This window comes from Raphanus sativus, chromosome 6 (genome assembly GCF_000801105.2).
Source record: "Raphanus sativus cultivar WK10039 chromosome 6, ASM80110v3, whole genome shotgun sequence".
In the NCBI taxonomy this organism is placed as follows: Eukaryota; Viridiplantae; Streptophyta; class Magnoliopsida; order Brassicales; family Brassicaceae; genus Raphanus; species Raphanus sativus.
Window position 1 is genome coordinate 47,674,712 of NC_079516.1, and position 213,953 is coordinate 47,888,664.

General features: G+C 35.1%; 40 protein-coding genes, 2 non-coding genes and 2 pseudogenes across 56 annotated transcripts; 26 read left to right on the forward strand and 18 right to left on the reverse strand.

Moving 5' to 3' along the window:
• The first annotated feature begins 283 nt into the window (after positions 1–283).
• LOC108806548 (probable beta-1,3-galactosyltransferase 3) lies at positions 284–3,372 on the forward strand. 2 transcript variants are annotated; one of them, XM_018578692.2, is made up of 11 exons: positions 284–678; positions 908–1,004; positions 1,102–1,166; positions 1,262–1,476; positions 1,555–1,618; positions 1,740–1,812; positions 1,910–2,030; positions 2,145–2,232; positions 2,324–2,449; positions 2,546–2,655; positions 2,852–3,372. In XM_018578692.2, the coding sequence occupies exons 1-11, from the start codon at positions 566–568 to the stop codon at positions 2,998–3,000; spliced, it is 1,221 nt and encodes a 406-aa protein (XP_018434194.1). In that variant the 5' UTR covers positions 284–565; the 3' UTR covers positions 3,001–3,372. The 2 variants fall into 2 exon arrangements, with proteins under 2 accessions (XP_018434194.1, XP_018434193.1); XM_018578691.2 differs by having other exon boundaries at positions 285–678; positions 1,093–1,166.
• Positions 3,373–5,258: 1,886 nt separating this feature from the next.
• On the forward strand, positions 5,259–8,100 carry LOC108807314 (ent-kaurenoic acid oxidase 2). 2 transcript variants are annotated; one of them, XM_018579583.2, is made up of 9 exons: positions 5,259–5,276; positions 5,819–6,128; positions 6,201–6,678; positions 6,761–7,024; positions 7,109–7,195; positions 7,273–7,351; positions 7,428–7,534; positions 7,636–7,757; positions 7,860–8,100. In XM_018579583.2, the coding sequence occupies exons 2-9, from the start codon at positions 5,893–5,895 to the stop codon at positions 7,954–7,956; spliced, it is 1,470 nt and encodes a 489-aa protein (XP_018435085.1). In that variant the 5' UTR covers positions 5,259–5,276; positions 5,819–5,892; the 3' UTR covers positions 7,957–8,100. The 2 variants fall into 2 exon arrangements, with proteins under 2 accessions (XP_018435085.1, XP_056845530.1); XM_056989550.1 differs by lacking the exon at positions 5,259–5,276 and having other exon boundaries at positions 5,809–6,128.
• A 925-nt stretch (positions 8,101–9,025) lies between these two features.
• On the forward strand, positions 9,026–10,510 carry LOC108809172 (F-box protein DOR). Its single transcript, XM_018581305.2, has one exon. It carries the CDS (start codon positions 9,070–9,072, stop codon positions 9,754–9,756), a length of 687 nt encoding a protein of 228 aa, XP_018436807.1. The 5' UTR covers positions 9,026–9,069; the 3' UTR covers positions 9,757–10,510.
• Positions 10,511–11,765: 1,255 nt separating this feature from the next.
• On the reverse strand, positions 11,766–14,220 carry LOC108810397 (transcription factor MYB101). Its single transcript, XM_018582509.2, has 3 exons — positions 13,620–14,220; positions 12,484–13,345; positions 11,766–12,232 (listed from the first exon to the last, which is right to left on the reverse strand). The coding sequence occupies exons 1-3, from the start codon at positions 13,917–13,919 to the stop codon at positions 11,946–11,948; spliced, it is 1,449 nt and encodes a 482-aa protein (XP_018438011.1). The 5' UTR covers positions 13,920–14,220; the 3' UTR covers positions 11,766–11,945.
• A 3,563-nt stretch (positions 14,221–17,783) lies between these two features.
• On the reverse strand, positions 17,784–19,365 carry LOC108813736 (membrane metalloprotease ARASP, chloroplastic). Its single transcript, XM_018586378.2, has one exon. It carries the CDS (start codon positions 19,242–19,244, stop codon positions 17,892–17,894), a length of 1,353 nt encoding a protein of 450 aa, XP_018441880.1. The 5' UTR covers positions 19,245–19,365; the 3' UTR covers positions 17,784–17,891.
• Positions 19,366–21,320: 1,955 nt separating this feature from the next.
• LOC108807089 (mitogen-activated protein kinase kinase kinase 17) lies at positions 21,321–22,710 on the reverse strand. The gene has a single exon (XM_018579335.2). The coding sequence runs from the start codon at positions 22,577–22,579 to the stop codon at positions 21,488–21,490; it is 1,092 nt and encodes a 363-aa protein (XP_018434837.2). The 5' UTR covers positions 22,580–22,710; the 3' UTR covers positions 21,321–21,487.
• A 5,744-nt stretch (positions 22,711–28,454) lies between these two features.
• On the reverse strand, positions 28,455–34,146 carry LOC108811286 (uncharacterized). Its single transcript, XM_056989882.1, is given in 7 exon segments — positions 28,455–28,906; positions 28,995–29,133; positions 29,135–29,166; positions 29,238–29,367; positions 29,447–29,589; positions 30,446–30,469; positions 33,958–34,146. Coding segments are annotated over 7 exon segments (846 nt in total). The 5' UTR covers positions 34,129–34,146; the 3' UTR covers positions 28,455–28,699.
• LOC130497039 (spermidine synthase 1-like) lies at positions 32,349–33,951 on the reverse strand (annotated as a pseudogene).
• Positions 34,147–35,442: 1,296 nt separating the features above from the next.
• On the forward strand, positions 35,443–39,700 carry LOC108808715 (uncharacterized). The gene is made up of 9 exons (XM_056987419.1): positions 35,443–35,652; positions 38,000–38,071; positions 38,182–38,274; positions 38,379–38,421; positions 38,781–38,890; positions 38,990–39,085; positions 39,163–39,359; positions 39,437–39,506; positions 39,605–39,700. Exons 1-9 carry the CDS (start codon positions 35,461–35,463, stop codon positions 39,698–39,700), a joined length of 969 nt encoding a protein of 322 aa, XP_056843399.1. The 5' UTR covers positions 35,443–35,460.
• A 2,409-nt stretch (positions 39,701–42,109) lies between these two features.
• Positions 42,110–43,514, forward strand: LOC108812841 (uncharacterized). The gene is made up of 3 exons (XM_018585215.2): positions 42,110–42,437; positions 42,878–42,901; positions 43,005–43,514. Exons 1-3 carry the CDS (start codon positions 42,257–42,259, stop codon positions 43,349–43,351), a joined length of 552 nt encoding a protein of 183 aa, XP_018440717.2. The 5' UTR covers positions 42,110–42,256; the 3' UTR covers positions 43,352–43,514.
• LOC108812840 (condensin complex subunit 2) lies at positions 43,487–47,252 on the reverse strand. Its single transcript, XM_018585214.2, has 13 exons — positions 46,848–47,252; positions 46,593–46,697; positions 46,394–46,511; positions 46,086–46,150; positions 45,950–46,010; positions 45,672–45,872; positions 45,294–45,589; positions 45,063–45,207; positions 44,712–44,968; positions 44,589–44,619; positions 44,236–44,384; positions 44,023–44,133; positions 43,487–43,819 (listed from the first exon to the last, which is right to left on the reverse strand). Exons 1-13 carry the CDS (start codon positions 47,118–47,120, stop codon positions 43,613–43,615), a joined length of 2,019 nt encoding a protein of 672 aa, XP_018440716.2. The 5' UTR covers positions 47,121–47,252; the 3' UTR covers positions 43,487–43,612.
• Positions 47,253–47,682: 430 nt separating this feature from the next.
• LOC108806608 (uncharacterized) lies at positions 47,683–49,585 on the reverse strand. Its single transcript, XM_018578764.2, has 6 exons — positions 49,354–49,585; positions 48,951–49,120; positions 48,545–48,687; positions 48,369–48,443; positions 48,179–48,253; positions 47,683–48,086 (listed from the first exon to the last, which is right to left on the reverse strand). The coding sequence occupies exons 1-6, from the start codon at positions 49,503–49,505 to the stop codon at positions 47,868–47,870; spliced, it is 834 nt and encodes a 277-aa protein (XP_018434266.1). The 5' UTR covers positions 49,506–49,585; the 3' UTR covers positions 47,683–47,867.
• Positions 49,586–54,066: 4,481 nt separating this feature from the next.
• On the forward strand, positions 54,067–54,873 carry LOC108808717 (uncharacterized). Its single transcript, XM_018580826.2, has one exon. The coding sequence runs from the start codon at positions 54,067–54,069 to the stop codon at positions 54,871–54,873; it is 807 nt and encodes a 268-aa protein (XP_018436328.2).
• Positions 54,874–56,051: 1,178 nt separating this feature from the next.
• Positions 56,052–57,956, forward strand: LOC108809854 (putative vesicle-associated membrane protein 726). The gene is made up of 5 exons (XM_018581988.2): positions 56,052–56,443; positions 56,917–57,058; positions 57,160–57,280; positions 57,367–57,429; positions 57,517–57,956. The coding sequence occupies exons 1-5, from the start codon at positions 56,254–56,256 to the stop codon at positions 57,661–57,663; spliced, it is 663 nt and encodes a 220-aa protein (XP_018437490.2). The 5' UTR covers positions 56,052–56,253; the 3' UTR covers positions 57,664–57,956.
• A 683-nt stretch (positions 57,957–58,639) lies between these two features.
• LOC108813140 (transcriptional corepressor LEUNIG_HOMOLOG) lies at positions 58,640–63,130 on the forward strand. 2 transcript variants are annotated; one of them, XM_018585603.2, is made up of 18 exons: positions 58,640–58,748; positions 58,924–59,105; positions 59,208–59,305; positions 59,390–59,499; positions 59,582–59,856; positions 59,954–60,032; positions 60,121–60,232; positions 60,376–60,425; positions 60,508–60,792; positions 60,893–60,970; positions 61,047–61,274; positions 61,357–61,507; positions 61,579–61,688; positions 61,775–61,924; positions 62,001–62,156; positions 62,247–62,363; positions 62,485–62,682; positions 62,784–63,130. In XM_018585603.2, the coding sequence occupies exons 2-18, from the start codon at positions 59,074–59,076 to the stop codon at positions 62,925–62,927; spliced, it is 2,373 nt and encodes a 790-aa protein (XP_018441105.2). In that variant the 5' UTR covers positions 58,640–58,748; positions 58,924–59,073; the 3' UTR covers positions 62,928–63,130. The 2 variants fall into 2 exon arrangements, with proteins under 2 accessions (XP_018441105.2, XP_018441106.2); XM_018585604.2 differs by having other exon boundaries at positions 61,363–61,507.
• Positions 63,131–65,907: 2,777 nt separating this feature from the next.
• On the forward strand, positions 65,908–67,964 carry LOC108809372 (cyclin-dependent kinase inhibitor 4). Of its 2 annotated transcripts, none has more exons than XM_018581517.2 (3): positions 65,908–66,416; positions 67,180–67,389; positions 67,488–67,964. In XM_018581517.2, the coding sequence occupies exons 1-3, from the start codon at positions 65,983–65,985 to the stop codon at positions 67,555–67,557; spliced, it is 714 nt and encodes a 237-aa protein (XP_018437019.1). In that variant the 5' UTR covers positions 65,908–65,982; the 3' UTR covers positions 67,558–67,964. The 2 variants fall into 2 exon arrangements, with proteins under 2 accessions (XP_018437019.1, XP_018437018.1); XM_018581516.2 differs by having other exon boundaries at positions 65,909–66,416; positions 67,171–67,389.
• Positions 67,965–68,527: 563 nt separating this feature from the next.
• On the reverse strand, positions 68,528–70,050 carry LOC108809858 (cytochrome b5). The gene is made up of 3 exons (XM_018581994.2): positions 69,892–70,050; positions 69,302–69,368; positions 68,528–69,180 (listed from the first exon to the last, which is right to left on the reverse strand). Exons 1-3 carry the CDS (start codon positions 69,976–69,978, stop codon positions 68,930–68,932), a joined length of 405 nt encoding a protein of 134 aa, XP_018437496.1. The 5' UTR covers positions 69,979–70,050; the 3' UTR covers positions 68,528–68,929.
• A 1,385-nt stretch (positions 70,051–71,435) lies between these two features.
• On the forward strand, positions 71,436–81,870 carry LOC108812058 (26S proteasome non-ATPase regulatory subunit 1 homolog A). Of its 2 annotated transcripts, XM_018584203.2 has the most exons (14): positions 71,466–71,812; positions 76,751–76,925; positions 77,428–77,497; positions 77,586–77,691; positions 77,947–78,055; positions 78,132–78,300; positions 78,580–79,049; positions 79,160–79,295; positions 79,404–79,652; positions 79,745–79,965; positions 80,059–80,317; positions 80,418–80,650; positions 80,742–81,264; positions 81,347–81,870. In XM_018584203.2, exons 1-14 carry the CDS (start codon positions 71,524–71,526, stop codon positions 81,680–81,682), a joined length of 3,345 nt encoding a protein of 1,114 aa, XP_018439705.1. In that variant the 5' UTR covers positions 71,466–71,523; the 3' UTR covers positions 81,683–81,870. The 2 variants fall into 2 exon arrangements, with proteins under 2 accessions (XP_018439706.1, XP_018439705.1); XM_018584204.2 differs by lacking the exons at positions 76,751–76,925; positions 77,428–77,497; positions 77,586–77,691; ... (8 more) ...; positions 80,742–81,264; positions 81,347–81,870 and adding an exon at positions 74,363–74,959 and having other exon boundaries at positions 71,436–74,263.
• Positions 81,871–82,805: 935 nt separating this feature from the next.
• Positions 82,806–84,329, forward strand: LOC108812059 (probable xyloglucan galactosyltransferase GT12). The gene has a single exon (XM_018584206.1). It carries the CDS (start codon positions 82,806–82,808, stop codon positions 84,327–84,329), a length of 1,524 nt encoding a protein of 507 aa, XP_018439708.1.
• Positions 84,330–85,065: 736 nt separating this feature from the next.
• On the forward strand, positions 85,066–86,020 carry LOC108810551 (small ubiquitin-related modifier 5). Its single transcript, XM_018582656.2, has 3 exons — positions 85,066–85,278; positions 85,541–85,690; positions 85,781–86,020. Exons 1-3 carry the CDS (start codon positions 85,189–85,191, stop codon positions 85,835–85,837), a joined length of 297 nt encoding a protein of 98 aa, XP_018438158.2. The 5' UTR covers positions 85,066–85,188; the 3' UTR covers positions 85,838–86,020.
• Positions 86,021–86,079: 59 nt separating this feature from the next.
• TRNAG-GCC (transfer RNA glycine (anticodon GCC)) lies at positions 86,080–86,150 on the reverse strand. The gene has a single exon. It is a non-coding gene; the product is annotated as a tRNA-Gly (tRNA).
• Positions 86,151–86,629: 479 nt separating this feature from the next.
• On the forward strand, positions 86,630–87,716 carry LOC108810416 (small ubiquitin-related modifier 5). The gene is made up of 3 exons (XM_018582530.2): positions 86,630–86,900; positions 87,185–87,334; positions 87,432–87,716. The coding sequence occupies exons 1-3, from the start codon at positions 86,799–86,801 to the stop codon at positions 87,486–87,488; spliced, it is 309 nt and encodes a 102-aa protein (XP_018438032.2). The 5' UTR covers positions 86,630–86,798; the 3' UTR covers positions 87,489–87,716.
• Positions 87,717–94,733: 7,017 nt separating this feature from the next.
• LOC108810417 (small ubiquitin-related modifier 5-like) lies at positions 94,734–96,245 on the forward strand. Of its 2 annotated transcripts, none has more exons than XM_056987552.1 (3): positions 94,734–95,417; positions 95,733–95,882; positions 95,968–96,245. In XM_056987552.1, the coding sequence occupies exons 1-3, from the start codon at positions 95,316–95,318 to the stop codon at positions 96,016–96,018; spliced, it is 303 nt and encodes a 100-aa protein (XP_056843532.1). In that variant the 5' UTR covers positions 94,734–95,315; the 3' UTR covers positions 96,019–96,245. The 2 variants fall into 2 exon arrangements, with proteins under 2 accessions (XP_056843532.1, XP_018438033.1); XM_018582531.2 differs by having other exon boundaries at positions 94,750–95,417; positions 95,990–96,245.
• A 5,623-nt stretch (positions 96,246–101,868) lies between these two features.
• On the forward strand, positions 101,869–105,590 carry LOC108808718 (ubiquitin carboxyl-terminal hydrolase 2). Of its 2 annotated transcripts, XM_018580827.2 has the most exons (3): positions 101,869–102,030; positions 102,411–105,084; positions 105,176–105,590. In XM_018580827.2, exons 2-3 carry the CDS (start codon positions 102,413–102,415, stop codon positions 105,393–105,395), a joined length of 2,892 nt encoding a protein of 963 aa, XP_018436329.2. In that variant the 5' UTR covers positions 101,869–102,030; positions 102,411–102,412; the 3' UTR covers positions 105,396–105,590. The 2 variants fall into 2 exon arrangements, with proteins under 2 accessions (XP_018436329.2, XP_056844625.1); XM_056988645.1 differs by lacking the exon at positions 101,869–102,030 and having other exon boundaries at positions 102,054–105,084.
• Positions 105,591–107,017: 1,427 nt separating this feature from the next.
• On the reverse strand, positions 107,018–108,934 carry LOC108811670 (uncharacterized). 2 transcript variants are annotated; one of them, XM_018583759.2, is made up of 7 exons: positions 108,432–108,934; positions 108,142–108,200; positions 108,007–108,040; positions 107,845–107,925; positions 107,638–107,751; positions 107,457–107,536; positions 107,018–107,353 (listed from the first exon to the last, which is right to left on the reverse strand). In XM_018583759.2, the coding sequence occupies exons 1-7, from the start codon at positions 108,879–108,881 to the stop codon at positions 107,272–107,274; spliced, it is 900 nt and encodes a 299-aa protein (XP_018439261.2). In that variant the 5' UTR covers positions 108,882–108,934; the 3' UTR covers positions 107,018–107,271. The 2 variants fall into 2 exon arrangements, with proteins under 2 accessions (XP_018439261.2, XP_018439260.2); XM_018583758.2 differs by having other exon boundaries at positions 108,007–108,046; positions 108,432–108,931.
• A 483-nt stretch (positions 108,935–109,417) lies between these two features.
• LOC108811671 (uncharacterized) lies at positions 109,418–110,525 on the forward strand. The gene is made up of 4 exons (XM_018583760.2): positions 109,418–109,667; positions 109,740–109,792; positions 109,986–110,157; positions 110,239–110,525. Exons 2-4 carry the CDS (start codon positions 109,764–109,766, stop codon positions 110,356–110,358), a joined length of 321 nt encoding a protein of 106 aa, XP_018439262.1. The 5' UTR covers positions 109,418–109,667; positions 109,740–109,763; the 3' UTR covers positions 110,359–110,525.
• Positions 110,526–111,568: 1,043 nt separating this feature from the next.
• LOC108811668 (beta-glucosidase 33) lies at positions 111,569–115,376 on the forward strand. The gene is made up of 13 exons (XM_018583755.2): positions 111,569–112,005; positions 112,114–112,183; positions 112,479–112,537; positions 112,698–112,773; positions 112,896–112,973; positions 113,068–113,155; positions 113,256–113,511; positions 113,599–113,720; positions 113,869–114,086; positions 114,197–114,225; positions 114,426–114,528; positions 114,660–114,768; positions 114,894–115,376. Exons 1-13 carry the CDS (start codon positions 111,619–111,621, stop codon positions 115,183–115,185), a joined length of 1,887 nt encoding a protein of 628 aa, XP_018439257.1. The 5' UTR covers positions 111,569–111,618; the 3' UTR covers positions 115,186–115,376.
• Positions 115,377–115,479: 103 nt separating this feature from the next.
• Positions 115,480–119,418, forward strand: LOC108811667 (centromere/kinetochore protein zw10 homolog). Its single transcript, XM_018583754.2, has 13 exons — positions 115,480–116,063; positions 116,405–116,542; positions 116,640–116,813; positions 116,910–117,071; positions 117,159–117,539; positions 117,624–117,716; positions 117,824–117,919; positions 118,006–118,134; positions 118,219–118,296; positions 118,372–118,530; positions 118,616–118,745; positions 118,844–118,926; positions 119,009–119,418. The coding sequence occupies exons 1-13, from the start codon at positions 115,500–115,502 to the stop codon at positions 119,087–119,089; spliced, it is 2,268 nt and encodes a 755-aa protein (XP_018439256.2). The 5' UTR covers positions 115,480–115,499; the 3' UTR covers positions 119,090–119,418.
• Positions 119,419–119,554: 136 nt separating this feature from the next.
• LOC108811669 (protein disulfide-isomerase 2-3) lies at positions 119,555–122,409 on the reverse strand. The gene is made up of 9 exons (XM_018583757.2): positions 122,206–122,409; positions 121,892–122,050; positions 121,673–121,786; positions 120,979–121,145; positions 120,772–120,871; positions 120,490–120,666; positions 120,253–120,398; positions 119,990–120,136; positions 119,555–119,892 (listed from the first exon to the last, which is right to left on the reverse strand). The coding sequence occupies exons 1-9, from the start codon at positions 122,335–122,337 to the stop codon at positions 119,712–119,714; spliced, it is 1,323 nt and encodes a 440-aa protein (XP_018439259.1). The 5' UTR covers positions 122,338–122,409; the 3' UTR covers positions 119,555–119,711.
• Positions 122,410–124,643: 2,234 nt separating this feature from the next.
• On the reverse strand, positions 124,644–127,533 carry LOC108805794 (zinc finger CCCH domain-containing protein 26). Its single transcript, XM_018577737.2, has 7 exons — positions 127,010–127,533; positions 126,511–126,650; positions 126,360–126,416; positions 126,048–126,164; positions 125,652–125,972; positions 125,286–125,519; positions 124,644–125,213 (listed from the first exon to the last, which is right to left on the reverse strand). The coding sequence occupies exons 1-7, from the start codon at positions 127,071–127,073 to the stop codon at positions 124,806–124,808; spliced, it is 1,341 nt and encodes a 446-aa protein (XP_018433239.1). The 5' UTR covers positions 127,074–127,533; the 3' UTR covers positions 124,644–124,805.
• Positions 127,534–134,636: 7,103 nt separating this feature from the next.
• LOC108807424 (protein YELLOW LEAF 1, choloroplastic) lies at positions 134,637–135,896 on the reverse strand. The gene is made up of 4 exons (XM_018579713.2): positions 135,737–135,896; positions 135,491–135,633; positions 135,293–135,374; positions 134,637–135,016 (listed from the first exon to the last, which is right to left on the reverse strand). The coding sequence occupies exons 1-4, from the start codon at positions 135,789–135,791 to the stop codon at positions 134,823–134,825; spliced, it is 474 nt and encodes a 157-aa protein (XP_018435215.1). The 5' UTR covers positions 135,792–135,896; the 3' UTR covers positions 134,637–134,822.
• Positions 135,897–136,135: 239 nt separating this feature from the next.
• LOC108813721 (E3 ubiquitin-protein ligase COP1) lies at positions 136,136–139,957 on the forward strand. 2 transcript variants are annotated; one of them, XM_018586353.2, is made up of 13 exons: positions 136,136–136,525; positions 136,805–136,882; positions 136,987–137,142; positions 137,259–137,609; positions 137,731–137,891; positions 137,984–138,049; positions 138,167–138,245; positions 138,416–138,571; positions 138,687–138,785; positions 138,867–138,971; positions 139,099–139,278; positions 139,354–139,464; positions 139,556–139,957. In XM_018586353.2, the coding sequence occupies exons 1-13, from the start codon at positions 136,208–136,210 to the stop codon at positions 139,724–139,726; spliced, it is 2,031 nt and encodes a 676-aa protein (XP_018441855.1). In that variant the 5' UTR covers positions 136,136–136,207; the 3' UTR covers positions 139,727–139,957. The 2 variants fall into 2 exon arrangements, with proteins under 2 accessions (XP_018441855.1, XP_018441856.1); XM_018586354.2 differs by having other exon boundaries at positions 136,384–136,525; positions 136,983–137,142.
• A 28,111-nt stretch (positions 139,958–168,068) lies between these two features.
• Positions 168,069–171,477, forward strand: LOC108807005 (tyrosine-protein phosphatase DSP2). 2 transcript variants are annotated; one of them, XM_018579233.2, is made up of 6 exons: positions 168,069–168,597; positions 168,697–168,790; positions 168,961–169,056; positions 170,675–170,732; positions 170,835–170,878; positions 170,965–171,477. In XM_018579233.2, the coding sequence occupies exons 1-6, from the start codon at positions 168,305–168,307 to the stop codon at positions 171,148–171,150; spliced, it is 771 nt and encodes a 256-aa protein (XP_018434735.2). In that variant the 5' UTR covers positions 168,069–168,304; the 3' UTR covers positions 171,151–171,477. The 2 variants fall into 2 exon arrangements, with proteins under 2 accessions (XP_018434735.2, XP_018434736.1); XM_018579234.2 differs by lacking the exon at positions 168,961–169,056.
• A 382-nt stretch (positions 171,478–171,859) lies between these two features.
• On the reverse strand, positions 171,860–175,578 carry LOC108813494 (uncharacterized). Of its 4 annotated transcripts, XM_018586064.2 has the most exons (10): positions 175,461–175,578; positions 175,131–175,249; positions 174,497–174,635; positions 174,136–174,414; positions 173,910–174,057; positions 172,898–173,827; positions 172,582–172,820; positions 172,416–172,489; positions 172,232–172,334; positions 171,860–172,130 (listed from the first exon to the last, which is right to left on the reverse strand). In XM_018586064.2, exons 2-10 carry the CDS (start codon positions 175,184–175,186, stop codon positions 172,095–172,097), a joined length of 2,004 nt encoding a protein of 667 aa, XP_018441566.2. In that variant the 5' UTR covers positions 175,187–175,249; positions 175,461–175,578; the 3' UTR covers positions 171,860–172,094. The 4 variants fall into 4 exon arrangements, with proteins under 4 accessions (XP_018441566.2, XP_056845552.1, XP_056845551.1 ...); XM_056989572.1 differs by lacking the exon at positions 174,497–174,635; XM_056989571.1 differs by having other exon boundaries at positions 175,131–175,578.
• A 1,881-nt stretch (positions 175,579–177,459) lies between these two features.
• On the reverse strand, positions 177,460–177,532 carry TRNAF-GAA (transfer RNA phenylalanine (anticodon GAA)). Its single transcript has one exon. It is a non-coding gene; the product is annotated as a tRNA-Phe (tRNA).
• An 80-nt stretch (positions 177,533–177,612) lies between these two features.
• On the forward strand, positions 177,613–178,917 carry LOC108810700 (uncharacterized). 2 transcript variants are annotated; one of them, XM_018582793.2, is made up of 5 exons: positions 177,613–177,688; positions 177,891–178,020; positions 178,209–178,279; positions 178,371–178,457; positions 178,530–178,917. In XM_018582793.2, the coding sequence occupies exons 2-5, from the start codon at positions 177,915–177,917 to the stop codon at positions 178,809–178,811; spliced, it is 546 nt and encodes a 181-aa protein (XP_018438295.1). In that variant the 5' UTR covers positions 177,613–177,688; positions 177,891–177,914; the 3' UTR covers positions 178,812–178,917. The 2 variants fall into 2 exon arrangements, with proteins under 2 accessions (XP_018438295.1, XP_056843478.1); XM_056987498.1 differs by lacking the exon at positions 177,613–177,688 and adding an exon at positions 177,711–177,729.
• Positions 178,804–181,001, reverse strand: LOC108835280 (AUGMIN subunit 2). Its single transcript, XM_018608554.2, has 6 exons — positions 180,815–181,001; positions 180,409–180,534; positions 180,127–180,231; positions 179,855–179,923; positions 179,601–179,714; positions 178,804–179,310 (listed from the first exon to the last, which is right to left on the reverse strand). Exons 1-6 carry the CDS (start codon positions 180,935–180,937, stop codon positions 179,095–179,097), a joined length of 753 nt encoding a protein of 250 aa, XP_018464056.2. The 5' UTR covers positions 180,938–181,001; the 3' UTR covers positions 178,804–179,094.
• Positions 181,002–192,307: 11,306 nt separating this feature from the next.
• Positions 192,308–196,073, forward strand: LOC108849691 (endoglucanase 11). The gene is made up of 4 exons (XM_018623280.2): positions 192,308–192,701; positions 193,076–193,489; positions 193,602–193,856; positions 195,341–196,073. Exons 1-4 carry the CDS (start codon positions 192,462–192,464, stop codon positions 196,007–196,009), a joined length of 1,578 nt encoding a protein of 525 aa, XP_018478782.1. The 5' UTR covers positions 192,308–192,461; the 3' UTR covers positions 196,010–196,073.
• Positions 196,074–196,576: 503 nt separating this feature from the next.
• On the forward strand, positions 196,577–199,219 carry LOC108812945 (uncharacterized). Its single transcript, XM_018585351.2, has 7 exons — positions 196,577–197,107; positions 197,208–197,262; positions 197,357–197,623; positions 197,702–197,971; positions 198,140–198,381; positions 198,463–198,523; positions 198,761–199,219. The coding sequence occupies exons 1-7, from the start codon at positions 196,644–196,646 to the stop codon at positions 199,076–199,078; spliced, it is 1,677 nt and encodes a 558-aa protein (XP_018440853.2). The 5' UTR covers positions 196,577–196,643; the 3' UTR covers positions 199,079–199,219.
• Positions 199,148–203,312, reverse strand: LOC108849741 (receptor like protein 23-like; annotated as a pseudogene).
• Positions 199,692–200,709, forward strand: LOC108808719 (uncharacterized). Its single transcript, XM_056987420.1, has 2 exons — positions 199,692–200,192; positions 200,392–200,709. The coding sequence occupies exons 1-2, from the start codon at positions 199,692–199,694 to the stop codon at positions 200,707–200,709; spliced, it is 819 nt and encodes a 272-aa protein (XP_056843400.1).
• Positions 203,313–204,730: 1,418 nt separating the features above from the next.
• Positions 204,731–206,868, forward strand: LOC108812946 (uncharacterized). The gene is made up of 6 exons (XM_056989066.1): positions 204,731–205,368; positions 205,553–205,589; positions 205,702–205,779; positions 205,946–206,157; positions 206,234–206,393; positions 206,491–206,868. The coding sequence occupies exons 1-6, from the start codon at positions 204,896–204,898 to the stop codon at positions 206,818–206,820; spliced, it is 1,290 nt and encodes a 429-aa protein (XP_056845046.1). The 5' UTR covers positions 204,731–204,895; the 3' UTR covers positions 206,821–206,868.
• Positions 206,869–206,946: 78 nt separating this feature from the next.
• LOC108812948 (ATP synthase subunit gamma, mitochondrial) lies at positions 206,947–209,163 on the reverse strand. The gene is made up of 7 exons (XM_056989067.1): positions 208,971–209,163; positions 208,573–208,616; positions 208,319–208,471; positions 208,073–208,186; positions 207,862–207,989; positions 207,631–207,753; positions 206,947–207,522 (listed from the first exon to the last, which is right to left on the reverse strand). Exons 1-7 carry the CDS (start codon positions 209,069–209,071, stop codon positions 207,205–207,207), a joined length of 981 nt encoding a protein of 326 aa, XP_056845047.1. The 5' UTR covers positions 209,072–209,163; the 3' UTR covers positions 206,947–207,204.
• Positions 209,164–209,878: 715 nt separating this feature from the next.
• Positions 209,879–212,417, forward strand: LOC108847555 (receptor like protein 26-like). Its single transcript, XM_018620821.2, has one exon. The coding sequence runs from the start codon at positions 209,945–209,947 to the stop codon at positions 212,345–212,347; it is 2,403 nt and encodes an 800-aa protein (XP_018476323.2). The 5' UTR covers positions 209,879–209,944; the 3' UTR covers positions 212,348–212,417.
• Positions 212,418–213,953: the final 1,536 nt, after the last annotated feature.

Sequence of the window (213,953 nt, forward strand, 5' to 3'; positions counted from 1 at the left end):
TTAAAGTCTTTTAGTAAACTACTACTATAAATTTCTCACCAGAAAACACACTATTAATTTGTAATTTTGCAAATAAAAAGCACTCTGAATTTAATAAATCCCCTATATATATTCTTCAAAGCAATTAAAAGAGCAATTCATTTACTGGGAGATAAATAAATGAAACTAGCCTAAATGAAACGGTATCTGATAGGGACAGTCCAGTAAATTCACGGAAACTATCAGCCGTGAATTAGTTATAAGTAAACCGGATGGTTAAGAAGTCGTCTTCTTGTTTCTTTCTCCATCCTTCTCTTCAACGTCCCCTTCTCTTCCACTTCACGTCCCTGCAAATTTAAAGAGCCACCGAGAGAAAGAGAGAGAGAAAGAAGAGAACCAAAATCTCCTTAACACCATCTCTTTTGGAGAAAAATTACAGAGTACAGATTCTGAAATCTCAGATTCTTGTTTCTGAAGCTCTGAAAGATTTGAGCTGCTCCTTTGTGTGTGTGTAGCTGGTTTAGGAGTTTTATTAATCTTATGGAATAGATACTGTGAACCTCTGGTCTTGTTGAAGGAAAAAACAATGTCTCCAAAGATCAAAGGAGAGAATCTTTACTCTAGAAGCTTCGTATCAAGAAGATGGACGTTTCTACTCTGTTTTGCGAGTTTCTGCTTCGGTATTTTCTTCACCGATAGGTATTTTTATTACTTTTAAAATTTTTGAATATTCAAGTTTTTTTTTAATCTTTATTATACTCTGTTTCTCATAGTTTCAAATCAATCAATGAGTTCTAGTGTATTTCTTGATCACACTTTACGTTAGTTTATTGATAAGTAAATGGAAAAGATTCAAATTATGATCTCTAGCATGATGATGGTTTCACACCTATGGAGTTGATTTCGAATCTTTTTATTGTTGTTGTAGGATGTGGAATATTCCGGAGTCTAACGACATGGCTCGACCATCCGTGACAGAAGCTGAAAGGTTGAAGCTTATCTCCGAAGGCTGTGGTCCTAAAACCGTAAGTGTCATCATGTCATGTGATCCTTTTGGTTCGGTTTGTAACAAGACTTCTTTAAATTGATCTGATTGGTTTTAATTCTTTTTAGCTTTACCAGAAAGAAGTGAAACGCGATCCCCAGGCTTTGTTTGGACAAGTCTCCAAGACTCACAACGCTATACAGTAAGATTTAAAAAAAAAACTTTAGTAAATTATAAAATATCTTCTAACACTACTCTCCTTGTTTTAAAACCGTTTCTTCTTTTGTTTCGTTACAGGACATTAGATAAGACCATTTCAAGCTTAGAGATGGAGCTAGCCGCAGCAAGATCAGCTCAGGAGTCTCTAACGAACGGTGCTCCTGTATCGAATGATGTGGAGAATAAGCAATTGGTGGTGAAGAAAAGAAGATATTTGATGGTTGTAGGGATTAATACTGCTTTTAGTAGCCGAAAGAGAAGAGATTCTATTCGAACTACTTGGATGCCTCAAGGTTCCAAACACCACTCACTTTCTAGCTTCCCTTTTATCTTCAAACCAATACATTCCTTGATGGTTGCTTTGCTTGTAGGTGAAAAAAGAAAGAAGTTGGAAGAAGAAAAGGGCATCATTATCCGGTTTGTGATTGGTCATAGGTAAGAGTGTAAACACCTGTTAGTATAATGTTAGATAACAGAATCAATCACTATGTTCCTACTTAGTTTCTGAGATGAATCTCCTTATATCTGATGTTTTGTTTTGTCATTGGTTCTTTAGTGCCACAGCTGGGGGGATTCTAGACCGATCCATTGAAGCAGAGGACAAGAAGCATGGAGACTTCATGAGATTGGTATTTTATTTTTTTCTTTTCTTTTCTCCCTTGAGTTTTGATTTCAAAAGCTGTTAGTATGAGTTTTCTTATCTTCATTTGTGATGCTTTTTAACAGGACCATGTTGAAGGATACCTCGAGTTATCAGGCAAAACAAAAACATATTTCTCTACAGCTGTCTCAATGTGGGATGCAGATTTCTATGTCAAAGTAGATGATGACGTTCATGTAAATATCGGTAAGCTCTACAATATTCTAACAGAAAAAATGTATAGAAATTTCAGTTATAACATTCTCCCCCCATTTTAGTAAAGTTGAATTGTTTTTTTTTTTTTGTTGAAAATTTAAACAGCAACTCTTGGGGAAACTCTTGTTAGACACAGGAAAAAACGTAGAGTCTATATAGGCTGCATGAAGTCTGGTCCAGTCCTATCTCAAAAGTAAGTATCCAACTTCTCTCAGCTTCCCTTCTTCTTGAATCAGTTTCTTTATTTTGGTTTAACTGACCTTTGTTTTGTTTTTGTGGAGCAGAGGAGTTAGATACCACGAGCCTGAGTATTGGAAGTTCGGTGAGAACGGGAACAAATACTTCCGTCACGCTACTGGGCAGCTTTATGCTATTTCAAGAGACTTGGCTTCTTATATTTCCATTAATCAGTAAGACTTGAACTTCTTCTTTGTATGTTTTTGTATACATTACATATACGTTATTCTCCATTCTAATTACTTGGTGTTAATATAATGCTTCTTCAGGCACGTTCTCCACAAATACGCAAATGAGGATGTTACATTGGGTGCTTGGTTTATCGGTCTCGATGTCACCCATATTGATGACAGAAGGCTATGTTGCGGCACTCCTCCTGGTACTTTCTCCGTTTCTACATTCATTTCATTAGCTAAAAAGCTAGGTTTGTTAGTACTATGCACCTAACTAGAATGTTTCATTTCGAAGTAAATGCTAAAAGGGGAAACAAAAGACTCTATCAAAAAATCTGTAGTGACGCGAAAACCTTTACCTCATTGAACATATGAATCTGATTCTTGAGAGGGAATTTTCAGATTGTGAATGGAAGGCACAAGCAGGGAACATATGTGTAGCTTCATTTGACTGGACGTGTAGCGGTATCTGCAGATCCGCTGATCGCATAAAGGAGGTTCACAGGCGATGTGGCGAACCCGAAAACGCTATATGGAAAGCTACATTTTGAGGCCTTTCCTACCAACATATAAAGAAATGGTCTAAGCAGAAAACAATTCATCTTCTGCAATATTCTTTTGAGGAACCAAGAGATATCTACTCTTGTAATAATTGTATCATAGTTACTTACATAAGAGAGGACTATAGAGAGAGAGAGATAAGTATAGGAACCTCTTGAAAGTTTAGCGTTTTGCGATAAGAGTTTCTCATAGAGTAGAAGAAAACCTGTCGCAGTCACAGCCGCAACAGCTATAGCAAACGCACTTATTTCTTTCTGTCTTTTTTTTTGCTTGTTTATTATTGTTTGGGAGTGAAGTAGCTTTGTGGGGTTTAGTACATTTTACAAACTATTATTATTGATTTAACTTAAGGAGTTTCGATTTTGAAAGCCTTCTACTTCAGACTTTATTTTCAAGAATCAAATGCTTTATATCTCTGTTAAAAAGAAATAAATTTGAAGCTGTTTTATCCAATATGTGCCACAGAGTCTCTGGTTACATATTTGTTCTGCTTCGAAGCTAAACAAAAGAGTTAAAACAAGAAAATAAAAGTAACGCTTGAAAACAAAACTGAGCCAACAAGAAATAAAGTTGTTTCCGTCTTTTAATGATTCATTCACGAGATATTCATAGGAGTTAGGCCCTGTTTGTTTCTCCATTTAGATGAATCCATTTAGATGATCCATTTGTGTGCTTTATCTAAATGATCCATTCAAATTTTTGGTCATGTTTGTTTCTCCATTTGGATGAGTCATATGAATGAATCATTTGAATGTATTTTATGTTTGTTTTCCATTTAGATGAATCATTCATATAAGTTTAATAACCAAATTACATATATACCCTTGTTTTGGTTTAATCATATATTTGATATCAATTGATATCAATTTTAACTACACAAAATTTTATTATTCATTATAAAATATATTTACACTAAAATTATTTTAAAATTAACATTTTGACATTTATAAATTTTTATTTCATAAAATATACTTAAATTTTGCGGAAAACCGCGTTTTGCGGTTTTTGAGGGAAACCGCGTTTTGGGGTTTTGGCGGGAAACCGCTGTTTCGCGGTTTTTGCGGGAAACCGCATTTTGCGGTTTTTGCGGGAAACCGCATTTTGCGGTTTTTGCGGGAAACCGCATTTTGCGGTTTTGGCAGGAAAACGCGTTTTTGCGGTTTTTACGAAAAATCACGGGTTTGCGGTTTTGGCGGGAAACTGCATTTTTGTGGTTTTGGCAGAAAAACACGTTTTTGCGGTTTTGGCGGAAAAACGCGTTTTTGCGGTTTTGGCGGAAAAACGCGTTTTTGCGGTTTTGGCGGAAAAACGCGTTTTTTGCGGTTTTGGCGGGAAACCGCGTTTTTGCGGTTTTGACGGGAAATCGTGTTTTTGCGGTTTTGGCGGGAAACCGCGTTTTTGCGGTTTTGGCGGAAAACCGTGTTTTTGCGGTTTTGGCGGGAAACCGTGTTTTTGCGGTTTTGGCGGAAAACCATATTTTTGGTTTTTGCGGAAAACACATTTTTGTGGTTTTGGCAGGAAAACGCGTTTTGGCGGGAAAACACATTTTTGCAATTTTGGCGGAAAAATACGTTTTTGGTTTTGGTGAGAAAACATATTTTTGCGGTTTTGTCGAGAAAATACGTTTTGGTGGAAAACACACATTTTGTGGTTTTGACGAGAAAATGCATTTTTTGGGTTTTGGCGGAAAAAATTATTCGTAGTTTTGGTGAGAAAATACGTCTTGTGATTTTGTCATTTTTCGTGAGTGATAAAACAATATTAGGTTAAATTTTAATTTTATAAATTATATAAGGGGTATAATAGACATTATACTATTTTGAATGGACCATCTCCATTCAAATGGTCCAATTTGGATCATTTGAATGAACCATCTTCATTCTAAAAATTAAGCCTAGATTTTTAAAACTCATTTAAATGAACCATTCAAATGACTTGTACTTTTATTGTCTAAACGAACAAAACTCTCATCTCCATCCAAATGACTCATTCAGATGGAGAAACGAACAGGCCCTTAATGTGTCTTTGTTCCATTTTTTGGATTCTTCTGTTAGATTATTTTCTTTTGATGTATTGTGTTGGGAATGTGTGGGCTCTTTGTTTTCTTCACCGCCATTTACGGGCCCTTTATATTCTTTGAACATTTTTACTTTATAGTCTCTCTTCTTCACCATAATCACCTTTCCTCCTCCACTAGTGTTACATGCAAAGTTTTTGGTTTGCGTTTGAATTCCGTCTGTATCTGTGAATTACTTTGATTTGCGAGGTTTGTTATTCAAATTTGAAGAAGTTTTTTATGTGATTGTCGTGATCAAGAATATGTATAACAACTAGTATATTTTTGGTAAATTAATTTGCTTTCCGCAAAAATAATAGGCTCAGAGAAGGCTTATATAGATAGAGCTAAAGTGGGAAATGGAAGTATGGTCAATTTGCACTATACATGTGAACCGCAACAAAACAAAGTAGATAGAAACAAGCGGTCGAGTTTTTTTTTTTTTTTTTGGTCAATAGATAGAAACAAGCGGTCGAGTAGATAGAAACAAGCGGTCGAGTTTCTTTAGTCTTTTTAAGTCTAGATAAGTATCATTCCCTTGATAAACTCAACAACACTGTTCCTAGTTGATGTCTTTGTCTCAACAACACTGTTCCATTGATGTCTTTTGTTGTCCGTTTACTCTCTTTGTAAGACAGAGAGAGTAGTCTTTTTCTAGAGAAAATATCTATATCTTACTACGAGGTAAACTTTATTTAGTATCTCTTCTTACTCTGTCCATGTGTTTATATATATATATATCTATCTTTCAGGGTTGTAATGATATAACATCCAGAGGATACAATACAAGAGGCTAAGGTGACAAAAGAGTGAATCTTGGTAAGCTATGACGGTAACGGTTTGGATCGTGATGTGGTTCCCTTTGGTAGTACTGGGATTGTTTGTTCTAAAATGGGTGTTGAAGAGAGTGAATGTTTGGATTTATGAGTCCAAACTTGGGGAGAAAAGACACTATCTACCGCCAGGAGATTTGGGATGGCCTTTCATAGGCAACATGTTGCCCTTTCTTAGAGCTTTCAAAACATCTGATCCTGATTCCTTCATCCGAACCTACATCACAAGGTATATACCTCTTTCTCCCTACTCCCTTTTGGTTAGATTGACAACTAAGACAACATGTTCTCTGTTTCCTAGGTATGGGGGTAACGGTGTTTATAAAGTACACATGTTTGGGAACCCAAGTGTAATAGTAACAACACCAGAGACTTGCCGGAAAGTTCTAACAGATGATGACTGCTTCCAGCCAGGCTGGCCAAAATCCACCATGGAACTCATTGGTAAGAAGTCATTTATCGGCATCTCCTACGAAGAACACAAGCGGCTCAGGCGTCTGACCGCTGCTCCTGTCAATGGACATGAAGCGCTCTCTGTCTACATAAAGTACATTGAAGAAACTGTTGTCGCTGCTCTAGAGAACTGGTCCAAGATGGGAGAAATCGAGTTCTTGACTCATGTGCGTAAGCTTACGTTCAGGATCATCATGTACATATTTATGAGCACAGAGAGTGAGCATGTCATGGATGCACTGGAAAGGGAGTACACAAACCTTAACTATGGAGTTAGAGCAATGGCTATTAATATTCCTGGCTTTGCTTATCATAAAGCACTCAAGGTAAAAAAACTAAGTTCACTTTGATTACTGATCTTGTTGCAATAGTTCCTAGGGATTTTTAAGGGTTTTTGAATTTATACAGGCGAGGAAAAAACTTGTAGCTGCCTTTCAGTCCTCAGTGACTAATAGAAGAAACCAAAGGAAGGAGAATGTATCGTCCAATAAGAAAGACATGTTGGATAATCTAATAGATGCTAAAGATGAAAACGGAAGAACTCTAGAGGATGAGGAGATTATAGACGTTTTGTTGATGTATCTTAATGCGGGTCATGAATCCTCTGGACACACCATTATGTGGGCTACCATTTTCTTGCAGGAACACCCTGAGATTCTACAAAAGGCAAAGGTTAAAAAATGAGAAGATATGTTTTTTTTATATACTTCTTTTCCATTTCAGTTTAAAAATCTTTGGGTTTGTGATATTCCACAGGAAGAACAAGAGAGGATTGTTAAAAAGAGAGCACCGGGACAGAGTTTGACTCTTAAAGAGACACGTGAAATGGAGTATCTTTCTCAGGTGTCTCATTGCAACAATAGTTTTTTTTGGCTTTTATGATTTGTCTTGCTGAATAGAAAAGAGTTTTTTATTACCAGGTTATTGATGAGACACTTCGAGTAATAACATTCTCTCTTACTGCCTTCCGGGAAGCAAAGAGTGATGTCCAAATGAATGGTCAGTCTAGACTCATCACCAACATGGAACACCTTTTTTGTATATTCATTTATCATGTTTTTTTTTTTGTGTTTAGGCTATATCATACCAAAAGGCTGGAAGGTTCTGACATGGTTCAGGGATGTTCACCTGGATCCTGAGATCTACCCTGATCCAAAGAAATTTGATCCTTCAAGATGGGAGGTATGTATAGCTAGCTAACAGAGTTGTTGTGTTTTGAACAATTAAAAAACTCCCAATATATGTCGAAAGAAACTGAAACATGGTCTGGTTCATTTGTACAGGGATACATACCAAAAGCAGGCACATTCCTTCCTTTTGGTTTAGGAAGCCATCTTTGTCCAGGAAACGATCTTGCCAAGCTCGAGATTTCCATCTTTCTTCATCATTTCCTCCTCAAATACCGGTAGCTCTCACTCTGCATATAGCTTAGCTTTCTAGTTCTACAACTCTTTATATGGATGCATAGTCATAATGTTTTGTTTTCCAAATGGTGAAAAAACTGTAGGGTGGAGAGGAGCAATCCTGGTTGTCAGGTGATGTTTTTGCCTCACACAAGACCCAAGGATAATTGCTTGGCAAGAATCACCAAAACGGCGCCGTAAAACCATCTTCAAACTAGTAGGTTCCTTACCAAATGTATAAGCTTCTTCTCATGTTCATGGTCTCCTCTCTCTCTCAAACTCAATCCAAACCGGCTTTGTTTGAATTCGGTTTACTAAAAATATATGTATCAAATTGTTTTTTTTTTTTTTGGATTTCCAGTCATCAGTATATATATATATATATCTCTTTCAATATCCCTTGAGCAAGATCTTCTCATACCTTGGCAGAAAATTGATATGTGAATAACAAATGCTTGCTTATGTATATCTCCATTGTGGTATAAACATAAGATCAATGATGTATTCAAATTCATACTCCTTTTATGAAGTGGTTTAACATAAGATCATGATGTACAATAAATGGTCTACGTAAGAATGAACCGAACCCCTCTATTCGATACAATAAGATCAAGTTCTATTCGATAGGGAGGTTATTCCAGGAACCAGCTCTTCTCGAGCTGGTCTATACGTATGTGGCTTCGGTTCGGATATCCGGTTTGGTTACAAACGTCAAGCCTAATCTAGTATCATATGCAGAAAAATGCATTTGGGTTGTTGTGTCATAACCAGAGCTTATTATCACCACCATTTACTCAGAAATAAAGAGGCCATGAAAGCAAAAAGTTCATGACAATAATATATCCATTCAGGACATAACACTCAGGATAAGACTGGTGGAATGATGCTGAGGTACTCAAGGTCGTGTTGGCTTAATGAAATACACGATGGTTGTAAGTAACATTTGTGACTGAAGAGATACATGCCCTTATTCCAGATATTAGCCTATAGGCCCTATACCAAATCTTTACATGAAATCCATCATATACTTTCTAAGAATTACACATACTCCAGATATTTCCAAAGGCAAACTAAAAAAAAAAAACACACACTCAAATTCTGAAGTAAAAAACGCTGCACCGTTTTTGTAATGTACAAACGACACGCGAACTGATATCATCATGTGTGTCGTTTCAATCAAAACGAAAACGGCACGAAGTGTACCTTTCATATTTTTTACAGTTAATCATACGATTGAAGAGAAGCAAGTGTCTCTCTGTCTCTCTCTCTCTCTCTCTCTCTCTCTCTCTCTCTCTCTCTCTCTCTCTCTCCACCATGAATTTACGGCGGCACAAGGTCTCGGAGTCTACTCCAACCACCCGTCGCCGTCGAAGCAGCTCGCTACTTACTTCCGACGAATTACTACTGAACATCCCAATCGATCTCGTCATCGAGATATTCTCGAGGCTGCCACTGAAGTCCATCGCGAGATGCCGCTGCGTATCGAACCGGTGGGCCTCCGTACTCCGCCGTCCCGATTTCACGGAGCTCTTCTTCGCCAAATCTCTTACTCGCCCTAAGCTATTGTTCGCCTGCCGTAAACAGGATAAGAAGGAGGTGGTCTTCTTCTCCACACCTCAGCCTCAAAATCTGGGTGAGGATGCGTCTCTCCTTCTAGCCTCCTCCAATGATGATCATGTGAGTTTCTCCTTTGAGAGCGTCGGTGATATATGTATCTCTGTCAATGGATATTTCTGTATAAGCGATGAGGGAATGAAAAGCAGCAGTGAGGTTGTGTTGGTGATATGTAACCCTAGCACAGGACAATCTTTTACTTTACCCAAACTGGAGACAAGGAAGGGGGCTGAAATGAGAAGGTTTTTGGGGTATGATCCAGTCGAGAAACAATACAAGCTGTTGTCAGTGACCATACTAGATGATGATAACAGTGTTGTGGACCATCAGGTTCTAACGCTAGGGACTGGGAACATGACGTGGAGATTGGTTGAATGTGACTTGTAAATGCATCGATGGTGTTCTTTATTACTTTGCTAGGGCTTCCAGTGTTGAGGATACGATAGTTTGTTTCGATGTCAGATCCGAGAAGTTCAGCTTTGTTAAACATGTGGGAAGAGGAATGCTTTCTGAGACTCTGATAAACTTCCAAGGTAAGTTGGCTTCAGTAAGGTCTTCGTGGCCCTTTGTCGTTAGTGGAAGAAGTATAAGTTTTGAGATGTGGATTCTAGAAGACCCTGAGAAACATGAATGGTCCAAACATGTTTTCAATATACCTCCTATGTGCGAGGACGCAGCTCCGAGGGAGATTTTGTACTTTGTTGGAGTGACTGATACAAATGAATTTGTATTTAAACCGTTCTCTTCTTCTGAACCTTTCTATGTTCACTGCTACAATTTTGTCAAGGATGCTATAACAAGAGTTGAGATCCAAGGAATGGGAGCGTTTGAGGAGACTTCTGGAGTTTGCATATTTCTGAACCATGTTGAAAACGTGAAGCTTATGTAACTGTTTTAGGACTTTGTAGTGGATGCTGGCTCTTAAGTTCTTGTGTTGTGTATCATGTGGTCTTTGATTAGAGCCATTATCTTTCCACTGCTTATGTGTTTTTGTTATAAGGTTTTTAGTTCTCGGAATGAATATTCTCAGATGTCTACTATGGTTTTCATCTTATCTTAGATGCAATGGTATTATTCGACTGATGCATGTGACTGACCTTGTGTATATTTTCTAAATATAACTAACTCTGTTCTGATGCGATTTAAGATCGAAGAGAACAAACCAAATCAAAACACAGTTAACAACCCAGAGCCAAATGTAAACCTATCAATCTTTTGTATAAGAAGTAATGTGTTGGAGAGGTGGTGGAGCTTTTAGTTGGTTATGTTAAATGTCGTCTTCATTCTCAATGTGTTGAGGTTACTTTGGGGTTGCATAAATGAACCGAACCCCTCTACTCCCTTTATTCTGCCAGCTTTGTCTTCAGAGGAAGGTCATATTTCCTGCTGCCTTAGTTTCTAGGTGTTCTGCAGCTCCTAGCTCTTGTTTAAGTCTATGTGCATGTATCTCTCTGTTTATCATGAAGTCTTCGAGGGTAAAAAAGTCTTTTAAAAAATCGGTCAAGACCAGCTATGTCAGAACAAGACCAGAGCAGAATCTAGAATCAGTAGTTTGCATATTAATACTATTCTTGGAAATAGTGCATTTTAGTTGTTAAAAGACTATTTTGAAGTGTAACTAAATTTTGTCATGATACTATCTGACTCACTACCATATGACATGTCATTTTATAGAAGTGTAACTAAATTTTGAGAAAAGGCTATATCTCCAGAAAAAGAACTATAATCTGAGGATAATGTTTTATTTTCTATTTTTTATGGTCATTTGAAGTTGACATATAAAAGAAATAACGAGACTTCGTACCTAAGAACTGTTGTGTGATCATGTCAGAACTCAGGTAAGTAGTACTTGCACATTATTATCTATCTTTATTTTTATTTTTTCTTTCTTGGGTTGCCGAATCTAAGGAGGTTATTTATTGGAAGAGTGTGGAATAATTCGCAAATGACATAAGCAAATGGCAGTGTATGCAACTAGCGAAGTCTTCTCGCTACCAAGTACACTACTCATGTCTGATGTCTCAATTTAATGATTTATACGTAATAGCTCTTCCTAATAGCTTTCTGCCGAAATCAATAAATTTAGTTGTCGATTAATTTAACAATAATAATCTAAAGCATGCTTGAGTAATAGAATAGAAGTTTGCTATAAAAAAAAATCTAAAGCATAATAGTGGATTGCAAAAAATTTGATTATAGATTTAAAAATCAAGTTTTTTAGAAATTAAAACGTACAAACATAATAATTAATAAGTTTTTGGGTTTTGTATTCAGAAGACCGACTTTTGTATTCAAAACGCTGACATAATTTACAGTATATAAAGATATGGACTAATTCACTAATGTTAATTGATTGTGAAATGGTAAACTTTATTTTTTTCAAAAGCTCGAACTCATTTCTAAAAACTCTTTCTTTTAAATCTTTCTTCTTCTTTTTTTTTAACATAAAATCGAGAGAAAATCTGAAACTGAATAACTTCAAAATATTGTACACAAACAGAAACAAATCTCACAATTAGTTTTTTCCCTTTTTCAGAATACCAAATAAATGATTTTGTTCATGAGGAGACTCCAAATTAAAAGATTCTAGGCATGATGTCCCAGTTGCATGAACCCAAGGAGGCCATATGATCTACAGTACTGGGCGAAGGCTGCGCCTTGTGTGGTTCCACCTTGTTGTTATCATGATGGTTTCCGTGCGGTGGGACTTCCGTTTGGATATCTTTCGTCCCGTACCAATCATCAGGCAATGGTGTGGTCGAAGGGAAGTTGTTGAGAAGGCTCGTCAATATGTCGTCATCATCATCCACTATTTCCTTCTCCATCGTTGGCTCATTGTATCTCTTGTAATCAGGGTATGTTTCTGTTCATTTAACATTAAACATTAGTAAATTAGATGAAAAATTCAATTACAAAAAAAAACAGTACATGTCTACGATTTATCCAACATTCAAGATCCATATTTGCTTCTGTTTAACTTTGGTTACTGTTTTGTTAAACCAAACAAATCCAAACTGATATCCTGACTAAGCATATCTACTAGGCTCATGTGCAGTACGAATTAATGGGTATGCCAAAAATGTACAAGTAAAAATGGTTTAAATTAGTTCTTACCGAATGATGATAGATGAGAAGGATTATGGTTTATCAACCGATTCTCCCAATCCATTTTCACTCTCTTGTCTTGATCCTCACCAAGACCACCCGAAGAAACTGTAGAGTCATTGAAGTTTCCACGTCGAGACAAGGCTTGAGACTCCTCCAAGACAGCGTCAAGCAATCCACTGTTACCCGCAGGTGGATCAAGATGGACACCATCGTCAAGTAAAGTATTCGAAGTGAACCAATGGGTCGGTGTTTTGGATGAAGGCAGCTCTAAGAGGGTATTGTCTAGTCCAAAAGGGAAACAACTCGGTTTCGTCTCATGATCTCCCATAAGCAATGAACTATAACTCATAGCATCAGTGTCTTTCCTATTAGTATTGTTTGTGTCCGAATTCTCAGACGGTAGCTCGAGAACTTGGTTTGGGTTGCAAAACTCATTGGACGAAGAGGATGAGTATTTTATAAACTGGTTGTTGTTGTCATTCTCAAGGCTATGGTTATTCTCAAGGCTATTGCTGTAATAAGAGAACATTGGAAAATTCATGGGAGATTCGGGGATCTGGTTTAGGCCAGGATTAGAAGAGATTAAGGGGTCTACGCACAGTCTTTTTGAAGGTTGAGAAGACGAAGAAGAGAAAGAGGACGAGGATGATGGAGTATTAGAAGAATTAGTGTATTGTAACATGTTTTGGTGATTACCATGGTCTTGGTTTTGGAATTGAAAGGAATTAAACTCAAACTGATCATCATCATCGTTACCAACCCCTTGATGCTGAGTCTCTTGAGGGTATAGAGGCAAACCATCTCGTTGTCTTCTCTTCATCCTTGTGTTCCAATAGTTTTTGATCTCGTTGTCTGTTCGTCCAGGCAACTACAACACGGAGAGGGAAAAAAAATATTTTGTTATTAATTAAGGATCACACAAAAACAATAGAGATGCAAGAAAAATCATGCAAAAAGAAAGAGAGATTCAAAACACATTGAAACATGCAAATTATGTGTTTAGCTAGAAAAAAAAAATTGCATATAAAATTTAAAGCTCTTTAAAATTATAGAATTCAAGAAACAAATAATTAGATTTAAAAAAAAAAAAGCTTTGATCTCTTAAAAAGAAAAAAAACAAGATTTTATAAGAAAAAAATAACCTGAGAAGCCATGCGAGCCCATTTGTTTCCCAACCTAGCATGAAGCTCGATGATCATCTTCTCTTCCTCAGGACTAAAAGATCCTTTCTTCAGATTTGGTCGGAGATGGTTCGCCCACCGTAGACGGCAGCTTTTCCCACACCGGAACAAGCCTGAGTTCTTCTGCACGGCGTTCCAGTTACCTTCCCCATGTTTCCTCACGTACTCCGTCAAGATCGCATCCTCCGTCGCTGTCCATGGTCCTTTCTTCATCCCTCTCACCTTCGCCTCCGTCACCCTCGTCTCTCCACCACCGTCCATTTCTTATGGAAGACGGCGACCCTCCGATCAAAGAGGATACAGAGGAGGTTTTTTCTCTCTGTGACTTGATATATACGATGTTTGTGTGTGTGTATATATTTGTATATATAAGTATTTCTCTGTGTGTTATGAATCTAGATATATAGAGAAAGGAAGAAAGGGTGAACTTTCATTTTGAGAATGTTTTGTGTATATTTGGAGCTGATATAAATTTGTATTAATTATTATTACGTAATAATGTGTTGTTATTACGTGCTTTATTTAAACATTAATGCCTTCTTTTGTCTCCTTCTATCATCTCTTTGGTCTTTCAATAGAGAAAAGACAGAGGATTCAAGAAATTACAGAAGGAGTTGAGAGAAAGATAGGATAAGTACTCCCTGTCTTTGACCAATTGGAGATAAAACAAAAATAAGATATTGTGATGTGGTAATGATGAGAAGTTCTTTTTAAGAAAAAAAATCTATATCACCTCTTATCAGTGTCTCAATCTTAAATGTTTATAAGTCGCTCTCTATAAACAATGAATGTTAAAATTATCCATATTAGTTAGTCAAAGCCATTTATTAAATGTGAAGAGAGAATCTAAAGGAAAATGACTTGTTACAAATTACACCATTAATAAACTTTTATGAAACATAGACAAACACTCGAATTAAGTAATGACCATGGTAGAAGCACTAATTAAAATGATAAATATGTGCCCAATATGTAATATGATTATTTTTTTTTTTTAAAGGAGAGGAGTGAGCTTCTTTCACGGCCGCGCATTGCATGCCTTATGGAATGGGGACGTTCTCTTCAAAGACCCGATTTTCTCTTAGTTTACTTCTTCTCTTGCTCCTTTTCTTTTTTCCCCACGCATTTTCTGTCTTTTTCTCGTTTTCTAAATGTCCAAAACAAATAATGATTTCTTACTATAGTTTCTTTAGGATAGAGGGAAATAAAGATAATTCAAAGGTTATTTAATATTTATGCGATATTTCATGCAAAATTACGCTGGCATGATCAAATTTCATATTTTTATCATAGCAATATGAGTCTTATAAGCAAAAAATTCTTCTTACAGCAAAATTGCCCCCAGGTGTCAAATTGTGTTAGAACACTCCTCTTTCAAGATTCCCAACTTTTCATTAAAGCTCTATTAAGAGGTAATGATGATATGTTCAACATATATGTTTAAAGCAATTAATAGCCCTTAACAAAAAAGAAAGAAAAAGGTAATAAAATAATTTAATTAAATTTTCGGTTTATTTTTGTCGTATATAAATAATTCACGAGTTACACGACTTCTTTTTGTGTTTTTCTTTAAATAAATGTAGTCAACATTGATTTCTTTTGTTTTGAATTTTGAACTAATTTTAATATTACTCTTTTTAGCTATAAATATACCTACCTATTTTACGTTATTGACACGTGTTTCTTTATATTATTTTTGAAAAATATAGAATCAATTAGCATTGAACACATTTATCTAGTTATGTTTATAAATATTTAAGTAAGAAAAGTTTCTGGTTAAAGTATATAAGGTTATTGTTATACAATTTAGTTCGATAATATGTATACATATTAATTGGTATCACGTATTTAGTTTTTATTAAGATAAAAATTAGGTAGCAGTAAACACATTTAGCTAATTTATTTATAAATTATTTAAATTTTAAAAAGTGAAGCTGGTAAACATATATATATATAATTTTAGTGATATACATCTTTGTTGAGAATATATATATATATAATATATATATATATATATATGGATTACTCGTATATTGTTATTTAAAAAGAAATATAAAAATAATTAGTATTAAACACACTTAACTAATTTTGTACAAGTAATTTAAATTTAAACATTTGAACTGGTGAATGCAATATATGTAATTTAGCCTTATACACATTTAACTAAATATATATATAATATATATGCATATTTTTAGGCTTATATGTATATTGTTATTATTTTTTAAAACTTAATATTTATAGGATTTAAGCACATAACTAATTTAAATTTTAAGAAACTGAACTGATAAACATGTATATAAAATTTTAGCATTTTACATTTTATCTGAAAATACATACATATTCAAGGATTACATGTGTCTCTTTTTTTCAAAATATAAAACAATTAAGCTTTAAACACACTTAACTAATTCTATTTTAAAAAAAAAATAATCTTAATAAACTGCAGATGGTAAAACTAGTTTTAGTGTTATATATTTCGACTAAAAATATAAATACATATTTGGTATCAAAAACAAAGGGAGACTGATGTATAATCTTGTTAAGCAAACAAAACAGATTTGGTATGCATGTAATGATCTTGATTAACCAGGATTGTTACCAGGCCCGTCCTTTTATTAAGGCAAATGAAGCATTAGTTTCAGGCCACATATTATAAAAATAAAATTTAGACCACAATTTTCAAAGTTGTTACTAGCTTAGATAGTTAAGCATGAAAATTTAACGTCTCTATCTAGGATTCAACTTGTCTTCTTCGAATATTTTAAATAATTTCATAGGTAACTTTAAATAAGTACCGCATTATAAGGTCACATTTTTTATTAGGCTTTAAGCCACTTAAAATTTTGGGACGGCACTGATCGTTACATGCATAACCCTGTTGAACAAACAAAACAGACTTGGTATGCATGATAGTCGCATGTTTCTCTCCTTGAAAATCTGGTGCAGTACTTAGATCTGCTGACCCACCATCTATGGGGGATGCAACAAGCCCAATAGCTTCAGCAGCCTTGCGTTCAGAATCATTCCTAAGTAAACCCATTACTATTAACAGCAGCAGGAAAAGAAGTCCTGGTGGACAACAACCTACGAAAACATGCAACAAAGCCAATGACAGTTGCTGCTGCTTTCGGTGAAGGAGCTGATAAAGGAGGGGCGTCAAAAGGGAGATTCGGAGTTGATGGGAGCATTGTATTTGTAACCAATGCCATCAAAGTCACCTCATTAACCATATTGGCCGGCACACCTGTATATGTGATACAAGCATTGAACTCCTACTACAAGAAAACATAATAATTTCTAGCGAAATTTACGACGGAACAAATAGCGTAAGGAGTGAATAACTCGTTTAAGAACAATTGGACTCATTCAAATTCGTAAAAAAATAAGGCTTACCTTGAAGTTCTTCCCATGCGCATAAAAAAAGGTGTATGTATTCACACGTTCATTTGACCATATTATTATATTATCCAAATAGATTACGTAGAGAAATACAAAACACATCCAAACCCAAAATATTATTACTGAATCTGAACAGATAATCCGAAAAATACAAAACTAATAATTAATATAAATATTTGAAACATATATAATATTTCAAAAACTCAATTCAATGGTTATTCTGATATGATATATTAAATAAATATTAAAATTTTAAAAATACCTTAAGTATTCAATTACTTATAAATAATCTGCTTACTGAAATAACAAAACTACTCTTTCTACTAAGTTAATACATATTATTTACAAACATTGTTTATATTTTGGTATTTAATTCTTGATTTAATATTTAATTGTTATTTTATTAATTCGATGTGTGTTAGCTTAATTTTTATTCAATTTCTTTTTATATATTTTGTTTTAAAATTTTACTTTTTATTTTAAATTTATTTAAACCTGGAAAATATCTGAACCGAATAGTTATAATCTAAATCCGAATGATACACGGTTATTTTATGAATTTTATAATACAATACAAATTTGAATGGAAACCAAAATAACATTACCCAAATTCGACATTTAATAATAAAATATTAGAATGAGATCCCGAAAACAAGCCCATCCAAACCAATGGCAACCTTATGTTGAGAGAGGCATCGCCATCTACGCAGTTAAAGAGTCATGAGTTCAAGACCGACCTTTCGTTATTCACCGAATCACACAAATCAATTTCCATATTCAGTATCACATTACTCGAAAACACTTTTTCTTTTGGGCAAAAGAGATGTAAAACTACAACATTTCTTGAATGAAATCAAGGCTAAGTGTGTCCTTGACAATGAGAAACAATCCAAGGAATATCACAAGCATGATCCCTGAAGACATGATCCCTTGTTCCACCTCCACAGGAAGCTTCCTCCCTCCTCTAACCGCTTCCAACAGTATCAACGCCAACGTTCCACCGTCGAGCGCAGGCAACGGCAAGAGATTGATCACCGCCAGGTTGATATTCAGCAACGCTGCGAACTGGTAAAGCCCGTCGGCGTTCGACCTCGCCACTTCCGCTCCCACTGCGATGATCGCCACGGGACCAGCTACTTTACTCGCCGTCTGAGAGAAGTTGAAGAACGTCTGCTTCAGACCGTCCACTACATTAGAAGACAGCCCCATAAACTCCTTCCCAACGAACCTAAACGTTTCACCAACGTTCCTCGGTCTCACCTTGGTGATTCTAACGTTGGGAGACAACTGAACACCGATCTTCCCCGTCCCATCAAAGTTCTTATCCGGTCTAACCCGAACAACCAAATCTCGATTCCCTCTCGCGATCCTAAACAACACATCACTCTCGGGGCTTCTTTTAACAATATCAACAACCTTAGAGACAGCGTCAGGTCCAGTTTTAGAGAGCTCAGCCCCATCCACAGAGAGTATCACATCGCCAGAGAGCAACCCATCACGAGAAGCAGCGGAAAAGGTCTTAACTTCGGGGACGAGAACACCAGGGAACGCTTCTTGAACAGGCAAACCAACAGACAAGACTTGCACAAAGATTATAACGTAAGCGAAAACCACATTAGCTATGATTCCAGCGGAAACTACAATCGATCTATCTAAAACCGGTCTGTTCTTGAGCAAGTTCTTATCGTCGGTTGCGATCTCGCTGTCGGGATCGTTGTCGGGGAAACCAACGAAACCACCGAGAGGGAACGCCCTGAGGGAATACTCGACGTTCTTGAAATCGAACTTGGCGAGGATCGGACCGAACCCGATGGCGAACTTGCTGACGTGGATCCCTTGGAGAGTGGCCGCGAGGAAGTGGCCGGACTCGTGGACGACGATGATGGCGGTGAGGACGGCTGTGGCTTCTAGGACGGATTCGAAGCTTCCCAGGTCGATCCCGCCGGGGAGAGCTCTTGGTGTGAGACCGAGCCGTTCTTCTTGTCCATGTGGGAAGAAGCGGTTGTGTCGGAAGGATGATGGTCTGTTTCTGAGGGTTTGGGTCGGGAAAGGGGAGAGGTTGGGGGAAAGGTGGGATTTTGAGAGGTGGGTTTTGGATCGGGGAGGGAGGTGGTTGAGAGTGGAGAGGAAGTGAGGGTTGTTATTACGGTGAGAGATTGGGGGAGACGAGATGTTTAATAGCATGGTGGTGGTGGTTTCGTGAGAAGTGGAGATTTGTGGTGTAGTACGGTGAAGTATGTTGTATGATTGGAGCCATCGTGTAAGATAATGAGTAAAACAGAGAGTCGTGGTTTCGCTTTTCTGTGGATGTCGTTCGTTTCTACACTAACACCAAATCTCTGTCTCACCTGTTTTTTTTTCTTTTTTTTTTTTTTGAAATGATTGTATAATGGGCCTTGTTACAAACGCAAAATCTAGCATGATTATCCTCTTGAATAATAGAACTTGTATTGTTGGGCTTTACGGGCCCTGACGTATTTGGAGATATATGATTAGGAAACTCGATTTTTATGTTGCATTTTTGGATGAACTTATGAAATTTACAAACTTCTTAAGTTTTAAAAAAGAAAACTGAAAATTATTTTCAATAAATTAGGTGTTAAATATGATATGCAGGCTTCAAAAATACTTAATAGGGAATTTTTTTTTTCAAATATGCTTATCTCTAAAAGTTAAAGGTCAAGCTATATTTTCATTAGAGACAAAGCTATATTTTAATTAGAGACAAAGTCTCACAAAAGTTAAAATGATTTTAGAGTAGTATCTGAATGATATGAGCCAATTCATATGGAAATAAAGTTTGATTCATGCTGTTTAATCCGATCTATGACCAATATGACCCAGAATTAGCTAGTTTCTAAATGTTAGATATGCTGAGATAATATTACATGGTGCGGTTACACAGCATGAAAATCTCCATAGCATCAACTGCGGGAAGTGGCATAAGCAAGATTGAGAGAGGAATGAGAGAGGAAACAAGGTTTTTACTAATCTGATTTTCAGTTTATTTTCAATCATTGTTATTTAATTTCATTCTAATTCCTAAAGACAACTGCTGCTATGTATTGAACTGTTGGCGAAATTATTTCATCAAACAAATAACACAGCCAAGTATGATAACGTACATATAAACATAAAATAAATTTTAATTTTGTTTATAACTTTACTCGTATATGTAAAATTATAACAACTAAATTTTTGGTCATTCTTCCAAACAATCAAGTTTAATTTGATTCAACCGAAGTAAGACATTGATAAAACAAAAAGCTTTACACATTTGACACTCTGTGTTCTAGTCAAGAACCTACAGAAAGAGGTCTTTTAATAAATATCGGAATCCTCAAAATATAAAACTACAAGATCAATTCAGCAACAAATAAATTAATCCATATAGATGAGTTATATATATTTACACTCATTTGCGAAAAAATAAGTTAATACCAGGACATATTAGCTAGCCGAATCATTTAGAAAAAGGAACGCTCCCCACCGTCTTCGAAGTTAAGCATTCGTGTGGGAAGTGCCCATACTATTTATGGGTATGACTTTATGTAAAAAGAGTCCAAACCATAAAACAAAAGATTCGTTATTCACCTTCTAAGATAAAAAGCTACCTCTTCAAACATGAACTTACCTTGCAAGCAAAGTATTCTTATCTTCATCTATTATTTCTCATTACTTAACCTTATCTTCACCAAGATTGTTGTTGTAATAATGTTTCAAATGATCAGAAGATTCTTGAATGAAACTTAATACAAGTTTACATAGCTTACAACAATTATTTGAAAGTGTGTACTGTGTTTGGAAACTTTCTTCTTTCCTTCACTTCTTACTTTTCTCCATTAATATTAAATAGTTAAAATTCCGATCCACACATTGTTTTCTAACACTGACATCATATCATATAAGCCATAAACTCATTAATGTGTTATATAAGTTATTGATGGTACCGCTTTTATGCAGACCATTTGCACCGCACCACAGTTAACAGTAACAAAAAAATTTATATATACAAAATATATGTTTGTGTTACTATTAAAACCGCTGCAATTATTCTGTGCGTTACCATAAGAAGACATTTGAGGCATTGGTAAAAGTTTAAAATTAAAGTATATTATCACGACTAAAACTGAGTAGTCAAATAGAAACAGTCATAAAACGTGAGATAACAAGATTTTACTGTAACAATAGTTCAACATTTTCTCCAATGCAGGCCAACAAACCTTGAAACTCTGTAGGAATCAACATTTTTTTGCAAAATTAGATGAATTGGATTTGGCTTCTAAAAAATTGTGATTTCAATTATATACAATGTGATCAATTCAAGATTCGAAGACTAACAAGCTGCTACATTGATCTAAATTGGAGATCTTCACTAATATCAACCCCCTAAACTTTCTACAGTTCACACAAATGACGACCCCAAATCAATTTACAATCCCCCCCAGTAAATATTCCTCATGTGACCCACCAATCATTGTTCCTTCACAACTCACCCTCACCGTGATCCAGCCCCCACCTTCCATATCCAATCTGGACCCATCCAACCCACCAACACATCTCAACCGTCCGATTCTCTCCGAATGACAAGCCCACAAGTTTAAACGGTCAAGATATCTCGTATCCTCCTGTAATTCCTCTGTTTCTCCTTCTTCTTCTGCTTCTTCCTCCACTGATCTCCAGAACGTTTGATCTGTCACACTTGTCGGTGAGCACGAAACCAAACCGGAAACCGGTTCAGCCTTCGGTTTAGTTATCAAAAACGGATGGTTTAGGAGTTGCGTCGCCGTCCATCTCTCTTTCGGTTCTCTCTTCAAACACTTCTCCAAGAAGTCCTTCGCTTCCTCCGTGAGCAACTCCGGAAGCTCCGGAGCCTCACCCGAATACCCGACCCGATAAAGAACCGAAACCGGACTCCCCTCCGTCCACGGCGGAGACCCAGTGGCCATCTCAATCACCGTACATCCAACCGCCCATATATCACTCTCCCTCCCCTGTCTCTCCCCACGCGCCACCTCCGGAGCCATAAACGCCGGCGTTCCCACCACCGCCCCCGACTCAACCTCCACCCGTTTCGAACACCCGAAATCAACAAGCTTGGCCTCGCCCTTCTCCCCGACGACCACGTTGCTCCCCTTAACATCGCAATGCGCGACTCCCCGCGAGTGAACATACTCAAGCCCTCGCAGCATCTCCCGCGTGTACTTCGCGATCGCAGCTTCCTCGAGCCTTCCTCCGTTTTTCGCCGCCGCGTCGGCCAGCGTACCGTACGGCGCGCGCTCCATCAGAAGGTTGTACGTGACGACGCCGTTTGGCTCTCTCCTGGTTTCTGATCCTCTGTATCCGATCACGTAGGGAGAGCTCAACGACGAGAGGATCTTGGCTTCTCTTTGCAAGAACTCTGACCGGTGAAGCTCGGAGGATTTGACGGCGAGGATTTCGTTTGAGTCGCGACGTGTTGCGGCGTAGACGGTGGCTGTTGAGCCACGGCCTAGGATTCTTCCTCTAGTCCATTCCATTTGGACAAGACTAGAGAAGTTATTTTTTTTTTTTTAAGTTTGTATGTGTTTTGTATCGTTTTGCTTTTTTACACTCTGATGCTATTCAACACAAGGCTTTATATATAATGGGAGGGATTAGACGATAGTGTATACTTTTGGTAACATCGAGTTTATCTACCAACGTTTATTATTATGAATATAATAACGTAAATATGTTCTTGTGTGTACACGTGAATTTCTTTTTAAAGTTGATAACCAAATGGAAACCTGTTTTGATTTGATTTGATTTGGTTATTTTTTTATTTTTTAAAGTAACCAACAAAAAAAAAAAATGTGAAGTTTCAAGAGCACCAAAAGAAGAGAGGTTTTGAGAAACGTGAGTAAAATATCAATTGGCATGTGACGTGGCAGTGGAACGTATCTAACGCAAAGTTCGTTGGGTATGGTGACGTGGTATTTTTTAGATTTCAGTCTCTAGAAACTATGACGTGTCAGACTCTGTGTGGGTTATAGAAGCTTTTAGTTTCTGCTCCGACCGTAGTTCCGTATCTCTCTCGAGCTACGTGTCCGCAATGTTTAGAAGCTACGTGGTGTTTACAATTGGCCGAACGTTTATTTGTTCTCTCTTTCGTTATTTGCGTAAAGAAAGAATAAGTATTATTTTGAATCTTTGATATGTGGTTTCTTATGAGTTTGGTATGAGAAGAAAAACTAGTGGAGAAGAGAAGTTAGGCATTTTGGTAGATTTTGATCGATCATCTGCACACTTGGAACTTTGTCGTTACACTTCGTGATCGATCGTCTACATATTTTTCAGCATATATTATAAATTTCCTTAAATTTTTTTTGTTATATTATTGTAGAAATCACTGCCTGTTTTAATCTGTTTTCTATTAATTTATGCATCTGTATCTAGGTCTATTATCTTGTTTTCATATTTGATTCTCCTTGCTGATTTTTTGTATACGCCAGAATATAAAACAAGATCTCAATGTGTTAATTGTTAACTATGTCTTCACACCTACAAACAGATGCAACCCACATTATCATTTCAGGCTCTGTCCTTACGGAAATTATTTTCTTGCTAGTTGTGTAATTTAAAATTTGTTTTCCTAAACAAAATCACTGCAAAGATTTGGGATATCATTTTTTCCACCGGAGACCAAGACTAATGTTAAACTATATATATGTTTTCTTTCTTTTAGTCAACTTTTTATTTATATATAATAGCCGTTCGTTTAAAAAAAATATTCTGACAACTGACAAGAATACATATAACAATTAAACAGATGAAGAAGCTTCCTTAATAAATCGTTTTCCCCTTCGAAAGAAAATAAACGACAGTGAGCGGTGGGTTTAACTACCATTATCGGTTGAGGTTTAAGAAATAAATAATCAATTTTAATTATGATTAGGTCTGTTTTATGGTTCTAACTTACATTCAAATTAATGTCAAGTTCACATATAGAACCACGACTAATTAGGCTAATGATGATTTTTCTTTACTTTACCTTTCTTTCGTTATTTCTGCTCCAAAATAGCTATTTCATTATCAGTTTACGAATAATATTTTGCTTTTATTTTTACTTTTATAACTGTAGTGACTTAATTTAAATTTTAATATGTAATATCATACAATTTCTATCTGAAATTTGGAATGTCAAAATGGTGCAAAACACTAGAGCGGGTTGGGTGGTATTAAAAACTTCACAGTATATACTCGAATTGATATCTCTACTGGTAAAGTTTTTTGCTCTAAAAGTAGAAGTGTCTAGTTCGAATCTCAGTAATTGCAAGAAAAAAAAGATTTAGCAACCGATTTTATCTCTGGAATTTTTGTATAAAAAAATACTTCATCTTATAAGAAGTTAGTTTTACGCCAAATAGTGTGCAAAACACTTATAAGAGCATCTCCAAAAAGACACTCTATTTTAGAATTTGCAAAACTCTAAATTTGAAGTTTTTAGGTGTTTTTCTCCAAAAGAAAAACTTCAAAATTCTTTGTATTTTGCACTATGATCCCTACATTTATTATAATTAATATAAATCCATAAAGTTTTTAAAAATCTTGTACATATATAAAATTTAAAAATATTAAATTAATATTAATTAATAAAATATTACATTAAATATATAAAATTATAAATATAAATACATGGTTAAATATTAAAATACAAGAAAAATACCATATTATTTCATAAAATTATTTCCGTAATGTTCTATCTTCGTCTACACAAAAATATTTTGGTAGTATTCTCCAAAAATCAAAACTTCAAATTTAACTTCATAAGTATTTATATTTTATAATAAAGTCCTTATATTTATCATACTTTATTTAAATTCATACAGCTTTAAAAATAAATATCACTTATATAAAAATACTATAGAAATATTAATTCATAAAATGTTACACTATATAAAATTTTACATAGAATACACAATTAAATATCAAATTACAAGTAAAATATCACATTATCCTAAAAACTATTTTCTGTAATATTTTTATATATGATTAATAAGTGCATTTGTTAAGTTTTTTTGTAATATTGTTGTTTTGTAAATCTAGTTTTAAAAGTTATAAGTCTTTATTTTAAAGTTTATATTTAATTCTATGTGTGAAATTTAAATTGTAAAGGAAAATTTGAAATATTTATGAGTTATAAATTTTTTAAGGATTAAAAAGTTTTAATTGACAAAATATTTAAGAATCATAAATATAATATTTAATTGTAATGACTAAAATGCAAATAAAAATATGAAACTTCAAATTTGAGCAAAAACTTTAAATTTGAAGTTTTGAGTAGTGACACTCTATATTTGAAGTTTCATTACCAAAAACTTTAAATTTGAAATTTTGAAGTTTTTTTTAGAGCAAAAAACTTCATGTTTGAAGTTATAGAGTGTCTTTTGGAGATACTCTAAATAAAAGGTATAGAACAGAAAAACTGATACATTATCCCTATGCCACAATCTGAAATATAAATTGTCCGCTTGGTATATGTCAAAACTTTCTACTGAAAAAATAAACGTCATTGTGTAAAATTACATATATTTCGGCGAAAATGTAGTCTACTCCTTAACTGCTTAACATGACTCATCGCACTTATATATTTATTTTCCGAATAATAAGTATAATTGTTTGGTAAGTTTTTCCAGTATGTTCGTAGAATATATAGACAAAATCCATATAAATACGGAAATGTGTAAAACTACGGCGTGTATGTAACACATAGCATGAAAACAAGGAGGAATGTGGAAGGACAAGAACGCCTACTTCAAGCAACAACCTACTCGATGTTAATAGTATCTCACTAGAAAACTAATACCAAAAAGATGGAAAGGAACAAAAGAAAAAACTAAAAAGTTATTATAGAAAATAAAAGGAAGCACTTATATGCCTACAATATCTGGTGGTTTAACACCAATAACCATACGTCCAGACTATAAGATTTTGATTTTTCAAAGTTAAACAAGTTTTTTATTTATGCAATTATAAACATGCGATATAAATGATTAAAATATATTTAGTATTTGATTAGTTCTGTAATCTGTTGGTATAATTCATCAAGCAAGATATTTTTTAAAAATTTGTCATAGCCACAAAAAAAAATATTAACAAACTAAAGACAAATCTATAATGCGTGAGAAACGCAAAATAGACCTCTTTCGTTGCTTCAAAATATAAACTCTAGATATCAAGAGTAAGACATAAGGAACTAATATTCCCTTCTCTCTTTTCTAGAAAAAAAAACAGACAAATATGTTTGCTTTTTGGATTAGAAAATTGGGATTGTGAATCAGTTTCATATGGTCCATATATTTCAATGTATTTCAATCTGGTAAGCTTTTATGTTCAAAAGTAATATTTGATTAACTGCAAACAATTTGCTTACATTACACACTAGTCATCGACGGTACTCAAAACCCGTGAGAATACTTTTTATTCAGAAAGCCTTTTAGTTTATTTATTTATCCGCAGAATAAGACATCCAGCCAATGAAAAGACAAAACAATCATCTCCAATGATTAGAAAAATCAATATTAACACAATATGGTACTCTCTTGGTGTCAGTGTAGATATCGTTTTGATTTTCTTGACATAGATTAATCAACAAAGTAAAATAAAATATAATGTCCCTACAAAAAAAAAAACAATTCTTGAAGTTCTTGTTTTTAGTAGAAGTAACATGAATATTACTACTAGGAAACTTTATCAGGAGAAGCATCCAATGCACGCTACCTTTTCTAATAGGTTTGATGGTCGTGGACTTCTATGGCGATTAACCTTGTTTTCCTTGTTTCGCGAATTTGACAGGGGAAATTTCTACATTTTTAACAGGTTTGGTTTTTAGTTTTTAACCCTTTTATAATGATCTCTTCATGAACTTTGTTTTAGCTGTGTTTATAACAACAAAATGGTAGATACTTTGAATATTTTTATAAGAAAAGCTAAAATATAAGAAAATATATATGAACAATCAAATCCATATATAAATAAGTTTACTCATAAGTAATAATCTCATGAATAATTTATCATGTACATGAGTGAAACATTAGACTTAGGTTAAAAGTTAGGTTTTAAAGCATTTGGTGAGTTTATTTAAGTGGATATCTTAACATTAAGATATTAACATTTTACCCAAAAAAACATTTTAGAATAATTTAATTTATAAAAATTTAAAAATGAAAATATCAATAAGAAGAGAACAAGTGGTTTGAGAGTCTTTTAACTTTTTTGAGTTTTTTAAATAAGGTTTTTGCAAAAAATCAATTTTTTATTCTTTTCTCATATTTTTTATTATCATTTTTTGAAAGATTTTTTTTTCTGGAAAATTACCAATGCCGATACCATAGAAACTTTCCTTTTTACAAGGGTGAGTACGGCTCTCCATAGTTGTAATCTGTGCTTGATCGATGAATCTATTAGTCAAATTTTCAGCATATATTCTCTCTCTTTTTTGCCATTGTGTATGTTTTCTTCACTGGCCTTTTTGGTGGCTCTCTTGCTGTTGACCGTAGATTGCGTGGGTTCCTTTAGTCATGCACGTTTTATGGGTTTCTACTAAAAATACTAGTTTTGCTTATCACGATTTTGTCGGTTGCTTTGACATTAAATGTACCATTCGTCGGCATGTAATACAAAAGAAAAGATATTTGTGCAGACGGTCATGACGTATTCTTATACGGTGAGAAAATGTGAACAAAGCTTGGGAGTGTATACCGCTTAAAGTCGTTATCCGACACGACACTACACTTCAGTAAGAAAATCAGAACAAGATCAAAGTCGTTATCATGGAAACTTTCCATGGTTATACTCTAAAGTTTCTCTATAATTTTAGTTTATTTTATGCTTTTTTGAATGGTAGAATTTCAGAACTGCAAAATGGAACTGATAAATAATTGCAAAATTTCGTAAAGAAAATAAATTCTCCAAAATAACAAAAATATTTATCATAATTTGATTAAAGGTTGGATACAGTTGATCTCGTTTGATTGAAGCAGCATGTGGTGTTTAGGCATGTTGACAGTGCTGCATCTTGCATAGATGTTTCTCTTAACAATAGCATATCTCTCCTCAACTAATATCATAAGGCGTGTCCATCCTCTATTCATATATTTAAACTCTTATTTCACATTCGCCGACAAAAGCAATTCACAAATCCATGCTGAAACACGTGCAAATTTAATTTATAAATTCTTCAGTGTATATTCAAATATATTCCGTACAATTTTTAATTGTATTTATAATTAAACATCAAATAAAGAAAGGAATGCAATCTGTTATCCTATCATTTTCGCATTCCCTGTTAATATCATAAGAGTAGTACAAATTGTCCTATAAGTAAATGGCATATTCCCTTGATCAAATTAAGATTCATAATTGAGTAACATATAAACAAGTAACAGACTTTATAGTAAATAAGCTTAATTTCACGTACACATCGATTTCAGTTCGAGTTTATGAAAGAAGCTTCCAACTTATTACATATACACACAAACCCCACAAGCAAGCAAACAAACAAACCACATTACATGATTCAGATGAAAGTCCTAAGAGCAATGTCCTTATTCAAGACTACATTGATCATCACACAATGTTTCCTGACTTGCATGAACACTATCTGAGAAAGGAAAGCTTCAAACCAAGTAACGTTTCATCCAAGAGTTGAAACGAGACCAAGCAAGCTCCACCGCAGCTTCGTCATCATCAGAATCTCCCAAACTCTTCCTTCTGCTCACTCCTTCCGGGCTCCTGTTCAAGAACGCGTGCCCGTTCCCCGAGTAAATGTGAACCTCGTGTGCTACTCCCGATGCTTTCAGCTTCTCTTCGAGATTCTTCGCTGCCTGCAAAAGGTTGTAAAAATCATTACATTCAATTCATGATGGGACCTCATGTATTCTTTTTGAGATGTGATGTAATGGTTATATATACCGTGACATCAGAGAAACCAACAATATGGTCAAGCTCTCCAAAATGGGCCTGAACAGGAGCCTTGGCATGTGCTGGATCCGCAAGCTCAGAGGAAGGAGTTCCATAGAATCCAACAACAGCATCAACCTCTGGAATCAAGTGCACCTCCCATACACATTCCAGTCACACCAACCTATCACCACATTTTAGAATTTTTATAATCCTTTGATATAATTTATGAATACTAAAGTAAACTTGCGGCACCTTTTTGGATCCATTAGATTTAAGCCAGTTAACAGAAGCGCTGATATCTTTGACGGCACCTGGCCAGTCAAGGCCATCCATTAAATGCTTTGCCTCTGCCGCATCAAGACCAACCTTTCCTCGATACAAGCTACACCGCGAAAAAAACGTTGTGAGCATATACTCAAATGGGCCATACTTTTGAAAAGCCATTGCAAAGAGACACTCACTCAGGTATAAGGGCTTTGAAACCAGGGTCAAGCTGTGAGATTTTAATAGCGTGGTTCTTTATCTCAACTTCAATACCCCACCATTCTTGAATCACAACAATCCCGGGCGCATCATCTTTACCAACCACATACGCATCGAACGTCTAAACCAATATATCACACAAAGAAAGAGATGAACGTTGTATAAGTTTCGTTGAGGAAAGAACACTACAAAAAAGGTTAGTTTACATCATTTATTCTTTTATATTATATTTGTATTAGTTGTAAATGATGTAAAATATTTTTGTATCATTGAAATAATGATTGAAAGTAAAATGATGATGCAAATAATTGATATCACTTTTATTAATAATTGCTGTAATAATATTGAACATTTGCATTAATTAAATAAGTGATGTCAAAACTTTGAATTATGACTTTTTATGTTCATAAGAAACACAAACACAACACCCAGAGCCGTGCTTTAGGTATATAAAAAGAGGCAATTACCCTAGGCCCTTTCTAAAATTGTTAAATTTAGGGCCCCTCATTTTCTTATTGTTTACTTTAATTAGTTAAATTAGTTATATTACTTAGTTTATTAGTTAAATAAATTACATTTAATTTTATAATTTAGTTAAATTTTATATGACATAGTAGTTTGTAAAAAAAAGTCTTTAAGACAATCTATTTATTTTTTTGTCTTATTTATTATAAACTCATTTATATACTAAGTTTATGTATTTACATTTTTGTTATCTTTTTCATATATGTTTTATAAAATATATTTACAACTAATTTTGTCTATTTATATTTGTGAATTAGCGATATAAATTTGGAAACAGATACATAGTTTTATTTGTCATGTTTGTAGATAAATATAAATAATAATAGTTACTATTTTATATTTATCTTATTTTATTTTTAGTATATATTTATTTTTTATAATGATAAATTATATATTTTATTTTATAAATAAAAAATTTAAATTTTAAGCCTAGATAAAACTATATTATTTGCCTCAAGCCTCCAAACTCCTTCGTACTGCCCTGACAACACCACATAAGGAGCAAATTAGGTGAGGAACTCATGCAGAGACAGGGAAAGAGAAGCTTAGAGCATCATTAACCATAGCACCCCTAATGGGGTGCTTAATCATTTTTTTAACAATAAATGTGTGTTAAGCAATTTGCTTAAGCAACACCTAATTAATAACCTCCAATGCAAGTATCTTATTTATGAGTTCTTAAAAAAAAAATTAAACATTGATTTATTTAAGATAAAATTTATTTATTTATTATATAAAACATATTAAAAGATAACATTTAAAACATAGATTTAAATAAAAACATAAAAACAAACATTAATAAATAAACGAGAATAATTTGAAATCTTGTCCCGAGATCAGTTGTTGTCTCCATCATGTCCAAATCTACGCCATATATTTTCTACCAAATCAGCTTTCAGTTGTTGATGCATTTGTCCATCACGAATTGTAGTTTCCATACGCATCATATCAGTGATCCTTGAAGGGGTATCTGTAGAAAACGTGAGATCGATATCTGAACTTCCAGTGTCTTCTCCTTGTTGGAACCCTGAAACATCATAATGAGTGTATACATCTTGTTCGTCTACTACTATCATATTATCCCGTTCATTTTCTACTATCATATTATGGAGTATGATACATGCTCTCATAATCTTTCCAACTTTGACTTTATCCCAAAAAAGTGCTGGATTTTTAACAATAGCAAAGCGAGCTTGCAAGACTCCAAAAGCACGCTCGACATCTTTTCGGACAGCTTCTTGACGTTTAGCAAATAAAACTGCTTGCGGACTTTGTGGTAGTGGAATAGATTGGATAAAAGTTGCCCATTTCGGATAAATACCATCGGTGAGATAATAAGCCAAATGATACTCTCTTCCATTGACGGAGTAAGTGACTTGCGGAGCTTGACCGTTAATTATGTCATCAAAAACAGGTGAACGATCAAGAACATTTATATCATTTAAGGTACCTGGAGGCCCAAAAAATGCATGCCATATCCAGAGATCATATGAAGCAACCGCCTCTAAAACGATAGTTGGTTTACTCGAACCTCGAGAATATTGCCCTTTCCAAGTGGTGGGACAATTCTTCCACTTCCAATGCATACAGTCGATGCTTCCTATCATCCCGGGAAATCCACGTATCTCTCCAATATAAAGTAGACGTTGAAGATCAGCCGGTGTTGGTCTTCTTAAGTACTCATCGCCGAACAATTGAATTATTCCTTCCACAAAATTCTCCAAACATGACCGACTTGTAGTTTCAGCGAGCCGAAGGTATTCGTCGACCGTATCAGCCGCACTACCATATGCCAATAAACGAATGGCTGCTGTACACTTTTGGAGTGTTGAGAGACCAGACCTTCCGAGACCATCTATCTTTTGACGAAAGAAGTCAACTTCGTTGGCAAGTCGATTCACAATGTGCGTGAATAATGGCATGTTCATTCTAAAACGTCGTCGGAACTGATTATCAGAATACGTTGGAGTTTCACTGAAATAATCATTCCATAAACGTACATTTCCTTCCTCCCGATTTCTTTCGATATAAGCTCGTTTTTTCCTTTTCTTCTTTCGTTCTTCTTGATCAGCACGGATGGTTAAATTCTCAAGGACTCGATCAAAGGCTTGATCAAATTTTTGATCAAACTTTTCATCAAATGCATCATCTAAAGTGTTTTGAGATGAAGAAGCCATATATATGGTGATTAAAGAGAGAAGACGAGTTATGAGTAAATGAGATTAAAAAGAAAACTTGAGATTAAATGAGTAAAGAACAAAGGTTGGTGTTTTGAGATAAGAGATGAGACGAGAGAATATGTTGGTTTGAGATTAAATGAGAAGCACGATGTATTTATAAAGAGAGAAGCATATAAGAGAGAATGAAACAAGTACATATCTGTGACACAAGCAAACAAGATTCATACAAGAGTCATAATACATGTCTGTGACACAAACAAACAAGAACATTGACAGAAGCATAAGCACTCTACAATCCGTGATACAAGCAAACAAGATAAAAGGAAACAAGTACAATCCGTGATAGAAACTAACAAAACACAACAGAAAATGGATGCTCCAACACCACACGCATGCTCCAACACCACACGTATGCTCCATTCTATTAATAAACCTTTCACAACCATAATCAAACATAAAGCAAGTCATTTATTATCCACAATTCAATTCTCTTCAACACATTAAAGAGACAATCAATTCTACTTATAACACGGGTTCAATTCATTTTCAAAAACAAAGCAACTCATTAAACTACCTAACTCAACCACGCGCAATCTTTTTATCAATTCAACATCACTTCTATTAGTTACAAACATCAATGCCAACTAACAAAAGTATTAACTAGTATTGCTCTAGTAAATGCTAGTATTAACATCAATGCCAACTAACTAAAGTATTAACATCACTTCTATTAGTTACAAACATCAATGAAGACATTTACCTATATTGCTCTAGTAAATGCCATCCAGTAAATGTCATCCTCTCCTTTCACGATCCTTCCTCAGCGTCCTTGATCCATGGAACTCAACAGACAAATACACAGGAAAAAAAAAAGAGTAATAGATCAAGGAATCAATTGAGACGAGAAGCTAATCTATCTATTCAACTCAGACAAGAACAACAATCAATTCATTTGAGACCACACAAGAGACAGAGACATTGACAAATTGAAACCTTCATATCTATTGATCCATAAATGGTAAGAACGTGTGACAGTGTACCTTTTTGGGTTAGGGATAGAGCACAAAGGAAGATGAGTGATCATCTCCTGATAATCACACTCGTCTCTCTCCGTGAGTTGGATGAATGGACGAAGATGAGTGATCATCTTCTTGAAACAAAACCTTCTCAACCTTCAAAGCGTTTGCCTCTCCTGCAATCATCAGATATAAAAAAAAAATCTCAGCTTTTAATCAAAAAAGAATCTCTTTTTTTAAAGATCAAACAAGGAGAGGAGGAATGGACCTGGCCACAATGGGACTCATCTCAGAGAACCATCCGGGAATCACAGAGGAGAAACAAGCAAGCTCCTTTGTCTGATCTCCGTTCTCTGTCTCCATGGAAGCGGCGGCGGCGTTATCGTCCTCTTCTCTCGGGCACTTCAGATCGGTGGTGGAGGCTTCTTTGGCATCCATGGCTGCTGCTGCTGCTCTGCTCGGCGAAGAAGAGGAGGAGAGATGAGAGAGAGGGGTTAGGGTTTTTGTAGGGGAGTTGTTTTGATGCGTAGTGAAGTGGAGAGGTTGAGAGAAACACAGAATCGTTGAGGGAGAGAAAGAAAGAACCGGAGATGTCGAGGAAGAGAAAGAGACAAAGCTTTGCATTATTTGACACGTGTCCACGAAGCAACGCGTTTTGGTGCGCTTAATTAAGCAGCGTGGCTTAGCTTATGGCATTATTTTCTTTTTTTTTTAAATCACAAAATCATTAAGCGTCTCCCTAAGCTACCGCGTTAATCATGCTCTTACAGTGTCATCTCTCTGGATTTGTATTTTCTTGAAAGCGGAACCGGCCATTGATCGGACTGATAAGCGAGAAAACGCAGGAACCGAGGATCTAGAGAGCGCAGAAGAAGACTTGCCGAGTGAAGAAGATAAGAATATGGAAGATGAAAATGATGACACGAGTGCTCCTATCATTTGTCAAATAAAACTACTTTTGTTTTGCTACGAAACGATGTTTTCATAGTCACCCCAAAAAAGGACTGAAACGCCACCGTAACAATTTCCATGAATATGGGCCTAAGGTGATTTTACAAATATGAGCACCGTAACACGAGTGCTCCTATCCATCAAGAAGTTCTTTTTCTTGGGTCAAATCCATCAAGAAATTATTTTCTTGGTTCCATCCTTAGCAACGCTTTGTGAATTGGATTTCTCAACTTTGTGAATGTGACTTGGACTACCGACATTTTCAAAGGAACACTATTTTCTCCTCTATAATTTATTATATTTTATAGTAATTCTATAATAGAGAAATTAATATAATATATAATATTTTATATAAAATGAAAGATGAAAACTAGAAATTTAAGTTAAGCCATAAAATTAAAAATAAAACTAATAATAGAAAAATTAATAATATCCAAAATTTAGTTACTTTTATTCTTAAAGGTTAAAATAAAATTTGTTGTTTTTTAATTTTAGAAATTTTTAAGTTTTATTTGAAAACTATTATTAAATGAGTATATTTTGGTTTTTAAAATGAGCACAATTTTGAAAGTAAGTATATTAAAATGAGAAAATTAATTATTTTGAGTATTAAACTGGGTAGCAAAAAATTTTGAGTATTAAAAGCATAACAAAATTCAGTTAGAACATTTTAATGGAATTTTCCCAAATTAAGTATTTTCCTGGTCAGAATGCATATTAAAGTTTAGTCATAAAAAAGAAAGCAAAAAGTAATTTATATCCAACCAAAAAAGTAATTGATATATTTCCAATTTTTTCCATGTAATAACTTTCTTTGGATGTATTATTATTATTTACCTTTTGCATTTATTATTTAGTTACACATTTTATGATTTAACGACAAAAGTTTAGTGAAGGGTGTGCTTGTCAATTACTCCCTCTGTTTTTTAAAGATGTATGTTTTAGGAATTTTTTTTGTTTTAAAAAGATGTATTTTTCATATTTTCAATGTAATTTTTGTCAACTAATTATGAATAATTGTGAATCTCAAAAACATTAATTGTATTTCTTGAAATTTTATTGGTTTCGAAATATAGGAAATATAAAATAACAAAAAACTATACACTAATAAGTAAATTTTAATATGTTTTATTAAAAAGTGTGAAAATCTCAAAACATGTATTATTTAAAAACAGAGGGAGTATAATTTTGAAACCATGCTTACCGCTTAGTCTCTATATAAATTCTTACACTCATCAACTACAACAATATTCAGACCTGAATTAAAACATAAAAAAGTCGGCCAGAGAGAACATTCTTTCGGCCAATCACTGTCGAAAAATGGCAAATCTACCAGATTCTCTGTATGAGGATTACAGTAGACACAAGTTGACTTGGCCCTCCGGTTCTGCCTTTGCTCCAACCACCACTATCGTACCTTTACCGGACATGGGCACAATTATCCAGTGGATCAATGATCTTCACAATGAGATTCCATTTATCTCTGATTTCGCGCTCCAAAACCTCGTCTCTGTAAGTGCAAAAAAAAAGAAAAAAAACTCTTCCACCTCTTACTCTCTACTTTGTTTAGATGATTTTAGTTTATAATTGTGTATATATGCAGAGTCGTGCCTAATATGTTTCAAAAAAGGCATTTGTCATAGGGCCCTAAAAATATATAAGTTTTTAGGGCCCCATAAATCACCAAAACATAGTACATAATATAGTTTTAGAGTTAAAAGTCTTCCAACTTCCAATGATGTTGAACAAGTTCGAATCTCTTATGTGTTCTTTTGTAAATTTGTTGAACAAAAACTTATATAGAAAACGAAATGTTTCGGTAAGTAAATGTGGTGTTGTTTCCTGTATCGTTTTTGTTTATTGGAACTATCAATCTTTTTATTATCTATTGGTATTTTTTTCTCTTTTGTTAGTTTTTGAACATGTTTGACTGTTTATTAATGTTTTGTATGATTATAAACTATATTAACAATATTATGTGTTTTATTGATCTACACTAAAAAGGACCCAATTTTAGACTCTGCCTTAGGTTTCTACATGCCTTCGCACGGCACTGTATATATGTTTGTTCTCTATCTAATTACGTTGGTTGAGCATGCTTCCTGTTTTTTTTTTTGATGGACTGATTAGTGTTCAGCAAAGGACTCTTTTCTGATTGCGGAAGATCTTGAGATTTCCTTTGTTTCTTGCTGCATAGATTAACCATTTTATCCCAACGTTATCCTTTTTCCTTTGTGATCCCATAAGAAAATGATTGAAACTTTGTTACCAATGCAGTTTCAAAATCTTACTTTCACCTCAACATGTGACGTTTTTTGTAGTAATCTTGGTTGCTTGACATGTAAGGAACATTGAGTTGTCAAACTCCATTTTGTTCGGCATTTTCTGCAGGTTTACAACTTTAAGATATAATTGTGAAATGTCACAAACGTATATATTATTAGGTGATGAATATTGATAATGTTTTGGAATATTAAACGCTTAGAGCATTAAAAAATGTTATCACTCAGATTCTACAAGTAAAAAAATTAAAGCATATTTGAATTTTATCAAGCATAGTTTAGAGCATCCATAATAGTAAAATAAACAGAAACCCAAATGAGTTTCTCAAAGAAAAAAAATAGTATTTTAATATAGTTTAATTTTACAGATTTTCGTCAAAAAAATAAAATAAACAGATTATTTTTATTTTTAAAATAAATTAATATAAATGTATAATGTGGCTTATGAGTTTCAAATAATTTTTTTGTAGAGTTATCAAAAAGAAATTCTCATTTCCAGTCTCCTTCTTTCCTACTTTTACATTTCTTTTTATTATTTGAAGATTGAATTTTTTTATGAGAAACCTCTATTGTGAGTGTTTTTAGGTTGTTACTGAAAGTCTCTTTTAGAATAATTTGTGTAGAATAAATACAAATATTGGTTTTACCAATTTATGGTAGCGACCCAATTAAAATGGAAATAGTTGATTTGGTGTAGAGTAAATGTTTTTGTCTTTTAAAGGTTTTAGAGTAAAGTTTATATGTGTTAAAAAATAATAATCTGATCCTCTGAAATATCTGAATCCGGATCCGGATAGTAAATTTTTCAATCCATCAAAACCAAATTCGAATTCAAATATCTTGAATTCCAGGTCTCGATATTCAGATCTTTTTTTTATATATTAAAATTTTAGTTTTATTAATAACTATATTTGATATATTAATAGTTATACATAAAATTAGTTTTATAATATTTTATTTTATTTTAAAATATTATATACATGTATAATTATAAATATTGTATATATATATATATATAATTTACGCATTTTTTAGAATTTTAGCATTTTTAAAAATATTTATTATTATTTTAATTTCTTTACGAATTATAGATCTAGATATATGCGATTAGTACAATATCTAGACGGATATTCGAAAACCACGAAAATAGATCTATATATTAAATTTACGGATCCAACGGTTCCAAATCCAGATATTCCAAATATCTTGGATATTAGTATCCGTCACAACCCTACACTTTCCAATAGAATAAACTGAAATGCACTTTTTTCTTTTATTGATCATTTCACCCACTTTGCCATTTTTAGTACTTGTAATTACTATATTTCTATCAATCACACCTTTAATATTTTAATACCAATTATATTTCTCAAATAAGAAAAAAAGAGAGGATACATGTTAAAAATATTGACACGTACTTAGAAAATTTCATCTGATACTTGCCATTATATCAATGATTTATTCGTTTTTATATTTAAATTTTAATTATACTATCATAAAATGTAGTATAAACAAAATATGGTGTACCAATAAAGATGCTCATATACTACCACTGTCTCTTTTTTCACCCGTTGCAGCATAGGAATACTTATGAGATCTTGCCGCTGCTGTTATGGAAATCTCCTTGTACAGTGACCACGATGTTGCAGGTTCAGTACCAAGTACTTTGGTTTTGTAGTTGACTAATACCGATATGTTTGCAGATCTTACTTAAGTAATCTTTGTGATACTCACTTTGAGTTTGATTCAATCTCTGTAGGAGATCGTGAAAATCTACCCACACATCTTAACTCCAGTACACTCTCAGGACGGGAAGCCACCTCGAGCTTACAACATTCTGCTTTTGTTCCAGGTTTTGTTTGGCTCACACTTTTCTTCTTTCTTCATTTAAGAACCACATCTTTGATAACAGCTTATAATTGGCTCTATAATATTATCATTTTTTGCCTATTGTAGTGCATAGCTCATTACCCGGAGACAAGAGGCTACTTTCTTAAGGGTTTGTCTTTCTCCTATTACATACCATTTTCTCTTTGCGTTTGCTACGAGTGTAACTGTTAATTAGTAAAAGAAATAGATAGGATAAAATGAATAATTTTTAATGGAATTTAATGGAATAAAATTAATATTTCACTTATAAAATATTTTTTATAATGTTTTGTTTCTAATTTGGAATGATGTGAAATGCTATGAAACTTTTTCAATTTTTATATTAACTAGCAAACATTATAAAAATGTAAAGGGATCAAGCATTCATAAAAATTGTATACCATCAAAAGTGCAGTCCAGTTGTACCTTACATCATCTTATATCATGTTAAATCGTATCTGAAATTCCATATTATGTTGGTTGTTGTAGCTGAGATGCCACACTATTTATTTCCTTTGATGGACATTGATCTCGCTGATAAGCCTCTCGAATGCCTAAGGCTTGGTGCATTGGGTGTCCTTGCTCATATGTTGAAGGCGGTACCAAACACATTCTATAGCATATCCTCTCTTCCTCTTTCAAAACATGTCACAAAAAAAAAATCTTAAATTACTTTGAACATCTCACGTCTCTTACAGCCTATAGACGTAGCTGCTGTTCGTTTCCTTATGGACAACGGTGCTTTACGTCATTGCACCAAAGCTATCGAGATTGGCTCTACAGAGTCAAAGACAGTAAGTTTACGTTATACTGATTCTTAAACTATAGATAAAAGAAGAAAGAAAGCGTTTCGAACTAATACTTCTTTCAGGTTTCTGTGTTCATATTGAACAAGATTCTTTCAACTGATGAAGGGCTTCAGTACTGCTGCGTCTTGGCTGATCGTTTTTTCCTCATAGATGGTCTCTTAAAAAAGCTGCTTGTGTATCTTTCTTCCATGACCAATCCTTCTCCCAGCTTGTTCAATCTTATTGCTGGTTGCTACGCCAAGCTCTCCCGGAACTCCAGGTTTTGTGCCTACACCTTCTGATCATTTCAAGTTCTTATGATCAAGCAAACGACTTCGTTTTTCTCGTATGCATCAGGGCTCGTGAAGGACTATGGCGTTTCCCTCCTGTCATGCTTCTCAATGGGACCTTCGCCAGTGTACTTGCTGTATGATTGAAACTCTTTGTTGAGCTCTGTATGGCTTTGGTTAATGCAGTAATAGTCAAGATTCAGTGTTTTTGTGTGTGTGTTTTTTTTTTACGCAGGAGGACCCAGACGCTGTTAACTACCGTAAGCAGCTAATTCGGAACATGCAAAGCAAAGCTATGAAGAGCAGAAAACACAGTTTTACTACAGCGTGACGCTAAGTAATAACTAAGAAACAATTATGTTGTTGTTCTGATTTAATCTGTTCTTCAGTTTTTTTTTCCGGCTTTGTTTACCTCTATTTTGGGATACATTTGAACCCTTTTTCTATCTACCTTATATTTTAAGGATTTGCTTAATTTGCAACTTATACTTTGCTCATATGATGATTATTATAATCACTATATTTACCTTCAGGAACAAAATAGGAATAGGTTGTTTAGTTACAAAGGCACAAAGCTTCATGTTCTCTTTAGTATTTTTGTTACCTTTTTGAGGAAGGGGAATAAGCATTTGTGGTGTTAAGTTCTTCATAGTTGGTTCAGCCACACTAGGAATCATAGGAAAGAGAACTGAACGTAAGAGACCATGGAAATCAATGGTCCCGGACACATTTGTCCACCTCTTGGCAGAGAGTCTACACATGGAACTAGCAAAGGTTCTAAAAGTATCTCTAACTTCAATTTTGTTATCCATTTTAAAATAAAGTTTAGAATAAATATGTTTTTAGTGGTCCTTTATTTCTCACATTATATATAATAGAATAAGATATATATTTATTATTTTCGTTTTATTTTTCACTCTAAAATAATATATCATTATAATAATTTGATTCTATTATAAAGTTATTTTATTTTAAATAAAATAAATAAAAATGAACCATTACGATGATCTAATAAAATCACTCAACCTATCAAGCTAGGCTTTCATAGGCCATGTTCCTCAGTCTTTGCCCAGCCTTACTTCTCTTGAGTCACTAGATATATCAAAAAACCAACAGAGAGTTTGGATTGGATTTGGCCAATTCAAATGTGAAATACAGCAAGAGACACAAATTGATTTCTTAAGATTCCTTCTAATTGATTTATTTATTTACTCATTTTTTTATTAAAAATGACAAAACACAGGTGAAAACTATAATCTAAGCTCTGTTATCCGATTTGAGATCTACTTCGGTTCACTAAGAAAATAGATATCCATGATATCCTGATCTGGATTTTGATGTAAAATTTTAGGTCTGATATTGAATTCATTATATTTTAAAAATATATAAATTAAATTTTAAATATACAGGTCAATTCTCTTAAATCAGTGTTATTAAATCTGGACCGAACCGGCGGTCGGACCAGGTTCAACCATGAACCGGACACAAATGCGGGTTGGGTTAATGCCAGAACCCAACTATAATTGAACCGGTTAAAAATCCCTATCAAACCGTTAAAAACCCGTGAACCGGCGATCCAACGAACCGGCTAAACCTTGGTTCTTGTACTAAACCAAAAATTTATTAATAAAACAATTAAAATTTCCTTTTTAAAATAAAAATAGGATTCAGATTAATAAGGTGAAGCCATCTCATATTTTTCTCTTGAGTCTTTGACATTTATGCAAGACTGCAACTCACAAGGTATCTACTTCTCAAGGTATTGTTTTTGTTTCGAAGATTTTAAGAATTGAAAACTTAGATTTGAAGAATTCAATCATGGTATAATTTTTAATTTTATTTGTTAGTATAAATTTTTAACTAATGTGTCTATAATTTTTGTAAAGGTGATGAAAGATTTGGAGTGACAAAGACCCGGAGAATAAAATTTAAATATGTTTTTTCTATTGATTTGAGATTTGGACTATTACATCGTTCTATTGCTTTTATTACATTTTTAGTTTGTTACTTTTTAAAAATTTCTAAACATTATGGTTATTGAAATATTTTATTTGATATGATCTTTATCTTTGTAAAAATATACATATTCAAAATATCATTAAATTTAGTTTAGTCTAATCAAACCCGGATCGAACCGGATCGAACCTTGTCGAACCACATTGACCCATGATCCAAAAAAAATCCGGTTTGCTTGTCGGTCCGGTTTTAACAACACTGTCTTAAATAGATTATTTTTATGTTTTTATCATAAAAATAGCACACAAGAAAAAACTTATCAAAATGTTTTATTTAAAATGGACAAAAGACCTATATACCCTAAATATATAAATATAAATAAATAAATAAAAATTATTTAGAAAATAAAATAAGAAAATAAATTTTTATAGTTTCGATATATGTTTTCAAATTCGATTTTTATTAAAAAAAACTGATTTTCTTTTTCAATTTTTTTTTCGAAACTTTTTTTTGAAACTATTTTTTTAAAAAAATATATTTTTAAACTTTTAGTATTTATTTTCAATTTTATACAATTTTAAATTCTAAACTCAAAACTCTACTCTTTAATTCTAAATTCTAAAGTCTGGATTAGTTAACTTAATTGGTGTAAATGTAAATTTACCTCATGAAACATTTTGGTTATTTTGATCTTTGGAGTTACACTTGTGACAAAAATATTTAGGGCTAGTATATCCTACGCAATTTCTTAAATATATATGTATAATATATTATATAAAAACACGTTAATGCATTTCACCGGTAAATAAACACCACCGACAGAACCCGAGTGGGCGATATAGACAATCAGAGTCTCCAATCCAGTTCTGTCTCCACTGAAAGAGCTGAATCCATCTCGAAACACAAAATCTTTTCGCAAGATCTACCCGGTATGGCGAAGCACACGGCGGCTTTGAAAGTTGGACTGACTTTGCTTGCTCTGAGCATGATCGGTTACATACTCGGCCCGCCTCTCTACTGGCACCTCACCGAGGCACTTGTCGCTTCCGCCTCTTCTTGCTCCCCTTGCGTCTGCGACTGCTCCTCCGTGCCTCTTCTCACCATCCCCAAAGGTGTTATATAAAACACACACACTCTCAAGTCTCGTTTTTTTTAATTGGATCTTGCTAGATCGGCTGTAAAGTTTACTCATTTATGGCTTTTAGCTACCAGATCTCATGCTTCAGCTTGATTAGGGATATGGAGATATACTACAATGATTTATTATGTAGATCTACAAGTATTGTGTGTATCTTGAGATTTTTGCTAAGTGTTGTTTCTCAGATTATCTGTTTTGATGAAGTAAAGAATTATCAGTTTAGGATCTCTAAGGCTACTATAGTTTGGATCATTAGGATCTGAAAGTTGGAAGGTTATTGTTCTTCTTTAAACAAACTAATTCACCTAGTTTGAGTCTTTGAGAATTGACTTGTGTTTTTACCGTGTCTACCTTCCATTGAATGGTACATAACTAACATTTAATCATTTTTTACCTTTTTATTTGTTTCTGCAGGACTCAGCAATGGATCTTTTGGAGGTGAGTCTCTTATGTGCTCATCATCAGCATTAGATTCCATATAATTGTCTATGTTTGTAGTTAAATGATCCGGTTATGAATATCGTTGGCCTTTGACGTGCAGATTGTGCAAAGCATGACTCAGAGGTGAACGAAGACACAGAGAAGAACTACGCTGAGCTATTAACAGAGGAACTGAAGCAACGCGAAGCAGCATCCATGGAGAAACACAAACGAGTAGACACAGGTCTGTTAGAGGCCAAGAAGATCACATCCTCTTTCCAGAAGGAGGCGGATAAGTGCAACTCCGGTATGGAGACTTGTGAAGAAGCAAGAGAGAAGTCGGAGAAGGCACTTGTGGAGCAGAAGAAGCTGACTTCTATTTGGGAACTCAGAGCTCGTCAAAAAGGGTGGAAAGAAGGAGCCACCAAGTCATCTGTTAAATCCAAAAGCAGTGTCCAGGCTTCTTAGAGGCACACTCTTTAAGTTGTTTTTATATTACACGAAAGAATGTATTTTATGGATTTTGATTTATAATATTGTCTTGTAGTTTTCTGATGGAACAGATATTGAATGAAACAGTGTACCAAAACAACAATGTATTAATGGATTTTGAACAAATTTTTATTACAAATCAAGTCAGTACATTGTACCACAAACATAAAACTTAGTAGGCCTAGCGGCATAAAACAGTTGGCTTCTCTTCTTCTTTGGTCTCGCTTCACTTTTCTTTCATGCAAGGTTTATTGTTAGATCCCCCAAGTCTTGAGAGCCAACGAGGCTGAGATTGTGCTCGTTCGCCAAGTGCAGCAAGCAGATGAAACATAGATGTGGTGAGATGTCTTGGGTTGTCCCAGCCGCTTTGCAATCATCTGGAAAGCTTGCCAATAGCTCTTTGAAAGATCTACTTTCAGGTGCTTCTTGTTGGTGTTCGTCGTCCTGCATTAGGACAAAAAAGACAATGAAGAAAAAGTTATACCCAAGCTTGTTGAATCAGTTAGGGCATGAAACTATAAGAAAAAAGAGTATAACATGGCTGGTGTGAACTACAAATGTGTTTCACAGAGGTCATCAGAGAGCTAAGCAGAGTAATTTCAGGATAATATAAACAGAAAGCAGGAACTCTGTTTATTTTAGTTAACCTGAATTGGTGGTTGAGGAGATTCCTGAAGACACTCCCATAGAGTTTCCTTCAGCACTTGCACATCAACTTGTTTTGAAGCTTTATCATATTGGACCTCAATTTTGTTGACCTAAAGAAGGAATTGTGCAGGACAATTACGACAATGTTTCATTGCTAACCATAGTGATCTATATATGTAACGCATTAACCATAAGCAGATCGATACTCGTACCTGGCGTGGCTGAGAGATTAGTGAATTTGTTGTATCCTCTGCATCACTTTGATCATTTCCATTATCAAACGGACCATCATCATAGACATTGTCATTTCCCCAAGATTCACCATGTTCATAATCATCATCATACTGCTGCCTTGTTTCACCTGGAATATGCACATAACAAAACAATTGGAACCTAGATTTCTTCTCAAAATCTCAAAAAAAAAAAAAAATAGCTGATAATTATTGAAACAATTTCTTTGTAAAGGCAGTTTTATATCGGTAAAGACATCAAAGACGCTGGTATGTGCCTCATAAACCGCTAAGGAGACCACCAGTGATGTTTATATAAAAGACTGGAAGTTTACCTGAGCATTTTCTTCTTCTCCTCCCGATGCACTGTTACCGTTCAGAATAACATTAGTCGATATGACACAAGAGATAAACAAAACGAGAGAACAGTGATTGGGACAGTGTTTAGCAAGCCATACCATCACATTCGGTAGTAGAAATAGCTTCACTAGATTCTCAGGTTGATAATGGCAATCCTCTGGAAGCTTTGTTTGACAAGGAACTCTACTTGCTGGGAGAAGTAAAGACTTTGGGTTTTTCGGAGGGGCAAATATATCAGGAATTTCTTCCTCCAAAGCTTTTGTAAAATCTAGCTCAGGCTCCGCTTGCTTCTTTTTCCTGGTTTTCTTCGCTGGTGGAGAAGATCCATTTTCGGAAGTAGGGGGAACATCTGGACCTGTTTAAGTGTCCAGAGAATGTAAACCCTCAGAGAAACTATATATCCAAGAGGACTTATCGTATAGCTGAAAACTGGAGATATAAGCGCGTACCTTTTGTTTTCTTATACTTCCAGTGATCAGGACCTGCCCAAGAATTTTGTTTAGATGTAATTCCCAATGACAAGAAGAGATAGTCGTCAACATTCTCAAATCTTTCATCTGAATCGAGGTCTTGCAGTGAGGCTGGTTCAACTTCCTGCAATGTGAAAACGTTAGCATCAGTTTTTTGCGTTACCAAAGGCAAAGAAAACGAGTGAATATAAGAAGAGTCATGGTAGGAACCTCGGGAAAATTTGAGTATGCTGGTTCAGCATCATTGAGGCCAAAGTTTTCCTCAGCAGCACCAGACTGACCCTCGTAATTAAAAGAATCTCCAAAGTTATCGTATCCATCATCATCATCGGCATAGCTAGCTTCATTACCATGTGATATATCAAATGACTCGGTGGTCTTCTGACCACAAGAAAACGTATCAGATGGTCTTTGATTTTCTTCATCAAATTGATTGATTATATCCCGAAGAGATGGAACAATCTCATCCTTTTGCCGCATGTTAAGCACCATTTTCTCCACACATTCTACAAATTTAACCACGACATTAGAGAAAGGTTAGTGCAACAAAACATGTACAGCGAGGCATATCAGCCAACAAAGCCAGACCTTTAGCAAAGGATAGATCAATTGTTTCTGATTTGTCATGCTGATTTGCAGAAGAAACAAGCTTTCCAGGGATTTCTTGTGAATCAAATAGAACTTGACACCCTCCATAAACTCCTAAATTGTTTAGCAGGAGACCCTTTGCGCCACCTTCATCAAACTGTGCCGAAGTCTGATGATAAAGGGGATCCACAGCGAATGCCACTGAAAGACATACAAAACGTTATCAGACGGAACTTACTCTTCATGGAGGACAAAGGGAGGTAAGTTCACTAAATTACCGTCGAACTTCTTCACGTTAAGAGCATCAAAGGATGGTTCCAGTGTTGATAAAGGCGAGAGCTGCAGGTATGATGAACTCATCAGTAAGTAGTATCATCTACCGTATCGAATACTAAGATATCTGTATGAACTAACCTTTTTCTCTGCCTGTTTCTTTTGGTTAGTTGCAGTTACTACAGAACCAGCAGCATCTTCGTTGTCTAGATGAAGAAATGTCAGAAAAAAAAAACATTAAGACTAAAAGTTTACTTGCAGTAAGTACCTTCTTTAGAAACTAGAGCTAAAGAAAATCGGAAAGTAATGCATTTTGCATAGCCAATAGTCTTAGTTCTTCAAAAACCCCTTTTGATAATCTATCTTCACTTGTTCAGTGATTTTCAAATTCTCATATTAGGAGTGAAACAATAAAGAAACATATTGAGTAAGCTATGGAAGGAACTAACCAAGGGTGTCATCTTGGCCAGCTCGAGTAATTCCACCCAAGACCTTGTATGCCTCTGAATGAACCGAGTCAACCCTCATTGAGTAAATCTTAACTCCAGCTTCAAGAGTGCAGCTTGCCTGCCATGCAAATACACATTCTTAAAAAAAATTGTTTTGTTTTTTTTTTGAAAATGGAACTCCTAAAGCCGAAAGCTTTACCTTTTGAAAATTAGTTTCAGCATTATTCTCATCTTCTTCAACTTTAATAATCTCACAAAGATGGTCGATCAAATTCAACTCCCACGTATTCTTCTGATTGATTTTCTGTTTTAACACACAAAAAGAAAAAACCACATAACATAATGAGAATCAATCCTCCACCAACAGAGACTATACAGACAGAACGACTACTTAGCATATGACCCAAAAGAGACCAAATTCGAAGAGAAGAAACCTTTAGCCTCGGGTACTTACGTTCTCACTGGCTAATTTGATACAGTTCTGAAACAATTCGAGAATCTGCTGTTTGTCAAAGCACGGATCTGATTCCTTCTCAAGCTGAGGCCCACGACCGAAAACGATAGATCTGCGACGGCTAGCGGCGACTCTAGCAGCGCGAGCTTGTTCACGTTCAAGCCTGTCGTTGTTGGATCCCAAGAAGAAGGGACTTGTGGGAGCCTGGATCCGAGTCGTCGCCGTCGTCGAAGTTGGCCTTTGCTTAGGGTTTGGAGTGAAGGTTTCCTCCATGGCTGAAGTTCCCGGTAAATAGAAATGAAAAAGTTCTTCACCGGGCAAGAGATCTCACGACGAAAAATCTCCGTTGGGTTTGCGCGGAGCTATGTGTGTGTCTTCAAAGTGATTTGGGGGATTAGGGATTGTGATTTTCCCTCCGCTTTGGCGTTTTGAATTCCAGTGAATGTGTAATATTACATTATTACCCCCGTCATATATCGCTGTCTTTTATCTTCTTACGTCATCAGGAGCCGAAATATCGTCACCAACAAATTTCAAATTTACTCAAGCTCCGGTTTTTTTTTACTGATTGATTCGGTTTAAGTGTATGGTTATGAGTTAACCGATATCTATACTATTAAAGTAAAATACCTACTAGAATTTTGCCCTATCTTTTCAAGTTATTTACCAAAGAATGCCATTTCCTTTTTTTAAAACAATTTATCTATTAAATTGCTTCTAATGCAAAAAACAAAAGGAAATTCATAACACAGAACTTGGTTCGGTTTTCTATGACTGATTGGGTTTGGTTAAAACGTGATTATGAGTTAGCCGACATCTATTAAAATACTTCCAATGCTGAAACAAATGACGATTTATAACAGAGAACTTCAACATACTCCCAAGATAGTTAATACATCTGCTGAAATCAGCTTCAAAGATCCATGTCATAACATATATTAGTACACTCTCTTGGGATAAACAGTGATAAAGAGTACTGTGTTCAAACGGTTTTGATTCTAGCATATCCTAGTTTCACTTTCACATGTAACCTCCAGAAGGTGGTGGTGGAGGTGGGGGATAGGCCCCACTACCATTAGTCATCATCGGGGGTGGTGGTGGTGGCAGTGAACCAGATGGAGGAGGTGGTGGCGGTTGAGCTTGTGGCGGTGGAGGTGGTGGAGGCAGAAGGCCATTTGATTCAAGAGTGGACTGAGGCTTGAATGGTTCTGGTTTGTTCGGCTTGAAATACACCTGCAACTGTTTATCACAAGTTGTTGTTGTCATTACTTTCGATTTAATCAAAACAAAAAACAAGCTACGTGGGGCTATTGTGATCAGAAGGCACTTACAGTAAACATCTTTGAGTCTGGATCCCAGTGAGAGAAAAACTTTGGAGTTGACTTGTCTATCTCTGTGCTTGGAACCTGAATTCAATCCAAGACATTACAAATCGATATATCAGTGATCATAATGAATGTAAATCCATCATCAAGCAATTTGAGGATTCCAGAATGAAACAAATAAAGAAAACAAGCATACCTTGAAGGCTATGGTTTCATATGGTTCAGCTGCAAACAGAAGGTACTGATATTTCTTGTCGTAAGGTTGAACTTTCTGCACACATAACAAAAAAAAAAGGAAGAGAATCATTAACCAGAATGAGAATGCTTGTGAAGGTCTTATGAGAAACATAACAAAGTACTTGTAGCACCTACCTGCTCGAATGAAGACATGACACGATGTTTAGGCTTTATGTTGTCCTCTATTTCAGGATACTCAATCTGGAACAGAAGAGATCTTTGCTTCAGCTCAGGGTCGTACTGCTTTGTAACGCGGTAACCTGGTCTACCGATTTTAACTGCAAGAACATACACAAGAATTAATCAACCAGACCTTTTAAAAGCGAAAATTAACTAAAACCTATGTACCAAGTAACTGTAACGATATCAAAGATAAACACTCTTGCAAATTATATAAGCCCTAATAAGATAAATATAACTTGTAAAACCTATGTACCCAGTAACAGTAACTATAGAGCAGAGATAGACACTCCTGCGAGTACATAATCCCCAATAAGATAACATCTAGACAATGACATCCCGAAGAGAAACAGCTTGTTACCTGTTCTGCGAACAGAGACAGTGCGCTTGTGAGGCTGTGGCTGAGTAGGAGCTTCTGATGCCTCACGAGCAGCTCTCTTAGCCAAGTTGGTCTGATGCCTCTTACCTTGGGTATGCGCCAAGTAGTTTCCTTCGTTGTTGTGCAGCGTTAGACACAGTTTGCACTCATAGCTTCACATCATCAAAAACACACACACCAAAAAACAATGTTAAATCCCTAAATTCACAGAAATAAATTTTAAAATAAAAAACCCTAATTGGAGATTTTTTCAGGCTATGCATACACCAAATAGGAACATGAATCTCGATGAACTGCATGAGTAAAAAAAATAGCACCAATCATCCTCCCAGCAACAGTAGATTCTGTTTATTAGAGTCTATTATATAGAAAACACACTACATACCTTCCGAGATGATTTCGCATGAAATAGGGATCTTTGGCAATGTCTATGGTTTCGAGAGCGAGACGACGGAGACGCTCACGGCGATCTATGGCCTCGTTCTGGCTCGAGGCGGCGCCTCCGCCTCCTGGCTTCGATCCCCATTCTCTGTCCATAGCTTACTGATCAATCCTCTCTATCGCTCGCTCTTCGATTTGAGCCCTCAAGAAGAATACTCTGAAAATTTGGGATGGGTCGAGATTTGGTTGACGGCTAGGCGGTTTATCAGGGCCTCGACTGTGGGTTGGGTTTCCGACCGGTTTAAGGCCTTTATATGTCGGCCCGCAACTGTAATTAAGATAAAACTGAGAATATATTTATGTTCTTGACTTCTTATTTCTTGAATAAAATCCGTTGTAGAAATCTATTAAGAACAAATAATAATTAGTAGATGAAAAATATTTTTTTAGAAATTCTCCATTTCAGGATTTTTTAAGGAGTATCTATTGATAAAAAAACGTCAATCTCATTTGAAAAACTCCAAAAATTGTTTAGTTAAAATTTAAAACAATATATTTTAAGAAAACTTGTTTAAAGTTTCTAGTGATGAGTATGCTCTTGGAGAATTCCCAGTGGAGAGCTCTTAGACTATAATATCTCAAAAAAACTAAGATAGAACAAGTAGTAAGTATTCAAATGTTGAGATATTCATCTAATAGAATTTCAAAGTATCTCATTTGAATACTTTTCAATAGGCATCTCAACATTTAAAATACTCCATTCATTTATTTTATCTTAAATTTTATAAAAAGCTATAAGTTGATCTTACATTCATTAAAAACAATATAAATATATATATATATGAGGGTCCAATTTCCAAATTTATTATTAGTATTAAAATTAGTACAGATTTGCCATAGCTTCTTTCAGTCTCAGTTTCTCAATTCTAGATTTAGTTGATCAGTTCTTTCAATTGGGTGATGGTCAGTTTATTTAGAGTTGCCACCACAATGCGGTTTGTCCATATAAACTAGTCTCTAGGTATTTACTTGGGCCAGCTATATATGGTTTGTGGCTCTATTTGATCCCGTCTAATCATGTAGGGTAGCAGTATAATGAGTTTTATCCTGCTTCCACTCCGCACAGAAAAATAAAGCAAAACGTTTGTCTCTCATCTCTCTTTCTACTCATACCCTCTTGCTCTTTGTGTTGTATTTTGGTCAAACTTCATGTCGCATTATTAGCTTTAGTTTCACTTATATTTGGGGGTTCGAAACCTAATTAGTGAACTGGTGAATACTGCACTAACTTTTTGAAGATTTATGTTTAAAAACTTTTGTAAATGACAAGATTTTATGAAGTGGACCATCCATGTTCGCACATGAATATATAATGCAACAAAATACAACACCATATGCAAGTTTGTGCATCAATTAAACTCTCATAGTCGTTGCAACCATCATTCTTCAAAAAGTTTTTTTTCTCTTTCATTTCCTCATAAGAAGCAGAAGATATATACTAAACCAAATAAAAAATGATTAAACTCTTACGTATTTGCATCTTTGTTCTTCTCTTCGCTCTCGTTTCTGTTTTCTTTAAAGCCCCCAGAATTCATGCCGCTGGACGAAGCTTTTCCTCCGGACCCTCAAAAAGAGAGGTAGGGTTCTTCAGCTCTTGTGCCACAAATGTAATCGGTTCCGGAGAATTCAAGCCGGAGAAGAGGAAGATTCCTACGGGATCAAACCCTTTGCATAACAAGCGATGAAAAGGGTTTACTGCTCCCTCTCCATTTTTAAACTGGAGATATATGCCATATATTTATATATATACTTAGACTATGTAAATATACTCCCATATTACATGGTCTATGAGTTTTGAAATATATATCTAAGTTTGGGGTATGCATATTTGATATTTCAGATCGATTGGAAGTGATCATATGATGTTTTATGTATGTAGATATACCTATAGTTTGTATGCTAGCAAAAAAGATGATTCCATATATGGTAAATAACATAATAAGCTGTTTTGTTTAATCTCGTACCATACTATCATTAACCGATATATTAAATATCTTAGTAAAAATAAAAACAGATATATTAAATATCAAGTGCATGTGTTCAAAAAAAAAAAATTAATATCAAGTGCAGCAATCTATATTATGTTTTGCAATATGATTTTTCTTTCCTTATTTTTTTGTCGGCGGGAGTATATTTTACGGTTTAAGGACTATTAAAAATTTAAAACTCATTTTGAAAATACACAAACTTCGATGGATGTAAAAGGCCTGATAGACTCGTACCTGTATCCAGAGGCAATGTCCTAGCAAGTTAGAAATTAATCTCTTCTATGCGGTCACACGTCCGTACGTAACAATAAAATTTCAAATAGTTAGCCGGTCATTAGTATATAGACATATAAAGGGTGGGCAAAACCAAAATGTATTATATGATATTGGTGCTTAATTATTATTGAAGCAAAAGAAGAAGAAAAAGATAGTCGTCATTTGTTGGTTGATGTTGAAAATAATTATGGTTTAATGATTCGTTTTGTGGACCTGTGGTTGATGCAGAAAATGATTACATAAGATTTACCACCTCAAATTAAGTTGCAGGAACTCGAGAGTTGTCGAAGATAACTGACCATATATTTGTAGCTAATTAGCTTGTGTTTTTAACTTTTAAGTTATAACCTAGAGATACGTTTTCCTAAGATAGAATGAAGAAATATGAGTATATATGACTAAAAATTTATTTTTAGTGTTTTGCGCATGCGCATTTGCTTATATGGTGCAATAAGAAAAAAATCAACTTTAATCAACGAAATTATTATGCAGTTGAAAATGGAAAAAGGGTATAGTTGTTTTCTTGATACCAATTGTAGCACAAGACATTCTAATCCCAAAAAGGGTAACTTGATGTACGAATATTACAAAAAGAGTATATTGTAATGTTACTTTCATATAAGTGATGACACTTCAAAGATCAATCATGTCTGAAAGAGGTGTTGCTATAAGAAAAACATTAAACTGATCAATTTTTTTCTCAAAAAAATATATTTAAATTGATAAAATTTAACGTAATATCAAAAATAGAAAACATCATAAGATTTAAATGTTCAGAAATATGCAGAAATTTTACAAAACAATATAATTTCTTTTTTGAAATTTTAATGATTTGTGTTTGTGGTTTGATAGTGAAAAATAATTCTATAAGTTTGAATACTCACTTGCTGAAATTCGAGCTTAATTTGTCTCTAAAAACTTTGATTGGTTCGGATCAAAATGTGAATTTTTAAACTTTTATTGAAAATTTATTTAGCCTGTTTGTTCAACTTTAATGTGATTAGTGTTATATTACTAGAATTTCTCTGTTCAGAGAACAAAGCCTTTGGTGTTAATGTGAAGATGATATCGAAGGAGTTTCTAGAGCCCTGTGACCAAATTTAAGGACTGAGATGTTGATCTTGTGATTATATATATGCATGAAGAACTTAGAGAAGGCAGACATTTTATGAAGCTTTTGAAGATAGATATGATGAAAGCTGAAAACTGAAGGCTCAAAAGCTAGTGAACATGAGGGTATCCCTCTTAAGAACAATAATCACAACTCGTAATCGAGGCCAGCTCCAAATTTTCAGGCCTTTAGACGTCTCTTATCCACTGGAACTTTGTCTTCCGTATATGTGGAAGTTCTTCCAAAGATGGCCTGCGCATTGGGTTGAAGCTTACGTGGAGAAGCTCGCTGATGAAGCCAGGGGAAACACGGGGGTGTTGCTTCGCAGACATTGCTTCGCAGACATTGCTCTTTGAAACAGCCATGACGCAATGTGAGACGTTACAGGGCAAAACTGATAAAACAAAAAATAACATCTGGGTACTTACCGCGAACGGTATTGTTTCAAGGCCTATAGTGTATGATTGATTCGAATGTAGAGTTTTGAGTTTAGAGCCCCCATGAAAGCTTGCACTTGTATTTGTGTTGTTGTAGCGTTATGGATTCGAATGTAGAGTTTTGAGTTTAGAGCCCCCATAAAAAAAATACACAAAACAATTTGTCTTTCTTCAGAAATTTGTGTAACGCTTACATAAGTGAACAGAGCATAAATCTTTGAGATAGGGATGAAGAAATCAAAAGGAAACTCAAAGTGGGTCTTTTTTTTGAAGAGAATGTTGCATCTTTATTTGAACTAAACAACTTTTGAAAAACAGAGCAGCTGCTTCAGAGCATTTTAGAGAGAGTGCGAGAGTTGAAGAATCATAAGGAAACTCATGACCATGAAGACATTGAATGATTTTACCTGTATTAATATAACTTTTATATAAGTAACAAAAAGTATTTTGAAATTATTTTTAGTCATAGTAACCTTAACAAACACACAAACAAAAAGAGAATAATCTTATGAATTGATGTGGGGTTTAATTAGCTTCTAACAGCAATGTGTATGGTTCAAATTTGATTTAGAAGATTTAGACGAAATTACCCTTGCGGTGAAGAAAAAAGAAACTGAGAGAAGTTGCTTGTATCCTAAGCTACTAAATTTCCTTTTCTTAGTTACCGTGTACAGAAGCCACTCGCTAGATATATATCAACTCTCTCTCATCTACTCTCTTTCCTTATTACGATCTTACAAATCACACTCAAAGCCCTAAGCTCTTCTCGTTACCTGAAACATCTTTTCCTTAATTCGATCACACGAATCATCTAAAACTCAACGACAACAACGCAAGAAAGAAAGATGATTGCGCAGGAGATCTCTGATGACTTAAAAGCTTTGTTTTCCGCAGCCATCGAAGCCACTTACCTTACACGAAACATAGACGGCATCGAACGATGTGTTGATGTTCTGATTAGGTTGAAGTCCGCGTGTCTCTCCGTCAGCGATATTCAACGATTTTCAGAGTCGATATTTTGGTTGGAGACTCTGAGAACTCATAAAAGCCCTAAGGTCCGTGAAGTGTCTCAGTCCTTGTTCGATTCATGGTTGGCCACTCTCTACGGACAAGGAAGAAGAGACCAATCTTTCACTCCCAAGAAGAAGAAGACAGAGACGCTGCTTGCAAAAACCGAACGGGATATCAAAGGCAAAGATGGTAATGATAAGGTTACAACCAAAACCTTGCTTCCTCCTCCGAAGAGGGTTGCTGCTTGCCAAAACCCTAAAACAGAGGAGATGGTGGAGTTGTTCGAAGCAGCAAAGAAAGCGGCTGACTTGGCCAACGCTAAGGGTATTCTCTCTGGCAAAACAGACGCGTCTCGCTCCGTTGAAGCTATCTCGTTGCTCATGAAGATGAACGTCACTCCAAAACCCAACGAGCCAAGGAGGATGATGGAGAGGCTTCAGGGACTTACAAAGCACAAGGACCGTACGATTTGCAATGCTGCAACCGCCCTTCTCCAGCTTTGGAGGCAGAGGATCATAGAAGATGAAACTAAAGCTGCGTCTACAATCGATATGATTCTTTGCAAACCTCGTGGAGCTCATCAGATACGCGGTCATGGCTTCACAAGAGAACCTACAAAGACGAGGAAACTAGTGATGTGATGAAGATAGTGGGTTGAACAAAAGAATGTCTCTGGTAGATTCGACAGGTCATGAATCAGTGTATCAAGAAGAGTAGAGTGTGAGGAATAGATGGAATATCCGTTTGTAAAAGTTTACGAGAAAAGTTTATATGTAAGAATTTGCTTTGATTGTCAGTAAATAAGATCTCACAGTTTATGTTGTTTCTTATCATCTTATGATTCCAAGGTTACATGAGTACATTGTTTGATATGGAAGTAACTAATTTAGTTATTCAGCTCACACGGTTTATGTTTTTGAGTAATCTTGACACATAATCAAAGGTCAAAGTACCAAAAAAATAATCAGAAACAAATCAACTTTAATGAGGGTTTGATACCTGTTCTGACCATAGTTCTTGATGAATAACTCAGGATTGTACAAAGCAACAACATGTTATATATATAGCTAATCCAAACAAAAGTCCAGACTTCAATATATCTTCTTCTGGCTCTTATTGTTGGTGGTGTGATTGTATTGAAGCAAAACTTTCTTCAAGAGGAAAACCACATAACCGTGGAATCTGAACACAGTAAGCGTTTTTGTTTCTTTACAGACAAGAGATCGATCCTCAAAAGAGGGTTAATGACTGTGTTCATTTGTTGCCATGTATATTCGTAATGGAAAATTTTAGTCACTTTTTAAAAGTTTTACTTGCATTAATATATTTTCTTAAAGCAAATATGTAATAGATTAACATGTAAGAAATGCAACATTGATTGATGATCCAATAAACGTTTAATATTCAGATGTGAATCTGAATGTCTTTGAATTAGTTGTTGCTTCTTTTCTTGCCCTGTATCTCGAATAAGCTAGCATTCATAGTTCTTACTCTAAGAAGTCTAAATGAACGAATAAATGTCTTAATTCATACTTCTTCGATCCGTTTCGAATATGTTCATCAATCTGTGTCGTAGTCTACTCTAACCAAAAAAAAAAAGAATAGCAAATTCGTTTAAAAACATATAATATAATCATACATTTGAATCAAACTACAATTTACACATTTTTTCCAAGTCCATTGAATCTTAACTAAATTATATAATTAAATGATGCAATTAATACGTAACGTATCCGTATAAAAAGGGATAAATCCTTTCCGTGTGCCTCACGCGAGTGTTTTCAGTTTGGTGTTGTTTTGTTTTGTTTTGTCTGTTGGAAAAAAAGTTTCAAAGGATCGCAGCGTCGTCCCCATCTCTCTCTCTCCCTTTCATTTTCCCCTTCTGTTTCGGATCTTTCTTACTTTCGTACACACCAAGGAAACAAACAAAAATAGAAACTCTTCTTCTCTTTCACCTAATTCAACATTCTGATCTCTGGTGCGTTAGGGTTTGTTTCTTTCTCTCTTCTTCGGGACAAAAAATGGGACAACAGAATCTGATCTACAGCTTCGTAGCTCGCGGCACGGTGATTCTGGTCGAGTATACTGAGTTTAAAGGGAACTTCACTTCGGTCGCTGCACAGTGCCTCCAGAAGCTTCCTTCTTCCAACAACAAGTTTACCTACAATTGCGACGGGCACACCTTCAATTACCTCGTCGAAAATGGCTTCAGTGAGTCCCTCTCTTCTCCTGATCCGACCACAACTTTGGTAGACATAGATGCATCTTTGTGTTCGTATTGCAATCCTTTACAATGCCATCTATTTGGTCATTTTTCTATTGGTAATTTGGTACATTGACACTGGTGTTTTTATATTTATATCATTCTTTATGCTTCTGTGAATGTCCTTTGTGCGTTTGGACCATGCTTAGTTTTCTTGCAAATGAATTGTCTGAAATTAGTTTTTTTCTGGATCTCTGTTTTTCTATGGTTGAGCTTTTATGTATGGCTTGCTTTTGAGAAGACCTTGTTGTATGGTTCATGTTTGATGATATTAAGAGTCGCGTAGGTATTGGAGAATCAAGTTGGTTGATTGGTTACTTGTGATCATTAAAGAAGCTCAACTGCATGCGGTTATGTACTTAGCTCTTGCTCTTCCTACTGTATATGAAGTAGTTTTTTTTTTTGTCATGTTGTTGTATAGCGTATTGTGTTGTTGCTGTTGAATCTGCTGGGAGGCAGATTACAATGGCTTTCCTGGAGCGTGTCAAAGAAGATTTCAACAAGAGATATGGTGGCGGAAAAGCTACCACTGCTAAGCCCAACAGCTTGAACAAAGAGTTTGGGTACTTTAGCTCTATCGCTATTATCAGAAACAAAAAAAGCAAAGTCCTCTTCTAGTAGTCTCTGTTGATATGATTGGTAACTTGTTTGGTTTGTACCGTAGGTCTAAACTGAAGGGGCACATGCAGTACTGTGTGGATCATCCTGAGGAGATTAACAAACTTTCCAAGGTTAAGGCTCAAGTGACTGAGGTGAAAGGAGTTATGATGGAGAACATTGAGAAGGTCAGATTCGTATAACAATATCAATCTCACAATCCTGTTTCATTACACGAAACTATCTAAGCTTTATGCAATTCATTTATTTGCAGGTCCTTGACCGTGGTGAGAAAATTGAGCTTCTAGTGGACAAAACTGAGAACCTTCGTTCACAGGTTAGTACTTAATTACATATAAGGATAAGCATAAAAAGGCATTCTAGTTGTGACGCTCTAATATTTTCCAATATGTATATCTTACAGGCACAAGACTTCAGAACGCAAGGAACAAAAATAAGAAGAAAGATGTGGTGGGAGAACATGAAGATTAAGCTCATAGTCCTTGGTATCATCATTGCCTTGATTCTCGTCATTATTCTCTCGGTTTGTCATGGGTTCAAGTGTACCTAAAACTTGAAACAAGAAGAAGATTTACGTTGAGAGATGATTATCAGCACCATATTGTTTTACTAAGCTCATAGAAACTCCTGCCGGTGTTCTTTTTCTTTCTATTTTCGCTGTTTCTCTTTATATATAGGGGAAAGGAATGTGATGACTGATTACTGAGAAATTATCCTTTAGGGTATGAATGTCTGGAAATAGTGTAAACTGTTGGGGTTTGCTTATTTATAGATTAGATCATTGTGTGGTCACCGTGATGACATGTTTTTTTTTTTTGTAATCTAAAAGTTTAATGTTGGATTTTCTGATGTTTCCTTCATTTTCCTAATCTTTTTCATTCGGTAGAAAAAAACATTCGGTATCTGTGTGTTTATAGTTATTATGGTGATGGTCCTTGCTTCAGCCATATTCCTTATCATTAGGAAAATAACGTAGATGCACATGAATATGTCCCCCCTTCTCCCATCCCATAATTTTTTTTTTTTTTTTTTTACGGCAAACGGCTATAATTACCAGTAAGAAATTCCATATATATATATACCACATTTCCATTCACCGTGAGTAATGATGCTTTCCAATTCGAAAAAAGTAATTTGCTGGCAAGCTTCCAGTAAAACTATTGTCAAATATCTCAAATATCCGCAGCTCAGGAAAACCAAGACGACCTTGATGAGGAGGAGGAGATATAGGTCCATAGAACTTGTTTGAATGAAAGATAAGGACTTCCAAGTTTGGTAAAGCCTTGAAGCCAGAAAAAAAACGTGTCTTTGATCCTGTTGCTGTCAACGCTTAGAAACACTAGAGATGAGCAATTTGCAATCCAACGTCAAGTGCCCGAAGCGTCGCACCAGCATTGAACACGTTAGGAATAAACCCATTCATAAGGGAAGCCGATAACAGACCCAAACAAGACCCATTAAGGAGCTTATAACTCTAAACATTAAGGCCCACTAAAAAACTTTATAACGAATCCTAAGCTTACCCAAAAGCATCATTAAAAACCAAACCTTTGAATGATCTCTGTCTGAATCAGTTTGCACAAAAAAAAAAAAAAAGTTGTCTAGCTGAATCTTGATCTCCAAAAGAATTCCCTGGTATCTCTCCAACCCTAGATTCTTTTTTCTCAATTGAATTGTGATCCTTCACTTATTATCAATTCGATTACTTCTATATATGAACTCCACGAATCGCTCAACACGTGTTCGCTTATAAGTTACAAGTAAAGTAACTTTCTCTGATTTTCATACTGATCTTCTCTGTTATGCGCAGAAAGCAATGCTTTGATCTCTAAAGATACTGTCTCCGAAGTTCGAATTAGGGTTCTGATCTACTCAGAAACGCTTCTGATTTGCTGGGACTTGCTCAAGTTAGTTTCTTTATCATCAAAACAGTCGAAAGTCTTGATCTTGGGCTGAAGCTATGGCACAGAGTAATTGGGAAGCTGATAAGATGTAAGTGGATTGGTTTAGCTAAAAAGTTTGTAACTTTATCGATTCCAAGACTTTTTATTTTTGTTCACTTTCCTTTTTTGTGTGTTTGTTGGGTGTGTGTAGGCTTGACGTTTACATATATGATTATTTGGTGAAGAAGAAACTTCATAACACTGCCAAGTCTTTTATGACTGAAGGCAAAGTCTCTCCTGATCCTGTTGGTATGTATATCTATCTGCTTGTTTGGTGGCTTTATTCTGAAGTTTGGAATCTTTTTTTTTAATTGTGTTGTGTGAATGATGTAGCAATTGATGCTCCTGGAGGGTTTCTTTTTGAGTGGTGGTCTGTGTTCTGGGACATCTTCATTGCAAGGACGAACGAGAAACACTCTGAGGCTGCTGCAGCTTATATCGAGGTAGGCTTATCGTACCCTCTGGAGATCTAATCTCTTTTACTTTTTCTCAGTTTGGTAACTGACTAGGGGCGTTGATGTTTAGGCACAGCAAGGTAAAGCAAGGGAGCAACAACTTCAAGTGCAGCAAATTCAGATGATGCGCCAAGCTCAAATGCAGCGTAGGGATCCTTCCCTTGGGGGTCCAATGACTGCTATTGGTTCTGAAGGGATGATTGGGCAGTCAAATGCAAGTGCTATGGCTGCAAAAATGTACGAGGAACGTATGAAGCAACCAAATCAAATGAACACCGAGACATCCCAACCCCATATGGATGCAGCAAGGATGGCCCTTCTCAAATCAGGAGCAAACCACCATGGGTAAAAATTGTCTCAGCTTCATTTTCTTGCAGGCATATGTATTGCCCTCACACCGTTTTGAAACCTTTCTCGTCCTTTCTTTTCTATCTTAAAACAGTCAGATGGTTCAAGGGAATCATCAAGGAGGTGTTTCCGCTGCACTGCAGCAAATTCAGTCACGAAATCAGCAGACTCCTGTAATTAATGACTCTTCAAATCTCCTTACAGAAAAAGTATCCAATCAAATAGTTTTGGTGTGTATCTTAGTCCTCTTGAAACGTGCAGGAAATCAAAACTGAAGTTAATCTCGGTGCATCTCCGAGACAACTGCCAGTGGATCCTTCTACAGTTTATGGCCAAGGAATCCTGCAATCAAAGCCTGGGATGGGGAATGCAGGTAAATACATCAAATGAAATTTTTGTCTGCAAATGTATATGGTGAATTACACAGGGTGATAGATAATAGCCTCAAGAGCAATCTTTGTTTACTAATTTTAGATAAAGTCTTATGGTATTGTGTTTTTTTTTCCTCTTGTGAAGGATTAAACCCTGGAGTAGGTGTTCTTCCTTTAAAAGGATGGCCATTAACTGTAAGTCTCTGGGATTCTTTTTGTAGGATTTATCTGTTAAGCCCAGTTTATTCATCAGGTTTCTTAATAAATGTTACAACAGGGCATCGATACAATCCGGCCAGGTTTAGGCCCTCAGGTTCAGAAAGCCTTCCTTCAAAACCAAGGCCAATTTCAGCTCTCGCCGCAGCAGCAGCAGCAGCAGCAGCAACAACAGATCTTGGCTCAGGTTCAAGGTCAAGGAAATATGACTAATTCATCCATGTATGGCGGCGACATGGACCCTCGAAGATTTACGAGTTTATCTAGAAACCTGAGCTCGAAAGATGGCCAACAGAATGCAAATGATGGATCTATAGGTTCCCCTATGCAGTCCAGTTCGTCAAAAGTAAGATTTCTTTTCTCAAAACAGTAAAAATAAATGCATATTCCTAATTGAATGCTGCAGTGTCATCTATTGAATGCTGAATTATATCATCTTCTGTTAGCATATCAACATGCCGCCAGTACAGCAATCTTCTTCTCAGCAACAAGATCCTTTACAACTATCACAGCAATCACAGCAGGTATTTTATGTTTATTAGTATATTCTTCAGTTTGTGAGATGATTGAGCCACAGCTTCCTCTTCGTGTGTTTGATAGAACAACCGCAAAAGAAAGGGACCTTCCTCTTCTGGTCCTGCTAACAGCACAGGGACAGGAAACACGGTGGGGCCATCCAACTCACAGCCGTCGACTCCGTCAACGCATACCCCGATCGACGGAGCTGGTATAACTGGCAACATGCAGCACATGAACAACATGCCAAAAGGGTCAATGATGTACGGTTCCGATGGAATAGCTGGTCTTGCATCATCAGCAAACCAACTGGTATGTTTCTTAATTTCCTCAGAAAGAATGATAACAACCACAGCCGTTTGTTATTCATCTTTCTGATGGTAAGAATTAATAGCTGCAGGATGACATGGAACCTTTTGGAGACGTGGGAGCCTTAGAAGATAACGTAGAATCGTTTTTGTCTCAAGATGATGGAGATGGAGGAAGCTTGTTTAACACCACCACCCTAAAGCGGAACCCTTCTGAGCATGCCGAACCCTCAAAGGGTATTTTATTTCAGCCCCCTCTGAATAAACATGAAGATATATAATAAGTATTTTTTCTTTTTTTCTTTCAGGTTTTAGTTTCAGTGAGGTTAGTTCTATAAGAAGGAGTTCCAATAAGGTCATCTGCTGCAATTTCTCGTCTGATGGGAAACTGTTGGCTAGCGCTGGACATGATAAGAAGGTGCAACATGTTACAGTTTACTTATATAACTTGTATTTGTTTAAAACCAGATAATGTGGATGCAAAATTTCTTTTATTGTCAGTAGCTTTATATTTGGAACATGGAAACACTAATAACTGAGAGCGCTCCTGAAGAACATGGCCACATCATCACAGATGTTCGCTTCAGACCTAATTCAACTCAACTCGCTACGTCGTCCTTCGACAAAACTATCAAAATCTGGGATGCGTCTGAGGTATAGTAAAGTAAATCATCTCTGTTTAGCTGCAGCCATTTTCTCTTGTGACTAACTAAATACCAAATTTCTGCAGCCTGGTTACTTTGTGAGAACGATTACTGGTCATACCGCACCTGTAATGTCCCTTGATTTTCACCCTAACAAAACAGACCTTTTCTGCTCTTGTGATGGCAACAACGAGATTCGCTTCTGGAGCATCAAATCTGCTAATTGCCTTCGTGTTATAAAGGCAAGCTTCCTGAACTTTCGTATGGCTTCTTCTCTCCGAGTTTGAAACTCTTATTTTCTAATCTTATGAGTTTTTTTTTTCCATGGACAGGGTGCTAGCACGCAGGTTCGGTTCCAGCCAAGATTTGGACAAATGCTTGCTGCTGCTTCGGAAAGCACTGTGTCAATTTATGATTATGATAATGACAGACGCGTCCACTTGTTTAAGGTATGTAACCCCGAAGATAATATATATTTTACATACTAGTTCATCCACATAAGACGTTAATCCCCATCTATGCAGGACTGTGCGTATGTCTCATGGCTTGGTTTGTTTTTTGATCTGTCAGGGACATTCCTCAGATGTGAATTCTGTTTGTTGGAACCCAAACGGAGAGTTGATAGCTTCTGTTAGCGAAGACTCTGTTAAACTATGGTCTCTGAGCTCAGGAGATTGCATCCAGGAGCTCAGCTCTAGTGGGAACAAGTTCCACTCTTGTGTTTTTCACCCTACCTATCCCAATCTCTTGGTCATTGGTGGCTACCAGGTATGTATGATCTTTGGATAGTTTTTTGTATAATCTTATATCAGGCTCTACTGTTGATTCTAAATGATTTAAACTTGTGTGGGTAAACGAATGTGTTGCAGTCGCTGGAGCTGTGGAACACAAAAGAGAACAAATGTATGACGATACCGGCTCACGAGTGTGTCATCTCTGCATTAGCTCAGTCACCTATGACAGGAATGATGGCTTCTGCAAGTCATGACAAATCCGTAAAGATTTGGAAGTAGAAAAATATTTGTGTTCTTCAAAAAGGCAAAAAAAAAAAAAGAACAAGAGCTCAAGACAGGGACTATTTTCGATTATACGTATTTTGTTTAATGTTTTTACGTGCAATAAGTTGTTTAATGGGTTTGTTTGCGTCCAAAAGAAAAGGCAATGGACTTGTGACGTAACTCCAATCTTTGTTTTATGTGATTTGTGATTTTTCTTATTCTTCTTGTGTGGTCTCTAGTGTTTAAGTGAGACAGAGATATTTGCCAGTTCTCCAGACCGACCAATATGGTAACAAGACTACAATAACACTTGATTAGTGGGTTTGCTATGATCTATACAAAAAAAATCTTAACATACACATTGTAAACTACATCAACTCACACCAAGGATATGATAGAACTAAGACTGAATGTATTCACAGTTTTACAACCTTAAAGTGTCCTTTACAAGGTGAGCCTTCCTCTTCGCCTAGGACTCCTTCCAATTCCACTTGAAAGTGTCTTTTTACAAGGCTTTTAATTTTTCTTTAAATATTGTGTGTACGTTTTCTTACAATCCATTTGTTATGGATTGGTATTTGATACCTAAAATTAAATGCGGGCGACTATATCCACTAAGCCATTAAATATCCAATAAGTCTTTTTCTTGACATCATATCCAATCTCTATAATATTATTTGAGAATTCAGTTTCATATGTGTCGCGCTTACATTGATTCTCACAGTGGTTGATTACACGAATACCCTTAATGAATTAATTTTAGTTATACATAATTATATTTACTAAAAAATTGTTTAGTTTCCTTTTTGTTAATAAAGCTTTAGTTATCTTTATTTGTTATAGTTTATTTATTTCATAAACCCATATATAATAAAAAGGAAATATCTATAAAATATATAGATTTTGTATATACAAAAAACGGATTTATTTTTTCTTACTTTATATTTTCCCTAAAAACACAAATAAAAAGTGAATATTGAATAATTTTCAAAATATATAGGTTTATATATATAATTTACAAAAGAAAATAGTTAAGATAAATTTTAAGAAAACATATTTTATAATAATTATATTTTTGATTAAATGATTTAAAGAAAATTAATTTCAAACAACATAAAGTGATCATTTAATATCATTAAGAAAAATTATAAATTAAAATTAAAATTTTACCTAATTTTCATTGATAAAATTATAAAATGTATTCACAATTCTAAAGAAGTGATGATTTACCAATTATTAGGATTTAGTTGTTTTTAAATATTCAGATATGTACATGAATTCTAAAATATTATAAATTATGTTCATGAATGCAACTACAGTGTGTTTCTATCTTTTTAAAAATAAACTTACCAAATTTTATAATATTTATAAATATATTTCGAAATATAAAAGGATGAACTGAACTAAGTTAAGCTAAAAATAGTAATCCAATTTTAATCTTATTAAAGTAAAAAAATAGTTGTTCAATTTGAAATAATAGATGGGAAAACATACCTAACAATAAACACTTGGACTGTCTAAAATATTATGTTTGAAATAAGATACCTAATTAAGATGAAAACATACATATAAATACAACCTTTTTGAATTTCTGGATGTAACTATCTTATGAATTCGAAATTAATCAATGAAGTTTTGAAATATTTCTGAATTGGTTTACTTATTCAATTATCAATCTCCTAGCACATTAATTTATTTTATATAATTTTATCCAAAATAACATATATTACATTTTTAAAATATTAGAAGTATTTATTAATGCAATTCCAGCTTTATATTTCTTTTTCTCAGAAAACATATATAAAATTATAAAAACTTGGATAAATATATTTACAAATCTAATAAAATGAACCAAACTAAATGAAATTAAAATAACAATTTAATTTTAAACTAATGAAAATTGTTGTTTATTTTGAAACCAAATATGGAGCTCAACAATACCATACATGAATTGATCCAAATTACTGTATATGGAATCACATATCTAATTAAGATGAAAACATAATGATACTTAATATTATTTTCATGATATAAATTAAGATAACTTAAAAGTTATGAACAAATGTATAGATATTTATATTCATATAATGATACTTAATACAATTCCTTTTTTTCATCATATATATAAGTTATAAAATTACTTGAAAGTTATAAAAACATATGTAAATGTTTAACAATTATTATGTTTTGACTATTTTATAAGTATTTGTTCCCGTGCATGAGCACGGGAGAATCACCTAGTTAGTTTATATTTAAGAAAGAAAAAAAACAAAAAGAAATATGTCAAATGTGAAACATAAAAAGTACTGCTAGATATATATTTTATTTCGGAATTATTAATTTGTAAGATCATAAACATAAACATATTTTTGGCGCTTTAGATAGTCGGGTAAACTTTTGTGGGAACATTAACTTGATATATGTTAGGTTCCTCGATCAATAATAATACTGTCCATCTAATACTGATAAAAATATATGGCGTTCATTTAAGTTAAAATATCTAATCTTATGTGTCAATAGAATTATCCGACGTCGTCGTTATTTATTTGTCTGAAGGATCCTTACATTAACTTATGTTTGTGAAATTCTAGAATGAATTCAGGATGCAATATTCTTATCTAATGTTTACAAAAAAATATATTCTTATCTAACGTTGGACATGTATTTGAAGCGAACATCTACTACATTTTAGCGAAATGTAACCAAATTTTCGATACCACAAAAAGCGTTTATGCGTCATCATTTCTGTTTATAAGTATCGAAATTATTATAAGTTTTCGATATAATTTTTTTTTAAAAAGAAGTTAGCAAAGTACAGTGTACATTACCCGCAGTAGTAAAGAAGCAGTCTACCTGAAGAAAATAAAATAACTAGAACTTTATAAAAATAAAATAAAAGGAGGACAACAAAAAAAAAAGAGAGAGAAAGAGACAGAAAGTGGACCCCACAGAGAGTGGAACAGAGCATCATCTTTTAACCCTAAACTCCGATCCAATTTTTTCTCACCGAACCTTTTCTTTTGCTTCTCTTCTCTTCTCTCTCTGTTCTTATTTCGTTCGCGTCGGAAAAATGGGGAAATACATGAGGAAGAGCAAACTCGATAGAGAAGCTATATCTTTGATGGATGTTTCTCCTTCTTCTTCTTCTTCTTCTCCTCTCGGTGTTCTCACTCGAGCTAAGTCCTTGGCTCTCCTTCAAAAACAGCTACCGACTTCTCCTTCTCCTAATCCTCCGTCGAAGCAGAAGCAGAAGACGACTGATTGTGGTGGCTCGTATCTTCAGCTCCGTAGTCGTCGGCTGCCGAAGAAACCTCCAATTGTCGTGATCAAACGGAGAAAACAGCAGCGGAGGAAAGAGTCACGTGGCGGCGGCGGACGGAACCCTAACCCTAGGTCGGAATTGGTTTCTGAGAGTGATGCGTGTGGGAAAGACAAGGTAGTAGTAAACGATGAAACCGTTAACAAGGGTTCAACTTCATTTGAGGAGTTTCAGGACAGTGAAAGGTAATCATTTTTGTTTTGTTTTGTTTTTTGTTCAAAGATGCATACTTTCAGCTTTTTTGTAGACTACACAACTTAATTAAACTTGTGGATTTGATTTAGAGTATGGCTCTGTGGGATTTGAATCTGTTTGATTTTGGATTATTCTGACGGTAATTTGAAATCATTTTTTATGTGGTGAAATAATAAAAAAAAATAAAAATAACTGTCCAAAATTTCATTTTTTTGTTTGTTTGTTTTCTGAGCCTTTCAAAATATGACCATGTGTATGAATATGATGATGCCATCTTTTCTTTTTATCTGACAGATCAGATATTTAATCAAATGTGTTTCTTTTCTTCATAAATTTTGTCTTTTTTTTTATCTTTTTGCTTCTCTTCTTCAATTACTTATGCGACTTAGAATGTGACAATTATTTTTTTGTCTTTTATCTGCTTTGATGTAGAGAATGATGTCCTTGTGTCTAAGATGTCTCCATATATCTTTTGACTGTTTAATCCTTGTGTTGTGATCATCGTTGTTAACTGTTGGTTTTAGACTTTTAGTTGGTAGTTTCTCTCCCTATTTGGTGGTTTTTTGGATGTTAAGATTAATCTGAAGTCGAGATCTTGTTGAACATGTTTGGATCAACTTTAGCTTTTACTATAGGTACTGCTTGCTCTTACTGCTACTTAAGGAAACGTAGTTAAGTGCTTTTAAATTTTCGAGAGGATTCTTTGAAATGAAAATAGAAGTAACATCTTTTACTTACTCTCAGCTTAAACAGGAGCACAAGAGAATCCACACCATGCACTTTGAATAGAGAGGCCGAGATCAACACAAGCCTGGGATCATCCACAAAGCTTAACAATGGTATTAGTGACAACAGCGACCAAAGAGAAGAGAACTTGTCGGGCAGTCACCGTCCAACTACACCTGATATGGACAGGTTTTTCTCGGGTGCTGAAGAGGAACAACAAAGGCAGTTCATTGAAAAGTATTAAGTTTCCCGTTTGATATGTTCTGTTCTGCAGTTAACTAAATCCTTTTGTTTTTTTTTGTATCCTTAACGGTTCCGTCAACTTTTGTTTTCAGGTACAACTTTGACCCTGTCAACGAACAACCACTCCCAGGAAGGTTTGAATGGGAGAAGATAGATAATTGATAGAAGGGATTAATAGTTAATACTTGATACATAGTTTAGTTACATTTTCATGCTAATCATCAGTTTGATCTTTATATCCATCATCCGTTTCTTAACCTTTTCCAACATGTAAAGAAGTTAGGATAAAACGAAAAAGTCCATGTAGCGTTTTTAAATTGGTGTCTGTAACATAAGTGGGTGTAAAGGGGTTTGTGTAACACATAACTGATACCAGCCCCTTTTAAGACTAAACAGATCACCTTAGTAGTAGTAGCGTTTAGGGGGTTAAAGTTATGTCGGCTAATGGGTAGTGTGAGTCTTGCATTCTCTTGTAACTCTGTCATGTAATGTAACCTTTTTTAAATCTATCCTTTTTGTGTGTAAACATAACATGTACTCATCTCAATAAAGATTTACCCTTTCTTCTTGTCTTACTTCATCATCATTATGGTCCATGTGTTGGCTCTTCAGACATGTAACAGCACAATGACAGGTAAGTAACATACACATATAGATTATTATACGTATACGCAAATTTTATACTGATAATAGAGAGACAGAAGCTGTTTGTTATCGATATGGTTTCTCATGATGGTCTTTTGTTTTTGACTCTGTCTCTCACTAAAATCAAAAAGTGTTAGAAAGATTCTCTTTTATCTATCTTTCTATCACTCTTCTTTGTGTTGATTGTACTTTCCACTTAGTGATTTGTGCCCACTATTTTTGTCTTAATATACAAAACTTGTGCCCACTAGCACATCATCAGCATCACTGTGATCATCTTTTGATCCATCACTGATGCTTCCTCGCGTCTTTGCTTTACACAAAATTCTTTTTTTTTGTGATTGTATTGATTTGAGTCTCGACACGAACGTCCTTGAAACAGTTGCCAAACCTGCACAGAATCCTGGACAAGTGTGCTTTAAATGTGATGTGTTGCTCTATGAGTTAACTAAGTATCGAACTTTGTGTCTGTGTGTTGTGACTTGCGGCCAAAGCGGAGGAGAAGTACAAAAGAAGGACCGACAGGGGGGAAGAAGTTTTGGATTCTTTTGTTTGTTGGATATGGTTTTAAGTGAGCCCCAAGTCACTACCTGCCACACACTCTATTAAAGTAACTGCCACAAAGCTCCATAACTGCAAATCTGCAATCAATTAAAACGTCTCTTTCTTGCAAAGTTTGATCGAAGTATTAAGAAGTGTCGTTTGAGTTCTTAGTAAGATCTTGATCTTGTTTAGAGATATTCATGTTTTAGTTTCTCCGCTTTAAAGATTCATATCTTTCGACATTGCAAGATAAGAAGAAAGTGTTATGATTTGACCCAATGCTGAATCACACCTTCGAACAAATAGCTCAATGTCATAACTTTGGTTTCACAACCTGAAAAAAAGACTAGCCTGATTTTGTGTAAATACGAATCCCAACTGCTAAACCGAGAATGGCAAGGGGTACGAGGAACTGGAGGATCTTGATAATGAACTCAGAGGTCTTGTCTTGATTGTATTGAGGCTGTTTAGGAGGAGTGTATTTGGTTTTCTTTGGGATTGTTGTTGGATCAATCTCTCCTACGTGGTACTGTTCCATCATCTCTCTCGCGCTCTCGCTGTGACCCACGTCCTCAAAATCATCCGTTGCATCCTTACCTTTTAAAGTCGAAGAATGACAAAGATCATCATCATGCTATTATGTATCTATCAAAACTGAGTGAATGTGAGGTTCAAGCATAATAGCTGGGAGCATGGAGATAGTTGTGTTTATACAGACCTGTTGAAGACAAAAGAACTTCATCCCCACCAGGATGGTCTTCAAGGAACTTGGTCACATCATACACCTGCGTTTTTTTTTTTTTTGCAAACGTTTGAATTAATGATATGAGAAAATGAAGTGAATCCAACTGAAACCCAGTCAGCAAATTTCTGAACTTTGAAGATTAGTTATTAAATAAAAATTTTAAAAAGACAAGAGAACACCCACATCACCATCACTATGATTCCAGTGCAAGAAGCAATGGAGCCACATAGAGGAAATTCATTAAGTTATTGCTTCTTTTTTGAGTAACACAAGATCAATGGATCTAAGCTAAGAAGATCTACTTGTACATTTCTCTATCTCTAGTTAACTAAGAACTGAATCCTTAACATATGTGCAATGATTACAACTATTTCCACTATACCCATCTAAAGATTTGATCCAATCAAGAAAAAAAACATCATTCAGACTTAGAAAGTCTCACACTTTATAAGCTTAATCACATGCAAACACCAAGACAGCCAGACAAAAAGGGTGACTCAACTCAAGCATGAGATCCCTAGTTTCAGAACTGAGAATAAGAGAGAGAGAAAGAAGAAAGAAACATTTCCACTGATGACGATCCAGCAGTCACGAGCATGATTGTGCTCTGAGACTTCTGAAAGAGTAAAGATCTTTGCTTCGTCCCCCATTGTCTTTTGCTTTCCTATTCCCACCAAAAACCTGACTCTGAGATTTAAAGGTGAAAACTTTATAACTGAGTGAGAGTTGTTGAGATAGAACTAGTTTAAGAAATCTTGTTTGATTTTGTTCGGTTCGGTTCGTTTTATTCATTAGGGGAATCGGTTTGTCAGTGTGTGTAAGTGTGAACCGGTCTAGTTAAATTGGATTGTGAATTTTGTTCTCAGTTATATTACTACAACGTAAGTAAGTACGTAACTAATTCCTACTCTGCTGTTTTGTTGACATTTTGGTACTCATTTGACTGATTTTTGGATAAATGTCGGATTCTAGGAAAAAGTCCACTCAAGGCCACAAAATAAGACCAGTACTCAAGCTCACTAGAAAAGTTAAAAGACGCCGATGTGACGAGTTCGAGCTCGTAGGAAGGAGTGCTGACCGGTCAAAAAGGTACAAGATGATGATACAGTGTTTGCATTAAATCCATAGGGATAAGGCAAACCGAACCCTCATCACAGCCAATACTCCCTCTTCCCTTTATGATTTTAAGAGGTGTTTAAAGTTTTTGCACGAGAATTAAAAGTTATAATTTTTTATAAAATTAAATGATATTAAATAAAACTAATTTAACTAATTAAAAAATATATAATATTTTGTATTTGGTCAAAAAATTTAAATGATATTAAATTTTGTTTAAAATTGTGAAAATATCACTTATTTTAAAACAAAATTAAAATCCTTAAACACCAATTAAACCGATAGTATATAATAACAACTTCAATATCATTTATAGGGGTATTCTAATATCATTCTGATAAGTACCTAATATATGATCTCATAAAAGACGACGAAATATACGTTTAATATGTCAAAGGCCATCGTTTTCTTTGCTTTGGGCAATAAGTGTGTGTGTTAAATTTGGCTTGAATATGATGGTACTTAAATCTTATAAGACTAATTGGCCAGTTGAAATATCAAAATAAATGCTTTCAACATCATATAACGTGGAAAAAAAATTTTGTTCATGCATTCTAGTCCCTCTGTTTCATAATAAGTGTCATTCTGATTTCATTTTCTTGTTACACAAAGAGTGTCATTTTACCATTCCAATGTAAATTATACTAACTTTCAGCTGAAAATTAATTGCAAACTGCATTGATTTTATAAATAATTTTATTTATCTAAAATACTATTGATCAAAGAGATATAATTAATTACAACTTACATATATTTTCAACAACTTTCTTAATTCGTTTGAAAAATGTCACAACGACACTTTTCAAGAAACGGAGGGAGTATATATCCCTTTGCCGGGAAGGTAAATGCATCTCAGAGAAAACATCTTCTTGTAGGGCACATAACGACTAAACCACTTGACAATATTTGCTGTGTATGATTAAATTAACGTGGAAAAGATGTTCCGATCAACATAATATAATAAAAATGTGGGTACCTGCTGCTTGTGGAATTATTATACTAGTTTTATATTTAGAAACACCTCTTTCGGAGAACGAGAAGGCAACACTTTTTTTTTATCTTTTGAAGGTTGTATAATCATGAAGCTGTTTCTTTTACTTGCGTTCAACATTCTTATCTTATTCCGAATTTTGGATGCGAGGTTTTCTCATCATGAAGCGTCTAAGGTTGATGGTAACGCTGACAGAAAAGCTTTACTAGTGTTCAAGTCTCAAGTTTCCGCGAACAACAGACTAGCCTTGGTCTCGTGGAACGACTCTACTCCGTTGTGCCAATGGAAAGGTGTTACATGTGGCCGCAAACACAAAAGAGTTACAGGTTTAGACCTGGGAGGGTTACAACTTGGTGGGATCATCTCGCCTGCTATCGGTAATCTTTCTTTCCTCAGATCTCTTAATCTTGAAGAGAACTCTTTTGGTGGTACCATCCCAAAGGAGGTGGGGAAGTTGTCTAGGCTTCAACAGTTGAATATGAGCTATAATAATCTCAAAGGAGTGATTCCAACAAGCCTGTCTAACTGCTCTAGGTTGGTGACACTTGTTTTAACATCAAACAATCTCGTAAGCGGTTTACCTTCAGAGCTAGGATCGTTGTCTAGCCTTGAAAGTTTGCTTCTTAGTATAAACAATCTTTCAGGGAGGTTTCCAACATCTCTAGGAAACCTAACATCACTCGAAGAAGTTTCCATTGCGTATAATAATATGGAGGGAGAGGTTCCAAAAACAATAGGTAGATTGACCCAGTTGATATATCTCCAAATTTCAATGAATAATCTCTCAGGTGATTTCCCGCCAGCAATTTACAACTTATCCTCACTTAGGTATTTATTCATCGGTGCAAATAATTTCTCGGGTAGTTTAAGGTCTGATTTTGGATATAAGCTTGCAACACTTATAGAGTTAAAAATGGGGATGAACTATTTCTCAGGCGATCTTCCGAAAACAATATCCAATATCTCGACCCTTAAAGAGCTAGAGGTTTCACAAAACCATTTCACAGGAAGTATCCCAGTTGGTTTCGGAACGTTACAAAATATTCAGTATTTGGGGCTTCACGGAAACTCTTTTGGTGGAAACAGCCTAGGGGGAGATCTTGAGTTTCTCAAGTCTTTGGTCAACTGCACTAAGCTTCAAATGTTGGATGTTGGTGATAATAGACTTGGAGGGGAGTTGCCAATCCATGTAGCTAATCTTTCTAAAGATATAACAAAAATATACATGGGAGGTAACCTCATATCTGGAAGCATTCCTCATGAGATTGGGAATCTCATAAACCTGCAAGCATTTTCCATGGAGAGTAATCTGTTGACACAAGGAATACCCGCATCTCTTGGGAAGATTTCAGGATTGGTTTTGTTGGCACTGAACTCAAATAGAATGTCAGGAGAGATACCTAGTGATCTCGGGAACATCACCGGGTTAGAGAGACTCCATTTATTCCAAAATAATTTCCAAGGAAGCATTCCTCCTAGTCTTGGAAACTGTCGTTTCCTGTTATACCTTTGGATTGGATATAACAGGTTAAACGGGACTATACCTCGAGAGATCATGCAGCTGGAGTCTCTGGTTCAGCTGTTTGTGAATAGAAACATGCTGACCGGTCCTTTTCCTAAAGACGTTGGAAGATTAAAAAAGGTTAGTCAGCTATCTGTTGCAGACAATAGATTGTCTGGAAACATTCCAGAGACGATAGGAGAATGTCTCTACATGGAAAACCTTTACCTTGGAGGAAATGCATTTGATGGAGCTATTCCAGATATCAGAAACTTGAGAGGACTTACACTCTTTAACTTATCAAACAACAGTTTTTCAGGCAACATACCTGAATATCTTGCCAACTTTTCCTCCTTGGAGGTTTTAGATCTCTCTGGTAACAACTTTCAGGGAGCGGTTCCAACAAAAGGAGTGTTTAAGCATCCTGAGAAGTTTTCAGTATCTGGTAATAGAGATCTTTGTGGAGGAATCCCTGAACTCAAGTTAAAGCCATGCCCTCAAAACATACTAGTATCAAGGACGAGAAGACATTCATCAAACAAGAAGAAGAAAATTTTCATCGGTGTTGGCGTTGGTGTTGGTGTAGCAGCTTCTCTTCTCTTGTTGGCTCTGAGTTTGTTTATGAAAAGGAAGAAGAAAAGCACCAACCACTTGATGTCGTCGTCGTCGAATCCTCCATTAATAGACTCTTTCTACGAAAGGGTAAGCTACGAGGAGCTTCGAGCTGCGACGAATGAGTTCTCCTCCAGCAATTTGATCGGTTCAGGAAACTTTGGCTCTGTTTTCAGAGGCTTGCTTGGTCCGGAGGAGGAGTCCAAAGCCGTTGCGGTTAAAGTTCTAAATCTTCAAACGCGGGGCGCGGCCAAGAGCTTTACGTCGGAGTGTGAAGCCTTGAAAGGTATAAGGCATCGAAACCTTGTGAAACTTGTGACTTCTTGCTCAAGCATTGATTTCAAAGGAAATGAATTCAAAGCTCTAGTGTACGAGTTTATGCCCAACGGAAACCTAGACACGTGGCTGCACCACCACCACCACCACCAAGTGGAAGTCGAAGAAGACTCTTTTAATAATCATTCAATTTCAAGACCATTGAAGCTGTCTGAACGACTTAACATAGCCGTAGACGTGGCTTCTGTTGTGGATTATATCCATTCCCATTGTTATGACCCAGTAGCTCATTGTGATCTAAAGCCAAGTAATGTTCTCCTCGACAATGATCTAACCGCCCATGTAAGTGACTTTGGTCTTGCTCGAATCATTGACCAAGAGTCCTTCATCAACCAAGTTAGCTCCACTGTTAGAGGAACCATCGGTTATGCAGCACCAGGTAAAAATTATTTATTTATTTTTGTAAGTAAAAAGTATTTATGAATATTAAATCATGTAATTTTCTTTAACCGTAACATTTCTTTTCATAATTGTGAAGAATATGGAATGGGAGGCAAGCCATCGAGGGAAGGGGATTTGTACAGCTTTGGGGTTCTTTTGCTGGAGATGTTCACTAGAAAGCGTCCAACGGATGAACTTTTTGTGGAAGGTTTTACTCTCCGTAGCTATACCGAGTCCGCATTGGCCGCAGAACATGTCCTTGAGATAGCTGACGTATCGATTCTCAGCGGTGTAACTCATAACAAGAACATGAGTACTATTGCTGAGTGTTTGAAGATGGTTTTCAATGTGGGAATAAGGTGTTGTGAACAGTCTCCCACAGATCGGATGACAATGGCTCAAGCTTTACCTGAATTAGTCTCACTCCGAAAGAGGTTCTTGAGGACAATGTAGACGCTCCATGTGGTGATCTCTTCCAAACTTTGCACACGGACACAAAGCACGTTTCCTTAGAGTCATATATAAAATAAGATTACAGTGCACGAATCTATTGTGGAAATTTTAGTAGTTGATGTGTGTGTACTGCTTTGTAATTTGAATTTAAATTTTGTGAGTGGCTATAAAATGATCTTGTTAAAAAAAATACTGATCTTGCAAGAGTGATATTGGTAAGTTTGTAAGAAATCGATCGAACTCTTGCTTGTCAATTGATCATTTTTTTTGTCAATTTATCAAATTTTGTCATTCACTAACTCTTGTTTGCATAACAATGATCAAATTATTTTTTCTTTCTATCCTCGCTACGAAAATGTGTATTGATTATTTACATAATCGTATTTATATAAATAAACATTTGAATAAATAACAAAAGTATAAATTTTTTTTTTGTTTGAAAAAACTTTATGAAATTCAAAAAATTGATTTTTTCAAATGTCTTTTATATCAACTTTTTGAAATTTTATTTTGAAATCTGAACATTACTTTTTAAAATACTTTTAAAATTATTATTTTAAATTTCAAATATTAATTATATCTGTATTTTTGGTTTTAGCTTTAAATTTTACTGTTGTAGGTAGGGCTGGTCAAATAAACCGAACCCGAAAATCCGAACCGAATCCGATCCGGTAAAAATGAATCCGAACAAATCCGAACCCGGCATAAATACCGAATGGATCTTGTTTTTTGGTATTTCGGGTTATGAGTGTTATCCGAACCGAACCCGAATTTAAATGGATATTCGATAGAACCCGAAACATTCAAAACCCTTGAAAGATCTTATACCAAACATGATCTCGATTCCTATCATGTATTCAAAATACATTAAAATACATTGAACATCTAAAATACTTATCAATTATATAAAGGTTGATGGTTCTATTACATGAAGTTGATGGTTAAAGGTGGCTGTTGAATTTTGAAATATTTGGATTTAGAATTTGTTTTCATTAGACAATGTTTCTCATTTCATGAGGTCGTGGTTTTCGTTTTATGATTTCATTTATTTGGTTTTCTTTTTATCAATAAACATGTTTCCTTTTCGTTTGATTTTGAATGATCATGATTGATGTTCATTTCTTATTTTTAAATCGATTCTACTTATGTTTTGATTAAAAAAATGTACAAATTAAGTATTTGAAACAAAAAAAAAACAAATTTTACTTATGTATTTTGGTTACAAAGTAGGTACAAATCAGATATTTTTAAACCGAAGAACCGATTGGGACCCGGATCCGAAAATACATTGGGTTATACCGGTTCTTTGAAAATTTACTAACCCCGACCCGAACCCGATAGAAACCAAACCGGTCCCGAACCGAACTTTCAAATAATCTGAATGGGGCTGGTTTTTATAAACTCGAAAAACCGAAACCCGATTGGATAAAACCGAAACCCGATTGGGACCCCAAATGCCATGCCTAGTTGTAGGTTTATTTCAAAGTTTTAATAGCGCCATACCTAAAACCATAAAAATTTGATTTCTTAAATCAATATGTTTCGTTTTAAATAAAATTTGATTGTTTTGATTTTATTACTCTAAAAAAAACTATGGTTGTGTCTCCAAATTTAGTTGTGTTCTCTTATGAACTCAGTTCTAATTTATAACTTATAAGAATCTAAAAATATTTAAATAACTATTATATCTAAAATATTTTTAAATATTTGTAATAAAATAATTATATTATCCGGTTCAATTTAGATGAATACAATTAGTTATACGATGAACACATTTAAAATATATAACAATAGTCACAAAAAAACAAATATCAAGCTCTAATTGTTATCACTCGAGTCCTCTAATATCTAAAACTTAAATTTAGTTAAATGGACATTTAACTAATTTAATCTATTAAAATTATTATTAAAAACAAAATGGAAAAGGCTATATGATAATTTTTTGCTCCCTACCGCCGTCTATTACATAACATCTACTTCTTCATAAGTTGCGTGTTCGTCATCTGATTTGATTTCTGGTAGGGTTTCTCAGTTTCCATTAGTGTTCGTTCTTCTACATCAATGGCCGCCGCTATGGTTAGCTCAGCGGGAGGGTTACTGGCAATGCTCAACGAGCCTCAGCCTACCCTGAAGCATCACGCGCTCTCGCACCTCAACAACTTGGTTGATCGATTCTGGCCAGAGATCTCCACTAGTGTTCCAATCATGTAACTTTTCTTAATTTCGAGAATTAGTTTTTTTTTTTGTTTCCCACTTGATCTGCCTTTTGCTTTCTGGAAAATTCGAGTGAAGATTGTGGGGGGGGGGGGGTTTGATTAGTTGAGCTCTCCTTGTACTTAGGTCTTCCTCTATTTGGGTAAAAATCCAAACTTTGTGGCGATGTAGGTTCAATGGTTAGGATCGAAAGTGTGTTTCTTTGATATGACTATAGCTTTACCAAGTTTATGTATGTAGTGATATTTTGTAGATAATGAACAGTTGTTTTTGTGTAGTTGAGTTTGAACTTCTTCGTGGACATGATACTGTGCCAATCTAATGTAGAGACTTTGGATCCTTTCTCTTCATTATTCATAGTGGTATGAGATCAAGTTGTAGAGGCTGTGCTAGCTAGCACATGGATTGTGTTTTGGTGAAACTATTTAGTTGTTAGTATCTCTAAAGTGGTTTTTTGCACTTCTTGACTCAGTTGCGGTTTCTGTTTGCTTGCAGAGAGAGTTTGTATGAAGATGAAGAATTCGATTTGCACCAAAGACAGCTTGCTGCTCTGCTTGTCTCCAAGGTACGATCTAGCGTTTGCTAAACTTAAATTGGTGTATTGTTACAAATTGTTACACTTTACGGGTTATGATGATGAAATCTTATCTCAGGTTTTCTATTACTTGGGCGAGCTTAATGATTCGTTGTCCTATGCCCTTGGAGCCGGTGCCTTATTTGATGTTTCAGAGGATACGGATTATGTTCATACGCTTCTAGGTGAGTATTAAGAAGCTTATTTTCTGTATTTATTCTTCTTTTTTTTTTCTGTTTTGACAGTAGACCCTAGCTAAGGTACTGTTGATAGCAATTTTTATCTAAGAACATATTAACTTGAAGAGTTGCAATAGATCTTATATCTATAAAACAGACATGGGGCTTCCACATCCAGCTCTAGTCTAATAATAAGAGAGAATAAGATGATCGAGAATTGGAATAGTGTTTTCTCATCTAATGTTACTGTTATGTTTTCAGCCAAAGCAATAGATGAGTATGCCATTCTGAGATCGAAGGCAGTTGAGTCAAGCGAGATGGTCGACATTGATCCCAGGCTGGAGGCCATTGTTGAAAGAATGCTTGGAAAGTACGTGTGGCTGCAGATTTTAATGATATAATCATTTTAGTGGCTCAATTGTTCTTACGTGGTTTTCCCTGTGCAGATGCATCACTGATGGGAAGTATCAGCAGGCTATGGGAATTGCGTTAGAATGCCGGAGATTGGATAAGTTGGAGGAAGCTATCACAAAGAGCGATAATGTCGAGGGGACTTTAACGTATTGCATCAATGTTTCTCATTCTTTCGTTAACCGCAGAGAGTATAGACATGAGGTAAGGCTAATGGTCTCAGACCTTGATTGAATAAAATTAGATGTTCTGATGATATTGATTGAGTAGAAAATAGTATGGTTTTACATCATCTGGTACTCCTGCATCTTCCTAGTACCTTGTATGGTAATCTCATGTATGCTAGCATTCTCTGTCTCTGAGCTGTAACTGAAAATAGTATTCCAGTTTCTGTGATACCTGTTTAAGATGCGTCAATGCTTGGATTGAAAAATTCATATTCTACATTTGTAAAGGTCATTTCATTCTTTTCTGTTCTTTCAGGTGCTTAGTTTACTTGTTGAAGTCTACCAGAAGCTACCCTCTCCTGATTATTTGAGCATTTGTCAATGCCTCATGTTCTTGGATGAACCGCAAGGTGTTGCAACCATATTGGAGAAGCTTCTTCGCTCGGACAGCAAGGATGATGCTTTATTAGCATTGCAAATTGCATTTGATCTTGTAGAGAACGAGCACCAGGCCTTTCTCTTGAGTGTTAGGGATCGCCTCCCTGCCCCCAAAACACGCCCTGTAGAAGCAGCTCAGCCCGTTGAAACCACTGCAACTACAAATGAGAACCCCTCGGGAGATGTTCAGATGGCGGATGTAACTCCAGTTACTCCAGCTCAGACAATAGTGCACGAGACGGATCCAGTTGACGCCACATATGCCGAGAGGCTAACCAAGATTAAGGGAATTTTATCTGGGGAGACATCTATTCAGTTGACACTTCAGTTTCTTTACAGCCACAACAAGTAAGTTTCTGTTGAAGTTTTGATATCCTGAAAGGAGATACTTTTTAATTCTAAAATCAATTATTCCAGGAAGTAATCATATCCTTCATTGTAATATTTGTCTTCTATAGATCGGACCTGTTGATACTAAAGACAATCAAACAGTCTGTCGAGATGCGGAACAGTGTTTGCCACAGTGCTACAATATACGCTAATGCGATCATGCATGCTGGAACTACAGTGGACACTTTTCTTAGAGAGAATTTGGTAAGCTTCTACTTCCACTGTACTATTTCCTTATGCTTGAGCCGTGAGCTTAACTGTGTGGCTTAGTGTTCTTAACTCTTTTCGTATGTTGTTTTTTTGAATTGACAGGATTGGCTAAGCAGGGCCACCAATTGGGCTAAGTTTAGTGCTACGGCGGGACTAGGTGTTATTCACAGAGGTCACCTGCAACAGGGCAGGTCATTGATGGCTCCATACTTGCCGCAGGGAGGAGCAGGTGGTGGCGGGAGTCCGTATTCCGAAGGAGGTGCCTTGTATGCTCTCGGCCTCATTCATGCTAACCATGGAGAGGGCATAAAACAGTTTCTACGTGATAGCTTACGCAGTACCAATGTTGAGGTGATTGGCTAAATCTTGATATATAGTCTCTCTCAATTCCTTGTAAGCCTCTTCGTTCAGAGATAATATGTATTGTGAAAATGTGGATGCAGGTCATTCAACATGGAGCTTGCTTAGGTCTTGGTTTGTCAGCTCTTGGAACAGCAGATGAGGAGATATATGATGATGTCAAAAGCGTGCTTTACACTGACAGTGCTGTTGCTGGTGAAGCTGCTGGAATCAGCATGGGTTTGTTGTTGGTTGGAACCGCCACTGAAAAGGCAAGTGAGATGCTCGCTTATGCTCATGAGACACAGCATGAGAAGATAATTAGGTAATGCAGCGGATATATATATTTTTGGTGATAATAGTCCATGGTATTTTGATTTAGACATTTCATTGATCAGCATCTGGTATGTTTTTTTAGGGGATTGGCTCTTGGCATAGCTCTTACAGTATACGGCAGAGAAGAAGGAGCTGATACCTTGATTGAGCAGATGACTAGAGACCAGGATCCTATCATCCGTTATGGTGGCATGTACGCACTGGGATTGGCTTACTGTGGGACAGCAAACAATAAGGCCATTCGCCAATTGCTACACTTTGCTGTATCTGATGTCAGTGATGATGTTAGACGGACTGCTGTTCTAGCACTTGGATTTGTCTTGTACTCTGATCCTGAGCAGGTCAGTTTCAAAATGCTCCCTTATGACCACTAACTTGCCTTCTGTGTTTGCTTATACTCACTAATTGATTCCGTTGCTTTTTTTCTTTCTTTCTATGTAGACTCCTCGTATTGTATCGTTACTTTCTGAGTCGTACAACCCACATGTTCGCTATGGAGCGGCTCTTGCAGTGGGTATTTCATGCGCAGGCGCTGGCCTCAGCGAAGCGATATCCTTGTTGGAGCCACTTACTTCGGATGTGGTTGACTTTGTTCGTCAAGGTGCTTTGATAGCAATGGCCATGGTGATGGTCCAAGTTAGTGAAGCAAGCGATTCTCGTGTTGGAGCATTTAGGTTAGTACATATCTAATATCCTCTTCAGCATTTGGGAGGTGGAACATATTTTGGTATAGACTGATATTTTATATATATATGTTATATGTAGGCGACAACTTGAGAAGATCATACTCGACAAGCACGAAGATACAATGAGCAAGATGGGAGCGATTCTTGCCTCTGGTATCCTCGATGCCGGTGGTAGGAACGTAACAATAAGATTGCTCTCTAAGACCAAACATGACAAAGTCACTGCTGTTATTGGCCTCGCTGTCTTCAGCCAGTTTTGGTATTGGTACCCTCTCATCTATTTCATTAGCTTGGCTTTCTCACCGACCGCCTTCATCGGTTTGAACTACGACCTTAAGGTCCCAAAGTTTGAGTTCATGTCACACGCTAAACCGTCTTTGTTTGAGTACCCTAAACCCACCACGGTTGCGACGTCCAATACCGCTGCCAAACTCCCAACCGCTGTTCTCTCGACCTCGGTTAAAGCCAAAGCCAGGGCTAAGAAAGAAGCAGAGCAGAAAGCTAATGCTGAGAAAGCAGCATCCGGTGCCGAGAAGTCTGTTGGTGAAAGTGGTTCTGGAAAAGAAAGAGAATCAGCTGACATGGAAGGAGACTCTATGCAGGTATGTTATGTCCTTCTACTGTAAATACCAATGAGCTTCTTTGATTAATCGCCTCATTAGTCTTGTCTCCATGAACTATCAGGTAGATAGCACAGCAACGGTTGAGAAGAAAGCTGTAGAGCCAGAGGCAGCGTTTGAGATTCTAGTAAACCCGGCTCGAGTTGTACCAGCTCAAGAGAAGTACATTAAGTTACTTGAAGACAGCAGATACGTGCCGGTGAAGCTAGCTCCATCGGGTTTTGTTCTTCTCAAGGACTTGCGTGAACACGAGCCAGAGGTTCTCTCTCTGACCGACGCACCAACTTCAACAGCTTCTCCTGCAACTGGTGCAGCGGCGGCCACACAAGGAACAACAGCCTCGGCTATGGCTGTAGATGACGAGCCACAACCTCCACAAGCCTTTGAATACGCTTCATGATTTTAGTTCGTTTCTTAATTAGTTGGTTCCTTTTGAAAGACAAGCAGAGAAACAATGATGTCTGAACTTTTGATACTCTGCTTCCTCTCATCTGAAACTGAATTCATGTTCAGCTAAGATCTTGTGTAAGTTCTCTTTTATTTGTTATTTATTTAAATTTATGAAATCACTGCCATCATGTTTTCGTATGGCTCAATTGTAAGTGACCATCATGATGGTTGGTTTTGTTCTGTCGTTAGGATATGATTTTGAACAATAGCTTAACGTTTCTTATGTCTGTTATTTTCTTGGCTGTGGTCGTTGTTGGCCAGTAAACGGTTCGGTTTAAAGGAAGAAAGAATATTCGCCAAAAAATGCAGCTTAAGCAAATTGTGACAGAAAATTCACAAAGATAGAAGAAATTTTTTTTTGACGTATTTTGGATTTTTTCTTAATGTTTCTTAATTTTTGACAAAAAGATACTAGCTGCTTTTATTCTTAATGATTTAACGTCTTTTGCTACTAGCATTCATATTTTATAGTATAAAATCTTCGAAGAAACGAATTTTCTCACAATCAATATGATAGAAATAAATCGCTCACCATGCATACTTTATATAATGTAATGTCTTCCTACTAATGTAAAATCTTCCTTCAAAAAGCCAAAGGATTTACTTCTTTTTGTATTATTAAAATAACACAATAAATTAATAGTTCATGAGACATGTTTTGGAAGATTACAATAAATTCAATTAAAATCCAGGATTTGAAATTGAACAGCCGATTACTAATAAGTACTCTCAGTGTATCAATTAAATGACAATATTATTATTATTCAATATAATTATTCATTTTCTTGTATTTTTTCAATTATTTTTTTTGTCTTAAAAGAAACGTTGAAATTCTTTTTTGACAAATGCAAATCATTTGGGCGAGATGCATTTCTTAAAAAGGAGAGATGTATGTGAATAGAATCCACTGAATTCAATTAATTGTAAATGGTAAAAAATCCTCTATTTTATAATATGGAAATGTAACTAAGACCATTAAAACAAAGAGTGTTAAATTTCTGATATCAAACACCCTTTCAGCTTTTATTTCATAAAACAATACCAACTTTTTGCACACGAGTAAAAGAAAATAGATGAAGAAACCTGTTCCAAGGCTTAGGTTTATCATCTCAGTTATTTTTGTGTTATGTCTGTTCGTTGTGTTTCAAATCCATAAATCAGATTTGTTCGGGAAAACTCTCCAAACCCCTTACCAAGTAAACAACATATTCATATCCATCGCTTCTTCTTCTTCTTCACACCGTCAAAACTTCCTCACCAAATATTCGAACGAGAGTGATGGAAATAGAGCGAAACATCCTGACGCAGTAGAAACAGATACTTGTGCTGGAAGGTACATATATATGCACGATCTTCCAAGCTTATTCAACGACGATATCATCAAAAACTGTCGAACACTAATCAAATGGTTCAATATCTGTCCCTTCATAGTCAATTCCGGTCTCGGTCCCCAGGTTTTAGAGTACGCTAACAAGACACCTCAAGTCTTAACCACCAAAACCGGTTCTTGGTACTCAACAAACCAGTTCTTGCTATCGGTTATCTTCCGAGAGAGGATGAAACATTACGAGTGTTTGACCAACGATTCATCTCAAGCCTCAGCGATCTACATCCCATACTTCGCGGGGCTCGACGTGGGCCGCCACCTCTGGGGATACAACACAATGGTTAGAGATGCACTGGGGACAAAGCTGGCTCGGTGGCTTAGAGAGAGACCCGAGTGGAGGAAAATGCACGGTCGAGACCATTTCTTCGTAGCCGGACGGATCGGTTGGGACTTCAGGAGATGTTCTGATGAAGCTTCAGATTGGGGAAGCAACCTGATGTGCTTGCCTGAATTTTCCAACACTACGATGCTATCTATCGAAACCACGGCTTGGACCAACGAGTTTGCGCTTCCTTATCCGACTTACTTCCATCCAAAGAGCTTAACCGAGGTTCGGATATGGCAAAGGAAAGTGAAGAGTGTGGAGAGGACACACTTGTTTTGTTTCGTTGGAGCACCAAGGCCGAAGCTAGATGGATCCATCAGGGGAGAGATCATAAAGCAGTGCCTTGCGTCACACGGTACATGCAAGTTTCTTAACTGTAATGAACCGGGTAAGGATTGTGATAATCCGGTTAAGATCATGGATGCGTTTGAACGTTCGGTTTTCTGTTTACAACCTCCTGGAGATTCATATACTCGAAGATCGATTTTTGATTCGATTTTGGCCGGTTGTATACCGGTTTTCTTCCATCCCGGTTCGGGTTATAAGCAGTATAGGTGGTATTTTCCAAAGGATTATACCAAGTATTCGGTTTACATACCGGAGAATGGAATGAAAAATGGAACGGTTAGTTTGAGGAATTTGTTGGGTAGGATTGATATTGATAAGGAGAGTGTTTTGAGGATGAGAAACGAGGTTGTGAAGATTATACCGAAGATAATATACACTAAACCGGGATTGGTTGGATCAGAGAAGATTGAAGATGCGTTTGACATTGCAGTTGATAGGGTTATTGAGAGGGTAACAATGGTTAAGAGGATGATGGAAGAAGGAAAAGATATTCGGAGTGAGTATTCACAAATAAGGGATTTGAGAAAACTTGAGTGAAAATCACTTTGTTATTTTTCTGTTTATTTTTTTTTATTTTTACAAGAAAATTTGGTGAAAAAATCATATGCTAACAATCAGATTGTTTATAGCATGTTGAAAATGCATGAATAATTGCACTCCCTACACACCAAATCTTACATATTTGCACTCCATACACTAAATCCCCACAATTTTCTTCCCCCATCACTACCATTCTCCCCCCCCCTCCACCCCCTCTATGGTATACATATTTGCACTCCATACACTAAATCCCCACAATTTTCTTCCCCCATCACTACCATTCTCCCCCCCCTCCACCCCCCTCTATGGTATCTGCATTGTTTTAGGGTATTCAGCCAATTAACTCAAAATGCATCATGTCTTTACCAAGACATTAGTCCCCATTAGTCAGTGGTATAATTTTTTTTTAAAGAACACTTTCATATTTAATACATAGAATACATTGTGTATTGTAGCCATACTTTTTATATGGTTAGTTTGTCAATTAATAATTTTTGATTGTTTACATGTGTCAATTTCCCGATTTTTTATTGTATCATCTGAAATTAAAATATGTTTGAATTTGCAAGGCAATAACCATTTTCTTCTAGGTCGTACAAGTTTCAACGTTTTGTTGAGATATGTCATCCATGATGTGATGATTCAAAGGCAACAAAAACAAGAGGCCAAGGGTAAAAGTGGAAAGTAAAAATTAGACCAATAGCAGTCTTTAGCGATGACTGTTCAAACTCTTCAATTTTCAGCAATTTCTTACCTTTCTCTCTCTCTCTCTTTCAATTTTAGGAGTTGCAAAAGTCTTTGACCTTTCGTCTACCTTTTTCTTTTTTTGTTGTTTTACTTTGCGTTTGTCTGAAGAATGGTGAGTTCCACAACTACGATTTCTGCTGAGGGCTCTCCATCTCCTTCACCCCAAAGGAAGATTATGCTTAAGGTCAAGACCCAACAGGTATAATCTCTTCTCTCTGCATCTTCAAGCTTTTTTCATGGCTGCTCTAATAATACAGTGTTTTTCCTTTATATTTCCAGAAATAGTATTTTTCACTTAATCCTCTACTTCAAGTTTTTCTTTCTTCATTTCTCCACTTTTTTTTTTCTTTTTATCCATCGATCTGTCCAAATTTCCTTGGACAGAAAAATATCTCATCTTTTCTTTTATTCTATGCATTTTTTTAATTGACATGTACATTTTTTCTTATATATTAACACAGGATGGAGGAGAGGATGTATACAAGATTGGTTATGGTGCAAATTTGAAGAAACTAATGGATGCTTACTGCACCAAGAGAAACTTAGAGAAAACCACTGTGAGATTCATCTTTCGCTATAAAGAACTCAAACCGCGTCAGACTCCTGCTCAGGTTTCTTTTTCTTTTTTTAACCTTCTAATTTTTTAACTTTTTGCTAAGTACTACTGTTAATTAGTATTTTGCCGATTTTTTTCACCACAGTTGACGATGAAAGATGGCGACATCATTGATATTGTAACCGATCAAGGCGGTGGCTAATCTCGCCGGAATCTCGTCATATGGAAGTAATTTTTTTAGGCGTTTATAAAAAGGAATACTTTTAACTATTTAGATCTTCATTACCAAACTCTTGAGTTTCTTCTGGTTTGTAGTTTTTTGTTGTTACATCTTAAAGTTTGAACGTTGTTGACCATTTGATTTAAGGAGATTAGTTAATGTTTCTCTCGGTAATTGTTGTTTGATTAGCTTGAAATTTGAGAACCGTAAAAAGCAAAATTAAATGCACCAGCCGGGAATCGAACCCGGGTCTGTACCGTGGCAGGGTACTATTCTACCACTAGACCACTGGTGCTTCTTGTTATAGCTTTATCTGATTTTATCATGACTCATCTTCCTGAAAATCGAATTAAGAAAAACTATACTTCAGGCAACATCCACCATGCTTCAACTCACATGTCTTAAAGTTAAACCAAACACATTGCATCATATCTATGCACACTGCAGAGACATGTCTTAATGAGCAATGCCTGAGTCTACATGAGAGACTTATCCGCACAGAATCATTGTTGTTTGGAGATTTTGGTCATCATGAACAGTTTTGAGTCATATGCTCTCTAACCATCATGATCTTGTGGTTTCTGTAGGAATGCAATTTGTTATAAGACAAAATGAATAATTTGAATTTGTAAGTTAATAAACACTTTCGTTTGAGTCCTACAAGTTTCAACGTTTCGTTGGGATGTGTCATGCCGTGATGTGATGATTCAAAGACAACAAAACAAAAACCAAGGGTAATAAAATGAAATAAGACCAATAACAGTCTTTGACAAAGGATTGTCCAATAATGTTCAAAGCTCATTAACTTTTTCTTCTGTTCCCCCTACCAACCACATACTCTTCTAAAAGAGCTTCTGAAAGTAGTAGATCTGCATTAACTTGCAAAAGTCTTCGATTTTTGTCTACTTCTCTTTTCAAGTTATACTTTGGGTTTGTGGGAACAATGGTGAGTTCGTCAACCACGATCTATGTTTCTTGTGCCTCGAAGAAGTCTCGAGCTCCTACACCTCAGAAGAAGATTACTGTCAAGGTCAAGACCCAACAGGTCTCCTTCTCTCCTCTCTCTCTGCATCTTCAAGCTTTTTCTTTGCTGGTCTGATAATTTTTTTTTTTTGACAAAAGGTCTGATAATATATTTTTTTTTGTTCTTTATTTCCATAGATACTCTTTTGTACTCCTTATCGTCAAGTTATATAATATTTATATATTTTTATCATCTTTGCTTCTCCTATGCACATTTTTTTTTGAAGATTAAGAAAGGGTTACAACATTGTTTATAAATCTTAATATATTAAAAAGAAAATGGAAATGTACATTTTACCGTAACAGGGTGGAGAAGAGGATGTTTACAAGATTGGTTATGGTACACATATGAGTAGACTAATGAAAGCTTACTGCAACAATAGGAACTTAGAGGAAGGCACTGTCAGATTCATCTTCGGCAAGAAACAGCTCAAACCACGAAGCACTCCTGCTCAGGTTTTTGTGTTCTTTTTTTTTACCTCACTCAGTTTCCAATTTTTTTACTTACCTATTTAATTACTGTTATTAAATATTTCCCGATTTTTTCACACAGTTGAAGATGGAAGAAGGCGACGTCATTGATATTGTCACCGATATGGGCGGTGCTTAATCTCGCCGGAATTTCTTCATCATTTCCCGATTTGCTCGCAGAACAAGGACGTGATTTTTAGCCCTTTTTTAAAGAAAAGAAGAAGACGTTTTTTTAACTAATTAGATGTTTCTAAGACAGTTTGAGTTTCCGGTTTGTAGTGTGTTGTTGTTGTTGCATCTTAAAAATTTGAACTATCTTGATGGGCCAAGTTCGCGTACTTAAGAAACTTCATCAGTTCTTGTTCCAGTTTCCGGTTAGATTGATAAACTAGGACAAAAAGCTGTTAACTTTTGCTCCAATATCAAGATCGTGTCTGAAAGAGTCATCCCTTATATTTTTAAACAACATCTTTTTTTGCGTTTACAAACTTGTCTGAAACTATACTTCAGGTATCATCCACCATGCTTCAACTCACAGGTCTTTAGCCAAACACATTGTATTGATAACGATGCGTAGAGCAGTAGTGTTTATCAGCAATATTTTTCTTACATCGACCATAATTTTTTTTTTTAAATTGAAATTTTATAACATCAACCCGAGAACGGGAATAACAGTTTTGATTACAAGACCAGCTCGAACAAAACTACACAAACCCGAAATCACCTATCTAGTCGAGAACCGAAGCACAGGTAACAATATGTTGATAGAAAGCTGAGCCGGTGACCTCGGAACAGTAGAGCATTGGAACCACGAGCTTATAACACACCGGGAAGCAAGTCTGACTATACCTCACCGGTGACCAAGGATCCTGAAGACGGAAGAGAGGAACGATTGGAAGAGAGTATCCGACAATGCCTCGGAGAAGCCATAGACGACTTAAATTAGGGGAAGAAGTGCGCCTCCGGCGTCAGCACGGGCGCACGACCGATCACCGGAGCTTGACAGTAGATCTGAGCAGATGCGAGAAAGAGATAAAGTTAGTAGATTTGATCATTCATAAATTTTTATATTAATTATTTTAAATAAAAAACAATAATATAAAATATAACTTTTATTTAAAACTACAGTACATCAATTATTTAAAATAAGATACTGCCACAAAATAGTTACTGTATTGAAGACTAAATTTATCATATTTAAATATTATAAAATGAACTTATGTTCAATTAAAATTTCTAATACCTAAAAGTAAATCTATTGTGAAATGATTTTCTTCATTTTTAAATAAAAAATGCATAAAATATAAATTTAAAATAATAATTTGTATCGAATAATAATTTACCTCTATTTTTATTTTCGTCAAATAATAATTTGATTTCTTATTTTTCTTGCGGGTCAAATAATAATCTAACACATTTTTGTTTTGCTAAAATACACAGCGAGATGAATAACTCAAATCTTTTTTCTTCTTATCGCTCTTGTTTTCTTTCCTCTGTTTGTATTGACGTCTCAAACGAAGATCAATGGAATCACATCAAAGATGTTAAATGATAATTTGATTCCTAATTTGTTTTGTGAGTCAAATAATAATCTATCTTATCTTTGTTTTGGTCAAATAACAACATGCATTCCTTTTATTTTATGGATCAAGAATTTGTTTATCAAATTTCAGAAAGATATAATCTGCATGACATCTCTAAAGCCACTATAAGAGCTTTCAAAGTCTTTTCATTTTCTTCTACCATTGTTGAATTGATCACAAAAAAATACACAGAAATAATAATAGCTAAATACACAGCCAAATGAATAACTCAATCTTCTTTCTTCTCATCTCTCTTATTCTCTTCCCTCTTCACATGTTTGCATTGAAGCCTCTCGAAGATCAAAAGACTCCTATCGAAAATGTTCAAGACCCCTACATCGTAAGTATTGGTGAATTTGCGGTCTCAGAGTATGCCATACCGAACAAACTTAGCTTGAAGTTTGTAGCGGTTGTTAGGGGGGACATTACAACAATCTACAATTTGAAATATTACAAACTTGTAGTGATGGCTAATGATGGCGGAAACAGCGCGAGCAAAAATTATGAAACAGTTGTAGTGGAGCATTTAACAGTATTGCAGCTTATGTACTTCAAGCCATTATTTTAAAGAAGCGCTTGCTATGATTGATTTTACATGTAACTGGTTCTTTTTTATGTAGCAACTGAAGTTAAAACAAATAAAGAAAATGCAAAAAAATTTAAAATATATTTTCTGCAACTTGTAATTTTTGAATTCTGGTTTTCAGATTGTATATTTGGCCAATAATCTTGAACAAAGTTTCAATATTCGTTAGTTTTCCGAATAGATACTCTGCTATAGATTAGAGTTTTATGGGTCTCAAATCTCTGGAGAGATCTATGACTAAATATATATTACAAATTTTATACAAATTTTGAATATTTCCAAAATTTTCATCCTTTTCAATCTTCCTAATTCTACTTAAACTTTACTTTCCTTTTTTCTTTAACTCATCAATCTTCTATGGAAAAAAGTTTCCTAGCTACACGAAGTTTACACTAATATGGTGGAAACCATCCGATATATTAAAATGTGTCAATAACTACACGAAGTTTATGTTAATATATGCCACATGTATGAAATTTATGTTAATATGGTGCCAACATCATTGTCGGGTTTATTTGATTTAAATTTAAGTTAATAGGATCAATCTGTAATTTATCAAACTTAATAAATTTAATGATTTTTTTCAAAAAATGATTTATTAAGATTAATAAACCTAATTGATTTTATTAATGAACTTAATAAACTTAATAATTTATTGAATTTAATAAATTAATTAAAATTAAGAATTTACTAATTTTATAAATTTAATAAATTTTTTAAACTTATTAAACTTATTACACTTATTAAACTTAAAATTAATAAAACCAATAAATTTATATATTTTAATAAGTTATTAAGTTTATTAAGTTAAGTTTTAGAATTTTATTAAGTTCAATAAATCATCAAGTTTATTATGTTTCTAAATTTATTAATTTTAATAAGTTTATGAAGTTTAATTAATTTATTATGTTTAATAAATTATTAAGTTTATTATTTTTATTAAGTTTAATAAATTTATTGAGTTTAATAAATTTATTAAGTTTAATAAGTTTAATAATTTTATTAATTTTAATAAATAATTAAGTTTATTAAGATTATTAATTTATTAAGTTTTATAAATTATTAATTTTATTAATTTTATTTAATTTAATAAATTATTAATTTTATTAATTTATTTAAGTTTAATAAATTTATTAATATGTTTATAAGTTTAATAATTTTAATAATTAAATTAATATATTTAATTTTCATAAACTATAAAGTTTATTAATTTTATTAATTGGTGTAATAAGTTTAATAATTTTAGTAAGATTTATAAATTTATTAAATTTGTTAAGTTTAGTAAATTATTAATTTTAATTAATTTATTAAATTTAATAAATCATTAAGTTTAGGAATTCATTAAGTTTATTAAGTTCATTAATAAAATCAATTAGGTTTATTAATCTTAATAAATCATTTTTTGAAAAAATCATTAAATTTATTAAGTTTGATAAATTACAGATTAACCCTATTAACTTAAATTTAAATCAATTAAACCCGATTGTGATGTTGGCACCATATTAACATAAACTTCGTACATGTGGCATGTATTAACATAAATTTTGTGTAGTTATTGACACATTCTAATACATCGGATGGTTTCCACCATATTAGTGTAAACGTCGTGTAGCTAGGAAACTTTTTCCATCTCTTATTGTCTATTTGACTCGCTTCCACTCCCTTACTATTTTTTGTAACGCTAATTTGTTATGACATTGCAGCCATGAGAAGAATTACAAAGATAATTCGACAATCGATAATACTATCTACCTTATGAGATCTACACCTAACAGATGTCTTATGAAAATCTATTCATGACCAGATTTATTTGCACTACGTTAAAGATTTCTTGTATGTCTTTCTTCCGTAGTCTGCATTAATAAATCGCTCTTTCCAAAATTTGAAATCTCAATTTTCTGAAATCTACAAAAAATTACATAGTTTAGAATTCAAACCCCAGACCTGGGTATAGTTTGTAGAGGTCTTTAAACCTTAACCCCAAACCAGACATGGATCATGATTATAAATACTGTGTTTTTTTGCTAAATAATTATAAAATTACATTCGTCGGACTCTCTTTCCCCAACCAAAACAACTTTTCTTACATACACCCTTTTGTGCTCTCCTATACAAAACCCTAAGATAAGGTTTGATCACAATCTTTGGACATCATCTTCACATGAAACATTCTCCTAGAATCTCTTGGTTGTTTATCTAAGCCATTATGGTCTTGTTGTGTGTGCGAATATGTCTTTTATCCATCAATCTGTCCAAATTTCCTTGGACAGAAATATATCTCATCTTTTCTTTTATTCTATGCATTTTTTTAATTGAGATGTACATTTTTTTATATTAACATAGGATGGATGAGAGGATGTATACAAGATTGGTTATGGTGCACATCTGAAGAAACTAATGGATGCTTACTGCACCAAGAGAAACTTAGACAGAACCACTGTGAGATTCATCTTTCGCTATAAAGAGCTCAAACCGTGTCAGATTCTTGCTCAGGTTTCTTTTTTTGTTTACCTTCTAACTTTTTTTTTTTTGAACTTTTTACTAAGGTCATGATTATGGGGGTCTCTTATGTGGGTTTTTAGGTGTAATTGCGATTAAAAATAAAAGGAAAAAATGATTTACCTCGAGCGACGTCTCTTGATTAAGCACCACAAGAGACGGTTTTTTCTTGACACGCATCACCCTGATGGAGGAAAGGGAGGAGAAACGAGGGGAGAAGCAAATCGGCGATGGCTCATGGCTCTTCTTCTTCTATGAAACAGAAACATCTACGTCCTTCTCCTTTGCTTCTTCAATTCTCTTCCTCTTCTAGTTTAATCAAAAACTTTTTTTTGTTCATGGTTTCCTCCATCGCAGGTACTAGGCTGACAATCAATCCGCGGTTGGTTCTGTGATTATTCATATGGAAATTTTTATTCTTGTTTCGTTTGATTGCTTTATGGTTCATGTAGTTGATTGTGATTGTTTTATTTTTTTTTTCTTTTCTGGAATTATTGTAAAGGTTTAAGCTTTGAGCTTGTTGATATATGGTGTTTTTTATATATGTTTTCATTTGTTTCAAGTCACTAATTCGTGTCAGTCTAGTCCTTTTTGACCTTTTACAGGTCTGGAGTTAGTAGAAGAGAGAAGAGAAGGTGTCTGATGAAAAGATGTCCTTTTGGAGCAATCCTGCGGAGAACACTCAAGTAGAAAAGTCCCGAGACTGTTCTCTCTCAAGCGGAACAAGCAGACGGAGTGATCCGGAGATTGTTCCCGACGAATATGGAAACTCTTTATTTCGGGAATTAAAGCCCTGTTGCCCTAATATCTTTTCTTCTGATTGGCGCCTCCATATAAAACGCCATCTATCTTTTTACTATTTTCTTACGCTAGTTTTTACAAGAGAACACTGTGATTTGCGATCTGCAACTTGTAAGGGAGAAGAATTCATCCTCTCATAGAGAAGATCATCTGAACCCTATTGTTTTCTACTCTATTCTTATGCAATTTTATTCAGGATTTATGTCTTTGATTCCTTGCATCGTGATCGAGTAGTAGCCTTGCTCGCCTAGGGTTTTTAGGGTGTTGAGATATGAGCTAAACATAGATAAGCGATCCATAACTGTTCTTCATTCATACTGTTCTTACTGCTTTCATTAACCTGATCACTTGATGTTCGATCACTAGTTCATCGCCTAGTTAACCGCTTAGGAGATAACTTGACATGTATTGAATGAGCTTAGTATCCCTAATCAGCGAAAGTAGATATTAGGGTGGTAAGTGAACTGATCGGACCTGTTCTCTAAAGCTTGCAATTGATCCTCATCCAACGACAGTTAGGTGGTGAGATCGATCTGCAAAGCGATCACTGCCACGACAGTGGAGTGTTCCAGCTGAGTGATCCGAGTTCTAGAAAGCACTTCATCGCACTTGAATAATTGTTTGGCTCCAATTCAACACCCAATGAAATACCTTAGGCTACCTCTTGTTTAATTGAATCAATCTCGTGTTAATTTGCTTGTTAACTATCGTCTCTTTCAACCAAATTATTATCTTCTTCTTAGCTTGATTTCGGAACTCATAGAACTAGAGTGTAGACTGGTCCTCTGGATTTGAATCTCAAGTACTACAATTGCAACTGTTAACTTGGCAGTAGCAAGGATTTATTTTTAGGGATTTATTTTTAGTGTATCACTTGTGTTTATTGTAAAGATTCTGTCTTTGATCATGTTTTGTCGCCACAAGCAACATATGTTGTCTGAAGTAACGCGAGTACAATCTCCAAAGTACGTTTCCTTTCACTCAATCTCTTTAACAACAAGTACAGATACGCATGTGTATACATACGTTCTCAACCTTTTTCTTTCAATTTGCAGTGGAGAAAGAAATACAGGACAAGAAAATCAAGAAGCTTCAGGCGAATAAGAACAAGATGAAAGTAAGCTGATAATCAATGGGATGGAGTCTTGGAGAGATGTAGAATTAGAAAGTTGGTCGCTTTGTGATTGAACACTTAGCTTACTGATTGTGCGAGTCCTTCTCACCAAACAAAACAACCAAATACATTTAGATCAAAAACAATTTCATCTTCTCACCAAACAAAAAGGTATCAAAAACATTTTGATCAAGAGCCTTGCAATGGAGCAATTAAATGTTGGGGTTTCTTAGTTTTGTCTCTTAAGTCACTTTTCTACTTAAAAACATTAAAAAATAATAAGAACCCCTAATATGGGTTTTTGCAATAATCATGCTCTAGGTATTACTGTTAATTAATATTTTGCCGACTTTTTTCACCACAGTTGACGATGGAAGATGGCGACATCATTGATATTGTCACCGATCAAGGAGGTGGCTAATCTCGCCAGAATCTATTCATATGGAAATAAAAAGGAAAAATTTAACTATTTAGATCATTATCAAACTCTTGAGTTTTTTATGGTTTGTAGTTTTTGTTGTTCGTCTTTAACAGTTTGAACGTTGTTGACCAATTGATTTTAGTTCGAGGAGATTACTTGATGTTTTCTAAACCAGATAAATAATTGGAAGAGAGTTATTCTTATCGTCTTCCTTTCTAGTAGTGATAAATAGCAAAAATAAAACCGGGTCTGTACCGTGGCAAGGTACTATTCTACCACTAGACCACTGGTGCTTGTTGAGATAATCTTATCTGCTTTTTAAAAGAGCCAGTTTCCTAAAATGGACTTAAGAAGAACTATACTTCAGGCATCAATCACATCCACCATGCTTCAACACATGTCTTAAAGTTAAGCCAAACACCTTGTATCAATATTTATGCAGAGACCTGTCTTTATGAGCAATGCGTATTACTTCAGGACAATGCCTAAGTCAACATGAGAGACTAATCCGCACAGAATCATTGTTGGTTAGAGATTTGGGCATTATCATGAACAGTTTTGAGTCATATGCTCTCTAACCATCATGATCCTTGTGGTTTCTGTAAGAATGCAATTTGTTATAAGACAAAATGAATAATTTGAATTTGTAAGTAAATAAACATTTTATTCTGAGACCTACAAGTTTCAAAGTTTTGTTGGGATGTGTCATGCGTGATGTGATGATTCAATGACAACAAAACGAAACAAAAAAACAAGGGAAAAAATGAAATTAGACCAATAGTAGTCTCTGACAGAGGATTGTCCAATAATGTTCAAAGGTCATTAACTTTCTTCTGTTCCCCCTACCAACTAGATACTCTTTTAAAAGAGCTTCTGAAAGTAGTAGATCTGCATTAACTTGCAAAAGTTTTCGCTTTTTGTCTACTTTTCTTTTTAAGTTTTACTTTGTGTTTGTCTGAACAATGGTGAGTTCGTCAACCACGATCTCTGTTTCTTGTGCCCCAAAGAAGTCTCGATCACGTACACCTCAGAAGAAGATTACTGTCAAGGTCAAGACCCAACAGGTCTCCTTCTCTCCTCTCTCTGCATTTTTCAAGCTTTTTCATTGCTGGTCTGATAATATATTGTTTTTGTTCTTTATATTTCCATAGATAGCCTTTTGCATTACTCCTTTTCGTCAAGTTCTTGCCTTTCACCCTTTCATTTTTTCACTAACTGTACCAATTTTTTTTCTTGGGTCCATCTTGAAAAATTTCCATAGACAGCAAAAAAAATTCTCATCTTTGCTTTTTCTTCTATACAATTTTTTTTTTGCTTTGAAGATTAAGAAAGGGTTACAACTTAAAAAGAAAATGGAAATGTACATTTTATCTCAACAGGGTGGAGAAGAGGATGTTTACAAGATTGGTTATGGTACACATATGAGTAGACTAATGGAAGCTTACTGCAACAATAGGAACTTAGAGGAAGGCACTGTCAGATTCATCTTCGGCAAGAAACAGCTCAAACCACGAAGCACTCCTGCTCAGGTTCTTCCTTTTTTTTTTTTCTTTTTTTACCTCACTCTGTTCCCATCTTTTTACTTACCTATTTAATTACACTCTTGTTTAACAGTTTCCCGAACTTTTTCTCACAGTTGAGGATGGAAGAAGGCGACGTCATTGATATTGTCACCGATCAAGACGGTGCTTAATCTCGCCAGAATTTCTCCATCATTTTCTCGCAGAACAAGAGAGTGTTTTTAGGCTTTTCTTTAAGAAAAGAAGAAGACGTTTTTGAACTATGTTTCTAAGACACTTTGAGTTCCGGTTTGTAGTTTGTTGTTGTTGCATCTTAAAAGTTCGAAACATCTTGATGGGCCAAGTTCACGATCTACTTAAGAAACTTCATCAGTTCTTGTTCCAGTCTCCGGTTAGATTGATAAACTAGGACAAAAAGGCGGTTAACTTTTCCTCCAATATATACGTGTCTGAAATAATCATTTTATATTTTTAAACAACATCTTTTTGCATTTACAAACTTGTCTGAAAGATTCATTCCTCATGGAAATGGGCTCAAGAAGAACTATACTTCATGCCAACCTCCACCATGCTTCAACTCACAGGTGTTTAGCCAAACGCATTGTATTGATACTGATGCGTAGAGCAGTGTTTATCAGCAATAAGCATAGAGTATTACTTCCAGTGGCTGACCAAAAAACTTTCTTTCTACATGGATCATAACTTTTTATATTAATTATTTTAAATAAAAAGATAATTATTTAAAAATAACTTTGATTTAAAATACAGTAAATCAATCATTTAAAATAAGATACTGCCACAAAATATTTACTATATTAAAGACTATAAAATTTATCATATTTAAATTTTATAAAACAAACTTAGGTTCACTTTGATGGGATTACAATATTTCTGCTTACAAAAAATCTTCTCATCTCTGTCGATTCTCTCTTCACGTGTTTGCATTTGACGCCTCTCGAAGATCAATGTAATCTCATCAAAGATGTTAAATGATAATTCGATTCCTAATTTGTCTTGACTGTCAAATAATAATCTATCTTGTTTTTGTTATGGTCAAACAACAACTTGCATTCCTTTTATTTTGTGTATCAAATAATAATTTGTCTAGCAAATATCAGAAATCAATAATGTGCTTGACATCTCTTAAGCCATTATAAGAGAGCCCTCAAAGTCCTTTTATATTTTCTTCTACAATAGTTTGAGTTGATACGAAAATACACAGAAATAATAACAGTAAAATACACAGCTAAAATGAATAACTCAATCTTCTTTCTTCTCATCTCTCTTGTTCTCTTTCCTTTTCACGTGTTTGCATTGAGGCCTCTCGAAGATATATGGATTCCCATCAAAGATGTCAAAGACCCCACATCGTAAAGATTGGTGAATTTGCGGTCTCAGAACATGCCAGACTAAACGAGAATAGATTGAAGTTTGTAAAGGTTGTTAGCGGTGATATTCAAATAATCTCCAATTTGAAATATTACAAACTTGTAGTGATGGCTAATGATGGTGGAAACAGCGCGAGCAAAAACTACCAAACAATCGTATGGGAGCTAAAATCAATATCGGAGCTCATGGACTTCGAGCCACTATCTTAATTAAAGAATCACTTGCTATGATGATTTCACATGTAACTGATCTTTTTAATGTAGAACAAACTAAATAAAGAAGATGCAATAAATTTTAATATATTTTTGCAAATATTAATTTTTGAATTCTGGTTTTCAGATTGTATATTTGGCCACTAATCTTGAACACAATTTTAGTATCCGTTAATTATTCCGAAAATATAATCTGCTATATAGATTATGGATTTAAGGGTCACAAATCTCTGGAGAGATATAGACTAAATAAATATTCCAAATTTTAGACAAATCCCCTTACTATTATTTGAGGAGACCACTAATTAAATTAACCTTTTGCTCATGTGTTTATTACATGTGTGCCATTTCCTATGTGGCATCTCCACATTTCACCTCACACCAATTTTTCAAAAGCCCATCCTTGTCTAGAATATTTACCTCTCATGCCATTGTAATGGACATATGTTATAATCAAAAGGGAATAAATGTTATTAATACCCAATGCTTTGCGTGATGTGCTATACGTGATGTGCATATAGTTAATGTCCAATGCTTTACGTTCATGCTAAACCATAAACTACCTCTTATATGCCTCTTTTATATTTTATGTTTACAAAATATGTTTATAAAATAGAGTTATATTGCTCGCAGGAAATGACACTTTTATATGCCTGTTTTATAGTTTATGTTTATACAGACAATAACATTATGTATACTTCTTTTATATTTTAGTGATGTATTCTTTCTCAACTGAAGTTATAATGCTGATACTAACATAAAATATATTTTTTTTTCACCGTAGAATATATATATATATATATATATATATATATTATAATATATATATATATATATTTTTTTTTTTTGTTCCAAGAACATATATATTTATATATATATTGTTAATATAATGCTCATACTTATAATAGTTGTATGTCATATTTTCATACACATCCATCGTTTCGTGAAAACATATATTTTGAAGAATTGTTTTTATATTTTATGTGTATCGTAATTTTTATGCTTTTGTATTTTTATAATACAATGAATGCATAATTTAAAACGATTTAATGATACAATAAATGTCATTATTGAATATGAAATCTCGCAAATCATGAATATAAAATCTCCCAATTTCGTATGCCAGTCAAGGAATAATTATGATTGATTTATGATTCAGTCCCTAATCAGATCGTACATTATTATTTGCATTAATTTCTTGAATTTCCTGAATATGAAATCTCGCAAAACATGATTGATTTAGGATTCAGTCCCTAATCAGATCGCACTCTTTTCGTATTAACTCAATCACCACGTAATTGAGGCTTAATTGATATGATTAGCGATATTTCTTTTAATGTTTCATATTTGTGGCATAGTCTTAGTTTTGATGTTACCATAATTATAAAAAATCTTTGTCACATTTGTTATAAAAGGAAAGCCAGGTGAGTAAATGGATGTCTTTTGTTTTGTTATAAAAACTCTTTGTCACATTTCGTTGATACCCAACACAAATGGCTGTCTTTTGTTTTGTGCCTTTCAAAAATATCCTCGATGGATCGTGTAATCCTCATATTCTGATTGGTAATTCAATTTTTTTTTTCTGTTCATGAAGTATCAAATATTGTTTAACTAGCAGCGTATTGTTATATAGTTGTTTTACTAATCCATTTTGGTTATCATAGATGTCACCGGACATGTTCTGCAAGTGGATCGCATTCAGATGTTTTCAGTTAATGGAAAGAGATCCCGAAGATTTCATTGCTGATACGTGATGCAGAGTAAGTTCCGTTTAAAAATCATATTCAAATTTTTGTCACATAGTTGATATCCCTTATATATTAAAATAGAAGCACTTTTAGAGACTAACCTTATATTCATGTGTTATTAACAAGAATGACATTTCCTATGTGGCAACACCATATTACTTCTCAACCTCTTTGTGTAAAAATCCTCTTCTTACTAGACTTATTACATTTTTTGCCATTGTGAGATAATAGTAGCTTAACATAATGTTTTAGTCATATTAATTGATATTAATTGGTTATGTGCATTGATATGGACGATAATATCAAATCCGATAGGGTTTTTATAATGTTATACGAAATTAATATGATAGTATATGATATCTATAGTCACAATTGATAGAGTTTTGACTATATATATGATTCATATTTTTATAATATTATATTTCTTTATGACTCTAAATTATAAATGATATTTTTAGGGACTGAAAAATATAAATGATTCATAATTTTGTTTTTCTATAAAACTTTAGTGCATGACATTTATTTTGATGAATATTTTTTGTATTTTATGGAATACATGACATTTATTTTTAGATAGACAATATAAATTGTTTTATATTATAATATCAAAATGTCGTATATAAAAATTTATGAGCAATCTTGAAAATTATAAAATACATTCAAAAAGGAATTCCATATTAAATTTATTGAAATCCCTAAATTTTTGCAAAAATACTTTTTAATTACAAAATTATCATAAATGATGACATATATATTGAAAATGGAAATTTATATAATTCTTTCCGATTAAATTTAAGGCAAATATCAATGTTTAATGTGGACTTCCTTAATTTATGCCATATGCATATAATACTTTCTATAATTATCTGAAAATCTCTGATTATAATCATATACGAAATTAATAGGATAGTCTAATATATATAGTCACAACTGATAGAGTTTTGACTATATATACAATTCATATTATTATAATATTTAACTTCTTTACGATTAATAAATGATACATGACATTTTTTAAGAGATTAGAAAATATACAAGAATCATAATTATGTTCTTCTATAAATATTTAGTACATGACATTTATTTTGAATAATATTTTTAGTTTATGAGATACATGATATTTATTTTGGATTGGACAATACAAACTGATTTATATTGTAAAATCAAAGTCGTATATAAAACATTATGAGCTTACATTCAAAAAGGAATTACATATTAATTTTTTTGCATTCCCTTAAATTTTGCAATAATACTGTTCATTACAAAATTATCATAAATGGTGATAGACATTTCATTTGGAAATTTATATAATTATTTTCGACTAAATTTAAAGAACAAACCATTTTTAATGTGTTATTCCTTAATTTTCGCCATATGTTTATAATACTTTCTATTATTATCTTGAAATCTAAAATTATAATCCTAAACGAAATTAATAGGATAATCTTATATATTAGTCACAAATGATAGAGTTTTGACTATGTATATACATTCATATTTTTATAATATTTAATATCTTTATGCTTCATACCATTCTTTAGGGATTGGAAACTATGATTATAAACTTTGGTATGTGACTTTTATTTTTATTAATATTTTTTGTATTTTATGGGATACATGACATTTATTTTGAGATAATATAAACTGTTTTATATTGTAAAATCAAAATGTTGTATATAAAAATTTTATGAGCAATCTTGAAATATTATAAAATACATTTTAAAAAGGAATTTCCTATTAAATTTCTTCCAATCTCTTAATTTTGTGCAATAAATTGTTTTACGAAATTATCATAAATGGTGACATACATTAAATTTGGAAATTCATATAATTATTTCCGATTAAATTTAAGAAAAACATCAATTTTAATTTGGACTTCCTTAATTTTTGCCCTATACATGTAATACTTTATATAATTATCTAGAAATCGACGAACAATCGACGAACAATTAGGGATTTACAACATTACTTTATGGTAATATCTAAATATATCAGGTGATAAGAAAAGAGATCGAATCCAACATCCGAACCGTAGCCCATGATCTCATGTCCCATCAATATTTTTTTAGTAAAAACACTCTTTATAAATAAAAAATAAATCAAAAGAAACTCATATGTATTTAAGTCATAATGGATATTAAGGTTCGATAAAGGGTCTTTTTACAGTTTTGAGTCCTAATAAATCCACTAAATTTACTTCAATTTATTTATATTCTTTTTACAACTTTTATGTACTTCAAAATCAGTATGATTTTAATAAAATATAACGATTTAACTTCGATAATAAAACAATTACATTTGTCAACCATAATAAAATTATCATTATCCGGATACTTCAATAATTTTTTTTGTTAATTGAAAAATTCAATAAACCTCTAATCCCAAGTTGGTTTTCCTTACATTAATCTGTATGACAACACTACTTATCCTAATTATACCAAATATAATATGTCATTTTTATGTTTTCAATATCTATAATTAAAATTTATAATTTTTTTTCCGTTCGCCCCGCACAGGGTGCGGATGATCGCCTAGTTTGAATATTATTTCCCGAAATATTACGATTTCATCGTTTCTAATCTTCCTAGTTCTACTAAAACTTTACTTTCCTTTTTATATAACTCAAAATATTTATATTTTATGTGCATCGTCTCCCTTTGTCTGTTTGACTCGCTTCCTCTCCCTCTCTCTTTGTCCTAGGCAGGTCACTGATTATAAATACTTTCGTCGAACTCTCTTTCCCCAAAAAAAAAAACGAAGTTCTTACGAATACCCTTTTGTCTTCTCCTTTACAAAACCCTAGATAAGGTTAGATCACAATCTTCCGACATCTTTTCGTCTTCACATGAAAAAACATTCTCTTAGAACCTCTTGATTACTTATGTCAAAAAGCATATCTGTTTTCTCTTTGGTTGTTATTAAGCCATTAGGGTCTTGTTTTTGATTATTTATCAAGGAACTTAACTCTCAAACTCAGTTGTCTTAGACCTCTGGAAGATTTTGACTCTATAAAGTTTGGATCTTTTTTTTTTGGTAAAAAAGTTTGGATCTTTTGTAAGGTATAGTATTTAAAGTTTTGATCTTTACTACTTATTTTTATAAAGGGCATTCCTTTGGTGAGTGGATGATGATTTATGCTGTGGTGATAGTTCTCTGTTTGTATTATCTGCTAAGCTGTATTTGTTTAGGAATGGGGAAGCAGTTAAAGAAAGGTCGAGCTCCTCCAGGTGGGAAGAAGGTAACTAAGCAAAGCGCGGAGACAGCTGAGGATGTGACAGTGATGGAACAAAGATCATGTGTCCACTTTGATACATGTGTTGATTTGGATAAGCTGTTGAAAAAGATGAAAGCTTGTAAAGAAATCAAGTGTGGAGAATGCAAGAAAGGAGTGCACATGAAGAGAAGAAGTGAAGAAGTGGGGGAAGTCAGTAGGTTTTCTTTTGCTGCCGCTAAGAAAGCTACTTGGCTTTGCTTGGAATGTGGCCGTTATCTCTGCGGAGGTGTTAGTTTGCCCACTGAACCTCAGAGTCATGTCATGCGCCACATCAAGATGACGTGTCACCGTCTTGTGATTCAGTGTGAAAACACTCTGTTGAGATGGTGTTTCGCGTGCCAGTCACTACTCCCTTTTGAGAAAGAAGAGAATGGTGTGAAGGTAGATTTGTTGCTGGAAGCTGTGAGACTGATTAAAGAACGTTCCTCAAACACTTGCTCTGGTGAAACCGAGGCTGGAGATTCATGTTCATCAAGTAGTATCTCTGGTGAGATCAAAGGTTTAGAAGCAAGAGGTGGTTATGGCGTAAGAGGTTTAGTGAACCTTGGGAACACATGTTTCTTTAACTCTGTGTTGCAGAACCTTCTTTCTTTGGATCGGTTACGTGACGGCTTGTTGAGAGAGGAGGACCAGTGTTGTGACGGGCCTTTAGTTTCCTCCCTGAAGAAGCTGTTCACTGAAGCAACATCAGAAGCAGGCTTGTTCAATAGTGTGATAAACCCAGTAGGCTTTTTTGGTTCTCTCTGTTCTAAGGCTCCCCAGTTTAGGGGATATCGGCAGCAAGACAGTCACGAGCTGCTTAGGTGTCTGTTGGATGGTTTGAGCATCGAAGAATCAAGCCTGAGAAAGAAACTCGATGTTTGTTGTGATAGCGAGAAACCTACTCTCATAGATTCTGTATTCGGAGGTGAAGTTTCAAGCACCGTATCTTGTTCGGAATGTGGACACTCCTCAAAAGTGTATGAACCCTTTTTGGACCTCTCTTTGCCTCTTCCCTCCAAGAAACCACCTCCGAGAAAGCAACAAACCATCTCCCAGGAAGAGAGAAGTAAACTTCCAACACCAACTAAGGTCCTTGAGAATGTGACAGACTGCAAAGACTCAACAGAACCTGTATCAACTGTTGCCCTAATAGACAATAAGCAGGTCCCTGAAATTTTTGTAACACAAAGTGATTTGGAAGAAGTTGATAGCTTTTGGTTGGAATCTTTTGGAATAGAAATCTCTCACAACAATGAGACCGATCTGGTTTCTCAAGGTGATGCTAGTGATACTGCCCCACTAACACAGTCTGTAGGTAGCACAGAAAGGATGATGCATGATAATGCAAAACCGGATAAAGAGGATGCACAAGCTATGCAGTGTAGCAAAGACACAGCTTCAAGTGGTATATCAGCAGATATTAGTGAGACTCGAGTATGCGCTGATGAAGAGGTTCCTTTGCTGGTTGCAGATTCTCAAGTTCTGAATATGCCTTATAAAGATGATAAAACAGCTGCAGAAGACAAGGGTGAGGCTTCCTCGTCATATGTGAAAGGCCACCATGAAAAAACCGTAGATTATGTTGACTTTAGCTGGTTTTTTGAAGAGCCAGACGTCTCCTGTGATGATGACAAAACAGTTAGGGAATGTGAGGATGAAGTTTCCTCTTCACTCATGAGCAGCCACCATGGACAAACGATTGACAATGTTGACCTTAACGAGCCTGACATCTCCTGTAATGCTAAAACAGTTAGGGAACGTGAGGATGAAGTTACCTCGTCACTTTTGAGCAGCCACCATGGACAAACCGTTGATTATGTTGACCTTAACGAACCTGACGTCTCCTGTAATGCTAAAACAGTTAGGGAACGTGAGGGTGAAGTTACCTCGTCACTCGTGAGCAGCCACCATGGACAAAAGATAGAGAATGTTGACCTTAACAAACCTGACGTTTCCTGTAATGATAAAACAGTTAAGGAACGTGAGGGTGGAGCTTCCTCTTCATTTGTGAGCGGCCACCATGAACAAAAGATACAGAATGCTGACTATCACTGGTTTTTTGACGAGCCTCTGATATCTAAAGGACCAGTTTTTGGACCACCAACTAAAGCTGAAGTTTCTGAAGCCGGTTTTTGGACCACCAACTCTGATGCTGAAGCTGTTCTTGATGATTCGGATTCACCAGTATCTGTAGACACCTGTTTGGATCTGTTCACCAAGCCTGAGATTTTGTCAGAAGACAATGCTTGGCACTGTGAGAACTGTTCGAGAAACCTAAAACTCCAACGGTTGAGAGAAAAGAGAGAAAGATTTGGCTATGGATGGGTGTATGATAATGGTTTTGATGAGTGTGGAGATAATCTATTCAACCAATCCTTTATAGATTTCAGTAACTGGGATACCATGTGGGATGATAAGTCAGAGGAAGTGATTGTAAGAAGCGCTGCAACTAAAAGAGTACTTGTAAACAAGGCACCACCTGTCTTGACCATTCATCTCAAAAGGTTTAGCCAAGACGCCCAAGGCAGGCTAAGCAAGTTACGTGGCCATGTTGCTTTCAATGAGTATATCGATCTTGGCCTATATATGGATATGGACTACTCTAGGTAAATGCATGCATGCCCACATATCTTTCTTCTCTAGGGACTTCAATAAGAAAGCAGTCACTTCCTCCTAATTTTCTCTTCTCATTTGTAGGTTGACCGAAGAAGACCAGCCGGTTTACATGCTGTCCGGGTTAGTGGAGCATTCAGGGACAATGAGGAGAGGTCACTATGTTGCTTACATTAGAGGAGACGATAAGGAGAGGAGAGACTCATCCGTATGGTATCGTGCAAGCGACTCTTTTGTAAGAGAGGTTTCTTTTGAAGAAGTTCTTAGTTGTGAGGCGTATATCTTATTCTACCAACGTATCTGAGAACTCAGCAGCAGCAGGCCAAGTATCTTTTGATGTTCTTCGTTCACAGTTTGTGCTGGTGAATAGAAGAAGAAATAGAACAGAGATTATCAGTTTTTGTTTCTATTTTCTTGAACCTATCACTGAGATTCTTTTAATATGTAATTGAGTTATTAACTTAAACTATAAACTTGGCCTTGATTATAGACTTCGTTATTTTATGGGTATATATCGCATCTGGTGTATATTGGTACACCAGAAACATATTGATTTGGTCCATCGAACTAGTCTCAGCAGGTTACTTGAACGCCAAGCTATAGTGATTAAGAGAGAAGACTTGCTATACTGCACAGGTTGTTGTATAAAACCGGGCCACATTGGTCTAACGTGTAGTTGAAGACTATGTTTGATCTCTCACAGGCATCAACCTAATTCAGGTTAAAATGAAATTGGTAATAAACGAATAGGCTTGACATCAAAAGACTGAATGGTCCATCCAAAACCGCGAAATAATGTTTTTCCGTCCAAACTCTGAAATCGTGTTGTCCTTCCAAAACTATCCGCAACAAAAACTTTGGCAGTCTCTCTTTCCTTGTACAATCACGATCAATTGACATGTATTGAATAAAATGATATTTGGAAAAAGAAAAACAGTAGACTACATCTCTCCCCACCGAAACAAGGTTAGTTATTAATTAAAGAAAATTGCCTCAACTTGGAAGTTGATTCCAGTGGAACGGCCGACTTATGCTTGCGCGTCAAGCGTTTGGTTCTCTAATGCAGCACAAAAGGTTTGCGTTTATCAGCTGGCTTGCAGTTCTTAATAAACTTTCAACAATGGACCGGGTTGTGAGTTGGAACAGAGGCGCCAACACATTTTGTGTCTTCTGCCAACATCCATGTTGGATAAGCTTGAAAGATAGCTTAGGAAACAAGTTATTCATAAAAGTAAATTTGAATAACTAAAAAGGAAAAACTAGATTTAGATTTATGTTAAGTTTCTAGATCACATTGTAATAGGTTAAACTAAGACCCTATATATAGAGATCTATAATGTAAGATGATCTCAAGAAGTTAAGAGTTTAATAAAACGAAGAAACTGTTTTATTAACAAGCTTTGCACATTCACACAATCGATCCTTAGGCGACTTTAATCCCATGGAAACTCGAAATCATCTATTTTTAGAGTGTTCTTAAACCTCACCGATTTGGAAGAAGTTAACTCATGGTCTCCTGCAGCAACGACATACACATTATTGGTCTTCAATCATCACAGACTAAACTATACAGAAATGCCCTTAGAACTCAAGGCTAGTGACAACGTCAGGTTGTTTATTCTTTTAGTTAACTAAGAGTTAGTGTTAGTCCCCACTTTAAAACTTTTAAGGTATGTTTAGACTATTTTCAGTTATCCTTCCTCTTCTACCATTATCCGACACACAAGGAAACTATAGAAATAGGCCATCTTCAAAGAATAGGAATACAAGCTCTTCAAATTAACGTATGATTTTGTGGGATTCTCTTGCATTTCCCCTGCCACTCGTATGTTTCATGTTGTTGGTATATAATTAACAGCATGCTTGCTTTTTTTTTGTCATGCTTCCATTTGTCTCTCTCCACTTTTCTCTTTAGGTTTAGGAACATAACCACAGGAAAATTAAATTATAAATGATCCTATAACGGTTTCTTAGCTTATATGACCGATCAATATAATCTGGAGAAAACACACAGGCTTGTATGAAACAATGCCTTTTGACATATTGACAATCCAAGAAACACTCCATGAGCCACTACATTCCACTTCAACACTTATTCTTTTTGATTATGTTTGTGATTGGCTAATGTCCAAGAAACATTTCCTTCAAAGTCCCAAGCCTTTAAACCTCTACTCGTTCCTTCATTGCTCTCCAAATGGTGGCAGAAGAAGAGCTAATCTTGCCTTGTACCTCCCAATCCTCTTCAACCGTTCTTCTCTTAGCCTGAAAACAAAAAGAAACAAACCCACAATTTTGTTAAGCAAAGAAAAAATGGTAATCACCAAGAAAACAACTTTGATTTGACAAAAACGCGTGTGTGACTCACCGAGCTCGGACTTTCTTAGCGCGGTCCACATGTCTTTTCAAAAGATCAGAATCAGACAACTGTTTCACAGAGTCCTCGTCCTGAAGCTCATCAAAGAGTAGATATTAGATCATCAAAACTCAGCATTACTATTCACCATTAGCATTCTAGAAAGGAATAAGAGAAGAAGAAACACGAGAACCTCTTTGTCTTGTACACGATTTGGTTCATCTTTTGGCAAACTTGTCTCCACCACATCCGATGCAAGCAAAGGCTTTGGCAAACATGTCATTGTATTTGCATCGCTTTGCTGCTTCTGTAAGCAAACACATTATGAAATAAACACAACTCACCAACTCTAAATTAAATTACAAAAGAAAAAAAAGCAAAAACAGAAAGTGAGGCGAACCTGAACACCACCCTCATGAGCACCATTTCTCAACCACGACCTACAAAGTGAATACAGAGAAGCTTTCTCTGTAAATCTAACCTGCAAAAAAAAAAACCCATTGAAAATTCCTAATGGACAGAGCCAGCAGTAACGCAAAAGACAATGAACAAAAAGTCTCACCTTTCGTTTTCTTATAAGGACCAGGACGTCGTTTCTGCTTCTAAACAGGATGGGAAAAGAAACATGAACAAGTTTGTAAAGAAGAAGAATCTCTTACACAAAATTGCATAAAGGGAAGAAGAGAGTAGTAGTTACCTAGCGTCTTTACGCCTCCCACCATTGTCTAGAATTGAAGTAGGAGGAGGATGAGCAACCTAATCATCATCATCACAAAGTTTAAACCTTTATAGATGAGCAATTCAAAAAATGTGAAAGCACAGGTGCCATAGTAAGTAACTACGATCTAAACCAACACCACAAAGCAAAAACACACTCTAAAAGCTTCGAACATATATGAAACAGAGAAAGCAGAGCAAAGTGATAATGATAAGCCAATCTCTTACAACACATGAATAATCTAAATGTTACAGAAGAAGAAGCTAAACCCGAGGTTGCAAAAAGTAAGGAACACCATTCATGAGACCCGACCCGAGATGAGAAGCTGGTTGGATCTGAGCTCTCACGAACTGACGACTCATTGGATCCAAACCCTGTCCGTTTCGATACCCGCAAGGACCACCACCAGCTCGATCCGCGACGGTGCTCGGACTCTGTCTTCCGGGTCGGGTCGGTAACCCTCGGCCCGGGAAAGGAAGAGCTGAAGGGTGGTGGTCTTGGAGAGGCTGATGAGGCGAGCCGGCGACGGGATTCGATCTCCTGACAGGGAAGGGATTCGGGTGGATGCTCTGTTGAGGAGGTATACGATGGAGCGGAGCTATGGCTCTGTACGACGGCTGTGAAGACGGAGTTTTGACTGTGTTGGATTGTGTCATCGGAGTTTCCGATGCGGCGGGGAGAGAGACGGAGGGGGAGGGGGAGGGGGAGGGAGTGGACATTAGATGGATTCGATTTTTGGTTTCGTCGCGGAAACTGTGGGAGAAGAGAAGAGAAGAGATTCAAAGTTGGTACCTTTTTTTTTCTTTCTTTACAGATTTAAAACTCCGAAAGACGCCAAGAGCGGTTTTGTTCTCGAGTTCAATTTTTTTAGTTAGTGGTTCGATTTTTTTTGGTTCGATCCGGTTCAGTGATCATTCTCACTTGTTTTGTTTTGATGATCTTTTCTAGTTTTGCCTTAATTTTGTTTCGGTTTAGGAAAACTGGTTCCAATTGAAAATTAGATTATTAAGTAAATTTGGTATGGTTTTAAGTTGATAGATTTTGGTTTTGATTTAGAAAGTTCTAAGGGTTGTTCGTTTGGTTGCCGCAGCTATCTGCGTCGGCGTCGGCGACAATCTTTTTCGTAACTCTTGTTTGTTTGATTGACGTCGATACCTGCGTCTAGACGCTGCATCTGGCGTTAATTTTTTTTTTTGACGCTGATAAAAGCAGCGACTGCGTCTATTTTTATGTGTCTATTTACTTATTTACGTTTTTGCCCTTTCCAAACCTGATTGACGCAGCCGCTCTCTCCTCCTCCCCATTGACGGGCTCTCTCGATCTCGAACTCTCTCCATCTCTCTCGATCTCAAGCTCTCTCCATCTCTCTCCATCGATCTCAGCCTCTCTCTATCATGAGCTCTCCGCACAAACCCATCTCAAGCTCTATCTCTCGATCTCTCTCTCGATCTCCAACGCATCTCTCTGTTTTCCGACAAACCCATCTCGAGTTCTCTCTCTTTGAGGTAATAGTCACATTCTCTGTTTGATACTGATAGTGATGGTCTATGTTCTAAAGAATTGCTGGTATGTTGCAGATTCTTCAAGTGTGAGATGAGTTGATGGTGCAATGCGAGGAGTGTTCTGAGTGGTAAGTGTTTTTGATTTTTGATTTCGTGATGTGATCGTGATTTTGTGTTGCTGCATTTTGGTTTGAATGTGTTTAAGCCTTTGTTTACAAATTACTTAGAGGAAGCTTTACTGTTAGGGTTGGCTAGTGATAGAGTAAAGGTGTAAACTTGTTGATTATTTGAGACGTGTTCTTGTTGTGAGGATATTTTCAGGAGAGTGGATGATGATGATGCAGAGAACATCCTTACACCTCTAAAGCTGAGGAATGTAAAGAACAGAGGACATGAGCGGTTACTGCAGCAAATCAGAACAAACCCACCATCTCCTCAGTGCTTCTCTGAGAACCGGACAGCTTCTTTGAAGGCCTTGGCGACCGAACCTACGGTATTGATACTCATATTCCTCTTCATTTTCCTGCTAGAGACATTCTTGAGCAAAAGTATGGTTTTATTGTGTGTACGTCAGGTTGAAGAAGTGGTGAAGAGAAAGGAGGAAGGAGAGCAGGTCAGAGACAGTAACAACAACAAAGAAGGGAGGGGCTTGGACGTTCTATGGTTCTTAAAGCCTTGCTCTATGGCCAACTAAATTCTTTTACCAAATACTTTTTTTTATATCTGATACATTCTTTTGTTGAAGTTCATTTTTATTAAACTGTAACTGATGATCTTGCTCAGATTCATCATGTAACTCTCAGCAATTTGTATCATCAATCTCACCTTTACATACAATAAATAAAATTTGTTTAAATAAAATATCAGAAATGATTTGTTTTTTCTTTGCTTATAACATTGATTGCCATTTAAATGTGATATTTATTTAAGACTTGATGTATATTATCTTTTATCAACCAATTTGATGTATTATTTAGCTTTTGTTTCCTGATAAATATTTTGAGTTTTTTTTTAATTTAGCTTATGATTTATGAAAAAATATTGTTACATTTATATTTGACCAAAATTTTTATTACCAAGTAAACATAATATTTTTATGGATGCAAATATATTTAAACTATATTTTATTTATTTAAAATGCAATTTTACAAAAAAAAAATAAATAAAATATGAATAAATAAAAATGATCGCAGCGTCTGTCAAACGAACAACGATCTGCGTCGGCGGCAGAGTCAGTGTCGGGGTCTGCGTTTACGAAACGAACAACAACACAATTTCATTGACGCAGACGCAGTCGCTGCCGCCGACGCTGCCGCTGATGCCGAAAGCTGCGGCAACCAAACGAACATAACTCTAATATAGCGCAACAAGACTAGTTTCAAAGCATGAGATTGCCAACGCGGAAATTCATCATATGATAATTACAAAGCCGAGATCTTCGCCACTGCTCAGATATATGTGACTTAATTTATGTAGCAAGATGATCTAGTCCGGAATGTGTTTATATCCAAGGCCCATCCATTATCACCGAATCACAATCGCTCGGAATTTTTAATATGTAGTTATCTTGGAAAAAAAGAAGAAGAAAAACCTCTATAGAAGATTGGAATAATAAAATGTTAAAGCTTTGAGCAAGGTATTAGAATAATATTTTAAAAGCCATTAAATGCATTTCGTGTTATTTATTGGACAATGACATGATTTGAACAATTCATAAATTTAATTCATAGTAAGCAAACTATAAGTTCCAAAGATGTCCCACAAAATATGAGTGTAACACAAGTAAAGCCATGAATTCCCTTTAACTTAATACAACACTTTTTGACAGCACCTAATACAACACTTGAACTGCCCTTCTGTCAGAATACACTTGAAGCCACCTTTCTATAAATAGAAGACGGCTTGGGAAGTAGAAGAACCATAACATTCACAAGAAACCCACTCATATAATATAATGGCGACCCCTACTCTAACTTTATTCCTAGTGGTTTTAGCCCTGACGAGTACCCTTAGCTTCAACGCTGAAGCTAGGCCTCAACCAAGCGATGAGGATCTCGGTATCGTCATTGGACCTAACACTGGGTCGGATGACGATCTTGGCATCGTTATTGGACCGCATGTGAGCGGAGAATTGGACAACAACCTAGATGATGAAGAACTTTTTAGTACTGGGTCGGATCATGACGATCTTGGCATCGTTATTGGACCGCATGTGAGCGAAGAATTGGACAACAAACTAGATGATGAAGAACTTGGTACCATCATTGGACCCGAGTTCGAGATCCACAAGCACGATTTCCCCAAAGATTTCATCTTTGGAACAGCCGTTTCCGCATTTCAGGTCAGTATACCTTTGATGATATGATATCTAATACATAATATAATGACATCCATTAGTTATAACATAGATAAATAAATATTATCATTTTCGATGTGTTCCGAGTTATAGGTTGAAGGTGCTAAAAAGGGATCTGGGAGAGGCTTGACAAGATGGGATGAATTTACACACATGTTTCCTGGTATAAATTACGGTCTTCTACTACTTAGAAAGTGATTCTGAATTCGGAGTAGAAAATCATGAAAAACAATATCTCTTATATCGTCTCTTGTACTATTTCATATGTATCTGAAACTGAAATGGTTAGCTTTTGTTTTGGGGCCGACAAATGGTTAGAGTTGAAATCATTGGAATGGTTCTGTTATTTTGATAACTTAATCTCACACATTGTCTTTTATTTTAGTTTTAAATCACCAATTTATATTACTAAACTCTTTCCAAACAATCAAAAAGTCACCATTATTGTGATCTTTCAGACAAGGTTGAACACAGTGATGACGCGGATATCGGAGTCGACTTCTATACCCGTTACAAGGTACGTCAGAAATACAATGAGTATACTTGTTTTTTGCACACAAAAAGAGTGTACCTGTTTTATAAAATAAATGAATTTCAGTGTACAAAATCTGTTAAATAGTAGCATATCATTTTCATATATTTATATTGAAAGGATTACGTGGGATGTGATATTATAGGATGACATAAAATTAATGAAGGAGTTGAAAACGAATGGGTTCAGATTTTCGATTTCATGGACCAGAGTCTTGCCTAGTAAGTCCTTCGCATTCTTCCTTGTAATTATTTAATCAAACCAAATACTATTTACTATTTAGAGTCTAAATCTGAATTTGAACAGAGGTAATGTTAGTTTCTAACTTCATGCATATATTCAGATGGAAGTTTAAGGAAAGGTGTAAACAAGGAGGGGGTGAAGTTCTACAACGATCTTATAGATGAACTTATTGCCAATGGTTGAAAACCTTATAACAAGTCATGCTCTTAAATGTTTTACCTAGTTATTTGAACTTGCTTTATTAGTAACGATGTTGTATTAATAATTAACAGAGATTCAGCCTTCTGTTACTCTCTTTCACTGGGAATCTCCATTTGCTCTAGAAATGGAGTATGGTGGTTTTGTAGACGAAAGAATAGTGTAAGTAATTTTGCATGTAAAATAATGGGTAATCTTGAAAATGTATTTTTATATGCCAAAAAAAAACAGTTTTTCAACTGTTTGATTAATGTGAATGTAGAGAGGATTTCCGGGATTTTGCGAAATTCTGCTTTGAGAATTTTGGAGATAGGGTGAAGAACTGGGCAACATTTAACGAGCCATCGGTATATAGTGTTTCTGGTTATTCAAAAGGCAAGAAAGCTCCAGGACGGTGCTCTCCATTTGAAGTCCTCAAATGTCCCTCAGGAGATTCATCCGAAGAGCCTTACAAAGTTGCTCATAACCAGATCCTTTCTCATCTTGCTGCTGTTGAAGAATTCAGAAAATGTGTCAAGGTTAGTGCTAGAAAATTTTCATATATATAATCATAAACCCTGTATATATAATAGTCCATTATTTGTTTGCTACGTTTGGAAATATAGTGCCAAGAGAACGGAGGAAAGATTGGAATAGTGTTGGTATCTCACTGGTACGAGCCTAAAGATCCAAATTCTAGTAAAGATGTCGAGTACGCAAGGCGAGCTCTCGACTACCAACTCGGCTGGTGCGTTTCTATTTCGTGTACCAACCTTGATATGTATTCATGATTTGTTTAATTTAATGTTTTCAATTAATATAATGTTTGATTATGCATAATATATGTGACATACATTGATATGCATATTGCTTTCAACTACGTACGAAATGTGCAGGTTTCTTCGCCCTCTCACATATGGACATTATCCAACGGTAATGCAAAAAGATGTGAACATCCGATTGCCTGAATTTACCGAAGAAGAATCAGAGAAGCTAAAAAAATCTTTGGACTTCGTCGGATTAAATTACTATGGTGCATTTTTCACTACCCCTCTCACCAATATCAATGCATCGGAGCTTAGTTATTCCAACGACTTAGGCGCAAAAATATCACGTAATTTTTATCCATTTTCATTTTTGTGCTTATTGAAATAATCTGTTTTCTCTATAATATACTATATATATGAAAATATTAGTTACTTTGTGTTTCTTTGGTTCCTGCAGCTGAGCAAAACCATTCACCACATCTCAAGGTATATATTTGTTTATATCTATACACATTACACATAATACACATGAGCACACATATATATAGATTATGGATTTTACCTGCCTGTTACAAAAGTATGTCACTTACAAAATTACTAAAAAGGATCGATGGCTTTTAATTCACAAAAACAGATGAAAGTGATCAGTTAAAAACATAAATACTATGATCTTGTTTAATCTGCAGACAACTTCAATGGGGATAGTGATATATCCAGATGGTTTGATGAATCTCTTGAGACATATCCAAGACGAATACAAGAATCCAGAGATTTACATTATGGAGAATGGTAGCCCAACTAACAATATATAAATACATACTCATATACATATGTGACTGAGTAATTACTAAACATCGTGATGGTGCTGTTTTTTCTTCTTTTTTGGTAAAACAATATTTTAACTAAAATTAAATTGGTAGGGATGGACGAGATCGACAACGGAACCAAGACTTTAGCCGAAGCCACAAACGACTACGGGAGAAAAGAATTTATCAAGAGTCACATCTTGATCATGGGTAAAGCCATCAGGTATATATAATATATTACTAACTAATATGGTTACTAAATTTTTTTAATAATAATTAACTTATAAAGGCACAGAAAAAAAAATTCTTCTATACTTTTATATCATATATGTGGTGGATGGTTCGCAGGCTGCACAATGTGAGGTTAAAGGGCTACTACATATGGTCGTTAATGGACAACTTCGAATGGGAGAGAGGGTACAAAATGAGGTTTGGACTCTATTACGTAGATTTCAATGATAACTTGAAACGACACATGAGGTCATCTGGAAAATGGCTAAGCGAGTTTCTTGATTCGAAAGAGTCTCTCCACAAATGCTACTTCGAAGGCCATCGTGAGAAAGGTTATGCTCCCAAGCTGTTCGATACTGAGTATTTGGATCCTGATAACTGGCGTCTAAGCTACGCAAGCGATATCTAAAGACATTGTGAAGAGTATGATCATCCGTCTACGCTTTCCGGTTAACTTATATGTATAATAACTAGTGTGATGAATAAAAAGCTGAGATGGTCATATCTATGTTTTTTCTATGTCGTGTATTTGTGTGGCCAGTCTAGTCTGTATACACGTGCTAAAATAATAAAAAAAACTATTACGGACAGTTAAATTCATGTTTATGTTTTGGTCCTAAAGCAGTTACCTCAAGTCTTAGTAAAAGACAAAATTAATATCGTCTCGGAAACTGCCATCGCCGCCCCCACATCCTCCTCCTCCTCCTCCACCGTCCCTCCGCCATGCCGGAGATCGACGCGTTATTCGAATCGATCAACGTCCGAGACCTTCTCTCCGGACACGATCTCAACGATCCGACGACTCCACTATCAGCTCCCGATCTCCGTCTCCTCATAAACCGTCTAGACTCCCACTCCCTCCGGATCAAGTCCAAAGTCCAGTCCTACCTCATCTCCCACCGCTCCGAGTTCTCCCACCTTTTCTCCACCTGCCAAGACGCCGTCTCCAGGACCCGCCTGATCTCCGACGACGTCTCCGATGTCGTGAAACTGGTCTCCGACGGTTCCGTCGACGTTGTCGAGATTCGCGAAGTGGTCGACGAGATAAGGGAGAAGACAAGGGAGGTGAGGGTGAAGAGGGAGTCGCTCGGTTTGGTGAGCGCGGTGGTGGGAGTGTGCGAGGCGTTGAGGGAGACGAAGGAGGGTTTGAAGGGAGGGAGGTTTGGATTCGCTGCTGAGAGGATCAGAGAGCTTAAAGGTGTGTTGAGGGTTGGCGAAGAGGAAGAAGGAGGAGAGCCTGTTGTTTACGTTTTGCTTAGGAGAGAGTGGTCTGATTGTTTTGACGAGGTGAGCCAATGGGTGTCGTAAAAATCTGATCTTTCTTGTGAAATGAGAAGCAATGAGCCAATGGGTATCTTAAAAATTTAATCTTCCGTGTGAAACTAAGAGCAATGAGCCAATGGGTATCATAAAAATCTGATCTTTCTTTTTGAGATGAAGAGCAATAAGTCAATGGGTATCATAAAAAGCTAATCTTTATTCTGAAACTGGAAGCAATGAGTTTAAAGTATTCATTTTTGTTTTCTGATACTAGAGGTTTCGTAGGAGGAAGTTGTGTTATTCTTAAGTCTTTTTATCTTGCTTATTAAGAATGTGAGGGTTTATAAGAATGGTGTCTGTGTTTGTAGATTCAGGAGGTGCTTGTGAAGTTGATGGAAAGTGCAGTGCGTTTCGAGCTGGACTCGCGTAAGCTCAGGATTAGTTATCAGCTAAGCGTTGGTGAGACTACTGGTATCGCTCTTACCACTGTTCTCGAGGCAATGGAGGTATGTATGAATGTGGGCATCGAATTTCTATGTCTAGCTTGCAATATTAATACATATTTATTTTCACGCTTTTAACTGTTTCTGGATTTTGCTCTAGGTGATTGGAATGTTAGACTATGGGCTTGCGAAAGCAGCCGACTCAATCTTCAAGCATGTCATTACCCCAGCTGTAACTCACTCATCGACTTTTGTTGCTGTGGAAGATTCATCTAAAACTTCAGGGGAAATAACCGAAGCGACATTAAAGCTAGAACAATCCTCAGATCACAAGGTAACCTATTTCGAATGGAACAATTAGATCATAAGTTATCTGGATTGGTCCTTTGGCTTTCTAATCCTCTAAATGGCTTACCTTCTTGAAATGCAGATTGAAAATGTCGACGGAGATGCAATATATTCAGGAGTTCTTACGGTTGTTAAATTCGTTTGCAGCTCCTTGTGCTTTGGAAACGTTACATGGATCCATTCTTTCGGGAGATTGACCTGGCCGAGGATATCAGAGCTAATTATTTCTAAATTTCTTTCAAAGGTTCGTTTTAATTAACTCTCTCCTCCATTGAACTTCAACTTTTAAGTTGTTAAAAGCTTTTTTGCTGTTGTTCCCCTTTGGAGTCAGGTTGTCCCAGAAGATGCTTCTAAATTTGCCGACTTTCAGAAAGTTATCGAAAAGACCTCTCAATTCGAAACAGCTCTAAAGGAACTGAGTTTCGTTTCACCATCTGACGCGGAGGGAAGGCTCAGCAAGTATGCTGAAAATGTGGAGGTTCATTTTGCATCCAGAAAGAAGATTGAAATTCTAGCAAGAGCTAGAAGTTTGCTGTTGCAGTGTAACTTTACGATTCCCCAGGGACTTGCTACCAGTTTGAAGTCTGATGGTTTGGAATCTTTAGATGCGAATTCGTCAAAGCACATCGTTCGCTTACTTTTTTCATCTGAAACGTGTGTGGTCTCCGAAGCTGCTTCTCAACTTGTGCACTTGGTGCATAAGACTCTCGAGGTATCTTTTTTTCTGATTTGTGCACTTCAGTATTAGCAATTTTCAGACATGGTTGGGATAATAAACTCTGTTTTTTTCCTGCAGGATGTTTGCGTGTCTTCTGCAAGGGTTGCGTCAGAGTTCTACCACGCTGCTCGAGATTCTATACTTCTATATGAAGCTGTTGTTCCCGTCAAGGTCAGTGAAAGAAATGTTTCAAAGAAGATCCACTAATTGAATGAATAATCTTTCACAAAGTATATGCGAAGTCTTATCTTTCTTCTTTGCTTTTTCAAAATCTGAAGTTAGGGAAACAACTCAATGGCATCAATCAGGCTGCTGTTCTTCTGCACAACGATTGTTTATATTTATTCGAAGAGATACTTGGACTTGCCTTTGAGGTATAACCACTGTTTTGAAATTTCTTTCTTTGATTGAGAAACTGAAGTCTCTTCTTAAAAACTATTTCATCATTTTTTGTTGACAGTATCGTGCTAGCTTCCCTAGTTCCATCAAGGAATATGCAGTCTTTGCTGACATAGCCCCAAGATTTAAATTGATGGCAGAAGAAGTTTTACAGAGACAAGTTCAGCTTGTAGTCTCTAGTTTGCAGGAGGTGAAATTTCAATGGAAAGAGTAGTATTATGTAAAATTTAAAGAGCCTTGATTCTTCACTCTAATATTTTGCATATATCATCAGGCTATAGACGGTGCAGATGGATTTCAGGATACTCATCAAATAAAGCAATTCGAATCTGCAAAATTTAGCATTGAGCAGGTAATAATTGCTCAGTCTTGAAATATACGTGGTCCTTCAACCTTATTACCAGAGGTAAATGCAATTGTTTTATAGGTTGTCTTTAGTCTAGAGAAAGTGCATTTGGTATGGGAGCCGGTCCTACAGCCCAAAACTTACAAACAAAGCATGTGCGTGGTTTTGGAGTCGGTGTTCCGAAGAATAACCAGAGACATTCTTCTTCTGGACGACATGGCTGCTGATGAAACTTTTCAGGTAGCTGTTTCTCTTGGCTATAGTCTGTTGTGCAATGGTTCTTTATAATTGGCTATTAAAAACGGTTTTTTTGCTTGTTCTCCAGCTACAAAGACTGATTCATCTCATGTTGGAGAATCTATCTTCTCTACTCGGTTCCTTGAAGTCTGCAGATGACACTTCTCGTCCTCTTGATGATCTCATACCATCTTTGCGTAAAACCCGAAAACTAGCAGGCATGTCTTCTACTATTTATGCAGTTAGTTTTCAGCCCTCAGTTTAAAGCCAAGCTTGGGATTGGTGTCTCAAATTTTCTTGTGTTTCTCATTTATAGAACTATTGGATATGCCTCTTAAGTCTATAACTGCAGCTTGGGAAAGTGGCGAGTTGTTTAGTTGCAATTTTACAAGAACAGAGGTACTGTCTTCTTCTTTTTTTTTTTAACTTGTTTTACCGTCATAAAGAGATTCTGAAGCTGTTGTAATGATACGTGTTGCAGGTACAAGATTTCATCAAGGCTATATTTACAGATTCGCCGTTGAGAAAAGAATGTTTATGGAGGATAGAAGACGTTAGCTAGTAGCAGAAGATAATAAAACTAAAACCGCTCATAGACATGAGAAGAAGCAAGTTAGCCTTCATCGTGGAAGAAGAGTCATATGAGCTTTGGTATCATCAACACACTTGTGTAGAAATATTATATATAAAGAGAGTTTAGCTGATGAGTTTAAGCTTTAAGTTTAAAAGCGTGTCCCAAATTTTGTTGTACATGATTCTAGATTTGGTCATAAGATCTAAGGGGAAAAAGGCTTAACTTATCTTATGGGGCAAGTCATGAACAATGTTCAGTGTTGGAATCAACTTGTGTTACTTGGTTAGTTTCAGTTCAATTTTTCTTAGCTTTATGCTTTTGCAATTTTCACAGCAACAAATAATTTGTTTTTATCCTCTAATTATAAACTGGATATTTGAAGAGTTGGTATACTTTATTAGGAAGACAAAATCAGTAAAACAAAAGTGAAGGGGCGATGTACTCTGATGTCACTCCACCAAAGATTCTCTGATAAAATGTTTGGGAAGTTCTACATATGGATAGTTCCTGTCTCTTATCTTACTTTCTTTTTGGCAAAATATAAAAGAGTAGAAACATTCAACGGTTCGAAATCCAAAAGTAGAGAAAATCAGGTCAAACCCTGGATTCTTCACAACTCATCCTTGGTACCTACATTATCATCACCTCCCATGAGTTCTTCGAGTGAGAATTCATCTTCCTCGATCACTTCCCCGTCTTTACCGTCCCACGCTTTTGTCTCAACGATCTCCGGTGTTCCGTTCATAGGCACGTTTCCTTTTCCACCTGCACCAGCATCCTTCACAAATTCTCTGATGTAACACAAACAAAGATTACGTGTTATAAGAACGGACAAATCACTAAACTGAGTTCTGAACCATTGTGATCTTTTAGTTGAACCAAACTTACAAGAGGTGTTGAAGCTCAAATGCGCTTTTAAGAGGAGCATACACTGCTTTCTTCACGTTCATGGCTACCATTGCTGGATAACCGTATCCTCCCACGTTGACTTTCTTCTCCAAATCCGGTTGCGTAACAGCCGCCACCCACACAAAGCTGCAAAGTTTACATGAGATTTTCATTCTAAATTTATGACATGTCCTACCACTTCTATGACAACCCTAAAACAGGACCATGATGCAGCCGAGGGAAAACAATATTTCTTAGCATACCTGTAAGGATGTCTCTTAAACTTCTCTGCCACGGATAACAACATGTCTAGATACTTGTTCCTTCCTTCAGCTTTGGAGTCGAGAATGTCTGGTAGGAAAGAGACGAAGCAAATAGCAGCAGAACCACACTTCTTTTCCATGACATCCTATACAATCACCACCATAGAACAGATGTCAATGCCTTGATTTGGAGCAGAGTACCATCTAAAAGAGAAGTAAGATATGTGAAAACCATACCGGTCCGGTAAGTTCAGTTACTTCAACAGGCCCAGCACTAGACTCCACAAGTTCAGTAGCAAAAGATTCTATAGCTGACGCAGATCTAGCACCATCATAAGCATATGGGCTGCTTTTGTCTACACCAAATACCATAATGGTAGGGAATCCTTGCACCTTGAATCTGCTCATAATCGACTGCAATGTATAACAATCTTGGTCAGAACTAACTCATCACGGGACCAAATGGATACATGAGTTTTGATACAAAGATATAAGACTGTAACTATTTAAAGTGATTACCTGCTCAACATCGCAATTGACATGACCTAATTTCACCTTCCCCTTCAAGTTCTTTGCAGCCCTTTTCCACTCTGGGGCAAGCTTTTTGCAGTGTCCACACCTTTTGGAAGAAAGGAAAAAAGAAACCAAAGTTTTACACCTTCAAGTTGCACCGGTGAAGTTTTTAAGGCATAAACCGTCCCCACTGGGTCAGTAATCACAACTTACCAAGGTGCGAAGAACTCAACGATCCAGAGGTCATTGCTTTTGATGACCAACTCATCAAAATTGGCAGAGTTTAGTTCCACAGATGCACTAGGCTCAGATTTCTTTTCATTAGACCCTCCAGTTGGCTTGCTTTTTCCTTCCAAACGGTCACTCAGAAGAGCTTTAATCTGAGAAAAAAAAAAGTTAACAGCATTCAGCATTTCTGAGTGCAAGAACACGAGTTTGGCAGAGAAACGTTATATGTGCAACGCAAATTAAAATGACACAATGGCCACTTATAATTCTTCAATTTATATTTACTAAAATAGCTACAAAACCATGAGAAAGGTGAAAACATTCTGCATTTAAAGATGCTGATCCCATTTTGATCATCATCGCTACCCTTTGGATTTTTGAAACTTACTTTTTAAGATTAAAAACACAATCAGACCAGTGTTATATTTTGTTTGACGCACAATCAGTGAGATTCCACTACATAGCTATGCAGTACTTCAAGAAGGTATAAGTAAAATAAAAATTTCTTCTATATAATTGAGGCATACTTATCAGGATATATAATATGATAGCAGGAACATCTTCTACAAATCTTTAAATTCACCCAATCATATGCCAAAGGATAAGAATTTCTTGATAAACAGAAAAAAAGAATAAGTAACTAAGAATCAACAAAGGAGGCAAGTATAGTAACAAAAACCTGCTTGTAAGCAAAATTAGCAATGGATTTAGCATCTCTAGCTCCTTGGTAATCAACAGGAGGCTTTCCAGGAACAAAGACCTTGATCGTTGGGAAGCCTTGAATACCATAATCCTATTACATTGTAGCAGAGTTAAAAAAAAAAAAGTTAGAAGCTTTGGATGATGATGACTATCTCACTGTGTCAGATCACTGAAATAAATAAAAAAAACCATAAACCTGAGCAGCAGACTGGTGAGCGTCTGCATCAATAGCTGCCACAGTAGCAACACCTTTCAGAACAGTAGCCACTTTCTCCCATGTTGGTGTGAGAGCTTTGCAATGACCACACCATGGTGCAAAGAACTCTACCAACACTACTCCATTTGAATTAAGTACCTGACATGATGTTTTAACAACAAACAACATCAAATTCCTCATCCCGGTTTATCCAAATAACAAATTGTTAAATCATAAATAAAAAAACTAAACCGGATCTGTAAACCACAGCTGATAAATCACGACAGGACTCAATCTACAAAAAAAGATGTTACCTTGGATTTGAAGTTAGAAGCAGTGAGCTGAACCACAGGTGACGAGGATCCGTAAAGAGCGTTGGTGAGATTGAGGAATCCCAATAACAGAGACAGGAGGGTGAGCAACGTTAGTGGTGATCTCTTGTACATTGTTTCTTCCGCTTCTCTCTTTCTTTCACTTTTTTTTTGTCTCCAGAAAAAAAAATTGCTCTCTCTTTTCTCGCGATCCTGCGAAGCAGCAGATTTAAGAACACCAGGCTCCGTGGAGTTACGTAGGTTGACCAATAATGTCGTGACACGTCAGCGTAAGATGGTTGTTGTCTCTTTGCTCCAGTTCTGCGCAGAGCCTCCGACTCAAAGAGTGTGATTCCATTATTTTGGTTTTATTTTTACTCCCTCCATTTCAAATTAATACATGTTTTACAAAAAAAAATTATTTTTTAAAAGATGTATTTTTTTACCTTTTCAATGCAATTTTAATAAATAATAACGAAAAGATGTAATTTTCAAAAAATCAATTGCATTTATTAAATTTTGATTGGTTAAAAATTATGAAAAAAAAAAGTTAATCACAAAAAGCTATATATTTGATAGTAAAATCTAATATGTTTTATTAATAAATGAAAAACCGAAACATGTAATATTTTGAAATAGGAGTAGTATTTTTAGCGGTCTACTCGTAGTATTCTATTTAATCACTGATTTTGGAATATAAATTTTGTAACATTCTTCTATTTTTACTCTACAATAAGATAAAAATAAGTTTATTCAACTATTTTCTTTACCCAACTTTATTATAAAAATTACTCTAAATTGATTGAAAAAGAAAATCCATTGAAAATGGTTTTACAACTGATATAAATATATATATTTTAAAAGAATTTATCCATGATGATTCTGTTTACACCACACTGAATTATTTTATAAAGATTCTCATATAGCAATTTTATTTACCTTTACACAGCTTATTGAAAATCTCTTATATTTTTTATGGCGTAAAATCATTAATAAACATTTAATCAAATAACTGTTTAATTTCTTCTGCAAAAGAAAATAATCTTTTCAATTCTTCAGTTCCCAATCACAATTTTCCATCCCCAATCACACAATTTTCCACTGGTGTATATAAACAGATGGAATATATAAATTGGCTGATAAAATAGATTAAATAAAAAAGATACTGAAAATTGTTAGATGATGTCAAATTTTGTTTTATTAACCAATTTAAAAACATTGTTCATTTCCTATTTTGTTTCAGCCATGAATGAAACCAAAAAGAAAAGAAAAAGAGTATCCCCTTAGTATTAATAGAGGAGCAATTAAAAAGAACAACCTTTAAAGAGTAGAATTATTACCATGTTGCCATTTTGCATAGGTGTCTTCCTCACAATTCACCTCAGTCTTTCTATGCATTAATCCTTAAATTACTAGATTATTTACATCAGTTGCCATTGGTATGTCACAAATTTACAGCATGATTTTTCATTACATTTTGACTATAGTTACTGATTTTTGTTTTTGATGACCTAATCTATGGAACGTAGTGGTAACTGAAACCAAATTAATGATTGATAGCTAACTATTTCTATAATTACGACCATGACTTATTCAAAATGTAAATGTTAATGTGTTTCCCTCTCTCTCTAAAATGTTAACGTTTTTTGGTTAAAATTTTTACAATAGGAAAATGCAATTAATATTCCACCATCTAGAAGTCTTTTGGTTCTGGTCCACAATTTGTATTCTATAATAAAAAATAAAAAACCAATATTAAAATGCTAGATCAGTGGTTTACATCTCAATTTAATTTACCGGTTTTCTCAAGTGAAAGTAATGTATATTAGTATTTTCGGGATTTTAGAAGATCACAATTTTATTGAATTAAACATTCAGGAAGCATATTATTGGATTACACCACACAAATGCTTAAACACGTAACGTGTCCTCTTTATAGGATTGCAGAGATATTATATTTAATTTCTATGCCTTTCTTAATTAAATTTGTAAATAGTTATGCTACTAAACTTTGTTTGTTCTCTTTATAGGATTGCAGACAATGGAGTTTAATTTCTATGAGTGGCGATTCTTTTTTTTAATGTTTTTTTAATTTTGTTGCCCTCCTTTTCTGCTTTATTATTAATAGTACTTTAATGTTTTATTTATGTTTTTAAAAATATTATTCAGCATTTATTTTATGTCAACAATTATGTCTTATAAGTTTCAAGTGAATGACCCATTTCAAACTTGAGATAGATTCTTATATTTTAAAACAAATACAAATCCATAAAGTAATCTTATTTTAAACCAATATATCTATCCTCAACTTTTTAACATAAAACATGATATTTTTTATTTGTATCCTCTAATGCATATATTTGTGTTATCATTGTCTCACTTTTATCATATTTTACATATTTATACTATACATGTATATTAACAATTTAAAAAATATTACGTACGTAAAATAATTTATTAATTTTTTCACCCCGCGCAAGGCGCGGATCATATCCTAGTAAGAAGATAAACCATTTCCAAGATCTCCTTCCAAAAATAAATTGACAAAAAAGGGAAGGGGATCATTTGAGATTGTCAGATATTTGATTCTGAGATCATCATGATCATGAAGCATTATCGGATGAGTCCTGCTTTCCTGACTTGTCCAGTTGTGAAGCATTATCGGAAGATTCGTTTTTCTTAGTCTCTGAACTTGGACTCTCTGCATCAGATTTACCATTAGACAAGGCGGTTGCATCAGAGATGTTTAGCTGTGATGGCTCCTGCACTTCAGACTTGTCTGATCTTTCGTCTTGTTTCTCAGTCCCTGTAGAAGGTTTATTACCATTGGAGAGAGCAGATGAGTCAGACCGGCTTGGCAGATGATGAGTTGTAACAGGTGAAGAATAAGGCAGAGAAGGCATGACCAGGCTTGTGCCATCGTAAGGGTTTAGTGGCAGTGGGTGAGCAAATTTGCAGTTTGCTCCGTACTTGCAGAACCCGGCCTTGAAGTTACCACAAGCTGGTTGTCCCTGAACACAGCAAATGCAGAGTAATTAGTATTACCAAAAAAACACAAAAAAAAAAAAGATAAGAGAACTCACTGGTCTAGCTGGAAGAACATGGTTTAGGAGATTTGGTGGTGATATTAACATCCTTTCTTTGGGATGAAAGTATTTGCAATCATCTCCATATTTACAGGTTCCAGTGTTCATGAAAAACCTACATTCAGGTGATTCAGAGAGACTGGACTGATGCGACGTGACTCCCACAGGCACAGATGCACTGGAGCTGGAGTCAGGTTGACTTTTCACATAATAAATGGGGTTAGTTCCAGCCTGCACCAGGGGGGCACAAAACGAAAACATTCAAATTAAGACATTCTTTATGCTAAATTGTAAGGGTCAGAGCCCTAGTATAGTGTCTATCTATTAATAGTATAGATACGAGCAAAGATATTTAAGACCTACCATGTAAGTAGACCAGCCCTGAGGAGGAGCGACCATGAAGGGCATATAGGCCTGAGGGTGAGGAACTTGAGGACGCGGCATGGCTCCATAGTTTGCAGGAGGAGGAGGAGGTGGTGGCATAACTCCATATGTTGCAGGAGGCAAAGACATCATCGTCAACCCACCTCCATAAGGAAACCCAACAGAAGGAAAGCTAGACATTCCATATGGAGAAGAATGGCCATTATGAGGCTGAGGATTAGGATGAGGATGATGGAATTTGCAGGCAACTCCGAATCTACACACTCCTTTCTGCATGTAATATGGGCATGACTTCTCACCCTGTTGGAGACGAGAAACAGATAATAAATTTTACTGCAAAAAACAATGCAACTAGGTGATGAAATAATCTCTGACCTGTCGCATAGGATAACCGAGAACATTGAACAGCACGGGTCCAGCACCGTTCCTGTCTTTTGGGTGGTGATATTTACATGTTGAGCCATATTTGCATGCTCCTGTCTTCAGAAAATACTGCGGATAAAATTGCATACAGAAGAAGCATGTTTTCTTTAAACTATTTTCAAGAGAAAATAAAAAAATAAAAAATCTAATATGTAGTAGTTACCTAATATGTAGAAGAAAACAAAAAAGTTTAAGTGAATACTATTGCTAATGCTACATGCAGGAAACTTTGATGCATTCACTCAGAACAAGTTTAAGGACTACCTCACAATCTGGCTCTCCAATCCTCTCAGGCAGTTCGTCTCTGTGATACAAGACACCCTGCAACAACAACAACAACAACAACAAAAAAAAAACATTACAAACTGTAAGCTAGAAAGTGTACAGGAAGAGAGAGCTAAAAAGTATATCATACCTGAGGAAGATGAGAAAGAGGGTGGTTAAAACGGCAGCTGTTTCCATAGCCACACTGCCCAGTTCTTAGAAAGAACTGGCAATCTCGCTCACCGGGACGATCAGGATAAGGTTCGTTAACTGTCATCCTCCTGAAGGTATCTACAAAAAGCATTACCACCCAATAGCACGAGGACATGAGCATCATATAAACTAAACAACTAGGGGAAAGAAGAAAAAAACAAACTCAATCCATAAGAACTAATAGACCACGTCAAACGTTAAAAAGGACAATCAAAACATAAAGTTAACAAATGTTTGAGTACATTGTCAGAGAACAATCTCCCACAACATAATCTTCCATGGATTTAGAAGAAATCAATGAGAGTTTGAATGATATCAAAAAAACAAAAAGATTATATGATCTTCAAACACATTACTGGAAAAAAACGTTTTTTTTTTCTTATGGATCCCCTAATGAAATAAAATAAAAATTGAAGATTACGAAAAACAGTAACTACCTTCAATGGTTTCGGAAGATTGAATTGACCCAGAAGAGTTTTGAACCTGCTGCGTTTCAGACATGGCTCGTTATAACACAAACACACAGTAACAGACACAAAAGAATCAAAAACTGGTATTTGTCTGTGTCTTTGGAGGAAAAACCAGAGACAGATCCTCTTTTGAGTGTGTAAGAAGAGACGATGATCACAATGATTAACAACAACAACAACAAAGAGGACAAATCTGTGATTATTAAATAAAGGAAATAGATTTGTTTCTTTTTCTCTGATCAAAGATCAACCAAAGAAGAAGAGCAAATGTTAAAACGATCCTCTTCTTTCAAATTTATTATTTTCAAAAAGAAAAAAAATCTAAAAGAGAAAATATTCCAATTAGAATGAAAATTTTTCCCTTTTCTTTTTTCCCACAATCTGAGATTTTCCGGGGAAAATTTTCGGATCTTCCTTTTTGGTTCTCTCTCTCGCAATGTTAATGTGTTTCAATGTGAAAGCGATGAAAATAAAAATTGGGATTTAAATAAATATATATATAACAGTGCTGAGTTATGGTCTTTGCCCCCTCGTGTACGGTTTAATAAATTCTTCCGGTCCTTGCGAATTGACAATCTTACCCTTTCTCGTCATCGACTCGTTTACGCGTGATCTAATCTTCAGCGTCGTGGGTTGATATCGTCCGTCAGATCCGAACCTTGTGGGACCTACTCTATTCTCTTTTTAATCTTTCCGAACCCTTTTTTTAGTTGATCAAACTTCAATTAATCAAGGGTCCCATTAAATCATATAAAATTAAAAGTGAAAGAAATTAGTAAATACTATTCAAATTCATTGCATTTTTTCAGTTATATAATGCAATGCTTACTAATATTTGGTCTTATTAATTAAATAATAACACACATAGATTTATATCACATATCTTTAGATTTTTAGGATTATATTTGATAGTTTATATAAAAACTTAATTTAATATTTAATTTACTTAGTAGATTACATTTTTAGTTTAGCAAAAAAAAAGTAACACTAATATTACTTCTCCATTTGCTTTAAATTAATCCAATTAGATTTTTCATACTTAATTAATAAAACACATTAAATTTTAGCACTAAATTTATAGTTTTTTGTGATTAACTTTTTCTTATAACTTTCAACCAATTAAAATTTAGTAAATACAATCAATTTTCTCAAAATCTATAATTTATCATTATTATCTATTAAAATTGTATTAAAAAGTAAAAATGTATTTTTGAAAGAATTTTTTTTAAAAACATTGATTAATTCGAAAGAGAAAGAGTATTTATCAGCAACTTTTTACAACTCTATTTAGTTTTTTTTATAACTGGACTTAACCACGCTAATAGTTATGACTATGTTTACTGTATTTATGTGTTGACATATATCAATACAATCTTTTTCATAAACAAAAGTATCTCTATGGCCGAAAATGATAAAAACTGATTTATTCTATTTATTTATTTGCTATATAATCAATTGTCAAACATTTCAAAAAAAATCAATTGCCAAACATTGATTAATTCGAAAGAGAAAGAGAAACATTGTCAGAGAACAATCTTATTTTTGAAAGATTTTTTTTTAAAACATTGATTTTTTTTAAAACATTGTTAAATACATTGATTTTTTTTAAAACATTGATTAATTCGAAAGAGAAAGAGTATTTATCAGCAACTTTTTACAACTCTATTTAGTTTTTTTTATAACTGGACTTAACCACGCTAATAGTTATGACTATGTTTACTGTATTTATGTGTTGACATATATCAATACAATCTTTTTCATAAACAAAAGTATCTCTATGGCCGAAAAATGATAAAAACTGATTTATTCTATTTATTTATTTGCTATATAATCAATTGTCAAACATTTCAAAAAAAAATCAGTTGCCAAACATTTAGTATGCAGTCACACCTAAATTGAAAGCACTTTATTCGCGTATCTAAATGACGGTGCTTGGGTGTGTGGGTCCTCTTCTTAATACTACTTTACAAATTTCCAACTAAAATTTATGAATTATGATAAATGAATAGTAAATGTTTTTCATTAACTCATGAGCAGTAGATTTAATATTATTGATTTATCATTAAAAGATGTAACTAATGTCAAATTAAATTGGAATGCTCAGAATATCAAAGTTTTAAATCCTTAATAAAAGACTTATGAACATTTCAAATGGAAAATAATCATGTCGGTATTATAAGATTGATATCTAAGCTCAAGCTGATTTCTTTCTTTTAATATTTTTGAATTATATGCGTTTGGTTTACTTTCAAGAGAGATGTTATTAAGCTTAGACAAGCCGACCACAAACAAATTATTACGAGAATTTATTATTCAGTAATTGGAGGAAATAAATTTAAAAAAAAGAGCAGAATCAAAGGTTATATTCGTCATATGCGTGCAGTGCAGAGTAAGGGGAAAAAGGGAAACGTAAACTACACGATATAATCCCTCTGTTTCATTATAAGTGTCGTTTTAGACTTGTGCACACGGATTAAAAAATCATTTAATTTTGCATATTTTTAATATAAAAACATCATTACCGATACAATTCAACCAATAGAAAAATAGAATAGAGAATAAAATTAATAAATTTTGCATTGAAACTCTAAAACGACACTTATTTTGCAACGAAAAAAATTCTCTAAAACGACAATTAATATGAAACAGAGGGAGTATTATTTAACGAGAACAAAGTAAAATGATGGTTTATATTAGAGAGTTTATATTATAATAAGACTACATATTTACTTTGAATACCATATATGTGAATTTAACACTGTGGCTTTCATATGTATTACATATTTACTTTGAATACCATATATGTATTTAATTGTTCTGATTAATTTGGTTGATTTTATTTGGTTTGAATTTTTCTGCTTTAATTATTTTACAATTTGATTCGGATTCAAGTTGCAAAATTCAATTTACTGTGGTTTGGACTTCGAAAGTTTCATTTACCCCTATGTAATGCTAAGTTTAAGTTTTAAGGTTAGATGAAGCAATTGGGTAAAATAACACTTAATGCAGTTTGGCAGAATCTATCAAGAGGACTTTTGCAGAATTCCTTCTTTTTAATTATTTAATTGGACAAAGAACAAATGTAGACTACACGTTGAGAATTACACAAGGACTATTGTCTTAAAAGCAACCCTAACCACAATTGAATTCACAAGTAGAAAAACAGATTTGAACATCTCAAACAGAATATATTTATTTTACTAATTTTTAGAGATTAAACTATTTCAATGTATCTCTGTTTTTCTTCTTCTTAAAGTTACTGCTTTCTTTATATTTAAAACAAAAAAAAAATTTCATTCTATATTTAGATGAAAGCTACTTTTTTACAAAAATATTTTAGAATAAATCTTATTTTTAATAGAATTTCTCTATTTTTTAAAGAAAAATAACAAGATATGTTATTGCGTAGTTTAGAATTTTTTTAACCATATTACCAAATTTAGTGTTGAAATTAGGAACGGCGTTTGATTTTTCGGTTCGGTTCCGGTTCAATTTTCTCGTTTCTAGAGATATAGGAACCGTTTGGTTATCTATGAAAATTTGGTTTATTTTGTTTTTGTTTCGGCTTGGTTTGGATAACAATTATAAAAACCGACTAATATCTAACAAACTTTTGGTTCCAATTCGGTTACGGTTCAGTTCTGATTTTTCGGTTAATTTTTTGATAATTCTGGGTAAAAACAGTTTTTTTTTTGGGTTTCTCGGATACAAATCTGGTAATTCATATAAATTTTAATATCTTGAATGAAAACTATTAGGGTATTTATGTAATTGAAGATAAAATGGATGATTTAAAATACTTTAGATGAAAAAATATTCGACTATTTCAAAATTTTTGGATATTTCGGTCTATAAGTAGAATGTTTACAATATTTGATATTTTTAATGCTAAATATAATTATTATATTTACGTATATAAATTGTATTTTGGATATTTGAGTATCCATTCGATTCTCGGATTCGGTTTATCGACTGAAATATAGGAACCATCGGCTATTTGAACTTCAGTTTGGTTTTGAATTCAGTTTTTTTGGTTCGGTTTTGATTCGGTTTTTGGTTTTCGGTTTTTAAACTCAGGCCTAGTTGAAATTGTATTTGGTATTAAAATTTATTTTCTCCACCAACAACACTATATCATACATCAAAACTATTTTATATTATTAATTTTTAGTTTTAATATATTTGACTAGTAATTTTTAAAATTTTTATCATATTTATATTTTATGTTTATTTGATAAAATTTGATGTTTAGTAATGTGAAAATAAAAATAAAATAAAATAGTATTTTAATGTTTAATAATGTAAAAATAAAAATACAAAATAGTATATATCTTAATTCTAGAAATATTTTTTTTTGTAAAAAGTAATAATATCAATCTATTTGTAATAAATCAAAAGTTATTAAATATATTATTTTTAATGTTTGATGTGATTAAAAACACCAAAATCGGTAAAATATTATTTTGATATTTTTCTGGAGATGAAATTAGATTAAATTATTAAAGTTAATATTTTGGTGTCTTAAACTGACTTTAGATCTGTTCTATAGACAAACTGGCTTTAGTAGATTCCTAAACAAATCGAAAAATGAAAATTAAGAAAAAAAATAGCCTTTAAATCAAGGTTATAGCAAGGTTTCTAATGGTGTGGTGGGAGAAGCCAAGTTTTGACTCGTACACTCAAAGAAAACAAAGTAATTTAGTGGTAAAATGGTCCAAACAAAAGTAGATTCAAGCACAAGAAATCTACTGCATCGTGTGGAAAATCTTATGCGCGATGGTATTGGCACAAGTCAGAAGGGTAAGGACATCTCCAACCCAACTCTATTTTTTTCTCCAAAATAGAGTAAAAGTGAGTTTGGAGTAGAAAATGCTCCAACCCTTCTCCATTTCTCACTCCATAATGGAATTTACTCCATAAATGGAGTAATCTAATTTCTTTTTGTTCATCACTCTATTATGGAGTGAGAAATGGAGTGGAGTTGGAGCATTTTTACTCCATAATCACTTTTACTCTATTTTGAAGGAAAAAATGGTGTTTTCCATTGGAAATGCTCTAAGATCAATGATACTGAGTTTCTGACCCATCAGTGTTGCACCACGTAAGCAGAAAGAGCGATTGTCTGTGGTAACGTCCACTTCATACGTGCACGTGGGTTTTGACGCGTTTTGTTAGACTGGTTTGACCGTTTGAAAGACTTTAACGTCAAGAAGAGTTCTCTCACTTTTCTGGTACAGATCCTTCCTTTTATATTTCTATCCCTCAGTATAAAAAAAAATAAAAGTCTTCATTTTAGTTTGCTAAGAAGGCAAATCTACCAGATAATATGTTTTTAAAAGTTTATAAAAAGTTAGGGGAAAATAGCATAAAAAACCTTCAAAGTGGCAATCATTTACACTTTAAGCCCTAAAACTATTTAACTAGCACATTAAACATTTAAATTGGCTTTTGTATCACTAAAAACCTTCAACATGATTTACTTGTTCATCAAGCCGAAATTGTTACTTGTTGACCTGTTAACATGATGACATAACAGTCTTTTTTGCTTTATTATTAATATTTACTTATATTTAATCATAACTCATCTAAATCATAAATCTTTAGTTAATAAAGCAATTAACAATAAATGAAAAAATCAAAATCAGAAATCATTAAAAAGTGAAATATTTTTCTTTCAAATGAAAAGGATTTTATTTTCATCTAAAAAATTAATTTCTTCTCACATTTTTATTTTTTAAAGTAAAAAAAGGTCTAAAATTTTTCTAAAGGGTTAAATGAATGAAAAATTTGATATATGTATTTAAAGTTTTGTTGAAATTATTTATTGATTTCAAAACATTTTATTTAGAAAATATATTTTAATTATATAATAAATAAATAAAATAAATATTTTAAAATAAAATAAAACAAAAATAAAACGAAAATATTTTTAATAAGACATAAAATTGTTTATGAAAATCAAACAAAATCTCAAAATTTTCTAAAATTTTCTTTTAAATCGATATCATCGTTTATGGTAAGACTTTTGACAAACTAATAATGACAATGATGGTTTTAAATAAATATATCAAAAATGGGAAGTATAAAAATTTTGTTTGAAATTATTTATTAATTTAATTAAATGACACTTTTGATATATATATTTAAAACCCAATTTTTATATATTTATTTTCAAAATAAAATTTTCTGAAAATTAGAATTAATAAATAATTTCAATTTTTAAAAAAATATATCGACTTTCACTTAACTCTTTAGAAAATTTGAGAACCTTTATGAATTAAAAAATTGAAAATAGATCTAATTTTAGAAAAAAATCATTTTCATTTTAAGAAAATATTTCAACTTTTTTTAAAAAATTGATTTTCTCTATTTATTATTAGTTATTTATATTAACTAAATATTTATGATTAAATGGGTTATAATTAAATATAAGTAAATATTAATAGAAACAAAAAAACTGACACGTCACCAATTTAACAGGTCAACAAGTCATCATTTTTGCTTGATGAACAAGTAAGTCACGTTGAAGGTTTTTAGTGATACAAAAGTCAACTTGAATGTTTGATATGCTAGTTAAATAACTTCAGGGTTTAAAGTGTAAGTGAATGCCACTCTGAAGGTTTTTTATGCAATTTTCCCAAAAAATTAGTATAATAACACTCATTTGAAAAAGAAAAACTAAGTTACTCTATTCCTAAATTTTAATCTTACTTTCACCATCTTTGAATGAAATCTAAACTATAATGATTAAACTCAAACCCAAATAAAATTGAATATATTTTGAACTTTTTAGTCAGTGGATTTTCTGAATGTTTGTCTTTGTATAATATTTGTGAAAAAGATATTTAATAATTATCTTAGTTTATTCAATCTCGAATGTACGTGTTACTAAACGTTAACGCTCTAACTGAAATTAAAAATCAGATAAATTTGTTTAATTTTATAAATTTAAAATATTTATTAAGATTAGAATACAAAATAAAAGAAATTATATAAATTTATAGATTTGTAATGATATTACTACTGTTTTATTTAATACATTTAGACAAATTTCGATCGATTTTAAGTGATTTAGAACAGTGTAAACTATTTTAAATTTTATAAATAAAATTGTTTAGGATATGACCGAGTTGCTGACTAGATGGATGCCTATAACAACTTTCGAAACCTTGCTGGAAACAGAATTTGATAGAAGCCAGGCTTGTAATTTGGTCCACCTCATTGTTAAGACTTGGTTGAATTATGATTCAAGGCCGTCATCGCCAAATTATTCGCTGCAACTTTGGGGTGGATAGGCTGCATTTTTGCACATATCCCACTAGTGGGCCGCATGTAATCTTTTACTGGGCTGAGTTTATTTGGTTACCTTCTGTCTACTTTAAGCCCAACATTTGATCGCTTTCTGAGAACTTCTCTAGCATCAATATCTGACTTTTGGTGCTCTAGTAATGAGTAATGACAATTGAACCATGAGTTTATGTATAATGAATGAATCTGTGTCAATTGTTGTTTCAAAGAAAGAGAAAGGCCACTTTTGGACTTTGGTGTCAATTGTTGTCTCAGAGGAGGTAAGTTTCTGCAAAGATGTATCGTATGTATAAGTAAAAAAAGCTTAAAAATCGACCATCTCTTTGGTACAAGAAACATACAGTACATATCATATGGAGTGATCCGCTCAACGAAACAGATACAAAACGAGACAATGTATGTTTCAGGTCTAAGATACGCAAATATGATTCTCAAAAAAGAAACACACTAATCCAATGAAGTATACACATGATCATCGTCTTCTGCTCCCTCGATAATCCTCCTCACCCTCTTTGTCCTTCAATAAACCCAAGAAAGCGAGAAAACCAAAGAAGAAGAAGCCACCAGACCAGTTGCCTCCACCCCCTCCACCTCCACCTCCATCTCCATCATCTCGCGGTGGGAACCCGTCTCCTCCATCATCCAAGCTTGGTGATTTCTCCTTAGCTGAAAATTCAACAAACCAAGACTCCTCTTTTCAATAGAAGTTCAAATGAGAAGATAACGCATTCGAAGCTTCCTACTATCCCTCAATCTAGGGGAATATGATGAAGATAAACAAGTATCTTGAATTGTACATTTCCTAAGAGATGTGAGAAAAGTCTAAAAGTTCATAATTTGGATAAATGCATTCCTACTATCCCTCAAAATCTAGGGGACATGTCTCTGGTGCCATTATTACAGAACAAAAGGAGTAAAGAGAGAGAGGAAACATGGGCTTACAGTGGACAGGAGCTTGTGTTATTGTCGGAGACTCCCGAATAACGGTTTGTGTTTGACCTTGACTTTCACTGCACTTCGCGTTCTGCAAGGGAATTAACACACAAAAAAAAAGATTGCCAGTTTGATGAATAACGACACCCATCATAACTTCAAGGGCTGAATCAAAAAAAGACACATGTGATTGTCGAGACGTCTTACAGCGGCGGAGTTGCATATCAAAAGAGATCGCTTTCGACGACTATCCAATCCTAATCCCATCCCCACCGCACTTAACGAGGAGACTCTATCTGGCCTTTTGATTCCTCCGACGACCAACCCTGAGCTACGAATCCGCACGTTTTCTACACAATAAAGAGGTTCAATCAACAATCCCTCCGATTAGGTTAACAATGAAATCTGAAGGGGGACTAAGATGAATAATAAGGGAGGGAGGAGAAAGCTCACTGTTGATATTCACCGAAAGCGGAGAAGCTTGGAGGATAGACGCCGCCATCGCCATGGTTCAGCAGCTTGACGACGGTGGATTACAAGCAGGAGATGACCGATAGATAGATTATATCGCACACGCGATTTTAGTTGTTGGCAACTTGCATCCAATACCGATACGCCACGTCATAACACTTCTTCATATTTGATTTTAAAACCCTCGATTTATCGTAAAAGTTTATATCGAGGACTAAACCATAGACAACAGAAAGTCCAAACGGCGTCGTTCCGAAGATTTTATCACGACAAGAAACGACAGCCACACGCGCGGGAAACTAGCGCGTTGAGACCAACCAACGTGTGTGTTTTGCATCCTCAGAAAAGAACCACCGTGGATCCCACCTCATATCCACCACTCCCCCCACCCAAAACCAAAATAATACAGTTCAAGAAAAAAGAAAAAAATTGAGAGCAAAAAGCAGCAAAATTATGGAAGAGATTACGAAGGATCCGATTGTTCCAGCTTCGAAACCCGATCCGAGAACCTCCTCCGTCGTCGGAGAAGGCTTTAACAACGACGACGGAGGAGGAAGCGGTGGCGGTTCGGAGATTAAAGCTCTGGATCTGGATAAGGACTTGCTCTGTCCGATTTGTATGCAGGTTATAAAAGATGCTTTCCTCACGGCGTGTGGGCACAGCTTCTGCTATATGTGTATCATCACCCACCTTAGGAACAAGAGCGATTGTCCCTGTTGTACCCAGCACCTCACCAACAATCAGCTTTACCCTAATTTCTTACTCGACAAGGTCTCTCTCTCTCTCTGATCTTTCTCACTTACACTCGTGTCTCTCTTTCTTACAAAACATGTTAAGTTACAGAAATGTTGTTATGTTACTTGTAATAGAAACTTAACTAAAGAAACAAGTGTTCTAGAAAGATTTTTTTTTTTTTTTTTAAAGAAAATAGGTTTAAGTATTCAAAAAATTGGTCTAGGCGTCCGTCTAAAGAAGGTGTTGTACATTGAATCTATCTATGTCTGAAATGTGTAGCCTTATTTGTATGACTTCTTTGTACTCTCTGTGTAGCTGTTGAAGAAGACTTCAGCTCGGCATGTGTCGAAAACTGCAACGCCTTTGGATCAGTTTCGGGAAGCACTGCAACGGGTCGGTTTCTGACAAGCCTTAGTGACCACTTTGTTAACTCTTTTGAAGACATGTTAGTACTTTTTAAATCAGATTTTTGACTTCCTGATTTCTTCCTTAGACAGGGTTGTGATGTGTCGATTAAAGAGGTTGATAATCTCCTCACACTTCTTGCGGAAAAGAAGAGAAAAATGGAGCAGGAAGAAGCTGAGAGGAACATGCAGATACTCTTGGACTTTTTGCATTGTCTGAGGAAGCAGAAAGTTGATGAACTAAATGAGGTTGGTTTTGTCTGGATTCTGGAGTGTAGCATTTGGGTTACCTATTAATAGTTATATTTAGCTTCTATGAGGATCTACAGTGGGTAATTCTTGTCGTTTACGCAATGTTACTGTAGGTGCAAACTGATCTTCAGTATATTAAAGAAGACATAAATGCAGTTGAGAGGCATAGAATAGATTTATACCGTGCTCGGGATAGGTACTCCGTGAAGCTGCGGATGCTCGGAGATGATCCAAGCACACGAAGTGCGTGGCTCCTTGAGAAGAATCAGCATGGCTTCAACTCCAATTCTCTGAGCATAAGAGGGGGGAATCCACTAGGGAATTTTCAAAACAAAAAGGTAGAGGGAAAGGCACAAGGGAGCTCTCATGGGATGTCGAAAAAGGACGCAGTGAGTGGATCAGATTCCCAGAGTTTGAATCAATCAACTGTCTCAATGGCCAGGAAGAAACGGATCCATGCTCAGGTTTTGATTCTATGCAATGGCTGGCATCTAGATATTTTTTCAATAAGTTTCTTAATAAGTACCCTATCCTCAATTTCTTGTTGATATATTATAGACTTGATTGGCTAATTTTGTCTTGTAGTTCAACGATCTACAAGAATGTTACCTCCAAAAGCGGCGTCAGTTGGTAGACCAACCACAACATACTAGTCAAGAAAGTGATAATAGTGTAGTGCGTAGGGAAGGCTACAGCCACGGCCTTGCGGATTTTCAAAACGTGCTGACTACGTTTACTCGCTACAGGTTTGAGTTAGTGGAATGTCCCTTTTTCTAATTGGTTGCATCAGAGATGTTTTAAAACCATCTGGATTTTTGATTACACTCTTTATGTACAGTCGTCTGAGAGTTATAGCGGAGATCCGGCATGGGGATATATTTCATTCAGCCAACATTGTATCAAGGTGATTGATTTCTTTCTCCTTGTTCATTATATCAGCTGACAGATAGTGTAACTATTGAAAGATGCTTTACCATAATGTTGAGCTCACTGAAAGAGAGGGTCTTGTTTTTCTTTGCAGCATAGAGTTTGATCGTGATGATGAGCTGTTTGCCACTGCTGGTGTTTCTAGATGTATAAAGGTTTTTGACTTCTCTTCGGTAAGTTCAAAAAATCTTGGAGAGCATTCATTTATTTACATACCAATTGAATCATCTTTTCTTAATATTGCATAGAACAAATGTATGTCCAAATATTTACCAAATTGTTAGATTTTAGTACTCTGTCTTTATAAAAGAATAGTTGAAGATGGTTGAGCATATTTTTTCAGGTTGTAAACGAACCGGCAGATATACAGTGTCCAATTGTGGAGATGTCAACGCGCTCTAAACTTAGTTGTTTGAGTTGGAATAAGCATGAGAAAAATCATATAGCAAGCAGTGATTATGAAGGAATAGTAACTGTATGGGATGTAACTACTAGACAGGTGATTATTTTGTCCCCTACTAATCCCAGCATCGCACCTTTAAGATATATTCATTTTCATGAAGTGTGTGTGTGTGCAATGTATCTAAATTTTTATTTAAAACAACTGGTGACAGAGTCTTATGGAGTATGAAGAGCACGAAAAACGTGCCTGGAGCGTTGATTTTTCGCGAACAGAACCATCTATGCTTGTATCTGGTAGTGATGATTGTAAGGTATGTTGAAACTCTGCAATGTATCTGGAGTATGAAGAGCACATTAGTTAATTAACCTATTGTTATCTGTGTTTGAACCAGGTTAAAGTTTGGTGCACAAGGCAGGAAGCAAGTGTGCTTAACATTGATATGAAAGCAAACATATGTTGTGTCAAGTACAATCCTGGCTCAAGCAACTTCATTGCGGTATATATACTTTCATCACTTCACCAACCTTGCATCTCACATTGATTCTAATCATGTTTGAGCTACCCGATCACGATCAGCTTTACACTACTACACATCTTCAGTTAAGCGTATTGACTTATTGCAGGTTGGATCAGCTGACCATCACATCCATTATTACGATCTAAGAAACATAAGCCAGCCACTTCATGTCTTCAGTGGACACAAGAAAGCGGTCTCCTATGTGAAGTTTTTGTCCAACAACGAGCTCGCGTCTGCGTCTACTGATAGCACACTACGCTTATGGGATGTCAAGGACAACTTGCCAGTAAGATTACTTCCCAAGTCAGTCTTGGCTATGTTGTTCAATATTAATTTATGCGTTTTTCTTTTTAATTTTCAGGTTCGGACATTTAGAGGACACACTAACGAGAAGAACTTTGTGGGTCTCACAGTGAATAGCGAGTATCTCGCCTGCGGAAGCGAGACAAACGAAGTATATGTATATCACAAGGTTCACAAAATCTGAAACCTCTGCCTCCATTTATCATTTAAACATGTTGAATCTCTCGTTGCTCAAGTATTTGGTGGATTTGGGATTGCAGGAGATCACGAGACCTGTGACATCGCATAGGTTTGGATCACTAGACATGGAAGAAGCAGAGGAAGAGGCGGGTTCATACTTTATTAGTGCGGTTTGCTGGAAGAGTGATAGTCCCACGATGCTGACTGCGAATAGCCAAGGAACCATCAAAGTTTTAGTACTCGCTGCTTGATTGTAATAAATATTACTACTAACAAGATTTAAAGCTTCTTCAATCAATAAAAGTTTTAGTACCCTATATTGTATTTAGTGCGAGTTATATAAAGAGAATCAATTTGTCAAAGTAGGGTTCATCATTTGCAAAGCTACTCTGTATTGTAATGCTTGACTTGAATCCCTTGAGAAGAATTTGTATCAAAAGTGGAACAAGGGATCATTATAGCTATATTCTTAATTATTAGTCCCATTTTGGTTATTAAATAAAGAGACAAATTGCCTCTTTGATATTCATAAAAACAATTTAGCTAAGTCATGAAAAAATACTGCAGAAACACAAATGGTTGCATGGATCAATAGCTTTAATTTATACATTATAAGCTGTAAACCATATTTTATGAAATGAAACATAAATAGTGTTAAATGTCTTATATTGTAGACATGGGATGAGGACAAAAACCTTGGCTGACTTGCAAAGCGTCCGAACAACCACCCCACCCCAAGCGATGTTAACGTGTTGCAGCAACATTGCAGAAGATTTTTTTTTATTTTTTTTTTTTTATTTTTTTTTCAGTTTTTGTTGTCCATGATAATTGAATATCCTCTTTTTTTTTGGCTATGGTGATATTGATGCTAATTGAATAGCTTGTGTCATGATTTGACATTATGTAATATGTACACTTAATTAGTACTTAATCACTCTATAGTAACGCACAGAATGTGATTGTGTGTGAACACGTTCTCATTAAACGGCCATACTAATACTATTGTAATAGTAACTAGATTCTGATCCGCTCTTTAAAAGGGCGGATATATTTTTTGTTTTAAATTTAGTTTTTATATTTGTGTTTTCTTTGTGATTATATTCGTATGTTTCTTTGTAATCATATAATCATATTTGTGTGTAAATCTTAATCAAAATATATTTTATTAAATAATGACAACTTAAAAATTTATCCGATATACGTTCGGTTAAGGATGGGTTGCAGATCAAATCCGTCTATAGAACCCGTTTAAAACCCAAAAACTTGCTAGTAACCCGCGATTTGATATCATTGGTCTGATAAAAATAAAAAATATCTAATAATTTTTTTTTGCTCAAGTTACTCATATACTTTAAAATATTACATAAATTTGTGATTCTTGGACTTTTAAGAAACTTTTATTATATCATCCTAATACAAATGATAATATGAAAAAAGAAATATTGATATGCTAATATTAGTTTATTTTCGTTATTAACTTACTGATCTTTTACCGGCTGATTTTCATATATTTGAAATCACCTAACCAACATTTTCGAGAAGCCAGACAGTAGAAAAAATGATTAATAGCACAGTTTGAAAATGAGTACTATATTAATGCATGGGATAACTATAATATATATCTAATATACTCTAATGTGTGATATAAGAAAATATAATATAATATTATACAATTATATATTATGGAATCTAGAAAACTATACGATTTAGACTGGTTCACTTTTAAACCACGAAAATTATATTTAAAACAATAAAAAAATATAATAATTACATGAGTGCAAAAGTTACATATATATATATATATCGACATATATACAAAATCTCGTTGATGACTCATAGGAGGGATATAATTTTGGTATAACGTTTTAGTCGACCAAACAATTATGTATGATAAATAAGAGTGTTGACTAAGATATTGTTAGAGAAGTAAAAGGTAACTTTTGAAAGGAAATGAGTAAAAAGCGGGTTAATATATGGTATAATCTTATTGAGTAGCATATTGTTATAAATCTAAAGTAAGACCAAAAAAAGTTAAGTTTAACTAAAGGGTGCAATAACTTTGTTTAAGTAGATTTTTTCAGAATGTTTTTTCTTTTAATAGTATAGACTAGATTTTGATCCGCCCTTCAAAGGGCGGGTATATTTTTGTTTTACATTTTTTTAGAAATTTTAATTTCATGTTTGTGTATTCTTTGTAATTCATATTTGTGTTTTCTGTGATCATATTTGTGTAAATATTACTTTTTAAAAAATTCAGTAAAAGATTTTGATAATTATATTGAATTTGTGATTTTTCATAACTATAAACACTTCTATCATAGTCATTTCATATATTAATTGTACTTTATTTCTAACAACTATAAATTTTTATTTTTCTTAAATAAAAAATAATATTATTTTTGATCCATGTTTTCAAAGTGCAAATTTATTTGCCGAAACAAATTAAATTTTTTAAATATAAATTTATATTTCTGACTATTTATTTACATTTAAATGTTACAAAGAAAGCATTATATATGTGAATATTATAATAGGTTTAACGTTTTAATAAAAATAATTTTGATGATGAAATATATAATCAGGTTTAAATAAAACCAGAATATTGTGGTATTTATTAGCATTTTGAATTATTCACGCAATTAAATATTCGTACTCGAAAAACCAATATAGAATCTATCTCATAAGTCTAGGCCTCGAATCTGATTAAATTGGACCTATATATTAAAATATTAATTTATTATATTTATCCAAATTTTGCTAAATTTAATTTATGATATAGTTTTAGTATATTTTCATATATGATATGAATCCACGGCACCAGTGGTAAATCTAGTGATTTACATTGAATTCAGCTTAGATTTTGAATTAAATTATAAAATTTCTATTTAGAAATCCCATACAATTAAAAATCCATCAAATTTTCATTTATCCGTGATTTTGTAATGGTGGACCCGAAAAATTGAGATAAATTTAATTATCTTTTAATTATTTAATTTCATGATAATTATTATTTATCGGCAAAATCCTAATTTTGTAGATATATTAGTTAAATAAATTTGTATTTCATGAATTGAAATAAAAATCTAATTATTTTTATTTTATATTAACTTTTTCAATGGTAAATAATATTATATTAATTATTTATTTTATTAAAAGGTCAGGGTTAGTAAATATAAAGCATAAACTTAGATTTTAAATATTAGTAGTCATAATAGTAAGAATAAAGGTGGTTATTAATTTGGATTAATTAATGTATTATTGTTGATTAATAACATATATTTTCCGTAGCAAAATGTGCATATATTTTCAAAAAAGTGCTGTAATTATTATACATATTTAAATCGACATATATCAATAATTTATTTGTACATTTTCATAAATGTTGTAGTTATGGATCCTAGAATATAGGAATTAAAGGAAAACATTTATAAAATATTTGGGTTTTTTTAGTAAGTCCCGACTATTATGGAGTTAAAAGGTGGTTACAAAATATTTATTTAGATTCAGTTATAAAATATATGGTTTTTTATTGTGGAAAAAATAATTGTTGGACATAATCCATATCAATTGGACATGTTGAAGAATTAATAGTATAGATCCCTGTGCATTTGGATACGTAACTCTGGATTAGCATGAAGTAAGTGTATGAACAGCTGCATGCTTTGGGAAAGGAATCCCATGGCCAGACATTTTTGTTTTTTGTTCTTTTTTTTTCTAATTCCTAAAGACGTTACATGCGTGACATGCTCACATATGATATTATATCCTAGTCATTATAATTGGGTGGGCTGAAAAACTAAATGCTATTGAGAAGTTCTGTAATCGTAAATCGTTTTTCTATCTTCATTCATGACCAGAAGGTCTTTCTTATATACACATCAGAGATCGTAATCCTATCAAGACTAGGAAACATAATATAACTTAGATAAGGAGAAACTATTAGATAAGGCTAATCTAAATCTTATGTATATCGTAATACCCTCCCTCAAGTTGGAGCGTAGAGATCTCGGATGCCCAACTTGTAGAGAAAAATGTCAAACTCTTTTCTTCCTAGAGCTTTTGTCAGTATGTCCGCCAGTTGTTCTTTAGAAGAAACGTGTTTGGTGGAGATCGTGCCTTTGATGATGTAGTCGCGAATGAAATGACACTCAGCCTCAACATGTTTTGTTCTTTCGTGAAAGACCGGATTTGAGCTTAGATAAATCGCAGATTGATTGTCGCAACGAAGTGTCATAGGGGTCGTGTGGTTGATGCCGAAATCGAGAAGTAGTCCTTTGATCCATAGAAGCTCTTTGAGAACTTCAGTCATAGCTCTATATTCTGCTTCTGTCGAGGACAAGGAGACAGTGTCCTGTTTCTGAGATTTCCAAGAGACAATAGAGGTGCCAATCTGAACTAGCCAGCCTGTAACAGATCGTCTAGATGCAGAGCATCCAGCCCAGTCGGAGTCGGACCATCCAGTGACATGGATCGGAGAAGCCGCACGAAGCAAAATACCCTGGCCAATGGTTCCTTTGAGGTATCTAATTACATGAATTGCAGCGTCCCAATGCTCAGTTCTAGGAGCCTGCATATATTGTGTCAGAACATGAATAGAGAAACCAAGGTCAGGTCGTGTGGAAGCTAGATAAACCAAACGACCAACGAGGCGTCTGTAGCGTCCAGGATCAGGTAAAAGAGGGCCAACTTCGTCGTCAAGTTGATGTCGTTGATCAAGTGGAAAACCTGCAGGTTTGCATCCAAGCATGCCTACTTCAGTGATAATGTCTAAGCAATATTTCCGTTGACAGAGATAGAAACCGTCAGCATTACGAGCAACCTCGATCCCCAAAAAATATTTCAAAACGCCAAGATCCTTCATGTGAAAACAAGTTGACAAATATGTTTTGAAATCTGCAATCGAAGAGGACGAGTTTCCTGCAATAATTAAGTCGTCAACATAGACCAAGACTCGTAAAGTGTTGCCGTTTTTGTTGTAGACAAATAAGGAGTAGTCACTTCGAGATTGAACAAAACCAAACGCTCGTAGTGCTTTTGTTAATTTTGCGAACCAACAACGCGGGGCCTGTTTAAGACCATAGAGAGATTTTCGGAGGCGACAAACGCGATTATCGGAGTCTGATCGAAATCCTGGAGGCAATTTTACATAAACTTCTTCATCCAAATCGCCGTGGAGGAAAGCGTTATGTACGTCCATTTGATGGACTTCATAGTCCTGCTTAGCCGCTATGTCAAGAAAGATTCGAACCGTAGTCATCTTGGCAACTGGTGCGAAAGTTTCTCCATAGTCGATGCCTTCAACTTGGTTGTTCCCGAGTACCACAAGACGTGCTTTATATCTTTCAAGCGTGCCGTCAGCTTTAAGTTTGATTCGAAATACCCACTTACATCCAAGAGCTATCTTTCCCGGTGGTAGTTCTTGTATATCCCATGTTTCGTTAAGTTCCAAAGCTTCAATCTCTTGGCGCATAGCTTCTCTCCAAGCTTTATCAAGCATAGCCTCGCGATATGAACGTGGTTCAGTAGCGATAGAGAGAGCCACTAGATAACTGCGATGGCCCTGAGAAAAGCGATCATATATATGATAGTCAGAGAGTGGGTGGGCCGTACCTGAGGACGAAGTCGGAGTGGTGGTTGTGAGAGTGGTGATTGTGACTGTGTTGATCGAGACTGTACTGGTTGAGACTGTGCCGGTTTTATCAGTAACGTAGTCTGCAAGTTTCGCTGGTGGTTTCTTTAGTCTAAGTCCTCTGCCTAGTGGTTCTGTATTTTCTGCCGTTGTTATGATAGGAGGAGGTTCATGAGTTGTCGGTAGATCCATAGTATCATCATCATCATCGATATGTGTGGTGGTCGGGTTCAAGTTATGAGGTTGGGGTTCGGGATTAGTCGTGATCTTAGGATAAGGGAACGTGTCTTCCTGAAACATAACGTCGCGAGAATTAAAGACCTCTTCTGTGTCAATATCGTATAAACGCCAACCCTTCTTGCCATAAGGATATCCTAAGAAGACGCACTTCCTGCTACGTGAAGCAAACTTATCACCTTGGTGATTCAGGTTATGAGCGTAGGCTAAACAACCGAATACTCGTATTTGATCTAGAACTGGTGCTCGGCCGAACAGCAACTCGAAAGGCGTCTTGTCATTGAGTAGTTTAGTCGGTGTTCTGTTTATTAGATAACAAGCTGTCAAAGCACATTCTGCCCAGAATTCGATTGGCAAGGCAGCTTGAAAACGAAGAGCCCGAGCGACGTTAAGGATGTGTCTGTGTTTTCTCTCGACGCGTCCATTCTGTTGCGGTGTAGCAACACACGAGGTTTCATGTATTATTCCTTGCTGGCGAAAATATTTTGTGAGACACATGAATTCAGTTCCATTGTCGCTGCGTATGGTCTTGATGTCGCAGTTAAACTGTCGTTTAACAAGGGCTATAAACTCTTGTAGTCTGTTGGATACTTCGGTTTTGTCAGGGAGAAGATAAAGCCATACTGCACGAGAGTAGTCGTCTACTATGGTCAGGAAGTATCGTGATCCACAGAATGCAGCAGTGCGATAAGGGCCCCAAAGGTCACAGTGAATTAACTCAAAAGAAGTAGAAGCTTTATTATAACTATCTGGAAACGGGTTTCTTGTTTGTTTAGATCGAAAACACACATCACAATTGGAGAAGCATAGTTTATCTCTAGATTTAAGACTAATATTTGGTAGTAATCCCACAACGCGAGCTGATGGATGACCGAGACGACGATGCCAGAGAACTCCTTCGTCGGTTGTAGTTGTCTGAAACGCAGTCACAGTCTCAATCCCCCGGAAGTGGTACAATCCTTCACTCTCACGTTCACCCGCTCCAATCAGCGTCCTCGTGATGCGGTCCTGTAAAACCACAAGTCTGTCAGTAACTTGACCAACAAGTGATTGATCAGTTAACAATTGGCCGAAAGAAATAAGATTTGTGTGAAACCCATCCACATAATACACGTTTTGCAAGTGTATATGGGATGTTAGTTTTATCGTGCCCTGCTGGGTGGATAAAACATTGGCGCCGGCTGGTAATGTCACAGAGACTGGTGTTACTTGTCGGATATTTTCTAGAAGATCAAGTCGGCCGGTCATATGATGTGTAGCCCCTGTATCCAAGATCCAAAAAGATTTATCATTCTTACCGCTGAGGCGTGTATCAGGTCGTGTCTTTTGAGAATTCATAAGTGTAACTAGTGTGTGCCACTGAGCGTCAGTTATGCCTGCAAGTCCTTGGCGATCAGTTTCGGTCAGAGTAGAATTTGCTCTGATCTGTGTTGGTGAAGCAACTATCTGAGAGGAGTTTACTTGTGTAGTGGTTGGTGACTCTGTAGTTGTTGTGTTGTTCTGTCCCCCTTGATAGTTGTTTCTGGTTCGTGGTCGTGTTCCCCACCATTCGGGATAACCAATGACGCGAAAACATCCTGCTGCTCTATGACCAAGACGACCACAAGCGGTGCAGGTGACATTAGCGTCGGGATTGGTGTAACGAGGTCGAGAACCGCCGGAGTTTGAGTTTGATTGTCGGGAGCTATCATAGCTCTGGTTCGTTTGTCGGTTATTCGAAGAAGAAGACGACTGTGCTGGAGTTTGAGCCGCAAAGCTGAGCACTGCCTGTGGTTCTTTCTGCGAATTCTGTTGAACTGTTTCGTTTTGGACGATGGTTTGATAGACGGTGTCAAGATCTGGGATTGGAATCTGAGCACAAATCTGTGATCGTACGGCACCATGAATTGCGTCGTCAAGACCATATAGAAAGTCGTGAACTCGAACAATATCACGTTCTTTGTCTTGAGCTTCCATCAAATTACAATCGCACTTGCCACACTTGCATGTCGTAATTGTAAAACATTCAGCCATAGAGTCCCAAATCTTAGTCAGACGTCCAAAGTAGTCTTCTACAGAAGATCCTGCTTGACGACAGTTCGCGAGAGAGGCTCGAAGTTGTTGGTAACGAGCTCCGCTTTTGAGAGCAAATCGTCGTTTGATATGATCCCATAGATCCTTGGCGTACTCTTTATGAGAGATATTAGAACGTAGCTTTGGTTCTATGGTAAGCTTGATCCATGTGACAAGTAGGTGGTTATTAGCCATCCAGTCTTCGTGATCGGTGGAGTCGGTGGTCGGTTTCGGTATGGTGCCATCAATGAAGCCAAACTTCTTGCGTGCACTTAAAGCAACACGTAAGTTTTGTGCCCATTCGTCGTAGTTTCGTCCGTTGAGTAGAGGTTGAGAGATAACAGCTCCAGGGTTATCACTAGCCGATAGATCATACGGAGAGATCGTTCGTCGAGGTTTCTGAATAATTGCAAGAGTTTCTGCCATTGTTGAGTGAGTTGAGGTCGAAGATCGGAAGAATCAGTCTGATTCTAGGTCGGAAAAAAAATATCGAGGTTTTAGTGTCGTGGCTCTGATACCATGAGAAGTTCTGTAATCGTAAATCGTTTTTCTATCTTCATTCATGACCAGAAGGTCTTTCTTATATACACATCAGAGATCGTAATCCTATCAAGACTAGGAAACATAATATAACTTAGATAAGGAGAAACTATTAGATAAGGCTAATCTAAATCTTATGTATATCGTAATAGCTATTAACAAGTTTTTCTAATTCCCTATGTTACGAGTCTTTGACTTTGTATTTTGTAACCAAGGAGTCAAAACCTCTTTTGAAATGAAACAACGACTTTTTCACAATGAGGGGGACACATGAATGTGTCTCTTCCGGTCTTCCCTTTAAGCAACCGTACCAATCAGACCCTCTTTTCTCTATTAAAGTCGTACTCACATACTTGTGCCAAAAAAAAAAGTCGTACTCACTTACCACAAGCTTTAATTGCAATATTCTACTTCTTGTATAGTGTTTTTTTCTTGTAAAACTTCTTGTATAGTTTTTGTTTTCTTGTTATCGTTTGATTGATCTATATACCAATTTCTGTATAACGCGTATTATTTATGTATAACTTATAGTTGTGTATAATACGCATCTCATAAACTCAAAACCACATGCACGGATGGTTCTGAAGATAGCCAAACGAAATATTGGACTAGGATCTCCAATTTTCTTTTGAAAAATTATATTGAAAAAAACTTTCAAATTTATAATTTTTTTTTTGCTAAAACCCTTAATAAAATGTTTTAGACCACCAACATCTCATGAACGCTCCTGACCACATAGCCTAGATATTATGGTAATTAAACTGATCGATAGCGGAATTAGCAAGTTATATTTCTACATGAAAATGAAATGTGGATAAGATGGCCGTTAGGTCATAAACTTTCTATATTTGTTGCTACTTACAATTTTTTTTATAATCGAGTCTCCTTGTCCACTGAAGTGGTTCAGATTAGAGATCGAATCGATCAAATCTCTAGCGGTCTTCGGTCTCCAGCGCTGGTGCTTATTATTATTTTTGTGGACAAACACAAAGTACGATCGATCACGTACGTCAACAAAGATGTAGGAGTTTAATTTATGAATAGTTCGATAGACCCAGATTCGGATTTTTCGTTCTTCTGGCAAAAGTAAACGTTTCACGTTAGCCACGTATGTTTCCCCAAGTTCACATTGTATAATACTTATGTAGGTCGAGTTACGCAACCTATGAAATCTATAGGTGATGTATTCTTTATTTTTGTTCGTCACTAATCTCAACGTCGTGTGTAAATAAAATACATTAGATAGTACAATTAATTTTAATAATACTACTAATTATTTTATCCTCACGAGCACGAGTCATATGAATTTCCAAGTTTAAATGTCGAAAACCCGAGATTAATTGATAGTGGATAGCTGCGAAGAAAAACGGCAATGGATGACTCGGAGCCAACACTTTCAATAGGACTTTGTTTTGTTATATTAATCATTTTATTATGCGAGAGCAAGCATCATAATTTAGGGTAGGAAATTTCTCTAAGTTGTTAGTCTTGTATGAAATTAAATGTTCCTTATACTATGATCTTCCTGAAATAATTTCATTAATATCAAATTAAAGTTTCGAATTAAATAGACTAAGTTCTAAAAACAAATAATTACATAACTAAATATATACATCATATGATGATAAGATGAAAAAGATAACTTCTTCTTGTTGCGGAATTCGTTGTTCTTCTGATACCACTTGTAGAGTCAATCGTAACTCTAACAAGACTTTCTTGGGGATTCGTAACATCTCCTGGTCCCTTTGATCTTTCCCATTGATTCAATCCTTGTTCATGACACAAGAGTTTTTAACCCAGTTCGCGGCCGCAGCACACTACATCTGGGGTGGATCCAGGATCCACAACATCCACTATGAAGTATCGGAAAACACCTCCGATGTGGTTTACAAGATCATAACTCTCTCTCTGTTCCTGGGTATGCAAACTCTAGAGAGTATAAAGAGACTACAAGAGAACATGGCTAAGAGCTAAGCCTAGAACAACAAGTCATCTCTAGCTTACTCTATCTCTCTAAGAGACGCCATGGAAGCTTCCTCTGGATGCTTGAGGCTCGTGCCTCCCAGAAGCTTGGCTTAGAGATCCCTGTCGTGATCTCTCTTTTCTTTGTATTGTCAGCACTTAACCTAATGGGCTTTATCGATTAGGCCCATAGGTTGTCCACGCGTAACTTGTGCAACTCGGCCCAGCCGTTGAACAAGTCCGATGGGCTTGACCAAACCTCACAAATCTCCACCTGTTTGGTCCAAGTCCATAACCCTTCCTTTGTGCTCGACACCTCTTGAAACTTGAGCAAATCTGCTCATCCTTTGCATCTCCATGTCTTCTCTTATCTCTTCTCACTTCTCTTAGCTCCATCTTGAGCTTAGCTTGAAGTCCTCTCATGATCTTCTTGAAACCTGCATAAGCTTCAACTTATCACCACAACTACTTAAGTCGATTAAACACTTAAATCCACTTAGCCCCATCAATGAAAATAGACATCATGCTTGATGAAAGGTATGTGACAATCCCATTGTCATTCTGAATTTCCATCACCTTCATCCATTGTCTTGAGTTGCTAACCCAGCTGTTACACTCCAAGTGTCAAGCTCAACTCCTCATTGAAGTCGTGTTACTTCATATCTTACTCCTCGTGAACTTATCAACAACACAACCTTGCTGTCAAAATCACGAACCTGTTCAAGTCTTGAACATAAACCTGAACATCTTTCTGCAAGTTGATTTCCTCCTTAAACTTCCGATTCCACTCATGTGCACTGAGCCTTGAACCAGATATCATGAATTCTATGCAGCTACATTCGAACCATATATGCTTCAAACCTGAAACAACCTCTGATTCTCTACTTGTTTAAACACTCCAGCCTTGAACACGTTTTGTACCGCTGTTACTCTGAACAGGACCCGCCATCCAACCATCACTGCTGGACAGACTTTCGACACAACCTTGGTTCATCCTTTATGTTGTTAACAAACATTGCTACCACATAATCCTCCTTAAATCAACCGCAAACCCTTGAAGTCACTCATGTTCCATATTTCTGAAACAGTCTTTGACTTACCCTTGATGTTCTTGAACAGACTGCACTTGAGCATCACTTTGTACCGCTGCACAAGCAGGACACGCCGCCTAACACCACCTGATTAGGAAGACTTTCGACACAAACATCTTTGCTCCACCATCTGGTCAACCTGTTCTGCAACAACAGAACCCCACTAACAGATTTAGACACCACTGCTAGTTAAATTAACCGAGCCTTATACCATCCAATCCATGATACGCGTTTGGCTCTCCTCACGAGCTGCCTGTGATATCTTATCTAGAATCCCTGATATCCCTCTTTTACTCAGCTGTGAATTCCTTTCCTCAATACCCTTCTTGTACTGAGATGTCTCCAATACCGAAACCTGTGCATCACCATCAACGACTTGAACACGCCTGCTAGTCATTTAACCCGCCATTAGCCAATGGACTTCCTTGAGGAAACTTCCTCTCTTCTATGATGCAACCATATATCCAGAACTACACTTGTTCTGTTCCCTTAAATGCAATCGGCTTTTCCTTGCATTTAGACTTTCATGAAGCTTCTTTCAGTTCCATGACTTGAGCTTAAGATGAACCTACTTGTGGAGAACAAGTCTTACTCTTCCTGAGATGGACAAATTGTAAGACACTTCCCTGCAATCCCTGCAAACTATAAGACACTTCCCTGCAATCCCTGCAATGTCTTCTAACAGTTTCTTATTTTGCTTCATCTCACCATTCTTCATCTTCACTGCTCAATATTTCAGTATCTCTTGATACTTACTTCCCTTCAGTTTAACCAAGCACTTCACCACGTTTCCTCTTGCATCATACTCGGCTCTGTGTTCCTCTGTATCAACTTCACTGCAGTGTACTCATGATACAAATGCCGATTTACTTGTCTCGCCTACAAGTAACCTTATGTAAGACTCTTCTTACAAATCTCCTTCTGATGCGTCTTGTACTTGTTAAGTGATCCTGACACTCCTGGCCTTGACACTCTGAACATATCCACAAGCCCCTTATCATGGATATAACCTTTCCCCTTCAGCTCTTACTTCCTTGAGCTGACAAAGTTGCTAACCCGAAACTTCTACCTTTCAGCTGAACCAATCAAGACATCTTCTAAACCAGTGACTCACTCCACCTGGAATCAGATTATATATACCCCTGATGCATCAATCCTTATATAATCTCAGTGGCTCCACCTGAATCAAATAACCCTTTAGAAGTACCATGTCTCTGTAACTAAGTTTCTGCAACTGTTCAATGTTCCTGTCGGCCCTTGAACATATCTCTCATCATACATGCCTGTGATACTCTTGAGATACTCCCTTACAGCTTCTGTCGTGTCAAACTCGAACTCATGACAAGTTTCTCAAGCTGTAACTATACTCGAACCATAACCTGTTCAAGCATGAAGTTCCGACCTGGTCAAGTCTGCAAATTCTCCTTTTTGCCTTTGAGCTGCAATTCTTATTCGAGAGCTCCACCTTGACCATTGTGGTCGTGACACCAGATCGGCGTCCCTGACTTCTCCTCTGAGTCTATTCATCTTGAATTTCCAACTCAGATATCCATGACGATTCCTCTAAGGTATAACTCACACATGCTTCTCCTAGCTGTGGTAGCGACTTTCTGCTTCTTGAACAAGTGTTGATGACTGTTGTCTCATACCCTTTATCCTCAGGATTACAACCAGTCGTAACAACCTGTTCAACCCGATTCTGCCTGCGCATTTTCCTCTGCATTTGACCAAAATCTTCAAGCTAAGTCTAACCTTGAATCGCCTTTTTATCTTTAGGTTTTCCCAGTCACTCACACGATCTTACTAAAGCTTCTGCATGTTGTTACTACAAATAGCCATTTGCTCCAACATACCCTTGTGTAGCCTTTTACACACTAATCCCATACTCTAGTTTATTCTTCGTAGAGGTACAACCTGTTCAGCCACACTGACTTGGTGACTCCTCTGACTTTCTTCTACCAGCCAGAAACCTTTCCTCTCATGCACCCACGAGACTGACTTGTACTGACCCAAAACAGAATCACCTCCGTTTCATCACATTGTTGTCACACGACAACCAACCTGTGCAGCTGCAAGATCCGTTGATCATCTTTCGCAAAGACAACCTGCATTCCTTATGATCTCTAAAAACCTTCAGTCCCTGTGAGATTGATGACCTTTGATTCCTTCTCCTTTAAGCCTAGCTTTGACTTAATGTGAGTCTATATTCCCTTAAGATATCCTCCATCCCAGGCGACTCAAATCAATCTCCAACACTCTGACCACGAACACGCCAACCTGTGCAGCTGTTCTGCTGCAGCTTGCACGAGTCTTCCCTTTCTTGCAAACAACCGCTGCATCCCTTGCAAGTCTCTCATCATGATTTCATAGACCTGAAACCATCACGTGCATTAAGATCTTCCACTGTGAACGTTTCTTCCTTTGTCTCTGACGTTGTCTTTGTCTACCACATACAAACGTCATCTGCTTCTTCTCTGATGCTCCCTATCCTTTAGCATCATCATTGGTTCGTCACCCCCGAAATAATCATGTGATTGTGACTACAAATCTACTGATTCTTCTTCTCCAGAATTTCTAGCTGATGTCGATGCTAACTTGAAGCTCTTGCAGAACCTGAATCGCCACTGCCTCAAACCAGAAGCTCTTTGACTCAATCCTAACCAACCTCAATAGCCTGTAGACACCAAACTCCCCATCCTGAGAATTTCCTTTGTAATAACCTGAATGAACACCTTTCCTTGAACATCTCTCTGAACCGCTATTGTTGCCAACAGAACCCGCCGCTTAGCTCAACCTGCTAAGAAGACTTTCGACGCAACGAATTCCTGCTCAACCTCTGCTCAAACAAATCATTACCTCTGCAACCGTGAAACCTTGTAGACCCATTTGTTTCCCCTCATATGCCTGAGAAGCCAAAACAAACTACTACTGAATCCCATGCAGAAAACCCGAAACACACTTGTTTCCATCCTGAATCAATCTCGATTTGACACTGCCACCTGTTCAGCCGAACTCTGCCTTGAACAAGTAACTCCTCGTTCTTGCAGATCCATCCCAGCAGAAAAACTATGTGTTATGCCAAACACATATCTGCTTAGAAAACCACACTGCATTCCCTCTGAAAATAGCAGCCTTGTAGTATCTTGTTCTCTGAACCTCTACCCAATTGTAGACTCTCATGATCACACATAGACGAACCCTGCATTAGCCGATTTCCTTCAAACCCTTCTGCACACCCTTCACGCTAACTAAAGAATACCATCTGAACAGCCATGAAACACTCATATCATTCAAGGTTCTAAGGCGTCCCCTAGTTCCAAGAATTCCATGAGATACTGAGCTGAAATAAACCCATAGATTAACACACCACCTGCGACTGATATACCATGTAGAGATAACCCAAGAACACCGTGAAATCCCTCACTGAATCTTCAGATAATCCCATACAAAACACCAGTGCGAAAAACCCCTTGTGCTCCACTATGCTCTCAACTTCAATAACTTGCAGAATATGAAGAAATCCGAAACTCCAATGCATATAGTCACACACGCCTTGTGACTGTCACACACTCCTTCTGACTGCAGATAGAAGACAGCTCTGAAACCTCTGTTTCTTATGCTAACAGCCTGCCACCATCTTGACTTGTGAGTAACCTGAAACCCTTCTCACATAGTAGCAGATTCTTGCACCCTTGGAGAACTGTAGAGAAACCCTGATTTCATAAACTCGAAATCATCTCAACCGATTCAACTGACTTGTGAATCCTTCCTCCGTAAACTTGTGCAACTGCAACGAAGAACGTCGAACAGTTTTCCTTCTTCTCTTGTAAACCGACAAATCTCTTTCACCTGATCTGATGTCGGTGTATTACTCTGATTAAGGTAAAACCACGTGACCACCAGCTTCATATGTCTCTCCTCCTAGAGACGTGGACTCCATGAATCAATGAGCCTATGCTCTGATACCACTTGTTGCGGAATTCGTTGTTCTTCTGATACCACTTGTAGAGTCAATCGTAACTCTAACAAGACTTCCTTGGGGATTCGTAACATCCCCTGGTCCCTTTGATCTTTCCCATTGATTCAATCCTTGTTCATGACACAAGAGTTTTTAACCCAGTTCGCGGCCGCAGCACACTACATCTGGGGTGGATCCAGGATCCACAACATCCACTATGAAGTATCGGAAAACACCTTCGATGTGGTTTACAAGATCATAACTCTCTCTCTGTTCCTGGGTATGCAAACCCTAGAGAGTATAAAGAGATTACACGAGAACATGGCTAAGAGCTAAGCCTAGAACAACAAATCATCTCTAGCTTACTCTATCTCTCTAAGAGACGCCATGGAAGCTTCCTCTGGATGCTTGAGGCTCGTGCCTCCCAGAAGCTTGGCTTAGAGATCCCTGTCGTGATCTCTCTTTTCTTTGTATTGTCAGCACTTAACCTAATGGGCTTTATCGATTAGGCCCATAGGTTGTCCACGCGTAACTTGTGCAACTCGGCCCAGCCGTTGAACAAGTCCGATGGGCTTGACCAAACCTCACACTTCTTTCTTGTATATGGTTTTTCTATTATACAACTTGTGTATTTAAGTAATAAATTTTGGCTAAAACTCACAATTACTACGTCCTTATAAAACATTGTTCCATTTGGAATTGTGTTTTTTAAATATAAATTCTTAGGTATCCAATTTATTTTTCTATCAAGGTTTACTTTTGATTTTTCCCTCAAACTAAACAACATTGTTTAGCAGATTTACTCTGATTTCCTGTTCTATTGCAAGAGTTTTGCATAACAATACCCTATAAATTCCAAAGGTTTCCTTCGCTCCAAGATATTGTAAAACTAGATAACTCCTACAATAAAACAAAACTTTGAAGACAAATCCAACAAAATTGGAGCTATATTGATATCACAAGTTTAAAGCATTAAAATGTACCGAAAGTAAACAATGAACACAACAGTATTTTATGAATCGACTCCACAGATCGAGATCAAACTATTCTTAGAAATAGAGTTAAGAGAAAAAATGGAAGTACAAGATGGTTTGATATAAAGCTGTACGAGTATTGTATCAGAAATACTACGATAGATAGATACAAATTAAAAATTACACAATATAAAAAAATTTATTAGATCTCTTCCAAGTAAATTTATAGGTCTTGACTCTTACTTAATTAGGAAAAACACTAGCTTCATACATTTCTATGATCTAATCTATGATCAAAAAAATTCTCTCTTTTTTTTTTGTGTTATTCTCATGCAAAGCTTCCCCAACCTAGTTATACTAGGTAGATTTTGTGGCTTCCTTCTCTATAAATATCTTCAAATTTTCTTGTTAGTCTTTCTTTTCTTTTTAAGCAAACTTCCTTTTTTAATGACAAACTTTTTTTAAGCAAACTTTCTTTTACCAAATGAAAAAAATCCATTTATCTTCACACATATAAACATTTTTTAAGTTCAAACAATTTATACACAAACTCAAATATATTTCCAGCTTCATACAACATGTTATATATTATCTTTCATACTCTGCAAACAAAATGGTTCATTGTTGTTGCATGAAACTAATAACTAAGAGTGCAAATAAACTATATCAAAGTCATTCAGATAAAAGCGTCGTGTGTTTAGAAAAATTTGCAGGAAATCAAAATTTTAAATTAGATAATCAAAAAATAAAAATAACCAAGCGCATTCTAATACCCAACACACCAACTTTTATTGTCATAGTGCCAACTAATATATATATGTCTAACAAACTAAAAACTTAAACTATATATATGGTTTGAATTGAGGAAACAAAATATGAACAAATTTTAGGTACACAATATATGAATAAATTAACATCAATTTTCCATTAGTTAAGGTTGATTTAGTCATCTATGTTATTTCATGTGTTTAAACAAAAAAATTTAGGTACACAATATACTTTTTTGTCAAAACTAGGCTCTAGTCAAAGTGTCAAGATTAAGAGTTTAAGATCAACAAAATAAGAAAACTAAAAGATATATCACTAGCTTGCAGTTCCAGTTCAGAGATTATCAATTCTTAACTATGAAACTATTAAAATATAACTGAAGTGTATAAGTCAAAGCATACTAAATCTAATAAATAAAATGTAATATTTTGAGTTGTGAAATGTGAAAATGTTTAATAGAATTGATTTGGTTACCTATGTGACCAAAATTGATTTATCTTTTCGTCACACATCCGTTTAGAACTCTAGAGTTAAACGTGTTTGGGTTGGAATAATGAAATGATGGGTGACTAATCGGAAAGTGATTCGCGATACCGTGCAAGTGAGGCCAAAGCACGTGAAAACACCTATCTGGTGGTGATTGTAGGATCAGTAAACAATGATTTCGAGCTTTTGAAAAATTAACGGACCGATCATTGGATGGAACGGATACCACGAGTCGAGAGAGCGGGCATGGGTGGCCCATTAGTTGTAGACGGTCAGAGCGTTACAAGTGGTATCAGAGTTGGTTAGCCATCTCAGTTCTGACCTGAGAGGCGTCTTGAGACATGTTGTGGGGTGTAACGAGGATGTTGCGTTATTTGAGAATGGGTGAATTATAACATCCCGAGTTGTGATATGTGAAAAAAGCTTAAGAGAATTGATTTGGCTACCTATGTCACAAAAAGTGATTTACCTTTTCCGTCACACATCTGTTTAGAACTCAAGAGTTAAGCGTGCTTGGGTTGGAGTAGCGAAATGATGGGTGATCTATCGAAAACTGATTTGCGATACCGTGCGAGTAAGGTCAAAACACGTGGAAATGTCAAGTGGTAATTATAGGATAAATATACAATAATTTTGAGTCTTTGAAAAATTAACTGACCAATCGTCAGATAGGAATAGGATGAGACCCACATTACATAAAGTAAGAGTAAAAATCCTCTGCAAAATTGTCAAGTGTTTGTTAAGATAATGGATAGTAATAAGTATATATACTATGTGTCTAATCTTCATTCAAAGTTATCTTATAGTATACAATTACTTGATAAAGATTGAAACTCTAAAGCATATCGATAGAGTCAAATATAAACCCAATAAATTGAAGAACACGAAAATGATTTTAGAAATCATTAAAAACATAGCCTCCCACATTGCTACACAATTACCTCTCTCTCTTTAATAGGGTCTGTATGTAAGCTAAAATAAAATTTGAAACAACCTAGACATGAGTCGATGAAGGTATATAAGTTTTGAATATATCAAGCACAACGCAGTCGATTGATTAAGAACCATTACAATAAATAATAGGCGCTAGACAATTGTAATTAACATAATGGTGGGACTACAAATTATGAACTCTAGTCTCATTTAACGGCTCTAATTAATTTCAATAAGGTGGGAACATGGTCCTCGTCACGTATAAATTAATTAAATTTGAAATGTATGCCCTAGTTTTAGTAGCAATAATCATTTGATCCATAAACTAAACGGTTTTATTTATAGAGGATCATTTTCTCCATATATATTGCAAAACATCTTATTAAGGATATTCTTGAAGTTTGGTACCAAAAGACAAACAAAACATGGCTATTTTATAAAGAGAAAATAATATAAATTTCACAACAAAATATAATTTTTAAAACAATTTTCAAATAACATTGAAGTGATTTTGTAAGAAAATATCACCAAAAACTTATGTACAATACCACCTTACAATTTTATAAAAAAAAATATAATTTCTAAGAAGAAATTGTCTTTTTTTTTTAAATACCAGCTTACAATTTTCATAATTTAAAACATATTTAACAAGTGTAATAAAATTTGTAATGGTTTAAGAACAAGGTGGAATACAATTTATACAAGATTGCAAATCCGTATTTTATTAATTTAATAAATATGCATACACGTTCTTTTTGAAAATAGGTATTAAATAGTTATCTTACATAGAAAAGGTGTAGTTTCAGTTATATATTAAGATAAACAACTATTATTAATTTTTGTTAAGGGGTTTTAAATAATAATAAAATTACACAGACATATATCTAAATGTCTTTGAAAATACATATGATAGTTTCTTTTATAATTATAAAATATTATAATATTTATGTAAAATTAGAAAATAGTGCGATTATGAGATAAGCTGTGGACAAACAATACCTTCTCGTATATTTATGAAACAAATTTGGGTGGCTTTCTTTTACAAAAAAAAAAAAAATTTGGGTGGCTTTACGTGGAATATTTGACCACTTGATCCAAAATATCGATTAATAATTGCTTCACTTTCTTTGTTCAAAAAAAAAGTTGCTTCTTTTTATTTATGAATTTATTATTTTCTTAATAGTGAGATTAGATTGGTTTTCATCCGCACGAGTAGTTTTCACAATTTCTCTGCTTAACAGTCAATACAGTAAAATATTCCATATGAATATAATTTTTTCAGACACAGACTTTTCCATTTTATAAATTAACAGAGAAGACCAAATTACAAAATTTACCATTTCAAACGTTTATGCAAATATTGCATAAGCTTGTTTACGCGTACGAAAATTGAATTTTTGGGGGAGGGGGGGGGGGTGAATTATTCCAACCTAACATTAACTCCAAATATTCTGTGATCGTTTGTGTGAATGTATTTGTAAGTGTGAATTGTTGACTAGTCCGATCCTAATAGGCCGATTCGACAAACTCGACCGTAATTTAAATATTTTCTTTCATTCTTTAGTTTAAGTTAATTTATTTTAACAGGCTTAATTTGCAAATTTAAATAACGATTTTCATAAATATTAGTTATCAGTTATCAACAATAAAGATTAAAACTTATACAGCTATTATGCATAATCAGATATATTCCCTCTAATGATATAGTAACTTCCTACTTTCTTCTTAGAACATCTCCAAAACACATTTTATTTTGAAGTTTGAAAACTTCAAACTCAATTTCAAAAGAATTTATATTTTATATTATAGTCTTTATATTTGTGATACTTAACTTAAATTTATAAAAATATAAATAAATAGCACATACATAAAAATATTATAGAAATATTAATTAACAAAATGATACAGTACAGTAAAATATATAATTTTACGTAGAAATACATAATTAAATTTTAAATTACAAATAAAATACTACATTATTCTATAAATCTATTTTCTTAATACTTTCATATATGATCAATTAGTGCATTTGTTAAGTTTATTTTTTAATGGTGATGTTATCTAAATCTAGTTTTGAAAAACAAATTATTTTAAAGTTTTTATTTATTTTTATTTGTAAAAGTTAAAATTATAAAAGCAAATTTGAAATATTTATGATTTATAAAATTTTGAAAGATTAAAGAACAAATATTGAAGAATCATAAATATAATATGTAAATACAATGACCAAAATGTAATGAAAAATATAAAACTTCAAATTTAAAGTTTTATATTTTTGAATATTGACACTCTATATTTGAACTTTCACTATTCAAAATTTCAAATTTAAAGTTTTAAAATTTTTTTTGGAGAACAAAAAAACTTTATATACTGTTTTTTCTGGAGATGCTCTTGGTTTATATGGATCCAGGGATTCAAAATACAATCAAATTCACTTGTCTTATAAAAAAAAACTCAGAAAATTATATAACAATCTATATTATGCAAATTCTTTTGCAGTTATTATTCATTAATTTGATGTTATTATTATTCTGAGGTCAGTTGAGATCATTATTTATCAAACTAAAAGTTGTTTATGCATAAAATTAAAATTAATGGGAATGGTTAGCAACTGTGTATGAGATTTCTTTGTCAACCATATATTGAGAATTAATTAGGTAAATAACTATAGATTTTATATTACAGGGAACACAAAATGAATGCTATTTTAGCACATATTTTACATAAACAACACGGTATTGTTTTAATAGAAATAATTATAATTTTTGTTTGGTTTTCAAACTTGCAAGTCGCGTTGTTAATTGCCAATTAAGAATAATATTATTAAAGATAAACAAAAGTTGCCTATTAAATATAAACTTATTCCAATACTAGTAATTTCACCACGGATTCACATGGTTGGAGACAAAGAATATATATTTAGATATAGAATATATTTATACGATATGATTTTAGTCTTGTCCTTTTGGCTTGAAGAGAGGTTGGAATGATTAGATCGATTTCTCTTCTCCTATTTTCCTCTTCCCCTCTTCTGTTCTTCTTCCACAGTGACCCACTTGAGAATCTAAAATAATGGGAAAGATAGGAATCTTTCTCATAAATTCCCACTTACGAATGTTAAGTCACCTAAGTGGAACAGTATTTTAAGCTTAAATAACATTCTTTTAAACTAAAACTCTTTTTCCTTTGACCAATTTATTCCTAAAATTAGTAATTGCTAACTATGACTACATTCTGCCATTCACTATCCAAGGTGTTTCCTAATAAGTATAGCTCAACATTATATTCTATAATTCAATTTTTATTTGTAAAATTAGGCGATTCATCATAATAAGAGTATTTTTTACAAGTAGATCAACTATTAGCACATCATTGTGATCCAAATATATTTTACAAGACTCAAAACTAATTTTGAAGACGAAATTTGAAATGATATGCTGTTAATAAGCATCCTGCCATTTTTTTTTTTTGAAAATGTAAAGCATGCATTTGATATGGTAGATTTTTTCTTTTAAATTCTTTAATAGTATTTCTCAAAAAAGTGTAAGTGTAAAGATGACACAAACAATAGTAATGCAGAAGGTAAATCAGAGAGACAAAATACACAAGCACACACCAATAGCTTTATTAGAATCGCCTTATAAACCCTATTACAAGTTCTGCTTAATCAGCTTTACACGTCTAGTGTTACACCCTAACACACGCCACTGAACAATTCCTAAGCTACCCGCTTATGTCTCTCCACCGTCAAGTACTTCAGCCCTTGCTTCAGCACGACCCAGAACACTTCCAAGCGCTTCTCTCTCTCTATAAGATCAGCCTTTGTGTCTCTGTCTCTCTACAGACGACCCATAGCTATCTTATATTAACTCCACGTTCCCGAAACCCTAGTCTCCAAGGAACCACAATATGGACATCTTCCATATCAATAAGTGCAACTTCCCTTTTCTTGGAATGCACTTATTCCTCTTTCTTTAAGTCATAAACTTGCTCCCCAAATTTATTCCTCTTTGTCTTTTCTTCAAGATACTCCCTTGCTCTCCAAGTCTACACGATTCCAGCTCAGCATCTCGACTCCACATGGTCTTCACCACTCACTACGACGTCTGCTTCAGCAATTACGTCAGCGACTACTTCAGGACGGACATCTTTACATCAACAAAAAGTTCTTTAATAGTAATATCTTTTTATTTGTGTACTCAAGTGTAACGACATGGTGTTAACAACATTACAACAAGACTTAAGCATCTACACAAGAATATATATTTTACTCACTTTTCATTGATTAAACGGGTCGAAGAATCTCGTTACAAGGGCCTAAATATTTACATTTTATCGAAAGGACAAGAACACTTAAATCTGATGGTATCAAATCAACTATGTGAGATGATGTTTTATTTTTCAATAGGCAGTCCATTTCAGTTTAAAGGATGTTTTATGATTTTTTGCTTTAGTTTAAGTGATGTTTTTATGCAATAAATAAATATGATTTGATATTTATAATTATTTGTATTTAGTAGTATGGTTTTAAACTGGTTAAATTAGGTATAATCATTATTGTTCTATGCAAAATGAAATTTGAATAAAAAATAATATTTCTTTAACAGTGTACAAAACAGTTAAAAATCAATTATTTTGAAATAAAAGGGAGTACTAATCTTTTTATTTATTATTCGCAAATTAGCATGGAATTGTAAATTAGCATGGAGTTGTCCACTAATTTATTAGTTACTCCACCCATTTTATTTTTTTCTTTTGTCAGTCATAAAACTATATAGAAATCTGAGATGTTGAGATAGTTCATAATTGTAGATACAAAATAAAATAAAATGTCTCTGAACTCTTGTTTCTTAGACCAATAAATTAGATGTACAATTTTTTTAATAACCATGGAATCTCAAGTATTTTTTTCGCTCAAAAACTAATCACACAAAACTTTGCATCTGGATACACAGAACTCCACAGTTAAAAACGCAATCGGAACCGGTTTTAGAATTTAGGAGGTTAGAAGCAAAAAAAAAAATAGCCACTTGATGAGAATAACATCTAAGGAGTCATTTTCTATTTAAACTTTAAAATCGGCTAATCATGATGCAGCACAATAAAACCCATTCTGGGAATTTCCCTGCATCCCAACAGCGAATGCTTGTATATTTGAACGATGTCACTATAACTTCATTTAAAAGTATGTAACTTATTAAGTTTTTTTAAAAAAGTAAGAAATTATTTTCTGTGAAATAAAATGAAACAAAAGATTTAACTTATTATTCAAAAAATTACATAATCGAGTCACGGCTTTTCTTCTTTTTGCCTTTCTACCATATTAATGTCACAAAAAAACCAGATTATTTCCGGTCCTTATTTCATACTCCCTCCGTTTCATAATGTAAGATGTTTTGCATGAATGCACAAGAATTAAGAAATTTATTTTTTAGAATATAATATTATTAAATAATATAGATTAAATATAAAGTAATCAATCACAAATAAAATAGAAAATTGCTATTGGTTACCCAATTTTCAATAAAATTAAAGTACTTTAAAACTATCAAAACATCTTATATTTTGAAACAACATTTCTCTAAAACATCTTACATTGTGAAACGGAGAGAGTATATAACTTCGAATCTACTTTTAATATCATCAGCCGGCTCGACAATACCAATCTATAAAATAGCCTTACAATGTAGTCGAACGCATAGGGAAATTTAATTCCGATGAAAAGACCGCAGAAATAAACACTTAATCATTTGAGTAAAGATATGTAAATTTAATTTTTAGCAACACTTTTGTACGTTATTTTACTTTACATGATGTTATTAAATTTTTTTTGTTATTAATTATTATTCTATCAGTTCTAGTACAAGTCACAATATAATTATTATAAATATCTAGTGTCTATTTATAGAAGTTTTAATTTTAAAATTGGATCGCACTTACCCAACTTCCAAAATAGTTAGATGAGACTGAGAATCATTTTTCAGCATTTTGCGTTAGTTTGGAGATGGAAAATACAAAACCTGCTTTTAATTGGTTGGAGGAGTGTATAAATCCACGTTTAAAATTGTTTGGGGGGGGTCTTTCTGACATAAAATTGTTTGGTTAAAAACGCATACACACATATATAGATGCATGTTTAATTCTTAGTGATGTTGAAAGTTAATCGACAATTTTGTTTTGTGAAGGTTTTAATTTGTCTTAATTTTTTGTTGTAAGGAGTATGGACCTTTTACCTTTGTCTAATAACTTCTTTTATGAGTATTGGAGATAGGAAACTGACCAAAAATGAATTCAGATATATATATTACTCTTACATTAAAGATGCGAAGTTAAAGTGGCCCAAAGATTATAAAATTATAGCAATATTCAGTTGCATGAGTACAAGTTTATCAAAGCTACAGCGGAACTAATGTCAGATAGGTAAATTGCGAATTAACACAAAGGTTAATTAATAAGTATAACAAAATAGTAGTCTGATTCCTAGCATGGGTTTATATTTCTAGAGTTTAAGATGTAATTTTAACTCTTGCTACATTTAATTAAGAGTTTAATTAAGAGTTAATTAATGCACCAAAAAAGTATAACAAAATATTAAATTCAAAAATTAGGGTTTGGCAGTACATTCTTGACACGGTGAGCTCTTTACGGTATGTGGAGCCCAGCTCAGCTCGGGGCGCAAATAACCTTTTCCAAATCGGAAGAATATTCCACAGAATGTGCCTTTTCAATTTGCCATTAGTTATTTCATTTTATTTTCAATTTCATTTTTTATTTTTATGTATTTATATTTTTAGCGGAACGACGAAACAGAAACCGAATTATACTAATGTTTCTCATCATTTCCAAACATTTGTCTCTAATTGGGTCTTCTAAATGAAACAAAATTTGTTGACAAAAAGTATAACAATAATTGGGTCTTTCTAAATATAACAAAATTTGTTGGCAAAAAAGTATAAAATTGAAAAGTAGAGCTCGCTGACAAAAAAAGTATAACAATAATTTAAATCAATTTCCTATCTTTATCTGGGAAAAAATTGTGAATCCGAGTAACAAAATCATATTCGATCCGAAAAAATATTATTGAATCTGAATCTAAATTGGTTAAATATCCGAACTTTATAAAATTGTGAATTTAAGAAACCATAGCCAGATGTTCTGAATATCTAAATATATCTGAATAAAATTTATATACTTGAATATCTTAACTATTTCTAGATTTAACAATCAAAATATTCAAATGTATAAATTATCTTGAAGTCATCTAAAATATTAGAAAATATATATAAATAATCAAAATAGCTAAACAATATTCAAAAAAGCAAAATACTTAAAATATATATTGATTATCTATCCAAATATTTAAACCAAACTAATTTTTGGTTAAATTAGGTATTTTGACATATATTATTCAAAATTTTATGTTATTTATTATTTTTATTTTTGGATTTTGAGAAATTTAAATTGTATATAAATTTTAAAATTTTAAAAATAATTTAAATGGATTATCTGAACCCAAACCGAGACCGTAAAAATCTAAATCGAACTCAACAAAAATTTTAAATACTCAAATAAGGCTAAAACTTTTAACCATAAAAACGTAAAATCCGAATAGATCCAAATCAAACCCGTAGTGAAATAGAACCCGAAAGGAAATCGAACCCTCGACTGACATTCATCACTGGTAAATTATGCTACTTTAAATTTTTATTTACATTTTATTAGCTCATTATGGTCAAATTCAGTTGTTAAGTAACAGAAGATTCTCTAATTATTCATTTTCGACAGCAACTTTCTTTCCATTTATGTTGTGAGACAATAACGTGACGTGGATGACACAATGACTCGGATGACTGCTAAGGCTTCGAATGGTAACGATGAACAAACAAGTACAAACCTAAATTTAATCCAACTTATTATGCATAAAAAATATCTGAATACAGTTTATAAGACGATGCTTAATAATTCGAAACTCCGATAAACTCAAATAAAACAAAATAGCAAAAGTCATCAAGGACATTTAACAAAATAGCACAACACTAATAAATTCTTTAAATTGTGGCTACTAACACCTACGCAGAATTAAACTAAAACATGAGACGATTGTAATTTGGAAATGTAAGAATACATGAATCAAAGTAATGAATATATCATAACTATTTTATGTAAAAGAATATACTAAGACATAGTACATGAAAAAGACAGTTTATGTATGCCAAAAAAAAATAGATAGTGTATGTTTTTATTGAACTAAGACGTACTTTACAAAAATAGACAACTATGCATCTGATAAAATATACAGCTGGTACTATATATATATTATAGATTCAAAAGAGTCAATTGGCTCAAAATACTAAAAAAGAAAAATTAGGCAATTGTCTAAAACAGTAAACTTTGGTATTTAGCAATCAAGATACTATCACATGGGATTTAGAGCATTCAACTAACTAGGAAGAAAGTTTTGTGTATAAACTACAAAGTGCAATTTCTTTTTAAAATTAACATAATATACGTAGATATCTTTATTATCTTACATCGTATATATACATAAACTAAAAGATAAATTAGCGCTAAGAAACAAATAAAACATTTAAAATAGTCTGATAAGAAATAACGGTTTAAAAATAATAGTAATATGAATATCGCTTCGGTCAGTTCGGTGCTCTAGTTAATTCTTTTTATTGTGCAAAATAAATGATACATCTTTACTCTTTAGTCCTTACCGTTTAGTGTGTTACTATATATTTTGACGAGGTATCCATTGAGGAAACTCGCACATAGATATCAATAGAAGCAATAGAATACTGACATGATCAGGTCGGGTCCTAATAGAACTGACCTAGATACGTCCACGAACCATTACCACAACATCCCTTTTTTATTACACATTTTATTGCAAATTTAATTTTTTAATGTCTCACTGTATACGTTTTCTTTTGTCAAAGATTCAAAGTATATATATATGTTACTGTCAGCAATTTAATGCTCTATGCTCTATCGAGTAAGATAATTAGGGGTGTCAAAATGAGTTAGCTCGCTCAGCTCAGCTCATAGTAAGTTCGGCTCTTTCATGAGTTAGCTCAGATCAGTTTATTTATTATATGAGCTTCAATATGTAAACTCGTACTCGGATCATCTAGATCATGAGTTAAATGAGCTAACTCGTGATCTAACACAAAATAATTATAACTATATTAAATTAAACATCGATAAAATTACTTCTATAGTATTATTCAAAATTTAATAAAACAATTAATCATAAATAACTTACCGTGAGTTCTGAGTTACGATAAGCAAAGTGAGAGGAGACATATGTCAAATTTGAGATCAATGAAATTTGTGAGAGAGATGATATGGTTAACGTGGGTTTATATAGAAGATTTTGATAATTTCTAAACAGAATAGTCTCTTTTTTCTTTCTTCAGAAAAAATATAGATAACTTTTAAAAGTTTTATTCCTATATTACTTATGTATATTTTATATTTTAGTTTTAAAGATAAATATGATAAATATAAAAATTATCTTTTTCCATAAGAAATAAACGAGCTCATGAGTCAGCTCATGTTCATTAACGATCGTTCATATAACTCGTGATCTTTTTTAAGCTCGATCATTAAACTCATTTATTAAATGAGCCTAAAATATAGTGATCATACTCATGAAAAAATGAGCTGAACTGAACTAACTCATGAGTTGTAACTCATTTTGACACTCCTAAAGATAATATACACGCGAAAATTCAAACTATCTTGTGCACGATTTTGTCATATTATCTATCTCCAAATAAAAATGTAGAACTTTACTATACTTATTCACTTGAAAAAGTAATGTTAAATATTTACATCATGTATTATAATTTCCTTAAAAATTAAATAATCGAGAAAACATAAGTCTCATTCATCATCTCCTCCAAATATTTCTTTTTTTTTTTGGGCAAACTCCTCCAAATATTTCTTTACTTTTTCATATTCTCTCTAATAAAAAGTCACAACTTAAGTTTCTCTCTCTCTACAAACAATGGCGTGTCTATATAAAGCAACAAGGTCGCCGATCCATAACGACCATCTCCATTACTTCTCCATAAACCAACCAACCAAGAAATCACAAAGACAAGTGAAAGAGAGATCTTCAGCTTCTTCTTTTTGGATTCAAACACTTTTCAGAGAACTAATCTCCGATCAAGAGCTTGTTCTTTTTGAGGATGAAACTGATTGAGAAGACGATGAACAAGTTTACCAAGGCTGAGGAGGAAGAAGATGATGGAAGCGAGATCTTCCAGATGATCGAAGTAGCTAAGGTTGACCAGAGCAACGTATCTCTGCCGCCGCCATCGGCTGGTGATTCTGCTACACCATTGGTAGAGGTTTCCGCCGACGAACTTAACTTGATTCCTCCCTTGAACTTCTCGATGGTCCACAACGGTATCTTCCGGTCTGGATTCCCGGACGTGTCTAACTTCTCATTCCTCAAGACTCTTGGTCTTCGCTCAATCATGTTAGTATTTAGATTAGTTGAGTGTATCTTCTATATAGAAAATATCATAATTAATTTTTGATTTTTACGGTTTTTGTCTTTTTCTTGTTTGTGTGAAAGATCTCTGTGTCCAGAGGCGTATCCTGAGAACAACATGCAGTTCCTCAAATCTAATGGAATTAAGCTTTTCCAGTTTGGCATTAAAGGCTACAAGGTTTGTGTCTTCTTTTGCTTTTTATTTTAATTTATTTTATACTGACACTCTCTTGCTACTAAATGTCCATCTATATTTGCTTGATCATTGTCTTGCTTTGTAATTCTAATTGTTGTCTAAAGCCTGAATATTGTAGAGGAAATGAATATTATATCTCAAAAGATGTGCAGTGTTCCCCAGGATTAGAGAACGAGGTTTGGTTGCATCTTTGGAACTCTAAGCATCAGAAAGAGGGTTCCTATACAAATGCAAATTCAAAAACTTCGGTATTAATCTGAATACTATATGGAAGTTGGTTTCTAATCACAGTTTGAATTGCTTAACTGCCTTCTCACTTAGTTTCATGTGTTACTTCAGAGTGGTCATTATCTTTGTCATGTTACTTATGATTTAGACTAGAAAGATGGCATTCCATATGTTGATTTTTGTCTTGGTCTTCACCCTTTTAAGAGATTATTCTAATCCATATTTTTGTATATGACCTTCGAAGAAAAGCGTACACCACTTTTAATGCTTTTTTCGATGGATGCTTTCTTGGCTCCGTCCGTAACCATTTACTTCATGGTCCCACTGTTTGTGTCTTCTTGCCTTTCAGGAACTAATACCACCACTTGGTTCTTTATAAACTGTATATATATAAATTAGATAATGGGCTGCGTCAAGAAAATGCTGAGCTGCTTAATACAATTGTTGTCAGAGATCCACTACTAGAAAGTCTTTACTTTCCTTTGTGTGTTTCTATTGATTCTATTTTCTTGGTTCAAGTTAGTTGTGCGTGCAAAGTGCACGCATGAATGGTATCTTATGTAGTCTTCAGAAAAAGAAAGAAAAAAGTGTTTCTTGAGGCAGCACAAGTTGTAGTTGAAGTAGACAATATACCTCAAGCTTTTTAGTTTTGGTGGTGAAAACTAGGAGAAAGTGACTTGGCAAAATTTGTTAATGGTTAAACTATCCACTTATCAACTGGTGGTAGGTATGTATCTAACCGAAGTTGGAAGTGTGGAAGTGATAGATGGTTTAGTTTATCGAATACCTACCTACCTGAGGTTGAGCTGCTCTATGTTTTTGTGTGGCTTATCTTTGGGTAAAATGACTTAATTTTCGTTTCAAGGAAATGTTGGTAAAAGGAGGTAGTAACAATAAAACTTGAGAGTAGAGTCGTTAACTAGGTTCCTTTATTGTAACTTTATACATTTCTAGCGCAGCCATAAGAAGCAATCATACATTTTACTTTTTTTGAAACAACCCTGTGATGGGGCGGCAAGTTTTTTCTTTTATCTATACCATCTTTAAAAACTGAAATTAAATATACTTGTGGCAATATGATGTTGTCGTACTTTCTCTCCCACAAACCCAGCCTTGTGTTTAAAATTAAGCTTTTAGACTAATAATTAGGTAAAGTGGCTATTTCTCATATTATATTGTTATGAGGGTATTGGATATTCTACACTCATATATTTTCTATGTTGTGTCTCTCTTGTTAAAATCCTTGTATTGACTATGATTCCTTATGTTGGGTGTGACAACTCTCTAGGTAGCTAATCTTCATAGGAAACATTTTCGTTTTCATAATTGGTTGCTTTTGATGGACCCTATGATCTTGTGCGTATCTTTGGCTGTGCATGCCTAACTTTTAACATATGAAGACATAATGTATATATACTCCACAGCTCTTTTACAATACTACTCTAGATGAAATAGCCAAACCAGTCCTGCTTTCTGATCAGTTTAGGTCTAGAAGAAAGAATATAGCCAAGAATATAGCCAACTGTTTCATTCTAATTTGAATAATTCTATGGCTTGTGTGCAACGCATTGCTTATTAGACTAATGACTTGCTAAGGAACTGATAGTGTGATATACATTTTCCTCATTTTTTTTGCAGGAGCCATTTGTAAATATACCAGATTATAAAATCCGTGAAGCACTTAAAGTCCTTCTCGGTACGAATATAAAAGAAGCCCTAAAAGATATACAGAAGTTAAAAACCATGTTTTATTTTAATTTATTTCTAAACATTATGTCAACTTATTTTAAATTTTCAGACGAGAAGAACCATCCACTTCTGATTCATTGCAACCGAGGAAAGGTATGCAAAATTTTGAAAAGCAAACTATATCCCCTTAGAGACGAGTAATCATCATATCTAATGGTTTATGATGATTGATATTGCAGCATAGGACTGGGTGTCTTGTTGGGTGCATGAGGAAACTCCAGAAATGGTGTTTGACATCGATATTCGACGAGTACCAGCGATTTGCAGCGGCTAAAGCTAGAGTTTCAGATCAAAGGTTCATGGAGTTATTCGATGTTTCGAGCTTCAAGCAGATGCCACTGTCTTTCTCTTGCTCCAGTAGCTAGTTAGAAGCGACAGCAAGCAACAGCAACGTCCTTAGGTTTGATTGATCAATCAAATCGGCCAGTCCCTTTAGCCTTTTTCGTATTTATTCATATATAGTGGAATAAACAAAAGGAGGAGAGCAATCATGAGTAACAGGAGGGATATCATCAGCATTCATCTTGTTGTAGTCTTTGTTTCTCTTTTCTCCTTATTCAGTCAATAACTATAATAATTGAAAGAAGAAAGAATAGATTCCTTTTCTTTTGATTCTTTTATATGCTAATAGTGTAATGTATCAATATGTACTCACTGTAAGCATTCAGCTAGATAAATATAATTTATAGATACTTGTTTTTTTATAAAAATTGAAAATGTTCACTGATGTATAAGTACGGAAGTCTGAGTTAACGAGCTTGATTTAGTTTTTTCATCGAGATCATAAAAGCTCGTGTAAATGATCGCGTGAAAATTATGACCTGACCTAGTTGAAAATGAAGACCGGCTGAGTGTGAGAAACGATGGCACATGACCGTATGACTGGTTCAGATATTAGTCTCGCAAAACATTTGTTTTCACTCAAAATTTGAAGAGCTAATATTCATAAATTATGGCTTTTAAAATTGAAAGAAAATTATTAAAGTTAAACTTTAAAATATTTATAGTTCTTAAGACCAGTCATGTATTAACGACCAGAGTTACAAAAAAAAAATAAAAAAAAATCCGAGTGAAGGTGTTCAAATGTTTCCTTTCATTCTTATATTATATACATTAGTAAGCAGTGTATATACATCATCCTTTGGCTGATTAGGGATTCATGTTTTCTGGCGACAAAACATATTCAAGTGTGTGAGTAAAACCTATCTATATATACACAGTGTGACTTCTATGCAAGGTTTTAATACACTGATAACCTATCACTCCCGGTAAAGAAAAAAAAAGAGAATTAAAATTCTTGTGTGACTTTCTATGCAAGGTGCAACTTCCTTCTCGTATCATCTCCCTGCGGAAGTAATCAAAACCGGTGTGAGAAACGCAGCTAAAGCCAAAACGAATTTCGATTAAAAAAAAGATCAAAATGTATGTCATGGAGAGAAAACTCACTGTACGTTGATGGTTCTTCGCAGACCTATCATGTTTTGAGTCTCTAGCTCTTAAGGTTCGTCCACGTAGTCTCTTGATAAAGTCTTGTATGTGGTTATATATACTGCAAATTCAAAACCATAATAAACACATATGTACAAATGGCAAATTGTATATAGTGTATGTGTGTAAGAAACTACTTTACCTAAGCCGATGTTTGTTACATGCAGCAAAGAAGGCTACAAATCCGTTTAATATACTCCTGACTGCACGGAAAACCTGAAAATTTTGAATCCAGACATAAAGAAACACATTTAGTACTTGTAAGGATTTAGATTCTTTTAATTGTACTTTGGCATTGGTTTACTGACATGAGAAAACAGGTCGTTCCAAAGCGTACGCCACATGGAAACTTCATAAGTCTTCACAGCTGCTTGAGAATCTGATGCAAACTGCACTAAGCTGCTCATGTACCTCCACAAGTCTCCGACGACATCGAATATGTATGAGAAGGATAAAGCTAAACCGTTGGACAATGCAACCACCACCCTGATCGGTGCATATAACACTTCCCATAAGATCCAAAACAGAGGCAGCAACACAGTATTTACTGCAAACCATTAGAAAAAAAAAAATTAGGATTTTGATCAGAAAAGTGATGCTAATGTGAATGGTTGTTTCACTTACTGATGTTACAAACTACTGTGACGATCAACCAAATAGGCAAAAGCACCACTTCTACTACATCACCAACGAGATTGCAACCACACTCGATCACTAACCAAACAACTGAAACCAAGCTCAACACTGTCTCCGCAAGCGAGTTCCATACCGGCAGGAGCAAACCAAGAACCTCTAAAAGAGGGTTAACCAGAGGCATCACGAGTACAGAGAAGAACGACTGCATCCCACGCGCCATCGTCAGACCCCACCTGACAGCTTTCTGAACGTTGTGGAGAAACAACATCGTTCCCAGGTACTTTATCCGTGACACCATGTCCCATGTTTCAACCCAATCGAAGAGCGGTCCGCAGAGACGTGAGGCGGTGGCTTTTAGGACAGGGACGTTTTTGTACAGGTCGTAGAAGCCAATCACAACGGTGATGACTGATATCATCACGTACAGTGCTCTGGCGAGAAGACACATCCAGGGACGGTAAAGATGGCACAAGCAAGGGTAAGACTGAAGAAACAAGACCCAAGAAGGGAGGCCAGCTTCGAGTAGAGTGAGCAAGCGTATGTCGGACATTATAACCTCTCGCAATTTGAAGGGGAGGTCACGGTCACCAAACCTAACGAGAACTAGGGCATCTTTGAACTGTGTCGCTTCGATGATGGTCTCACCATCAGGTACATGGCTTTCCCAGTGGTCGAATGAGTAATCTTTACTTTTGGGTGTTTCCTCCGTATAGTCAACTTCATCTCCGTTTGTGATTGCTTTACTTACTCTTCTTCTCTTGTATGGTCCAGTGAGAGGCGGTGTGTGGGGTTCGTTTTCATCATAATCTGCAATAGAATGGTCAACGCTGAAGACACTTCTTGAACAGCAAGGAGAGTCAGTTTCCACTTCATCATCAAAATTTGAGAAATTTACTGAAGCGTCATGAAAAACCTCTCCTGAAAACAGTTACAATACCACCGTATAAGCAAAATCATTATCAAGATACCATTATGAGAAAAAAAGTAACAGATAATATACCTTTGGATGGATCAAGATATTCCATTAAGCAAGATCCTTCAGGTTTTGATCCAGAGAACCATTGAGACATGTTTGTTACAGCGTGATCGATACTCTCAAACTCCCACCTTCGCATCAACTTAGCTTCTATAGCAAGAGAAGTGTCTATCTGCATAAATATATATATAAGAAACAAATGTCAACCTGACCCAAAAAAAAAAGTGCACAAATGCAAGGAGGAGTTTACCTGTAGCTCATTAAAGTAACTGATACCCCTCACATTGGCCCATTCAACTTCAAACACGATGAAACCGTAGAAGGTCTCGTCCAGTTTCTTTGCAGGTAGTTTCTTCTTAGAAAACGTTGTCGCATCGATCAAGGAGTACCATTTCTTAACATTATCCGTTTTCTTATTGTTTTGCTGGGAACACGCCTCTTTAGTTATCTTCTTCTCCTCCTCTGCATCCCCATCCTCCTGCTTTTTCTTCTCCTCTCGACCTTTGTTTGCAAAAGGGGAGCGTCTATACTGCAAAAAAAAAAAGATAGATGGGTCACTTCAACATATCTTTCACCAAAGAGATATGTAATTGAGGATATCTTGTACCAACATTTGTAACCACTATCTGCCATAAGTGAGCAGATCGGATGCCGGGATTAGACCATGGCTGGTTGTCCACAAATATGTACGTTTTTTTACTTTTATTCCCCATGAATATGCTGAGGTCAGAAATATATGATTGCATGTCTCTGAAACCAGATAAGCAGAGAACAACATGCAAATATCATGAAACAAGAGAACTGCTGGCAGCAAAGTGCTTCAACTACAATAAACCTTTGCAAGGTAGATGTTTAAGACAATAACACCAAGAATTGATACTACTTCAGGCTCAGTATAGAAACATAAAAGCCAGGTATCAGATATCTACAGGACATTCAAATTTCAATTTAAAATCAAGGTTATGAAAAGAAAAAAAAAATGATAAAACTTTATTACAGTTTATCAGAACCAAAACAAAAACATGTTCTGTCTGGAAGGAGGACAACAATAGCTAAAACAAAACTTAAAATGGCAAACAAGGAACAGGGAAACTTATATTCTCCATGTGAAAACAAAAAACAGGTCGTCACATGTTCTTAAGACATGAAGCTGCAGAGTCTCAATCATTGATGTCTTAAAATTACAAAAGAGAATAATCAAAATTCAAAGAAAAGAATTGTGATCAAATATAGAAAGAAAGTTACCCGATCTGGAGACTCGTCAAGGGGAAAACACATTTTGTTTCTTCACTATTCCCCATCTTAACACCCGATTATTGCACTCTAATCTTCAATTAAACGTAGAATCAGCCACCTCGCGATCACTGAAAAAAATGAGAGAGAGAGAGAGAGAGAGAGAGAGAATTGAACAGATCGCCGTAGGAATTGAACCACGCGGCGACAAATCTAAACGACCATGAATGTAGAAAGCAAACGAATAAAAAAAGAAACAAGAGACTTTTGTTGGTGTCGGAGAGAATCAGCAAATTTCAGAATTTTCAAAATTTGTGAGGAGAAGAGAGAATTTGGGTTTACTTGGAATGGAAGAGAAGGGTAAAATGGTCAAACTGATAGCCGAAGAAGACGGAGTACATAAGGAGAGGAGGTTTATGGCGCCCCCATGGGTCGTCGGTTTTTATCCACCGCACCGGAGCACGTTGATGATATATTTCTATATATACATTTGGGAATATAAATATAAATAAACGCGTGGATAAGGTCCTTCCGTGGCTAGCGCGTGTTGGTTTTAGTTTTCTTTAAATTACATTAAAGGTCCGTTAAGATTTGAATTTTCTCACAAATTTAACAATATAATGTGATCATCAAAACAAAATAATGATTTTTTTCTTCATTTTAGAATTAAATGGAAAAACAAAGACTAACTATCGGTGTTGAATCTCAGGATTTTCATGATTATACTTCTGTCTATTTCTAAATAAGTATCATTTTGACATTAAAAAAATAACGAAAATATATATAAATTGTTATTAATTACATATCTCTTATTATTAGTATTTGAAATAAATAAAATTATTTATAAAATTATTCAATACTCTTATGTACAAAACTGCATATGACATAACATATTGTTAACTAGTTAGGTTCATTGACGTGTTATTGTCTGAATAGCATGAATTCTAAGAGATATCTATGTTTTGTATGTTAATAAAATGTTCAACATAATATCATGCTAAAACTTTACTTCATTTTAGTGGATAACTACCGTATATTTTCTTCAAATAAAAACCCTCGTACGAATTCACATTTATACCCAAACCCTGAAACGAATTTACCAAATCAAATGGCATGATGGACAATTTAGCCAAGGAACTTCATATAAACACTTATATAAACACTTATGCATGCATGGTGTTTGTACTTTTAGAGATCGGTTGGTTTGAAAATGTTAACTTTATCCTTCGTCGTGTTGTACGCAAACTAGCTAGTTTCCTTATATAAGCAAGTACATGTGCTTATTCAAGCAAGTACATATGCTTTTCTGTTTTTCGAGTTTATGAAAGAATTTCTAACAGAAGAAATGAAACCAAAATGGAAAATTATTAGTTTGAGTTTGGTGTTCTAAAGATCACACTCTTCTGCTCTACTCTACATTAGAAAATATTGGATTTAGAATATACGAGTTAATGAATTTTAATTTAACTTAATTTATAGACCCATATTTATTTTTATTAGGGTTTTCCACTCAATGTAATTTATAAATCTATGTAGAAATACATTTTTAAATATTCCCATGACAACCATATCAACTTTTGATCTTTCATTTTATTTTGGTCCAACACTACTTGATTTAAAATATAAAAGAATTTATTGACGTTTTAATCATATGAAATTATAGGGTTCTTCACAGAAGTAAATTATAAATCTGTGTAAGATATACTTTTTATATATATTCCTATGACAATCCATATCAACTTTAGTTGAGAATTTCAATTTATTTTGATCCAATATTACTTGATTTTAACAGGGCTTTTGTGGTGTGGTGGTAAATGGTTTACGGTTGTAAATTCTACCATTTAAGTTCGAATCCTGGTCAGTGTCGATTAAAATGAAATGAAAAATATGATTTTCTTTGATGTCTTTCGCGGGTTAGTAGATTTAATTTCCGTAAACGGTCATTAAACGTTAGTTAGATCATTTTTAAAAACATCTGGATGCTTTCGGGAGACTTACAGATTTAACTCCAATGGACGGTCATTAGACATTAGTCAGATTATTTTCAAAAATATCCGGATATCAGGATCATCAAAAAAATATTAATTGATTTATTGAAGTTTAATCATATGACATTTAATTTTTTTACATATAATATATAACCCGAAAAATTCAAAAACACCTTCACAGTGGTTTCCAAATAGGAAAGTGTAAAATGTAAAGCCATTATTAGTTTTCAAAATTCTTCTTATATACAAACAGCCTGGTTTTAATCATTTTAAAACAGGTCCAAGCCCATTAACCAGTTGCGGGGAAAAAGCCTAAGCCCATTAAATAGTTGCTAGAAAGTTAAAAAGATTAATGCGGTGAGCGTGGATCGAACACGCGACCTTCAGATCTTCAGTCTGACGCTCTCCCAACTGAGCTATCCCCGCAATTTGTTAATTTAAACTACATGTATAAATTTATAATCACACAGAAAATAAAACGCGAAAAAAATTTGTTTAGAAGTAGATAATTGTTTTCTTTCGGCGACAGTGCAGGTATAAGAGACTAACCTCTATTGCTCTTCGTCGCCGTTGCTTTTTCCAGTAAGTACCTATCACTGTGTTGATTTGATCGGGAACTTGCGGTTAGGAATGAGATCTTAAAGATTTTTTCGTAGTTGTAGGAAGAGCATTGATGCATGCATATTGAATCTATATGGATGCTGCTAATGATTTTTAACTAAGGGTTCTAGGTGTTAAAACAATGGAATGTTCTTGTCTGATTTCTAATATACATCTGTTTCAGGAGTGAGGAACTTCAGATCCAAACATGTTTAATCGCAAAGCAATGGTGAAGAAAAAACAAGGCATGGTGGATGCCGTTGATGATCCTGACCTGAGCCTTACAAAGATCATGAAAGATGTTCAGCTCTTTGGTAACACTACTCTCTTTTGCTCCACATTAACTTTTAGCATTATGATATAAAGGGACAGTGATGAACTTGTGTCGGCTTGAGTTAGTTTTTTTTTTTAAATCCTCTGCTATTATTACAAGCGTAGCACTCAGACATGATGATGCAAAGTCTTATGTTCTCCTTTACCTGCTCTTTTAAATGTCTTAAAGCTAGCTCACATATGACATGGAAGGATAATAAAGCATTGGAGAATCAGAAAGTCACTCAACTTGGTGGAAAGGTTAGATTGTTTTAATCATGATTTGCTCTTCTCGAAGTTATAATTTATACGATATAGCTAATCTTTTTTTTTGTTGTTGTTGTTATCATAGCCTGAAAAGAAACAGAGGCTACCCCTCAGTGTAGCACGTGTACAGATGAAGAAACAGAAAGAAAGAGAAGATAAGATGTTGGAACAGGTTAGTCTCTCTCACCCTAGGACTCATTAGGAAGCCAAGTCTCACTCTCACCTGCTATTTTGTGTTGTGCAGAATATGATTATTGGACAATATGGTGGTACAAGTAGGAAGAAACCTGCAGAGAAGAAGCGTAAGCCAGAGGAGAGAGTCTTGAAATCAACTTTCGGGAATTTCAGGGGTGGTGTTCTTGATGTTAAGGATTTGCTACGTTTTGGTTCTGCAAGAAGTAATGACGGATATAACAATTACGGTAAGAACACGAACAAGTCCAATTTGTCCAAAGGCATTGGAGGAGGAGGAGACATCAAGAATAATAGAAAGAAGGCGGTAAAAGGAAAAGGAAAAAGCAAGTAATCCATTTTAGCTGTGTAAGCCATTTTTTCATATTAAAGGTTAGGGAGGAAAAACATATTGGCGCAATGATCATCTGATAATAATAGTTACACATTAAGAACTGTAAGATGTGTCCATGAAGGCCACCGATGTTGCTAAAACAAAAACACAGTCCATGTTAAAAGCACGTCACCCAATCAAACGCTACTCTTCTTAACCGAAGGAGGCCAAGAAAGTCTCCTACTGTCATTATCTTCTTCTTCTTTACTTCTTCATTTTGATCATGTATTCGTCTCCTTGTGGTCTAAACAGCCAAGTCGTCGAAGCTCGAACCTGTTGGAGTCACACAATCTGAGTCTCTTTGTGACAATTCGTCACCTCCTGGGGTTGTTGGTAAAGAAGCTGCAGAGTTACCCACTCGAAGGTCTTGAAGAGTCGCAAATGATTCTCTCATCGCAGACATGGCCTCAAAGAATCTCGTGCATGACGCTAGTGCCACCGGTATTGGACGCAGCATTTCCTGGAGGAAAATAATTTTAAAGCGGTTGAAATCATATAATGAAGCATGATCAAACACATTCCATAAGTCAACTAACCACCAACACATTCCATAAAATTGACAATCTCTTTCTTGATGCAAAGAGAATAATAACAGAGAAACCTAATTTGATGATACTAGGTTTCAGAACAAACCCTTCTGCAATAAATTCTATGAATAATGAACAAATATATACAACTAAACATGAGGACTTATGTATGAAAAGATGTAAGTTGAAACAAAGATGCATGTAAAAGAGACCAAAACCATACCCCCCAGACTGAAGGAGGTTCTTTAAAGTTTTGGCTCCACTGAAAATCAGACACTGATGCTGTTAGGGCGCCATAATCACTGGCCGCTCTCATTAGCAACTCTGAAAATTGTTTCTGAAAAAAAAAAACATAGCTATTATTAGGCTAATCATTTTATTTTTCCAGTTGTGCAACTCCAGATACAAATCAAGTTCAGGATAGTTAGAGCAAGAAGGTTTAGTTGGTCGCAAATAATATAAAATGATATGACTCACCTGATATTCTGCTTCAACTGGAATGCAATCTAGTGAATAAGGTTGTTGGAGACGAGCAATGATGCGATCCTGCCATATAAGTAGACACATGATGTAAGAGACTTCATCTAGAGGTGGGAAAATGGATGAAATGACGGAAAGTGTCTACAAGGTTCATCACTTTAACTTAGATGCAGAAAGAGGGATAAATGAAACTGGAGCCTTGATAGAGTCTTTTTTTCCATAAAAAGATAAAACTTTTTTAGAGGTAAACGGAGAAATCCTGTATGTACCTTATTTTGTATAACATCTTTCAGTATTTGAGTAATTCTTGACAAAGTCTCGATTTTCTTTTGCATTTCAGTCACATGAATCAAATGAGCCACATTCTTATCATCCTAAAACCCAACAACAAAGAAGTTAGATACAAAAGCATTGAGAAAACCATGTTACAGATATAATAATAAAAAAAAGTAATCATAAAACTATCAGGCAATTCGAACTTTATAATCCATTATCTTATTCAACTTTGAAAAGAGAAACAAACCCTTAGAAAGAAAAAAAAGGTACCTTACCTTCCTCCCTTGAAGCTCGACCTGCAAGTCTGCAATTTTTCTCTGAACAGAAGATAACTCTCTCAAAACCTTTACCAAATCATCGCCTCTTTCGCCATTTGAAGACGCCAAGCTTTGTAACTCTTCCTGCAGTGTAAAACAGATTGAGCACAGCTCAGCGTTACCAAATTGTTGACTGAAAGCAGCTGAATCATATCAATATGAATGATCACAAATGTAACTCACTGAACAGATCATACAACGATTCGTCTAGATTCAAATACTATATCAATTACAGATCTATGTTAATCTAACAGCAAACATCCATAGTAGATACTACTCAGAGCTAATCAGAACCCTAATTCAGATACTGGTGAGATTTAACTTAAAGAGCTAGTGAGTCGGAGAAGCGGTTGGTAAAAGTTACCTGAGACGGAGGAGGAGCGACGGCGTAACCGAGATCGGAGGCGATGGAGAGAGCATCAGATAATCCGCCTATGCGCCGGATCGGTTTCTTCCCCACCCATGTCGACTCGCTTCCCATCGACATTTCTCCACCAGCTTTGTTTCCTTCCGGTGATAGATTGATTTCTTGTGGGAAAGAAAATAGTTTAAAACAAAAATTTAAAATTATTCGAAAACTTTTGATGAAAGATATATAAATCATTTTGAACCACAAAGACTGTGCTTCAAAACAATAATGGGCTTGCCTATATATTCGTTTAGCACGGCCCATATAGCGAGAACTACAAAGCCCAATGGAGTGTTGGAGATGATAGGTTTTATTTTAGAGCCATTTGCACTGAAATTACTAAATAATTTGATAATTTGCAAATATGAAAAACAGCAAAAAGGTGGAAAGAGAAATAAAACAAAAAGACATCAATAATCCTATAAGCCTTTGAAAGAGAGTTAAATAAAAAACAAGTCGATGCTTTTTCTCTGCTACTTTACTCTTTACTTTGAATTTTATGTGTTGAGAGAGAAATGGAAACGATAGAGAGATAAAAGAGAAAACTTTGATTAATATATATCTAGTTATAGGATTCGTTTGGAGTTTCGATTCGAGCCAAGAGATACAAGCTATCATTCATGGTAGGGGTGATGAATAGAAGATAGAGTTTTGGCGCAGCGGCGGCCGTGCGAAGAAAGTAATAAAAAAAAAGAAAGAAGATGAATTCTTCCTTACAGCACTACCAGAGGATTACGGACATTATGCTGGTGGTGGTCAACTTTGCAAGGTTTAAAAAACCAGAGTTAGCGGTCATGATATTCGCGTGGAGTAATAGAGTTACTGGGACGGCGGCGAACGGTGACCAAAGAATTGACTGAGACGAGCTAGATTGGCGCGACTGAAGTCTGCAAGGTTCTCATCTTCATTTTTCTTTTATGGCTTTTTGAAACAGGGTCTTCTGATACGGTGTTGTGTGTGTGATTGGAGTGAAGAATTTTTTTTTAAACCATAAAGACACTACTCAACGAAAGACTGAAGCAAGTTGAGCTTGTGTGCTCGTAAAAAGAACGAAAGAAATCCATGTCTTATAGTTCATTCCATTTGATGATTCTTGTTTAGAAAAAATAGAGATACTGTATATGTATGTTTAGCTGGCTAAAACGATATATGTTTTGTGTTTATTTTTCTTGATTTTATTTTGAATAATGCTAGATATTTTACAATTTTAGCTGGTATTTATTGTATATTTACCGGCTATTTGATCAGTTGATGGTTGTTATTTTGTATCGATTCAGATAAGAAAAAAAATAACTCTCTAATAAATCACAAAACATATTATTAGATTTACATGTTCGGCTAAACATAAAACTAACTCATTAACAAATCACAATACATATGATTAAAATGGTTGGTTAGCCGGTTAAGATTTTACTTGACTTTTTTTTTATAGTTAGCCGGTAAGATATACTAATTATCTCGAGTCTCGACATTACTATAGTTAGCCGGTAATATTTACTAATTAATGATGAAATTTTTGAAATAGCCGGTGATATATATTAGTTATCTCGATATTTGCGTATAACAGGGTCTAGGTTGCACAATTAGTAAATTAGCTGGTTATATAATGATTAGTATGGATATTTTATATGTTAACTGATATCTAGATTTGAAATACCATATATTCTGATAGACTATAACTTATGAGACAATATTTACTGGTTATTTAAGTTAGTGTTCGTTATTTCTAATAGTTGATGGTTAATTTAAGGTAGTGGTTGGTTATATTTTTGTGTATAATAACGTAGCACATATGTGTCTATATTGATATATCTATAAACATGCCAATCATTCGTTATTTTAAATAGTTACTGGTTATTTAATTTAGTTGTCAGTTATTCCTAATAGTTGATGGTTATTCAACATATATCATATCATTTTACTTTATAATAAGTATGGTAATCTACACAAATGTGTAACTAGCTAAACATATAGCCATAAATTTAAAATATGGCTAAGTTTTCTAGTATACATATATATCTTTGAATATCCGGATAACTAAAATATTATATCGAGAGTATGCAACTTTTTATAACTTCATCACTCGATGTTTTCCATTGATCCTTCAAGGTCGAAATCACAAGCTGAAAATTGGACCTAAGATGAATATGAAAGTTTGGCTGGTCAGCAAGCTCAAAAAACTTCCCAAAAGGATGATCTCTTTATGACATCGATTTCGTCTGCATGCAGAGTTGTTTAAAATGTGCCTGGGACCTCCTGGTTTGTGTGCATGGAGTGACTCTCATTTTTTATTCCTTCTCTCTTCTCTTGTTCTTACCCTCCAATATAGCATCATGGATCTTTATCCTCTCCATTAACTGAAATGAAGGCGAGCTGAGCAAATGTGAAGTGACGCCGTGACGGTGAGCTTGAGCTGAGGTGAGTTAACTGTGTGACGGCGAGTTTGAACAGAAGTAATGGTGTGATGGAGTTTGAACAGAAGTAATGGTGTGATGGATATGGCAAAGAAGAGAAGCTGATAAACCTAAAGAGGGAGAGGAGAGATAAAGAGTGTATCGATTATGACGGAGAAAACAAGGTAATTTTGTAACAATAGGTGGTTGAGGAAGTAAATTTCTCTCTCTCTCTCTTTCTTTTGACAAATATAAACACGTGTGATATAGAGATATAAAGTTTTGGATATGGCACATGTTGTATATTGTGTTTTTGCTTAACATAGGGGTACTATAGCCATTTAGAAAAAAACACATCAGCGAGAAAGTGGTTTTTCCTTTCCCGCAAATATGCTGGTTAGTCTTGTATATGCATGCTAATTTCTCTTTATTTTATGCTTTAGAAATTATGCAGCAAGTATTTTGGCTGTGGATTTAAACTTTTTTGCGGTAGAAATATTTTCAAAGATGAAAACATTAAATAAAAGCTCTAGAAAAATGAATTTGTAGAGTTAAGATACTTTTTTTTCTAACTTTTCTACTCTAGATTCATTTTTTAAAATCAAAGTATGATTACTATACAAAACAATTTTAGAAATAAAAGAATGGTTGTCCAGAGACTTTTTGCCGATCAATCTTTTTGTTTCCTTCAGTCCGTAGAGGACCTCATCAATCTGTGCAATTTTCAAATGTCCACCTATCTTTAGAATGTTGACTCTCTCTCTCGTTAATTCTTTCGTGTCCAATAATTTTTTATTCATGAATAATCTATTATCTCTAAAAAGTTATAATGATCAATGTTTAGAAAAATCACAAAAGACCCATTTGAACTGATAATACATGAAGAGGATGAATCTTGAGAATGGTTTGATGTGATTATGTGAGTAAAAGAATCTCAGAAGACGCTCACTCACAACACCAACCACATTCCAAGCTTTATGTTTACATGGTATCTGATTGGTAGATGAATTGTTGACTTCTGATTCACGGTACAGTTGATATGGTTAGATTTGGAAAGATAAGTCAGGAAATAAGCAATTATTAAGACTGTGAAACAAAGAAAGATGCGTGTCTCTTTAACTTGAAACTCTCACTTGGACATAGTATTTTTATAAGAAATATTTCAAGACTTCAAGATTTTCTACAATTCAAAAGCGAAAAACCGGGCTTCTGATTCGTAAGCCAAGATTGCACATATTTTTCATCGGGATTTATGTTGATTGTTTAATTCTGGTCTAGATTCACTGATTAAATCTTATTGAAAAATAAAATAATTTTGCAATGTCAAAAAAAAAGCAAAAATGAAGCAAAGAGACCGTTATGCCAAATGATGGTAGTTTACAATTTTGTTTGCTAATTATTTTTAAGTTTTGTAGATATGAAATATTTATTCATTTTATGAAGACAAGCAGTGCAAACACAGAACATGTACAAATAGAAGTGTTTACGTGTCTAATAGTTTATTATGAAAATGTAATTATGTAACATCCTGGTTTATATGAAAGACTTAACACAATTGATTTGACATCTATATTAACAAAGTGAATAATATTTTAGGTCACACAAATTCTACAGATAAATATGGTTGAGTTGGAATAATGGAAAGATAAATAATTTATTAGGAAGTGATTCATAATATTTTACTAGTAAAGCTAAAATATGAAGAAAAAAAATTATGTGTGATTGTATAATCAGTAAACATGTTTTCTAAAGACAACATCCGCCACGTAACATCTATCACACTAGCCATGGGTATTCGGGTGTTCGGTTTGGTTTCGGGTATATCGGATATATCATTACTATACCCAATCGGTACTTATGAGATTTCGGTTTGATTCTGCTTCGCTTTCGGGTCGGTTTCGGATATCCGTTTAATATATGAATCTATATATATATATATATATATATATATATATAATATTTTAGCTAACATGTTAATTTAAACAAAGTTCGAGTTATTGGTTACATACTTACATAATCGTCAATCCAAACAAAGTTCGAGTTTTTAAGATGTCAATTTTATAAGTATTTACTCTATTTTAATATAAAAATATCATAATATATTTATAATATAAAAGAGTAGATAAAAGATAATGTGATATCGTGGTAACAATGTTCTCACCCTTCCTATCCAATTCAGGTTAGAGTGGTATTGATGAGATTTTACCTTATAGTAGAAAGGTTAAACTTAATTTTTCGGGTATTCAGATATCCATTCGGTTTTCGGTTCGATTCCGGTTTTCTAGATATAAAAATATAAGAACCATTCGGATATTTTATGATTTCGATGCGGTTTCGGTTTCGGTTTGGTTTTTTGGATCCAGTTTTTTTGTCCAGGGTTACAACATACCAAATGATACTCACAGACAGGGACAGATCCACTTAAAAAGTGTGGATTCAATTGACACCTGTAAAATAACAAAAACTATGATTTGTAAACTATTCCATGAATAAATTACAGCATAGTCGGTCTGAGCTCTAACACTGAACCCCAAACCTCTGACTCTATTGACATTTTTTGTTGGTTCCGCTACTGCTCACAGACCGAATGAACGGACCTCGATTGAGGGAGACCGATCTGAGTCAGTTTATCAGGAGGTCCATAACTGTGAATGATCGGGACTTTGAACTGATATTTTCTTATTTTATATTTAAATCATTTGCATTAATAATATATTAAATTATCAATTAAAGATTCCAATATTTGGGGTATGTAAGGTCTTTGCCTCATTCTTTAGAAGGAAGGCACGGTCTAGACAAAGTTAAAAGCAAATCAGTTAGGAGCCACACCAAAAGCATGTATCAGAGGCTAGTTGGCAATCTACATGGCCACAACCCACAACCCACAGTCAACTAAGGAAATTAAGAAAACATCATCAGCGGGTTATAATAAAGTACAAGATCCTAGTGTCGATAAGTGCAATTTGTGTATTAGAGTTTTATCAAAATCACGATTCTTGTCGAAAGGAATGTCAGTCATGTGACTAATTGAAGTTTCGGTTATAATACTGAAGAGATTATGGACTAATGCATGTTTGATAATTATATATGAAAATCTTACACGCACATATCATTACCTTGGGAGTTAACCAAGGGCCAGTCCCGGGAACTACGTCATTTTCCCACCTTAATGGTAGCAATATAAAAATTTTGTTAATTGGTTTCTGCACGTTTGTTAAATGTGATAGTGAAGTTGGTAGGACCGTCGGTGGGAGATTATGAAATTTTGGAACGTCTAAAAAGATTCGATCCAGGAAAGTTCTTCTCCTTAGCTTTGCTTTGTGCAAAGACTCTTTACATAAAGATCTGACATGTCTGGTCATTAAGTTGTTTCTTAACTAAAAGATTAGGATTTGATTAGTACATTACATGGTATATCATGCATTAAAGGACATTATATTTTTTTATTCAAGTCACCAACTATTCTGCATGGATCCAAGAGAAGGTGAGAAAAAAATAAAGTACACTATAGAATTTCATTCCCTTTCATTAATGGAACAAAGAATCTTGATTTATGTAATCCTAGCAACTTAGCATTAGGTAAAAGTGATGAGGTCTGAGCACTTGACTTAGTGAAGACCATTAATCTCGATGGGTGATAAGGTAAGGAGATGCAGCGAGGAAACACGTATTATCACAAATCAAGCATTTGGTAGTACATATGCGAAACCGTAAACCATCTTTTCCAAAAGGTATTAACGAGTATTCTTTTTTTTACTAAAAGGTATTTTAACTCAGACGCACAAGAAGACTCAATCTCTCCCATCTAAAACAAGCCGTAAACCATCTTTTAAAATGTTTTTTTTTAAGGTATCAATTAATATAAGTTAGTTATCAAAGGTATAAGTTAGTGTATCAAAGTATCTTTAGACGATCGTAAGTGGAGTAGTGTAGTTTCGTTGGAGTTTGAGGGCGTCGGTGATTTGCTCGCGAAACTTCGGCCAAGAAGAGACACATGGCGCCCAGTCAATTGATAATACTTGAGTTTTTTGGGAAGAAGGAATGAAAATGTGGGACATACCAACGACAACATTATTAATTTCCGTAGATTTGGAGTTAATCAGGCAGGATTGCTTCCGGCTCGTTGCACGAACCCACACACCAGCTGGGAAATAATTTGCTTACACCATTGAAAATTTTCATTTTTTTCTAAAATAAAAAACACTACAATAAATTAATAGACAATCATATAGTACTACCTCCGTTTTAATATAGATAATGTTTTAGAAGAATTATTTTGTTTCAACTTGTATAAAGTTTTGAGATTTTAAAATTAGTTTTAATTTTATTGGAAATTATTCAACCAATTAGATTTTACTGTTTTTTAGTTTTTTATAATCGATTAATTAATTTTAAAATTATATTTTTAAATGATATTTTTAGAGAAATGTAAATTTTTCATCTTTATGCACTAAAACAAAACATTAAGTATGTAATGGAGATACTTAAAATAATATAATATTTTTCTTTTAAATATAAAATGATATATATTCTCTAAATAGAAATATAGAAAATAAAACTCTTAAATATAAGTAAAAGTTGATTTCGATAAATTCTCCCTATAGTTTAGAGATGTAATTATCAAAGTAAAAATTGATTTCGATAATTACTTTGTCTGTCCCATTTGTTTGACTGGGAGAAAATCAATTTACTATGAGTTTATTTGTTTTACTGTGAAAATTACTTTTCAAACAACATAAAATACTCTCTCCATTTCAAATGTTTTAAAGTTTTTATAATATTAAAAATACGTAAATCCTTGATCATAAATACATTATTTTCCGTTATTAGTTATTTTCTATACTTTTTAGCCAATCAAAATTTAGTAAACATAATTAATGTCTTCGAAATTTACAATTTATCACTATTACATGTATTGAAAATGTAAAATATGTATTTTTCAAAAACATTTCTTTCTAAAACATATATTATTTTGAAATAAAAATAGAGGGAATAGCATTTGATTTCTCATATTTAGTGAAATTTCTTAAATGTCGCGAAAATATAAAGTTCGTTTTTTATGATTGTCAATTATGCATATGAAGAAAAAACTAGTCTATTTCTCAGCAGGTGATGTGTAGTAGTCTAATAACAAATAAACACATGTTCCCCGTTAACAGCGCGTATCAAAACTTACGTCTCCATGCTAAGTGTCGCTAATCTGACTAATCATACCTTTTGTTTGCTTAAGTCAAATTATTTGACCAAGTTGTCGGTCGAGGCTCGAGGTTAACAAATGATGGGTCCACGTCAAAATGTCGGTGCTCGGGGAAAAACAAACCGTTCAAACCGGTCACTATAGTAGTAAAGTATGAAAAAACTGAGTTACTGCGAGATTTATGCTTGTAGAGGAACTTGTACACATGTCAGTGTTTATATAATCACACCGAAAGCTGAACCAAAATATATTTGGATCACGATTTAATATGATTCAGCCAGATCAAATCTGGTTTAATAATTTGGTGCAATATATTTTAATACTATAATTTTAAATCAATATTAGTAAATTTGATACATAATTAAAATATAAATACAATAAAATATAAAACATTGAAAATATAGGCTAATTTTTGTTTATATAGTTAGTTTTATAAATTTTTGATGCTTTTAATGGTTTTTGTTCGTTTCAATAGTTTTGAGACTCAATCTGACTATGTGAATGATTCATGGTCGAACCAATTATTCGATCTAATTTGACTATATATTCGGTTCATGATTGAATCTGATCTAACTATTGGGTCGATCCGGTTTTAAAAACATTAACACATGTAGATATGTCTCTTAGAGGGGTGTATTCAAACGAGAGTTTCAAGTGATTTGTATTAAAATGACAAATCCAATGTTATTCAAACAATTGGCAATTAGTGGTGTGACCCAAGTCCCTTATATATAATATAAGATGGGGACATATATAATATATAAGGGACTTGGGTCACACCACTAATTGTCAATTGGTTTTAAGTGGAAGCCCAAGAAACTTATCTTGGTATCAGAGCCGGCCCAATACTTTGACCCTTTAATCCGGCCCGGACAGTGGCCCGATCAACCCATTAGCTGATGACCCAAAAAGGCTCAGTTCTCCGAGATATCTAGAAAAGAGCATTATCTCGGAAGGGTATGATGGATTCTGCGAGATTAATGGTTATACGCACCATTATCTCGAGGGAGGGTATTGGAGAGAAGATCCCACATCGGATATATATGATGGGGACATAAGTAATATATAAGGGACTTGGGTCACACCACTAATTACCAATTGATTTTAAGTGGTAGCCCAAGAAACTTATCACAAACATCAATTTTAAAAACTCATTTAAAATCCACTGTTATTGAACTTGACATTTCGTAAAGTACTCTGAAATCCACTGTTATTGAAAATATTTTAAGTTGTGGAATTTTAAAGTTTTGAAGTGATTTTAGGGTGTTTGGGTGGAGTTTCTTAGTTAAAAAAAAAAACTCAAATCCCATTGTTTTAGGTGATATTCTAGAGTAGTTTAACAAAAATCACATAAATCTCTGCAACTTATTAAAATCATCTAAAACTCCATCAAAAATCAAATCACATCAAATGTTAAATTGAATACATCCCCTGGTATACCCCTCTCGGTTTTGTTATTTTGGTGGGGAAACCACACTGATATATCCAGCTCGATCATAAACCTGGATATTATTTTTGTCGACAAAATAAATGACGTTATTATAAGTTTAAGATCCATCATATATTTTATGTACATATTTTTAGTTTTTAAATTAATATTCGTAAATACAGAGATAGAAGCCGAGTTGAAATATATTACGGTTGGTCCACATTATAAATTTTAATAGTATCTCAGATATGATAATTGAAAATAATGTTGTGTGATTGGTTTCAGTCGTTTTATTGCAGCTCATGAACGTGGTGCTTGTGGAAAACTATGTGTAAGTGTATCGTGAATAAAAAATTATTAATGCGATCTTTCCGTTTAATGAACATCGTCTTCTTAAGTTTTTTGTTTGTTCCAATTCTTTAAGTCCTGTCTTGTTTCATGATTTGATGAATGCGGTTGACATTAGGAAAAAATGTAGGTAAGTCGATATTAACAAGTTAGCAAAAAAAAAATGTAGGTAAGTCGTAAATGTATAGTGAAGGACACTGGCGAACGCATGGCATTGGTAAGAAAAAATAGTGACTCATAGAAACAAATAGTAGTAAATTATTTTCTAATATACTACATTAAAAAAAATTTCAAAATCAAAAATATTATATGGATGGGATTATCTTAGAATGATATCCCTTGCACAGCAGCGGCCTATACAGTCCGGTAAACGATCCTCTACCTGGAAACCAAAATTGTACGATTTTTTAAAACTTCTTTTATCTTCTTAAGTATCACAGATTCCCAATTAAGCTGTAATAATTACTCTACTAATTAATTGGACCGTTTCATGGAGACCTGTAATCATTGCCATTAGGCAAAGTATCTAACTAAGACAACTGTTACACTTTCTAGTTCTCTCAACCGACTCCTCTTCTTTTACTTTTTAAAAATCTCCACAAAATCGCTAAATAAGAAATCATTATATTTTTTGCTCAAAAATAATAAATTATTATATTTCATCCCTTTATAATTTATACTACTTAAAATCACATATATTAAGAAAATAAAATATGTATTAATATATATACTATTTATTAACTACAATTTAGTCAAGGGCAAATTTCTTAAATAATCATAAATATAGTTTTTCACCAAAAAATTTCACAAGAAAGAAAATGACCTAATATGTTTTACCAAAAGTCATAAAACCCTCATAACATTATAAATATAAATAATTTTTAAATAAAATTAATTTTGATGGTGTTTGAATTATACATTTTGAACTCGAACTTTTTATAAAAAAAATTCAAACTTTTTGAAAAAATATATTTTAAAATCCGAAAAATGATTTAAAAAAAATGTTTAAAATTTTAAATATTTGTAAGTCGTAAATGTTACCACTCCTTTGAGATTTCACGCCTTAAATCTAAATTCTAATTATAAATTAATCAATCATAAGAATATAAATATCTATTTATTTTTTAGTGAAACATTTTAGTCATTTTGACCCTTATAAACTATATTCATGATAAAAAAATTAGATTCATCCTAGAGTCTCTTCAATCAGTCATGAAAATTATAACTAGTTGTACAATATCCAACAAATGTAAAAAAATCCATAAGTGTAAGAAAATCACTTATTTTTTAAAACAAAACTACATCTTGATCCGCACAACCGTGCGGATTATTTTACACATAATTATTTGTTTTACATGATTACTTATATAATTTAAATATTTACCATATTACTAATTATTTAATATAAAAATAAAATGAATTTGAAGTATATTTGTAAATTTTCAATAACATATGTATGTTTGTAAGTATATGCGTTACAAAGATCAAAAAAAGACTAAAAAAACATGCACTACAAACCTATGTTAAAAAAGGATATGATGTACATATATCAAATGTACACAATGTTCGGTTAGACGTTATGATCTTTTTTTAAAAGGTTCGGTTAGATTTTTCTTTAGGATATTGTTAGGATTTAGTTATAAAAATATAAAAAAAATAATTCAAACAATTTTTAGTGAATGTCCATTCTTTTAAAAATCATTTATGAATTGAAGTTATGACTTCTGTTTTAATATATAAGATACTTCGAGAAATAGTTCGTTAGGAAATATGAGTATTTACTTCTGAAAAATTATTTAACTGTCTTAGGAATGTCTATGTTTTTGAATTTCAAAAACTACCACAAAATAGTACTCCTATGTTACATATGCACTTTTTGTTGGTAAAAGTGTTTATATGCACTAATAATTCGTCGAGATTTGCACAAGGAAAGCAATAACTAGCTGCATAAATTACGCACATAAAGCCCATTACCACTATGTTGAAAAAGCAAAAATCTCATCTCATTTATGTTGAAATTTTTCATATTTAACAAATAAAAAGTTACCATAAAACAAAAAAAAAAAGAAACAAAAGTCACGCCATCTCTCTCCTCCACAACTCCACACAGCTTTCAAATACCCCCTGCGACGAGCAGAGATATAGAGAGAGACTAGTGAGAGAGTCCATCGCATTCTCTCTCTCTCTCCTTTCGTTCCCAAACAGAGACTTCTAGAGAGAGAGATCACCGCAAAAATGACTGTAAGGGAGATTCACCGACACAGACGATGGCATTTTCTTGTTCTGATCACTATCTCCTTCGCCTCGTCGTTGCTCGGTGTTTCGTCGGAGACAGAGGTCGGAACATTCGACTACAGTGAAGCATTGTCTAAAAGCTTACTCTACTTCGAAGCTCAGAGATCAGGTCGACTTCCGTACAACCAGCGCGTGACGTGGCGTGATCACTCTGGTCTCACCGACGGTCTTGAGCAAGGGGTTAGTTTCTGTTACAAACTCAACTCATTACTTTTCATTAAATGTTGTCTTTTCTTTTAAAATTCAAACTTAATTTACTTTACTATCATTAGTTTTATAAAGAGACCTGAGAAGAAAAACCTATTGTAAGTTAATACTTAAATATATCAAAAGCCAATTAATATTGAGATTTATTGTTCATTTTACTTAGTGACGTGATGTTTAAATTTATAACTGTGGTTCTATCTATAATTACTATCTAATTAAAAAATATATTACTTCTTAAGAATAAGTATTGAAATATTGTTGATTTTAAAAATTTATAGCGAACTAGTAACTGATGTGATTAGTTTCCAAATTTTAATTTAATATAAAATTTAATCTTGGTAATAAAGGTTGATTTAGTGGGAGGATATCATGACGCCGGAGACCATGTTAAATTTGGACTTCCGATGGCTTTCACGGTAACGATGCTGTCGTGGAGTGTAATAGAATACGGTGACTCACTCGCTTCCACCGGCGAGCTGTCTCACGCGCTAGAAGCCATCAAATGGGGAACCGATTACTTCATTAAGGCACACACAAGCCCAAATGTTCTATGGGCCGAAGTAGGCGACGGTGACACTGATCACTACTGTTGGCAGAGACCGGAGGACATGACCACTTCACGGCGAGCTTTCAAGATCGACGAGAATAATCCTGGATCAGATCTGGCTGGAGAAACAGCCGCGGCTATGGCGGCAGCTTCGATCGTTTTCCGCACAACCAATCCACATTACTCTCACCTTCTCTTGCACCATGCCCAACAAGTACATACACATTTTTAATTTTGTTTAATTTTTTTAAAAATGTTACAGTTGCAACCGACATTTTTAATTATTTTGGGGTTAGAGGTTTGATGTAGTTATGGTTTTGGTGTAGTTGTTTGAGTTTGGAGACAAGTACAGAGGCAAATACGATGAGAGTCTACGTGTTGTGAAAAGTTATTATGCCTCGGTTAGTGGTTACATGGACGAGCTTTTATGGGGTGCCACATGGCTTTATCGAGCCACCGACAATGATCACTATATGAGTTATGTGGTTGACATGGCGCACCAACTCGGTGGCCTTTCTTGGGCCATGTCTGAGTTCAGCTGGGACGTCAAGTTCGCTGGGGTTCAGCTCCTTGCTTCCATGGTTAGTATTCTATTATTACCCATTGATTTATTATTATGTTTTAATCGATAAATAGCATTACGAACTAGCAATATTTCATAACCAAGTTCAAGAGTTTGAACTTCTATTAGATGAGTATTTGTAGGACTGGTGTTTTATTGCATCATTTAAACAAATAAACGGTCCAATTTAAAAGTTAAATTAGAATCCTATTATTGCGTTAAGTGAAGGGATTAGTATCGAGCTTTTAACTTCCCCACGTTTATTAGGTTAACACAAAGCAAGGTATCCCCACCACAACTGTTCACATACTTTCTCTTTGTCTGCAACGCAATGAATATTTTTAAAATAAAATATGAACAATTCCTTTTAATAAAAGTTAGTTATAGGCAGAAACAGAACTAAAAGTCACGTGCGTCTGTTCCTCTAACTGGGTACGTGTCCTTAAATGGTTCTGTTATGCGGCACGTGATTCCAAAACCTACTTGCTAAGGTGCCGACTGGTTTTCCCGCTACCACCCGCAAACGCAGCTTTTGCGGTTTATAGCGGTTGTTGGCGTTTCGAAACAATCACAGAAAACGCTACAAACCGCTTCAAACCGCTCCGAACCTCTTAAAATCAAAAGTTTGTTTCAGCTAGCGTTTGCGGTTGCGGGCGGTTGCGGGAGGGTAAATTTTTTTTCTTTAAAAACAGAATAAATAAAAATAATACTAAAAATATCTAATAAAAATTTTCAATTGAAATAATAGAAATTGTAAAATGTATTCATATTATATTTCAATTTATATTATAAAATTTAAAACTAAAAGATTTTCTATAAATTTTTAAAATTGAATAATATGATTTTATAAATATAAATTTTATATTTATCATATTATTATGGTTTTTAATATTTTTATAATTACATAAAATGTAAATATTGTTAAATTATTATTTAACAGATGTTGCGTTTTGTAGTTTACCAGTCATAAGAGTCCCGCAAACGCAACAATTTCTAATAGCTATACCAGTCGTACAAATCTCTAAAAAACGCTTAAAATCGCAACCACCTGCACCGGCAAACTCCCGCAACCGCAACCACAACCGCTGCGGTTACAGGAGTCAGGCCCTAAAGCATATGCGTAAATAGTCAACAATGTTTACTCGAGTTTTGTGCTATTGCACAAGTAATAATTTGCGGATAATTGGGAAAACCCTTGTGTTTTTATTGCACCCAAAATATGGTAAGATTTTTTTTTTGATATAAACATATGATTGATTTATAGACTTCAGAGATATTTTAGCATGTTTTTTATATTTTTAACTAAAGTAAAATTCCCTAATTTTGGTATAGTGTCTTCATCATATATTCATATATTAAAATGTAGACCATCTTTGCAGTTCTCTGGCAAAATATTCGTTTCTCTTTTATTTATCAAAATTACATGAATAATTGGAGTGTTCATTCATGTTATATTCTCTTAATTAACATTTTGCTTAATGGTTTTGTTCCTTTATTTTCCAGTTGATAAAAGAAGACAAACACAAGCAACATTCAAAAGTCCTACAACAATACAAATCAAAAGCCGATCATTACCTATGCTCAATTCTCAACAAGAACATCAACGGCACAAATGTCCAACGAACTCCGGCCGGTTTACTCTACGTCCGGCAATGGAACAACATGCAATACGTTTCCACCGCATCTTTCCTCCTAACAGTATACTCCGACCACCTCCGTAAATCAAACTCCGATCTCGAGTGTAACCAAGGAACCGTTACTCCTGACGAGATGCTCGTGTTTGCCAAATCCCAAATAGACTACATTTTAGGATCAAACCCGATGAAAACAAGTTATCTAGTCGGATTCGGTCCAAAATATCCGACTAAGGTCCATCATAGAGGTGCATCGATAGCTTCTTATAAAGATTACAAAGGGTTCATTGGATGCACTCAGGGATATGATTATTGGTACGGACGGTCCGAGCCTAATCCCAGTGTTTTAGTCGGGGCTTTGGTCGGAGGACCGGATGACCGAGATGATTTTTTTGACCGGAGGGATAATTACGTTCAAACCGAGGCTTGTACGTACAATACTGCCCCTTTGGTCGGTGTGTTTGCGAGACTTATAGAGATTGAGGAGCAGAAACTTGAAGAAGAAGATGTTCGTCTGGTTGCAACCTATAGGAAATAGAGTTTATAAAAAGAAAAGAAAGTGTGGTTTTATTTGCACCCATATATATTTATATTCTCGGAAATTTTCTTGTCAACAAGTTTTTATCGAGTGAAAGTGTGTATATATATAAATTATCAATTTAAACTTCTTTGTTTTTGTTGCTTAACTTTTTATAGCTTCTATACTACAAACACACCTCTTACTTAGTCCACAGGTTTAAACTAGGGACAATTGCTTAAGTGCCGTATTGCAATAAAATCATTTGTGAAAATGATTCCCCTGTGACTTGCATTATCATCAACAAGAAGATACACATGTTTCTTGTTCAAGTTTCAACGACCCATCTTGCTTTTTACAAGATCTAGAAGTCGATACGCTGAATCAACAACGATTTGTATTTTATTTTAAGTTGCGTAAATGTATATGAATGTTGTATTGTGTGAAACTTTTTTGGGTTAAAAAAAGTCATAAAATTAAGTTCCCTCAATCACTCGTAGGACTACCATTAAAATGACACACACTAATGACTAATCTTAGTTGTCCGACGTCGTTTTCTTATACGACGTCGTTTGGACTGCACTATAAAACAAACTTGTTAACAGCAAGAAAAATCCTTCGTTCTCTTTTAAAGAAAAAAAAAAACCCCGCCCAAATGTACAACGAACACCTTTCGCCGCCGACGATGACCGATCATGCGAGACGGATCTGCGACGAACTCAAAGTCTGCAGAGAAGAAGCGATCTTGTACCTCGAAGGATTCGATTGGGACTTGGACGCAGCGATGGAGGCTTGCCGCAGCAAAAACTTGAACTTCCCCTCTCTCGCGGTTGAATCTCCCCCAGAGAAAGAGGAATCATCTCCGTATTCGCAGTCGAGAGACGAACTCATCGCGCAATTCGTCAGTTTCGCCGTCGGATCGGATACACAAGATGCGACCTCTTACCTCGAGCGCAGCGATTGGGATCTGCAGCGGGCCGTTTCGCGATTCCGCGACGAGCGACGTCGTCCGACGGCTTCTCAGAGGAAGGTGAATCGGAAGCTTGGGCGGTTGAATATGCAGCGGTACTTACAGGATGAAACATCTGTGGCGGTGGGGACGTTAAAGGAGCTGATGCGGTAATTTCTTGATTTTTAGGGTTTTACTGTTCTATTGATTTGTGTTTTAACTGTTTGTTTTCTTGATCACGATTGCTGTGTCTCTTTCATAACTCTGCAGTGGAGAAAAAGTCCCTAAAGCTATACCTCCATTGGTGTCCTCATCTCACCTGAAGGTATCCCTAAAGCTTTTGCTGTTCTATTGATTTGTTTTTGTTATAGTTTTTACATTGTGTGTTGATGCATCATCATATACTTTGTCCATTTTAGGTTCAAGAAAGTACAAGTCTTGTTCAAGATGGGGAGGAAAAACTTTCGCCTGTCAAGGAATCTGCATCTGCTGAGGCGCTGCCGTCAAGTATGATGAGTTCGAGTCAGCCTGAAGAGAAACTGTCTCAGTGGGAAGAGGAAGGTATCAAATCATTCTTCAAAGTGGCTATTGGAGCGTCTCGAGAAGCTGCTATCGCTTGCCTCAGTCACAGCAAGTGGAATCAAGACGACGCCATCAGTTACTTCTTTGGAGATCACGCAGAAACTGTATGTGTAACCTTCTGACTTGCTGTTTTCCTCTTTTGAGTTGCTCTTCTCTTTTGACTTCCATTTTGTCCATTTCAGAGTCAAGAAAGTACAAGTCCCGTTAAGGAATCTGCTGAGGCGCTGCTGTCGTCAAGTATGAGTTCGATTCAGCTGACGAATTCGCCTGATGAAGAGCAACTGCTGAAAGAGGAGATTGTCAAATCATTCCGCGATGTGGTTATTGTAGCGTCTCGTAAAGCAGCAGAAGCTTGCCTCAGTCACTGCAACTGGAATCAAGAAGACGCCGTCAGTTATTTCTTTGCAGATTACACAGCAGCTAATCCTGAAATTGCGTGGTCTCAGGCAGATGTATGTTACCTTCTGTTCCTTTGCATTTTTTACTATTGTCCTGCTTGTTTTATCGAGTTAAAATTATATTATGTCTTGACGATCTTTCATAAGTCAACAACCAATTATCTATGGAAGGTCCTTTTAAGTTGATGTTGATGCGTACACTGCTTGCATTTCTACATCCAGATTCAGGAAAGTTCAAGGCCTATACAGTTTAGAGAAGCTCCACGTACGAGTTCGAATCAGCTGCAGAGTTCGCGGGAGCCACTGTCACAATCGAACGATGAACTCATCGATATCTTCGTCCAGGCGGCTGGTGGAGTAGTTACTCGAGACGTTGCAACCTCTTACCTTACACTCAACAATTGGAATGTAGAGAAAGCCTTCTCCTGTCTGTTGGAAGAAGACGGAACCGGGAGCTCTTCTAGGTAAACCACTAAATGTTGGTTTCTAGAGTATGCTTATTATTAGTATAAATCGCTAAAACTTAAATATCTAAACTTGTGCAGTTCGAGTAATGCTGACTCGACCGAGACAGGGAACGCCACCATAGCATCGTCTCAAGCGGATGTATGTAACCTTCTGTCCCTCTGCATGATAATAGCTTTCAAGCTCAAAGCAGAATTTGCCCTTGTGGATCCTAGTTACACACTGTGTTTATATTCTTTATCTCTTGATGGTCTTTTCTTTGGATTAACCTTCTCTGTTTTCTAAGGATAGCTTAAAAATAAGAACTCAGTATTGTTTTGCGTTTCTCCCTTTTTGCCTTCTGAGTATTGTGTTTTTGTCTTCTGGTTATATGAGCAGGAAAATGTAAAGGATAGGGATGTTGAAGGAGATTTAGGCACGGGGTTATCCCCTGTTCCTGTTACTACTACTCTAGTAGAACTAGAAATAATTTTGGACGATGGTGGATCTGGGTCAGAGGTGTGGATTCTTGTTAGATCAGATCAAACCGTCAGAGACGTCCGCAACAAGATTGGTGTGTTTAGACCGGAAGACGAGAGAGACTACTACTTAAAGTCTAATACGGGAGTAGAGTACAGGGATTTGGATACAACAGTGCACAGCATTACTTCTGGTTCTTGTGGCTCTACAACTCTCCACCAGATGTACTCCTCTTAGATTTTGGTTTTGGTACAGTTTCCATTGATTGATAAAAAACACGTAGAGCTACAGAGAGATGTATATGACTTTAGAAAGGATTCTTGCCTTGTATAGAACAGAGCAACTTTATACTTGTTTTTTGAGATAGGAACTTGATAAGGAGAGAGGTCTTACAATAGCTTTGATACTGTACAGTTACTAGTTGCTACGATTGATGAAACATAGAGAAAACTGAAACAACCGTTGGTTTAATTCTCCATTTCGTTTGCGAAGCTACTTTTGCTGTATTCACTTCGGTCCACACCATATCATTGTCATCAACCCAAATCAGTGACAAGTTTTTAGAACAGAGATGTATTGACATCCCTTTTGCTGTTTCTGGTTCGTACTAAACCATAAAATGGCTCGACAAAGATTCATATCCAAACCGATAGCTTGACGCTTTCTTTCTTTTTTTTCCAACGGTTTTAATTTTCCTTTTAGTTTTATTTTTTGGTTTTAGTTAATATAGAGATAATCCTTATCGTTAGTTGATAAGCTTAGGTCGTTAGTCTTTATATACGAATCTTAACATCTCGTTGTAAATACACCTTTTATTGAATATTATCAAGAGCTTTTACAAATTCATTCAATGGCTCCAAGGCGAACAAACCAAGCTGCAACGGATCAACCAATGAACGAGTGGGAGGAGTTGAGGAGAACTCTGCTAGCGATGCAAGAAAACATTCAAGTTACAATCCACAACTCGATGCGGGAGCTAGCCGAATCAGTGTATCTCCAGCAACGTCGCAGGAGACAACCTTTCGAGGAGGATGGATCGACCGAAGCGGATGGTAACACGTCCCCAGAAGAAGTACAACATCGGGGTAGTAATAGGTTTGATCGTACTATGTTCGCTAGACTACAAAACTTGCGCCAAGGATCTCGATCCGTAGATGAATATGCGGAGGAGTTTTCTCTGCTCCTTACTCAGGAGATCTTAGACAGTGAGGTGCAATTGGTGTCGCTGTTCATAGGAGGTTTACGACCACAACTGCGGAATGCAATGTCACAGTTTTACCCTTTGACAGTTGCGGAGGCTCATCGTCGTGCGGTTGCGGTTGTTCCAGAAGATGCATCGTCTCAAGTGGATGTATGTAACCCTTCTGTTCCTCTCTGCTTTCTTAATATGGTATTTTGCTTGTTTTCTAATATTGTGCATGCTAAAATCTTATCAAAACAGAATCTTTCTCAGTGGAGCTTAGTTATATACATTGTTAATGTTGTTTTGCGTTTCTCCCTTTTTGGCTTCTGAGTATTGTGTTTTGTATTCTCGTTAATTATATGAACAGGAAAATGTAAAGGATAAGGATGTTGAAGAAGATTTAGGCACGGAGTTATCCCCTGTTCCAATTACTACTACTCTAGTAGGACTAGAAATCATTTTGGACGATTGTGGATCTGGGACACATGTATGGATTCTTGTTAGATTAGACCATACCGTCAGAGACATCCGCAACAAGATTGCTGTGTTTAGACCAGAAGACAAGAGAGACTACTACTTAAAGTCTGATACTGGAGTAGAGTACAGAGATTTGGATACAACTGTGCACAGAATTACTTCTGATTCTCGTGGCTCTACAATTCTCTATCAGTTATTCTCCTCTTAGCTTTTGGTTTGGTAATGTTTCCATTGATTGATTGAAACACGGAGAGAACTGAAACAACTGTTGTGTCTCCTCTGTTTCTTCATTGTACTTTACAAAAACAGACCTCTCTTATATTATATGCCATCGTTTTCATTCGGTTTATCCCGTCCAGAGGTTGTGGAAAAAACATACGAACTACAGAAACTTAATTGCAAAGGACAGAATAAAATAAGATGATCTATTACTAGACCATAAATGGCTCTCGACAAAGATTCCAATATCAAGTTAGTAAACCAAAACAATACAGACGGCTTAACTTGACGAGAGCAACTTTGGCTTGTATGAAGCAATCACTTGACCTAATACAAATCCAAAAACCACTCCAGGGGCATATCCTATAGCCACAGCTTTCCACTTCAACACCTCTCCTTCTTCTTTGTCTTCTTGATCAACATCTTGTACTGGCGGCACACCAGTGCGGACGCAACTTTCTTCGAGAGGAAAACCACAAAGACCTGCATTCCCTTCGAAGGAGGATTTAGACTGTCCAGTGATTTGTGTTCCTTGTGGTATTTCACCAGTGAGTTGATTATGAGACACATTTAAGAACGCCAAAAACGTGAGGGCCTTGAGTTCACTTGTTTCTTGAAAGGTCTAGTGACGCGAGCTGCGTAAGATTTCCCAAAGACAGAAAGAGATGGCCTGTAAATGCGTTGTTCGATAAGTTGAGAGCGATCAATGCCTTCAAGACACCAATAGATTCAGGAATCTCTCCTTCAAGTTTGTTCCCTGAAAAATCAATGGTGGCATAGGAACTAAGGACCTTTGCTTGCTCCATAACTAGTCCTTTGTATCTCAAGTCTATAACATCTTGGTAAGTATAGTAGCCATTTATGGAAACTGAAGTATCCTCTCTGTATCCCATATATATACTCCCATCTTCATTCATTTGAAGTGATGATGCTTTCCAGTTCACAAAGTAGTTTGCTGGCAAGCTTCCGGTGAAGTTGTTGTCTGATATTTCAAATATGTGCAGCTGAGGAAATGCGAGAGGACCATCATCAGGAGGAGAGAGCTGACCATAGAATTTGTTTGAACGGAGGACAAGGACTTGCAAGTTTGGTAAAGCCTTGAGCCAGAAAGGAAACGTGTCTTCGATTTTGTTGTTCTCAACGTTTAGAAACTTTAGAGATGAGCAGTTTAGAAGAGACCTTGGAAGCTTTCCACTTAGTTGATTGTAGCCAACATCAAGTGTCCGAAGAGTGGAACCGGCATAGAACATGTCTGGGAGACTTCCTTCTAAATTGTTCTTCCGGAGAACCAACAACGTCAAGTTACTCAAACATCTAGGAACCGGACCAGTGAAACTGTTGCCGGATAGATCAAGAACCATGAGTGAGCTGCGGTTGCACAGTGAGTGAGGTATGTTCCCTTTAAAACCATTTCCCCAAGCAGACAAGGATACAATAGAGAGTGGCAGATCAGGAAGTGCTCCTTGGAAACTGTTTGAAGCCAATATTAATATCCTCACAGATGAATTTACCAAAACTTCCTCTGAGCCTTCAAAACCATTGAAAGAATTGTTTGAAAAGTCCACTGAACTCAGGCGAGGAAGTTCCCAAAACCATGCAGGGACTTTCCCCTTGATTCCATTGTTGGACATGTCTATATGCTGCAAGTCTTGAATGGTCTTTAAGATGTTTGGGAACTCAGTGATGTTGCAGTGTGACAAAATCAAGAATCCTATGCTCAGTGGGATTCTTGCATCTGAAGTTAAACTGGCTGGTGGTATGCTGTTACCGGATAGGTCAAGGGAGAACAAAGACTTGAGAGAGGATAAGATGGTTAAGTCAACTGGGTAGCTTGTGTTCAGAGAAGAAATGTCGAGACGAGTGAGGTTGGTGAGTTTTGAGATAGGCTCTAGTATTTTTCTTTCAAAATGGTTGTCTCCGAGGAAAAGAACCTGGAGCCTAGATGAAGTAGATGAGTTAATTAGGAACTTCGAAAGATCCTGCGAGATTGTTTCCACGCAGATCAAGATATTCCAAGGAAGGCATAGTGAGGAGAGAAGAAGGAATGGTTCCAGTGAAATGATTATAAGCAAGTTCTACATCGTAGAGGTTGGTTAGGTTTTGTACAAGTGGTAAACTACCAGTGAGCTCGTTACTGTCAAGGAACAAACGTGTTAACCAAGTAAGGTTACTAATTGTGGGAGGAACTAGACCGAAGAAGCCATTATTGGAAAGAGACAACACCTCTAGTTTTTTGAGATTTCCAAACTGGGAAGGGATAGGAGAAATGAAGTTGTTGAAAGCAAGGTTAAGTGTAATGAGCTGGTGCAACTCAAAGAGGCTACTGTTGGAATTCAAAGTTCCTGAGAAGTGATTGTTAGAAAGATCTAAAAAGGAGAGCTTACTTAGAGTCCGCAAAAATGGGAAACTACCAGTGAGCTGATTATGGGAAAGGCCTAAATAGGAAAGCATGGTTAGGTTACTAAATGAGGAAGGGACTTCACCTATGAAACCATTAGAGGGAAGAGATAAAACCTCTAATTTGTTGAGATTGCCAAACTGGGAAAGGAGTTGAGAGGAGCTGAATTTGTTACCAGAGAGATCGAGGTAATGCAGTTGATGTAGCCTAAAGAGGCTACTGTTAGGCTTCAGAGTTCCACTGAGACAGGACGTGAGCTGTAGCTTGGTGACCGCACCAGTGGAGTTATCGCACCAGACTCCATTAGAGTTGTCACTGTGGTCGCAACCACGAGTATCAAACTCGTTCTTGAACAGCGTAAAGGCTTGACTCTGGCGAGGACTACAAGCAACAAGACCAGGGACAAGATCATCTATGCGCAAGAAGGATAAAAATGTGGTTGGCATACGTTTAATGCTATGTTAAGTTGGGGCCACTCCAATAATGGATAAAAATGTGGTTGGCATTTTAGTTCTTTTATGTTGGGGCCACTCCAATAATGGAAAGTTGACTTTTCAAACGTAATCACATTACTTTGACAAGTTCAAATTAAGGACGGTTGCTTTGACTTTTGCTCTGTTTATAGATTGTCCGGTTTCAAAAGTTAGTGACGGGACAAAGTGATGACGTTATGGTGTAGTTAATTTATTGGCAAGCTGAAAAATATGCTCAAGTGTCCAAGCTCAAAGGAACAAGTGGCATGGACTTCTGTTGCGTTTGTGGATTGTTCAATTTCAAAGTTATTGACGGAACAACGTGTGATCACGTAACGTTATCGCCAATTAAAAATGATTAACACGGTGTATATGAATAATGTTTGAAGCAAATAATATGAAGGAATCCAAACACAATGTGAATGCAATTATTAGTAACCCTGCTGGATATTACATAAATGTTTAACGTAAAAAGATTGGATCAGCAAGAAGGGATCAATGGAATGCATGTCATGAGATGATCAGCAAGACTACATGAACATAGCATGCATGAGATGACCTACATAAAACATTGCGCCTTTGGTCTGTGTGTTTGCAAGAAGACTCTTCGAGGAGCAAAAACTAGAAGAAGATTGTTTTTTTTTTGCACCCATCTGGATATTTTCATACCCCTATATCCAGAGTTCTGTTTGGGGTTTTGATTCCATAAATAAATTAGAAATATTTTATAGTAATTTATCTTTCTACACTGAAATAAAATGTGTTTACATATTTTGTGAAACAATATTTTAGTATAACTTTTTTTTCAAAAGGTATGTTTTATTATTTAAATAAAACTGTAACATACAAATATAGTCTTTAATTTGACCCCAAAAAAACAAATATAGTCTTTTTTTTTGAACAACTGAAAAAACAAATATAGTCTTTAATATTATAATACTTATTTTAGTTCCATCACAAAAAAATATTTTGAAACTTTAAAATAAATAACAATAGATTACATAGAAGTGACTGTAATGATATATTAATTAATAGTGCTGCTTTAAGTTCAGGAACAATCTGTTTCTCTATCACATTGCTTTAAATCGGTTATATATTCGTTGGAAGTTATAACAGTTTCTTCTTCGCGCCTGATTTTTCTACTTACCATTTTACCCCTCGCGTTTTGTGGATGCAATTACGTGGTTCGACGTCGTTTTAAAACTGCCACTATAAAAAAAACGACCCTGTTTCAGCAAGATAATTGTAATCCCGCCTCTTCTTGGCAAAATCTGGGTGACGAAGAGTCGAAGAAGAAGAAGACGATGGCTGATCCGTTGAAAGAAATGTGCGACAAACTAGGGGTCTGCACAGAAGAAGCGCTATTCTACCTCGAAGGTTTCCGATGGGATCTTAACGCAGCGACGGAGGCTTGCCGCAGCAAAACATTACCCTCGCCGTCGTCCCTCACGGCTCAACCTCCGTCGTCCGTGAACGAGAGAACCGTGGAGGAGGAGCAGAGCAGAGAAGAGAAGATCGAGAATTTCTTAGAAGTCGCTATTGGATCGTCTGTGGCGGACGCAGTAAAGTACCTCAGCGCCTACAATTGGAGCATATTGCACGCCGCGGCCTCTTTCTGTAACCACCACTACGATCAACCTGAGAAGAAGTCGAAGCCGATGATGCCGTCATCTCACGAAGGATCGGATTTGGTGCAGGACGTTCTTAGTAACGTGCCGCAGTTTCGTAGTGATCATACCTCGACGAGTGTCAGAATCGGGAGCCCTCCTTCTTCTAGGTCAATCATTTCTTGATTTACGGTTTAGCGTATCTTTCTGTTCTTGGTTTAGGGGGTTTAACGTGTCTTTGTGTGTTCTTGATCTAGAGTTAAGCTTATCTTTGTCTTCTAGGGTGTCTATCTTTATATTTAGTGTTCTTGATTCATGGTTTAACGTATCTTTATGTGTTCTTGGTGGTTACAGTAAGTCTGGTTCCGGAATTGCGACGGCTGAAGTGGTTGTATGTAACCTTGTCTTTTCTCTCCATTACTTACTACAAATGGTGTGCTTGCTGCTTTTTGTCTTCTGATAGTGTTTTTTTTTTTTTTGTTCTCGTCTTTCTATATGAACAGAAAAATTTTAGTGGTAAGGCTGTTGAACAAGATTCAAGCACAGAGTCACCTCCTCTAGTGGCGTCATCTCAAGTGGAGGTCGTAAACTTACTGTCTTTGCTGTTTTAATTTTTTTTTTTGGATTTTGTGTTTACTAAACATAACTTTAGCAAACAACCTATTGCCTCTTGCTGCTCTATCTTTGAGTTGCCCTTCTCTGAGAGAATGGAACTCAGTGTTGATGCCTACACTGCTTGCATTTCAGGAAAGTTCGCATCTGAATTCGCTGGAGCAAGATGTGCTCATTGATCTATTCGTCGAGGCGGCTGATGGAGAAATTACTAAAGACGTTGCAGAAATTTACCTTAAATTCAACAATTGGGAGATAGACAAAGCCTTCTCCTGTCTCATGGCAGAGCAAAACCCAACGCAGGTTCAGGCTCCACAAGAAGGTGGTGAAACCGGGAGCTCTTCTAGGTAAAAACCCACTTAAACGTTGGAATCTCTCTCCTTTTCTTTCAGGATCGCTAATATGGGTTTTGATGGAGAACAGTGATCCGCCTCTTCCATCAATGGGATTGCCTTCACAATCACAGTTTGAGTCTTCATATGTTTCAAGTGGCCCCACGGAGACACAAAGGTCACTTGAAGAGGCTGGTGGTGAAGGAGACGTCACAGTGGCTGTTCCTGGGATGACGTCGTCTCAAATACATGTATGTAACACCCTCCTCTTTCCTCTCATCTTTAGCTTTTACATCAGGTGTTTGCATTCTATTACGACGAGTGTTTTTGTTGTCTTGACTTCAAAAGGGCAAGGCTGCAGAGGAAGGTTCAAGCACGGAGACAGTCCCTGTTCCTTTTGCTAACCAAGACAGCACAACTGTGGAGACTCAAACAGCGCCGAGTACTATTGTGATGACTATCCACTTGTCACATAAGCCTGGGACATTGCTGGAGCTTCCTTTTAGATCAGATCAAACCGTAAGAGACATCCACAATGCTATTGACCAGCGATATCCAGATATAGACAGGGGCTACGTTTTGCGATCGATGGATGGAGAAGACTACATGGATTGGGATATAACTGTATACAGAGTTTCTACCGGTGATTCTACATTTCTCCTCCAGGTCTACCCCTAGCCTTACAGTTCCCAGTGACTTTGAAAAGGATTCTTGCTTTGTATAGAAGAAAAATAGATTTGAGATGGGAACTGATAAGAGGGAGAGTTCTTATGATAGCTTTGATTCTGTATAGTTTGAAGCAAAAATAAAAACATAGCAGCTTCTTACTTATGCTTTTTCCTCCTCTGTTTCTTCATTCTTGTTTGCAAAACTTGCTGGAAATTACAGGGAAATTTATTGTAAGAAACATCTTAGTCAAGTCGGGTTGGCCAAAACAAGAAGCCAGCAAAAGAAAATGATTTCAGTAGCCCTTAAGAGTTCAAAACACACTCTTCTCCTTTATGGTAGATATAGATATATCAAAAGCCAAGTTTAACGCAAAACAAGGATGATGTGCTTTGCTTATTTAGCAGCTTCAAGTGCAGAAGCTCCAGAGATAATCTCGATAAGCTCTGTTGTGATAGAAGCTTGACGAGTCCTGTTGTAAGTGAGGGTGAGACGGTCAAGCATCTCTCCTGCGTTTCTGCTTGAGCTGTCCATTGCTGACATCCTTGCTCCCATCTCACTACACGCATTCTCCAGCACCGCGTTGAACATCACACAAGAGAACTGGAACTCGGCCAGATTCTGCAGAATTTCTCCCTTTGTTTCACCACCTTCGATCTCGTATGAGTCAAGCTCACCGAGTTTTCCTCCAACTTCAGATTCCTTTTCAATGATCTTCCAATAGAGAAACACGAATAAAAATATAAGCTTGTAATTAAAGCAGAATGGGAGACACTAAGCACACAAATCGTAGTCCTGAGACATTTGAACATTGTGACATACCTCAGGGGACAACACAGTGGCCACAGTTGGTAGAAATGCGACAACGGAGTGGAACTTGTTGTAGACAATGCGCAAAGCATCAAATTCAACGTTTTTCAGGATGTCATCAGCTAGAACTGAGACCTGAAGCAGCAAGTAAAACATAAGGCAACAATACATAGATCGAAATAAGAACATATGGACTAGGGGAAAGTAAGTACGGCTCCTAGCTATTAAGAAATTATGACCAACCTGAGCATAATTGAGTGGATTCTTGTTCAGCTCTGTGACAGTAAGGGAGATGTCGTTCTTTGAGTCACGAAACATTATAGCTTTCGCTTTCTCTCCCACGATAACAAACTTCACGTCCTTTTCAGGACCTGCAATGAAACAAAAGTTAAAACAAGTATGGTAATTTAGGGAAACACACAGCCATGATGAAAACATTAATATCAAAACATACCAGCGTTCAATTTGTAGAGAGCCCTGCTGACTTTAACAACAGTGGAGTTAATTCCACCACAGAGACCCTTGTCAGAAGAGAGAGTGACCACCACACTCTTCTTCACGTCAATGCCTGGTTTTGCCATAGAAATCATAAATACATCCAAAAGAACAACACATAGATAGCAAAGAGCTAAAGAGATCGTTCGTCATCATCAACTAGCATGGTAGATTTAAAACACGAATCTTGATAGTGAGATCATACTGGGATTATCTCCAAGAAGAGCAGTAAATGGCTGCCAAAGACCACGAGAGTTCTCAGCTCTGCCTTGAACAGCTCTAAGCTTAGAAGCAGCAACCATCTTCATGGCCTTTGTGATCTTCTGGATGTTCTTTACACTCTTCATACGGTTACGCACTACAAAGAGTATACAATTAAAGCAATTCATGAATTATATATTAAGACTTTGAGAAACACATTCCTAAGTATTCCAAAAATTATCAGCTGAGACTACTTACCCACTTGAGTAGAGATAGATCGAACTCCAAAAGGTCCCTCCTCCCTACAAACCAAATCCAGGTTACAATCTCATCTTCCAATAGATTATTTAATCACAGTACCAAACGTAACAATACGAAACAGAGTATGAATCTAACAAAGATACACTACTATCACTAATTGAATTCATCTTGCAATCAGGAGAACGAGATTCAAAAGTATCAAGCTTTACTCAGCTTCTGAGTCTCTCGCAAGTCAAAGGAACCATTTCGATTTAAATCTCGTCAAAAATGTAAATTTCAATTAAAAAACAAAACCTTTCAAAGGGAGAAATGGTAACACCCTTAATGGATCATACATTCAAAATATGCAAACATCATTAAACACTAAATCAATCCAAGGGAGAAAGAGATCTCACCGGTCAGAAGAGAGAGGAGACGGGGTGGTGGCAGCGATTGGGCGAGCGGCGATTGAAGGGAGGAGACGCCTCCCTTCGCGACGGAATACAGCCATTGCCATTTGATCGGAGATTGATTGATGATACACGAAACCCTAGCTCACAGATCGGACTATCCTTCTTCTTCTTCTTCTTCTCGACTCGACAGAAATGAGACAAACTAATAAGGGCTTTATTTGTCCGAACAAACACACACACACTCGCCACGGCGTCGTTTTAGGATGTTGACTACCAAAAATTCTCCTGAATTCAATTTGGGCTTTATAGTAATCCATTTCCGGCCTGTTTTGAATAAGGCTTAAGATGTCTCATATGCCTTCCTTTCCTCAATTTGCCACGTTTGATTTTTCGACTCCATGACGACTCTTATCCATCCTCCGACAAATTTAATGCAAATTGGTTATGTAACGTAACAAACTCATTAATGTGATGAGATAAAATCTCACCAAACGATGAAATTATTGAAGCCCCACTTGTTTATTTCAAAGCCAAAAATACCAATACTACAAGACTAAAAAAAATTGTCATCAACATCATCATCAGATTAATTACCCAAATTGTAGCTGTGTAATCCAGTATTATAGCGTTATGCTAATATATACAGTATTGATTTATATTGTAGCTAAATCAGTGTGAACGTGCACTTCTAATTCTAACTGATTTAAATCCAACAAAAAAACAAAAGTCAACTGTTAGCTGAACAGATAGTTTGATGTCTAGACAGAATGAAAGAGAGATTACAAGTGAAATTAATTTCATATAGACCCATATTGCTCAATAATATTAAAGTTTATAATGAAAGTGATATTGGCGGCTTAAATCACATACTATATAGCAAACTTTTTAAACGTATCTTTTTAATACAAAATACAAATCATCAAAAAAAAAAAATACAAAAATCATCAACTTTTTATATCACAAGCAGTCAAACACCAATGTCGCAACCTTATCTCCATTTGCGTCTTCTCTCTGTACTCTTAGTACTCTACTGTATCCTCTTCGCTTCAAGCGTCTTAATGATCACTGCTCTTGTTTGTCGTCCGGACCAGATCCAAGCTCTCATGCAATTCAAGTCCGAGTTTGAATCCAGCGGTTGCAACCGCAGTGTCTATCTCAACGGTGTCCAGTGCCATAACACGACTGGTGCAGTCACGAAGCTCCAGCTCCCTAGTGGCTGCTTCACTGGAACTCTCAAACCCAACAGTAGCCTCTTTGGCTTCAAGCACCTTCGCTACCTAAATCTCTCTCACAACAACTTCACGTCTTCTTCACTTCCTTCTGAGTTCAGCAGTCTCATAAGATTAGAGGTTTTGTCTCTTTCCTCTAATAGCTTCATTGGTCAAGTCCCTTCCTCATTTAGTAACTTAATCCATCTCACCCATTTAAACCTTTCACACAATGAGCTCACTGGTAGTTTCCCACTTGTGACAAATCTCACCAAACTCTCGTTTTTAGACTTTTCTTACAATCAATTCTCAGGAACCATACCTTCTGATCTACTACTCACTGTGCCCTTCTTGTCTCATCTTGATTTAAAAAAGAATCGTTTCACTGGTACTTTTGAAGTTACAAACTCTTCATATAGGCTAGTGTATTTATCCCTAGGCCAAAACCAATTTGAAGGAAAAATCCTTAAGCCTATCTCAAATCTCATCAACCTCAACCATCTTGACGTTTCATCCCTAAACACAAGCTACCCAATAGACTTGAACATCTTCTCCCCTCTCAAATCTTTGTTGGTGCTTCACCTCTCTAGAAACAGGTTACTACCATCAAGTCTAAATTCTTCAGACATCCCATTGAGATTAGAAAGCTTAGTCATGCCACGGTGTGACATAACCGAGTTCCCAAACATCTTTAAAACCCTTCAAAAATTGCAGCATGTAGACATTTCCAGCAACAGAATCCAAGGAAAAATCCCCGAATGGCTCTGGAAACTTCCTCATCTCAGCCTAGTCAATCTCGTGAACAATTCTTTCACCGGTTTCGAAGGCTCTTCTTCACATGTTTTACTCAACTCGTCAGTGCAGTTACTAGATTTTGCATATAACTCCATGACAGGAGAGTTCCCTCTTCCACCACCTAACATCATCTACTTGTCGGCGTGGAACAATAGCTTCACAGGGAACATACCTCTCCAAGTTTGCAACCGTAGCTCTCTCGCCGTTCTTGATCTCTCCTACAACAAATTCACCGGTCCAATACCTCAGTGTTTGAGTAAGTTAAAGATACTAAACCTCAGGAAGAACAACTTGGAAGGAAGTATACCTGATGATTTCTACAACGGCGCTTTGACACAGACGCTTGACGTTGGCTACAATAGATTAACCGGGAAGCTTCCGAGATCGCTTTTAAATTGCTCCTTTCTGAGGTTTCTAAGCGTTGACAACAACAGAATCGAAGACACGTTTCCTTTCTGCCTCAAGGCTCTACCAAACTTGCAAGTCTTTACTCTTCGTTCAAACAGATTCTTTGGTCATCTCTCTCCTCCTGATCAAGGTCCTCTCTCGTTCCCCGAGCTGCGTATACTTGAATTATCAGATAATAAATTTACCGGAAGCTTGCCACCAAGTTTCTTTGTTAACTGGAAAGCATCATCACTCAAGATGGATGAAGATGGGCAAATTTATATGGGAGACTACAAGCATGCTTATTACGTCTATGAAGATACTTTGGATCTGCAATACAAAGGTCTATTCATGGAGCAAGGGAAGGTCCTTACTTCGTACAACACCATTGATTTCTCTGGAAACAAACTCCAAGGACATATTCCTGAATCCATTGGTCTTTTAAAGGCATTGATTGCGCTCAACTTATCAAACAACGCCTTCACAGGCCACATTCCTCTGTCTTTGGCAAATGTTACGGAGCTCGAGTCGCTAGACCTGTCAAGAAACCATTTGTCGGGGACTATTCCTAGGGAACTCGGGAGCCTCTCGTTTTTGGCGTACATAAGTGTGGCTCATAACCAGCTCAGAGGTGAAATACCACAAGGACCACAGTTTAGTGGGCAAGCTGAGTCATCATTTGAAGGGAATACAGGTCTATGTGGTCTTCCTCTCCGAGGAAGTTGCTTTGCGCCACCAAAACAACTACAGCCTGAGGGAGAAGATGAGGAAGAGGAAGGAGCGTTGAACTGGAAAGCAGTGGTGATAGGGTATGGGCCTGGATTGTTGTTTGGATTGTTATTAGCTCATGTTACTGCTTCGTACAAGCCAAAGTGGTATCTCAAGATATTTGGTCTGGATAAGGAAGTAAAACCAGTTAGAGTATTTATGTCTTTGGATTCAAGATGGGATAGTTATAATAATCATGTAGAACGTGATAGTGATACGTAACTATTGTATGTGGATATGTTTTTAAGTTATGTAAAAAAAAGGTCTTAGTGGAGATCTCTCTTTTGGCTGATGATTATAATGTCCCGAAGTGAACATAGGAGAGTCGGAGACTACAAGATTATACAGGTTTCCAGAATTCAATCTCCAACCATACTCTATCGAGGTCCTCATCCTCAACTCTCTCAGTGGTCTACCTTGATTGAACTGAAATGGAAACTCATTGGTAAAGAGAGAGAGAGAGAGAGAGAGAGAGAGAGAGAGAGAGAGAGAAGAGAGAGAGAGAGAGAGAGTTTCCCACCTAGAGATGTAATTTGGAAATTTCGAATTCGAGTTCTTGAGGTTATCTATGGAGTTTCTTTAGGGCTTCACAGTTCAGTTTCCTTTTGTCTAGACCCCCACTTTTTGCTCATACTGCCTATTTTTTTTTTTTGATAATAATTTCCAAAGTTTGTATATGCGTTCCTCTCTCCTCAGTTTGTCACGTCGTGTTTGACGATGTCTTCTCCAATTCACAAACAAATTAACGCGGGTTAGTTAGAGCATAAGCATCACATGATCTTAGCACAACTCTTAGGCGATGGGCCCAGGTGGGTCTCACATTTTAAAAAAAACTTTACCTCTCTCTTCTTACACAAGAGTCAACTCTTATCATATTCGCGGATCTCCCCTCTCTCTTCTTCATCGCTATTAGCTAAGTTTTTTTTAAATCAGATAAAAAAGAAAAAAAAATATTTAAGAGCCCTTTTTAAAGTCTTTGCGATGCGGATGCTCTTATAACTCATAACTAGATCATGATCCGCGCGCCTGCGCGGATTTATCTTTTGATTCACATATTTTATATACATGTTGTATAGAATGATCCGGAACTAAAAAAAATCGATCCGGACAAAAAAAATCAAATACATACTTAGATCCAAATGTTGAGAACTCGAAGAACTCATACCTGAAATGAACAGATTTATACCCGACCCAGTGAGCTAAATTTCAAACATAATATCTTTTGTTATATTTTTAATTCATTTTTTAGGTTGATGAAATTTACTATTTATTCGGAAGATTTTTGGCTAACTTAATGGTATATATTCGTAGGTTTTTTTTTCTGAACAGGAAAAAAAAAAGTTTTGGATCTTGATTAAATTTATCTTATATAACAAATTGCTGTTATAAATAATTTTTATATAAACTAATTTGTAACAGTAATATCATTTTGTTATAAATTAGTATATCATGGTTTATAAGTTCAAAGTATAGAGTTAGTCGTCTTCAGATTATTGCTAACTAGATATGAGCCCGTTGCGTTGCAACGGGTTTTGTTTAATGTTTTAATTTTATGAAAACCATAGAAATGAAAATATTTGTAGTGAAATTGTATGATTTTACATATATAATGTGAACAATATTTTTTGCCATTTTTAATAGGTTCCATTTTCAAAATTCGTTTTTTTTCAGTATCACTAATATTTTTATAATTTTAAAGTAATGACAGACTTTTATTGACACATTCACAATTTGATTTTTTTTAGAGTTTTGATAAAGTTACTAAATCTCTAAATCAAAAGTCATAAAACCACAAAAAGTAATTAAAGCTTGGTTCTTCAAAGTTATT

Coding starts and splice junctions, on each gene's coding strand:
- LOC108810417 (XM_018582531.2), top strand. CDS start 95,316: ATGGTGAGTTCGTCAACCACGATCTCTGTTTCTTGTGCCCCAAAGAAG. Junction 95,418..95,732: donor TCAAGGTCAAGACCCAACAG/GTCTCCTTCTCT, acceptor TTATCTCAACAG/GGTGGAGAAGAGGATGTTTA. Junction 95,883..95,989: donor CACGAAGCACTCCTGCTCAG/GTTCTTCCTTTT, acceptor TTTTTCTCACAG/TTGAGGATGGAAGAAGGCGA.
- LOC108809372 (XM_018581516.2), top strand. CDS start 65,983: ATGGGGAAATACATGAGGAAGAGCAAACTCGATAGAGAAGCTATATCT. Junction 66,417..67,170: donor GAGTTTCAGGACAGTGAAAG/GTAATCATTTTT, acceptor ACTTACTCTCAG/CTTAAACAGGAGCACAAGAG. Junction 67,390..67,487: donor CAAAGGCAGTTCATTGAAAA/GTATTAAGTTTC, acceptor TTTTGTTTTCAG/GTACAACTTTGACCCTGTCA.
- LOC108807089 (XM_018579335.2), bottom strand. CDS start 22,579: ATGGAATGGACTAGAGGAAGAATCCTAGGCCGTGGCTCAACAGCCACC.
- LOC108807005 (XM_018579233.2), top strand. CDS start 168,305: ATGAAACTGATTGAGAAGACGATGAACAAGTTTACCAAGGCTGAGGAG. Junction 168,791..168,960: donor TTGGCATTAAAGGCTACAAG/GTTTGTGTCTTC, acceptor AAAGATGTGCAG/TGTTCCCCAGGATTAGAGAA. Junction 170,733..170,834: donor AGCACTTAAAGTCCTTCTCG/GTACGAATATAA, acceptor TTAAATTTTCAG/ACGAGAAGAACCATCCACTT.
- LOC108812948 (XM_056989067.1), bottom strand. CDS start 209,071: ATGGCAATGGCTGTATTCCGTCGCGAAGGGAGGCGTCTCCTCCCTTCA. Junction 208,472..208,572: donor ATCTATCTCTACTCAAGTGG/GTAAGTAGTCTC, acceptor TACTCTTTGTAG/TGCGTAACCGTATGAAGAGT. Junction 208,187..208,318: donor TCTTCTTGGAGATAATCCCA/GTATGATCTCAC, acceptor TGGCAAAACCAG/GCATTGACGTGAAGAAGAGT.
- LOC108812841 (XM_018585215.2), top strand. CDS start 42,257: ATGGCGAAGCACACGGCGGCTTTGAAAGTTGGACTGACTTTGCTTGCT. Junction 42,438..42,877: donor TCTTCTCACCATCCCCAAAG/GTGTTATATAAA, acceptor TTGTTTCTGCAG/GACTCAGCAATGGATCTTTT. Junction 42,902..43,004: donor CAGCAATGGATCTTTTGGAG/GTGAGTCTCTTA, acceptor TTTGACGTGCAG/ATTGTGCAAAGCATGACTCA.
- LOC108810551 (XM_018582656.2), top strand. CDS start 85,189: ATGGTGAGTTCCACAACTACGATTTCTGCTGAGGGCTCTCCATCTCCT. Junction 85,279..85,540: donor TTAAGGTCAAGACCCAACAG/GTATAATCTCTT, acceptor ATATTAACACAG/GATGGAGGAGAGGATGTATA. Junction 85,691..85,780: donor CGCGTCAGACTCCTGCTCAG/GTTTCTTTTTCT, acceptor TTTTCACCACAG/TTGACGATGAAAGATGGCGA.
- LOC108806608 (XM_018578764.2), bottom strand. CDS start 49,505: ATGGACAGAGAATGGGGATCGAAGCCAGGAGGCGGAGGCGCCGCCTCG. Junction 48,688..48,950: donor TGTCTCTGTTCGCAGAACAG/GTAACAAGCTGT, acceptor ATGTTCTTGCAG/TTAAAATCGGTAGACCAGGT. Junction 48,087..48,178: donor CAGACTCAAAGATGTTTACT/GTAAGTGCCTTC, acceptor TGTGATAAACAG/TTGCAGGTGTATTTCAAGCC.
- LOC108813736 (XM_018586378.2), bottom strand. CDS start 19,244: ATGCTATTAAACATCTCGTCTCCCCCAATCTCTCACCGTAATAACAAC.
- LOC108812059 (XM_018584206.1), top strand. CDS start 82,806: ATGAAGAAACCTGTTCCAAGGCTTAGGTTTATCATCTCAGTTATTTTT.
- LOC108808715 (XM_056987419.1), top strand. CDS start 35,461: ATGGCAAATCTACCAGATTCTCTGTATGAGGATTACAGTAGACACAAG. Junction 35,653..37,999: donor CGCTCCAAAACCTCGTCTCT/GTAAGTGCAAAA, acceptor CACCCGTTGCAG/CATAGGAATACTTATGAGAT. Junction 38,275..38,378: donor ACATTCTGCTTTTGTTCCAG/GTTTTGTTTGGC, acceptor TGCCTATTGTAG/TGCATAGCTCATTACCCGGA.
- LOC108811670 (XM_018583758.2), bottom strand. CDS start 108,881: ATGTCCACTCCCTCCCCCTCCCCCTCCCCCTCCGTCTCTCTCCCCGCC. Junction 108,047..108,141: donor GGGAGGCGTAAAGACGCTAG/GTAACTACTACT, acceptor CATCCTGTTTAG/AAGCAGAAACGACGTCCTGG. Junction 107,752..107,844: donor CTCATGAGGGTGGTGTTCAG/GTTCGCCTCACT, acceptor GTTTGCTTACAG/AAGCAGCAAAGCGATGCAAA.
- LOC108807424 (XM_018579713.2), bottom strand. CDS start 135,791: ATGGCGATGGCGGCGTCTATCCTCCAAGCTTCTCCGCTTTCGGTGAAT. Junction 135,634..135,736: donor GCTTTCGGTGAATATCAACA/GTGAGCTTTCTC, acceptor TTTATTGTGTAG/AAAACGTGCGGATTCGTAGC. Junction 135,375..135,490: donor TGATATGCAACTCCGCCGCT/GTAAGACGTCTC, acceptor ATTCCCTTGCAG/AACGCGAAGTGCAGTGAAAG.
- LOC108813721 (XM_018586353.2), top strand. CDS start 136,208: ATGGAAGAGATTACGAAGGATCCGATTGTTCCAGCTTCGAAACCCGAT. Junction 138,246..138,415: donor AGGTTTTTGACTTCTCTTCG/GTAAGTTCAAAA, acceptor ATATTTTTTCAG/GTTGTAAACGAACCGGCAGA. Junction 139,465..139,555: donor AAGTATATGTATATCACAAG/GTTCACAAAATC, acceptor TTGGGATTGCAG/GAGATCACGAGACCTGTGAC.
- LOC108806548 (XM_018578691.2), top strand. CDS start 566: ATGTCTCCAAAGATCAAAGGAGAGAATCTTTACTCTAGAAGCTTCGTA. Junction 2,450..2,545: donor TCTTATATTTCCATTAATCA/GTAAGACTTGAA, acceptor ATGCTTCTTCAG/GCACGTTCTCCACAAATACG. Junction 2,656..2,851: donor ATGTTGCGGCACTCCTCCTG/GTACTTTCTCCG, acceptor GGGAATTTTCAG/ATTGTGAATGGAAGGCACAA.
- LOC108807314 (XM_018579583.2), top strand. CDS start 5,893: ATGACGGTAACGGTTTGGATCGTGATGTGGTTCCCTTTGGTAGTACTG. Junction 6,679..6,760: donor CTTATCATAAAGCACTCAAG/GTAAAAAAACTA, acceptor GAATTTATACAG/GCGAGGAAAAAACTTGTAGC. Junction 7,535..7,635: donor TTGATCCTTCAAGATGGGAG/GTATGTATAGCT, acceptor TCATTTGTACAG/GGATACATACCAAAAGCAGG.
- LOC108809854 (XM_018581988.2), top strand. CDS start 56,254: ATGGGACAACAGAATCTGATCTACAGCTTCGTAGCTCGCGGCACGGTG. Junction 57,059..57,159: donor AGCTTGAACAAAGAGTTTGG/GTACTTTAGCTC, acceptor TTTGTACCGTAG/GTCTAAACTGAAGGGGCACA. Junction 57,281..57,366: donor TGATGGAGAACATTGAGAAG/GTCAGATTCGTA, acceptor ATTTATTTGCAG/GTCCTTGACCGTGGTGAGAA.
- LOC108812058 (XM_018584203.2), top strand. CDS start 71,524: ATGAAGCTGTTTCTTTTACTTGCGTTCAACATTCTTATCTTATTCCGA. Junction 79,966..80,058: donor CAGCATGAGAAGATAATTAG/GTAATGCAGCGG, acceptor ATGTTTTTTTAG/GGGATTGGCTCTTGGCATAG. Junction 81,265..81,346: donor TGGAAGGAGACTCTATGCAG/GTATGTTATGTC, acceptor ATGAACTATCAG/GTAGATAGCACAGCAACGGT.
- LOC108813494 (XM_018586064.2), bottom strand. CDS start 175,186: ATGGGGAATAGTGAAGAAACAAAATGTGTTTTCCCCTTGACGAGTCTC. Junction 174,636..175,130: donor TTGACGAGTCTCCAGATCGG/GTAACTTTCTTT, acceptor ATCTGGTTTCAG/AGACATGCAATCATATATTT. Junction 174,058..174,135: donor GTTACTTTAATGAGCTACAG/GTAAACTCCTCC, acceptor ATATTTATGCAG/ATAGACACTTCTCTTGCTAT.
- LOC108808717 (XM_018580826.2), top strand. CDS start 54,067: ATGATTGCGCAGGAGATCTCTGATGACTTAAAAGCTTTGTTTTCCGCA.
- LOC108812945 (XM_018585351.2), top strand. CDS start 196,644: ATGTACAACGAACACCTTTCGCCGCCGACGATGACCGATCATGCGAGA. Junction 197,108..197,207: donor ACGTTAAAGGAGCTGATGCG/GTAATTTCTTGA, acceptor ATAACTCTGCAG/TGGAGAAAAAGTCCCTAAAG. Junction 198,524..198,760: donor TAGCATCGTCTCAAGCGGAT/GTATGTAACCTT, acceptor TTATATGAGCAG/GAAAATGTAAAGGATAGGGA.
- LOC108808718 (XM_056988645.1), top strand. CDS start 102,347: ATGATGATTTATGCTGTGGTGATAGTTCTCTGTTTGTATTATCTGCTA. Junction 105,085..105,175: donor ATGGATATGGACTACTCTAG/GTAAATGCATGC, acceptor TCTCATTTGTAG/GTTGACCGAAGAAGACCAGC.
- LOC108810416 (XM_018582530.2), top strand. CDS start 86,799: ATGGTGAGTTCGTCAACCACGATCTATGTTTCTTGTGCCTCGAAGAAG. Junction 86,901..87,184: donor TCAAGGTCAAGACCCAACAG/GTCTCCTTCTCT, acceptor TTACCGTAACAG/GGTGGAGAAGAGGATGTTTA. Junction 87,335..87,431: donor CACGAAGCACTCCTGCTCAG/GTTTTTGTGTTC, acceptor TTTTTCACACAG/TTGAAGATGGAAGAAGGCGA.
- LOC108811667 (XM_018583754.2), top strand. CDS start 115,500: ATGCCGGAGATCGACGCGTTATTCGAATCGATCAACGTCCGAGACCTT. Junction 116,814..116,909: donor AACAATCCTCAGATCACAAG/GTAACCTATTTC, acceptor CTTGAAATGCAG/ATTGAAAATGTCGACGGAGA. Junction 118,531..118,615: donor CTGCTGATGAAACTTTTCAG/GTAGCTGTTTCT, acceptor CTTGTTCTCCAG/CTACAAAGACTGATTCATCT.
- LOC108808719 (XM_056987420.1), top strand. CDS start 199,692: ATGGCTCCAAGGCGAACAAACCAAGCTGCAACGGATCAACCAATGAAC. Junction 200,193..200,391: donor ATGCATCGTCTCAAGTGGAT/GTATGTAACCCT, acceptor TTATATGAACAG/GAAAATGTAAAGGATAAGGA.
- LOC108811669 (XM_018583757.2), bottom strand. CDS start 122,337: ATGTACAAGAGATCACCACTAACGTTGCTCACCCTCCTGTCTCTGTTA. Junction 121,146..121,672: donor CTAATTTTGCTTACAAGCAG/GTTTTTGTTACT, acceptor TTTTTTTCTCAG/ATTAAAGCTCTTCTGAGTGA. Junction 120,667..120,771: donor TCAATTGCGATGTTGAGCAG/GTAATCACTTTA, acceptor TATACATTGCAG/TCGATTATGAGCAGATTCAA.
- LOC108809858 (XM_018581994.2), bottom strand. CDS start 69,978: ATGGGGGACGAAGCAAAGATCTTTACTCTTTCAGAAGTCTCAGAGCAC. Junction 69,369..69,891: donor GGATCGTCATCAGTGGAAAT/GTTTCTTTCTTC, acceptor AAAAAAACGCAG/GTGTATGATGTGACCAAGTT. Junction 69,181..69,301: donor AGTTCTTTTGTCTTCAACAG/GTCTGTATAAAC, acceptor CGACTTTAAAAG/GTAAGGATGCAACGGATGAT.
- LOC108849691 (XM_018623280.2), top strand. CDS start 192,462: ATGACTGTAAGGGAGATTCACCGACACAGACGATGGCATTTTCTTGTT. Junction 192,702..193,075: donor CCGACGGTCTTGAGCAAGGG/GTTAGTTTCTGT, acceptor TTGGTAATAAAG/GTTGATTTAGTGGGAGGATA. Junction 193,857..195,340: donor TTCAGCTCCTTGCTTCCATG/GTTAGTATTCTA, acceptor TTTATTTTCCAG/TTGATAAAAGAAGACAAACA.
- LOC108805794 (XM_018577737.2), bottom strand. CDS start 127,073: ATGTCTGAAACGCAGCAGGTTCAAAACTCTTCTGGGTCAATTCAATCT. Junction 126,165..126,359: donor TTGGAGAGCCAGATTGTGAG/GTAGTCCTTAAA, acceptor TTTTATCCGCAG/TATTTTCTGAAGACAGGAGC. Junction 125,973..126,047: donor TCGGTTATCCTATGCGACAG/GTCAGAGATTAT, acceptor CGTCTCCAACAG/GGTGAGAAGTCATGCCCATA.
- LOC108812840 (XM_018585214.2), bottom strand. CDS start 47,120: ATGGAGGAAACCTTCACTCCAAACCCTAAGCAAAGGCCAACTTCGACG. Junction 46,512..46,592: donor CTGAAACTAATTTTCAAAAG/GTAAAGCTTTCG, acceptor TTTGCATGGCAG/GCAAGCTGCACTCTTGAAGC. Junction 45,208..45,293: donor CATACTCAAATTTTCCCGAG/GTTCCTACCATG, acceptor TTCACATTGCAG/GAAGTTGAACCAGCCTCACT.
- LOC108847555 (XM_018620821.2), top strand. CDS start 209,945: ATGTCGCAACCTTATCTCCATTTGCGTCTTCTCTCTGTACTCTTAGTA.
- LOC108813140 (XM_018585603.2), top strand. CDS start 59,074: ATGGCACAGAGTAATTGGGAAGCTGATAAGAT. Junction 59,857..59,953: donor TCAGGAGCAAACCACCATGG/GTAAAAATTGTC, acceptor ATCTTAAAACAG/TCAGATGGTTCAAGGGAATC. Junction 62,683..62,783: donor TGGTCATTGGTGGCTACCAG/GTATGTATGATC, acceptor AATGTGTTGCAG/TCGCTGGAGCTGTGGAACAC.
- LOC108809172 (XM_018581305.2), top strand. CDS start 9,070: ATGAATTTACGGCGGCACAAGGTCTCGGAGTCTACTCCAACCACCCGT.
- LOC108811668 (XM_018583755.2), top strand. CDS start 111,619: ATGGCGACCCCTACTCTAACTTTATTCCTAGTGGTTTTAGCCCTGACG. Junction 112,184..112,478: donor ATTTACACACATGTTTCCTG/GTATAAATTACG, acceptor GTGATCTTTCAG/ACAAGGTTGAACACAGTGAT. Junction 113,156..113,255: donor TTTGTAGACGAAAGAATAGT/GTAAGTAATTTT, acceptor ATGTGAATGTAG/AGAGGATTTCCGGGATTTTG.
- LOC108810700 (XM_018582793.2), top strand. CDS start 177,915: ATGTTTAATCGCAAAGCAATGGTGAAGAAAAAACAAGGCATGGTGGAT. Junction 178,021..178,208: donor GAAAGATGTTCAGCTCTTTG/GTAACACTACTC, acceptor AATGTCTTAAAG/CTAGCTCACATATGACATGG. Junction 178,280..178,370: donor TCACTCAACTTGGTGGAAAG/GTTAGATTGTTT, acceptor TTGTTATCATAG/CCTGAAAAGAAACAGAGGCT.
- LOC108810397 (XM_018582509.2), bottom strand. CDS start 13,919: ATGGACGGTGGTGGAGAGACGAGGGTGACGGAGGCGAAGGTGAGAGGG. Junction 13,346..13,619: donor GGGCTCGCATGGCTTCTCAG/GTTATTTTTTTC, acceptor TCCGTGTTGTAG/TTGCCTGGACGAACAGACAA. Junction 12,233..12,483: donor TTCTCATCTATCATCATTCG/GTAAGAACTAAT, acceptor TTAAATGAACAG/AAACATACCCTGATTACAAG.
- LOC108835280 (XM_018608554.2), bottom strand. CDS start 180,937: ATGTCGATGGGAAGCGAGTCGACATGGGTGGGGAAGAAACCGATCCGG. Junction 180,535..180,814: donor TCGCTCCTCCTCCGTCTCAG/GTAACTTTTACC, acceptor TTTACACTGCAG/GAAGAGTTACAAAGCTTGGC. Junction 179,715..179,854: donor CAGTTGAAGCAGAATATCAG/GTGAGTCATATC, acceptor TTTTTTTTTCAG/AAACAATTTTCAGAGTTGCT.
- LOC108811671 (XM_018583760.2), top strand. CDS start 109,764: ATGGTGCAATGCGAGGAGTGTTCTGAGTG. Junction 109,793..109,985: donor TGCGAGGAGTGTTCTGAGTG/GTAAGTGTTTTT, acceptor GGATATTTTCAG/GAGAGTGGATGATGATGATG. Junction 110,158..110,238: donor CCTTGGCGACCGAACCTACG/GTATTGATACTC, acceptor TGTGTACGTCAG/GTTGAAGAAGTGGTGAAGAG.
- LOC108812946 (XM_056989066.1), top strand. CDS start 204,896: ATGGCTGATCCGTTGAAAGAAATGTGCGACAAACTAGGGGTCTGCACA. Junction 205,780..205,945: donor TGGCGTCATCTCAAGTGGAG/GTCGTAAACTTA, acceptor CTTGCATTTCAG/GAAAGTTCGCATCTGAATTC. Junction 206,158..206,233: donor GAAACCGGGAGCTCTTCTAG/GTAAAAACCCAC, acceptor GATGGAGAACAG/TGATCCGCCTCTTCCATCAA.